Source organism: Anas platyrhynchos, chromosome 5 (assembly GCF_047663525.1).
Source record: "Anas platyrhynchos isolate ZD024472 breed Pekin duck chromosome 5, IASCAAS_PekinDuck_T2T, whole genome shotgun sequence".
Lineage (NCBI taxonomy): Eukaryota > Metazoa > Chordata > Aves > Anseriformes > Anatidae > Anas > Anas platyrhynchos.
In genome coordinates, this window is record NC_092591.1 from 30,929,482 (window position 1) to 31,213,451 (window position 283,970).

At 44.5% G+C, this 283,970-nt stretch overlaps 8 protein-coding genes and 1 long non-coding RNA gene across 24 annotated transcripts; 7 read left to right on the forward strand and 2 right to left on the reverse strand.

Moving 5' to 3' along the window:
* Positions 1-353: 353 nt before the first annotated feature.
* On the forward strand, positions 354-49,097 carry BUB1B (BUB1 mitotic checkpoint serine/threonine kinase B). Of its 5 annotated transcripts, none has more exons than XM_072038648.1 (24): positions 354-478; positions 906-1,068; positions 2,427-2,486; positions 2,757-2,901; positions 3,773-3,969; positions 4,072-4,250; positions 4,366-4,565; positions 6,106-6,200; positions 7,608-7,831; positions 8,120-8,235; positions 9,673-9,770; positions 10,050-10,102; positions 10,575-10,694; positions 10,896-10,980; positions 11,348-11,450; positions 12,911-13,197; positions 14,100-14,290; positions 16,391-16,534; positions 16,710-16,822; positions 17,099-17,260; positions 17,943-18,085; positions 19,597-19,768; positions 20,133-20,239; positions 48,877-49,097. In XM_072038648.1, exons 2-24 carry the CDS (start codon positions 926-928, stop codon positions 48,959-48,961), a joined length of 3,222 nt encoding a protein of 1,073 aa, XP_071894749.1. In that variant the 5' UTR covers positions 354-478; positions 906-925; the 3' UTR covers positions 48,962-49,097. The 5 variants fall into 5 exon arrangements, with proteins under 5 accessions (XP_071894749.1, XP_071894745.1, XP_071894747.1 ...); XM_072038644.1 differs by lacking the exon at positions 48,877-49,097 and adding an exon at positions 24,045-24,580; XM_072038646.1 differs by lacking the exon at positions 48,877-49,097 and adding an exon at positions 24,045-24,580 and having other exon boundaries at positions 10,578-10,694.
* On the forward strand, positions 36,781-40,586 carry LOC140002626 (uncharacterized). Its single transcript, XR_011809641.1, has 3 exons — positions 36,781-36,915; positions 37,046-37,124; positions 40,454-40,586. It is a non-coding gene; the product is annotated as an uncharacterized lncRNA (long non-coding RNA).
* PAK6 (p21 (RAC1) activated kinase 6) lies at positions 49,068-77,962 on the forward strand. 6 transcript variants are annotated; one of them, XM_072038649.1, is made up of 10 exons: positions 49,068-49,201; positions 49,517-49,715; positions 60,345-60,553; positions 65,052-65,669; positions 68,796-69,287; positions 69,569-69,702; positions 72,623-72,749; positions 72,943-73,068; positions 73,754-73,888; positions 75,843-77,962. In XM_072038649.1, exons 2-10 carry the CDS (start codon positions 49,628-49,630, stop codon positions 76,008-76,010), a joined length of 2,097 nt encoding a protein of 698 aa, XP_071894750.1. In that variant the 5' UTR covers positions 49,068-49,201; positions 49,517-49,627; the 3' UTR covers positions 76,011-77,962. The 6 variants fall into 6 exon arrangements, with proteins under 6 accessions (XP_071894750.1, XP_071894754.1, XP_027315395.3 ...); XM_072038653.1 differs by lacking the exon at positions 49,517-49,715 and having other exon boundaries at positions 49,114-49,201; XM_027459594.3 differs by lacking the exons at positions 49,068-49,201; positions 49,517-49,715 and adding an exon at positions 52,856-53,074.
* Positions 77,963-83,468: 5,506 nt separating this feature from the next.
* Positions 83,469-134,609, reverse strand: PLCB2 (phospholipase C beta 2). Of its 4 annotated transcripts, XM_005019168.6 has the most exons (32): positions 134,137-134,547; positions 130,043-130,120; positions 127,012-127,080; positions 117,194-117,334; positions 116,752-116,831; positions 116,062-116,115; positions 113,462-113,537; positions 112,755-112,855; positions 110,924-111,090; positions 110,562-110,708; positions 110,092-110,249; positions 107,849-107,931; positions 107,366-107,450; positions 105,759-105,930; positions 104,678-104,775; positions 103,915-104,011; positions 103,210-103,294; positions 102,656-102,780; positions 101,442-101,596; positions 100,843-101,007; positions 99,645-99,744; positions 99,263-99,367; positions 98,160-98,245; positions 97,643-97,739; positions 96,000-96,053; positions 94,221-94,431; positions 93,814-93,985; positions 92,148-92,224; positions 89,439-89,534; positions 88,194-88,251; positions 87,456-87,542; positions 83,469-86,801 (listed from the first exon to the last, which is right to left on the reverse strand). In XM_005019168.6, the coding sequence occupies exons 1-32, from the start codon at positions 134,218-134,220 to the stop codon at positions 86,529-86,531; spliced, it is 3,636 nt and encodes a 1,211-aa protein (XP_005019225.4). In that variant the 5' UTR covers positions 134,221-134,547; the 3' UTR covers positions 83,469-86,528. The 4 variants fall into 4 exon arrangements, 3 of the variants coding, with proteins under 3 accessions (XP_005019225.4, XP_005019227.4, XP_038035457.1); XM_005019170.6 differs by lacking the exon at positions 96,000-96,053 and having other exon boundaries at positions 134,137-134,609; XR_011809640.1 differs by lacking the exons at positions 83,469-86,801; positions 87,456-87,542 and having other exon boundaries at positions 97,643-97,737.
* A 12,879-nt stretch (positions 134,610-147,488) lies between these two features.
* INAFM2 (InaF motif containing 2) lies at positions 147,489-148,533 on the forward strand. Its single transcript, XM_027458898.3, has one exon. The coding sequence runs from the start codon at positions 147,708-147,710 to the stop codon at positions 148,152-148,154; it is 447 nt and encodes a 148-aa protein (XP_027314699.1). The 5' UTR covers positions 147,489-147,707; the 3' UTR covers positions 148,155-148,533.
* A 5,391-nt stretch (positions 148,534-153,924) lies between these two features.
* Positions 153,925-208,793, reverse strand: CCDC9B (coiled-coil domain containing 9B). 4 transcript variants are annotated; one of them, XM_013099168.5, is made up of 15 exons: positions 208,629-208,793; positions 203,354-203,407; positions 198,370-198,483; positions 197,376-197,480; positions 196,882-196,944; positions 196,321-196,485; positions 187,173-187,322; positions 178,102-178,176; positions 175,250-175,434; positions 173,833-173,894; positions 173,264-173,317; positions 172,713-172,809; positions 166,161-166,218; positions 165,005-165,810; positions 153,925-156,327 (listed from the first exon to the last, which is right to left on the reverse strand). In XM_013099168.5, exons 1-14 carry the CDS (start codon positions 208,701-208,703, stop codon positions 165,037-165,039), a joined length of 2,031 nt encoding a protein of 676 aa, XP_012954622.4. In that variant the 5' UTR covers positions 208,704-208,793; the 3' UTR covers positions 153,925-156,327; positions 165,005-165,036. The 4 variants fall into 4 exon arrangements, with proteins under 4 accessions (XP_012954622.4, XP_071894757.1, XP_071894758.1 ...); XM_072038656.1 differs by lacking the exon at positions 203,354-203,407 and having other exon boundaries at positions 208,629-208,792; XM_072038657.1 differs by lacking the exon at positions 196,882-196,944 and having other exon boundaries at positions 208,629-208,789.
* Positions 208,794-220,936: 12,143 nt separating this feature from the next.
* Positions 220,937-240,495, forward strand: DISP2 (dispatched RND transporter family member 2). The gene is made up of 8 exons (XM_072038658.1): positions 220,937-221,073; positions 227,450-227,902; positions 229,897-229,926; positions 232,328-232,451; positions 233,149-233,264; positions 233,735-233,853; positions 234,832-234,929; positions 236,066-240,495. Exons 1-8 carry the CDS (start codon positions 221,012-221,014, stop codon positions 239,483-239,485), a joined length of 4,422 nt encoding a protein of 1,473 aa, XP_071894759.1. The 5' UTR covers positions 220,937-221,011; the 3' UTR covers positions 239,486-240,495.
* A 695-nt stretch (positions 240,496-241,190) lies between these two features.
* On the forward strand, positions 241,191-247,300 carry KNSTRN (kinetochore localized astrin (SPAG5) binding protein). The gene is made up of 8 exons (XM_038179568.2): positions 241,191-241,324; positions 242,252-242,384; positions 243,071-243,127; positions 243,351-243,450; positions 245,363-245,477; positions 245,784-245,845; positions 245,964-246,038; positions 246,906-247,300. The coding sequence occupies exons 2-8, from the start codon at positions 242,260-242,262 to the stop codon at positions 247,035-247,037; spliced, it is 666 nt and encodes a 221-aa protein (XP_038035496.2). The 5' UTR covers positions 241,191-241,324; positions 242,252-242,259; the 3' UTR covers positions 247,038-247,300.
* A 158-nt stretch (positions 247,301-247,458) lies between these two features.
* On the forward strand, positions 247,459-264,604 carry IVD (isovaleryl-CoA dehydrogenase). Its single transcript, XM_038180091.2, has 12 exons — positions 247,459-247,637; positions 249,561-249,650; positions 251,573-251,624; positions 254,399-254,568; positions 256,645-256,738; positions 257,208-257,344; positions 258,402-258,498; positions 260,942-261,035; positions 262,228-262,309; positions 262,574-262,678; positions 263,287-263,359; positions 263,470-264,604. Exons 1-12 carry the CDS (start codon positions 247,497-247,499, stop codon positions 263,601-263,603), a joined length of 1,269 nt encoding a protein of 422 aa, XP_038036019.1. The 5' UTR covers positions 247,459-247,496; the 3' UTR covers positions 263,604-264,604.
* The last annotated feature ends 19,366 nt before the right edge of the window (positions 264,605-283,970 follow it).

A 283,970-nucleotide genomic window follows, 5' to 3' on the forward strand; every position in this document is an offset into this window, starting at 1 on the left:
GGGAAGCTCAAAACCCTGCATTGTGTTTGTGAGAGACACCAGAAAAGTAAGTTTTATTGTGACAAAAAGCCCATCGAATGGCTGGTTGCATGCCGAAAGGAATTATTTCCCATTTTTATGATAGAGAATTGAGCAAATTCAGTAAGGCCAGACAGGTCAGCAACAGATCTGAGCAAAGGAAGTGCCAGGAATACGCGGGAGCTGGAAAAGGAGGGCGCAGGACTGCTCCCTGTGGTGGCAGCTGCCTTTCAGGTGAGGTTAATTATGAAGTTTTCAATTAGAGAATTAATCAGCTCTTTCTCCTGGAAGTCTTGTGAACTACAACTCCCATGAGGCACCGGCGCGGCTCAGGGCGTTAACCAATCAGGCGGGGCGCGGCGAGCGGGGCGGCCAATGGGAGACGGAGGCTGGCGGCGGTTGGAGGTTTGAATTTGAAGGGGGCCGGGGCCGGTGCGGACGTTGCGGCGTGGTGCTGGAGGTGCGTCGCGATCGTCCCTCAGGGCTCGGCCGCTGCCGTGAGGGAGCCTCTGGCGCGGCTCCTCGGGGGGCTGCCCCCAGCCGGAGGTCGCTGCCCGCCGGCCGCGGGGAGGGTGGTGGTGTTGGGAGGGCGAGGGGAGCACGGGGCGGGATGGAGGTGGGGGCGGAGGCGCCTTGCTCTCAGTGTTTTTCCCCCTGAGATCACCTGGCTGGGGTTCTTGATCGTAGAGGAGGGCTTAGCTCTGTTTTCGTGTGATTGCTGTGACGGGGAATGAAGTGCTGAATGTCTGAAGCGTGAGGTCTGTGCGATATGTGTAAGGCTATGCCGAGTGTGCGCTGGATAGGCTGCTGAAAGCCAGACCTATCAGGTTTTAGGGTACTATCCTACCTAATGTATCGATATCTTACTGTTTTTGCTCTCAATGCAGAATTTAAAGGAGAAGCTGTCATGTCGCAAGACTGCAACGATGAGTGGGAGCTAAGCAAAGAGAATGTGCAGCCCCTCAAGCAGGGCCGGGTCATGTCCACCTTGCAGGAAGCACTGGCTCAGCAGGAGGCTTCCACTCACACTGCTGTTCAGCTCAAAAAACAGTGAGAAAGATTTTAGACACCTTGTTTTCCGTTACCTTCCTGCCTTCTTGTCAATGTTTCTACACCTTCTTATGTGTGCCAGTGTTTTAAAAGTATAGAAAAACAGAAGATTAGAGAGAGATTTGTGCTAGTGCTGTGCTACAGGTACTTAGGGCTTAGGTACTTGTGGATGCTGCACAGCACAGATGGTTATTTTTAGGTTTGCAATGAAGTATTGTCCTGGTTTCAGCTAGGACAGAGTTAATTTTCCTCCCAGTAGCTGCTAGGGTGCAATGTTTTGGATTTAGCATGAGAAGAATGTTGATAACGCACTGATGTTTTAGTTGTTGCAGTGTAATGCTTACACAAAGCTAAGGGCTTCTCACCTTCTTGCTCTGTCCTGCTGGCGGGCAGTCTGGGAGGGGACAGACCCAGGACAGCTGACCTAAACTGGCCAAAGGGTTATTCCATACCATCTGACATGCTAAGCAATATATAGGGGTGGCTAGAGCTGGGATGGGGGAGCCGACTGCTCAGGGATAGGCTGGGCATTAGTCAGCAGGTGGTGAGCAATTGCATTGTGCATCACTACCCTGAACAAGGGACTGCCTGGGGAGTTCTACAGGGCAAAGTCAGAGCCACTACTTAGCACAAGCCAATGTTTTTATCTGACTCACACTAAGTGGCTTTCTTTCTTGACTTTTATTTTGCTGCCTGAGAGCAAAGCCATCATGTTGTAGAAATGGAATGATGCATGGGAGTTGAACAACAAGGCAAGATAGCGACTATCAGTGTGGCCCTTTAGATGTCTTCACTGTGCTCTGTGGTGTGGTTCTGTAGTTGTCTGATCATTGTCACTTTCCATTGTCTTCTGTAATCCAACCCCAATTATATACTTTAATAATATATTTAGGTAAAAGATGTTTCATGTGAAAATTAGATTTTTAATATCTCTAATAACTTTTCATAAGAGAACAAGTGTTCTATTGGTCTCTCACATGGGAGACCGTATGGGTTTTAGGGTAGTAGTTGTTCTTGGAAGTATACTTCATAAAGGTTGTTTCGATGTATTTCTGTTCTTTTTAAATAAATGTTTCCTTATGCATTCCTTGTGAAAAAGAGTGCAAAAGGGATGTTTATTTTAGCTTCTCCAGGTCTCAGTAAAAGATCAAGTCTAAATATATAAAACCCACCTTACTTCATGTACATTTTTTTTTTTTTTTTTAAAAAAAAAAGGTATGAGTGAGAGTGAAGGTCTTGCTTTACAGAGTAGAAAACATGCAATTTATTGGATGGTTTTATATATATATATATATATATATATATATATACACACACACATATATGTATAATAATTATAATTATTATTATTTTTCTAGAGAGTTTGAATCAGAGATCAGATTTTATTCTGGTGATGATCCATTGGATGTCTGGGACCGGTAAGCTTCTTTCTACTCCAGAAGAAATAATAAAATCATTAGATCTGTGTCACTGAAATGTTAGATATTCTTGTAAGAGCTTAGAAAAATATTATTCTAATTTAATAATAAATTAATTAAAAAAAATTAGTTGGAGCTTCTTATTAATAATCTGTAGCATCTGTTTCAATACTGTACTTAATGTTTATTCAACTTTTGTTATGTTCTGTTGAAACAGAAGCTGTGTATGTAATGCAGAACTGACTTCTTATGAATATATTCCATTTCTAGCTACATCAAGTGGACAGAGCAAACCTTCCCCCAGGGTGGAAAGGAAAGCAATCTCTCAGCAGTATTGGAAAGGGCAGTGAGAGCGCTCAATGAAGAGAAGAGATACTACAAAGATCCTCGCTATCTTAATCTCTGGCTCAAGTTTGTGAGTATTTTTAGAAAATCCATTGGAGGATAGTTTTTCTTGTATTTGTCCTGTCATTTGCCGTGTTAACCTGATTTCTCTTAGTAACTGAGTCAAAAAGCATGTTGTACAACAAGTGCAATATTAGAAATTTAATCTGCAGACATATTACTTATTCTAGAATTCCTATTTCACCTTCTGAATACAATCTTCAGATGTTTTTCATGATCATTCAGTTTGGACAGTGGTATACACCATATGTTTTGTTTTGGAAAATCTAGTTGGAATGAGTGAAGCTTGATTCTTTATGTATATTGGGAGAACATAAAAATGATTTAAAGATACATTTTAGGTGTAATATCTGTCCTACCACTCATTAACTTGCAAGTGTTTTGTATCCATATTCTATGTTTAAGAAAAACTTGAATATGTTCTGGTCTTGGTTTGTCTCTGCTTTGCTATAATTTTTGTTGTTGCTATTCTTGTCATCTTAGTGAGACTTTCTTCAAGTCTAGCTTCCTCAACTGATTTACCAGTCCCTGGACCAATAATAAATCATCCTTTATGTAAAGATGAAGAAACTATTCTCTGGAGTATTAAAATGACATTTCAGTCAATGAACTAGCTAAAAAACTTGAATTTGATACTCTAAACATGTAAACTAGACTTATGGGGCTGCTAATATTGACAAATACATACAAGAAGTCAGAGGTATTCCTCCTTCTCCTGTTGAGTTTCTTTTTTTTGTGCACCATGACATGATACAATCATATGTTCTGGCCTAACAGCTGCTTCTGTAGGACTTCTATTGAGATAAATGTGTTGCAGGGGACATCAAAAAGCAGACGTTGACTGGGAATCCTTTATAATTACTGAAATACTTTTGTTTCAGGGAAATTGCTGTAATGAGCCCTTGGATCTATACAGTTACCTGCATAGCCAGGAAATTGGTACAACATTGGCACTACTTTATATCACGTGGGCAGAAGAACTCGAGGCTAGAGGAAGCTTTAAGAAAGCTGATTTAATATTCCAGGAAGGCCTTAACCGCAAGGCTGAGCCTTTGGACAAACTTCAGTCACATCACAGGTAAGTTTCTAGTTAAGAGAAGAGCTTAGGACAGTTTTATGGGCTCTAGTGGATATCTGGTACAGTGAAGTTTTTGCTGACTTCTCTGATATTTTTTCTCAGGCAGTTTCAGACCCGTGTTTCTCGGCAGACACTACTGGGGCTTGAGGAAGATACTGATGAAAGAGACACCAGTCTTCTGGGAACTGAAGAACCTCAGAGAAGCTCACTGGCAGATCTAAAAGGCAGGGGAAAGAAAAAAGTGAGAGCTCCAATTAGTCGTGTAGGAGATGCGCTGAAAGGTACAGTCAATTGCTAGAGTCACATGTTAATGGAAAATTTATACCCTTTCAATGTGGAATTTTCATTTGAGTACAGTAGGCTAAAGGTTAATTTGCATAAATCTCTTACTTACAGCCATGAACCAAAACAGAAGTCTCCAGACTCTAACTTCTCAGCAGCTTTCAAAGAATCCAGGTTTTGCTGTGTTTGATGAAAATTCAGCTTTGGCTTCTGGACCTGAAATTCCTGTACTTACGCCACAGTCATGGGCAGCACCTCCAGTTCCAAGGGCCAAGGAGAATGAACAAAGTGCAGGACCTTGGAATTCTGGAAGGGTAAGCAGTCTCAAAGTAGACTGGCAAAAAAAAGAGAGGAAAGTATGTAAGTCAGTCTTTTGATAACTGAGACAAAGGTCATGTTCTTTTTCGCATTCCTGGGATTTGTTTCTATAGATAGCAACCAAACTTTCTAGTTTCTTCCTGAAGACTCTCTGTCCCTGTGTAACCTAGTCAGGTTTAACAAGCTGATCTTGCTAAAATAATTTCTAAAATCTTTATTTCCGAAGCCAAATTTATATTGCTAACCAGAAAAATAGGTAGTTTTGCTGCCCTCCAAAGACATGCCTTGCTAAGAATATGAGGTAAAACTAGATTCTGCAAAGAAAGGGATAGAAGCCAGACACTAGTTATTTCTATAGAAAACTGAGCAAAAGTTCTATTGATATAGAATGGTTTGGACTGGAAGAGACCTTAAAGGCCATCTGGTTCCAGCCCCCCTGCCGTGGGCAGGGTCACCTTCCACTAGACCAGGTTGCCTAGAGCACCAACCCAGCTGATCTTGAACACCTACAGGGATGGGGCATCCACAAATTCTTTCCATTTTCTACCCAGCCTGTATTTGTGCTCGGGATTGCCCTGGCCCAGGAGCAGGACCTTGCAGTTGGCCTTCTTGAACCTCAAGAGGTTTGTACAGGCCCACCTCTCAGGCTTGTCCGGGCCTCTCTAGAGGAGACCACATAACACCTACCCAAACATCATACAATATGTACATGCAGGAAGAACTCATTGCCTAGCATATGAAAATAAGGCATGTACAGCAGCATTCTGCAAGTCTGCTTGGAGTGTTAGTGATGAAAACAGAAGAGTCAAGATCAAAAGAACTGGAGAACTGTACCAATTAAATATTAATCCTAACAATATAAAGAAGCTTGCCAGTAGATGGAAAAGGGGATGACAGAAGGTTTGTTCCAGTAGTGTAAACTAATTGGAAACCAGTTTGAAATATCCCTACTACATAAAACTTTCTTCTTGGGAATCCAGGAGAATTTCAATCAGGTAGATGACAGCAGAATGATCAGACTTGATGTCATCTGTATCTGGCTCCAAAAGCAGTTAAGGGATTTCTGTGGTGCAGAAATGGTCCTTGAGAAGAAAATGGAGAAGTCTTGGAGGTTCTTAGTGGGCAGCAGAAACAATAGTATTATATGATTGAGACAATCTTGGCTGAAAAATGTCTATAGTGTTTCTGGAAAACAAATGAGGAGAAAATGGAATACCCTGCTAGACCAGCGTTCCATCAGAATAATAAAGAACATAAATCCTGACGAGGACATGCAGGAGTTGTGTCTTGCTTTTTTTAGGTGCCAGTGCCCAACTGACTGGTCTGTAATTATCTGCGTATCAGAAGGGAGGTAGTCTTTTTAAATTTATGTCTTTTAAATTTATGTTAAGTATCAAGTTTAATTCTTAGTAATGAAACCACCAAATAATCCCACACTGGAGGAAGGGGAGGGTGGGAAGGAGATTCAGTTATCAGAAGAAAAGAGAAGCTAACAATGAGTCTTTAGGCTGCTAACATTGACTCTTCCTTCTTCAGCGTCCTCACAGCAGTGCAAATTCTGGCATTGAAATGCCCTGTCCGATGACCAGTTTCACCCCATATGTGGAAGAATCGTCTCAGCAGCAAGTCATGTGAGTCTTCAGTTTGAAATGAGACCTGCATCTGAAACTATCAAAGCTGATTTGTAATATTCTGACTTAGCCAGGTAACTGAGCTTCTAGATCTAAGTAAATCTTAAAGTCTGTCAGTCTGGAAGCTCTTAGTATTTCAGCTTGATGGCAGAGGCTTCAGTGGAGGATGCAAAAGGGTATGGGAAATATTTGGGTGTGCTCATTTTGGGGGAGCCTGTATCACATTTATACATGTTAAATGCTGGCTTGACTCAGCATATTGAAACAAAACCACAGTTACCTCTCTTAGGATGCTACTTGCTATGAAAACAGCCCCAAATTGACAGAGGCTTACTGCTGTTTTCCCCTTATCTTCCTCTGTGCTCAACCTATCCAGAGTTTTATACTGAAACAAGCTGTCAGTTTCCATGACAACAGTGTTGCATAGGTTATGGAGGAGTATGCAATTTTGCCTGAAATAACCTTCCTGCTTGTACAGCACTCACTGTTTTGTTACAGCAGAGGAAAATGTGGTATTTTGCAAAGCTGCTTAACTTTCTGCTGGCTGATGATCACTATAGAAAGCATGGTTTCTCCCTAAGAGAAAGGTGGAAAAGAATGTATGATGTTACAGGCTGCTTCTTTGGTTTTAAATTACGTGTAATCAAAGAATTCTGAAAAGTGTTTGGCAGCATAGATCTTTCCTATGGGCTTTGTATGTTGCATGTGGACTGCAAAGTAGCTCTGACCAAGGACATACCATGATTTAAGAATGCTAAATAAATAAAAACTGTTTTAGCTATAAGACTTTCTCCTGGAAAACAGTGATGGTATTAAAATTAGATTTGACATGCTGCTCTCTTGGCTTCTTTCACTGCACAGGTATATTAGTTTTTGTAATAGGGAATTTCTTTCTGTCACTTAGTATGCAGAATATTTTCCTTGAGCAAACTACCTGCTTATTGTGTCTTAAATCTTTTTTATCCCCTGAACCTAAAATGCCAAGCTCAACCTAGCCAAAGACCTTTTATTTTTAAGTTCTTCTGTTGTTTTTGTTCTGTTTTTTTTTTTTTTTTTTTGTCAGGTAAAATCTGTTTTGTAGGATGAGTGGGTACTTGTCATCGGTATGGTCACACAGACTGATGGAACTAAAGTAAAAACAGATCGCACTTCAGAATGCACAACAATTCAGAGTATCATAAGAACTTTATAAGCTCTTGACTTGGTCTTATCAACACTTTTTTCTGACTTGATATTCTTCCTTTTTATGTACTATCATTCCATTTTTCTTGTTTGTCAATGCAACAGAATGTCTATAGACTTATTCTTCAGCTGGTTTCTGAAATTTGCTGTTTTCTTGCCTATAATCTCTTTACTGTGTTTTGGTGAAGTGCATATGATCCAAGTAATAAGTGCTTGTGTTTTCAGGACTCCCTGCAAGATTGATCCGAGCATAAACAGTGTTTTAAGTGCTCGCAAGCCTCAGAAGGAGGAGGATCCACTATGGCGGGTGCAAAATCAACGTCTGGATTCTCAAGAAAAAGAGATGGTGATGTACTGTAAAGACAAAGTTTATGCAGGAGTGGAAGAGTTCTCATTGGAAGAGATTCGAGCTGAAGTCTACAGAAAGAAAGCAAAAAAGAAAGCTGAAGGTATGCTTCAGAATAGGATGACATAAGTCCTTCTGAGATAAAATCATAAAATCAGACTTCTTGTCAGTATAAAGAAACCTCTATTATTGCAGCTGCTTTTTTCTACTGGATTGATTACTTAACTGGTCTGAAGTACAAAGAAAGCAAAATAGGTGAAAGCTTAGTGTGTAACACAGGAAATGGGGAAAGACCACCAGAGGTTTTAGTCCCTTTGAAAAGAATTCAGGCTTGATAATGGATCATGTGTGAAATACATACTGTGCCATGTAAGCTTTTTTTCTTCCTTAGAGGAGTTTCAGGCCATAATGCAGAAGAAGGAAGAAATACAAAGGAAAATTGAGGCTCTGGAGAAGAAATTAAAAGAGAAAAAAGGTGACAAGCAGCAGCAACAATCATGTGAACAGGTATTGTCCTCGTTTACCTGAACTTCTACAAATAGCTACTATTTACAAGTACTATTAAGAGTACAATATATTATGTTTGACTTTCCTTTTTTTTTTTTTTTTGAAAGGGTACTTCAGTCTGTTGTATCGTGTGCATTAAGTGTCACCCAGTAAAAGAAAGTTCAAGAATATTTCTTAAATGTCCTTCCAGTATAAGGGTGTAATCAAAGACTTCAAGTCTTGTAGTCTAACTTAATTTTACAAGTATTGCTGCTATGTAAAATCTGACAAGATGCCTTATGCTCAGGTATAATGAGCTTTCTTCTTTCCTTTTTTTTTTTTTTTTTTTTTTAAAAAAAGTCATACTAAATGCTTGAGACTGAATTGCTCTTTCAGGCCATTCACATGCAGTTTCCTTTTATATAGAGAAGTTGTAGTGCAAAAGAAGACAGAAGAAACTGGAACTAGGGAAAAGAGTGAAATGGTGGCAAAGTGTTGTGTTAAACACTGTAGGCAGCACAGCCGCTTTCTCACTCCCCACAGTGGGAGAAAGATTCACAAGGTTAAAACTGGGGAAAACTTGTGAGTTGAGATACAAACAAATTAATAGGCAAAAGCAAAATAAGGAGTTCACTACTTCCCACCAGAAGATGGGAAGTACTACCTAATTTCACAGATCTAAAATATAGCACCACTGAATCAGCTATGACTAAAATTAATTCTACCCAGCTAGAATCAGTACACAAGCCATATCTGAGATTTGTCTCCACATCTTATAGATAGTATGCTCTATCATGTATTAAATTTTTCTATATGCAGAGCAGTCTTGATCAGAGTATCTTTGAAGCAAGTATAGTTTGTTCTCTTGGTAGTGTTTATTTATAGTTGTGTTCTTGTTTTTAAGCAAAAAAAATATATCACCCAACCTGTTATGTTTGCAGAAGTACCTAAACCCCAATTTTCCTACAGATTGTAGGTAACAAGTAAAAGTTAAATACTTTAAAGCTTTTCCTTTTCTCTGCTATATCCATTGGGCTAATAGAGTATTTTATTTTATCTTAATGCTCCCAACACCTCCAGTACCCCCAGTCCTCATTTCCAGAACAAAGATGTAAGGATAAATTTTTTTAAATGATGAAATGCAAAGTGGTCTGAATTTGATGTAAACTATGTTAAAAAACAAACATCTTTAGCAGTTGCAGTGTATTTAAAAATTCCTATGAAAATTACAGAGTTGCAAAGAGTAAAATCTATACACTTTAACTGGATTAAACATAAGAATGGAGTCTCTCTATCATGCAACTAATTAAGTACAATAAAAATGTACAAAGACCATCATTAATGCATCAGAGTTCTCATGACCCACATGGGATTATCATACTATACTGTTCCTGGAATCTTGTTGTATGGTTTGTGATTCCATACCTGTAGAACCAAAATATGTCTTTGTTCCTACAGCCAACAGAGATAACAAAGCCTCTTCCATCTCTGGGACAAGAAGAACTTACTTTTTCGAGTGCAACAGAACTTGGGGTGAGAGAGCCTCGCTTGGAAAGGTAATAAAGGATTTTCTTTTCCAGCAATGAGAACCTGTGGGTACAATTACTTAAACAGCATTCCACATTACTTATGTTTTAACAGAAAGAGTGGAGGTAACCCTAGGCATCAGCCTGTAACCAAAATTTGAACAGAAATTGTGTGAAGATAAACTTCTGTTTGAGAATAATTTTATTTTTTTTTTTATGGATAGCATAGGTCAACTTGGCTTGCCCTTTTTATGAAGTTTACTTATGTTTTGTGAGTGTATAAAATATGAGCTTGTATCTTGTTTACAGTGAATACCAGCCCTCAGAAGATATTAAGCTGCACAAACCATCTTGTTCCGAAGGTAAGGATTTAAATTTTCTAGCAGTAATGAGAAAGCTGCATTGATGGAAAGTGTTCTCTTACATGAATAGCAGAACTGCAACAAGCTTAAAAAAAAAAAAAAATGCCTATATGGAATAGAGGAATGAAAATGAGAAAGTGTCCAGCACGTTTAAGTATATTAAACAAGAGACTGAGCACCTGAGTTTCTGAGAACTTTCATCATTTCAAGAGTCTTTCAGGAAGAAGATAATTTTTCTTTTAACAGCTGAAGATTTTCTTCTGCTTTTATACTCTTTTGCAGATTCGAGTAAGACTGCATACCTAAAACTCATGTTAAGATTGATAATGTCTTAAGTCATTTCCTTTTTTCCTCTGACGATTTGGTAGAAGGATATAATTATAAGTTACATTTTCAGTTTTGTTGGTATGGATATGTGCTATGTGCTGAAGGAAACTTACTTTTGAATGTAATTGACTACTGTTGCTGTTAGCAGAGGTTATCCAGTCTCTTGATGTATGCCCACGAGGAGGAAGTGTGTTTTTATCCTCTGAGGATGAACAGGAGGAGCAGAGGGATAAGGCCAGCCTTGGGAAAAGAGAAAAATTTGAAGGTGTGTTCTAGAAAACAAGTTGATTAATGTGGTAAAAGTGTGGTTGTTTAACATGACAAATTAAAGCTTGTTTTCTTAAGATTTTGTCGGCTCTAACTTCCTGTCAGGACTAGTATTTTTAAGTATTAGATGTTGTAAGTAGCATTTGATATGTTGTAGAAAAACTGTTGATATAATAGAGCCTCTTGTTTTCCTCTTTAGATGTAGTTTTCCTTCCATCAACATATCCGTCTATGCCTTTCTCCATATTTGACGAATCATCTACTTCAGCAAACCAGAATATAAGGTAGAATTACTCAAGGCCTAGATTTTAGAGGGAGAAGGGAAAAACAATTTCAAACTACCTTATCAGCTGAATTAGTCTCCTCCTTGAACAGATGTGGGTTTTTATATTTGTATTTTTTTTTCCCTTTCATTATTCTGCTTGGGATGTCCATGATGACAAGAAATCATGCTGTTGTTCCTCAAGCTTAGAGCTGTTCAGGGTGTTATATAAGCTTTTTCTTTTTCAGGAGAGAGTAGTTGCAATCTGTTGGTAGTTCTGTAGTAGAAAGTGGTAGATTGAAATGTTCAGTGGATTAAACTCTTGAGAGGAAATTGAAGACTGGAAGCTACTCTAAAAAATATTTAATGACATTTAACTCTTATCTTAGTTGTTCTACAGATAATACAAAGAAAAGTGCCCGGTGCCCTCTCGCTGTTCGTAAACCTTCAGAATCTGCCACTGCGAAGGAAAACATACCACCAGAAGCCTGTGTAAGGAAACAGTTTAAAGGAAACAATTTCCTGTCAAGGAGAAATCAAAAAAGAATGTCCTACTGTTGAACTGAGTGAGACTGGCTGAACTGACATGAGATCTAAGCTTCTGTCTGGCATGCCAATACTTGAATTGTGTGATGTTTATAGAATCAGTTCATATTTCACTGGAATTAACGTTTTTATTGGGCTTTAACCTGACTAATACGGAGATAATGGTAGAGAGTCTTCCAGATTGTAAGCAATGGATTAGTGGTCAGGATTCTTCACTCAAAAATTTGAAAAAGCTTGTGTGATTGAGCACAACTCTTAAGCACTGCATCCTGTTCCATCCACTTTACTGCCACGCATCCAAACATCTCAGCTCCTGTTACCTAAAGAGCCGCATATGAGACTCCTTTAAATCTCTGCACTGGCTTCCTAAGCTATCTTGATCTGATGTCTCTGCATGAGAGTCTTGCAGATACTTGTAAAGCTTTCAGTAGAGGTGTTAGCTGTTGTCTCAAAGGATTTAATTACTGCATGCTGCAGTAGACCTTTAGGCTGGTGCTTTAAAGAGTTAGAGGACTTTATTCTGAGCTGAGAAGGATTTTTTGTACAGCTACAATATGAAATAGGGTTAAATAATTCATGGTAATCATCATACTGAGTTTGGTTCCAGAGTCAGTCTGGATATCTGTAGAGTGCAGCTTTTACTTCAATGCTTAACACTGTCACCTATGTGACTCCTTTAAATCTCTGCACTCATTTCCTAAGGTGTCTTGATGCCATGCCCATATGTAGGAGTCCTGACCAATCAACACTTGAATAATGCAATTATAACTGAACTGAGAGAGGTACTTCTAGGGCGTTAGATACCAAGTAGTCTTTGGCAATGCCTGACAGCTCTGCAACACTCTAGAAGGTAAACAATGATAGACTTTTCTGAGGGGAGAAAAATGCAATTATGTTACAGTTAGGGTTCAGTTACTCAATTGGAATGAGAGATGTTAAGTGGAGTATGCAGAGTCTGGATGTCAGAGCCAAGTTGGAAGGTGGTGGGGTGGAAGCAATGGAAGGAAGAAGTGTTCTTCATACTGATTAGGTAATGGATACCTGTGAGACTGGAATGACTAAAAGAGTCACATGAAGTATAACAGGGTTGAAGACAGAACACTATTATGGGAGATAAGCATTCCAGTTTAAAAATTCAGTGACTAAATTTTATTGTTATACTTGCAGATAAACTTAAGTAATTTTCAATTACTTTTTAAAATATGACATACTTATTAATTGCTTGTATGACATGTTATATATACTTCTTGTTTGTGGAAGGAAGCTATGTTTGAAGCACATCTTGGCAGAACTTTTGAATCCCCTAACAGGAAAGAGGGGAGAGCGTAGAAGATAGTGTCAAATAGCTTTTCAGTTAAAAATAAGTCATATACAGCCTTTTCATTGTCTTTTTCTACCTGTTCCAGGATGAGCTGAATGGAATTGAGCCTTTGTCTGAAGATGCAATCGTGACAGGCTCCTACAAGAACAAAACCCTTTGTGCCAACCCAGAAGACACATGTGACTTTGTTAGGGCTGCCCATCTTGCCTCAACTCCCTTTCACGGGGTGTTAGCTCAGAGAATCCCAGATCCTGCTTATTCACAGAGTGTTCTGAAGGAAGACTGTCCAGAATCGAAGAGTGCACCTCCGAATCAAAACACACCAGTTTGTGAGGGGACATACAATGAAGTTCTTTCAGTAAATAAACTGAGGTAATTAACAGCACTGCATCTTAAGCCCCTTTTCGTGTCTCTTTGGTTGTGCCTTTACTATTGTTTCTGAAGAAACAATTTTCTGAAGAGATCAGAGTATAATGAATGCTTTCTCTAGGTCAGGATCCATTTTGCCTTAAGCAGATATAAGAAGTAATAGCAAGCTAAATCATCTCTTCATATTTGTTGCAAGACTTCATGCTTTTTCTACCAATTAATTTGTAAAGAAATTCATAAGCGTATTCTGACTTTGTAGCAGGAGAATAAATGCAGAATCAGTTTTTTATATTTGTTTCTGTAGTCACTTCAGTATATAAAATAGATCTGATGATTATAGCTTAGACTTTTACAGAGGAGAAAAGCTGGAGAGAAGGAATAAAAAACTGCTGTTTCTTACCACTGTAAAGAAAAAAGCATCTACTGTATAGCATTTACTTAATTCAGAACTGAGTTTGATTTGCTAGCTGTTAATGTGTAAACATGTATAACAACCTGAAGGTGTGTGTTTAGTAAGTTCCCTAGAAAGACATGCTGATTATAGTTAAGAAGGAAAATCAAGAGTGATTTTTCTTTCTCCTACCCCTCTTCACTGCTTTAAAAGCATTGTTGGTCTGAATTTTGGCGCAGCTACCAAAATGAGGTAGTAATAAATGTTTGTCATTTTCTTCCACTGTAGCAGTTCTATTTAAGAAGAAGTCAGCTGTAGATTAAGATTCTGATTGTGAACTCATTAAAAGTAAAATGTTGTTTCAACACAGTTGTACGCTTTCCAGAAAGGATAGGGATGGCTTTTTTTTTTTTTTTTTTTTTTACAAAAACAGTCTAGGAGCGCATGGTATCCTTTCACTGGTCATACCCTGCATTTTCTGAAAGTCTGAATAGATGATGTCTTTTATTCACAGTCCAATCATGGAAGCAAGCCTGGAAGATACTCGTTCATCAGGTTCTTCTGTCTCCTCTGGATCTTCTCTTTCTTCTGTTACACAAATATCCACAATTAAATACCTGCACATCCCTGAGAAACTGGAACTTGCTCAGACTTTGCCTGCTGAAACAATTACTGATTCTGGAGGTATCAGTGAAAACATTACTGGTTAGTACTAAATTGAATTTCACTTTCAACAAATAACTTGCATCTGCTGTAGTTACTCTGTAGTGCATCTGCGTATCTTATGTTTCACTCTATTTTCTGTGTATTTCCCACTACACTGTCTTGTGACTGAACTTGTCATTTTTCTGTACTATATAGTGCTACCACTCAAGGTATGTAGTATAGGGTGCTTGTCAGTGTCCAGAAGACAAATATTTAATGTAATGGACAGTTTCTTTTAGGTGATAGAGAAGTTTTTTTTAAGATATTATTGCAGAGAATGTGTGAGTTGAGGTTAAATGCAGAAATGAAAAACTCTGTCTGGATGGTAGGGAGAATACTTAAGACAGCTTTGTTTTGACTTTTCCTTCTATCATCACGCTGTTCTCTTCATAGGCCAGTAGTTGCCACATTGAAAAAGGCCAATGAATTTGAAGTTTAAATTTGAAACAAATATGAAATTTTCTCTACACTCTAAATTTTCTGTAAACATTAGTGTGTCTTTGCAGTATTTTATTCTCATTGAAGAAAAACAAAACCAATACTTTCATAGTTAATTTATTACTTCTAGACAAAGACCTTTGTTTCTCTGTTATAGATCATTGTTACAATTAATACAGAAATGGTCACCACCTTCAAAACCTGGCTAGTACCATTAAGTTTGTATTGAACAAATTTTCAAGGTGTTTAACCTCTTGCCTCCTTTGATTTTGGTTTATGACATTTTAATCAGACGTGTGTATCTGAAAATTCTCAGTGTGTCTACTTTAGGGAACAATATGCTGTTGTGTAGTTCTAGACTACATTATTTGAGAAGTCTGTTGTACCGCTCATGTTTCCTGATGAAGCATGATCAGGAACTCAGGAACTGGAATCAAAGTAAAGTTATGAGAAAATTATGAGAAGAGTGCTGCAAACATAGCTGGCACTTCAACTAGATCCTACGCTTCTTCATATTTGCTACTCTTTGGAGAAGGATGCAAGATCTTTACTTATTTTCAGAAAGAGAAGGCATTTGTTCAGTTGCTCTAATGGTCCTTTTTTCTCTTATTACTTTTTATTCCTTCCTTTCTGCACATCTCCCTTGAAGTGCAGTTATCAACCTGGATGTAGTAATAAGTAATACTTAATGCTGCATAGCAGGAAAAAGTACTTCAGGCATTTGACAGTTTATTACTCATAAATTTCACAGAACTATGAAATTTGTAGTGATAGAATAGAACATGTGTTTAGCCTATAAAGTACAATATTTCCTGGATCTGCTTCCATGGACTTACTTGTACTAAATACAATGCTGTTAAATAAGTACAATAGTAGATAATAACACTTTCTTACTTCTGTGCTGTGAAAGACTATAATTAGTAATGGGTGACACCATTTTAGTGTTTGGGAAAGGAAGTTGGCAGAAGCCTTCTAGTTCTGATGTGTTTTACTTGGCCTGATATTGGAGACCAATACTTTTCAGGCTACCTTGATTTGGGATAGATGATCTCATCCACTGACTGGTGTCTTCTGTTATGCAGAAAAGCAACTGAGACATACATGTAACTTTCTTGTACGTTTTCATGAGGTGAAATCCATTAAATCCTCACTGTAGAGAACAGCAGAGTTGGAGTCCAATCTATTCTTTCCTAAATAAAAACCCTGTTGTATTCAGAGAAGTTAATTTCAATTAAGCCCATCGCTTCAAAAACCACAAACTGATCACTTACTCCAGATATAGTTTTTAAAACAGGAAAGCTAACTCACAAAATAATGGTTTTGGATTCTGCTGTTGCTGAGCAGATAGATGAACATCATCTAATTCAGAGTTTTGTCTCTCGTGAAAGGCACGTCTTACAATACACTACAGTAGTGTCATGAATCTCATGAGATGCGCTCCCTTTTGAAACTGCCTTTTATAGAGTTATGTTCATAGAACAAGAAACTATTGGGAAGAGACTAATGGACTTGCTGAAAGGTGATGCAGTGAATCTGTATGCAGATGGAAAGCTAAATTAAAGGCTTCCAATATCTAAGTTACTTTCTTTTTGACAGATACAATCGTTTCAGAGACTCAACACCTATATTGAGCTCATCTGTTTCTATTACTTGTCTTCCTAGGTGATGTAACTCCGCTCTTGTGGAGTGCTGAACAGCATAAAAAGCTTTTAGATCCCATGCCAGAATCTTTGACTGCCTCTCCAGACTTTCATTTGGAGACTGGCTCTATGCCTGTCATGGAGTTTGAGAAAGACATTAAGCTAGGTAGGTATTCTGGACACCCTGGGGAGCACAAGGGATCTACTGATGTTCTAATTGGTTTGAAATATACTCCATATTCATGCATACCAGTTTTATGTGGTGTAGAGGGGGAATAACATGAACAGTCTTGGATGCACATTTGCTGTGACAGCTCATGAAATGTAAACTTTCATAACAGGAGATGAGACTTACTCTATCAAATGGGAATATTGGACCAATGAAGAACACAAGATGTTTTTTGTGACTCTAGCTAACTTTGCCCAGTTGGATGCAAAGGGATTTGTAACAAAGGTAACATAAATGATGTTTTAACATTTTGCAGTTCATGTATAAAGTTCCTATGAGATATAACTTACGTTGTAAGTGAACTTGGCCATGACTTCTGGAATTCCATGCATGAAGTTTGCTATTCCGTGTCCTTTTTCAAATTGCTGATATATATTCAAATTTTGTGACTGCGGCAAATGTTCCTTGCTAAACTGGGAATTAAAAAAGATGAGAAGAATGCGAAGATGAGCAATTTTTGCTTTATTCCAAAAATAAATGTTCTTATGTATTCTCTTGTAGGTGTATTCTCAGCCTGTGCCTTGGGACTTTTATATCACACTTCAATTACGGGAGCGTTTGAATACTGACTTTGACCAAAGCTTCAGTGAAAACTGCAGCTGTTTCTTATACCAGGATGGCTGTGTGATTCTGCACAGGGATGTAAATCGCTTTACGCTTGCGGTCAGTACAGATAACCAAAGTACAATTGCAAAAGACATGAACTCTTCCATAGGTACTTAATAGTGAGTTTTGGTTATTGCTGAAGATAGCTTCACATGTTTATTCTTGCAATCTAAATCCTCTTTGTTTTATCTACATACAAATTAAGGCCATCTGTTACAGCCTTAGTTAAAGCTGGTTTCTCATTTATAGATCATGTGTTTCTCTGAAACAAACCCATTTTTTTAAACTTTATTCATGAGTGATAAACAACCTGAGCCCAGAACCACACGTTATTTCACAATAAGGCTTTCATCTAAAACTCTACATTGTTTAACTTGGCATCTTTCAATGAGTTCTGTCTGCCATAGAAAGGTCATAGCGCTCAATGACTTGTTGAAGGATTTACATTTAAAATAAAGTCTGTTAAGTGCATTTTGGGTTGTTGCGTATAAATTAAGTAGGGTATAAATCAAAGAGTCATTTCAGTCTTAAGTTCAATTTTTCCTCCTGTTTTTGTCCATTTCTTAATAATGGTTATTTTAATTCTGGCTGGATGTTCATGGGAAAAACCTGATTACACTAAATTTAGGGTAGGACTGTTACCTTTATACAGTTAAGTGTGTGTGTGTGGGGGGGAAGGTGAGCTATAAATATTTCACTTAATCTGTTGTACAGATGCATGTTTATTCCTTGTTTTCAGGATCTTATTCGTGGCTGCAAGTCTATCGCAAAGGAATTTATCCTGCTGGTTGTTCATGATCTCCTGAGCGTGGTTGAGAAGCTCCACAAAGCAGAAATTGTCCATGGAGATCTGAGGCCAGAGGTGCTCTTTCTGGGAGACAGGTTAGTTTCTTTGTATGGATCTGAGAGGATATGTAATACTTGATTTCAGCTATAACTCTTTGTAATTTATCCCTTTTAGTTAGGAAACTGATGTAACAGTTCAGGTTTTTTAGGCTGCAAAATTCTGAACAGTGGAAACACTTCTGGAGTCAACCTTATGCCCATGTGCCCTCCCCCATAATATATAGTGATGCTGTAGAATGTATACGATACTAAATGTTTTTGCTATTGTCCCTGTTTCCAAATTTCTCCTTTTCCAAAATTCTGGACAATTAACTGGATACTGGTGAATAACTTGTCTTTGGTCTTGCATATCGAGAAAACACAAAATTAGAAAACAAAGGACAGATAGAACTGGAATACCCAGGCACTCTTAAATGGATTGCTTAACTTCCACTGTAATCCAGCTTGTAACTTAATGTATGCATAGATCTAGTTTTCTGCTTTAAACTTATTCCTATATTAAGTTTAAAATGTCACATATCCCTTGGAGTATGATCTATGAATGGAGTGTGGGAAGGTAGTAACTTAAAGAATATCTAATGATTCAAATACAATTACATTAGAATAAATTCACTGAAGCAGTTCTTAGTCATTGCTGATAAATTAAAAATAGCTATTGACTTTAAAGTAACTTTCAACCTACAGGCATCTAACACGGTAATGTCTAAACTTGTTTGTGCAACCCTATTGGGGGAAAAAAAGGGGAAGGCACTTCCAATATATGTATACTTGTTTATAAGTTATTAGTATGTTAGTAGTATGTGTACATGCTCTTCACGCACCCCCAATGAATTGTCTTGCACACTTTCTGGGGTGTGTGCACCCCATTTTGCAAATCACTGATCAAGCAGTGGTGTGATGGATTTGGCTATCTGCTGGTACGTTTATTATGATTTCTCTGTGGAAAATGCAAACCTAATCTTAGCTGCCAAAAAGTAAGGATGATGATAGGTTTTGGTGTCATAGGAAAAAAAAACTATCCTAGGACAGGTGTATAATGTAAATGCAGTCAAAATCATGAAGTATGCTTACAGCATGCAAATATTAAAAAAAAAAAAGTGGGAAGTGTGATCTGTTTATATTGTTGACTTGGCAGCTGTCATCTATACAGGTACTCACTTCTACCATTTAGGTTTGTCCTCACTGGTGTGTGGACTAGGGAAGGTTTAATGAAGTATGATTCTTAATTCTTTCTTGTATTTTGATATCTTGAAAGAGAGGGAGAAGTACTAGACGTTATGTTGTTTTCCTGTTCCTCCAACTCAGTTTCAGATAACTGATTAATATCAAAACAACGTCTTTAGTGTTTCTTATTGCTATTCTGGAGATACAGGTGTCATCTGTAAGCTTCAAGCTTCCAGCTGGTTCCCCTTTCAGGGGAAGACCTTTCAGTAGTAGTTCTTAAGCTAGCCATCAGAGGGGAGCATTGATGTAGCTAAGACTTGCTTCTTGAGTTTGTTTTTTTATGTGTTGATCTGCTTTATGCTTCATTTGTTTTCTCTACTCAGTATCTGTGACCTACTTGGTTATGATAAGGTGACAGGAGCTCTGAAGGTAGTGGATTTCTCTCACAGTGTGGATTTGAGATTGCAGTCTCAAGTAAGCTTGCCCAATAATTTTCCTATATCTCAGACTCCTCATGGACAACAGCTTCTGGCAAAAAGTTCCCTTCCTTATCAGGTAAGTCTGTTTGGCAGGATACCTTAGTTTCTGTTTCCTTTTCAAAATCTTGGTTTAAGTTGTGTTTTATAGAATCTGTGGAAAACACTGAGAATTTCTCATCTGCTTTACATCTTTGGCATTAACTGAAGGGGTTAGCAGCATTGTTCTGGAATTGCTGGGTGCCTGTGACTACTGTATGTATTTAGGAGTGTAAAGGAAGACTAGAATTCTATTTTGAAGTTGTTTTGCTTAGTATCTCCTGAAGATCCTGATGCAAAGACCAATACAGACTTAAATATGTAAAAGCACCAACATTAGAGATCTGTGGTGAACTGTAGAAATCAACAGAAATTGAACTTTCTAATGTTTGTTATGACTGCAGGTAGACTTGGTTGGCATTGCAGATATAGTCCATTTGATGCTGTTTGGTGATCACATCCAGGTCTGTCAAGAGAATTCCATCTGGAAAATCAGCCAAAACATATCAGAGTAAGTCCTTTTTCAGAGGAGGCTACTGGGAAGTAACAAATTTCTTCCAATTTCCTTCACTTTCTTTAGTCCTTCATTTCTAGTGTTACTATTTCCAAAGCTTAAAACCCAGCTCTTTGTGCTGTAGCTGTCAAAAGCATATGATCTGTGGGGGCCTGATTTTTGAAACTACTAGTCTTAGTACCAGTACTGCTAGACTTACTACTGGTACCCTTAAAGTAGACTTACTACTGGTACCCTTAGAGTTATGTAGGAGACAGTTTTAAGCTGAATATATGCCATACAGTCTAGTTACAATATGATCGATTTTTGTTTTTTTTTTTTTATTTTTGGTTTTGCTTTCCTTTCAGACCAGTCTGAAAGTCTTAGTCTCTCATTTGACTTTGTAGTCAAAGCTTGGAGATGTTTATAAGTGGGTGAGTGGTAAGAAAATTCCATGAGCTTTTGCTTTAGAAGTGGTGATTACTTGGATTTTCTGCTTTTTGATTCCAGGATCTATTGAAGGGTTCCTGAGACACTGACACTAGGGTTCTGTCTGTAACAGTTATGAAAGCAGTATAATTTTAAATTATTTTTCTTCTTTTGCGTTGATAATTTTAAGCTGCACAGGCAACTGCTCCTTTGGAAGTTGGTATTTGTTCTAAGTTATTAATTTATAGGGTTCCCATTTAGACACATGTTAGGGCTGGGGCTATAATACTATTCTGCCTTCATCTACACGTTTGTTCTTAAACTAAAAGTTCATTCATTTCATTAGTTGTGTCCTATGGAATTTTTCTGCCTTAGCATTTCATAAGGATTTTCTAGAGCTCTCCTGCTCATAGCAGAAGTTGGTTGACTGCTATTTGCATTCAGGGTCATGGTATATTAGCTATACCTGATGTGTAGATGTACTTCTGTAACTATTGCTTTAAGAAAACATACTACAGATTTGGGATTTGTCCAGTTCCCTAGCAACCTGCATTACTTATAAATCTTTGTGTTCAACTATTAGAAAAAAAAACATCGTAAGCTGTGTTATAGGGAGAGGGAAGAATTCTCCTCTCCTCTTATTCTGCATATATATATATATATATATATTTTTTTTTTTAACATATTGTTATAGAATTATACCAGTAGTTATGCAGCTACAGCAGGCTTCTGCTGGGTACTGACTATATACTTCATATTGTACCCAGTTGCTTCTTTTTTTTCCTTTCTTAAGAGGATCAACTTACAGGACTAGATGAGAAGAACAAAATCGCCAAGAGCAATTCACCTCTGAGGAGATGAATATCAATTATATATAGGTTGGCAGTAAATATGTATTTTATATCACCTTAGTTTCAGAAATACTGGAACATTCCTCCTTCCAACCTCTCCCCATCAGCTAAATCATTGATGGAAACTGACTTTGTCTTTCTACTGACAGATATTATGATACTTCGTATCTTTAAGTAAAGCTGACCTGTTCTGAAAGATAGGACTCCTGTATATTCATTTCTATCAGCACGTAATCCATTTTTTGCAGTATTTTTGGGGATAGTGGGATACATTTCTGAGAAGTTTTGCTTTTTAATTTTTATTCATTTTTATTCTATAAGAGATGAAATTGAGCTACAACAGATGAAACCAATCAAGGTCTGAGCTGAGGAAGGGTGTTAGGGACCTCATCAGGATGTGGGTATGAGAAAAATAACAGTAACTTTAGATAACTGGACCAGGAGTATGTGAGTATCAGGTATAGAAAGTCTGAGTTTGGAAGGATAGGACTGACCATTATGGGGAGTTTGGAGAGAAGGAGTCAGTTGGAAAGGTATTTGGGTCAAAACTGCGGCCATTGGATTGAAGGAAGGGCTCAAAGTAGAGGGAGACTTGGGTAGAAGAGCATTTATCACAGAACTGTGTGGAGTTAGAGGAGACTTAAGGAAGAAGGTGAAGTCTGGGCATGTGTTTTGTATTGCTGAACCCAGGCTGTAATGACTCTTTTCACACTTGGGTACATTGGTTTATGTCTTTTCTCTGGAGTTGTAAATACAAATAGCTTATTTTCAGTCCTGTTTATTATTTTGCTGCTGAAAATGTGGTTGTGCCTATCATTCTTTACTAATTTTTTCAATATTAAGAATTCCAATAAAGGCGTAACTAAAACACCTATACAAACATGTTATCCTCAAGCGTTCTACCAACAGTGTAAATGGTGTACTTCATTATGTAGGAATCAGGAATCTGCACTGATTTTTTTTTTTTTTTTTGCTTGGCAAAGTTCTGCATTCACACTTAAAATCTTTTGGTGTGTCTGGTTCTTACTAACAGCTAATGATCCTTCCTCCAGTCAATTTGAAGCTCTCAATAAGTTCTCAAGTAATCTTTGACAAGCTGGTTTACTGCTGCAGGGAGCCTTCATCCACCAGAAGGGTCTGCCCAATTAAAGTACTCCCCATTTGATGGATATTACTTAATCTTGTTCTCTATCCTTGCAAGTTGAGAATTGCAAGGCAAAGCACAAAAGTGGCCTTAGAGACCCAGTGGCACTCAATGCTGCCTTAAAAGCTGACAGAATGAATGCAAAGCAATTCAGTTGAACAGTATGGTGAAGACTTCTGGAAAGACAGAATGTGAATTTTGATCGAGTTTCTATTTTGATTTTTGAGCCTTACTATAAGGTTGAATTTAATCTTTTTTTTTTTTTGGTAGGGAATTTTAGCATGTTACTGATGGAAACTGTTCAGTTCCAGAAGTATTTTTTTTTTTAGTTTTTCTATTTTCACCATGTTATTTTAGGAAACTTCATCTGTGCAGGCTGATAAGGGCTATCATACAGAAAATGTGTTTAAAATTTTAGGACTATTTTTGTCACTCATTAACCCCTTAGACATACTTACCGACATGTAACATCCTCTGCTTTTCCCCCTTACTTGCTGTGAAGGAAGTGGTCTCATGTCTTTTTTATTGGGTTCTGTATGGCTTCATTATCTTAGAAAATGTAAGAGTTATTACTGTAATAGTACAGGTCAGATTCTCTCTGAGACGAGACTAAGACTGCTGCTGTTTTGTGAGTCGCTTACATAAAGCAGAGGTAGATAACTTGTTCAAAAGCCAGCATAACTCCTGGCTTAAAGGGGAAAAGTACTTCAGTAATCAGAAACAGCACAGTCTATGGTCTTCAGTGCAAGACTGAAGAACAAAATATTAGCTCTGATACTAGTTTTCATAGACTTCAATGAGTCACCCTTTTCATGTTGTGTGGGTATATCTGTGACATCTGTGAGATAGTATTTATTACTATTAATTTTCTTTGAAATGCTCTCTGTATGGGAACTCGTACAGATGGAAGGTAGAGGTTAAAAAACAAAACTCCAAAGAGTTCAAAAACTGGCTGTAAACCACCCATTTTTTATTTTTTCTTGGAACTTTCCTTTAATATCGAATAGGAAACTTAGCCTGTAAATGGGAGTTTAAGAGTTATATCCGCCCCGTATTCATGAAAAAGGAATCTGTCAACTTTGGTGCAAAAAATCCTCTTGCTAACTCATTTAGAAGTGCTGTGTCTCTGTGGGTGGTAATAGTGGTCAAGTACACTAGAAGAGTTAACTGTAAAAGCATTGCTTTTGATAGAACTGTGAAACAGCATGTTTAGATATGAAGAAGCCTGCTGGAGAAAGAGCCCTACACATAAACCAAACAACATTCCTAGTTTTCCCTTATATATGGATGAAAATGTTGTTATTGGTCTTCCCAAAGCATATAGTGCTGAATATAAGTGGAAATATTGACAAACATAATATGTGTGCCTACTGTTTCACTGAAAATTACTCTGTTTTAGGACTGTTGGTGGTGATTTCTGGCATAAACTTTTTGAGCGATTTTTGAATGCAGATGGTAAGTCCACAGTGCCTCTGCTGAGGGAGTTGAGAGAGGAACTAAGTGACAAGTTTGACAGCGGTTTCCAGAAACATCTTTATGAATTCTTAGCAGCAGCACTGGGAGACATCATCGTCTTGGACAACTTTATCTGATTTCATAGAGAACAAAAGTTCCCGTCTATAATACACATAACTTATTTTTTTCAAATGTAAGCATGAGCAGCAGTTGTAGGCATTTCTATGGGACTTGCTAAATAATGTTGCATCAGTGCATAGCTATCCTGAAACTGTTAGGTGAACTAGTCTGTGTCTGAGAAGTTTGTCAGAGAAAACAAGCTGTTGTAACTGCCCACTCCCCTTTCTATGTAGCTTCTCAGAAATTAATTTAATATCTAGTTCACCGTGTAGTCTTTGAAGTGTCTTTGCCCTACATTTAGTTGTTCTATGGTACTGCTTCTAATCACTGTTTCATCAATAAAGTTGTTTTTTGATTGTATCTTGGTTGTATTAAACATTACTGTCAGATGGTTTCAAAACACTTGATTTATTATCCATACTGAAGTGCTTCTGCCTGACTGAGAATTGCCTTTGACTGCAAGATACGAAAGCACCTCATTTGGTCGCAGCTTTCATAACCACACAGGACTTCCTGGGCACTTAATACATGTACAACTTGAATGTTCCTATTTGGAATATGTTGTCATGGATTATTGTTGTAGGAGAAGTAGGAGTCACAAGTGAAAAAGATGCATATTTGTTTTTGTTTCTTAAAGCAAGGGCTAGAGTTACTGTCTGGAATAAACACCTTTCAGAAATCCCTTTGAAGATTCTACTTGCTATATGTGAAGTATTTCCAGGTTTGTGTGAAAGCTTTTGGAGACGTATGTTTGTGTTAACTTTTAACAAACTGCATTGTTAAAATCAATACAAAGGCCTGTACTCACTTTATTTAAGACTGAACAGAGCTTACAGGATTTCATACTAAGATACTATGCAGAGAAACTTCTCAGATGTGTGGTTTACTTCCTTACAGCCTCTTCCTTGTATGAAAGAAAAAAGAACACTGCATCACTAGTAATTCTCCTGCTTAACAAACAAGCTGGTTTAGTGTCCTTTTTATTTGGTCAAGTTCTCTGGTCATGGTTCTGTGTGATTCTTACCTAACTGAACTTAAGTCCATATTTTCTATGTTGTTACAAGCCACTTTCTTTCCTGTTCTTTCTGTTTGTCTGCCACTAATCCTTGTACTTTGACATGTGTTCTTGCTCTTCCAGATCCTTAATGTCTTCCTCATAGTTCCTTTTATGAAGGCTATATCCTCTTGTAATTCAGGAATAACACTCAATATGTTGATAGACAAGCTTTACTATGTCCTAATGTAAACTGCTTATGAAGAATTTTGTCCATTAATGCCTTAAATAATGCTTCCTGTAATACAAGTTGTTAGTTACTCAGTAGATAGCTAAGTAAATAATAAAATATAATAATCTTTCTCTAGCCAGAGGCTGAAGCAAAGATCACCAATAAAATATCTTGGAGCTGTGCATTGGCCTAACTGCTGTGAACTGTAAAGGGATTTACATACATGTCAGCACTTTTCATTTAGCTGAAATTTTATTTTTTTTTTACTTTTTCTAACTTGATTTTAACAAGTTGTGGGTGATCTCACTCATTGTCCTCTCATTTTTAGCCTTTACATTCTAGAGCCTGAAACACAGCCAGGAAAACAAAGTAGCTTAGTAAGAAAATATTCATAACACTATCTGGTTATCCCAAGGACCTCTCAGACAAAACCTGTTTCCAAGCAGCATAGAAGAACTTCGGTAACATTTCATCTGTTTCATTAGTCTTACCCAGACTGGTCTGCACAGAGTTTCAGTAAAGGAAGTTTGCTCCTGATGTCTTCAAAATACATAACTGAAACTTTTTGCCTTTATTCTAAATTGAATTCTACTTTAAGGTTGAAACACGATTATTGTGTTTTCTTGACTACTGTTTTCTCTGTGAGCAAAAAGTGTTCCAATTCTTTTACCTCAACTAAGACTCTATCTTAGAACAGTAGTGCAAGAGCATGTCTTGTTACTGTTCAGTTAGGGATTGTGGATTCAAGTCCCTGCAGGTTCTCCGGCAGCTATTTTACAGCCCTGTACTGCATTCAGCATATAGGGGTATTCTGGCCTCTTCTCCCAGGTGTAGGGTGGGAGCCCATAGTGTGGGGAGCTTAGAACTAGATGGACTTTAAGGTCCCTTCCAACCCAAACCATTCTGTTCTACATACATTCCAGACAACACATGTACCTCAGTGTATTGTAGCCAGTGAATTATTAAAACTACTGTTAGCAATGTAATTTAGCAATGACATTACAGACTTTGACATAAGAAACAAAAAAAAAAGAAAAATGAAGAGGAACTTTTTACAAAAAAAAAAAAAAAAAGTGTAGGCATGTCTGTATTTCATTCTCAGTTTAGCTTAGCTGAAAGGCTGTAGCTCTCCTGCCTGGGTTAGTCTCTGCCTCTTATATTGGTGCAATCAACTCATGTAAAAGGTCTACTTCTTTTTCCCCAGACATCCCTGTTATCTGTACAACATTTGTTTGCCAAGCACTTTGGTACAACCATGATCTATGACATTCCTTTGACTTATTTTTATTCATATAATAAGCACTGTATTTGAATTTGTAGCTCTTCCAATTGTCATTGTAGTTGTTACTAACAACCTCCCTGGGACTTCTAAGTCTGGACATCAGCTGTAATTTTGCCCTACCCTTTATTGTTTGTGGCAGTTCTTGTCATCTTGGTGTCTTTTAAAGCTGCCTCTTTTCCTGTGTAGACGTTAGGACTATTTTGATCTCCTAGCATCTTGAGGGCAAGGCTGTTCTCTACTCTAGTTCATAACTGGCTTATTACAGTCGTGGCATCTGAGGTGTCAGCATGCCTGTGTCTTATAATTCAAAATGAGATGCTTAGGGCAAACTTGTCTGAGGCTAGAGGCAGACACTTACCTGGAGGGCTGCTGGAAACCAACCCAAACATCCTATCCCCAAAACACACCATTGCTTCAGACCTGGTTGGAGGGTAAATCTGAGAGGTCTTTTCCAACCTGAATGCTTCATCTACTGATGAAGCAAAGGAATGATCATCTACTCCAACTTTCAACTTGTACAAAAGTCCACCACTAACCCATGTTACTAAGTTTCAAATCTACATGTTTCTTGGAGACTTCCTGGGTGGAACTCAACCACTTCCCTGGGCAGTCTATTCCAATATCACACAACTTTTTCAGTAGAGAAATTTCTCCTAATATCCAAATTGAACCTCCTCTGGTGCATCTCAAGGCTATTTCCCTGTGTCTTACCACTTGCTGCCTGGGAGAAGAGCCCGATGCCCACCTCGCTGTATCTTCCTTTAAGGTAATGGTAAAGAGCGAAAAGGTCACTCCTGAGTCTCCTTTTGTCTAGGGTGAACAATCCCAGTTCCCTCAGCAGCTCCTCATAAGACTTGTTCTCTAGGTCCTTCAACAGCTTCGTTGCCCCTCTTTGGACACGCTCCAGCACCTGCCTGTCCTTCTGGAAGTGAGGGGCCCAAAACTGAACGCAGTACTCAAGGTGTGGCCTCACCAGGGCTGAGTACAGGGGGACAATCAGTTCCCTCGCCCTGCTGGCCACACCACTTCTGACACTAGCCCGGATGCTGTTGGCCCTCTTGGCCACCTGAGCACACCGCTGGCTCCTGTTCAGCCTCCTGCCGACCAATGCCCCCAGCTCCCTTCCCTCCGGGCAGCTTTCCAGCCACTCTGCCCCCAGCCTGCAGCCTTGCACGGGGTTGTTGTGCCCCACGTGCAGGACGCGGCACTTGGCCTTGTTGAACCTCATCCAGTTGGCCTTGGCCCATTGCTCCAGGTCCCTCTGCAGAGCCTTCCTGCCCTCAGGCACATCAACACTCCTGCCCACCTTGGTGTCCTCGGCCAGCTTGCTGAGGGTGAATGAGATCCCCTCGTCTGATCATTGGGGATTACAGAGAACTGGACCCAGCACTGACCCCTGGGGACACACCACTTGTGACCAGCCTCCAACTGGATTTAGCTCGATTCACCACGACCCTCTGGGCCTGGCCTCCAGCCAGTTTCTAACCCAACAAAGCATGCTCCCATCCAGGCCTTGAGCAGCCAGGTTCTTCAGGTGAATGCTTCAGAAACAGTGTCAAAAACCTTACTGAAGGCTAGGTAGACAACATCCACAGCCTTTCCATTCTACACTGAGCAGTTTGTCGAGCAGGACCTGCCTTTGATAAACCCATGCAGACTGGGCCTGATCACCTGGGCGTCCTGTAAGCGTTATGTGATGGCACTCAAGATAATCTGCTCCATGAGCTTCCCTGGCACCAAGGTCAGACTGATGGGCCCGTAGTTTCCCAGATCCTGAAAAGATTCATGTAAACTTTGATCCATGGAAACTTTGATCCATGGTCAAAACAGATTTGACCGTGTTCTGTTACCAGAAAGCAAAACCATTGGAATCTGGATAAAAAGGTGTCAAGTTGACTGATGCGACTTTGGGGAAACACCATATACTTGAAATTTAACACGACTGTTCTATTTCTATTGTCTTTGGTTTCTCTCTTCTGTAAATAATGTGAAAACATCAAACTTGAAGATAAAATAAAGGTTACCTTGCTTAAGTAAATGGCTCTACGTTTTCATCTGAATAACATAACATTTCCTTAATTGTATAGTTGGGGGATATAACACAAAGCATGTGATGTTGAACAATATGAATGTTAGTTGAATCAAAGTGCCTACCACATTTGAATTCAACAAATCAGTGGTTACATTTCAGAGTTTGAAAATCTTTATTTTAACTATAGGAGAGAGAAACAATTGTAGAAGTAGGTATAGTAGAAAATCAATTACTCCTGAAGCCAAACAAAAAAAAAAAAAAACGGCTTTTTTAATAGATGAAATGTATTTTATTTTACTATCTGAAAGAAAAAAAAAAAAACAAACAAAAAAAAAAAAAAAAAACAACACACCTGTATGATCTCTGAGGTTACTGTTTCTCTTCAGCCTGCTTTTCATTTGTATACAAAGTTGTTTCTGCATGTATTGTACTAACTAGAGATACAGCAAAAATCCTAGCTACTGGGTCAGTAGTAAGTTTTCACTAAAATCACTAATTAGATACAATTCAAGTATAGTCTAAAGTTAAATATGAAGCTATACTTAGAATAATATTATAGTCCAGATGATACTTTTTCTCATGCCTGGATAACCTGCAGTAGGTAAGCTAATCTTCTATGAACAGTTTTTTTTTCTTGCTTCTAAAGTGTTTCTGTACATACAAATATTGGATGAGAAAGGTTAGGAGAATAGAAGTGATTTATAATGTTGGACATTGCTGGAAAGTAAATATGGATCTTCCTAAATAAAGCCTGAGAATCTTATTTGTGTTATTTCTCTTATGATCTGTATATCAGCAGCAGTACTTTATATTTTTGATGTCTCCCTAGATTTCTGACTGGCCAGAGAATGGGAAGAGAACAGCAAACAAACCATACCTGAGCCCCCCAACAGATGCTATGGATAAAAAGAATCTAGGCTAATAAAATGTGCATTAGATGTGTATATATACTGTGAAATGTGTATATGCACTGTGAGGTAAAAAACATAGCTCTGAGTCACTTACTGCTCAGTAGGCCATGTTAGCTCTATCTGGGTTTAAAGGAGTTGCTTCTAGTAGTTGTAGGGCTCATCAAGATCATTGTCTTTACTTACAGATAGTACAGGTTACCTCATCAGTATTTATGTACTGTAACGACCAGCAACGTTATATGATTTTATTGCTTCTACCTGATTATGTCAGTGCAAATGATAAGAAAAAGCAGAGTTTGACAGTTAAAAGCAGAAAAGTGATTAAAAGAAACTGTAGGAGTCAACAATAAGAATCAGAGTTCCAAATCATTAACACCAAAGCAGAATTTACTTTGAAAAGTACATCTACAGATATTTACAAAAAATGTGTTGCAAGCTCTGAAGCTAACTTGCTAAGGGTTTGCATCTTAAAAGATTATTTTAATGAAATGTTAGCAATAGAATTCATCACCTGCTCTCCTAAAAAGGTATTTAATTTGTATAAGATGGAAATTTTAAAACTGAGATAGTTGATATATATTTATTTCAACTGATAAGTAAATGTTCTATATGTCCTCATATCTGAGACTTCTCATAGCCTAGGGTCTATGTTAAATACAAAGGCTATGAAAATCATACAGTTGAACTAGTCACCTGTTTGACTGATACATTATCAGAGTTGTAAATTTGTGCTTGTGCTAGCAGAAATTACTTGACAAAAAATTTCCAGAGTGAACTACAAACAGTAGCTTGCAGTTTACCTTAATATGTGCCCCCTGTAACACTTAAATTAGGTGTGTCTATAAATTCAACTGATGAATAAGGAGAATGCATTTCATGTGGCTGGTGCATGAAAACCCACATTTGTATTTACAGCCTTTGATACTGAATTATAACACTATTTGATATTCTTATTTATGGCCTCTGTTATGTATTCATGTAACTTCAGGAATGTTTAACAAAAATTCAGCACTGTATAAAGGTAATTATGTTGGATTACATCAGTAACCTTAAATTTTCCTGGGACAATTGTTAGGTAATTCTAAACCAAAACTCTCACATTTATGACTCTTCTCAGGCTTTCATTCTGCAAAATAGTTAAGAAATTGCCAAACTTTAGACAAATACAGTATCCGAATCTTGAGGGCTACAGCTCTCCTGCACAGCAACATTTGTTCCCTATTGCTACAGACTAGCAAATCTCAGAGCTCTTCTTTCATCTGGTAGAGGGCAAGGCATAAAAAGTAGACATAAAGACCGACATGTCCTCAGCTTCCCCTCACAGGTCCTGACTTCAGGCCCTTATACCAGCTTTGTTGCCCTTAGGATACTGTGAACAGCTGACAGGATGTGAATCTGAATGTTTCTGAACTATTTCAATAAGCTGAATTATTCCGATTTCTAATATATTTATATTAATTCGGTAATTGGCTTCCATTGTTTTCTACCTATTGGGTGTGTCACTATCCTCACTACTTTGTAAAATAATCTTACATAATAAAATAAAGTCTACTCATCAACCTCATTGAAATTTTGCTGTCTGACTTGAGAAGAGACAGTGAAATCAATATTTTAAAAGAAAATTTTAAAAGGATGTAAGTGAACCATTTGTTCTATCTGTAGTCTAAAATTGAAAAAAAAAAATAAAATATATAGAAGCAAAAAATCCTAATTATTTTTTATCAAGTACACTGTTGCTTCACATTTTGTGTCATTCTGACTGACCTACCAGATTGTGGATTCCATGCACTAATTAATTCTGCTCTGGTTCTATAAAATCTGCTATGAATCATATCCAACTGTTTTTCAGTCCATACAATTTATGAATATTTTTAAATGTAGACAAATTACACCTCCTGCTTGTGCATCACCTAATAATTCCAAGTCTTTCCTCTGTGCTGCTGCTGATTTCCCAAATAATAAATATTCCAAAGTGGCTTTGGGCTAAACTGTAACTTCTGAGGTATTGCACTCTGTGCTGTGCACTGGTGATTTCCCAGTGATGCTTCGGTGTACAAAAGCTCAGTGTTCTTATTCTAAGTGAGTTATTTGACTGTGGTCTTGAGAATTGGTGGTTAGAGTCTCTCATTTAGCCTTGGGCTATGGGCACTGCAGTTACATTAATGTGTATGCGCTTAAAAAGATTGCCCTTAAAGATTGTGGGAGGAAGACTAAAGCTCCTTTTGCAGTTTCATTCTCTCAGTTCTTACTATTTTACACTCATTTCCCCTCTCTGCTTGATTAATCCAACAGAATGCCATGTCTCGAAAACTCAGAAATAAGGAGGTTTCACTGTCATTCATTCTTTATCTGATAGAATATTTTAAATTACTAAACTAGCATGTGATCACTGAGGTCACTCAGGAAGACCTGGGAAGAGCCCAGTTCCTTTTATTGCTTCTATAACTATTTATTGTTCCCTACTTTCCTTTTGTCATAAATTCCATCCAAAGCTATTTAATTATTGATCCTGTGGCTCCTGATTGATATGGAAGTGTGGTTCACTAAGCAGGAGCAGGAGCTAAGTGACACAATTCCAAAAAAGGACAAACATTAGTCTTCTGTTCAGTTTCTGTGCTCGAGATTATGTTTGTTTTTCTGGCACTTTGCATTCTTTAGATACACAGTTCCTCAGTATCTCTTGAATTGTATAGCTCCTTTCTTGAAGCTGGAATAATAATGAAATTTGATGTAGTGTGATACTTCAAATAACCATTCACTCGGGAATCATTTTATTGGGAAGAAAAGTGATATGACTTACTGATAATTTCCTAAATGACCAGTAAAAAATAGATCTAGTAAAGGCATTTAGGACCATTCTGCCACACCAATAGATTTTCATTTACTCCCTAACGAGTCAACCTTGCTTAGTTTTTTACATCTACCATGAACTGAACTGTCTGCAACTTGTCCCTTCATTAGTCTGTTCCCATGGCTTCACGGTCCAGATCTGCTGATATCATTTTTTAAAAGACAAGTATTTGGGGGATTAAATCTAACATCCTTTAAACTGTAAGCAGACATTTATTGTTTCAGTGGCACATCAACTGTTCCTGCTGTGTTTGCAGGCAAACCATGCAAAACTTCATTCACAGAGCTTTAGTAGGGTCAGCCATATTCTTGTATGTTGGAAATCATTGCTTAGATCCCATGCAACTAAAAGCAGCAGTTTTTATATCAAGATCTAAAGCATGAGTGTCAGCTGAAAGTAATCTTGCCTAGCCTGAAAGAGCAAACGTTACTGACAACTGGTGTGGGCAGCTGTAAAGATAGTCTCTCATTTGCTTAACGTATAGGGAATGTGTAATAAGAATCTTCCATTTTTATGTAATTAAAACAATTATTATTCCCCCTCATCTCCTGGGAAAGCATATTTTTCACTTGCTGAGCTAGACAACAATGGAAAAGTCACACTGATCCTGTTCTCAGTTCTTTCAACAGATAATTACCACACAGCTGAGCATGGGAGCCATCCTCACTGCAAGATTAAGAGCATTCATTTCTGCTAAACATGTGATCCGTGCACCAAGATCAAAATGTCTTTTGCTTTTTATTTGCTCAACTGAGGGTATTTTTATCAGTGAGCAGTGTACCTATATACTGTCAGCAAATCACTTCATATCTTTCTCAGTTATAAGCCTAAGTTTCTGTGGACTTTCACTATATGGCATATTCTTCACATCTGTAAACTTTCCTGTGGCTTCCACAATGCTGTTTCCTGAGGTATCATTATCCTTCCCAGAAATGGATGCATAGCAAAATGGATGGAGGGGAAAGGGCTACGTGGCTGGGAATGCACGTTGCACTGGATGAGGCTCATGAAGAAGATTTACAAGAAGATTCTTGGTAAACTGGTAAATTCACCCCAGTCTTCTCAAAACAGGAGACAGCAAATACGGAAATAGTGTTTGAGTAGTTGGACTTGCTGTAAAGGTGAGATAAGGAAACTATGTGCTTTTCCTGAATCATCTTGCAGTTTCATTATGTTAAAAGCCAACCTGTTGGATATCGTGCTGCAGAAGCTGTGGATGTTTTGGCAAAGCCCTGTTAATACTTCTAGCATTTACGGTTTTGTTAAATTTCCGTTACTGAGACAAACGTTTCCAGACTGAAGAACTACCTTCCACTGTCAGCACTGCTTCTGCCTTTGTATGTGATACTGGACAAATTGTTTAAATCCTATGTTTTCCCATTTATAAAACGGGCATTGTATTTTTATGTATGAAAATTCATATATATATGTATTCATATATATATGTATTTTTATGTATGAAAATTCATATATAAATATGTTGGTATATTTATAAATGTTTCATTTTTCTAGAGAAGTCATACATAAAAACAAGGTAACACTGATGCATGCAGTTGCTGGTTTCCTAACCTACATTTGGACCAGTAATTTCTGTTGTTTCCTACCACTGTGATGCTTTTGGGCAGTTGAAGTGTACAGTGCAACCAGTAACATTTCACCAAAATAGGTTTTGCAATTGACAGTACCCGGAGAGTCAAACTGGGGAAAGCATTGCTCTGGTTGTTTGTTTAAACTGGAATGTAGTTGCACCAACTATTGAGATCCAAACATTTTTTTTCTTTGACAACTAAGCTGTTTTATTGAGTGGATAGTATTAAAAACTGAATTTTGGACCTTGAACTGTAACTTGGTGAAATAATTCTTTATAGCTTCTGGCTTTTAGGAGTATCACTGTCCTGCCAGATTTCAGTTTGTCAGATGGTTGTATGTTTGGTTCAGGTGCTATACACATGCATGGGCATCACACTCTGGACATCTGTGATAGGTTCTCTGTCATGTTCTTAAACCACCCTTCATTCTTCCTAATTTATTCAATTTTGCTGTTGTCGTTCATGTCTAAATTTATCTCTTTTCTATGTCTTCTGTGTTTTTGCAATTTTTATATGCACTAAATATTTCATTATATAAGGGGTACATTAATGCACAATGGCACCCCACATAGTTAAGGCAAAACCGGCAGTCAAAGTTATTACTCAAAGTGATTATAAGCTGCATGAAGCCTTTATGTATAAAAAGAGTATCTGTCTCCTCTCTTTTTCATTACATGTTATTGTCTTTCCTTTCAGAAGTGGCTATATTTCAGTAACGCCACACAGATTTTCCAGGATAGAAATTACTATACAGACACAAGTGTTATATGACCTCAAAAATAACTGTGAATTGGAAGGCTAAATCCAGCTCTAATGAATGAAGTCCGAAAGCTGACAGCATTCAGCAATTTCATGAGCTCAGGATATTTTCTAACAAGAAAATTCATTTCTGAGACTTGTTGACAGGAACATCAAGAATGGAACTGCTGCCTTTGCCTCCACCCACTCCAGCAAACAGTGGGGGGAGAAAAGCAGCTCTTTTTATAAATAGCACTGTTCCTGTCGTATTTGTAAATTCAGTGCTTTTTGTGTTAATGACATCACCCTTTTCTCCATGGCAACTCCCTACGATGTCAAAACTGCAGGGCACCATCAGAGGAACTTAAACCACCGAACGAACACATTGATTCAAGATGATTTAATTGAGAAATAGCACAGAGGGTGACAGGAGGGGGTGGGAAACACAAGCAAACAGGCTACTGTCAGCTCTGCTGCTCTGGAAAGCATGCATCTGTAATGACTGTCCCCTAAAACTGCCCAATCTCCTCTATTCGTAACTCCTTGTCAGGAGGAGGAGGTGGGTGGCAGGCAGGCAGGCATCTTATTCTTCATCTCCGGTGTGTCTAGAGAGAAGCACTACAGGTGACTAAGCAGGAGGAGCATGACTGACTCACTCCTGAGTTATTTTCTCGCTCCCCTTCTCTCCCCCATTCTATCTTTTCTGTTTGTTTTTCAGCTTTTGCCCAACAGCTTGTATTTTTCCCCAGGCCCTGATGAGAAGGAATTAGCAGCAGGCTTTCTTGTTACCTAACGTTCACAAAAAAAGTGCTTGTGGTTATCCAGGTGAGGAAATAAAAGCCAACTCTAAAAGCAAAACAACAACAAGAAAAAAAAAATTGTCTCTTGGATACAACATCTTTGCATTGTTAAGAGGGAAAAAAAAAAAAAAAGAGAGAGAGAGAAAAAAAAGCTTTTTCTTTGTGAATGTTGTCCAGGAAATACTGAAGTAACTGACATGCCAGGAAACAGTAAATAACTGGCTTCTTTATCAGACTACCTATGGAAAATACCTAATTGCTTCACTGGCAGCCCTGCTGGTTTTGACTTGATTTCTAAACTGACTGCACTGGGGGGAAGCTATTTCACTTGCTGTCTTGATTAAAGAATTAGATTCTGCTGGGCTCCACTTGGGACTCAAGTAGCAGCAACATAATGGTTACATCTGCAGAGTTTCAGTCAGTGTAAACTCTCGTTGTTCCAATCTTAATAAATCTGTCCTAATTTACATCCCTATGAGGTCTAAAGCCTTAGAACTCTTTACCTTGCTTCTTCTGCAGGGTGCCATGAGATCTGTTGCTGAAATTTAGCCTGCAGAAGCGTCAAGATGATATTACATTTTGTGTTTCTGAATTGCATGCCATGGATGCAGGCCAGTTATGCAAGATCAGCACAACACCCACAGAGTCCCTATAGCCAGCCCAGGGACACAGGAGAGCTCACCAGATTGATAAGTAACACTTGGTTTGCCTGAGCAATGCTGTAACGCTATTACTTGCCACTCATGGTTTGCAGCTTATATCTCTATAGGGCATGGGAGTCTTTAATCACTGATTCTCAAAGTGTGAGACTTTGTTATGGCTGTTAACTCCCTCCCCGCCCTGGAGTGAAGCATAAGTCAGCAGTCCTGTGATTTCAAGGCTGAGCTGAGGGGAAATGCACGTATAGTCTTTATGCACTAGAATCTAGATTAGTATCTTGCTCTTGCCTTTTGTGTAAAATGTCACTCAACACACAGTCCCATCCTCTTTGCTGAGATCACAGCATCAGCCCACAATAAAAAAAGGTCCCAGAAAAAAATTGATTCACTGCATTACAGATCTTGGTAGTGGTGTGCGTCTACAGTGAGGTCTTGGCTACTTAACTGCAAGGCTTTAATGGAATTTATCATTGTGATCTTCTCTGTCCTCTGACTGTGAGGTTACTTTACCTTCGGTTATTCTTCCAATACCTCTGCTGACTGCCAGAAAGAGGGGGCGTCTGGCACTGATATACTCCTCCATGCAGCCAACGCTGGGGTAATGCTGGTGAGTAAGCAGCTGCAAGCTTGATGTGCTTGCATGTGTATGAGACTGAACCAGGATTCTTCTGAAGAAGCTTTAAGATGAAATTGCTGAGAATTTTTGCCTGAAGCAAGGGATGTTTCCCATGTCTAAGACAAGCAGCAACCTGCCGGTAGAAGGAAGAAGGGACTGAATTCACTCCAGAAGTATTTCTCAGAGATCTTTTTTTCAAGGTAAGACTCCTACTGTGGGAGGTAGAAGGGGCAACAGGGTCCAGCTCTGAACACTGAGATGACTTCTAAGATATTCTTACCTTCCCAAACTGTAGAATTGAGAGAAATCTCTGATGCCTCTACCAGTTCCTTTTCAGGCTGGAAATGTTAATCAGCTAATGAGAATTAATTTTTTTGAGGTCCAAAGCCATAAGAATGGGAGGGAGGACTTTTTTTTTTTTTTAACACTGTCTTTAGCTGGCCTGTATACTAGTGGTGAACAAGCACCATTGAGTGTGCTTCTAAATCATGCACTTAAATACTAGAATGATGGGTGTTTTAGGAACAGGGTGAATTCGAGTAAAATTTAGTAAATAGTGGTTAGTTTACAGTTTATTAACTTTGTTTAGTGCTTTCAAATGCTGATAGAGTATTTTTTGTTCTGTAGGAAGCAAAATGAAGGTGGTTCCTGCGTTGGGATCTTGAGCTTAAGGTTTCTTAATAGGCTTGGTTGGAAGAAATGCCATTGAAACGAGCAAGGAGATTTTTTTTTTTAAAGCACCTATTTGAGTTACACCTGAACAACCAGTTTATCACTGTTGAAAACTATTTCCAGAGTGGCAGAAAGTAGTAGAGACCTCCTTGTCCCTTTTGCTGGCATCTCAATTGAAAAGCATTATTTAAGACAGAAAAAAAAAAAAAAAAAAAAAAAAAAAAAAAAAAAAAACTTTGAAAATACAGAGACAGCTTTGGAAAAAATGGTAACATCTAAAAAATCTTTATCATTAGTACCGCCTTGTCCCTGGCATAAGCCAAGACCTGAGACTACCCCTAATTGGGAACCCTCCAGACTAAGAATTTTGTGCTTAGTTTGTGGTGTATAAATTATAGTCCTCAATTAAAATGCAGCAAAGCACAGATCCTGTAAGGGTGCTGGAGCCATTAAGGAATGCACTTACCAAGCCTAGAAGTGCAGACGAGTGTGGGTGTAAGTCTACACTTTTTCTTTGCACGCTAATTGATCTAATCATTGTGTGCAATTCCACTTTGCTCTTGGACAAGAAATAAAATACGCTAGTAAAAGCAAAAGCATCTCATGTCCAGGGAAGTAAATGCAGTTGGTAAACTTTTCCACACAGAGCTGAGAAGGAGGAAAAATCCTTGTCAGATCTGTGAAAAGCGTAATCAGAAGGATCTCTGACTTGTTGTCTCCTCTTCCCTGCCCTGACATGGAAAGAAATGGAGTGGTGCCTAGGGGGGGAGCTGTGCTCTGTGCAGATTGAGGAGTGGTTAGGCGAGAACGCCTGGGGAAGGGTACTTGTGCCCAGAATTCAGGTAAGGAATAATGGCCAGGAAGGCGTTTGGTGCCAGCAGTCATTGCGTAACGTGGTGCTGTCTCCGCAGCTAGCCTTGCCAGGCGCTGGAGCAGTTAATGCAGTTGGATGCTGTTGCTGCTTGATTCCACTTTGTAGGAGTAGTTGAGATGAGGAAATCTCTGCCAGCTTCACAGTCAGGAGTCATCTGTTCTGCCTCTGAAACTTGGGGAGCATGAATGAATAGCTCTTAAAACATTAATCTAGGGCAGCTTCCAAGAATCATGTGTACTTGAAGTCTAGTCTACATTGTGATCTGATTCATTATCCGGGGACAGCAAAGGCTTTGAAGAGGTGTTTAGCCAGTGTGTGGACATACTGAACAGTGAACTCCCAAAGAAAACCTGCCTTGGCAACTTTCAGTGGGACGTTCGGAGTGCATAGGTGCAGCATCAGAGGGTAGGGGAGCAAGTGCCACCGCAAGCAATGGACGTGCAAGCAAGGCAACAGAGGAGAAGGGACACCAAAGAGGAACAGGAGGAGCAACATGCTGTGAGACACGACAGAGCAGCAGACAGCATGACTTCAGGGCATAGAAGATGCTACTGCTTTTGGCAGTATAACTTGACATCAGTTTAAGCTCACTGAAATTCCACACAACCAGTGTTGAGCACCATATTATCTTCCATGGGATTGTTCCTTTCTTTAGTAAAATCTCATATCTCTTTTTGAGATGATAGGATCTGGGGGGAAAGGGGTGATTTTTGTGGTTCCTGAGAGAGCTTGCGGGATGGATAAATACAAGGGAGCAAATGACACTGCTAGAGAACACAAAGCACAGCAAGATAGATCAAGGTGATCCTAACTGAGGAGGAGGATTGGTAGTTAATTAAAACTACTGTTAAAAACCAGGCTCTTAGTAGTAAAATAAATAATAGCAGGACATGAGTAATTCCTCTTGGGGGAATGATGGAGACAAAATTAAGCTCATGTAATAATAAAAGGGTGTGTGTGCAAATGCTCAGAGGAATAGTAACAGGATAGAAAGTTTTTTTGTTTTTTTTTTTGTTTTTTTTTGTTTTTTTTTTTCCTCCACCTCTCAGAAGTTCAAATGTGGTTCAAGTCAAAAGGGACAGAAACCTGTTAAAGAACATGCTCCTCAGGGCTCATAGGCCATTTCAGAAGGCACAGCTGTCTGATTTACTGAACCCACCGTTGCCTCTGCTGCTCCACTTAGTCTCAGTAGAGAGGCGGGAGATTGAGCTCATCCACTGCTTTAACAAATGACGGCTAGTTAAGTATGTCGTGGAGGTGCTTGCATACACACACACACACCCAATTCTGAAATCATGTCACAGCTCTGTCTGCCTTTCTTGAGCTGTGATGCCCATTATTCTAAGGTGATTAAACAGCATAAACTCATTAACCATTCTCAACTGTGTAATATACAGTGATGTAACTTCTTTTCCATAGGTGGTTTGCATAATACTGCACTTCAGTTGTTACTCTTTCTGTTTCTTTTTCATTTCTGTGATGTCCGTCTGTTTACTAGACAAGGTTTAAAAATAAAAAATTCCAGAATATATATTTAATAGTAAAATAAATAAATAAATAAATAAACACGCAAATGAGTGTAAAAGGTATTTAACAAAGAAGAGCTGTACTTAAACATTGGAATGAGAACTCTTGTTGCCCTGAGCAGGAAAGTGGGTCAAGATCCTGGGTGCTTGGAGACCAAAAAAGCAGGTTGTAGAAGCCTTTTCTTTTTTCTCTTCCTCCTTTCCTTCTCAGTGTCCTCCAACCCCCAGAACAAACAAAACCCTAAAACAATTGGCCTTCTGAACAGCTGTCTTGTTTACAGAGGCTGGCACACATTGCTGGCTGCAGTCCGCTATTGGTCACATCACCTCCTAAAATGAAACTCTCTAGCAGGGGTTCAAGTTCCTCTGGACTTGCAGAAAGTCTAGTAAGAAACAATGATGCTTCAGCCAAAGACCACTGCAGAAACAACCTGGTGATGTGTTTTTTCTCCTGCAGGTTGCTGAGACGAAGGACTTGTGAATCTCCGAGACGCTCAGGTTGCCATTTGCGCTAGAGCTTTGCAGGACACAACCACAGCCCCCCCAAACAAGTTTAATTGAAGGAAAGCATAAAGTAATGGTGGTTTGTGGTAGATAGGGATGGTTAATTTGTAGTCTGCTCTGAAGAGTCGCTCTGCAGCTTTACTACAGCTCTGAGCAGTGCCCGTCCTGGAGCTGAGGCAATGCAGCCAGCAGACATTGGCCAGTAACAGCTGTCTAGCTGATGTGATGTGGAGATGCTTAACACACCATTGTATTAAAAAAAAAAAAAAAAAAAAAAAAAAAAAAGACATTTTATTTCTTAAAATGATGCATACTCTTTCAAACTAGAAGGCAAACGTACTCAGCAGTTTCAGCAGAGACAAGTATCTCTATGAACTGACATTAGTCAACTTGATAGCTCTGAGCTCAATTGTTTTTCCCCTAAGAATCTAGTTAAACAGGACTGTCTGTAGTATGTTGTCTTACTGACGGCCTACTGGTTTTCTCTGCAGTGCACAAAGCCATGTAAGCTACTATACTTTATTTTTTCTCATTCTCTGTTCCTTTTTCCATTGAAAATTCAAGAAAATTTTCACAGATTTTGCTTATCTTGTCTAAGCTGGATCTTATTCTTGTTACTGTGCCCAGAAGATGGGACTAAACGGGCTGCAGAGCCTTGCTTGCCATACTGAAAGAGTATGGACCAGGCTGCTGTCCTCCTTATTGTACTGTGGGTACATTTATTTTCTCACCTGTGTCAGCCTTTGGATATTCTCTAAAGGCTGTGACTTTTAGGCATAGCAGGAGCTGAGGGTTGTTAGCAGTGGAGCTGAAGATCTGTGCTTAGATAGGGAGGAGTGAAAGACTTGCCTTAATCTGGACCAGGTACAGAGGGGTTAAAATGTGTAGTGGCCAGAAGGCAATGCATCGAGCTTAAAATAACCAAGATCAGGATAATTTAGCTTTAAAAACCATCTGGGGCCTGATTCAGTGCTCATTAAAATTCATAGTAGCCTTACGATTGGCTTCTGGAAGAATTAAGCAGAGTGTTACACTTTATAATGAGTGCCTTGGGCCTTACCCAAGAAAGTACATAAATGCATACAATAGTGTTAGAAATGGACTTCTTTTCTGTAACATCCAGCTTTTAGCACTTGTGGAAGTCAGTGAAAAAAACTCTGTTTTCAGTGGACTTTGGATTGGAGCTGAAGAACAGATGTTAGAGCTGACTCTGGAAAGCAGTCTCTGGGCAAGTTGTCTTTGAGCTGTTCATGCTACAATAAGCTGCCCAGTTTGGGTATAAACGTAATTAATTAGCAGAAATCAGAGCTGCTGAGTATGTAGTGAAAGTTGTGGAAAATCGGATTGCAAACCTAGATGTTCCTCTTAGCAACTGCCACTGAGGAAACCTCCTGATTTCTAATGCTTCATTATAAAATATGTGCAGCTGGGGGCAAAGAGACAAAACATTAATTCTGCTGCTTGTTCCTAAGCCACAAACTTGCAGACGTTCTTCAGGCTTTTGTGTTCTCTTCCAAGTTCTAAATATGTTCTCTCTAAGCTTCTGCAAAATAGCAGCCCGAGTGACGTAAAGCTGAGCCAATATCTTATTTAAAGAACATTGCCATTTATGTCTGTGTCATTTAAAAGCACGTTTTTAAAATCTCTCAGAATGTAGGGTCACTTGCCAGCTGCTCACCTACATTGTCTGGCTACTTCTAACTTGTGGCTTGTGATCCCCTTCATAATGGGTTGTGTCTGTTCTTGGACCGAGCTCGTTATTTGTTGAAAGAAGGAAATGAAAGAATTTTCCAGATAACTACCCAAGTATTTCTGCAGAGAATCTTTGCTTAAGCGTTTCAGTACAACTCTTAGCCAGACTTTTGATTTCAATGAAAGTTCTGCAGAACAAAACAGAATGTTCATTAGGAATCTTAGCAAGCATTTGATTTTAAAGGTCATGCATGGAAATGAACTAAGTTGATACTTATTTAATTCAAACACCTTCCTCTGAATTAATTTATTTATAGAATTTATTTGGTGTTCCAGAGAGCACATGAACAAGATTTTTTTTTTTTGTATTAGTCATTTTCTGAAGTAACTAGAAGTTTAATGAATGTTTCCCCCTTATTCTTATGATGCCATCTTCAGGATCTCAAGATCTGCAGAATAGATGTGCCATTTTATCTGCATCCTAAATGGTTATGTCTGATGTTGCTCCTTTCTTTTTTTTTCTTTTTTTTTTTTTTTTTTAATTGCTATTAACTATATATATAGATATATGCATACAGGTATATAAATAAAATCAAAAGATTCTGAATAGATATATTAGTGGATCTGGTGTTATCTTGAAGAGGATTCTGGTCCAGCCACACTGCTACGGTTTCATTTCTTGCAGTGGCCAGCAGGACGTAGACTTGTTCCAAAGGAAGCACATTTGTTATCATTCTAGCCAAATACCAGCAGGTCCATGTGGTCAGGTAGGCTGTATAAGTGTGTTTAATTTGGACTCCATTTATCATGTGGTATGGTTTTGGTATAAAAGTGTTCTTACAATACCAGAAACAGACATCTGGCACGTTCAATCCTTTATAAGCTCCATTGCCTGTGTGCACATTTTAGTTACATTTTAGTTTCTTATTGTGGAATCTGAGAGCATTATTAGTTTCACAAACATTTTATGTAGTTTTAATTTATTTATTTATTTATTTATTTAATGGAGAATGGTGGTTGGAAGGTTCATTATGTGCTCACCACGTGTGTTCTGATGAAACACTGCCCCAAAGCAACCAGCATCTTATTCTGTTTTAGACTAGTGTTCAGACTATTATAGATCTCAGCTTCAATGAAAACTGGGGAAGAGAGCTGAGGATAAAGAAAGTAAAAGGTTTCTCTAACTACTAGCAGGAAAGACTAAAAAACATTCTTAGTAGTAATTGACTTTTTCTCTTTTCTCTGTTGTAGCAGTTACTATGCAAGATGAGGATATCACAGCTCACATTTTTCTACACTATACAAATAAATTTCTAAGTAGCAATTATAACCAATTAATCCTTTGAAAACCGTCCTGTGGACTCCAGTGCATTGACAGCTCATGTAGACAAGGGAAACTGAGGGTAGAGTATTATGACATGCTTGTTTCAGTGGCAGAACAAGAAGGCCCAGTTCCAGCATTGCAGGTTGCTGGCTTCTGAGTTGTGGTGGCATGACTGTGTGGCTGAGCTTTATGCCAGGCCGCTGAAACAATCTGAGGTTAAAAATAAATTAGATATTAATTTAAAAATTAAATAAGCAGGTTTAACCCTTCATCTACACCCTTGTCTCACTAAAACCATTTTTTTTTTTTTAAACAGTTGTACTTGCAGAAGGAGGAACTGCAGTGCAAAACTGCGAATGAGTGCCATGCAGTGGTGCCAACCAGCCAGAAGCAAAGCAATTGTTAGTCCAGCCTCAGCAACTGGGAGGGATTGAGCTAAGGTCTGGAAACTCATTCCTGTCGCAGCGGTCAACCCTTGCCTTTTCTTTTCCTCATATTCCCCTCAGACAGCTGCTCTCTGCCTTTACCATTTTACCCCAAAAGAAGCTACCACGCACCACCGTAGTACAAAGCACCCTCCTGCACTTGCTGTAGGGTGGCTGCTGCTGGGAGGATGACCACGATGCTTGCTTCCTGGCGCAGGATTAACAGGGCAGCTCTGAGAAGCTGCACGCCTTCAGCTGCTTAAGGCTGCGTTGTCTGCAAGGGCAGTTGCTGTTCCCTGCCTCCACATGGCAGCAAGCAGGACGGGAGCCTGCTGTGCTGCAGGGAGCCATGTGGCTGGATTTTGACAAGCACAAACTGCAGCCCTCAAATTATTCCGGGCTCCTGAGAGTTGGGTTTGAATGTACCCAGAGGTAGAGAGTGACTAATAACGGCAAATGGTGTTAGACTTTTGCTACCATTATTTTAGCCACTAGGAATTCTCTGAATTGTGGTTAATACTTTTGCAATAGCTGACTGACCTAGTTATTCTGAGCAGAAGCTGTAGTATGTATTCCTCTTATGTCAGCCAGGGATTTCAATCTGCATTTCTATAGCATCTTTAAGGATCTCAGCATGCTTGAAAAAACAACAGATTAAGCTGCCTCTGTTCTGGGGGAGTTAAGCATTGTCACAGTCATTTTACTAGTGTGTGAAATGACTTTCCCAAGGTGACCTGACGAATCTGTGAGAAGGTAGGCTACGCTGACTTTGTGCTGTGATGCTGCCATTGCAGGACTGATCATCCTGACTTTTGTGGGAAGCAGCAGATGCACCTCTTGTAGAGTGGCACAGACTTGTCTGGTGGAGCATGATGTTGCTTCTTTTATAATCTAATATGTCTGTGAATTTTTGCAAGTAAAAGATGTGGAAGAAGTGTGAGGTGGCTGTGATCCAAGCTCTATTGATATTACCTCCAGGGAATGTCTACCAAGCCACAGGAATTTTACCAGTAGCAAAATAACCTGTGGTGTGTTCAGGTGATCCTCTCAAGCTTTGGTTTCAACTTCTCATCAGAGTGGTAGTTAAAATTTAAAGTGTGTTGTTTTCCTACCCTCTTTAAGATTAATTTGCTTTCTTGCCTATGTTCTTGGCTCTCGCTGCTCCAGACGTTCTCAGTCCAGGTTGCAGATCTCCATGCTGCTTCCTTGCCAGCTGTTCTCTGCTCCGTCATTGGACTTGCCAGGCCCTGGCGAGACCGACTGTGATTCTGCCCTGCTGCTGCACGAATCTTCTTCTTTCATGTGACCCAGTGTGCATTGTATTTGGTGGTATGCACTCGCAGTCCCACAATGGTCTGCCAGATTTGAGCACACAGACGTGCCCTACAACAGCATGCAGTCCTCTAGACGAGGTGATAAACTTTAACCAACTTCTAGTTCTTAAGTTCTGGTGTGTTTTCTTTTCATTTTGAATTGGGGCAAAAAGATGGAAACTGGATAAGACAGTAAATCCTTGGGGACACTTAGAAGCCCACTGAATAGGCTTATGCAGTGGGAGTGCAGTTAAGGCCTTGTCCTGCTGGGATCTCCAAGATGCTACCTTTATAATGTCAGCAGTGCGTGGTAAGCAGGAGATAGCCCTAATATATAAGCAAGCAATCCAGATAGTGCTGTCTTACAATTTTCTGCCCACCTCTGAATGCAATAGCCTTGGGGAGAAGTAGCACAACTGTAAGCACTTATTTAAAGTGAAACTGCCTCTGGATTGCTCCCTTCTCATCTCCAGGCCTGCTAATCTCATGTGTTGATTATGAGACTTACCGATTTGATTCCTATCTTGTGCTTCCTCCCACCAGCTGATGCCTCGTGAGTTCGCAACACACCCTTTCTCATAGTGACCCCTTTGTCCCAGTTGTTAGCAGTTTTGCACTTCCATGTTAGCTCACTCCAGATTTCAAGAGCCATGAAAAAGAAGAGACCACAGCTCCTGATGGAAGCGCGTTTATGCCTCCTAGCAAATCCCAGAGTTTAGAGGAGCCCTGCTAGAAGATCCAGCTCCAAATCACAGCCTTACTCCATGGATGGGATTGCCTCAGTTCTTCCTGGGATTTCCTGAATGCATCAAAGTTACTATACCTTGGCATTAGGCTTTGTCTGGAAGCTTGGTTGAAACAGGATAAGCGGTTTTGTTTGTTTGTTTGTTTTTCCTCTCTATAGCTTGCTTAGTTCCCCAAAAGCACAAAACAGGTGGCCAAATACATTTCTCCTGGCTGAGGTAGAAGGAAGCCCTTGTGTATTGGCACAGTTGGCCATGGTGCCTCTAAAGTTTTTTGTTTGTTTGTTTGTTTTAAAAAAGAAAAGATTACTAGTGTCCCATCTTGCATGTTGCCATAGTGAAATGTTGAAAAGTTTGTTTCTCCCATAAAATTCTGCTCCAGTAGAGATGAAGTGGGCTTAAATAAATCTGTTGTCGCAGCAGTGCAGGAGGTGAGGTACCAGCGCTCTCCTGGTGCTGTGACATGGATGGGCAGCTTTTATCAGAAATTTGTTATGCTTTGTGGGGGGAAGGTGGCATGGCATATGGAATGGCCATTTGCAGTGTAGATGAACGAGATAAGCAGTCTGCGATGCAAGCGTTTAGTCAATGTACCCTGCAGCACTTCTTGCTCACAGGTTATGGCTGCCATCGATAAGACAGGATCTGAATGAGAAGCATGGAGTATACAGCAGCTGTAGGAGGAGTGGGGTGTGTGCGCATGTGTTTATAGAAATGTATGAGCATAATTATTTATATTATCTTGTGCAATTCTCTAGGTAAGAAGGGAGCAGTGGGCAGGGAAGGAGCAGTGAAATGTTTAATAAAGGGACAAACGCTAAAGGGGAAAATTAGAGATGCAGCACTTTTACAGGTAAATTTTTCTTCAAAGTGTGTAGGACTACTTGGACCAAACTTGTGAATAGAAAGACTGGAAAGTGTCCTAATTTTTCATTAAGACTGTGGGCAGCAGAGGTTCACACCAACTCAAAGCTGCTTTGGTTCCATCTAAGCTTGTGTCTTGACAAGTAAAATCAGGCTCTTCCATTTATAAAGGACTTGCATCTTGTTCTAGAAGACTGTCTTAGCATGTAAATGCATAAAATATAATACTTATGCAAATCTGAAGCCAGTTCCAAGCCTGGGTGACTCCTTGTAGAATATAAATGACATTTCTTTGTGACGCTCCCAAAGCTATCGTTGTGTAGATGACTGACTCCTCACTGATTGGCACATCACCAAAGCATAGATAGCACAGATGACAATGATGGTTAGCAGTCATCATGTTTCCTCCACACCTAGAAGGATTAATGCTCTGTTTCCTTATTTCTGATCCTCCACGATAGTTTTTCTGCCTTGCAAGTTCCAGTCTTAAAGAGAAAGAATGCTGTCCCTTTCTCTTGATCTTGATTGTAGTATATTTACTATTAGATTATTAGATTGTAGTATATTTACTGATAACATGAACTGGTTTTTTTTTTTTTTTTTTTTTTTTTTTGATTGCATCAGTGTATGGGGCTTGCCCTGTAGGGGGAGGCAAGCTAATCCCCAGACAGAAAGGAACCTGGCTAACTTCACTTCTTATACCCTAGGGATGCTGCTGTGAGGTAACAGGCAGGAAATCTTGGTCTCTTTGGCAGGCTCTGGCAGGCAAGGACCTGCAGTGTAATGTATAAGCTGTGACTGCACTCTCAGGAAGCAGCCTTCCACAATTTAGCTAGCAGATCTGTAAATGAGGATTACGAACCTCAGCCCATTAGCTAAAATGCCAGGGTTTCCTTTACCTTCTCCATAGGAACCCCAGTTCTGTTCCTTCTCCATAACGTTACTGTAGATCTTGGACATTCCCACTAAATCTGTGACTCTGGGTGTTGTACAACACCACCACCTCCTAGCCAGGCAGGAGGAACTTGTAGGAAGGAAAACGGGAACAGGGAAACGTGCTGAGCTGGCCCGTTGCTACTGCACAAGCCCACTCCCAGCAGAAATGATGACAGCCTAATGGTTATTAGTAATTTGACATTTATTCATTTTAAGGGCAATTTAACAGAACTGAGGTGGAAAAAAAAGTGTGTGTGGGGGGATTTTTTTTAGGGGTGGGAGTGGGGAAGGAATAGTGCGGGGGGAGGATTTTGAAGGCTGACTTTTATCTCTGCTCTTTGGATTTAAATACAATACACCTTGGGGTTAAGCCAGCATTGTTTATTGTTCGTGGTTGGGAGAGGCCAAGAACCCCCTTTATTTGCAGTGGCGAAAGAGCAGTCGCAGGGTTTGCTGCGGTGAACTCTGACCTGTCCCCTGACGATACCGAGCCCTTCCACCTGCGCACAGCCGCTACTGCTGAGCAGTGGTGGAGCCAGCGTCCTACCGAACGCAGGTCGCTTGTGGAAATGTCTATTTCCAGGAGCCAGTAAACCCTGAGGCACGGCACAGGCAGCGCAACAGGATTACAGGGTGATACTAGACTTCAGACCTCGCAGCACTGAGTCACGGCAAGCGACAGGGGAGAAGTAAAAGCGCCAGGTCATGTGCTGCACATCTGCAATGCAAATAAATTGGTGAATTCTTCTATAGCCAGCCGTATAGCAAACAATCAAAGCTTTCCTGCCAGGAATGACAAGGAATTGGTGGCAGGTCCTGAAATCTGCAGCCAGGCGACACAGGCGGAGATGTCGGGATTCGTTAGAAGCTGCAGCAGCTCTAGGCCCTGAGGCTGTGGAGCTGAGAGAGAGGAGCTAACAAGCAAGTCGGAGCTTTAATAGGTCAGCAGCGAAGCAGGGGGGGGTTAGGAAAGGGTGGAGGGGAATGGGAGATGATCTTCCTGAGGTTCTTGCCTGAGACCTAGCAAGCCTCGGTGCCCAGGTGTGACTGAGCTCTTTCTCTCTCTCTTCCCCCCGTAGGGACCAAAAGGAGGAGACAGTGAGAAGGCAAGATGGTCCCACGAGGCTCTGCTGTCGGTGTGTGTTATTTTCCTTTGGAACATGAATCCGAGGCTTCTCCGCGCTGACTGCGTCTGTGCTCCATCTACTACCACACCCTGAAATCAAACTCAGCAGCTTAGGTGAACCAGGCACTGTACAAACATGTCAGACTTGCCTCCACCCCTTTTGCTTCTCCCGCTTTCTCCTGCCATCTTTCTCTCCCAAGTTTATCGGCGTGTCAGCGGATCCCGGTGGCAGAGCATTTCCACCTCACCTCTGGTTACAGAGCAATGAAGAGCCAGGGGTAAGCTCCCTCCTGCAGGTTTGGGGTTCAACATTGACTTGCTTGCTTGCTTTAAAGCAGTAGCAACACTGTCCTAATTGCTGCAGTTTCGTGCGATTTTGTTCCCTCTGTTTACAGAGGACTAGGTTTGTCAGTTTAAACTAACATCTCTGTTCCCCAGTGGCTGTGCTGCTACAGCTTAACCCCTTCCCTTCAGAGCTCAGCCTCACCACTGCCAGGAACTAGCGTAACGATCACACGTGTGTTGGCAATGCCAGCCTTGGGCAAAGTGAGAGGCGAACGGTTCCGGGTGGTCATACAATTTTTTCTCTCGAGGGATGGTTCTGGAAGGGAAGAAAAACCAGGAGCTGGATTCCTTTGGGAAGGAGTTTACTTCGTCTTTACTCCTATAGCCCAGCAACACCGTCCTCCAATCGGCTTTGCTGCATGGCAGTGGGAGAGTTTCCCTGCAGACCCTTCTTTCTCCTCTCACTTGGAATTGTCCTCTACCGGCATTGTTGCAGCTGGACTGCCAGTAAGATCTTGTGTTTTTTGCTTTCCAGTGTCTTTTAGATGGGCCAATGTCTCTGGGGTCTGGTAGTGTAACCTATGGAGAGTGAAGATGATGGGGAATATGGGGAGGAAAATGCATTGTTGAATATTGCTGGGCGATGATCTTAAAGCATTGGGGTGAAGCAGGGGTTAAAATTACTCTGGGTGATGCTTGGGAAAGCAGACAGCACGTCAGGAACATGCATGCTCATTGCTTTTACGCGAGACATAGCAATATCTCCTCCTAAGTCCTGTATCTGTGAGGACCCTTGCCATACCTTTGAAGAAGTCTCATCGACTCACCGGTTATAACCCCTCGTGTCTGTATTCCTGACCTTCTGGCTGCTGTGCTAGCCAAGGGCTTTTCAGCACACCTACTGAAACACTATGTTGTAGTACTCGCGTGTGTGGGGGTGTGTGTGTGTGGGTTTATGTGTATCTTGGCTATCTGAAAGCTGGCTGATTTCCTCCAGTTTAAATTACTATAAGTCTTACTATATAACTATATAGTTACTATCCTACTGGGCATTTGTACTTGATTATTTTTGCCAAGTGGTAGCCAACATATACAGACAAGAATTTCATCCCACAGCTGCAGAAAGTAGTCTTATCCATTAATGTTTGCTGATACATGTATTTTCTTCTTTGCCAGGACATTAATGCCTTAATGTATTTGGGGACACAGCACTGAAAATAAAAAACAAAACAAAACAAAAACCAAAACACAAACCCAAACAAACAAACAAACAAAAAAAACACACCAAAAAAACAGAAGAGAAGTTTGTGGCTGGTGAGTGAAAGTTCTCAGGTGGTGCTGGGGAATGCACATATAGTAAGAGGTGTTTGCGGAAAATTACGTGTTTGGGTAAAATCCAAGCAGCTATGCCCCTCCAGAGCTGCTGGGGAAAGGAACGCTGCTGGCTCTCTCTCAAGTCCCATCCCTTTGAACAGTCTCATTCTTGATGGCATGACGAAGCTGTAAAATGATGTTCGTATTCTACAACCACCTTGGTATGTACATCCTGTGTGCTAAGTGTGAGCAGAGGATTATGTATCCAGTAACAAAGACAGCTGATCAAATAAGGGAAAGAGCTATCAACAAATAGTTGGCTGGATTAGTAACTGTGCTTTAAGGTGGACAGTCTGTTCCCTGTGCAGGGGTTGTTTCTGTCTAGATGGGTGCCAGTATGGCCTTAGTTATACGTATATACCTGGAAAGAATACCCTGGGACCTATTGACAAGGCTTGCAAAAATGAAACACGAAATCTTGTTTGGTCACAAAATTATTTTCATTCACAAAGAGAAGCACACACCAGGAAATTCGACTTTCCTGTCTCTGATTAGAGACTAGAGATTAGATTTTTTCTGTTAAAAACACTTTTTAACCTACTTCTCTGATGTGCTCAGGGAAATTCACAAGCAGAAAAAAGACCTAAAATATTTTGTTCAAACTGCTTAAAACATCATGGACTAACCAACTCCACCTGCAGCTAGAAACTCAGCCAGGTTCCAAGTTCTGCATAGCACATCACGTTCTCTTGAGGTACTGACTGAGGTACTGTGGTGAAGTCTCATCTCATTAAGAGCTGCCGATCAGTTCTGCACATATAGGGCATCAGCTCTGAAGTCAGCAAGAGCAGCAGAAGGCTAGCCAATATGTTGTCCTGCTCAGCACTGATAGCTGGAGAAATGCAGCAAACTTTCAGATCTTGCTACAGGAGACTCTGGGTTAGGGGATCAGCTTTCTTGCCTCTTTGCCTTCCAAGGCATAGACTCGGTGCAATGGAGTACAGAATCAGGACTTGGCTAATTTAGGCCTCATTTCTAAGGGATTTCTTGGTATGGTTTCTAAAAGTTGCAGGAGAATTACTGTGTAGCTGGAGGACTAATGCACTGGGATCTCATGTTTGAGACTGATCAGGTAATGTGAATGTAGGGTGATGACAGACTTAAAGTTGGAATCTATTTCCCTCAGAAAAATCTCAGGAAATTACATTTACCCTAGGGCAGAGCCATTTTAATTTATAGTGTTAGTAATTAGATTACTTTTGTAATTTATTGATGAAGAGAGTGTAGTTGTAGACAATAGTTATTTATATTTACTTGTGTTATGAGTGCACCTTAGGTTTTAACATATGGAATACTGTGAACATTCATACTCATAGCATGTTTTTTTTTCTCCTTTCTGCACTAAGTAGAATAGCTGATATTCCCTGGGAGAAGTCTTGTCTGTTATGATTTAAATTTCCATATCAGTTGGTCTTGGTTAGTGGCAGTAGTGAGTAGTAAGGTGCTGAGAGACAGCCAGGCTGTGGGGTTTAAGCTGGCCTCTTCTCTCCATGTTTTGGGGCCCACTGCCTGGGCTGCAGCTTTCTCATCAGTTATCTCATGGGAATAACACTAATTGCTGTCAACAGCCTGCAACTTAATACCTATGCATCCCACTTTAGGAGAACGTAGTGATCATAACTAGGGAGTAAGATTGTTTAGTGTTATTTGGAAGGAAGTTTAAGTCTTACATCGTGGTGCCAGCGGGTGGTCTGGGGATCACTGTGGTGACCCTGCCAGCCCTCTGCCATGCTGCTGGAGTGAGGAGTGTGATCTGGGATGTGTGTGGTCATCAGTGTCCCTGCAGGGGCAGGTGTGCTTGCAAGCAGTCAGCCATGCCCAGCGAGTGTTCGACTCATGCTTGGCTCCTGAATTGAGTACAGTAAAGCCTGTAGCACGTGTGTTTGCAGCACACGGCTATGGCCTCCCTCCTGCAACCCAGCTGGATCTGTGACCCATGACATGGTACGGAGGAGCACAGTGGGGTTACAGTGCTCAGACATAACTGCAGGACGTGGCGCCCGGTGTTTTGAAGTGATGTGCTTGAAGTAGCCTGTTCCCCAGATGCAGCCCAGTGCCTTGGCTCCCTCCTTTGCCACGTGACCCAGCATGCCAGATGGGGCCCCTTTCGCTTGTCCCAACATAACCTTCTGTCTGAGAGATGAGATGTTGTTATTCATGTGAATTTTTGCAGACAGAGCCTAAAATGTTCTTATTCTAATCTTGGTAGTATCTTTACGCTGACTTTGAGTGGATCTAGCACACGACAGTGGAGACTGAAGCCCTGTATCCAAGCTTGAAGCTCTTTGGTGTTCTGGATTAACAGATAACTACAGCCACTTGCTTTTAACCACGTATGCATCCTTCGTGGCAAAGTAATACCTATAAAACCATTTGAAACAATGCAGTGACTCTCTGGACATGGAACAGTGACGTGTGCATGTGTCAAAGAGGTGCAGTGCTGTATGGCTTTGTACATCCAGAAGAGGACAGCTACATCAAGTGTTTGAAAGGTAGGGAAACAATTCATCAATGTTTTAGTGACATATGTCTCAGCCTTATGACCTGCAGCATACATCTCTCTGGCTTGGGTAAAGAGGCTGAGATGAGCTACATCCTTCTTTTGGTGCCGTGGTGGTATTTGTTAGCTGTAACCCTCCTACAAACCAAACACAAATGGGAAAAGGCTAATCTTCTAATGAAGGCATTAGATTGCAATTGAGGTTTGGGTGTGATTTCTGTCTGTGTTTCTGTTTTTTGTCATGGTGTCTAGACCTACCTGCTGGTGTCAAGATCAAACAAGTGGTCAGAACATGTTTTAGCTCCCCATGGTGCTGTGCACCCATATTTTTTCTCCATGGAAGCAGGGTGTGCTGGACCTCAATCTGGCCTTGATATGTAGTTAAAAAGCAGCCAGGAGACATACCTGGAATCTCTTTTAGGTTTGCTAACCTAGACATAGCTGGGAAGAAATTGGGCTAGTCATTTTTTTTTCTGTCTCATCTGCAAATGAGGGTAATAATTCCTTTTCCTTACCTTTTGTCTCTATAGATGAAAACCCTGGAGGGTGGGGACTGTCTTCAGAGCTTGGCACAGTGGGACAGTGACTTTAGCTGGGATTTCTAGGAGACTGTAAATAATGGAAAGCTTTATTATTTGTCAGGGGAAAAAGCCCATTAGCATTTGGGACATGCCTGTACCGGTTTCAGAAAGTTCAAGAGGTCTTTCCTTTGCAAGTGCTTTCATATGTCCCAGAACAAATTTGGTGTAGTATAGCTAAAACACACCTAGAAATATGTCACTGAGCAGCATCCAAAACAAGCTTAGCATATAGGCGTTCACCGTATTTCAGGTTTTAGTCCTAATTTATGAGCAAGGAAATGGAGCGGGGGAGAAAGAGGCTGTAGACCCTGTTCAGCGGAGGCAGTGCAAAAAATGTTAAGCTGTTGTGTTTTTTCTCATTTGTCAAAAATAAACCCAACAATATAACAAATACATCATTCCCTAAGCTTTTTTTCTAATGTAATATTAATCTGTGTGCTCATGTGTGTGTTTTTGCAGGATTTAGAGCATTTCACTGGTTTGCTGTGCTGCGTTCACACCAACACATAGCTTTACTACTAGGGGATCTGGAAGAGAGAGAAGGGAGTTAAAGGAAAGGACTTGAAGTGATGGCACACCAGACAAGCATCCATTCTTCCTTTAGGGAGGCAAAGTTACCTAAAACTGTATTTCGAAAATTAGTATCACAGATGAATGTGGCAGGGGTCATTGAGACAAGGCTCTGTGCTCTGAAATCTCATTTCAGATTTCAGCCCATTTACCTGTTCTTTTCCCCTTTCACTCACCCTTTGTCATCTTTGCTGCGTGAAGTCACATTTAGATTTTTAAGCTCCTTAGGGAAGGAACCTGTCATTTTTCTTTGTCTGCAAAATGCTATGAACATCTTCTTTGGCTTCGTATAAATAATGATCGTGTCAGGCACCTTAGGAGGGTAAACAAGGATTTTAGTAGGTATGGAATGCAGTGAAATACCATGTGTGCATATTCACGTGTACATATACATGAATATATGCCTACAACAAGCTAAATAGGCCATTATTAATGTATTTGAAATGTATTACATGACAGTGACCTGTATAGCAAAGTATGGAATTATGCTTTTCCATTTAATTGGTGAATTCTCTGCAATCTTCTTTATCTTCTGACTCCAAACCCAGTCTACATATTGCAGTTCCTCAGGTCCTGAGTTCATTTTTCTCCCCCCCTCCTCTCATAACTGGTTAGAGTGAGTTGGCATTATCTGCTGGGGAGTGCTTAGAAATCATGGGAACTGCTTTCTTCAGCCCAGGGACCCAGCATTATCTCTTGTCCAGGGAGGGAGGAATGTGGCAAGCTGCGTCCAGATCTGTGATACCAGTGGAATAAGCGCTGTGTGAGTGAGTTCAGTTACTGCAGCAAGGAGGGGGAGGGAAAGCTTATTTTTAACTGGAAACTATACAAGTGAGCCTGAAGTAGCTCTCTGCTGTTTTTGCTATCATCAAGTGTATGTGTGAGTGAATGAGTGTATGTAGATAGTTAAGTACAGTGCCTATATACTAATGGAGTATATAATCAAATGTGCATAGGGTGGAGGCAAGTCAGATTAAATAACAGTGTGTGTGAGCTTCTTTGTCTGAGTGTTTGAACTCTTGTGTTGTAATGAGCAATTCCTGATAACGTTTATCTACTTTTTTTTTTTTTTTTTTTCATTGCAGTCGATTCTTTTCTGTGCCCTGCTCCTTGGGTTGCCTGCCTCCCAGTCGTTGCTCTTTCCTTTCCTAACTCTGATTCCCCTTTCTCCCTTCCATCCCTAATCTTCCCACCCCTTCCTCTCATCTGAGCCTGACCCTTCTTTCTTCTTGCCCCTCCGTCCCAGCCGATCCCTCCCCCTGCTCTGGATCTGCTGGCTGTGGGATTTTTTCTCATGCTCACTGGCAGATGTGACAGCTTTTGGAACTGTATCATCTAGGAACAGCTATATCTGGAGTTGAAAAATCTAACGTGGTTTCCCAGGCAGCAGGAATGGATCGCTGAGAGAATTTCAATCTCCGACTGCTTTTGTCTTGTGGTAGTGACTTTTATTATTTATGTTTGTGACATTTCTTACAGTACAGTTGTCAGCAGTGAATGAAAGACTAAAGTCTAGTAGATTATTATAATATCAGTGTCACAGTATTTGTATTATTATATTAAAGGGATGCTGTCTACGTTTAACTACAGGTTTGTCTTGATTTACAAAATCTTATATGCATAAAATATTCTTATGAATTTGTTACTGAATTAGAAAAGGCCTGTTTTATGTTTTTTATTTAAACATTCGCTAGCTGGGTATTGGAAATAAAAATAAATAGCTCTTGCATGAAAACCACAAAGTGAAAGGAGACTGGTTAAATACAGACCTTCTCAATGAGATGCAAAACCTACACAGATTATTACAATCCACTGGATTTCAAATAACTATTTTTAGTGTATGAATTTCATTTGATCTTAATGCAGTGTACCTTTAAACCACCTGTCTGATATGGCAATGTCTTTATAATCAAAGATTGATACTGATCATATAAAGCAAATGTCATTGGATGCCCAGGAGTATATTATATTTGGACTTGATTGCATCTTGTTGTTTTTAAGATGTCTATTATAAGCCAATAAGGTAGATGCAGGCTGCCAGTTAGTCACCCTAAAATTGACTGTGAACTTAGTAGATGCTGCTTTCTGGGTTTAGTAAGGATGCTCTTGTATATGGGAACTAAGTGTATTCCAGGTGTTGATTGACAGGTACAGTGATTTAATGTAAATCCACAAACGTGGTGTTTGTGCTTATGGAAACTGATACGCTGGCGTAGAGCTGCTGTTCTACTTGGGGCCAAAATACCACGTAGGCTTTAAAAATGAGCATTCTGAACCTTGTAGTTCAGCTAGAATAATTCTTCTTCTGGTTCAGAAAACATTTGATAGTACAAATGCTAATGGCTGTGGCATTTTTAAAACCACATTTTACAGGACCCCTGGCCACCTGAAGCCATTAAAGAGCAAACTTAAAAGACACTGTGTGCTATGCCCTGAATATCTTCTCATTATTGGGATGAGATGAGGAATGAAGCTGTGAGAGTTGGAGCAGGAGAAAGAAAGGTACTGGTTAAAGCAGTAACATCACTGTGTCTGGAAATGCCCCCATTCTGGTGGATCAAGTAGCTGTAGCAACTGATGTGTAGGCAGCGATTCAGAACTTAAGCACTGGCTATAATACTACAGATATACTTCCTGCTGTGCTCGGGGGCTGTGAAAGCTCCTCAGTAGCACCAGCTGTTGGTTTGAATAGTACTAACACCATGAACTGTTGGAATATCTTTCCTTTCCATGATTGTCTGCACCCTAAAGAATTGCCCTTTGACTTTAGTCTTGGTAATTAGTTAATGCACAGCACCTAGGGGGCATTGGAGGTGAATCACTGCGTTTGAGCAGTCAGCAATACAAATCTGGAGCATGGCCTCTCTTCCCATAAGCTCTCCGTAAAGATGTACTTTGGTTTCCATTAGAACACATTTTGAACAAAGATTATTCTGGCTGCAAAACCTCTTCTAGGCAGAGCAGTTGCTTCCAGTCTCTTTTGTACATGTTTTTTTACTTGCCTAGGATTTTCTTTCTGTTTCATCTGGGAGGCATCTTTAGTAGGCTTCTGGATTGCAATGGGCATTGTCAATGTGTGAAATCTGTATTTCACCATGGATGGATTGCACGACTCTGGGCTTAGATGGTGTAGAAGCTCTTCTGCGGCACATAAATGGTTCCCATTCCAGTGACTGCACGATCATGGTAACCATGTCAAGCAGGCGTGTATGTGTTTTCAGGATCTCAGAAAAGCACAAGGAAGCAATGTCATTGCTCACCTGGTGACTGCACTTTGCTCTCTCATCAAGTTTTTAGTAAAACAACTCAGAAAATATTTGATTTGTTTTTCACTGTGGGGAAAAAAAACTGTGGTGTGCTGATAGTTGAGGCTAGTGACTCCTAGGAGTGTGTGCATGTCTACAGCACAATGTTATCTCTGTATGTGTTCATTGCCTCTGACCCTTGCAAATATTTATGCAGCACAAATAGTTGGAAGCTGAGGTCCTGCACAGGGGAAGATGATCATTATAAAGTTGAAGATCAAGTGTCAGAAATCTTCTGATGTCAAGGAAGTGGTGGTCTTCATCACTTCAAGATATGTTAGTGAGAGGCAGATGCTAATATTAATTCAAGATTAAACTTGGAGATCAGTTGTTCAAGCCTAGCAGTATCCAGAATGTACTTTTTCTCTCCTACTATTACTGTATGCTTGATAGACTGCAATAATCCATAGAATAAGAAGTCATGGACTAGAATTGTGTTGTGTGGTCAGTATGTTTCCTGTATTTAAAAACTGGTAGTTTACTACCTTGGTTTAAATTGAACCAATGAATGCCTAGGGGAAATGTTACTGATACAACATTATTAATTTAGAGTCGTGAGAACCACTTAATTAGAACAGTTGACTTCCTTCTAATGATTTTGACTGTTTTTTTCAATTATAACTCTGTAGGTTTGTTTATTTCCAGAAGTTCAGAAATAGCACATCTGGGTTCATTTCTTAGAGAAATACAGCAGTATAGCAGTTATCTAGAACATATCCTAAGAATCTGGACACTGAATTTCAGTAAATGTAATGAAGTTTCATGTAAATTTGGTATACAAAAGTGTTGCCTTCAGAGTGACAGAAATAAGGACTGGGGAAAAGGAGTTCTTGTATCAGAACCTAGGAAAGAGTGAACCTAAAGTGAAAGTTAGGAATAAGATTGTGTTTCATTATTCTGAGAAAGCCCACAGAAGGGGTTAAATTCAGATAGCCTTGGGACTATAAACTCTGTTCAAAGCAAGACTAGACTTTCACACAATTTATTACTAACAGTGTCTAAGTCCCCCTTCTAGAAGCTTTCTGACCCAAAAGGTCTGAGTACAGATGGGTAAGCAGAAAATTGTCAGAGGAAGGGGGAAGAACAGGTACTTCTTTAAAAACTAAACCTGTACAGCTTATTCCCAAACTAGAAAGACTAGAAAGCTTTAGCATTAAAGTACCTAAAGTGTTTTGGCAGTCTGCTTTGTCTAATCTCTTATGGATCTTCTTACTCAGTCCATCCTGATGCTGAGCTCTGGAGCACAGCTGGTCCAATGCATCCACAGAACTGTCATTTGCCCATTAAACATATTTCCAAAAGAGTGGAAAGTTACAGAAATATTCCAATTATTACAGAAGTATTCCAAGTTACATTTTTAGAAACTTATAACTTTAGAGTCATAAAACCATTTCATAGAATAATAGAATAACTCAGGGGAGAAGCCACTTCAGTAGATTTGTAGTCCAACCTCCTGCTCAAAGCAGGGTCACCTTTGAGATCAGAACAGGTTGCTCAGGGTTTTGTCCTGTCCTTGAAAATCTCCAAGGATGGAGACTGCTCAGCCTGTCTTGACAACCTGCTCCAGTGCTGGACTCTCCTGATCATGAAAAAGTTCTTCCATCTACCCAGCTGGGACCTTTCTTGTTTTAGTTTATGACTCATCTTTCAGACTCTCACCACACACCTCAGTGAAAAGCCTGGGTCTCCATAGAAAATCTCCCTACTTCTGAGCTGTTTCTTCCTGGAAAGGGTAACATCCCTTCACCTCATGTCTTCCCTGTCTGTCTTATCTGAAGAAGTTGTGCCCATCCCTTGCAGTTCTCCAGCTATTCAGGCTCTCCCACTGTGTTTTATTCTACCCATGTTGGAGTTAAGTGATCACATGCAGAGTGCTGATTCTTTTCCTTCGTATGTTCCCAGTTTCAGAACAGTCTAAAACTTTTGGCTTTTGGTTTATCTACATCTCTTTTTTGGATGTAAATTGAGGTTTTGAACATCTCCCATGTTTGGATATATTTAAGTGTTAGCTGATTTTGGCTTGCTGTAATTATAAGGACTATTACACAAATTGTATCTCTCAGCCCTCAAGGGAAAGGAGTCTTATTTTTTTCATTTTACCTTCTTCAGCTACTTGCTGGCAGAATTTTGTGTCCAACTACCACTTCCTTTCTCTCTCAAAAGCCCTTGCTTCCATGCTAGAAAAATGAAGATTCAAAATCCATCTTGGGCAGCTCTTCCTTTGACAACAACTCTGTTGCCTTTAAATGTGACTCAGACGTGTATTACTTACTTGTAGTAGTCTTAAATAATCAGTGAGAGGACAACCTGAGCCCAGTTTTGTAGTACATCAATATTGTCTTAACTGGCTGGACTCTAAAGCCAAACCTTCCATCTAAGTAGAAACTTGTAAAATATAAATGTGTATCTATTATATGTATTTCAATTTTTTATGATAGGCAAAATGAATGTGTAGAAATAAAGAGGAGTTCAGCTATGGATATAACAGGTATCCCTTTTTTTCCCCTCTGAAATAGAACCACTGTTTCACAGTGGAGAGAGCACTAGAAAGGTCACCAGCAGTCCTAGTTCAGCTATTGACCTGGTAGGTGTTCATGCACCGGCCATTGCTCTTCTATTGCTTCTACTTCCTCATCTGTAAAGAGCAGATAATCCTGTCAGCTCCATTGTTGTCCAAGTGCTTGTCACTGGAGAATGTTTTTAATGCAATATAATTAACTGATATTATCGAAATGTGATGTTACTGATTGGGCAGATCACATCTAGACATTCAAGAGCACTGACTACATTGCCATCTCTGATTCAGGCACCATGTTCCGCAAGAAGAAGAAGAAACGCCCTGAGATATCAGCTCCGCAGAACTTTGAGCACCGTGTCCACACTTCATTTGACCCAAAGGAAGGCAAATTTGTGGGCCTACCACCTCAATGGCAGAATATTCTAGACACGTTGAGGCGCCCCAAGCCGGTGGTAGACCCTTCAAGGATCACCCGGATGCAACTCCAGCCTATGAAGGTAAGAAAGGAAGACTACTCTTTCCTCTTCCCTGGGCCCGGAGGGACGCCAAGCTGAGGTAATATCTCCAAAACCCCATATATACTCAAGAAAGGCTAAGGGTGGGGTCTGTAATGAGTTCAGTGGATGGCAGTGGTCTGGGCTTTGATAACACTGCTTTTTTTTATTTTTATTTTTTTTTTTTTGAGGAGATAGTAACTTCATCAGAAATAAGGACATCAGTATCCTTAGCTGCAGTAGTGTCACCGTTCAAATAACCAGCTGGCTGCCTGTCACTGAAACAGGGACCTGTGAAAGCTCGCATGGTAGCTGACGGGGACTTGGATATATTCAGCTGTTGTACAGGGAAGTGAAGAGGAGAGTTCGTAGAGAGACCTGTTTTAGCAAGTTTGTCATTCTCGTGGGCGAACAAATTTGGCTGGTAATTAAGTTGACAGGGAAGCCTGAGTGGGAGAGAGCTGGGTAGCACTAGCTTGCAGTTCGTGGATGTCTCAGTGAATGAGAGAGAACGGGGAGCAGGACTATACTTGGGTTTAGGCTAAAAGGGTTTATAAACCAGCAGTTTTAACAGAAAGTGTAGCATAGTAAACAGGAGAATTTCCTTAAAGCAAGTCCTTCAGTAAGGAGGAAGAGGTTACTGATCCTTGCAGATGGGTGAATTTAGATGGTTGTCTTGCTTGGATGGCGGTTCATAATGGTCATCTGGAGACTGTGTGCTCATAAATGTTTGCAGGGACCTGGCGTGTGAAGAGAGGCAGATTCACGATGGCCTCTTGGAAGAGGGAATGAAAGATGGTGACAGAATTACAGTGTTTAAAGTCTTGCTAGCCTGTGGGAACTTTTTGTTCTTGGTTAGAAGAATGTTACAAGAGCCTAAAAAGTGAAAAGTATGTTGTAAAATAGAGATATTACTACTTGGATTTCAGGAGGGACTTAAAAGAAAATAGCTGTCTATCTGATGAATATATTTAGCCTTTTGTGTATAGATGCCTAAAATACGGACTAAATGGGACTACATTTTAGTATAATATAAGTAGTAATGCAAAACCGAACCTGCGATTTAAATGGCACATCAGGATCTTCCAGCAGAATGCTGATTTATAAGGGAAAAGCTTGTTCAGGAAGAACAGGTAAAATAAAAAGGGTATTGTCTTTGTTTTGTGGTGTCCTGAATCTGCTTTGAGGTTCAAAATGTAGTAGGAGACAGAACTGCAATCCAGAGAAGACAGAAAATGTGTAATAAGAGACCAACTTGTTGAGATCAGGAGCTCTCTGATGAGCTTAGACTGCAGGAGGATTGCTCAGAAAAGTGGAAACTAGGTCAATTTATAACAGGCAAATAAAAAAGAAATTTATGTAGGGACAAAACTGGAAGGCCAAGGCACAAAGAGAGATGTTATTCTCAGAGAATATAAAGAGCACTAAGGAAACATCACAAGTACACTAAGGAGGAGGAGAAGGGGGATGAAGAAAAGAATTAGTTCACTGCTCATTGTGGAAGAAAGTTAATAACAGATGACACTGAGAACTCTTAAATGTTTAATGTTTTTCTTCAGGAAAAGGTTAACTGTGATCAGTTGGCTAACAACATGAGCACAAAAGGATAGGAACTCAGGATAAAATAAGGGAAGAACACATGAGACTTTTTAGATAAGTTAGGTATTTTCAAGTCAGCTGGGCCTAATAAAATTCAAGGAATTACAGATCAGTCAGAATAATTTCAATTCCCGGAAAGAAACTGGAACAAATAGGCAAGTAATCTATTTGCAATCACTTCCTAGAAGATAACAGGGAAGTATCTAGTAGCCTCCACGGATTTATCAAGAACAAGCCAATCATGGCAAGCAACCCAATTTCCTTCAATGACAAGTTAACAGGCTTTGGGTCAGGGAGAAATGATGGATCTCTCCTACAACTTGAGTTAGGCTCTTGATGTTGTTACTTATGACATTCCCAGAACAAACTTAAGTTTTTCTTAAGTATTTAGGAAAAGTATACTCAAGGAATAGTTTGAGGCATCACTATCAAATATAGAAATGACCACAAAGAGTGGAGAAACTGGAGTTTTTCCTGAGTCTGATACTGGTCAGTACTTTCATTTATGACTTTTTATATCTGTAGATGGTAAAAGCAAGAAGTAGTTGCAAAACTTTTAATAGAACATGGTTAGAATGCCTAATAGTCTTTAAAAACTGCAAAAGACTCTTAAATGAATACTTTTTTTTTTTTTTGCCCAGTAAGTCCAGGTGCAAATACGCATTTAGATTGCATTGTATAGTTGATTATTCCTGTTAAACTTCGCTTGAATAAATTCCCGTTCAATAATACCAATCGATAGTAAGATTTTTTTTGTATGTGTGTAAGTGCTAATTGGCCCTGTTAAGCTGAGCCCTTATACATAAGGTTCTGGATTCGGCTTTCATAGTGTGCATGTTTTTCTTTGTTATTGTTGTTTTTTGACATGTACTGTTTGTGGCTTGTAAATGGTCACTTTTCATTTTAAAAATATCTCTTTCAGATCTTGGTCAGTAAGACATGATGTCTGTAAGAGCATTCCCTATAGGTTTGCCTCAAACTTAGGTGCTTATTCATTAATCTGATGCAGTCTTTAAATATGACTGCAAAGTACAGCTAACTCCTATCTTCACCGTCCACAGGGGATAGGACTGACTTAATGGGTTGGAAGTGCAACAGGTGTGACTTAGTCTAATTTTAAGATGTTTTTATCTAAAATATAAGGTGAACAATTTAATGGATTTTCTGAAGAGGCAACAGCATCTCTTCTTGGAGACTTCTTATTTTGTGAACATGTTGGACAGAAGTCCTTTCTGGAATGATTTTTGTCCCTCTACTTTGGACTATTTGGCATCTTGAGATTTCTTTTAACTTTATTTTGAGCTATTCTTTTTCCAAGTTCATAGAAACATTGAGCACATCAGTGAGCTGTGGAGGTGGGCCTCCTTCTCTCCCATCTTCCCTGTGCAAGGGTGTGGAGGCATCCTGCTGAGGGCTGTGTTACTTAGGGACATGAACATTCCATCTGTCCTTGCTCAGACTCATTTACGATCTTGTGCTCTTAACTGAGTACATTACTGAAGTAACCTGATATGTCTTAAGTCTCTAAAGGATGAATTAGCGTGAAGACTCTTCCCACCCCAGTGACAAGTTTAAAAGACTGAGTATCTTTATTTCTGGCATTTTTTTCCTACCAAGTTTTGTGCAAAAATGATGGAACCAAGTTGAGGAATTAGTGCCTTCAGCATGTTATTTACTTGACAGCAGCTTGGGCTGCAGAGGAAGGTGCATGTATATGGTAAGTGAGATATATTGCTACAACAGGACTGAAGAGCAGAATTTTCAGCTGCAGGTGATGTTGTGTGTGCAGTGTTATCAGTTGGATTATCCTTTCTTCACCTTGTTTGACAAAATCTTTCCCTTTTGCCTTTTGTTCCCAGACACTGAGCAAGCCAGGTGCATTTCATGCACTGTGGTGGCATTCTGTTGAAATTACTGGAGCTGCTGCTTTGTATGAGCTAAATATTAGGCTTGGTGTAATTAATTCAGCATCCTTAGAAGATCCCCAGAGTTCAGTTAGCAAACAGGAGATTGCCATCACTCCAGGGAAGGATTTTCCTCAGGCAGAGATTCATGAAAGTGCAGGAGCGATTCTATGCTGTAAATTTCTATGAAGAAATGAAACATTTTGGTTTCCAGCACTAAAAAAGCTTCTGTAAGCATTTCAGTTCTAGAATAAACAAGGTAGAGCAGTTTGTAATATAATGACAGTTTCAAGTGTCCTACTTCTGTAGTGCTGTTGCTTGTTTGGATGGAAGCCTTGTTCTCCATCACTTGCTTACAAGGCATTTGTGAGCTGGTGTGACCCTTTGTTCATCATTTTTAATTATAATAGCTTGGCAGAACAGAGGAGAAATACAGCGTTGGAACAGCGTGGTCTTCGTTGGTCGAGATTAAGATGCATTAGCAAAAATAGTAGACAACGAGACTAAGGGATGCTGATTACAATGGTACTGAGAGTGGTACAGGGGAGTGATGAACCTTATCCTGGAATGGCAAGGTGATTGATGCAGATAAAGCTTGCGGCATGCTGTAACTTCTTTGGAGGACTATTAGTTCTCAGGAGCTTGTTGAACCTAAGTTAGTGATGTAGTGTGGCACAGGAGGGAGAACTAAATACACCCAGTTTTGCTCTAAGGTTGTCCTTTAGGATGCAAGTGCAGCAGCAGGATTCACTGTTCTGGCTGAAAGCACTGCTGCCTCTGTTAAATAAGCATGTCACCCAATGATTCATTTTTTTTTTTCCCTCAGTAAAGGAAAATTAAATTTTTCTGTCCTTTTATTATCATTATTTTTTTAACTTACTTTACTAAATTCCCTGGGTCTGCTTTGGCTAGACAGACAAAATCTAAACTTTGTCAAGATTAACTGAACCTCAAATTGTAAATCTCTGACTTTTTCCCCCGTTTTCTGTGTTTCACAGACAGTGGTGAGGGGCAGCACCGTCGAAGTGGAAGGCTATATCTCTGGGATACTCAACGATATCCAGAAGCTTTCTGCCATCAGTTCCAACACTCTGAGGGGAAGGAGCCCCACCAGCAGGAGGAGAGCTCAGTCCCTTGGGCTCCTGGGGGAAGACAGACCCCCAGACATGTATCTTCAGAGCCCTGAAGCAGACTGGGCAGACAGATACGGAAACTACCTCAATTGCAATGGTGGGACCAAGGTGACCCGGAGGCAGACTATGTGGCCTGATTACAAACCCAGACTGGATGGACAGTCTCATCCCAACGGTATGGTTACGAAAGCCCAGTCCCTTGGGCCTTCGGAGTTCCAGGGTGCTGATGGCAGCTCTCTCCAGCGCGCCTCTGGTCTGCAGCACATGCCTGCTCTGCCGGGGGAGAGTGACAAAATGGGAAAAAAGAGCTCAGAAGAGTGCTGGCCTCAACCTTGTCTAGTACGACAAGCAAACTCCAGGCCCTCAGGAGAGGGCAGCCCTAGCTCCAAATCAAGGGAGAACAGCTTGAAGAGGAGGCTGTTACGTAGTGTGTTCCCCTCCTCCAGCAGCTCAAACAAGTCGGGCCCTTCCCTGCACATAAAGGTACAGTTATTCCTTATTTTTAAATGATGAATACACTGTTAATTTTAGAGTTCCAGAGGTTACTTAAAACAGCAGAACAAATTTAATTGCAAACAATGCACAACCAGCTGTTACTGTTGTGATTAATGCTGGAATCAAAATAGTCCTGGCCGGAGGAAACATATACTCCTAGGCTTCACAGCATATAACTGCTAGGCATAGCTCAAAACAGCAGCACAATCTCCATCATAAAGCCTTGTTAGTGGAGCTGTACATGCAGGGGTGTCAGGTGGGAAGGAGACACTGGACTTACTAATTTTTGCCCTTTTGTATTTGTAAAGGCATAACTTAAATACCCTTATACTAACATAAATGTGCTTTTGCTATTTGTGCAATTTCCATAATTTACATTAGGAATGTATGATTTTGCCTGTGCAAAATATGACTACTTCAGGGGAGTCTGGTGGTTATAGCTTATCTGCCAACTTGCCTACAACAGGAATGTTTGCATCAGCACCCACAGTACTGTCAAACAGGAAATCTGACTTGGGTTTTGCTGCAGATGGGACAGCTCATAGCTACGTCTCCCCCAGGAAAGCTATCCTGAATGAGTGACTCACTTATTAATCTATGAGAAAAACTCCAGGTCCTTTTACTAGATAGGAAATGCAGCCCTTCAGGCCATTGCTTCTAATTCATCACAGACTAACCTAGCACTCATTGTCCTTGCACAGCTGTTGAGCATTTTTAAGGCTGTGCTGTGCTGGTGCTCGGCCAGGCTAATTTCTTGCAGATGAGGAGTCCTGAACTCAGAGGAAGATGACAGGAACCATTGGCCCAACAAAACGGATTGCTCTAATGAGTGTTGCAAGCTCCAGCCCAGCTTGTTGCAGGAACACTTGCAGTTTGCATAAGGATCAGGCTCAAGGCTTTCCAACGCAGCCTTCTCCCTGTAGATTCCCTTCCTGAGGGAGTGGGGTTTTGGAGGAATGCAGTTTTTCTGTAGCACAAACCATACTTATATGCTGTCTCAGTGACTCTAGGCTGATCTGTACTGGCTGGAGGCCTGTCCATGAGTGCTTAGGAGGACTAACCTCTTCTTTCTTCTCTGGCAAGAGTGTCTTTTCCATGCCTCTGCACTTTCACAAGGAGGAGCAGAGGTTACTGGCCAGATAGCACGTGTGCGTGCATGTGCTTGGGTGTGTTTTGAACTCGAGCTATTTGTGAGACCTTGAGGTTATCTAGTCCATCTCTCTGCTTCAGTGAAGGATCTGTGCCGTCACTGGCAATTGTTTATCTTCAGTGATTAAAACTGGAATCTCCCTTCCAAATGGAGATGATGGTGTGCAGCTGTGACATTTAAGAAATGTCTAATTGCAAAAGAAATGGGGAGGGGACAGATGACTGAAAATGGGGGGCTGTGTGCTTTGACAGGCTGCCAATGGTCACCACGGGAAGGTGGAGGGCCCTTTCCTTTTGGCCTAGCATGGGGGGAGAAGTGGGAGAGCAGTGACACATCAAAACGTCCAGCGACTGCAAACGTGTGTACAGGGGCTGTCAAATAACCAGAGCAGGAAATAATACTTAGTGTGGTTAGACAAACATGTGTGAGCTTGCATGCGAGTTGTGCCCTTTTGCCTGCTCTAGGTTATATAAAAACTTTTTTTTTTTTTCCTCCCTCCTGAGACAAAACAAGAGTTGGGAAATAGATATTTCGCTGCCATGAGCATGTCTCCACAGAACTGCAGGGGTGGAGCTGGTAAATGAAGAGGAAGTAACTTCTGACAGGCAGTTTGTGTTTGTGCACTCCAGCACCACGGTGCCAGGACCTGCTAAATCAAACGTTCAGGGGCTATGTGCATATGCTTGGCTTATGCAGATTTTACTGTTCTCAGAAATCCTTGATTTTAAAAAAGCGAGGTGGATGTAATTAAGTTCTACACAAGTATTTTCTGAGAGAAAATGAATATTCTTTTAAAAATTTCTCTGCTGCTAATCGCCAGTTCCCATGCCCATATTATTAACTTTATTAACACTCTGTCTGGATTGTAAGAGCAAAAAAGCTTGTTGCTTTGAAGTTTTTATTTGTCCCATAATATGAGTGGCTGGTTGGCTTTTTCTGAAGCTCTATGTTGTCAGATCCACTATTAGTCAAATATGACAAAGTATAATGTATTTTATACCTAACCTGCTAGGTGTTTTAATTAGTCAGCATTTTGAGTGTGAGTATGAGCAAGATTCAAGATTTTTCCTTCTTGGGAGACTGATGTGTACTGCTAGCATGGGAATGCATACCCTGAAGCCATGTTACTGCAGGCTGTGATCTTACTACATCTCATAAACTAAACAGGGTTGGGCTGGCTTGGTACTTGAGTGGGAGGTCTCCAAAAAGCCTTGAGTACTTCAGGAAAGAGCATTGCTAACCCCAGTTCATCGGAGATTGGTTGTAAGCCCGTGATGTGGCAGGTGGCTCTGCGCAGCTGACGTGCTGCCCTGGCCATCAGCAGCTGTTCTGGTTGGTTGTGCTTTTCCCAAAACAGAGAGCTAATTCTGTGCCTGATCAACAGGAATGCTCAGCAGGTACCCGTGGAAAGTGCAGGGAGAGTTTTCCGTAGGCAGAGTGTAATTACCCGGAGGGAATTAGGCCAAGACATCAAAGTGATTTACAGCTTTGGCAGAAATCCTTTCTTTTTGTGTATAGAAAGATCAGAGGACCAGAGGGATAAAGGATTTTCAAATTCTCTGCAACTCAGGTTGCCCCTGAGTTTTGGTGGCAAGGTTGGAATGCTTTTTAGCAGGCTGCTGGTTGTATGTGTGTGGGGGGGGTGGGGTTATTTTGTTTGTTTTATGCATGAGCTGATATCTAGCCCTCTGAGAACAGAGCCCCTTCTGTATTTTGGAGGTCCTTTAAGCATCACATCCATCCTGTAGCCGATTCTTGAAAAATCAACAACCATGTGGCTTCCCCTAATCATGCAGCATATGCTGGGCAGGCCTGGAGACAAGAACATAGAGCTCGTAACCTAGAGCACTTTGTCTGCTGCAAAATGCATTAGGCCAGAGTAGCGTAAGATGCAGCTGATGCCTGCTGCTTAATCTAACCAGCATTTTTTCTTTCTTCTGCTTTCATATTTTTTCTTCCCAAAGCCTAATGCTTTCTTCAGACCCCAGCAATGGGGTTCACCCCACAGCCCCGCAGCCAAAGCCCAGTCTCTTCCACCAGATCAGCCTGCGTCTGACTTCCCCAGGATGATTTCGGAAGCTGGAACTCCCCAGAAATCCCCAACAATGGAGAAGGCGATCACAGTGCCCCAAGGCAGGCCATCACCAGCAGGGTCTCCAAGAAACCGTCAGACTCAGACGAGTTCCAGCAACCTTCACCTTCCCCAGGACTCTTCTGTGAAAGGGCAGCTGGCCAGTGAGGACCCAGTGGTTGTGACTCATGAGCAGTTCAAAGCTGCCCTTAGGATGGTAGTGGACCAAGGGGATCCCCGGACAATGTTGGAGAACTATGTAAAGATTGGCGAAGGGTCCACAGGTATCGTCTGCATTGCTCGAGAGAAGCATTCAGGGCGTCAGGTGGCAGTGAAAATGATGGACCTGAGAAAGCAGCAGCGCCGGGAGCTCCTTTTTAATGAGGTAAATGTAGAGAGGTGGGGTTTTCTGTCCACCACAAAGCCATGGTAATAGTAAATGTTGTTTTAAGAAACAAAAAAAAAAACAAAAAAAAGGGGGGGGGGGAGGAAGAAGACATCTTCTTTTTAACAGAATTATACTAGTACTAAGATAACGAATGACTGCAGGGATGGAGACAACTGCATTGTACTCATAGAGTTCCACATACATGTATTTGCTTTGTAGATGGGATTAGATTTTATAAGTTGTGGCATGGTGGTCAGTCATTCCCTGTGTTTTTACAGGTGGTGATAATGAGGGACTATCAACACGTCAACGTAGTGGAGATGTACAAGAGCTACCTCGTGGGAGAGGAGCTCTGGGTGCTGATGGAGTTCCTGCAGGGGGGAGCCCTCACAGACATCGTGTCTCAGATCAGGTACGAAGCAAAACCCAAAGCATCAGTGCTTGTGTGTCCACCTCATAGATGACAGCAGAGTGGAGATTTCTGGGAAGAACAGTTTCCCTCAGAGCCCTTGTGATGCTTGTGATTGCAGTGCCCTGAAACTGCTGCACTTCATAACTGTCATCCACTTGAAGCATTCAGATTTGCTTCTGGTGTTGAAGGGAACTTGTTACCATACTGATCTCTTTAGATACTCGCTGTTTATCTCGTTGATAACCTCCCCTGTAAAACACAATACTCATAAAAAATATTGTTTATTATATCTGTTGTATTTGACCAGGAAGCTCACTATTAAAGAATGTGCAAATAGTTTGCCATGGTACAACCTTAGCAAGGTAGAATTTGTGGGTAACTTCTCAGGGGAAGCACAGCAGATCCTTGAGGTCTGGGTACCTCCCCAAATTTCACTGCCTAAAGATAGCAACTACTGGACACTCTCCTAAATTTGTTTTTGTATCCACACCACTTCATATTCATTAATGCCCAAAGCATTTCTGTAGGGCAAAGAAATTGTTCTCAAATGCCCTCTTCAGAGTCCCACTCACAAGGAGTTTTCGTGATGAATTTGAGGATTGTGTCTTACCTGCCCTCCCCCAGCTTCTGAGCAGTCCTGCAAGGCTGTAAACTGGCAAGGCTGTAAACTGGCACAGGAGTCTTTTCTCCAAAGAAAAGACTGACCAAGAGTTTCTGTAGAATGAGCTTTCCTCTTTTAGAAGATTCAGAATGTTAATTGGATTACAATTAAGTTGTATTGCTAATGCTAATTGTATTTACTTTTTTAAATTGTAGTATGCCTTTAATTCACTTAATGTACTTTGACTGACCTTTACTGACCTTATGGTGGGTTTAAGGCATATATCTTGTTTTGCTGGGTTTTCTGTTTTGGATGTGCACCTGTGATGTGTTTGGGGGGGGCGGGGGGGAAGAATGCATGTTGTCCTCTGTATCCTCTACAACCACACCTGTAAGGAATGTCTCGGAAATGCTTATCTGGCCAGCCCTCCAATTTTTTGATCAGAAGTATGTCTCAGGGACTGAGAACCAAGGTTTCACTAAAAGTCCTGTATGTGCTCCTGGACAGGAAATGGAATGTTTAGTCCTGAAAAGTGCTGAGTCCTGGCATTGCAGAGCCAGTGTAACTCTTGTAGCTCATAGCTGGTAGCAGTAGAGCCAATAGAACTATAATTTAAAACAAAGCAAACAACAACAACATAACATAACATATATAACAGCAAACAAGCATAACATATTCTAGAAAGGGTTATGAAGTTATGAAAGGTTATGTAGTCTGTATCCACCACTGAGACAGAATTACATCATGGGATGTCAGCACAGATATTATTTTACAAAGAGTCCTTTGAACCCTTTAATGAATACTTGTTTTTCCACATAGTGGAAACAGGATCTGTTAAAACCATAACATTTATCAAAAGTAAGCTGCAAGCCTTTATCACTTTTTCACAGGGAGGAAAACACTGTCATTCCCCTCATTAAATACTTGCTGAAGGTGATAACTGATTTGCATCTCCAGGAGTGAGCTAATCCCCTAGTAATCTCTCTTACACTATGCAGTAACTTGACTGAAACCAAATTCCTTACGTTACAGGCTGAAAGTATACCTCTTTTTATCTTCTAGAACCACAAAGCTATGAAGGGTATCGGCTTTCCTTATAGCTCATGCTATATCCAAAGTAAAAAGCACTGTTTCTAAATAGGTTGGGTTCTGTACTGGGGTAGTTTTTGTCCCTCTCTCTTCAGAGGTTAAATTGTAATGGTAAAGTAGCCCCCGCCATCCTTCAGATACATTTCTGACATAGGCATGACACAGTGCAGCCAAAATACGCATTGTCCTGGTCAGATGGTCACTTTGGTAGAATGAGATGTGGAATACCAACCAAGCAGTATAAATATGAATTTCTCAGGTGATGGTGCAACCTCCTTCGTAAATGTATAGAAATTGCTCTTACCTATTCAGAAAGTGTTGCACAGTTCTACATTTTGAGCTCTCTTTTCCTCAGTCTTACCTGCTGACATGGATTTGAAGAGTTATCATTTCCATGCTCCCAAATAAGAGTGGTTTGAAACAACTGCTAGAGACAGGCTGAGAATCAAAAGTACTCAAATAGGGGCCTTCAGTGATTCTTTGAAGTACATATCTTCTAGCATTCCTCAGTGTACGTGTGCAGAAGCCATTGGCATTGGCCTCAGCTACAGGAAATAGTTCTCAGTTCTGCCCTTTTTAAACTTTAATTTGATCCTGAAGGTTCTTGTGTTGATAGTCCACACAGCAGGAGTTTCTAAAGATCAGGTTCTTGGTGTTCATACACAGTGTGCTAGCATTAATAAAATTCAGGAATGACAGCATCTCCCCCTATTTGTGCTACCTTTAGTTAGGTGTAAGACTATCCACGCTGTCTAGCTGCATGAAATCTGTAGGGAATTTCCCCATTCTCTATAAAATTACTTGTTTAGATCCTTTTTGCATAAAGTTGCACAATAGGCCTTGTGAACAAGTTTCACTATATGTGCTTAAAAGTAAGAAGCTGTCTCAACAGTTTCTGTGGCATCTTGGCATGAAGAAGCAGTCTTGCACATCGTAATTGTTTGAAACAGCATGTTGCTTGATGAATTTAGATACCAGATTTAAAATGTGATTTCTCTGAATTAGACTTATTAAAGCTTTAAGTTGCTAATCAAGACAAAAATGTTTTCAACAGTAAAACACAATTGTAAAAGAATAGAAAGACCAAGAAAGAGTAATGGTCATGGGGAACCAAAACACCTACCTGCGGCTCAGCTTCAAAACTGTGCAGTGCCTTTGCACAGGACTTGTGAGTTAGTGCTATCCACAGAAGAGTATAATGCAGTTAAAAACCTATGTCCTTAATTTCAGGCTAAATGAAGAGCAAATTGCAACAGTGTGTGAATCAGTGCTGCAGGCTCTTTCATATCTTCACTCTCAGGGGGTCATTCATCGAGACATTAAAAGCGACTCTATTCTGTTGACACTGGATGGAAGGGTAGGTTTCCTCCAAAAAATTATTTCCTGTCTTCTGCTGCTGTAGCCTTAGTCTGTCTCATTATTTCCTTTCTGTTCTCAGTCTCTTTTTTATACCTCATTCTCTTACTCCTTTTGTATTCTTTATCTTTGGTGCTTCCCTCCACATAGCTTAGAAATTATTTTAAAGTTTCGTTGTTTTTCTCTTTGTGCAGGTCAAACTCTCAGACTTTGGTTTCTGTGCTCAGATCAGTAAAGATGTACCCAAAAGAAAGTCCCTAGTAGGTACTCCTTACTGGATGGCTCCAGAAGTTATTGCAAGGGTACCATACACTACTGAGGTAAGGCACCACTTTGCTGATATCAGGAGAGGTAGCAAATGATATTTTGAGGTGTCACACTAAACAGTAGGCTCTCCAGGAAAAGCATCTAGGAGCTATTTAAAATAGAACTATAGCTATGATTGCAGATTTGATTGTGATGATACCCATTTGACCTAAAGCAATATAAATAAATAAAGTTTGAAAAAAAAAAAAAAGAACAACACATTCAGCTTCCTGGAACAAGGTGTAAACTTACTCTATTTTTATACCTGAAGCTTGGCATAGGCCTGTATATGCTGTAGTGTGGACAGATGTTAGCAAGGAGCAGCCTGTACTGTGATATGGATCAGTAAATCAATCAATGCCGTGAGGGGTGGGGAGGAGAGCAGGGAAGACACAAATGGGAGCTCTGAAATTACGGACAGGTGGCAGCAGACTGATTAGTTCTGTTTACCGACCGACCAGGTGTAGCACAAGCAGTTACTTGCAGACCTTTGCATGTTGCAACACCGGCATGGATCAGTCCTAAGTGGAAAGCTGGCTTTGTTAAGCTGCAGTAAGGGATCCAGTAGCATTAAGTGGGTTAATGGTTTACGCTCTCAGTAATGTTTGTCATGGGAAGGGTGTTGTAGCCTTTGTGAAAGCAGCATAGTGAGGACCTGTTGCTCTGAGCTGTGTATTGATGGAACATTGGCTCCCACAGGTGGATATCTGGTCTCTGGGAATCATGGTGATAGAGATGGTGGATGGAGAACCCCCCTATTTTAGTGATTCTCCGGTCCAGGCAATGAAAAGACTCCGTGACAGTCCTCCTCCCAAACTGAAAAATTTCCACAGGGTGAGCATACCGGCAAAGCACTTGTGAACCTGATGATTATCGCGGGGAAACATCCATACTAGCTGTTCCCTGCAGAGCTGGCTGTGAAAACGGTCTTGCTAGAACATGTTTCTTGGGGAACTTCTTTGGACCTTCTTTGCCTCAGTGGATGCAAGCTGCTGCTGACAGCTAGTGGCTGGTTTGGGAAACAGTCCGGGTAACGTGAAGTCACTAGGGCATAAACCTAATAATGCAAATGAAAGCTGCTTCTGGTGGAGGCAATAGTTGGTATCTTGCTGATGTAAATAGAATAACTCATTTTCTAGGGAAACAACTAGGAGGATCCTTGCTCTGGAGAGTTTCCAGCTTAGCAGCTTTTGGGAATGCGGAGGCTGCGTTATGGTCAGAGCAAGAGAGCTCAAAACAGACAACAGCTCATGGGGGACACTGCAGCTGCTTTGAAGATTAACTCAGCTTCATGGTTTCTTCTGAAAAACTAGTAGTGACATAAGAAATGCAGTGATTACCTTTTAGTCATCACTTAGAACCATCCTCTTTTCATTTCAGTCCAAGCCTCTAAGATCAAATAGCTTCTGCAGCATTCTGAGCTATGCGGCCTTTCCAATTAATCAGAATATCTGCAGCTGCTAAAACTGAATTATTTAACAGAGTAGGCTGCTGAACTAACAGCATACACTCAAACATCAACAGCTGCTGTCTTTTCTATTTGCCTTTGCAACACTAATTGAAATTTCAAGGTCACATTCTGGACCCGCTTAGGTAGTGTAAAGCCAGTTCTGGTCTGGATCACGCACCTTGATGGGTGAGACGACCCCACCGTGAGCTGCGCGAGCCAGAGCTGTTCATAGTCTTGCTCTGTTCCACTTCATCCTGGGAAGCAAGCTGGCTTCCAGCAGACCTCTGGATCGACAGGCCTCTGGCCATCCTCCTGTCTCCCTGCTGTCTGCATGGAGCTAAGAGGGCTGAATCCACAGCTGCTGCATTTTGATTGCAGTTAATGGTTCACTGGGGTCAATTGCTGTAGCATTGGGTGCAACAGACTAAACAGACACCACCTGGGATAATCTCTGCTGGTTTGCTAAAGCATGGGTAGATGTATTGACAGAGTGATAAAAGCTGGATTCTGGCATTCAGCTGTGTTGTGCCTTCATCCTCTGGCAATCACAGTGGTTGTTCAAAGCACTCATGAAATAAGCTGTGCCTCACTGTGAACAGTATTTTGTGATCTACTAAGTTAACCAGAGCAAGAAAAGTGCCCTCAATCTAAAATGGATGTAATTAGTGGCATTAAAATAAATATGCACCAAGTTAATTTTTTATCCAGTTTTAATGTGACAGAGGATTACTACCAGCAAGAGATGTGCAGAGCCTTTCAGTGGTACTTGAATCTAGCGACTCAGCTGGCCTCAGTACCTGTATTTTAAAGGACAGTCCAGCTGAGGTCATTCAGTTCTTTTGGTACACTGCTCTGTAGCTTCTGAATTTTGTAGCAGCAGCAGCAGGTTTCCAGGTTCTCAAATCCTACTTGGGTTATATATTTAAATATTTTAAAATATTTTAAATACCTACATTTAAGTACTTTTTCCACACTCTTGTGCCCAGTACAAGAAGGAATTGCTCAACCCTTCACACCCAAGTTAATGTGCTGCAGGAAATCTGCTGAATTTTTGAGCTGAAATGCAAAAAAGAATAACAAAATGGGAAACAAGATAAACTTAGATGTGTGCCCCCTTAAAAACAGGCAGCCTGTAAATGTGCATACCAGTGACAGACAGTAGTTACCATTATTCCATAAAAAGCATGCTGTCTCCTGTTATGTTTCTGTGCAAAAACAGGGCTACAAAGTTGAATTGCACAGGTCCTTTTTAAGCAAACCCACTGCAGCAACCTGTTGTCAATTGACCTGTTGCCTTGTTCCTTCATCTTGCTGACTTGATTGGTTGCTTTTTCACAGACTTCCCCAGTTCTGAGAGACTTCTTGGACAGGATGCTGACCAGGGAACCGCTAGAAAGAGCAACGGCACAAGAGCTTCTGGATCACCCCTTTTTGCTCCAGACAGGACTTCCAGAGTGCTTGGTTCCCCTTATCCAGCAATACAGAAAGCGTACCTCTACCTGCTGACTTCACGTAATAGGAAAATACTAGGAAAAAGTAACACTTATAAATAACCAACAGACCAGGCGATCTTGTCCTGGGAACGGTGCTCGGAACTTGTCAGTGATCTTCTTACAGGATGAATGTGAATATTGTCCTTGCAGTCTTGGCCTTTGTGGCTTCTCTTTTGCTGAAGACAATCAATATGTACTAGTTCCTAATGAGACCAAGTATGTCTCAAGAATAAAGCAGGTATTTCATGACTTCTGGATTGCTTCTTCCAAAGAATGGCATTTTTATGCGGAGTCTGAGGTTGTGTATCTGAATGCCTGCAAGTTCCTGTAAGCCTGGGCTGCTCACTACTGAACTGGAACAAAATTTCCCAGTTAGAAATGTGATCTTTGTTTTGTTAGTTGTACACTGGAGTCTTGAGCTGACCTAAATGTACATTTTGGGGCACAGATGCCTTTGAACTGTCCAACAATGCACAAAGACTTAACAATTTTTCTCTTCTGAGACTTTTTCCACAGATGATTTTAATCTTCAGTTAAACATGGACCTAGAAAACTGTACATATTTTCCTAGGAAGCAGATGTGATATGTACATATTTGTTTTCAAACAGCTCTCTTGCGTCAACATGCTTCTCTTTTGCTGAGGAATATGTATGGTTTAGTGGTCAGTCTTGAATCCATTTCATGATCTTAAACTTTTGGAGGGGAAACCCTTGGAGGCAGGCCTCAGAGTAGACTCTGTGAAGACAATTGTTCTTGCCACCAGGATTTTGTGGTTGAAAATTCATAATATGCAACACCTCCAGTGCTGTTTGGAATGGAGACTCTGAGGAAGCTTGTTCCTGTTTGTAGTTTCCAGGCAGCTTTCCTTCTGAGTCCTTTCTCACAAGAGGGGCCAAGAAGTGCTGCCCTGAGATAAATGTGGGGCAGCACTTTGGGAATGCTTTAGGGGACAGAATGAAAACATTTCAGCTGTCCTGCATGTCCCAGGAGAGATACTTATGTTCACAGTGAGGCTGTTTGTTCAGCCTTCATCTCCCCTGCTTGCTGCTGCAGAATATGGGGAGAAGGGAAACTTTTGATGTATGTTTTGTAATTGGTATCCTCTTCCCCATCACCCCTTTGCTGATATGTTCAGAAGGTTTCTGGTTGTCTAAGCAGCTCTCTGTTATTTTTAAATAGATTTAGATATTTTGTATGATACAGTTTCTGATCAGTGAGTTAGTTGAGGTAATTGGACTCTAGGTCAGGATGTAACGTTGTACAGTGATGGTGTGCACTTTCGTGAGGTCTTAAGAATATAGTCTTATATGTGGAACTGGGATCCCATTTTGAAAATCAGATACAAATTTATTGGAATTTAAGTTATTCTTGGGACAGTCTTACTGTCTCGGATACTAACCTCATAACTGCATTTTCTTCAGAAGATGTAAATAATCTCTATCCTCTGCTATTTACTCCAGTTACAGATCCTGCTTCAAAATTGAAGCCACAGTTGATTACTTGAAGTAATTTGAGATGGAATTCATCTGCACTGATGACAGTCACCTAAATGGTGGGCACCCAGACTGCGAGGCATATAGGTTGCCTCTGTAGACCATGGTGAGAAGAGCGCCTCCAGAGGGTGATTCATCTCCATCATTTTAGATACCTGCTGAAGGATGAAATTGCTTTCTTTCGATACCACTCTGCCTGTGGCCAGTAGAGGGATCGTAGGTGGTTTGCCTAGACTGGATGTCTAAGTTTGGGGCTGATGAAGTTAATTGAAATGAATTTGTTTAGCTCTTCCTTAGCTGCACTGGAAAGTTTTTGATGTAAAATGTTTCTGTATTCCAGATATACTGCTTTTTTATGCAAAAGAGCAGGGCTTTAAAGATTTATAATTTGAAAAAATGATCCTGCTCATCTGTAGTTGTGAATCCTTTGCACTTGTGTTTTAAATTAAAGTAGATCTTGATTTATTCACATGCCTGTTGCAGTGTTGAGATGCTTTCAAATATGTCTATAGTTCAGGGATCAGAGATGTACGGGGGAAGAGTGTGGATGTTGAAGTCCAGTATAACTTACCTATTCTGTGTCTGTGTGGCTTTTAAAACAAGAAAAGGTTGTAGCAGAAGACCTGGATTCTGAAACAAACATTTCTTGGAGCAAGGGATGACAGGTTTAAGCTTTAATCTTGTTTCTACTTCAGCCCAAGTCTGACTAAAGACAGCGAAAAGCCCTTGGAAGATTGCATTCAAGTATCTTATAAAATTTTAAAAACTCATTATCATATCTGTGAGGAATGCAGAAAGTATCCATTTTTTCTGTCCAATACAGAATTAAATATGTGATTCTTGTGTGTTCCTCTGTACAGTTCATGCATGGCATATCACCAAGTAATTGCTCCATTACTTAGATGAGTGTGGAACCAAATATAAATCCTAAGATAAACCTGTGGTTGTTATGAAGACTGAAGTGCTCTGTCTCCAGGGCCAACAGTTCCCTCCCCAAGAGCTATGCAACCAGTTAAGAGAATTATGATAAGCAGAGCAGGTTTTTAATTTGCATTGCAGCAATGTTCAGGAGCCAGATTTCCTGTATGCTAAGCGATATCTAAGTATATAACAAAATACAGCCTCTGCTCGGAAGAGCTTATAGTCTACTCAGTGGGTAATTATGCTTTGAGATGTTTTTTTCTCTGAATATCTTTCTGTATGTGCTATCAACAAGGTTACACTTGTATCTCTTGTTTTGTGTCAAGCTTCACCTGAATTGTTCCTTTTTATTTTTCCTTTCTGCCAGCTTTGCTGGTATTGAGCCTTTTCCACGCTGCCACAGCCCTGGCAATCAGCATACAGTAGGCCTTTGAAGATGGCAGGCTGAATTTATATGAACAATTTGCTGAATCAAACAGGGAGTCTGCGACTGCTGTCACCTCCCAATTGCACTTGTGTATATATAATGGTGCCTGTCCTCCTCAAACAGGGCTCTATGGTATTGACTGCAGCAGCTTCTTATCCCATTCATTTCAGAATGGGACAGATCTTTCCCTGGAGGCCCCTATCTTTTAACCACTGATTATAGAAGGACCCTAGGTGAAATAAGGCTCCCAACTTTTAAGATTGTTCAATTTAGTGAGAAGAATCCTGTGTTTCTCCCTCTCGCCTGGAGAAAGCATTTTGATGGGCTTTAGGTCCCAGTCTATAAAGTGGGGATAATAAGCAGTAAATCCTGACTGTGTGGGGATGTATTGGGCAGGGAGAGTGGCTCTAAAATACTGTAGCTATTGCGCATCACTTCTGTACCTTCTGTAGCATCAACGATCATGTCAGCAACATATCTTCATTACAGAGGTAGAAGATAATTTTAGATCTTCAGGTACAAACTGAGCCTGAACTGTGACTCTCATCTGGACGTGGTTTGTAGGAAGATTTAGAGCAGCTAGCAGTATGAAGAGTGGCCGCTAAATATTTGAAGGTAATGTTTCCTCTAATTGCAGGAAAGGAAGCAGAGAAAACAGCCTGTATAGAGGGATCTGCATCTACTCATCACAGAAAACTAATCTGCTTTAGCAGTGACTTTCAGGCTTTTCCCTTTTGTCTCTAAAGAGCTCTGAAAATGTGAAGGGCATGATGATAACAAAGGTGCTAATAGCAGGCCAGCCAGCTGCCAGGAGTTGTGCTTGCCCTAACTTCCCTGCTGTCTCCATTTCCCAATGGATAGTGAAGAGACTACAAGGGGAAGATCAGGGAATCTGCCTGCAAAAATGTTGTCCCAGAAAGGAGTCTGCATGCTGTGTGTCTTGTTAGTAATATTCGTGATTTAGAGAGTCCTGATTGTGCTCCTTCAGGTATAGTGTGTATCCCGTGTTGTTTGTGTCCCTTGTGGCTGGAGTCCTTTTTTGCTTAGGAATCTCCATTATTTGATTTTTAAGAATATTTTTATTGATATAATCAAATAATAATATATCTTAAATATCTTAGTATAATCAAATAATTTACATTATTTGATTTTTAAGAATATAATGAAAAGATGGGTATCCTGAAAAATAAGTATTTTGCACAAGAACATTTAGTGGTAAAAAATGAGCTTTAGAATATGCCACATAAAAGATGAAAATATGAAAAGAATTCAAGATAGATCCTAAACCTGCTACTGTTCTCTGTCTGAACAGGCACTATTCTTGTCTTAATTGCCCTTGATCTTGGTTTCTGTATAAAACAGCCTTGTTAAAGAGCCCTGTCTCATCCAACTATAGTATCTCCCTGGGATCAGCAAATATCCTTTTTTTAAGCAAAAACACAGGCCGGGCTGCACAGCTATCCAAAGAAATCTTCAAAGATGTTTGAATTCTGTAGGAAGAAATATTGCTGGAAGATCAGAAGGTGGCATTTCTATTCCAGAGTTTGTAAGTAACCAATATGCACTGACTTGGCGAGCTGCTGTGCTGCTGGAGGGATGGTGTCCCTCAAAATTGGGAAATTATTCCTTGTGCTGTTTGAAAACCCCTACAGTAACGTTTGCCCAAAGAACTTCTAGTGCCTTTGTCTGACTTTTGTCCATTTCTCATGTTCCAGAAATTTCATCCTCTTTGGTTAGAGATGGTATTCGGTCTGGAGGAGCATCAGCATACCCAGCCTCTGAGGCATGAAGACTTCAGTGAGGAAAGGTGTTGATGCCAAATGTGGTCTGTATTCTGAGACGTGGCTTTGCATACACTTAGTGATTCTTCTGTATACACTCTGGAAAGTACTTTTAGCAGATGTTTTTTAGCACTAAGGTGTAATCTACATTAAATATTCCACCTATTTTTCATGCATTTCTGCATAAATCACCTGATAAAGCTGTACCAGTATTTTGTTTAATAGCAGAAGCACAACAGCACAATAGAAACTGTGATGTGGTTTAAGGGTTGTCATGGTGAGTTTTCTTCCTCAGGCTTCAAACATCACAGGATGCTGATAATGTGATTCCAAACTACTAGAGTTTTTTTCTTCCATCTGTGTCATAGTCTAGCTGAGCTATGATTATTTTTTTAAACGTCCACACTGTTAAAAAGTCTCATTAAGAGCATTTTACTTTGGCATTATATCAGCCCTCATTTTGCCTAACCTTTTTATGTTGTCCAAAGGCTGCCAAGAGAACTGATGTTCTGCTTGGAGCTGATGGCAAAAAGAGATAATAAAGTTAGAAGAGTACTGGGTTCAGCCTGCTATATCGACCTCAAAAAGCTCACAGCTTTTTTTCAGTGACAGCTCAGGAGCTCTCACTGAAGGGAGTTGCTAAAAAAGCTGGCATGATGCGGTGAGAAGAGGTCTCCAGATAATGAAGCAGCTGGGGATTTGGGGATTTCTTACAGATGGTGCTGCATGAGTTGGTGCAGGCCAGACGGAAGGGGCTGTAGCTGTGCTGTCCCTCTTTCCTAGGGCTGCTGTAGGTGGGGAGCAGTCTGTGAGTGAGACTGAGCCTGCCTGACCTGGCTAAGAGAGACCATCTTTGTCCTTTTGTGTGCCACACAGAGGAAGAGGGCTCGTCCTTCCCCTTTTCTCTGGGACTGTGATTAGGGCTGTCCCCATTCCTGTGAAACTTTTTTTTTTTTTTTTTTTTTTTTTTTAGGCACTGTTGTCATGGGAGAGAGGAGTGAAGACTTCCACTAGCTCAAGCCCTGCTGCTCTGCCTGGCTTTACATGTATGTCCCTGTAACTTGGGTTTATTCTGTTGTGTTCAATCACTGTAAGGATGTGAGTGCAGAAAACCTAACCCCTTGTGCTTTGGCAATGCATGGAGAGGGGGGCACACCATGTGCACGACAGGTCTGAACTAGCAGTCTGACTTCCCTCCACAGGGAGATGAGGTGAATTATCCTTCAAAATACCCTCTAAAAAAAACTGTCTGGAGGGATTTGGGATGGTCACTATGTACTGGGTGGCTGAAGCTGGGGACAACCCCCTGTTTTAGCCAGTATGAGAGCTGTGTTTCTGCAGTCCTGGGTGTTGTGTGCTTGCAGGAGGGCAGGATGCACATGAAGCACTTCATGTGTGTTAAGCAATGTATGCTATGTAGTGACATGGAGCAGGTGGGGGCTGTCATGCCCCTGGAAATACAGTTAGAAACAGCTCCAAACAGCTCTTGTTATCAGCAGTCTCAGGCTGTAAAACGGTGAGCATTGCTGGTTTATATTTATGCTGATAGGAAGTTCGCATGTACTTAAGTGCAGTTCCTTGTTTTTCAGCTGCATCCGCATGTGGCTGAATCCGGGTGAGTAACTGCAGACACCCTGATAGCTGTTTTTGTCTGGAAATGACGGGTGCTTAACAGAAACTGGGGAACCCCACTACAGACAGGAGTTTTTTCTGGGTGTGTTTTGGGTATGTTTTCCATTTGCAGTGTCTCTTACTGCTGTGATTGCTGTGGCTCTGCTCTGTGTTTTTACTGGGAGAGCAGCCTCTCCTCTTGTGCTGATCCCATTTCTAACACCATCCTTGATCTCCACTGCCAGCTCCCCAGTGTAGAAGCAGGGGGCTAATGAATATGAGCTGCAGTTTGGAACTGCCAACACTGCAAGCTGGTTTAATAAAAGATATTAAATTGCTTTCTGGCTGCAGTTCTCCCTTGCTGTGATGTTTGTCATCTTTTTTTTTTGAAGGCCCTCAAACTTCACAGCACGAGTGAGACTTCAGGGATGGAGAAGGCTGTTCTAGAAAAGCAGCAAAATTGGTCTAACTGGAAAGCAGTATTTTACCACCATATTTGGTCCTGCAACAGAGAAGGCACTGCTGTCAGCAGAAGGAAAATGGCCTTTATTAACAAATACCCATGGCACAGCTCCACTATACGTGAAGGAGGCCAACCAGCAGTCACAATGAGCTGTGAAGGAAGGGAGCTGGGCCTATGTTGTGGTAAGCTGGCATTGTTCGGGTCTGGAGGGTGGGAGAGAACCACCTGCAAATGTAAGACACTGCAGACCAGGCCCTGCATTGCTGTTCTGGTGCGTCTGTGAAAGGCCTGTTTGTTTCTAGGCAGGCCCTTCGCTAGGCAGAACTAGGATTAAGCCAACGTGAGGAGTGTGAACTCACCAAAGTAGTTTTTACTCCTATTGAAATGCTCTTGTGACTTGTGCTCGTGAGGAGGATGCCACTACGTTAGAGTAAGGCAAGGTTGCCTGTACTGGTAATCAAGAGTGGTATTTGAGCTGTCAGAAAATGGCTTTGCTAGATTTGGTTATTAAGTACAACAAAGAACAGAATGAACTAGTGCTGAATGTGTGTGAGAAAGATGTATTTAGATTTTTTTTTTTTTTTTTTTTAAAGCCAAGTCACTGCATACTTAGTAACTGGAGAAGCTGAATTTGAGGAGTGCAGGCACAGATGGCAGAAAACTCTGTGCATTTGCTGTCTATATTAACATATGCGTATGTTGTGCAGCACTAGGGACTTGCACCCATATCTGCTAACCTCAATCAAAGAAAGTAAAAAAGGTGATCCAGTTTTTGTAAGAAATGCAATGTTTTATTTTATTTTTTTTAGAAAATAAATAAGTCAGAAATTTACAATACACAATTCCAGTATTATGTTAATGCCGCGGGGGAGATATGGTCTCTTCTTGGATGTCAGACCAGGTTTGGAACATCTCATTGCCCATGTCTACTTTAGCTGTTTTTTATAGCAGCACTTCATGATGCGTTTCTCAATGCAGTTTCTAGGTGTAACAGGACTCATGTAATAAACACTGCATGCTGTAGGTTTGCCATGACTGAGCTCACTTTTCCAGGAAAGACAGAAAGCTGAAGAATAAGTTGAGGGGTGAGGAAGGCTAACAGGTTGCCCTGTGGAGTGGCACGTTTGGGAGACAGACTGTCTCTGCAGTCAGGAACACCGCTCGTTGTCTCAAACTACGGGCAAAAGTTTCACTAATGAGAGGAGGGAAGAAGCAACTTTTCAGAAAGGATTCTCACCTGTTTATCTTCTATGGCTGGGTTTAAAGACTCTGTACTGTCTGCAGCTCCGTATTGCCACAGCAAAAGGTGGCTTGAATGGCTAAGTGCATTGAAGGGTCATTTCAATGCAAGGGTCTCTGGGTAGCTGGTGCTCAGACATATAGTAGCTGCAAATCTGCTCAACTGCAGGTCCAGGATTATGTACAGCAGTGTTTTGTTTTCTGTGGTTTCCCCCCACACACACACACTTGTTCCTTGAAAAGATTAAAAATGTGGAAGGTTCAACTTCTATTATCTGACTTCCAGGATGAGCAGTTGTTGTAATAAAATAGTGGCAGTTCCCCATTCCTTTTGTATCCCTAAACATATTGTCTTCCACCATTTTTATTGTCTTGCTTATGGACAAAATGGACAACTGAAGAAAGATGAGTCTCTTGTTTTCGTTTGGTCAGGTCAGTGCTTCCTCTCCCCTTATGAAGTCTGGTGGGTACAAGTGCTGAATTTTGCAAAGCCCCTGTGAGTTGGTGCATTTATGCTTTGGCAGGCCAAGCTCCAGTTCTTGGGCTAATATTTCAGGGCTTGATATAAGGAAGGCCAGGATGTTGCTACTCTGTACTGAATTATTGCTGTTTTCTGCCTTTTTAGGATCCATAAACAGAGTCTATCTTACATGGGGCTAGAAAAAGAGTTGGACCATATGTTTCCAGTTCCTTCCTTCTGGATGAGTGAGAACTTGCCGTGTCAAAGCTGTTCAGTGCAGAAGGTCATAAAACAGGTGAGAGAAAGTATGTGTGGAGGCAGGGGACAGTGATGTAAGTTCTGCATTCACAAAATAAGGTTTTGCTGTCCTAGAAAGTGGAAGTGTAAAGATGGCTAAGATGAACCTATCCTTTTTTTCTGACAAAGCCAAGATATTGGGAACCTGGACCTCCAAGTGTGTTTTGCTGGAAGATGTGATTTTAGTGAAGACAGATGGCAAGAGGTATCTGCTAGGGCTGAGTGAGGCTGAGGACCATTTGCCCTATTTAAAGTCATACAACTGGGCAATTTTCCTTCAGCATCAGGCTGTGGAACAAGACTTTTATGTTATGTCATCAACAGGGGGAAATTGGTATTAGTCCCAGGCAGGCATAATTCATAGCAAAATGGGAAGTGACTAAGGCTTTGGGGGAAGGTGTGAACAGTACTCTGGCAAACAGAAATGATGTGTGGTCTTCCCCTCCAGGCCCCAAAGAACATGGGTAGTTGAGGAGGCTGGCTTTTCCAGCAACAAGGAACATATTCTATAGGTTACAGCTGAGCCCTCTGTTGTCATGAGCTGGGATGGCAGCCTGTGAAAGAAGCTTCTGTTTTTTGCTGTTCTTTCTGCTACAGAATGTATTTTTTTATGAGCTGAGCATAGCTTTCTCTGCAAGGTACTCTTATGGGCAACATAACTGGCTGGCTCTTTATGCAACACAATTATTTTCAAACAGCTTAGAAATTTTGGTAAGTGCTGTTATCCTAAGCCTGTAATATGGAGCTAAATTAGCTCCATGGGAAAAAGTTTCATTGACGCTCTAAAACTGTCAAATTATTGTAGGTGAGAACTCTGCAAGTGTGTTTGTGTTAGCAGGAATAAATGCTAAGGCTCTTAGACTCCTCATAGTATTATTGCCTTATAATTGTCCAACAAGCCTGCTGAAGACTAGCAGGGTCTTCAGGAGATACTGGATCTAGATCTAAGAATGTGCCTGAAGACGTGTCAGAGTTATAAATTTAGAATTAGGAGTGGGAATCAGCCCCTGGGGATAAGTGGAGGTTAAAAAGGAAGAGGAAAAGCTAGAATGCTGGTAATGCACATTGCCACAGAAGGAAATGCTCTTTTATGTTTTATGGATACCATTGCACTGAAAAATCTCCTCATCTGACTACTGGGGGGAAAAAGTTAAAAAGCCAACACTGGCTGTGCAAGGGAGTGGTATGCTAACAAAAAAAAAAGATGCAGGAAGCTCTATCAAAACAACCCTCCTTCCTATAAAGAGAAGCTGTGTCTGTTAGCAGGTAGTGTTGCCAGAAGGAATGGCGCTTTACAGGACAAGAGTTTTTGCTGAGCACCTGACACCCACACTTAAGTATATTTCACGGGGTGTTATTATATAATATTATATATGCTTCTGTACATTTCACAGGCTGGTTGAAGCCTGTTAGTTAGGCTATTGTAGAATGTCTTTAAGTTAAAGTTTGTTCAAAGGAATCTAGCTCTGAGACTGCTATGATGTGAACAGATCTGTGATGAATGACGAGGGAACTTGGTCTGAAAATTGTCTGAACCCAGACTCAGGTATTAATGTAGACACTGCCATCAGCGTCAACAACTAGCTTGTCTTCAGCCACAGGTCCCTTCACTGTAGAATCAGGTTAGTGCTAAGACTGTAGAAGACAGTGAAGCGTGCTCTGGAAGGTGAGCTCGTCAGACTACTTTCAATACCCAGAATACCAAAGTAGTAAATCCCTGAAGAATTTCAGAGGTTTCCCAGCATGGAAAGAGAGTAGTTTGTCAAGCTGGTCTTTAACTTCACTATATATGTCCATAAACATTCCTGAAGTGAAACAGTGAGTAAAGGAAGCATCTCTCAAAATCTACTTTCCTCAATATTACCATCTGTTTCAGTTTCTGGGGGTTCAGCCATAGCTATTGTAAGCCTTGACACCTCTGCCACAGGGATCTTCTCTTCCAGTTGCTCTGTAGAGTGTTGTTCTTCCTTAGGAATGCTCAGAACTGCTTCATTCCACATCTCTGGCTCTTCAGGAAAGACTACTTTTGCACAGTTCTTCATGATCTCCTGCACCTCTGTATTCAGGCTTTTCAATTTCTCCTCATACTCTGCCACTGCCTCCTGCTGAAGCTGCAAACAGAGACCTTGAATCATTCTCTAAACACTGAAACAAAGTAGAGTTCAGGCTGCGAATGGTATAAAAACGTGCTCTAAGAGAGGCCAATATGATGAAATATTAGCACTTTGCAATTTTGGTTTCAACCCACTACTGAATGACTTATCTCCATCCCCCAGGCAAATGTTATCTTCCCTGAGGACGAAGAGGGGAGGAAGGCTGCATGCTGATTTACATTATTCTGTTTTGCATCATAATTTGATGGATGACTTGTCTGCACATTCTTTGCATATCAACCTCGAAAGTACATGAACATGTTTTCTGTGTTCTGAAAGGATGAGTAGCTCAGGAATGAGCCTCACCTCTTCTAAAAATACAGTTCCATCACATTTTAAATTTAGGGTTTTGTATGATTGGATGGAAGCTGTTGCTGGGAGAGGGAGTGTATGAGTGCAGCAACTCTGCCTCAGCTCTGTCGAGGCTCCTGTGGAGCCACCTTCTAAACCATTCATTTTCTCAACATACTGAGGGAGTGGGTGTCTGAAGTATGTGTGCAGAGGATGAGTGTAGCTGTAATTAAAAAATACACAAGGAAGGCTGATCCCCTGGGGTAGTGTGGATTTACTGTATGGAGTAGCAGCATTGAGCCTAAGAATCATTGCCCTTACCTGGCTTTCTTTCTCCTTGATTGCTCTCAGAGTATCTGCCTGCTTCTCTTCCAGTTTCCGCTGATACCTGGCTGTTTTTTCTATCACCTTTAAGAGAAAAAAAGAAAAACACCAAATTTTAAGTTTTCATAAACAAATGCTTGTAATAGCAAGACAGGGTTATAAAGCACATGCCCACAGTAATGTCCTCACTCTCAATTCTGAACAACTTCTGCTGGTTCTGAGTTACTTGTCCAGTACTCAAGACCATGAACACCAATGCTACATAAGCACTGCAAAAGTATACGTAACATGTACATGCAACTCAACACACACGGGGCCATGCTCTACAAGGGGACTGGTAGGACAATCTCCTCTTCTGCAAGACTTCACACATTATTAATTAAATAGATGTGGGGTTATGCTGCCAATTAGTAATGCTTACAAAAAAACCCCACATACCACCTGAATTAGAAAGTCAGAAGCTAGACTGCTCTGTTTGCACTATGTCTGCAGCCTGGTGGGAGGACTGATTAAATCCTGAAGGACCTGCAGTGTCTTAGTAAGTGTAGTAACTGTCTTCAGCTGCACTTTAGTTGACTAAAGTACATGTTCAATCCTCAATACAGTAGCAATTTAATGGGATTTAAATACCTTAGAGAACTTGCATTCTGTCTGTGACACATGCTGATGACGTACATGAGACACCCCCACTTTGCAGAAAACAGACGTGCTGTGGCAGATTGTCACAGAACTTACCAGTTTGATTGTTTGCACCACTTCCTGAATATGAGAGTTATTTATTTCTTTCTTCAACCTTTAAAGAAAATAAATGTATAAGAAAAACTAGAATCCATCTGTTATCTTGATATAAAAACCTGTTTATCAATACTGATAAAGTACCATACAGCAAGATAGGACTGCTAGTGCCCACACAGAAAGACAGGTGTGGTATACTTGCTTAGCGTCCTCCTACATTACAAGCTTTCTCCAACTTTAGGAAAGGGCAAATAAACACCATTCAAATTTGACAGAGGCATTAGTTAAACAATTGGATGTGAAATTCTATATTTTTTTTTCAGTTTAACAGACAGCAAAATGACCTTACTATGAGCAAGAAGTAGAAGAGGCAGTGTACCCTCTTTTCTATACCCTTAAACACACAAAACTGTTAAAATTGATTCATATCAAGCAGTACTTGAGTACACAAGCCTGGTAGCAGAATATTATTTTTATAACAATGATTGTAAAGGAAGGATGCAGCCATTATATGCCCAAATACAACCTCTTAATTGAGAGGGCTGCTGAAACTTATTACAGATTCTACAGAGGCTTGGGAAGACCTGGTTTTGATTCTACAGGGCAAAGTGCCCACTAAGGCATGAAGGCAGGTAGCAAGCACTTAGAAGCACTCTTAGAATTCAGCTGAACTGGCTGCAAGGTACGTTATCACTTTGGCAAGTAACTGAGACATGTAACAGAGCCAAAGACACAGGGGCCACAGGGGAGGGTCATCTCCAGGTACCATTTCTCCATCATAACGACCTTCCCCTGTATTTTTGCATTAGCTCCTAATCCCTGCAGAAGGGAGTATTTCTTTAGAAATGCTCTACGCCTCTCTGGCTATTCAGAAGTCCACTAAGTGGCATGGATCTTGCTGACTGCCAGACACAAAAAGAATTAAGCCTAGGGAGAAAGCTCCAGAAGCCGCTGTCAGCAGCAACTGCAGGAATGACATTATTATTGCAGCTAGGGAGCAGATGTTTGGCTTCACTGTGTATATGCCTGCGTACTGAAATGAAATTGAAAAAACAATGCTATGCTATGAGAGAGGGCAGGCCAGCAAACCTTCCTTGACCCCCTGTAGCTCTGCCACTACCTGTTTGGTTGCTTTAGAAAGTTTTCTTGATGGTGACAGAGACTGTGGAGTAGCACTGTTCCCTGCCTGAAGCAGTATAGCTAGCATTCCCCATAGGTAAAGAGCAGTAACATCTTCCTCAGTACCTCTCCTGAGCAGTCTTGTCACTAGTATTCCGCATCATGGCTTGGATTCGGTCCACTCTCTTTGCCTCCAGCTTCTTCTTAATATCTTTAATATTACTGCGGAGAGAAAAGTGTGCTGTGAGAGACAGGACTGCTTATAAGCCCCACAGGCTGACAGAGCAGCGTTAGCCCACCACACATATTCTCTGAAGAGTGCCTACTGCATAGAAAAGCAAAGTTGAGTGATTGCGAGACAAAGTTGCAAGTCTTAAAAATATTTTAAGTCCTGGAGGTCTTTTTTTTTCTTCTCTTGAGTCAGAACAAAAGTACAGGAGAAAACACATTATATAATTAGGTTGTATTGTATACCTACATTTGGATTCCTCTGGAGCAGCAGAACACTTACTGAAAGTACTTGAGGCTGTGGATGTGGTCTACCTAGATGTCAGTAAGGCTTTTGGCACTGTTTCGAAAACTGTGTTTGGTTTTGTGCCCCTCACTACAAGAAGGACAGGAGATGCTGAAGCGCGTCCAAGGAAGGGCAATGAAGCTGGTGAAGTGTCTAAAGAACAAGTCTTATGAGAAGTGGCTGAGTGGGATAATTTAGCCTGGAGAAAAGGAGGCTCAAGGGAGACCTTATTGCACTCTAATTACCTTAAGGGAGGTTGTATCGAGGTGGGCATTGGTCTATTCTCCCAAGGAGCAAGTGATGGGACAAGAGGAAATGGCCTGAAGTTGTGTCAGAGGACATTTAGACTGAATATTAGGAAAAAATTTCTTCACTGAAAGGGTTGTGAAGCACTGAAATAGCCTGCCCAGTGAAGTAATTGAGTCACCATCCCTAGAGGTCTTCAAAATACTTTTAGATATGACATGGTTTAGTGATGGACTTGGTAGTGCTAAGTTATAAAGGTTGGACTAGATGATCTTAGAGGTTTTTCCAACCTCAGTGATTCTACCTTCTATGATTCTACTTAAACTGCTAAATTAAAAAAAAAAAAGGAGAGAAGGAAATACATGGTTATATGAGAGCTAAAAAAGAATGCCTGAGGCAGGTAGAGTGGAGCATCAACTACGGGATGTGATCCACAAAGCAGAGACCATAAATGCATAGAAGGCATTCGATCAGTAAGATAGTTTAAAAGAAAAAAAAATAAAATCAAACAACTAAGAACTCTGTCCTTGACTGAGGCATATGTGGCCATCAAAAATGCTACCTAGAGGCCAGGGAAGGTGACAAGACAGCTGGAGAAAGGTGTTAGTGTTAGATGTAAGAGTCTGCTGACACAAAATCAGTGCCTACATGCTGGCCATCCAGGTACAAAATGATTACAGCAGGACAGTTGCTGAGGTGTACATGAGAATGGCTATCAGATTGTAGCCCATCCATCTGGAGTCCTGCCTCCAACAGTGGAAAGAAGATATGCTTAAGGGAAGCAAAAGAAAAAGAACAGCCTTAGGGTAATTTTTCCCTTCTACACCTTACCATTTTCCTGTCTGTGCTCCAGTTTCTATGCATTTATCTCCCATGCACGTCTCTCATACTTAGAGTTTAGCTCTACTTTTGGACTGCTTCTTGCCCTGAGAGGCAAGGAACTGCATTTATTTGCTCCGTGGAAGTACTCCCTGAGTACTTCACTGGGTGTTCCACATTTCTTCTCTTATGAGAAACAGTGAGTAATCACTTCCCTGTTCTTCTTCTCCATACCATTCATGATTTTACACATTTGTCACATCCCCCTCAATCATCTGTTCTCCAAGCTGAGTCCTGTTTAATTTCTTTTTGTACAGAAATTACTCCTTACTGTTGATTATCCATGTCACTCCTTGCTCTTTCAAAGGTTTTTGTTTGAGATGGCATACTGAAAAGGTGACTGCACTATGGAAATACATCTGGAGGTTATGCTGACTTTGCTATCTGCCTCTCCCACACACGTCTCAATCTTTCTTCCATACAATATCTCAAGAATCTTGCTCAAGATCACCGAATCTTTCTCAAGTTCCTCACAGCCAGCTGTAGATGTGACTATACTAAATGATATTCTATTGGTAGAAAACCATTACCTAGCTACTCAATTGGTTTTTCTTAGTCCTGTCTGAATATAATTAATAGCCGAGAGAAACAGAATCTTTCTTGATGGGAGGACACAAAAAGAGGAAGTTTTGTCTCACTTAGCAACTAAAGGTTGTGAGAGGATTTAATGGCAAAGAAGAATGAGCAAGGATTTTAGCTTCAGGAAAGTGTTACTGCAAGAACAAATGGATACATGTCTGGCTAGAAATTAGTGAATCGATTCTGCCAGCCTATTTAAGTAGCGGCCAAAACTCCACTCAATCTGAGCTGGTCAGTCTCTGGAAGGGATTAAGTGATGTACTGACTACAGCAGACAGAAATGACATCCAGTGACTGGCACTTTTACTTCCTATCTTTCTGAATTAGTCAGTCAAGGCTACTTACTACAGCTCAAACACTTGTACCTATTTAGTTCCTCGTGGTAGGAACACCATGCTGTGAGTCACAAGACAAGAGCTGTCTTCCCAACACTGCCACTGTGTAAATGTGAGAGAGCCTACATCACATTGCTATGCCTCAATTTCTCACCAAAGAAATACTTCTCTTCTCCCATATTCACTCGTTCACTGTAGTACATTGCTCTGAGATCTAACAGAAAATGCTACCCGAAATAAGAGCTATGTGTTATCACTTTGCTATTCAAGTACTAAATTTACCTTTCTGATGACTCCTTTAGCGCCTTCAGCTCAGCTGTCTGCTTCTCTTTGGCTAACTCCGTTATCTTGGTAACTTGCTGTTTGAGGGATGAAAACAAGATCAAAAACAAAGATGAGACATAGTGCACCATCAATATCTAATTACCACCAGATTCAGCCTTATCCCTCCCTGTACTGAATTCCAAGGGCCAGCTTGGAATCCACGAGGCTCTGTGCAAACCCTTGCACCACATCTTTCTGTGCTGGAGACAACAGATTCATGGTACTTGTGGGTAAATGGGAAATAATAGCACTGGAGCCTACCTTCTAAACTACAGAAGCTAACAAGAGGATGAGCCTCCTCTCCTGTGGAAACTACTGCTACAGTGTCAGTTCAGTGAACATTCTCTGCACTGCTGAGATAGCTGGAAAGGAGCAAATCTGTCTGCTGGGCTAAGTGCCGTGTAGAGAGAGAACTCAGTTTTTTATTTCATTTTTGTAGCTTTGATCACTAAATCTCACATTTGACAGAGTTGGGAGACGGGGAGGTTTTGTTCCTTTGGCTTCTCTGTCTGGTGATAAGCATGATTTCTACATAATCTAGTTCTGAAGAAACTGGTTTTTTAGATTTTTTTCAGGGTTGGTATAGGATAGCCAGTATGGCATACAGCTTTACAAGGTTCTTGTCTAGCCAAAGTGCACCAGGGAAATTTAAGACATGATGCAAATTCCTCAGCAAAATAGTAATAGGAAAAGGCCTCAGATTCCTGGAGTCACCCCCTTTTCATTACAGTGGGTAGGTAGCATATGCCATACTTACTATTACTGTCTGTGGACTGCAATTTGTCTCCAGGCATTGTGTCTCTTGCTAGTGTTTGCTCAAGGTGGTGGGCCCAAGAGGGCAGGAAACACTTGTGTGCTGCAGGACCAGCTGGCAACACCTCATGTAGGTACTTACTTTGACTTCAACTAAGACAAACTGGAAGGCACTTTCCAAATTTCAAGAGGAATGAGATCCAGCATTGCTGTCAGTGCTAAGGGATGGTCCTCAGAGTACTGTCCCTTGCAAGGCTTTCCATTCATTAGCATGGATGTGTGCCAATAGAAAGCACTGGATGTATTGTTGGGGCTGTTCTGTTCCCACGTGTCAGCTGTTCTGGTTGTGTGACAGCAGTGGATGTGACTGCCCCTACAGCATTGTCTGTAATGTTCTGATGCTTACCACTGGTGAACCTGTAGGGCTTCCGATGTGTCACCCTACCTCTGATGGTATTGCATTGAGCAGGCAGCTGTGAGAAGCATGGTACAACCTGATGTACCCATGCTCCTATACAGTTGGCACTTGGCAACATATAAAGCCGATAAATGCTATGTTAACCCAAAGCTAAGCTATCACAAGAGTTTGAGACAGAGCCTGATGTGCACCAGGGCAGTTGCTTCTCATATTTTTTTCAAATTGCAGGCCTTTAAAAATGTTTCAGCTGGATGTTGTAGCTTCTACCAACTAAGTATCACTGTCTACATTCTTTTAATTATATTGTATGGACCTAACAATTGCTATGAGGAGTGTTTTCTGCCCCGTGGCCACATTTCTGAGCTCACAGTTCAGTGAAGAACTTGGTTTTTCACATTGTCCTTGCAGGGGTTCTCCCAGGCTACATTTTTTGTCGACAGATGCAGTCCTTACCTCTGTGGCATGCTGTTCCTTCCTCCTTCGAATCCCATCATAGTGTTCTTCCCCCAGCTGGATGAGGTCCATCTTCAACCTCTCTTTCAGTTCCAAAACTTGGCTATCAAAGCCTTCTGCCATTACTACAGGATTTGCACATGTAGTATCAACATCAGCTATTGTCAGACTCCTGCAGAACAGATACAGCAGCTGTGCTGCTTCTAGAGATGCTTATATGCTCCCGACAGTCCCACCCATCCATCCCTCAATAAAACCAGGGAGATGTGGATGTACACATTACTCCATGCTCCCCTCAGAGAAAGGGAGCACACTGCTCACCCGTGTTTATCTGAGGGGTCTCTCTGCTTTGGTTTTCATGACCCAGAGGCCAGATACTCCTGCTGAAAACCCTTTGCTGTATTTACCTCTTCTTCTGGGTTTTCCTGGAGTATATTGCCCTTTTCTTGCCTCCAGGGTAGATAGGTTCCGAAAAGAGGACAGAATATTTCTGCAGCAGCTCTTCCCTCCGTTTACTTCCTTTCCTTTCCAGCTCCTTTAGCTCCTTCTCCTGTTTCTTCAGCAGCTTCAGAAAGAGCTTCATCTGCTGCAGTTCTGCAAGGCTGGCTGTCTGAGGCTCTAAAATATAAAAATAGAGGCCGTTTTCTCTCACACACTATTTCTCACCCTGCTGTGATGTCTTTTGGGGTCAGACAGGTTTTTTCAGCACTGCCTTCATTCAGCTTTTCCTCTCTCTTTTAAGCTTTACATACAGCTCAGTTCCCCATCTGGTGGATGCCTGGCCTGGGGACAGCCAGAAGAATTGCTGCCTTTTGGTATTTTGACCACAAGAACACAATAGTGGTAACATGCTATTAGGTCTATCTCAGGACTTGGATCTTTTTCCACAAGTCTAAGCATCCCAAGCACAGCCCAACTGTTAAGCTAGCTGGCAGTTCTAATTGAGCTTTCATTCCTTCCAGTTCTAACAGCTGGCATTCCCTCAGTTGTGAGGAATGAGTGAAAGGCCTTTTTAGGTAGGTGAAAATATGAGAAGGGAAGGTGCCTGTGAACTGTTGGAGAACTTTGTTATCTGACAGTAGCAAGTCACTAAGATGCGGTTATCTGTGGCAGAAAAGCCACAAGGAGTTATCTTCTCAGGGGAAGTAACTGCTTTTTGGCGTGGAATGTGTAAAAATTAACAGAACTCGTGGGCGTGTCTGCAGTGCAATGCTGCACAGGGTCAACTACTTATAAAAGGCTTGAAGGCTTGTATCGAGGAAACTCAAATATACAGCTTAAATGCAAGTCTTGGTCAACAAGTCTAGACTTTCAAACCAGAGCCCACTACACTTCCATATTATGCGATGCCTCTTGCCAGAATACATATTTAATGTAATCATAGTTCTGTCTCATGGAGCATTTTTGTTTATGAAGAACTTAAAAACAAACGACCAACCAACCAAACAAAAATGCAACCAAAACCAAAAACCAACAAAAAAAAAATCTGCTGCATATAGCAGTTATTTGGCAACACGTCCTGAGGGCAACAGGTTTACTCTTGTGCCTTCAGTTCAATTTTGTAGCGTAGGCACACTGGTTATTAGTGTTTTGTATTGATTTGTACCATACTGCATTGAGACAAAAAAAAAAAAAAAAAAAAACCAACAGCTGAACAATACCTTATTACACGTCTTGTTTAGTGAAGGTAATGGACCCATCAAATCTGGCCAGAGCAGAACTTGAGTGATAGCTCTAAACCTCCTACCTTGCTATGAAGTTGAAGTGCAGCAGTGTTGCTGCAGCCTGTGGCCCCAGAAGGCTAATGCTTGAGCGGTCCAAAGCTCTTCTCACTAATTTGTGCTTACAGCAGTGGCTGAGCAGGCATAAGGCATGGACCATGGCAACTCCCAAGTCTCTTTTCTCCTTGAGACCTGCTGTGAGCTCATTCCCAGACTGAGAGCTTGTCACACACCAGAGCAGTTGTCAAACTGGGCAAACGGTGCTGTAGGCAGGGGAAGGGGGTTCCGAGCCCAAGGGATTTAAGTAGTTTGTCCTTTATGCTAGCTACATCCAGCAGGGCTGAGTCAGGCCTTTATTAATTTACAAACAGGTTTCAATTCTATCCCGGTTGGAAATGAGGCAGCAAGGGAATGCGAGATAACTGGCAAGGCCTCAGCCCATAGGAACAGCATAAAGGGAGTTACCTGTAATCTGTGTCACTTCTATCACATTTTCATCCTTGGCCAAAGCCATTGCTCCTGAAATCACAAGAAGTTCCTGTTTATGTCCTATCTTGAACCTTTGGGTTGAAAAAGGACAGTAGAGAGCTCATCAAGAACACGAGCCACACAAAGGTTGCTGGTGTGAATAGAAAAGAATTAATTAAGCTACTGAGATGCAAAAGTGCTTGGGAATATTGTTAACAGGCACAGCAGAAAAAGAACAGGATTCTTGACTTTGATGGAGAAAAAAGGGCATTTGGTTTGTAATAACTGAATATTGCTAGTGATGATTTGGAATGTGTTAACTTGCTTTTGAGGAGGATATTTGAGACTATAATGAAATTTGATAAAACAGATTGTTTCAATGCCAACATATTTTAAAGGACACTAACTACATTAATATGGCTAATATGGAAGAAACACTGATTAGCTGTCAATTACTACACAATAGATCAGAACAGAATGAGTTAATCTAAGTGCACAGTAGAGGACATGCTCTTACCTAACTTGAAATTACTCTATCAATCAGTTTGGATTAGAAGCATATTAAAGGAATGTTCCCTCTGGCACTTTCACCAATATATCTTTAATGTTTGTTGGTTTGTTTTGCAAGGCCAAGAAGGTGCCAGTATGAGAGGAACAATGTGAGATCTTTCTCTGCTACTCCGTATTTGAACAGAGTAATAAATGCTTTTTATAGTAGTAATAAATGAAAGAGACTTTACCTCTTGACTTCTGGTCAGGCAAATCCATAATATTTTTTTTTTAACTCATGGCCGAGCAGAGTTATATGGCTTTTGCTCTCATTTTGTTAATAGGTCCCCATTTGTTCTAGTGGTCAAAACTGGACTGTGCTCTATTCACAGTCTCGCAGAATGCCAGATGTGGGATCTGCTTACTCTGAACTTGTAGTGCATCTTATAAACGAGTCTCATGATGAATAAAATTACCAGTCTATATGGCTCCCCAAGTATTACATAACAGAATGCTGGTTTAAGTGCAGTTTCAAAATGTAGACTTTTCAAAGAGATCTGAACATACTTAAAATGTCAGAAGTCAGAGCGATCTATAGAAAAAGAACCTTGAACAACAAAGAGGTGAAGAGAAGTAAGGTGTTAAGTGATAGAATCAAGCCAGATCTTACGACCTTTCTCTCACAAGCATCCAGAACTCCCATGTCATTGCTCAAAATTAAAGTCCAACCTCCAATTTCACACTTGGGATGAAAAGCTACATCTCTGCCACAGACCACTTCTCCCTCGATTCCCTCCTAAGTTAGTTACCTCCCAGGAAACAGCCCAACAAGTTAGCCCGGACTTGGAGAGAAAAGACATTCATGCCAGTTGAGCCTTCAGATTGATTCCTAGTATTCCTAATGGATATCTGGGATTACTTTTTTGTTGTGGGGTAAAAGCAGTATACACGTCATACCCGCTCCTGCCACAACAGTCAAGGCATACCTACACCTTTTGCCATTAATGACAAGCATCAGAATTTAAGTTGGTGACTTTGCTTGAGAGGTTCTGATCCTGTTACCAAGGATCTTCACCTTCCAGCATGCTTTCCAGCTATGTGAGTGTACAGGCTTTCCCTTCTGTAAACTCATCCCACATCCACAGCTTTACCTGCAGGTCCATTTGCAAAAGGGGTGCTGAATTTCCCAGTGGACTCTGGTATCCCATTACTTTCAGCAGATGGGAAGTTCCTCTGCATGTCAAGCCTCTAAAACAAAGATCAGAGGTAAATCAAAGCACAGCAGATGGAAACTGAGACCATCAGATTAGCAAACAAAAGCTGTAGCAAAGACACACAAAGCTGTTGTATGCTTTCTCCCATGTTGGACTAAGGAAATCTGACTGTTTCACACCACTAAGACTCCTTCACTGGCAGTAGTATTAACCTAAGACAACTAAAACAAAAGAAACTCTAGCAATGTATGAAACAGCCTCTGAAGTTTCTCCCACTGCTGTTAGTCTCTGACACTTTCCACTTCTATACTGAGGGCAGTTCTCTGCCTGCCTCTGGCTAGAAACAACAGACAGCCTTGTTCCAGGTTAGTGGAAATCCTATTGGCAACCCCTCTATTTCAGGCTGAATTCACACAGCATATTTTAGACAATGACAGAACTTGGGAAAACTTACCTCCATGGAGCCATCTCTTAGCTTAACTGACTTCTTATCTTGCAGACTGAAGAACTTAATTGGGTTGGAGAGAGCAATAGTCAGATCTAGAAACAAAAAGGAGGTCTTTGCTTGGATTATCGAATAACTCGCAGTACTCCACTTTTTCTTGCCCTTTCTGGCCTAAATTGGTAAATTGTGGAGAAGGGATATTTTGTATTTTCTACTTGTAACAAGTTTCTCCCTGACCGCACAAAGGGAGGGGACTGTCTTTATGTCAGTCCTATTCTACAGTGAAGGCTCACAACGGATGTTTACAGCCAGCTATAAGGAGCTGAGAAGAGTGTATTGTTCCCAAAAGCTCCAAAGGCTAAGACTGCCAGCTTGCACACCTCCCTGCTCCAACCCTAGTTCAATCCTGTATAAAACTGATATTTCTTACGAATCTGTGTTAAAACCTTCAATTTCACTTGATTTCCCCCATGAATAATGTTCCTGTATATGAACACAGAGAAGGAGAGAGCAAACACAAGATGCCTGCAGTTAAAACCAAAGTATTCACAAGAACCTCTGTGTCCGATGCCATCAAAATTCTGCGTGGCTTTGTTCATGATTGTTAAAAGGCTTTCCTGTTAATACCTCCAGGGGGTTGTTTTCCTCATCTATTTCTCTCTCTCAATCTGTTTGACCATTGCCTTTTTAAAGGAAGATCTCTGTATTCCAGTAGCAGCAAAAACCTCCCCTCTCTTTGTACAGGGAGGAACTTTTCTCCTGTGCTTCCTGTGCAACCCTTTCTGTAAAACCCTATTGCTGCCAGTCCCTCACAGTCACCTCTGCACTTGGAAACTGCTCCGTGCCACTGTGCAAACATAATACGTGCACCATGGTCCACACAGGGAACAGGTCACAATAACAGCACAAGTGGCCACCTCTCTTCAGCTAAAAGCAAGGGTATGACAGGATGATGGTATGTGCTCAAGTCCCACTCTGACAAGGAATTAAGGGTGCAGTGGGAAAGCACCTCCACAGCTGGAAAAATGCTTCTAGATTTGAGAGCAGAAGACCAGAGCACCCGCCCCCCCCCCCCCCCCCCCCACACACACACACACACTAATGCATACTACCTGCCCAAGCATCAGGAACATAATCCTTTACTTCCAGGTACACAAATAGAGAAGGCATAGTGAGTGGCATGTTGCTTTCACTGCGGAGACAAACATGGTGATAGCCTGAAAACAGAAAGCAGAAGAGGTAAGCTGACCCAATCTCTCTCCCTTCTCATCTGTGTACTCCAACAGTAAGTCTCTGTCTACAGGAAGGCATTGTGAATATATTAAGGCATTAAACCAAGGCTTTAATAGGATGAATTGAAGGCTCCACTGCCTACAGGTATATTCTACATTAGAGATTAATTAACAAAATTAGCAGATGTCCATATTTTCTTCACCAACTTCAAATGGATGATCTCAAGGTTACAAAAGTTGAAGGGATTTCCACAAAATTTACCTGAGTGCACCGCAATAATGGGAATGACACGATGACCAATGAACTTCCCTCCTTCTTCATAAGCCACGATTTTTAGAGATGCGAGCTCAGGCATCATGATCTAAGGAAAACAAAACAAAACAAAACAGAGTAAGGCAACTATGTTCTGATCTCTAGTAGCATATTGGGTTCACTAGGTAGAACTTTACTCTTTTCTACTTCCAACAAAACAAAGCCATCTCTCCAGGAAAGTCATCGTCTGTTTCCACAACTTGCAGTTTAAGGCTGCAGTTTGTCACAGACATAACTGAATTTACAAAAACTCCACACAACACAGGCATCTCAGAGGAGAGACTTCAGGAGGGCAGGCTGCCTAAAGAAAGAACTGTGCAATAAATCCACTGAACTAGCATTTCCACAAAGCAATTCACCAGAGAAGGAAATGAACTTGGAAGGATAATTTAGCAAGCTTGGTAACTTTGCCATAAGAGTTGCTTCATCAGCCTCCCCCATTTCCTTCTGCCATAAAATGAACTAAAAATTATTCTGTCAAAACTGTAGCTTGAAAAGTGTTTTCTGAAATGAGGATAATATTTATCTACCACATCCCAAGTAGGCTGAAAATATCTGCTATTTCACAGCGTGCTTGACAGAGATGAATTGCATAACATGTATTTTGCCTTTGTAACTTACAGCAGAAAGGCCAGAGCTTACTATCACCTTTGACTTAACCTCCCCCATCCCCTATAACTGAACTAGTGACCACTGAATTCTTGAAGACAAACAAGGCAGCTTTCTGTAATCTGGCACAGCTGAAAACCTCCTGCTGGTCCCATTACTTGTCCTGTATGTCTGCACCAGATTTACAGTTTAACCACAGACATTCAGTTCCTTTCATGCTTGAAGTCTTCAAAGCTGATTAGTGAATTCAGTCTAAAGTGTTTCACAAAGGGGAGATTCTTGATGCCTGTTATTGCCAGAAATGTTTACAGCTCCCCTTATCCATACCTGGAAATCTTCATGGGGAGTTGTTTTGGACAACATTATTTGGGTATTATCTGAGGGTGCAACACATAATAACTCCTTGGTGTGTCTAAAGCTGATGACTGAGATCTCCAGAAGAGAGTCCCTTCTGTTGTCATTGACCTCTCAAAGCAGTGCTTGTGACCATCAGGATCTGTAAAGATTCTCCGTCTAAATGGCTATAAAATGATACTACCTTTTCAAAAACAAAAGGCTCCTCTTTCCATACAGGGTTAATGGAATTGGCAGTGGAGGTCAGTTTGGTTCTGTATTTGCGTTTTGTGTCCCGTGGCAACCCAAACAGCTCTACTTCCACATATGTCTTCACACTACGGTCTGAGAGGAACTGACCAGAAAGTATCTAGAAACAAGCAGAAACATAATTAGCAACTGCTGAAAAGAATAAAACAAAAGAACCCACCCATACTTTCACCCTTTAAGGCCCCCTCCAGCCCCAAACATCTTTTCTGCTGCAGCTTCCAATCCACATTAGGCTTTTCTTCGCCCGTGTTTCTTGCTTCAACACTTCTTCCAACCTCCTCCCTCCCCATCATCACAGCCTTGGCTTCTTTGTGTGGCAGATGCTAATTTTCCATTTTCATGTGATTATGATTAATTTGATATAGTGAAAAGACTGGGAGTTGCCATGGTAACACTCTCCCACAGGACTCTCTGGGTTCATTTGCCACTAGGAACCCTACTGGGTAATAAATAGAGGGGACATACATGCCAGTTATACACGTGGTGACAGCAAATGGCTGTCAGGGGAGGAACAGCACCATGGTTTGTACTTGCCGTGACAGACAGGGTACTTGCCACCACCACGTCAATGCGGTCCACAGAGAAAGGGTCAAATGGCTTGTCCGGACGCCGCATGAATTCATGCTTGAGCAGATAGCCACACTGGCCATTGAACTCAAACAGAGCCATGTTCTGCTGCATGGGGACATCTGAGGTACAAACAGAGGAGAACAATGAGAAAAATTACTGTGGGACCTCATCAGATGTCTTGTATAGTACGCATGAGCTGAAAGATGCTGTACTTTTATAGTTTGTGCTAGCCAAGGGTTCATAAAGTCCTTTCAAAAACTAATTAAGCCTCTCAGCACCCTACAGGGAAAAATATTGCAGCAGCTGTTATAAGAAAGGTAAAGTGGTTTGCTTATGATTGCACCATAAATCATGGGTAGAACTAAATTAAAACCTACTCTAAGAAGTACCCACTATTTTGAGTGTGAAGTAAATAGTTGTCTCTACTCCTTCCTCCTGTCATTTTGGGCCTCCTCTCAGTCCATCTCCTCTGCTACTTACTGTCTTGTGAACAGTGTCTTGTGGCTTCTACATCTGTCTTCAGTAAGATACACTCTTTGTAACCAATCTATCACTCTCCCTTTTTAAGTAAATTGTTTTTTTCTCCTACTGATCCTATGAAGTCTCTTACACTCTTTATACATGAGATAGCAAAGAAGGAAGAACAGTAAAAAACACCATTATCTGGAGGCTTTTCTATGTCTCTTTCTTATGCTGGTTGTACAGCAAGGAATGGCCTTTCTTTCCTGCCCAGGTCAGTATACTGGAAATAATAGGACAGACAGTCCAGTCCGGTAGCCAGATGGAGCTATGCCTGCTGCCTTGTAAAAGAGGAGGCAGCTTAGGGGAGGCAGGAACTTCTGGTGCATCCATACAAGTTATTTACTCTGACATCATGTTACAGAACAGCCAGAGATGGTACCCAGATACTGGATGACAGCAAGCCCGTGTATGTGTGCATGCACAAATGTATAGGACAGGAATCACAGACACTGCATGCCGAGTTTGTGCCGGGCCTAGAAAAGTGCTTTTGATCTGCAGGAGACTCAGGCAGAAGAGCAATACTTTGGGAACAAGGCACACAGAGTAAATGCATTCAGGGAAACAGCGGTCATAGGAAATAGCAGTGAAGGAAGAGACAATGAACATGAGCACACAGCTTCACCCACTAAGAAGCTGGAGGACAATGGGACACTCACCCATAGTCTGGAAGTTCAGTGCCACCATCTGACAGCCAACATTCCAGAACATCTGGGGCATGTAATTAGAGGAGTCCATCCGGGTGCCTTTGGGGTAAATCCGGCTCATCTGTCGCTTGTTGTATCTACATTTGCTCTATTGGAAACAAGTCTGGAGCACTCCTTGTGTACCCTGGGGCTAACTCATGTATTCAGATTAAAGAGTTGTTTAAACTCTTCTATGAATGCTCAGAGCCTTCTAAAAAGAGAGGCCCACGCAACAACAGGCTCCTTTCCCACATCCCTTTCTGTTTTAAAGCAAACAGCTGACAGTCTTGGCTTTTACTACAGCAGCATACAAGAATCTGCCAGGAATCTCTGTGAACAGCCCCCCAGCACACCCTGGAAGATCCCGTATCTCTAGCACCTGCACTCTTCATACCTTTGATGAAGAGCTTACCAGGTCTTGAAACCAGAAAGCCAGTTGGACATACCTTAGCCTTAACTCAAGCTTCATATTAGCTCCCATACTCCATATGACCAACTACCAAGGGCAAACATTACCAAAAGGATACTCTACAAACTGCATAGGGAACTTGGTTAGCAGATCATAAGCCTTCAGTTCCGTGAAGGAAGAGATGACATAACTCCGGTTCTTCTCTAGAAACAGGAAATAAGAAAGTGTTTAGACAAAGGATGCACGCAGCTCCCAATTCTGTGTGTGGGGACCAATGGGCTCAAGAAGCACTCAACCTGTTTATCACCACTTTCTACCAGCTACTGGTGTCTATCAAAGCAATTTACCTTTCTCTGGTCCAGATGTGGTGACAGTTTGGAGGACCCTATTGTGTATAAAGAAATTGCATGCATTTTCAGCATTTCAGATATTTTTTTGTCACCAGCCAGGGTCCTAATCACCACAGAAGAGGAAGGCCAGTTTCATACATTAAGAAAAGCTGGGCTGAATCCTGCCCTCAGAAGCAGCAAAGCAAGATCACATAGATGTCATTAGCCTTAAACTGCTGCTTTTCATTTTCATTGATGTAACTGAGAGCAGTATCTGACATATCGTTGTCTTTTCCTTATCAATTCCTTACTACAAGGAGAAGAACAGAAGGAGAGTGTTTGTATTGTACATATGTTGTGGGAGAGAGAGAAAATGGCAGGAAATGGGTTCAAGCAAGTCACAAAAGAAAGTGCAGAACAGCAGCATTTGAAAGCCGTATTCTCCTGGTCAAATGGAAATACTCAGGATCCTGAAAGGACTGAGTATGACTTACGGGCAGAGACTTCAAAGGAGTCAAATTTGATAGGCTGTATGTAATTAACTAGGCTGGACATTTCCTCATACGCTGTTACTTCCAATCCAGCAGTGCCCTAGGCAGAAAAAAAAATAGAAAAAACACACAAGAGAAAACAGATGAAACCTTTTCCAGAGGTGAAACAAAACACACCTGGGCTTCACATGCAATGAGCTCCAATAGCTGCCCTGACCAAAGCACACCAGTTTCTTTGGCTTCTTGATCTAACGATTACATTGTGGGCAGCATTGTCAAGGGCACACTGAATTTCTGGGTAGCTTGGCAAAAACTGAAACCAAGACATACAGAAAGGTATCAGTGCATAAGAAGTCTAGGACCTCTTTAACCTCTCAAAACATGGACTCTGGGACAAACCTGGGACATTTTTTGCCTCTTATGAGTGATACTAGGGAGAAGGAAATGGGAAACAGATCTTTTCTATTCAAGGCATTGCTGATCTGCTTCTTCCCTCTTCTGCAGCAGCACTTCATGTTTCTGTAACAACTTTTATCACACTAAGGCTGAGCCTCTCCAAACACCCTGAAGGCAGATATTTATCACCAAATCATGCAGAATATCAGAGTCAGAAATTATACCTCTTCAGCTATATCTTCTATGCTATACTTGTCATAGCACAGGTTCACTTCCCTTTGCATTCTGGAATTAATCTCCATTCAGTGTGGTCAGGCCCGAAAAAGAAAATAAAACCACAGAAAAGGAAGAGAGACAGTAGTGACAGTACCTCATCTGACTGCATCTTTTTAATTTCCTCTTCATCCAGGTTTCCCAGCTGCTCATCCTCTTCCTCTGGTTCCTCTTCAGCCACATCGCCTGCCCAAACTAAGCGCACACAGCCCACATCAGTAGTTCTTAGCCAGTAGCACATGGAGACAAGACATTGTGGCTGCTCACACAGCCTACGGCTCTAACTCTGCTGACAGGAAGGACTCTACAAAACCTCACAATCACGTCACACAGGAGCAAGAGTGGAATATCGTATCATTATTAGCCAAATCCAAGTATGAATAGGCCAAACTGGACTAACACACCCAAGAGCAAGTCATTCTTCCTGCAGGCTTCCCAAAAGTGATGATCACAATGCTGTTTTCCCCACCACCAAGGCACACACATTTGTGGGACTGAATGTCTGATTTCTAGCTCCTCTGTAGGAGCACACATCTTGTCTTCATATGACTTCATGAGCTCCTGCCATGACAGGGACTGTAAAATTCACTGTTGTACCATTGGTAGAACTCTCTACCTGAGTCCAAGAGATGATGGCCTTGAGACTGCAGAAGGTGGAGGATGGGAGGAGAGTAGGACCTGAATGTCCTATAGACCTTCAAGAACCTCAGTGTGAGGACCAGTAATGAGAGGTGCTAAGCTGGACCTCATTCTCACCAGGTAGAGGTAGATGATCCTTTCCAACCCAAACTGTTCTATGATTCCATTATTCTATGGTGAATTTGTAGTTATCAGAGAGCTACCGGTGGTAAGAAGTTATGCACTCTTCCACAAAAACAACATGTTAGATTGTGTATCAATTAATTACCAACCCATGCAGCCACATGCCTTAGAGTAGGCAGAACTGACTGATGGTCAGGGAATTAAGTTGGTTGTCTCTTTTGGGTTGGAATGAAGTGTCTGAAAATATTCTGAAGATTTAACATGTCTTCCAAGCTTATATTTCGTGAGATACCTGAATGAATGACTGGTATCGTCTTGCCTCAAGCTAGTATTGGGTGATTTAGAAGGTCTCCAGCAGGCCAGACTTGCTCATCTAGCTATAGTAGTAGTAGTCCCGTTTTCCCCTTTAGACATACCAGTATCTTCAGCATCCATAGGGGCTGGCTGCCCAATGATTTCTGGTTCCACATTCCTCCCTTTCTTCAAAGAATTCTGCCTCTTCCCAGATACAGATTGTTTCTTTTTGTTCTTAATCAAGATTTTCCCTAAGAGATCCTTAGGACTTGGCAGGGGAACTCCTGGCTTCAGCTGCAACAGAGAAACTTCATACTGAACTTTCATCTCAAAGATAGAATTTGAAACACTCAGCAGTCCTGTCCCTCCCAGTGCCATTCCTCTGGCCATTTACTGGTGCATGGAAACATCTCTCATCCACTGTATAATTTATTTTTTCTATCTGCTGGCTCATCCCACTATACCTATGCAGATTTTTCCTAAGACTTCACTTTCCTGATGTCAGTTTCACACCGGCATTTTGTACCTTTCAGTCCTTTCAAGTTCTGCTGCTTGTGCATGCTGTTTCCAGCCACCCATCCTGCACCACAGCTAAAAAACCATCTACATGTCCTGGAGGCATCCACACACCTCTGGCTTTCAAATGCCACCTACTTCTCTCATTATCCCAGAGCCTCAGTCCTAGATCAGCACTCACGCCATATTTAAACTCTCTGCCTAAGGCAGATTTGAAAAAAAAAATCCTGAAGTAGGTGGGTTTGTGTGTGTCATACAAAGATGTGTGACTCAGACTGTGCTTCTAGACCTACACTCCCTGTACAGATAGCAACAGGCCTATTAATAATTTAGCTAATAGAATCACCCTTATCTGGTTCTCTCTCCCCCCCCCAGTTTCTCCCCATTGCCTGGACAAAGACATGAGTCTGAACAGGGGGCAACTGGCAATTTGCTCACTGCTTCTTTTCAGCTCTTCTTTTGATCTCAGTGCTAAAGGCAGATGCTTGGACTAGGTGTTTTAACTCCCCTCTCCCCTATTTAACAAAAAGGAATTGCCTCATACTTTGCAGAACACAGGCACTGCCCATTATTTGTAAATCACTATCCATTCACAAGGCAGCTGAAGTAGTGGTGTGCATAAGGATCACTGAAAACACCACCTTCTCCACAACAATACGTGCTTGCACAAGCTGTTGACTAGGGTCAAGCAGAGCAGGAGCTTTATTCAGCTGTTCTATGCATAAAGTTATGCATGTCACTGACCTGTCCATCTATGCCCACAAGGGGATATTTCCAGGGTGTGAACAGGGATTTAGAAGCATTGGTAGGAAGAGTCTGAAATGCTACTAAGCCCTTGTTCCTGTTTCTTTCCAAAGCAATTGCTGGCAGACAGATCTGAAACTATACCATGTACGAAAATACACTAACTCATCTTCGTACAACCAGTATAGCTTGATCACCCAGAGCTCAGTTTCCAAAGTCATTCAGGTGACAGTGCATTAAGAAAAGAATCAGGCAAACACTTGGAAAAACCTCTGTGACTGCAAGGTCTTCCCTCCTCTTTCCATGTTGCTCTCCACTATGAACCAAGCTCATTTACCTCCTGCACCCTATCTTTGTCACTGTCCTTCTATCTGTTGTGGCATCTCCTAGCACTGGGACTGACCACGTTTTCAGAAAGACCTCTCCACTAATCCAACTTCTTTAACCTCCTTCCCCAACTTCCACTTACTGGGTATTTTTCCAGTGGCTCTGTCAGCAGCATGTCTCCGAATATGGTTCGGCAGTACTCAGCCATCTTTGCCTGCTGTTTGGGCCTAGTATACAACGAGAGAAAACAGGAATGAACAGGAGAACAGATGCCCAAATCCAGAGCCTAGCATGAGCAACCATCTTGAGATCCACAAAACTCTACCCAGAAAACCATCTCTTGCCTTCTCACATTTACACGTATCCTGAAATCCCTTCCCAGGCTTCTCATTTTTTCATACTCTGCCACACCAAGTTAAAAGGTTACACACTTGTGGTTGCGCTCACTCTGCAGTTTATGTCTCACCTTTTGGCTCTGACCCCCTTTCAATTGATGCAAAAAACTCTAACAGTGTTTCATGTCAGCTCAGGCACTCGCTTGAAACCAAGGAGCCCTTGCCTGTCTGCTCTGGACAACAGAGAACACAATTCTCCCACATCTGGTCCCCAGTCACCAGACACTCACGAGTCCACGTGGTTCTCAAAGGACAGGATGACAGGGTAGAGAGATGTTTTAAAAGCACTTTCTGCAATGGCCTCAATTGCATCCTAAAGGAGAGAGAATGGTCACAGAGATGAGATCAGCAATCACTAATAGCATATCCATCTCCCCACTAAACTAATCCCCAAGTTTCAGATCTCCACACTCATCCTTGTCAGGGGGTTCTTTTTAATGTAACTAAACTTCTCTGGCAAGAAAGTGAGAGATGTCTTCTCTTTCATAGCTGTCCAGATTTCCAGCTCCAACCTTAAAGCCCTGTAATTCTCTTTCACACAGCTGAAGTCAATAGTTTGCATAAACATGAAATTGAAGACCTGAAACTCAGTTGTTTTTTTCCTTACATGGCTTAATGTATCCAGAAATGACAGAATATCTAGCAAGAGAGGCAAGTCACTGCCAGATGCACTTTCAATTGGTAGAGAAAGGTATACACAGCACCAGATTAAACTGCCTCAAACCTAATTTACGCTTACCTCTGAACCTGTCCAATTTTCTATCATTTCACCTGCTCATAAAATTCTTCTGTCTAGCAGCAGAGAAAACTGGAATGTTCAGTCACCAGCAGCGCTGACATTTCAAATGCAAATACCATGGAAACGTTCCCAGCATTAATGATGAAAAAATAATCGTATTTCCCCCAAGTCCCTGTTAAGCTGCCACAAACTTTCCACTATTTTCTTCCCTGGTGCTGCTAATTGACATGGTAAAGAAACGTCATTTGTTCCTCTGCAATTACCTCCCAGCTTTTACTCTGGTGTGTTTGTGCACTAACTTCACACAGTCCATGGCATACTGCACTACAACACACAGGCTGCAAATTAAACAAGGCCAGGTTTAGCACCATGACCTCAACCTGGGCAACCTCCTTCCTCCTTAAAAGCATTCCACAAACAATTAAGCAGTCCCCTACTGCCCCCCCAAATCCTGGTTCAGCAGTGATTTTAGCACTGAGGGGTGCTGCCCCCAGCAGCTTCTCCATGGACCATTTGGACTCTGCCCAAGAAACCTCCAAGGTTCAGAGGAGGAGAAACTATAAAAGCAGCTGCTAAAAGGCCACAGGCAATGGCAGAAAAATGGATAGAGGTGTGGAGGGAAACATCTACACATTATGTAAAACTAAAACCTGGGCATATGTTGAGTTAACAGGTTATAATTTCCTTGAGGTACAGTCACGTGTTTTAGCAGAACTCTGCAATTACAGCAGCTACAGCTGTCATTATTTCTCCTATCCGTAGTGAACTGCTGTGCAAAATGCAGCTGTGCTATTACAGGATTTGGGAAATTACCAACACTGAATAAGACAATACCTCTGATCATTACTAAGGTTGTGGTGTTTTTTTTCCCCCACACATAAGTATTTTAGTACTAGCGAAGTGTGGGAACTGGGGGAAGATAGGGAATAAGAATAAAGATAAAAAATAATAGAGTGATTCTGCCTTTTGGCAGCTGCTCTATAAATGAGGGCAGAAAAAATAAGTGTGGTGCATTGATTTTTAACTGGTGCATCGATGTTTGTAACTTCTGTGGTTAAACGCCCTAAATTTTCAAGGGAGAAGTAGGCTTTGGACTGTGCTTCTGAAGCCTGGCAGCTAAATCCTTGGGGAATATGTCTGCCCAGCATGCTAGAGAGCAGTTGTTCCCCTGAACACATTCCACACAGTCATGTAATTAGGAAGTAATTAGAACTTTTTCCTCCAAAGCACCGTTATTTGAAACTGTAAAACACACAAACCTGCTGTAGAGCAGTTAGAAAATGAACTCATTTTAAACATTTGTTTTCTAAAAGCCACCTTGATTGTTTCTCCAACTTGCATCCATCCATAAAATTCACCATCCTCACGCAACTTTCTATCCATACGTTCATCTTGCTACACAACTGCGTGTATGCAGGCACACCTACTCAACTGTCTCTCCATCACTTTTACTTGACTGTCTGCGCTTCAGTCATTCCTTCATCTTCATCCAGCTAACAACTTCTCCGGTGGTCCTCCCACTCCAAAAACGTACGCAAACTCCAGCCTATTGCATATTTGCTCATCTTTCATTCTACCTACACATTCATTCACCTTGCCATCAGTCTTTCCCTCTCAAACATTTTTGCCCTCATCCCATGCAGTTGACTGTTACCTCGGTCAGCTAGCCTCTTTGAGCCGAGATCAGTTTAAAACCAAGCAGGACCAAAAGTGAGGAGAAGATTCTTTCTGTACCTTGAAAAGGATCTCAGTTGTCATGGTGAACCCATGAGTGATGATCGGCTCCTCATCTGGGGGACGGCCCTTCCAGCAATCCAGCTCTACGCAGCGACAGCCAGCCAGCAGTGTCTGGCGATACATTTCAGGAGATGAGATACCAGAAAACTGACCAGCTGCAGGAGAGCACAAGCAGGGAGGCTCTTTAGCTATTCGTGTGGGACACTTTCTGCATAAACTAGAGCAACAGAACTCTGCTGTCTTTGAGCAGGTATGCATGGCAGAATGACAAGACATTTTAGGTAACAGGGTGACATTTCTTCTTACACAGCATTTAAGTGTCAAGCCCCTTACTGTGCTTTACAGCCCTCAGCCCTCCAAACTTCAGGGCAGATGCATCTGCCTGATTGATTGTCAGGATCATTCATCCATCCCTGGTGATGGTACATACCTGCTGGAGCTGAAGCAGATTCTGGAACTGCCCATACCTGTTAAATATGTGTTGTGTGATGAATTGATGAAGTAGTGTGAGAGTGGCTGCGTCATGTCCTGGTACAGCACCAATTTATCCAGTGCTATCACGTTGTTCTCAGGGCCACAGAGAAACCAGACCATCCCCTCTGGAGACAACTGCCCTACATAGAGAACAAAGATGTTAATGGTACTGAAACAAAATAGTTCTGGCACCTCGTCCCAGTGCACTGCAACGTAGAGGTTTGTGAAAATCAGGCTGGTTGTTCCCCTGGGAAAGCCAGGATAGCAGAAGGTGTGACATCCTCTACTATTTTCATGCTATCTTGACAGCAGGACATGACATAAAAACAAGACCTACGGGCCGAGCAAGACTCACCTCTTTGGATGTTAATCCCACTGGGCTCATATTTCTCTATCAGGCTCTGCACCTGCTCAGGTTTTGCTGGTGGGAAAAGGATGTCATTGAGGCGAGAGTCTCGCTGCTTCTTGTTGATGAACTTTGCCAAGTGTTCCTTGGTCATGTAGGGTTTTGCTTTTAAATGGCTGAAGGGAGAGAATTATAGGGGAGCAGAGGTAAGGCATGTGTACTACTCAGAAAACTTCTCAACAGATTGGTCCTTGCTCAGGTTAGCAATGGGCACCCAGTTCTCTGGGCCCAATGTTCTGTCTACATTCCTTCCTGTAGAAGACACTTCCCTCTGTGGCCATTTTTGTTCCTTTATATTCTTCTTCCTAACTAATGCGCTACTGTTAAGAGGTTGTATAACGGAAGAAGAAAGCATAATTTGAGCCTCTGACTTGAATTCTAAAGGTAACTGAATTTCAGAACACACTGAATACTTGCCCTATGAAATTAAGTCTGTTTAAGAACTCACAGGTTTAGCTACTTGAAAAGAATTCACTAGCTACTGGCAAAGCTCTCTGGTTCTAATGCTGTACATGGTCTTGTCTAAGGCTAGCCACAAGCAGTATCACATTAGCACGATCTAGTGTTGACCTGGAATCAGCCCTTCTGATAGTGACTATTTAGAGCCCATGCAGCACAGTGACGCCTGATCCCTTTTATCAGGGTTGTCAGTGAAAGAGTAAAGTGCACTGGCATTGTTTTGTGACATGGGTACCTGCCTTTATAGGCAGGCTTGAGAGCAGCCAAACAATAAATGTAGCAACCCCTCTCTGCCCCTTTTTCACAGAATCACAGAATCTCTAGGTTGGAAGAGACCTCAAGATCATCGAGTCCAACCTCTGACCTAACACTAACAGTCCCCACTAAACCATATCCCTAAGTTCTACATCTAAACGTCTTTTGAAGACTTCCAGGGATGGTGACTCAACCACCTCCCTGGGCAGCCTGTTCCAATGTCTAACAACCCTTTCAGTAAAGAAATTCTTCCTAACATCTAACCTAAAACTCCCCTGGTGCAACTTTAGCCCATTCCCCCTCGTCCTGTCACCAGGCACATGGGAGAACAGGCCAACCCCCATCTCGCTAGAGCCTCCTTTAATATACTTATACAGAGTGATAAGGTCACCCCTGAGCCTCCTTTTCTCTAGGCTGAACAAGCCCAGCTCCTTCAGCCGCTCCTCATAGGACTTGCTCTCCAGGCCCCTCACCAGCTTCGTCGCCCTTCTCTGGACCCGCTCAAGCACCTCGATGTCCTTCTTGTAGCGAGGGGCCCAGAACTGAACACAGTACTCGAGGTGCGGCCTCACCAGAGCCGAGTACAGGGGGACGATCACCTCCCTAGCCCTGCTGGTCACAGTGTTTCTGATACAAGCCAGGATGCCGTTGGCCTTCTTGGCCACCTGAGCACACTGCTGGCTCATATTCAGCCGACTGTCCACCATCACTCCCAGGTCCTTCTCTGCCTGGCAGCTCTCCAGCCATTCCTCTCCCAGCCTGTAGCTCTTCTTGGGGTTATTGCGCCCCAGGTGCAGGACCCGGCACTTGGCCTTGTTAAACTTCATACAGTTGACCTCAGCCCATCGGTGCAGCCTATCCAGATCCTCCTGCAGAGCCTTCCTACCCTCAAGCAGATCGACACACGCACCTAGCTTGGTGTCATCTGCAAACTTACTGAGGGTGCACTCAATGCCCTCATCCAGATCATTGATGAAGATGTTAAAGAGGACCGGCCCCAGCACTATCTTGCCTATCTTTTGCCACAAGAGATCTAGTCCTTTTATGTGGCTTGAGGGAAACTTACTGTGAGGTAAATATCTCATCAATCTCAGGCCGTGGACACAGATTCATGAGGAAAGTTTTATACACAGTCTCAGGGAAGTCCTCTGGATTGATGGCATCATTCTGAGAATGAAAGAAAGACGTGTCAGTACCATTAACCCATGATGGTTTTCACCTCTGTTAACACTCAACACCCCCAGTCCAGCACTCAATTGTGAAAAGGCAAATAAGCAACTGGAACATCTAGCAAGGTGTTTAGGAAAGAGGAGATGGAGTGGAGAAACATTATAATGGCCTACTTCAGAACAGACAGTTATTTTAACTGTCCCTTGGTGCCTCTTGTGTGATGATATAAGACTAGTGCGTGGTGAACTGACAGGAACTGTTAGAGTTCCAGATTGTACTCTGCAGGTTGGTAGAAGTGCTAAGAGTAACCATGAGACCTGTTGCTTCAAAGAGCAGTGAAACAGGCAGAAGGGAATGTGCTGTTTCTTGTGCCACATAATGCAAGTGACAGAGCTGCAAGTGCTATTGCTTTACAAACAGTAAGAATTGATCTTAGCAGGCCTGCAGTTAAGGCAAGGTAGCTAGCAAAAGGACAGGGTTTCAAAGCAATTTAAGAGCATCTGGGTGACTGAAGTTTTTAAAGCCAAGGGAATCACAGTCAGGGTAGTCAGAAAGATTTTTCTCAAGCTAGAGAGATCTTTGGGTACCTAGTAAGACCCTTACCTTGCCTTTTGGAAGATGACAAGCACTTAATGCTGCTTCCACCCTTTTCCTGTCTGCAGGAAACATCTGAAAAATACTAAGCAGACAGGGAAAAAAAGAAACCATCACCACAGGAGTCAAGTCAGAAAGCCTGGGTTTGGGTGGCTAGGAGCTACAACCAGAGTGCAAGGCATTCAAAATGCACAACAAAGGAGACCAACAATAAGACTACGTACATGAACCAAAGACAGAAGGCAGTGTTTCTCCAAGAGTACCTGATGGACCAGATCTTATAAGCCTATGGTTGATTTTCTGACTGCTGCCTTAGTATAGAAGTTCTATATTTTTGCACAGGGATCTAGAAGAGCCTTGTTACTGAGCTGCGTCAGCTTACTCCCAAAATCATTGCTCGCTATCCTTGCCTACATCTCTTGGAGGTGCCCTCTTTGGTAGCTGTTCTCATGCTACAAATTCCCCATACTTCGTCCCACAAGACATTACCAATGCAGTAGCTGGCACAAGCCAGCAATAAGTTTGTAGTCAAGACAATATTCCAAAATAAGCAAACAAACATTGTACATATTTACTGGTTTAGAAGAAAGCAAAAATTTCTGTCCTGGAAACCAAACACTTTCCGTGAATTCAAGGAACAAACTCATTACAGAGGAAAAGAAAAAAAACAACAAAGCTCATCTTCAATTTAGAAAGCTGGGTATTGGTCTACAGGGTAGAACTCACCTGGTCAAGCCTTTGGCTTAAAGCAGCCTCTGCTGTATTACGGAATATTAACATTAACTGAGCTCTCCCTAATTTCAGAATATCCCAATCAACAACAATGAGGTCTCTGCTGTGGATAAATTTAAATGTCAGATCTATTACACTCCTGGCATCACAGCTGCTCAACGACAAAAATGGAGAACAAAAAGTGCCAAACGTGTTGACAGGTGGAAAAGTGCTCAACTGGAGCTGCAGATGATTTATGCAAACTCAGTGCATGCTGGTTTCTCGAGCAGCCCTTTGCAAGGCAAAAAATGCAGCACTCCTGTTATGCTTCAAAAGGGATTTAAATGTCAAAAGAGAAAGGCAAATAAATGTGGAATTAAAAAAAAAAAAATCTGATATGAAGTTCTGAAAACCTTGCATACACCTGCACCTGGAAATGCTGAATATTTTTATAAATCTGGCTCTTAATCCAGACCATTTTAAACAACTAATGCTTTAGACCATAAGTCTGTTTTTCTACTCTGCAAGAAAGAAAGACCAGGGCATTGAAGAGGGGTACAGGCTGCACCAGACATTTTTTGAGCTTATTTCAGAAAAATAAGCTGCTTTCTCTCTACAGTAATGCTACCTTGCTTGCATTTTAAAGATCAATTTAAAGTACTCTTTCCCTAGTGTGAGTTATTCATTAAAGAGCTATACATTTTTAAAAGCCCCTTGATGTGTACACTGGTTTCTGGTAGAATGAAATTCTCCTGTTTTGTGGTTTAGAAAACAAACAACAAAAAATGTTTATTGTTGAATAATGATCAACCATCCAGGAGCACATTTAGCCAGCACAGATTTAATGTGGAATCGTTATGCAATATAATACACAGTAGGTAGTGTATTTATTACAGGTGATTAGCACTTGCCTCTTGTGACGCTGTAACACAGCATAAGCTTAGAAGCAGAGCGGTTCAGAACTTTCCTGTGAATACCCATGAATGCACTCACTGCAGGTCCTTGTTCTTAAAACAAAAGATAAATTATGTACCTCAAAGGGAATTCAACACTGCATTGCAGCTTTTTTTTAGTCTATGAGTTAATCGACATCAAGAAGTCACAGGGTCAGCCATGGAGTGATCTGACTAGGGAAGATACTGAGGGACACAAAACCAACTCTACATTTATGCCATGCAGTGCAGCGGAGAAGTAATAGGTCCATCTTTGCTTCAGCAAAGCAGCATTGGCTTATTCTCATGGCAGCCCTACCCTGATGAACAAAGCCAATCCTTGTGGCTTGAGCTCAAATCTACCTTATCCTGTACTTGAGCCAGCTTTAACAGCTCAGTGGTCTGTCCTCAGAGGCTGTTTCCTTCATGCAGAGTGAAGATGGAAGGCAGTGGAATTACGCCAGGGGAGAATAGGTATAGCAGTCGTACATGAGAACAGGAGTGAAAGCAATGGATCCCTACTTCAGGCTATCTGGAGAGTCAAGCAAAAAGTTCTGTAGGAATGATACACATACAGAACTCATTGTATGAAATCTCAAATAAGTCTTACAAGTCTCAAAACTCAGGTTTGCAAAACAAATCCCTAGTTAGAATTTTACCAAAGTTGCTTAGCTTTGGAAGTGAAGTCCATGGCTGTTCAAGACAATTTCTTTCTGTAGATGAAGGAAGTGGTCACAAAAGGTCTCCTTTCCAGACCCAAACTATGTCCCAGACCCCTCACTGGGAGGAACCTAGGTGCAGCAGGACCTCATGACCTGAATACAGAGGCAATGGCCTTTACCTCTTAGGCTTCAGTAGGCAGCTAAAGCCACTGAGCTACTACCATCCTCTTACCAGCTCCTCTGTCTTTACTGTCTTTAATTGAACATACAACAAAAAACAACCAACTAACCAAACCATACTCACTTCCTGACAGGAATCTTTCCCTCTGCATTAAGCTGCATCTTCAGTTTCACCAGGCTGTGAAAAAAAGAAGTCAAGATGATGAAAATTCACTTGTACAGTCTGACAGATTCTGTTAAGGAAGGAGCAAAAGAGAAAATGCAACTGCGAAAGGAAACCAACGGTTAACTGGAAAACGGGGTCCTGCAGACTGTGACCTTAACCTTAAGACAGAACCTATTCTCACTTCTTGGGAAAGAGAAACAGGCGAATTGTAAGAGAACTGATATCAGAATTATTCCTCTGAAACATATGACATAAATACGAGATAATGGTATCCTACTGTTCCTTAGTGATCCCAGGCTGCCAACCAAACAGCATTACAGACAAGAAAAAGAGGCAGCACGTTGCTGGGCCAAGCACTGTGACTGTGGGTGGGTGGGGGATATTTGAGGCTCAGAATTTCAGTTTGTCTAATACCACCTAATACCATGTGTGTGTTTGAATGGTACTGTGGTACCAGTCAGTTGTCATACAACAGAGGACCCATTTATCACCCCCTGCCCTGTGCCTTAAGGCTCCCAAGTTGAAAAAAGGACTCATTTGGAAACTGCCCAAAAGACTTGGAAGCTAAGAAGCCTTTTCTTTCTATTAGAGACAGAAAGGGCAACAAATAAGTGTTTCAGAGAACAATGTTTGTCAGAAATCACTTACATTTTCTCCAGGAAGGTGTACCGAGAAGCGTTGTATGTGAGGGGATTCCGAACGATGGCCATAATATCCTCTGCCCAGCTCTGGAGAAAAAACAAAGACACAAAGTGGAGGTAGGTGGGCATTACAGAACTGTATGAGTAGGTACACCACGTTGAATATGGAGAGGGCATGGACATGTCCTGATACTGCTGGGCTACAAATCCCAACTGCACCCTGGGCCTGGCTACACCACCTTCCTACTGCCTATGCATACCAGCAGCCGAAAGTTTTCTTACTGAGTCATCTCAGCTGTCTATTCATACAAAGCACAAAAACGACACACGTGAACAAAACCTTGCTGGTAACACCGACAGAGTTCAGGCTCCCTGTCTTCTTTCCTGCTCCCCCTTGAATGTCCCAGCTCAGTGTTTCGCACTGCTTCCTTGCCCTCAGGTCCTCATACCTTGCCAACATTTTCCTTGTAGGACACAAAGTTATGGAAAGTGAGGTCCACCATGTCAGGGCCAGATACAATAGTCAGAGTCTTAAGCAGAAAGGTGCTGTGAGGGTAATCCAAATTAAAAACTTCTCGGAGCTTCTGGCACTGCAAAATAAACAGAACAGGTCAGGACAAGGGAAGAATGAGGCTAACTGCACCTGAAAAAAGGTGAACAGGACCCAACGCAAACATTGACCCAAATCCACAGCAAGCTTTTTGGCATTTGCAAAATTATTTAATGCAATCTTCCTTGTCTTTCCTTATTTTTCCTTTTTATTCTGGAGCCTGCATTACCTTCATCCTTCAAGGAACAACACATTGCGACCAACATCACTGCACAAACATGCTGTTTTGGTCTAAAAAAAGTACACATTGGAGACTACTTTGAAAGAAATTGTTTGTGAATCTTCAGCCTGAACTTGAAGAGAGGCAGATAAGTATTTGGTCTGCCCATACTAGAGGTTCATAACCAAGTTATTACAGAAAGCCACTTGTGAAAACATATGCTAAGAAGGTATTTTAGATCAGCATGATACTTCTTGCTCCCTCCACCACAAGAAAGGTGGTGGTAGGGATCCCAGAAGGTCTACAGGGTTTAAGCCTGGTTATTGCAGACAGAGGCCCTCTCCTTCCAAGTGACATTTTCTGCGAGTTATCAGTTGCTAAATTTATTTCTTCCATAGCAATTGCAATGTCCTACAGCAATGGCTCACCAGAGATTTGTTAAGTATAAGACTCATCCGATTAGTCATACTTGGATTTCATCACCATATGAAAGTATTCATAGAATCCCCTTAACTTATTTAGCATTTTCTTCATTCCTATGGAAGGCAGCACTAAACCAAGGTATCCTGGAGTTACACTGATGGTCTCTTTTTATAACAAAAGGATAAAGTTCCCGTGTCCTCAAATAAAGCACAGCAATTTATTATTTGAAGTGCAGGATAAATCCACATCGAAGCAAACAGGGAGGCTGTCATCTGCTCTTTCAGAAACTAAGAGCAAAATTTACAATCAGAGATTCTTAGAAAGGCACGTCATTCTCAGAAATTTAACTACAGCTGGAACCTGAACTCTCATTGTGTGCACGTGCAGTTAGACACATGGCTGAGTTATTTAATTTCAACAAATAATACCCTAACATCACTAATACCCTAACACGTTAGAGTTAGCACATCAACCTCGGCAAAAGAGCTTTTAGCTAAATGACTTTACATGCTTGCTATAAATTTAGAGCACTTAAAGTCAGCCACTGCAGCTCAGCTCCTGTTTAGCAACTCGTTAATCTGCTATTAACTGGACAATGTCTGAACCTTTGCAAGATGATGAAAATTAACTTCCAGATCTTTCACGAACCTCAGTTTAGCCAAAACCAATAAATAAATTGAAACAAAAACAAAAATGAAACAAACAAAAAACTCAGATATACAAGCAACTGTTTTCATTCCAGCCAGCATGATTCAAATGCAAGCAATTGTTTCTGCTACCGAATTTTCTCGTTACATTTGGACTATGATAGTTGAAACCAAAACGGATCAGCTTCAGGCATTCTCATATGCCTGCACTGTCTCACACAGAGAACTGCATATATATTTTATAAGGAACTACGCAGATTTTTTTTTCTACTGCATTTTTCTAAATTCCTGCAGCATCTGCAATTTGGACACACCTGCTGCAAGCAGGCATCTTTAGGAAAAACAAAATGAGCTGGATTATAACTCAAGACCATCCGACTGCCGTCTCTCACTTCACAGATGCCTCTCCTTGGTGGTACCTGAAACCTGTGTGATCCAAGTATATTTGGAGGGAAAGAAGTGGGAAGGCAGTCAGTCACCCAGACAATTTGCTTATATTCTAATAGCCACAGGGTTTCAGAAATGTGTCATTTTTGCACTGTAAGCAATTTTTCTCTGCAGAAGTGAACAGCATCCACACACCCTATCGCACTCACAATGACTTCTTGATGGAGCTTGCACATTTGATAAATGGCAAAGTGTCAGGATTTTAGTCTCAAATTTAACTTCATCTCGCAAACCCAGCGGTATTTGTTCAGCTTCCTTACCTCTGGTGTTGTAAATTATATGAAGCTAAGACAATGGAGAACTTGTGGTTTATGCTGAACTCATTTCCTGTATTTGTTACAAATCGGCTCCTCCCTCCCCTTCCGTCTCTGCAATCTGGTGGCCCTTGGCTCTCCCGCAGCCATTTCTGAGCAGGATGTGTCCCTAGCAGGCTGAATGCTGTACCAGGGCTTCTGCCCTTCTTGCTGTGCTCTGCCAGACAAAACTTGATGTGTGCAGTGTTCAGTAATGGCCTGACCATCCTCTCAGAGCAAGCAGCTGATGGTTTGCCTTGCCCTATAGAGCTCTCTAGATACTTTATCAGTTTACGACACCCCCTAACACCTCTGTGGAGTTGTTAGCTTCGTTGTACAAGAAGCAAACTGAAGCAGGGATAGGAAAAGAGAGGGAAGGATGATCTTCTTAGGGATCTAAATTGGGTCATATTTTCCCAGCAATTATTTCCTGCCTAGCCTTAAGCAAGTCACTCACTTACTTTGTGCTGCCTACTTTACACGAGGATTATCTCCCTCATGGGATAAATGCAGTGATGTTAGCATAACACCAAGCAAAAATAGGGAGAGCGGACTGTGTCCAAAGGCACCAAACCTCGTGCCATGTTTTCCTCTTTCGTAACCTGTATTCCTTCAGCGCTTTCTGCTGCAGCTTCACTGGTAATCACGTAATGCCACATTGCAGGTGGACATAAAAGAAAAGAAGGAATTGGTATGTGAAAAGCAGGACAACCATGTTAGCTATGCAAATCAGAGGAAGGGAAACACAGTTAGGAAATCCACTTAAAAGAAAAAAAAAACAAACACACAAACAGAAAACAACCAATCAGCAGAGTGGCTGAAATACAGAATCAGCTTTCATTTCCCTTCCTACCCTCCTGATTTCCCTAAAATCCTGATCTCAAAAAAAAACCACATTCATAATCCAGAGAAAAGCAAATTCTCATGCAAACATAGACAAAAAACTAGGCTTAACACAAGAGATGGAAAGAGTCTTTTCTCTGCTTGAAGCAGGATACAGCCAAATGCCAGCCAGGATTTGCTACAGCTGCACGCACTCGCTGCACAATGACAATTCTGTGTCCCCGTGACACACGTTATGTGATGTAGTGCTTGTGGTTTTGGAGAACACGACTAGAAAAAACAAGCAAACTCTTTCCCCCTTACATTCTTTAGGACAGCAGTACCAAGCCAACAAGAAAACCTAAGCAAGAGATCTGGTGCGTTCTCAAAGCTGTAAGAAGAGGAGTCAGAGAGGGCATGGTGAAGAGCAAACATGCCCTAGACTCTGGTCACTGTGCCCTGTCTAGAGGGGAAGGTGGTCCTGAGGACTGAAAGGTTTTTGGAGAAGGAAGGTCTTGTCTGGTCACTCAAAGGGAAAGGGAGCACCAAGATTATCCTACTGTCTTTGTCTCTTCAGGTAACGCTCGTGTTCTCTCCTTGGCAGATCTGTGGCACTGTGGGAGGCAGGAGGCTCGTGGCTGAGCTGCAGCAGGGAGTGCTGGCAGCACCTGCAGCAAGCATCTCAGAGAGACGAGGGAGAGAAAGATGCACAGATGAAGCACCTCACTGCTCTTATCTACAGGAGCTGGAAAACACAGCAGCACACAGATCCGCATGGCACAAAATAACCCACAGCCTTCTGGAATGAAACAGGAACAGACTGTGAGGGAGAGATCCAGGCTGTGCGTCCTCAATAACTTCTGTCTCTGTAGTCCATAAGCTCATGCTGCAGAAATGTGGGAGAAGCAGCAAAAGGGCCCAGCATGGCAAAAGGACATTTTTCTGATGTGGCTGTTTGCTTTTGTGTTTGTTTGACCCCCCTGCTCCACCATCAGTTTGCGAGCCAGAGGTTTCTACTTGCTTTTCTCATTCACATGTATCAGTTTGTCTCTGTACAGCTTCTTAGTATCATCACTCTTACTCCGAGGCTCAAATTTCAGACCTTGTTTAGGTCCATCCTGGGAACTGTGCTCACACCCATTGCTGAATGCAGAGCATAGCACTTGAGGTGATGTTAGATGCCCAGAGATGCTTTCTCTAACCCTGCAATGCAGCAAAATGACTGACAGCCCCCAACCTGGACACAGCCCACAGCTCAGCACTCTGCTCATCTCTGAGCAAATATGAATGCTCCCTACATGGGTGGTTCCTAAACACTGCAGGTTCCTACTTCATTGTCCAAAGTCCATGAGAAATACCTCATATATGTTCAGCTCAGCGTCCACATGTCTAGATTCAATAGCAACAACGAGTGTAGGAGGATGAAATTGTATTATAATAATGAGCAATAGCGAGAAAACACAACTTTTGTTTTTATGAAAAATTATACTCATTTCAGAGCCAATGCCTTCTAAAATGTCTAAACAAAACCCAAGACGTAGCCAACAGCTCAGCAGCCTGGTCTACAGCACCATGTATTTTGGTCTTAATTATTACATTGTGCAAGTGTTCTAGGGTCTTGGTGCACCAGAAGAAAACAAAATGGAGCAGCTGTTATTGTTCCTTGTTACTCAAAGAAAAACACAAAATTGCATTGTAAATAACATCTTGATCTGCTTTGGCATGCTGCTGAACTACTTTCAATAGCTTTTTATCTTGTCTCGTTTATGTTAAAAGTCTGTACTAATTCTTATCTTTATTGCTCTTGAACTTGTGCCAGAGTTCATTCTGCCCTGTCTCTCTCTCTCAAAAAAAAAAAAAAAAAAGAGAGAGAAAAAAAGCTGCAGAACATTTTGAGTAGCTCTCAAAAATAAATAAATAAATAAATAAATAAATAAATAAATAAATAAATAAATAAATAAATAAAGTAAAGGGGGGTGAGAAGGAGAAAATGCACACACATAGAAGAGGTCACAGGAGGACTTCAGCATGCTGTGTGCATGTTTATGTGCTAACATGCCAGGAGGCAAGGGCTCCAGCCAGAGGCAGGAACAGAGAGCCTTTGCTGAAAGGGCACAGCTGTTCCTCACCTTCAGGCAGGTTTAGTTCCCTGAAGTTTGCTGCCAGCTCTTAGCTACTTGTTCCTTCTTGGATGTTACACTCCTGTCTGCTCGACGCTCCCTAAGCACCCTGCAGTGAGAGAGAAGGTCCCACCAACCCCTGCCTCACAGTTCACAGGGACAACCCTGGGACCCATACTGGTGAGGGAGTGCATGTAACAGCAGATGTTTTCAGAAATGGTCTTCTGCACAGAGCCCTTGGTGTTAGTCTTCTTGCCGTGCAAAGAGAAGTTACAAAGAAAATACAAAATCTCTTCCTTTGGCAGCAGCAGCAGAATGTTACTGTCCTGAGTACCTTGTAGAAGAAAGCACTAGATGCCCATGGTAAAGCACTGCCCTTCCTGGTAATTGCTTTCGGCCATGATTCAGTAAGAAAACTGAATCACATGCTTTGTCTCACAGAGGCCATGGATTTACTATGGCTGGTGTCATTCGCAAGGCAGAGGGAAAGGATGCTTGATTTGGTATTGCTTGTATCTGAAGCTCTTCTAACAGCTGTGATCTGGTTCTCTTTGTCTTAAATATCAACCATTAGCCCCTTCACTTCCACTTTTAGCCAATAAGATGAGTAACTGTCTATTAATTTCAGCAGCTATATCCCACAGCCATTCCAAGCCATTATTACGTAACAGGGGAGACCAGCACATTCTTTCATTCTTCTTCCCTTCACTTCTCACAGATCTTTCTCCGCTTTGTCACACCACTTTTCCATATTTATACCTTTTTGTAATTATGCACCAGATCTGGGTGCACTATGGGGAGGGTGTGGTGATTCTTGTTAAGAAATTTTTCACTGCTTTCGACATTTCTTTGAGTGTTCTCAAATTCTGTTCTCCAGAAAGCCAACTGAATACACAACTGAGGACTTCAAACATGCTCTGTAAGCAGTCAGGATAGTACAGCTGTATGCAAACTGGACATTTCCAGGACTGGATGGTACATCTCTCCCACCACTTTGGTTCAACACCCACACAAGACCTCCCATCATCTCATAAGAGAAAGGTGGATAAGGAGCCAACCTAGTGCATTTTATAAAGTGCTGTCAAAGAAATACCAGAAAATCTCCTGAAATAAAAAGATGTTATATTAAATGATTTTAAGATGCTCAAAAAGCACTTCCAATTTTCACAGCAAAGGTTGTCATCATGTGCATCACTTCTGCCTGTTGAAAATATTTAATAAATGACTGAAAGCTTGACCTTTGTTTCTTTGTTTGTAAAAAATGAACTGTAGCCAGTTTCCAAGACTGTAAAACACTGTTTCTGGCCTATTAAAATACAGAATACTAGAATATTGTATAGCTATTAATATGGCTATTAAAATAGCTAGAATACAACAGCTATAACAGGCCAGCCCAAAGAACCATCTAGATGCCTGGGGAAGAGTATAAGAACAGGGCAAATCCAATTATACTTACCTGGCACATATCTGCAGCTTCCAGCAATTTGTGGCTAAGCAACTTCTTAAGCCAGCTCCAACCCCAACTCCCTAAGCCTGCCTTCACAGGAGAGGTTCTGCAGCCTAATCATCTTTGTAGCCTTAGATGGTCTTGAACCTGCTCTTCTCCTACAGCAGGTGGTTCTTCATTCTTCCAGTCCCTGCCTTGGCCTTCTGGAGCCCAAGCCATGTGGCTGGAGCTCTTTTTGGTGAAGACTAAGGCAAAATAGTCCTTATATACCTCATCCTTCTTCAAATCTCAGGTGACCAGGTCTCCCATTTCCTTATAGAGAGGGCCCAGAATTTCCCTAAATGTCCTTTCATCACCGATGTACCTATATAACCCATTCTTGTTGCCCTTGCTGAGCCTGGCTATATTTAATTCTAAAAGGGCTTTGGCTTTCCTAACCTGATCTCAGGCTGCTTGAACAATGTCTCTGCATCCCGCCCAGGCTATCTGTCCTTGCTTCATCTCTCTGTAGGCCTTCTTCTTTTTCACGTGTTGGTGCAGGAAGGCATTCCACAGCACAATGACACGTGTCAAACAGCAGCACCTCTTTTTGCTCGTGCTGAACCTGCCTTTGGAAAATTCCACTTGATGCATAGCTCTCATGGGAAGAAACACTGAGCAACAGCTTCATGCTCACCTTCTCCATTCAGCTCCTGATTTAACAGCATTCCACGATACTCTTTGCACAATTCCCCCCCCCCCCTTTTTTTTTGTCAGACTGCAGACTCTCTGCTCTTCCTCTTCCACTGATGCTCTTCCTACAGTAGCATGATTAATAAAAGTATGAAATGGCTCTTTTCTACTTTTTCCAGTTCTTGGTCTAATTTGGTAAAGTCACTAGAAAAACAGAAATGGGGTGCATTCAGGTCGTACACAGTGGCATAATGGTATTTCCTAATTCCTTATAATTCTTTACAGACAACTTTTAACTAAATACAACAGAACACTAAGTCAGCACTTTCATGGGTTTACTACTCAAAAACAAGATCATGAGGGTATGTGTAATGGTCAACTAAGAGCCTGTCAGAAGAAGGTTAAAATGTTTTTTTGTTTGTTTGTTTGTTTGTTTTTTTCCTATGTGTTGCCCGATGTTTATCCTCACTAAATTTCATTGCTTATTAGATCATCCAGTCAATCAGCAATTCAAGATCTTTCTACAAATCAGCCCTCATTTTATTACTACAAATAACTTGGTACCATTGGAAAACTGTCTTCTTTATACACCTCTTTTGTAGATCCCATATGAACATAGAATATGTCACAGGCCCAAGCACTGGTCTTTCTGGGAACATGGGATTTTACTAGTTCTGTCTTCTCCTAGGACATCTTTTATATCTTTTTTTACTCTCAAGCAGTAATTTTTTCATACAAAGACCTCAGCTCTCATTCTGTTCTTTAAGATTCTTTGACTAAGATGGGAATTACACAGGTCACTTTTAAATCTTATTGAAAAGATATAGAGCTACCTGTGGGACACTGCCACTGATTCCAACATTCTCGCCTTTTGCTACCCTGGTACTGCTCATGAACCCTTTTCATACTCTTTTCTAGAGCCTTTTTCTACTTTTATTAAACATCTTTTAAAAGGCTATTTCAGGTACCAGCTTTTCTTTGATATGGAATGTGGTGATCACAAAACCATTGTGAATCACTCTTAAACTGGGGTTTGTCTTGTTTCCAGAGCAATTCCTTTCTGGGAGTAGTGGCTCATCACAGAAAGATGCTTTTTGAGTAGAAATACCTTCTGTCTAGGGGCATCCCTGACATTGTACTTGTGCTGCCATGTTTCTGTTGGTAGTCTCCAATGAAAGTCTTATTTAATTAGACCAAAATCTCAGTCATTCTCCTGCCTGCCTGGCTGCTGCTACCAAACGGACACCCATTTATGGCCTCAGTACTTCCACCACCAATTTAAAAACTACAAAATTGGATTTATTTCACAAACAGGTTATTTGTGAAGTTTAACACGCTAGAAAACTGTCTCATAACTCTCCTTTACATAGATCTTTTCCTTCAGTGTAGCACTCAGTTCTATTAGCTCCAAAAATTGTATGCTCTCAAATGAAAAAAAAAAATCTGATAGCTTTTTTCAAATATTATTCCCACAAAACAAGTTACAGATGAAATTGTAGGCTTGTTTACAACTCAAATGTGTTTAATTCTAGTGATTTTTCGGAAAAGAAACAGTTTCTCAGAAGGAATTAAGATTTTTAAGAATTGTGAAAGATGGGTACTGCTTTTGAGCTCTGCTGTACCTTTATCATCCATCTTCTTAGGTTGTTTTGAGAAGCATGAGCCTCAGGGAACTTTGATTAGACATTTTTAGAGAGGTATTAGGAAAACATCCATACTTCTTACGCAAAGAGGCTGCTCAAGTCTCTCAGTGTATATTGCAAAATCTTCCTCTTTTACATTAGACTGAGAATCACCTATGTTACCGTATGGAGCCATTACCTTCACTTTTTTTCCTTTTCACTTTCTAGCTTTACTTTAATTTTCTCCTTGTCTTTTTCACACACAGAAAAGTTCAAAGCAAACAAAAGTCAAACCCTGAAAAAAAAGTCCTAACAAGGACACAACTTTGCTGCAGGAAGCTTAAATTATACCTGAAACCAAAAACAAAGCCATAATCATGTGCTTCCCTTAGTATGCTACCCTGCAAACAGGCAATTGAAAGCTTTTTGAAAAAAACAGTACCTTTTTTTCTGAAACTACATTTTTTTTCCCCTTTAAAACCAAAACCAAAACCACCACACACTGTGTTGGCCTCTAACTAACTACAGGTTTGTAGCTGCCTTGATCCAGCCTATGCATCTTTGTATGATAGCAACTCTGGTAACTCTGTACAGAAGCATCACAGGACTCCTTCCTGGTGTAACGCAGTGATCAGAAAGGCCAGACCAAGGTTAAAACCAGCCAGATGCATGGCACAGGAGAGAACACAGCTGCTGTGCACAACAGAATATTGCTCTTTTGGCATGCACTTGGAAGCTGAACTGTTGTTTCCCCAGCTTTCTGGCACACTCCTTCCAACAGGTTCATATACCACAGTCCGTGTCTTTCAGGTGCACAGTGAACTACTGGGAAGTTTAAGAACATGAGTAGACAGCTTTTCTATATTTACATAGTTCTGATGTGAAGAGAAAATGGTGCCTCAACCTTCTTATAACAGAAAGCCAAAGTAAACTGCCTCAGTTTATGCCAAAGCCCCAGACAGCCTTGCCATTCCCATACAAACTGACAGAAATGAAGCACTCACCTTGGGGATTTTGGCAAATCGCCCTACTCGAGTATCTCGGATGCTGGTTATATCCAGAATTTCCATTTCCTACAACAGAACAAGGACAAGGAAGGTTAAGGAAAGGAAGATGTAAAGACAAAACCATTGCAGAGCCCCCAGAAGCTGCAAAGTTGGTCTGAGCCAGTGCCCTTCGTTGGGGAAGAGCTCTCCCACCAGGAACAACACAGACAGGGGAACATCAGCTGCTGATATGCTGAGCTGGCAGGCTGGTTAGCATAGAGGCAGTGTTGGTCTGCAGCACCATCCTTTTCAGGGTGAGACCCTGTGTGGATTACAAAGGCTCTGACAAGGGGATGAAATGAAACTCCTGTCTACCCATACAACAGGCCTCCGTTTTCCTGTCTTGACCACCAGATTCTGGGTTTCAGATATGGACTGTAGTCACAGTAGACCTGGGTTGGCCCAGACATCCAGGCAGAAACAACAATTGGCAGAGCCTAGGCAGTATTTTTGCCAACCTTGGCAAGCAGGGAATGGGAACACCACTACAGCTGCATTTTCACCTTAGGGTACAATGGCAGGATGAGGAAACTGAGCTAGAGCTGGGTAAATAAAACCCAAAAAAGCAGATAGTGTGACTTTTGAAATGACAATGGTGAATCTAGGTAGAGCTGTGGCAAAACATGAAGTGCTCAGTAAGCACTGCAGGGGAAGAGTACAATGCTGATGTGAGCCAAGTGTTCATCCTACTCTGTGCCATTTGGATCAATTTAAGGAGACAGGTACTGCAGAAAAAGCATGCACATGGATTTGATGCACACGTAGCCTTTCCTACTCTACTATTACATTCTCTCACTTCTGTACCGGAGTTGAGTATTGGTTGTTGGGACAGGAACTCATGTCATGCGAGGGAGTATATAATATGCATAGAGGTTTGAATGGGGAAACTCCTCCCCAGCAAACAGTTCATACATCCATGCAATCCAGAATCTCCTGTCAGTGATATTATGAACCTGTCTATTGCCTTCACACAATCAACACAGGGCAGCTGAGCTGAAAGGCAGGCAGCACCACTTCTCCCAACAAGCCTCCTGAAGCAATTCACATGGAGGACATTCCATGAGCTTCCCTGGGCAGCCCACTCCACATCCTCACTGTCTCTGCTACTGGCTAGTTGTTGTGTTTATTTTGTTTGTTCTTTTAATATCCAGCCTGAATTTCCTTCCTCTGTTACTAATTTACCTGCTCACAACATATCTGGAGAACAAATTATACTTGTTGCAGCAGATATTATTTTCCAAGATTGTAATAAAGAACAATGTGGATACCGTGTCTTCTGGCTGTATCCCCACTTTATTGTCAAGCAGGATGGAAATGTTAGTGCTAACCTCACTCCTTTTTGGTTCCCTAGCACAAAAACAGTGCAGCTTTTCCTTGCTGCTTGTGACAAACAGATCTCAAGACGAGTCAGCCATAGAAAGATTAATAATCCATATGAATTCAGCAACTGAACGATGAACTTATGCTCTGTCTGTACCAGCACATCTCTTGTGCCTGGTCACTGTGCTTGTCAGCCTGCACATGACCTTTGCAAGCCTGCCCCAGCTCCCTCTGGCAGCCAGCATTTGCCCACCACCCTTGCTCGCTCACACACATACTGCAGATTCCCTCAGAGAGGAGGAAAGGCATCAAATGCTTGCCCAAGTATGTAAACCATGCTGTTGCTCCACTGCAGTTCTCTAAATTGTTTAGTTTATTTTAAGTGCTAATCAATGGCATTTTCCAGAAAAATGAGACCCCCCTGTCTGGGTCTTCTCATGTCAGCTGGCTTCCTTATCCCAGCAGCTTTCTGAAGTAATTAAATCCCTCACACTACTAACCCAGTGAAATACCTCACTTTTGATAGGTGATAACAGCTCCCCCGGCTCATTTTATGCATCTCCCAGTGCTACCATTTCTTGATGCTTGCCTGGAACCATTGCAGCCTAACTTCTATCACCAGGAGTGAGCACAGGAAAGGAAGAAATGAGAGTGACGAAAGGCAGAATGAGAGTGACGGAGAGGGCTGAAAGACAAACACATCCTCTGCAGGGATGTCACAGTCCCCAGCCTTGCAATACTGTATTCTCAGATGTTAGGGCTGCGTGGCAGTGCTTTGCCCAAGCTGGCACTGGGGCACAATCTTCTGAGAATTCTGAGCTCACCAAAACACGTCAGGCTTCTTGGCCAGCATGCTGTGGAGGAACACCGTCTCTGTCTTTATCTACCATGCCTCTTTAGCATGTAGGTCACGAGGAGGAAGTAGCACTGAACCACAGCTCTGCTCTGGAAAGCAGAAGTAAACCCAGCCTTCCACCTCCAGGCAAGCCAGACCTCTCCACCCTTTATTGTTACCCATCAGCAAGGAACAGAATTATATTTCCTAAAATTGTGGCATCTAACTCCCCTCTGGCAGCCAGCATCCTGCGCTTTATCTCCATCAGTTCACACACCACCTTGGCCTTAAAAGAGTACAACTCACTCTCCAGACCTGATGTAGTCTCTACTCCACAACCTTTATTATTTATAAAGATAGCAGGTCAGTTAATTACACCACAGGCTACATAGAAGGTATATGTTAGCCACTGCTGTACATGTTTAACTGCACACTTCTGGCTGCTTTTATTCCAGCTGCACCACTGTATTGGAATGAAGAATCCTTTAGCAAGCTGGATAACAGGGATATCAATACTACTCCTTTCTGACAAGTCCTTTGAAGCACATGTAGTGAACTTCACAGGTATAAGACTGTTTTTGCTTGTCACACTGAATGGCCATGCTTACCTCTGACACATTCGCAGCTTAGATTTCTGCTCTTGCTGGAACTCTGAAGATAAATTGGCCACTGAATAAGCACTAAACTTCCAGGTCTGTTGTGTGGGGTTTCCTGCTAAGTGGAATGAGCGTGGCTGCTTTCCTGTGTGCAGTACTCCAGCACTTCTGGTGTTCTAATTTTGCACAAACTTGAATTGACTATTTGGAGACCAACCTGTGAAATCTCAGCACTTACCTTATTCTGATAGGTCCAGTATAAGTAAAAGCCCTTTGGATCCACCCGAAGAATCACAGGAGAAGCATTTGCTGTTTCCTGACCAAAACAAACAACAAAAAAAAAGACATAAAAGGTTAGCACCTTATGTGATTTTGGGGAATCCATCATGGGATGCAATGTTCTCAGTTAAAATATAGACCCAGTCAGGTGAATCATCTTCTGATTTACGGAAAGAACCAGATTATTTCAGTACATCTCAAGCGTACAGCGTGAGGCTACAGAAGCTGATTTCTGCTGAAGCCTGAGTCTCACCTTACACTATGCATTTAGCTAAAATAGCTCTTGGGACATTTCTATACAATTAATAGAGAAGAAAGTTCCTATAGCTGTGACTATTTCATTTGAACTGCCTTCCCTCCAAAGCACCTACTCCCTCCTGAGCTCCAGAAGGAGCCTAAGCCAAGCATAGATGACATTCATCTGCGACACCTACCATCTAGATATCTATCTGTGCTAGTTACCTGGGCTCTCTTTACAGTCCATGGGGATCTAGCCAGGAGGAGTTCAAGGAGGGGTCCATCTAATACAACAGATGAGTCTACATTAGGAGGTTCTTAAACTCTATGGTTTATATCTAAATGGACTGTAAGAACCACATCCTATTTAAACACCCAGAAAGTTAGATAAAAACGATTTGGGGCTGATACAGAATCCTGTAGACCAGGGCGGAGGCCCTCCAGACCAGAATGAAGGCACAAACTGCAAAGGAAACAGGCTGCTGCGAGGTTGCATACTTTGCCTCTGAATAATTACGCTGCTTCTGCATTTTCAGTTAAAGGCAACTTCACAGACAGTACCAACACAATGCCCATTCCCATCTCCCACCAAGCCTGTGCTGAGAGATGAATTAGCACGAGCTCTTTGGAAACAACGATAAAGAGTGCGCGGTGCCTCTGCTTGGGGCCAGCCTATCTGCTCATTCAGTCTAGTGGGCTCCTGACTGCATTTGACCTCTGGTGGTAGACGTGATAGGATCGCAAGGCCTATCAGTCATTTCTAAGAAGGCTTCAAATTCACTTCAGGAAGTTGAAATACTCAGCTAGTGAGTTGAAGCCAGTAAAGAATTTGGAGATCGTATTGGACATTTGGCCTTGGGTTCTTCAGTTTGCTATTGAACTCATATTTTGCCCTAAAACATATCTTTATTCCCAGGGACCTCAGTTTCCAGATTCATTATACTTCCTGGGCTGTGACCACTACAGTAAACTGCCCGTGCCATAATGCATCATATGCTCTTCTTTCACTCCCTGCCTTCCTCATACTATACTGGGGACAATGTTGAGCTGCACAGCATCACGCCTATGGTCCCAGAGCTCTCAGCTGGCTCTCTGAACGCATGGCCTCATGCCATGAAGAGCAGAAACACTGTTCTACTACTACTAAATATTGTGTCAGGTTTCTAGATAAACCTTATCTCCTACAAAGCAGCTTGAAAATAAGTTGAGGCTGCAATAAGCACTGCCAAAAGGCATGCACCTGATCAGGGACATGGATGGCAGTGGGGTGCAGGTACACTCTCCCACAGGTTGGCTCCTTGGCAAAAAAAGGAGCTGGTGAATTCCACAGCAGATAGTCCCACAGCCAAACTGGCTGCTGCTCACACTGTGGAATTCAGTTCTAGGACAAAAAAGAAAGCAAGTGTTGTCTGGTAAAATCCTGTAATGTGGGTTCCATAATCTTAAATGGATAGAAAACATCTTTGCTTGTACTCAGAAGGTTAAGAGTCAGCATGGAGCCAAACCCATACAGATCTGTTCCATTTAAGAGTCATCTACTACATTCAACTTTAGATTTACAAGGGTTCCCAAGCTGATTCTCCCTAGTCTGGCTGGCAGCCCCAGCTCACTGGATGCTAGACAAAGCCCAGCAGAGTTGCTCCATAGCTCAAGACATTGCATGCTAACTCAGTGGGGATGGGTCAGAAGAATCCAGCCTAGCCTGGATTCTATCACACTGTCCTCTATAGAAGACATTACAAATGCTGGATAAGGTGCAGGCAGTTCGGGGCAGGGGGTGGGGAGTGTTTTTTTTTTCTTGAGAACCTGCTGGGTACAGTGAAGGCCTCAGTGCTCCCCAAAACTACAGTGATGTAAGGAGCCAATCTGATCTACCTTCATTCCTTTGCCTCATTTATTGTAGAAAGAGGTCAAACCTGTTACCAACAGCATGGTCAGGTCACTTCAACGAATCAGACAATAAAACCAACACAGGTTCCATGACCCCTGAAGCTCTGTTTTTATTCTGACCCTCCACTAGCAACCCAACAGCCCGGAGCTCTTTCCATTTTCCTTTGCAGCCTGCTGTAACTGTAGAGTAGGAAAGCATGATGAGATGGAGCAATGTGACCAGAACAGACTACCTAAAGGCTTTTATAATTATTGGACATCAGGTTTGTAAGCCCAGTAATTAGAGGAAGCCTTTCCAGGAGTGGTTACAGGTCTGTAAACCTTGGGCAAAAATCCACACGGGACTTGAGCTCCCTCATTCCTATTTGCTGTTGCAACCACAAGCACTTTGTCAGTCTTGGAAGTCCAGCTCAATTCACCCTGGGCTTCAAGGGAACCTGACTAACCCAGAAATTCCCAGTGTATTTAACAACTTCAAGTCTGGGGGAAAGTGATCCCCCTGGACTGAGCATAGAAAGTCAGCAGCGATTTTTGGTAAAGCTCAGCCTTTGATTAGGCAAGTTTGGCTCCTGTTATCCTCAGAAGCTAAATCTCTGTTCAAAAGCAAAGCAGCCACAAGTATATTCCACAGGCAATGGCCCTGCTGGGAAGGAAGGGAGGGCTGCTCTTTCCACCAAACCCTGGTGTCATCTTCCCGCTTATGGAGAGCTAGTGGAATAATTGTCCAGTGATATTCCAACAAGTGTTCCTCAGCACTCATCCTTCCTGTCAGCAGTATATTACATTACTTTTTCATTCCTTTGTGCTGCTGGACCACCCCTGCTTATGCTGCACACAAGTGATCTACCTCCCCCGCATGCACTGCCTTGGGACTTAAAACTCTATTCCAGTTTTACGCCCACAAAAGCAGGCACTAATCCCTCCTGTGTTGCTGTGGGAGGCTCCTTCTAACGAACCTCATTTGCAACACCACATCAAATGCTTCCCCCAGATCTCAGTGAATGATCATAACCTGGCCTGCTCCCTGGCTTACCAAGATTCACACTAGATGGCACGCACATCAAACTCCAAACAAGACGGATGGGCAGCTGCCATCGCCTTGCCTGGGTGTGTGGGTATTAGGGGAAATACTCTTTGCCTTCTTAGAAAATGAGGAGGGGAACTATTACACCCAAATTAACTCTTCTGCTGATCCACGCGTTCTTCCCCTCCCAACGAAAGGCAAAATGAGACTGCAAACCAGGCCTTTTGAAGATACAAGAGAACACAGAGCTGAGGAGAGAAGCAGCTTTTTACAGCATCCACCAAGGCTCCGGCACTGCTAACGCCCAGGCCCCTCGTTGCTCGGCCACCACACGTTTGGTAGCTCACAGACCCACAAGCCAGGCAGTCATGAAAAGACACAGCTTGCCCCAGATCCACTCCTGCAGCAGGACTGCAAGAGGAAGCAACTTGGAATCTGATTGCCTCTCATCTGCAAAGCATGGAGAGCCCATGCAGCAAGTAAATCCTACCCCTCGCACTCCCCAGACGTGTCCAAGCCTCAGCCCAGGGAGGCTGCCAGCTGGGATTGCCTTCCCAAGGGCTGGCTCGCACAGAGCAGCAGGACCCAGGGGTCCTACACCTGCTGAACTGAGACCCAGCAGCACACTCCTTCCTTTACTTCTGGCCTCCCCAAGAACGAGAGATGCAGAAGTCACGTCACCAACTCCCAACATGTACGCCCTTCAGTTTTGGCCCTCAACTCTCCTGTTCTTCTCAGCTCACTCTCCTTCCTCAAACATCACTGCTCTCAGGTATGCCAGTGCCTCATCCTCCCCCAGCTGAATATACACACTCCCAGGCCGCCACAAACCCTGCCCAAAACACGCCACCTGCCCCGCCACCATGCTTACAATCTAGAGAAGCAAAAGCCCCGGTACTCACATCATCCCATTTGATGAAGCGCTCGCCCTTGGACAGATACTCCTTCACCTCCGGGGGCTGCAGGACAGGGGTAAGCATTGACATTGTCCCGTAGCTGTGCTCCTTGGCTAAAAGAAGCAATAGGAGTAGCACAGTTTGTTCCTCGTTGGCCCCCTCTCCTCTATCTCTGCCTCTCACATGGCAAGGCTCTCTGCCATCTCCACTGTTGGCATCAGAAAGCAAACAGCCTCTTACATCGCGGCCAAATTTAGGAGGGGCAGTGACAGGCAGGCGAGGACCGACGAATCTGCATTGTAAATCAACAGCTCTCCAAACAAGCACGAGAAGCTCAGCCCAAGGTCACCTAGAGGGAAGCCTGCGATGAGCGGAGATGCCCGCGTGGGCACACATGCACGCACACCGTCTTTCCAGGAGGGACCGACTCCTCGGGGCCGTACTTGTGAAGCGCACGGTTCGCAGCACTTCCGCAACTGAACTTCCTTAAATGTTCTCTTTGACAAAGTGCAGGCATTGCCAGTTGACACTCAAAACTATTTCAGCAGATGTGGTTACAGAACAGCTCAGGGTTTGGCTACAAGCAGACTGCCCCCTTCATGCAACCAGGACAAATATCATGTACAATTTATATTTTGCTCTGTCGACTCCTTTTGCGGGGCCTCTTGCTGCACTGCCCCATCTAACTTTTTTCTTTGTTTTACAGATTCTTCTGAATGCTAACCTCAAAGTGAGAAGGACCAGCAGGGCAGATGGAAATTTCATAGGCAGATGAAAAAAACTTCACAAGAGTACTTAGGAACTGCAACATGCTCCAGATTCACTGTGGTCTCTGGGAGGTCCTCTGGGAGCACAGGATAATAAAGATGAGTAAGGTGGGGACTATAACAATGAAGCTGCAGGGAAGAGACAGAAAGGGGAACAGAAAGTTAATGGCAAACAGCGCAAAAAGTCCCCACTCCCAAACTTGAAGAAAAGGAATTAAGCATGGACAGCAGAGGAGAAAAGGAGCTTCTGCTGCCAGAAGTGTACTGGCTAACCACAAGGAGAGTGTCTTGTGTGAAGTAGTGAAACAGGCAATGTTAATTTAAGTCAAAAAGGTAGAGCCATGGAACTAACTAGAAGTGGAGATAGCTGTACTGCACTTGCTGTAATAGGATTTCCATCTTCATAGAAGATGCCAAGGATAAAATCCTACCAGGAAAGTCATAGTGTGTTGTTTATAAGGGCAATGAGACTGTATCAAGTAAAGATTCTGTGCAAAGGGAGCACATAATTTTGTTGTTCCTTCCCACCTTCGACTTCCCCACTTCAGCAAGGCCAGTTGAAGGTGGATCAGTCATCCTTCCCCAGGCTGTCTGAAGGAATCAGAAAGCATTTTCAAATGTCAGTGGCATGAGGGAGGAGAGAAATTGGAAGGAGATTAAATGGACCTGCAGGAAGTGCTCTAGCTGTAAGAATCAAAGATGGCAGCAATGGTCAGACAGATTCGTGCTGCAGAAACACAACGCTGAGCAAACCTCGCATCCTTTGTACCTTTCTTTCAAGAGTTTATCTGCCTGACAAACATTGAATAAGGGAGCTTCTACGCTGCCAGCTACCATTGAGTTTTCCGCATTTACCAAAATATTTTGCAAGGCACTGTACTCTAAGGATTGGCTACCCAGCTGACGGCTGTTACCTTTATTTTATTATGACAGAGAGCAGAGGTGGCTTACCCATCACTGTGGTTGCTGAGTGTCAGGGCTGAGACTGAGACATAGGAAAGCATCGTCTCCAGTCTCATAACCAAGGCACGCTTGCTGTATTAAGTTTCTTTGCATATGTATCCAAGTTGCATGTGCTGAGAGAGCAGGGGGCACTGCAGGCCCAGCCACGGCAGCACAACCAAGCCCCCCCCCCTTGCAGGGACTGCTGTTACTCCCAAGCAAAGTGGCAGATGACAGTGGCTGCCCAGATCCCAAGGCCTGTGATGGAAGAGCTCACACATGTCAGCAACAGCCTGTGACTTGGCATAAATGTCAGTGAAACACCAGGCACTGATGAGTGTTCTTTTTCTCTGTTCTTCTCACAAATAGCATAGGAACAGACCCTGAAGCTATATAGGTATGTAAAGCCCACAGGAACACAGGAGGCTGCAGTGAGGAGGGAAAGTTTTGGCTACTCTCACCTGATCCCTTCTGTAAGGCCTGAGCAGTTCCAGGACTGCTTGTCTTTGACCCAGGGAGCAGCTGTGAAACAGATGAACTTGCTCAGGAGTGCTGCGGTCCTCCCATAACTCCCATTGTGCAACACAAAGCACTAAAGGCAGACCTTGGAGAACACAGCTGTGAAGAAGCAAAAGGTGGGATGAGCTTTGCCACCAGGTGCTGTCAGAAGTCTGCAGGCAAAATAAGGCAGCCACAGCAAGTGATTCCAGTGGGCACCCTGTATTTAACACAAATATAACAGCTTTATAAGCAATGTTTGTTTCTTGCCAGAACCAGGGTGTCACAGAACAGCAGCTTCTCTCCTGCATTCTCTCAGACCTGTACATTTAACAGCTTTCACTGTCCCATCAACAAACCCAAAGCAAGCAAGAATTGTGCCATGGCTTTACTTGCTTGGCACTCACGGTGAGCTTTCCCTGAAGGGTGACATAATAAATAAACACGAAGAAGCAACCAAGCCAGCAGCTGTCTTGAGAGGTTGCCCGGCACTGCAACAGCAACTGCCAAGACCCCTCCTTGCAGAAAGATGGTCACTACAGCTGAAGCTCACTTCCTTTTACATAACACAGGCACCTTATCTCGTATTTCACACTCCTTGCTCTATGTCAGAGCTTCTGCCTCTTGCATGAAGAGACAGCTGATGGCACAGCGATAGAATAAAACAGTCCTGCCCTCTGCTGAAAGCTTTGATATCAAAGCAGGCAGAAGCAACAGCACTTGGAGCAGCATTTATTCTAAGCACCCTCTTGCAAAACCATCACCTGGTCTGTAGCCACCCCACATCCACTGCACCTCCTTTGCTTTCATCCTTTACCTTCACCACTGTACATCCCACCACCTACTACAAGAATTTCAATATCAAACATTTCCCTCACCCCCCGTGACTCTCCTACCTCCTTTGTCCTACCTATTCAGCAGCCTTTACCCCCCACAAAATACATGCAGAGGCAAGGTAGCCAGAGTTACCCTTCAGAGATTTTATGAGATAAGGTTTGTAGACAGAGCTTTTAAGACACACTATCTCCTGAACCACCTTGACTGGATCACTCCTCAGTTCTAGCAAATTCCTTTGTAGCCTCAACCCCAACCCATTCCTAGCACGCCCACTTCTTCTGAAATCTGTAAGAAATCTCTCCCAGCATTGCTCCATTATAATTATACTTTGCAGTGTGCAATACTGTCCTCTGCTGAATGAGCTATGATATTACACACGCAGCCTTAGAGCATTACCTTCAAACACCAGTAATGAACTCACAGCCAAGCAAAACTGAATTAATCTTACTTGTCCTTTTGCTATTCTGCAGTCTGAGCCACAGGAATCCTGAACGGCTCAAGGAGACCCTCAGGACCACAAAGGCCAATATATCCTCACCATCCCTGGAGATGGGAACTGCTGAGTGTGTGCCAAGACATACTGCATGTCCTGCTTGCAGCCCAAACCACAAAGGCCAAGGATTCACAACACCCCTCAGCTGACAGCTTCATCTTGATCTACAACAGCCATGCTGTCACATCAGAGGGCTGGGGGCTGCTACATCATGGAAAGACAAGTGGTCACAGATGCCACACTGTAAAAGCAGTGAGGTCTTGTGTAAAAATAAGCAAAAAAAAAAAATAAAATGACCACGACCTGGCTAGATCCAAAACTGAGCAGGCACATGCAGCCCTTACACTTACAACTCAGACGTAATCACTGCACAGGGGTGATGGGACCATGCAATTCCTAATTACAACCAAAAGAATAAAATTTCCCAAGAGAGGTCATGAACAGAAGAGCAAGAAAGATGAAGAGCAGCAGCACGCTAGGCAGAATGCGTCGATCTTATGTTAGTCTTGCAGTAACAGAGCAGCAAAAATATCTAATTGCCCTGCTTTGTTCATCTCCAGTACAGTGTAATGAACAGGAGATCATGATACTGGGGGACAAAGACCCCCCTTTGCTCTTGATCTCAACTTTTTCACTGTACTAGCCCAACTAATTTCAACTTTATTATTTTTGCTTTTCACAGTCAATCAGTTCTACATCCCAGACATAGCTCGCTCTTCTTCTCATGGTTAGGCATATTTTTTTCCACTTACTCGGTCAGATCCCACAATAGCTATTGCTACCCACACAGGTCAAGTCCAGAAGAGCGCAGCCTCCTTGGCAGGTCACAGAGAACACGACATTTCAGCTGCAGCACGGAGGGCTTTGAAGATCAGGGTCAACACCTTAAATGACACACCACGGAGATAGGCTTTTGTCCTGCTCCAGGTACTAACAGCTTTGGGAATGGGAGAATATTTTTAAGGTCATCGTGCTCATTTTCAGCTGAGAAATTATTATTTCTGAAGCATCAGTCTTCATTGTGGAATAAAGAATGAAAAATGACCTCTGATACACAACAGCTTTTGCTCAAAGCATTCAGGGTGCAGGAAAAACCAAGCTGCACTGGCACGATGCATGGTTCTTGCCCCATCCAGACAAGAGCCCAAACAAGAGCCTTGGTGTAGGCTCAGGTACTGACCACATTTTGGCTCTTCCCCTTCAGAGAGTTCTGAGGCAGCCTCTTAGCATAGGATTTCCAGGGTAAGGCAACAGATTAGCCTTCGAGGGAGGATTAAATCCACACTTCCCTGAGAGTAAGTACATCTGTGTGTGTAGATTCACAGATATCAGCTCAGTTCCCATCAAGCTGAGGCAGGTAATGTGGCCTTCAGACCACAGGTGGCTTTTTGTCATCCGGCACAGACTGGCTGACAGCGCAGAGTTCACCTTTGCCTGCTCTCTCCCAAGGAGGTACACCCAGACACATCAGTACTGTCATAGTGATCTCTCAACCCCGCATGAGTTATGAATTTATGCACTTTAAGACAGGATTACAAACTAGTGCAAGTGCACTGCAGGTTTCCTATATCACTTGGACACCTGTGTCCACATAAGCTCCAATGCATGGACTTTGAAAGGCACAGTCCCAGTGAATCCCATTCAAAAGACTGAGCCTCCCCGTCCAGACTACACCCCAGTGCAGCACTGCTCAGGGATGAAAGAATAAAAGACATGCTCTAAGCCTTCTTTGCACTGCTCCTACCAGCTGCCTCCAGGTTAAATCAGCCTCAGCCTGCTACCCAAGAACCTGCTTTAGTAAGAGCCCTGTTATACCCAGCCTCCACCTCCCACTATTCCACTCCTTGCCAACGGCCTTTGCAAACTACGTGCCAAATACTTTGCCTCTGAGGTGAAACACTCTTGTGAAACAACGACGTACTCAAGTTGTCTTGCAGCTAAGAATGTATTTTCCATCAGAGGCTGCAAAGCAACAAGCAGGCAGGTCAACAAGCAGGTTTACAGCCTCCACCGTTTTAAGCGAATAGCACAAAAATCAGACTGGCAGGCTTTGCAGGGCAAGGACCACTTCCAGCTCTCAGGTTTCTCACTGACCTCTACCTACCTGTATCATTGAGGCTATTGAAAAACCTCAAAAGGCAGCACAGCCTTTTAGCTGTCTGAAGCTAAGGGGGCAAGAACCCACTCATGCATTGGTCTTTGATAAACATCTGTGGAGGGGATGAAGGTTTTACAGCAGGTCCTGAAGAGATGAAGCCTGCTTTTGTTTGCTTTTAAGGAGAGGTTTGCTCTACTGATGCATCATTGTTGGCCACGACCCTGCTGTACACACAAATGGATTACTGATCAGACCCATGCCACTCACTGATGAGCACATGAATACACACATGGCATGGCCATCACATCCTTCCACGGCTCCTCTGAGGGACTCATCTCCCTGCCTTACCAGGAAAGGCCCTTCTTACCTTGCTTATTTGTGCTTTTTACACAGCTTTTCTAGTCCTTACAGGTGCAATCAGCACTACATTTTAAATTACCTCCTTTCTCTCTAGAGGTTAAAATTAGAACTTGTTGTTGTTGTTTTTGTTTTGTTTTTTATTTCATCACATTTATCTGACAGAGAACAAGCAACACGCAAATTCAAAATGACTACAGACTCTTGGAAGAAAGCTCTCTAGGAAACTTTTAACATCAGCTCTGACCCAGGCCACCTGTTACTACTCAGCATGTACACCACTGGGTTAGTTGTCAGGGTTGATTTCATCCTGCAGTCCACAATTTGTGGTCTTTAAGATCTGGGTAAGTGAGCCACAGTTGGTCCCCAGGATTACATGACCTCTGTAGTATTTTCCAGCTGATAATGATGCATAGTGGTCTGTAGGAAATTGTGTAATAGCACTGTAACATAACCAAAATGATTTGGACACCTCTGTTGGCAGTGCACACAGCCAGATGAGTGGATATTGTCAAACTATTGGATCTGGAATAAATATTTTCCTGAGCAGAACAGCCAGTGGTTTGTAACATAAGGTTTATCTGAAGAAAACAGCAGTAATGCAGAGCCCCTCTTAGGCTCATTACCAACAAGTCTTCTCCCTTTTCACAGGTGTACAACACAGCAGAGACTTCTGCTGCCGTTTTTTGTGCTTTCTGCCCCTGGAAGCATCAGAACAGTCGCTCTCCTAAGACTTTACAGCTCCATTGCCAGTCGCAGCCTGAACCAGAATGACACAAGCGTGAAATCAGTAAGATGTAATGAACAAGAGTGCAGCTCCAACAAAATCAGGAGAGGTTTCAGCCTGCTATCTTAATTCACTCAGTGTATTCTCCCTTGCACAGGGTTATCAATAGAAGTCCAGCACATTTTCCCTATTCAGCTTCTGGAGCCCAGCACACAGAAATGAAGGAAGTCAAAAAGCTAACAGCTGCTTCTGAACGTTTCTGCAAGCAAATGCTCCCTGATCTCACAGTAGTTTTATCACATTCAAAGCTACATTATTTTAAGTAGTGTGAAAACCCATGCTAACCCCGTATATGAAAGCATTTATGTGGATCTTTAAAACAGTTAAAACTTCACATTGCCTTAGCGTAACTCAGCAAGGACCCACACTTAAGCTAAGGCAAATTGACTTTGAAGAATGCACAAGCTGTTTGGTCTAACCAAGAGCCTGGCTGTGTTAAGAGCTGGCCCTAAAGAGGGTCAGACATAGCCCTGGAGCAATCAAGCACGAATGAACTAGTGCAAAAGCACCCTTCTCTATCCCAGGAAAACATCTATACTGGATTGAAGCAGCTGTAACCCATGCTAAGCCAGCATCACTGCAGCATCACTGTATCAGGTCCGCATCATGAGATTACAGATATGGATTTCCTAGAAAATCCTGTTCCAGTGCTTGTAGGGGCAATCAAAAGTCAGTGCAAGTCTGAATAAAGTATTGTCATTCTGCAAGCATTATAGGCTGAGTTTTCAGAGAAGCTCTGACAGGGATCTGCCACACATACATGTGTGCAAATAATATAAATATGGTTGTATGTCTGCGTGCATCAGGGAGAAAAAACACACATACTTATTCTCCACACAAAGGTGGAAAAGTTCAGCTTCTTCCAACAAACCATGAAAATCAGAGGAAAAGATCCACAGTCGGGTTATGTGGCCATTAATCGCTTTCCTACTGCTTGAAAAATGGTGATTATTTTCAAAATGCAGCCCAAAGAACTGCATTCGGATGCTAAGCCTGTGTGGGTGTATGCACACATACACTTTTCCTCCTGGCAAAAAACAGCACTGATTTGTGACTCTAGATTCCTGCAGAGATTGTGTTTATAGTCACAGCCTATACAGACAGCACAAGTTCACACCCAAAGAGATTTTATTTAGAAAAAAAAAAAAAAAAAAAAAAAGAGGAAAAGAAAAACATTCCCTCTCTTAGTGTCCCCATACTTGGTGAAATGAGGGCAACTTTTCCCTCCACAACTCCAAGTGTGAAACCTACAGCTCAGAGTGCTGGGAACCCCTGGGACTAGAGCTTAACATTCAAGCAAACGGTGGGGTTTCTTATTCCAGTGAATGCCCAGGGCACTGTCAAGCCACCCTTGTCAGCCTTTTTTCAGTTTCAGAAATGTGTTGTGAAAATAACAAGCCACAGAGAATTTGCATTATCTTGGAGAACTCCCATGCCATCAGAAAGCTCTCTGAGTTCTGTATCCACTTGACAGTAAATTAAACAAAAGCAGAGCTTCTGCAGTTTTGTGAGCACCTGTTATAAAGCTAGCCAAGCAGCTCTCTCCACGCCAGAGCCTGAACCATCATCTACTAATTCTAAGCATTAAAAACAAAACAATGAATCCTTTTCAGACATACTTTTTCCCATAAATCTAGTGTGTTTTCCCGCAGAATGCTCACTGTCCAAAGCTCTTCTACAAGTAGGACATAGTCTTTATGCTATGTAGATGACAGAATAAAAAAGCTCACCAAATTGATGACACAAGGTTGAACTGTTGGTGCATCACTGCCCTGAGCTACCAGGAGCTTTTTGCCCAGGGCCCCTACCCTGAGCAAAACCAGATCTCGCTGCTATATCTCAAATCCAGCATCACTTTTACTATCGTTCCCACCCATCTCATAACCTCTGCTTTCCAAGACAGCGCAAGACAGTGGGTTGTGCAAGCTTACTACAGCTAAATCAGAAGGTGAAGGAATTAAATGAACATCCCCAGCCTCCCCCCAGTCTGTTACCGGATTAACAAGAGAGAGAAGTAGCACCTTCCTACATAAGACAGAGAAGATTTTGAAATGTGGTAGGAAAAATGTCAGAGAGGAACGGAATCAGATTCCCTGCAGGCTTCAAACGAGATGGGAACAACAGTGTAAAATCAGTGTAAAATCTTATTTCCTTTAGAAGAGTGGAGAGCTGAGCTCGAAAGACTGCCCCCTACCAAGGGCAGAGACATTCAGCATGACAGAAGGCTCAAGCCTAGCAAAGCATTTGCTCAAGAACTTCAGCCAAGAAAGAGGTGGATTTAAAAATATCTATTCTGTGCTTTAAACAGTCGCAGGCTTCATCCATCTCTCTCCTTCTCAACTCACAAATGGGACCAAGAACACTGTATAACAACAGTGTTACATGTTACATACGTCCTTACAACCAATGAAGTCTGTAATCTACCTGCAGAAATCACCTTGCTGGAGGCAGGCACCCAGAACAAAAACCAGGGCTAGAGTTCAGAAGAGGGATTGGACAGTGTCGTGGTACTGAATTATGATTTTATTTTGTGTTATACAAGCTAGCATAAGTGCAACAACCAAGAGGCACACCTCCCAGAGCAAGCTGTTTGTTTGTAGGGTGTCACATCCAACTGCCTCCTAAGGACCGAGCACAGGAAGGGAAGGCAGAGCAGCTTCTTCATTAAACCAAAAGCACAGGGACAATGGGACCGTAGGAAGCCCTGCAGCCCATCCCTTGTCCCAGGGCAGGATCAGCTGTGACTTATCAGCACTGACAGGCATTGACTCAGAGAGCTTCAGGAGGCCTCCATTAGCAGGGGAGGCTCAACAACCTCCCAGGCAATCCACTCCAGTGCTCCACGGCTCTCAGAAACAAGGTCTGCACAGAGGTAATTTCTTAGGCCAATGATCTTCCCGTAATTAAGTCTTCTCTGTCCTGAAGCACTAGATGCTATCCACTGACTCTGAACGTGGAAAATCAATAGTACAAGTTTATTTAGCTACATCCTTCCGGGGCCCTTGTAGAACACACACGCATCCCATTGCAACAGGTAGCTGCAGAACTCAAGCACTGCTGATCAGTCAGGTGGGTGGAGCACCTAATCTTCAATAATATGTTTTGTCACTGAGGTTTTCAACTAAACACAAGCGTAGGGCAGTAAGTAGCAGGCTCATAAGAAGATGAGTCTCCCAGAGGACCCTCAGACATGATAAGTAGAAAATTAGAGGAGCTTTTACACAACCAGACCCCAAAATGTACAGTGTCTGAAACAGAGCTTGGGAGAAAGGCGGGATGTCCAAGGGCTACACAGCTCTCCTCTGCTGGCAGGTCCAGTCGCAGGGTGCACCACACACCCTTCATTCCTCTCAGGCAAGCGACCCCTCTCGTGTTCTCAAGGCAAAATCTCAGAGAGGACTAATTTGCAAGTTTCATCTAGTCTGATGCATTCATTGACTTCACAAGACCTCTCTGTGCTCTGCCCCCAGAGCTCTATTTCTGCACCACAGGAGGCTGTTTGATGCACAGTTTGGCATTTTTGCTGAAACCCAGAGGACAAAGAAAATATCTTTATTGCAGCCCTGGCTTCCTGGCTCTCGTTTGCCTTTAAAGCGGTTGTTAGCAAGGAGCTAAGTTTAGGAACAGAAGGCACATGCCTTCTGGCAGCTGCCTGTACTTGAACAAAAAGACCTGGAGAGAAACTCACACCCATTTCTTCACAGCAAAAAGAAAGGCTCGCCCCCTGATTACAGCAAAAGCCAACAAGGATTAGTACTTTACCAACACACCTCTTGTCTTATTCAGAGCAGAGGGCTTGGCAGAGAGGAGAGTGCCTTAAGAACACTGATTTTCTTTGACGCTGCTGAAATTATGAAGGCTAAGTCTTCACTGTGACCCAAAGGCACACCATGCCCTGAATAAGCAGTGAATAAATGTAGCGGGGAGATGAAGACACCAGGTTCAAGGTATGATCTCAAGAGCAACACAGTTCAGTTTTAAAACTGCATATCTATAGTCCTGAAGAGTGAAGGAAGAGGAGCAAAAGAGGTGGGAAGGCAGGAAAGAATAACACGCTGAGCTGTCTATTGCCACAGCTTCTAGCTGAAGCAGCTTTAGCTGCTCCTAGAATCTACATTCAAGAGGTACGTGGTGTAGTTGGATCCCAATCACACTACACAGCACCTTTGCTGGGACTGCTTCTACAACTCCACAGCACATCGTTAGCAAATCTAGCCTGTCAAGATCTCCATTAATGGAAAAGGAGCACTATTAATTAATTGTTAGATTTAGAAACTGACTTTCAATGAGCAGACGAGAAAAAAAAAAAAAAAAAAGGGGGGGGGGGGAAAAAACCACCAGTGAAAAAGCCACAAATATTTGCACTGATTAAAACTTTGTTTCTTTCCCAGGAGAGGGGAATCTGATTGTGGGGATATAGGACTAAAGCATGCAGCTGTAACCACTCATTAGTACCAGCTCATTGTTACATTAGTATCAGCTCATTGTTACATTCAGTCCCTATGTTTCCTGTATCAACCTACTGAGTTGTTTAAACATCTTTTTTTGAAAACAAAAACAAACAAACAAAAAAACACAAACAAACAACAAAGTCAACATACTATACATCCGAATAACTAGCAACACCAACTCTGAATTTTGTCTGCCAACTTCTAGACATTACAACAGGTTTAAAGTTAAGTAATATGGGATGACGTAAGATTTCCAAGGACAGATTTAAAATGCAAGATAACAACATGGACTAGACAAGCAGCATGCAAAAACTGTCAGGGTCTCCAAAAGCAGCTAGCAACATCACACCCTTTAGCTCTTCCCTCCACACAGGAGCAGGGTGTGTATACAGAACATCCCATGACTGCATAGCTGCTCTCCCTCCCCAAAAGCAGATCAGCTCAAGGAGATAAAAATGTATACTGCAGCCAGGCGGCTGCACTGTTATCAAGATCAGCTCACCTTGACGGACTGTTTAGAGCCCCAGATTCCTTCACCCTTCTAGGAACGATCAGCCAGAGTCATCCAGTGCCGCTTACCGAGGTGTTTTGTAGCCCCTTTCTGAAGGCTCCTGTTGCTGCTGGACACTGCCATGCCCACCTTATGGTTATGAGGACCCATAACCAGGTTAATGAGGAAAGCGCTGGGAGTCAGCAGGTACAGATTGTCACTACGATGCCACCCTTACGCATGCATGCAATAGCCCTAGAGCTTTTAGTTAATGCAATCCACATTTTGCCAAGAACTGTAATTGCTTTGAAATTACTCCATCTTAATCCCTATCCCCAGCAGTCTTCCTCAGAGCTGCAAGTTCCTTGCTTCTGCCTGCAAAAAGCTGGGGGGTGTTCCCTTCTCTCCCAGCCCTCCAGGTTTTATCCCGTTATTAAAGGAAAAAGCAGAATGCTAGGGTAAATTCCAAACTCACTCATCCCCTTTCTCTGAGGTTTTTCTGGGTGATGGTCTTCTCTTCAGCTGCCATGGGCCTCTTTTGCAACTGCAACTCCTTGTTGCAGACAAAAGGGTTTTAGGTGCAACACACCTGGCTGCCCCAAGAGTGATGGGAGGGAAGAAAAGACAATGATTATAAAAAGCACAACGTAACCCTTTGAGAAATAAACATCTTGCACCATAAAGGGAAAAAGAAGGAAAAAAAAAGCTAATCCATACCCAGGAACAGCATTTCAGCTGCCTTCAGAATAAGCTGATAAAATGTTTTTGTGGGGAAATAACATGCAGAGAGTAAGGCCAACCCGAATCTCAGCAGCTGTAACTCCACTTTGGATTATTCCAGCAAGTTTGGTGTTAGCCCAACCAGAATGGCACTAAAACTGCCTCTCCAAAAACTGCGGACTTGTATCAGGAATAGTGCAGCCAGCAGGGGCAGGGAGGTAATCGTCCCCCTGTACCGTGTTCAGCTTTGGGTCCCTCACTACAAGAAGGACATCGAGGTGCTCAAGTGTGTCCAGAGAAGGGCAACGAAGCTGGTGAAGGGCCTGGAACACAAGTGCTGTGAGAAGCAACTGAGGGAACTGGGGGTGTTTGGTCTGGAGAAGAGAAGGCTCAGGGGAGACCTTATCGCTCTCTGTAACTGCCTGAAAGGAAGCTGTGGGGAGCTGGGGTCAGCCTCTTTTTGCAGATAGCTAGTGATAGGGCTAGAGGGAATGGCTTTAAGTTGCGCCAGGGGAGGTTCAGGCTGGAAATGAGGAGACATTTCTGCTCAGAAAGAGCAGTCAGGCACTGGGACGGGTTGCCCAGGGAGGTGGTGGAGTCACCATCCCTGGGGGTGTTCAAGGAAAGGTTGGATGTGGTGCTTGGGGACATGGATCAGTGGGGAAAGTGGTGGAAGGGGTGTGGTTGTACCAGATGGTCTTGAAGGGCTTTTCCATCCTTAATGAGTCTACATTTAACACCATCACAGCACCGCCTGGGGAGGGCAGCACACACCCTATAGCGCTGTTTCCCCACAACACCCCCGCGCTCCCCCAGCCCCGAGGCCCCCCCTGAGGGGGCTCAGCAGGGCCGTCAGGAGGCGGTGGCGGCGGCCATCACCCCTTTAAGCTCAGCCCCCCAGAGCCCCGCTCCCTCCTCCCCTTCCTGCGGGCGGTGCCGCCGCTTTTAGGGCCGCCCCGCGGCGGCTGCCGGAGCCGGCGGAGCAGCGCGGGCACGGGGCGGCGGCAGCAGCAGCGCCATGTCCTGAGGGGAGGAAAAAGAGAAGGAGGAGGAGGAGTTGGCGGCGGCGGCGGTCGGCGGCTTGGAGCCCCCACCACGGAGGGGTCGGTGGAGCAGCGGGCCAAGGGCCGGGCCCCCATGAAGGAGAAGGAGGCCGGGGCGGAGCGGGGCAAGCCCGCCACCTACACCGGGGACAAGAAGGCGCGCATGGCGGCCAAGACCAACAAGAAGTGGGTGCGCCTGGCCACCGTGCTGGCCTACGTGCTGTCCGTCTCGCTGGCCGCCATCGTCCTCGCCGTCTACTACAGCCTCATCTGGCAGCCGGTGCGCGGCGGCCCCGGCACGGTCGCCAACTCCTCCTCGCAGCCCCACGTTTCCCCAGCGCCCGGCTCCAGCTCCCCGCGGCCTCTCGCCACCACGCAGGAGGCAGCGGCTCGGAACGGCCTCGCCCAGGCGGGGGGAGGCCCGAAGGAGCCTCCTCCATCCCCGGCTTCTTCATCTTCTTCTTCTGCCTCCCCCTCGCCGCCTCCTTCCAAGGGCCCCCCGTTGCGGCCGGGGTCGCACGGAGGCGGCGCCCCCCCCTGAGGAGCCCCCGCGGTGAGGGCGCTGGAGGCTGACCGCTGGAGGACGGTGGCTGCGGGACATCCTTATTTAACCCTCCTCCTCCCCAAAATTCGTCCTCCGAAGGGGGGTGTTGGTGGCTTCCTTCTGGGCTAGCTTCTCCCTCTGACCCCGCGTTGGACTCGCGAGCTGCTGGTGCCCGGCTGTCACCGGGAGGATGGCGGTGGGGCCCCAAAGCTGAGGCTGTTGGCAGGACCGGCCGGGGACAGTGTGGATGTAGAGGCTGTAACCCGTTGTTTAAGTACCGAGTTTTGTTTAGCCGATGAGCATAAACTTATTTAAACAGATGTGAAAGAGGTAAATTGACTTGTTTACTACATTAAAATATTTTCCCAAGATGAAAGTCTCTGTAACACAGCATATTCTCTTTGGCGATGGGCTTGGGGGGGGAGGATGGGGGTGAATGTAGAGCTGGAAGGACTCCGGGTAGCAAAAATGACTCGCCTGCTGCGACAGGCAGCTCTGACATACCATGCTGTTGCTTTTAATTTGTTGTTGGTGTCCTTAGGAGAAACCTCTGTGTGTGCCCAGCTCCCTCCAGCCTGATGATGAGAGAAGGTCTGAGCTATCCCAACGGGAGCAGGTGGGTGCTGGTGGTGCCCTGTATGGGCTGGCTGGGCACAGCACCTTGCTGGCACCCCAGGGCCCACAGGAGGTAGGTCTGTGCAAGCCTAGCCTGCACTGAGCAGGCTTTACTCAGAATATGATGCTTGCCTGTTGTGCAGTCTTCAAGGCTGATCTGCCTTGCTATGTTCATTAATGATGGGTGCAAAAGAGTGGTGTTTAATGGCTGTAGGATGTGGGCTCTCAGCTAGGAAGCCGCCAGACCGAGCAGCTGCTCTTCAGATGGATGGTTTCGGTTGAATGAGTTAACTGTTAGGCTGCCAAGCTATTCAGCATCCCTGGGAAATGGTCCTTGGAGCTCAGATTGCCTCTGCTGAGGATGAAAACCGTGCTCTGATGAGTTGTGTTTCAGTTGTACGAATCACATAGGTACTGTAAAATATACGGCACTCCTGTTTTATTGGACAAATAGCTGCTAAATCAGTATGCTGTGGACCAGTGGTGATGTTAGGCCTGCTTCAGCGGCTCGAGTGTGATTTTCCACCTTTATACAGTTTTTTGGGCAGCATGCAGGCAAGTCTGTATGTTGTTACTGTGCTGGAAAAGGAGACTAGCTGGTAAGAAGGAAAAAGATGATGCTTAGTCATTTTGAACAAAAGTGCATGTGTGATCGTTGCCACCTTTCTGCAGGGCGGGTGGAAGAAAGCAAGCAGTGGTGCAGGAGCTGAGAAGTCCCAATCTGCTGTATCAAGTGGCTGCCCTTCCACACTGCAACCTCCAGAGCTGCTTCTAAGCTCTTCCTATTTATCCAGTGTAATGGCAGGGCTCTGTTTTGTAGCTGTGGCCAGGCAGTTCACTGGGTTTAGCCCCATGTGTGTTCATTCTGTAGCAGTGGGTGACTTTGTTCCTTGGCAGTTCGGTCTGTGACTTGCTGATACCTGCTCATAGGGCTGCAGCGTGCATGCAGTGGCTCTGGCTCCTGGTGATGATGCTGTTTGCTGTCTCCCATATCTACATCTGGTTTTAGAAGCAAAGGCTTACTGCAGCTTCCTAAGAGAGGAATGGTCAAAGCAGGTGCCAGTTGAGTTTAGTCTGTCTCTTGGCTCTAGTACTAAATGCAGAAGCAGTTGGGAAATGTCTCTGGCAGGGAGCTTGTGTTTAATTGTTAAAATTATCTTTAAAGATAAATAAAAGCTGGGTAGAATTATACAGAGACAAGGAGTTCTCTGGTGCTGGTGTACAGCTCAGAACTGGCGAGCCTGTAGTGGCTCTGAACAGTGCATCTGATGTACACTGGATGTACGTAGGCTCCTGGCATTTTTCCTCTTCTTCTCAGGAGACTAATGGGGCATGGCTGTCTAGAGCAGATGGAAGAGGAAGTGAATTGAATTAAATGGGCTGCATTGCCCTCTTCCAACCTCTCGTGCGTATCTGTGGAGGGATGCCTTGTATTCAGGAGCTGTAACAACTTAAAGCTCTTCACCTGATTTGTGGTTTTGGTGGCAAAGGATCTGCAGGACGGTGGTTGTGTTCAGATCCTCTTTATCAGAGGGAATAGACCCATTGGTGGTGTTTGCCTCCCTTTCTGGTGCTGAAAATAGTTGGTTAGCCAGAACTAAGAGGGCTATGGTTGTTCTCGTTCCTCTATGGAAGTGCAGGCTTGATGAGTTCCCAGGCTGCTTCTGTATCCTCTTTGCTGATAAATTGTGATTTAGGTGAAACACTTATTCCCCTACCTGTTACAACTGGCTGCGGGGCATCCTGTTACTTCGCTACTGCTGTACCAGGTGTGCAAGGGGAAATTTTGACTCGTAAAGGTATTGAATGATTTCAAACTGCTGGCCTAATGGCTAGGAAGATTTTGTAATTTGAACAGTGTTTTGCAAAGCTCTTCTGGACCTAGGCTTTTCAGTTTAAATCTCTTCTTCTATGTCCTTTCCCCAGCTGGGGATTAGTATTCAGAAGGACATTAAGTTGTTGTCTGCCTTCAGTGAGCCCATATTTGTGCTTGTTTATACTCTTCATGGGCCAAGAAATCGGTGGCTAAATGCACTTTGTAAGTACTTCCAGAAATCAAAATGGCTTGTCTGGACTGGTTTCTATGTGTAAGTTAACTCCTAGTACCCTGATTTTTTAGAAGTTTTCTGGGGGAAGGTAGGTTGGCTGCAAGAGATAAGGGCTGGATTGTCTTTCAGGGCTGTGAGTTCTTGCATTACGTTGCAGTTGTTGTACTGAAACAGTCATCTGCAACTTGACCACACTTTTAGTGCCATGAAGTGGTGCAGTCACCAGCTTTGGCTAAACCTGAAATTTAAGAAGCCAGACCACGTTGTTGTCTGTTGCATTATATTGGTCTTTCCCTTAATTGTTTCTGTTGGGAAGTCACTGAAGTAGGTGAGTGTTTCTCTAACCACTGTAATAGCATCAGGTGAGATAAGGCACAGGCTTTTACGTTGTTTCCTAGATAGAAATCACTAACACTGCAATTTGTGGTGATGTTCCCTTGGAATTGCTGGCAAGATTGATCCCTTTCCACAAATGCTGTCCTGCGTGTTCCTTGCCTGCAGAACTGTGTCTGTTTCCAGTGTGTGAGCAGACCTGTGAGAGGGAGCTGTCTGAAAGGTAGTTTGGATGAAGGTAAGTCAAATGTCCAGCGTTGGATCTTAGGCCCTTTCCTTGAGGGAGTATAAGAATGTTAACAGGAGTGTCAAAACCTCTCGCTATGGGATGTTCCTGTAAAGGAATGATGGTTCTTAAGGATATGGCAGGACTAGCAATATCTGTACTTCTGTTCTTTTCCCTTGAGCTTTTTATTGATTAAAAGCACTAACGATTCTGTAATGCCAACTTCCCTGCAGCAGTTTAAGTTTTGGGTTCATTTTTCAGGGTATGAATCCCAGATTTTTGTTCTCAAAGCCGTGAAGAGTTTGAGGCACAGCAGTCACTGCATGTTTGTGCTTCAGGTGCAGCATGGTTCTGAACTGCACTGACACAGTGCATCATTGCCAGGTGTCAGGAGAAAGTGAATGACACAGTAGCTTTTAATTTTCCAATTCCTAGTCACAGTAATTGCTTAAGAGGATGGAGAAAAGACTAGGTCATGTTCTGGTTTTCCTTTTTGGCTGAGAAGGGTCTCACGAGTGAGGAATTGGACTTCAGGTGAGAAAACTAATACTACCTCATCCAACTCCCATGTGACAAGTGACCCTCTAGCACTCGTGCTGTGCTACATCTGTTTAGATCCTCATAGAAGGACTCAAACTGCAAGCTGAGTCAAAAGGAAGTGCTGCCTAAAAGGAGCAACAGGTGAAGAGTTAGCTAATGATGTCCAGTCAAAGGTGCCTCTAGATCAGGGGGTATTTTTACAATTTCTTTGGTTTTTTCTTGTGTGTAGATGCCTTTGGGCTTCACCTATCTATTGAGACGCAATACTTGCCCATCTGTCTGTACACCCTAGTCTTGTCCCATTGAGTTCAATTTGTTCAAGAAGTGTGTTATGATTTGCATGCAGAAGAACCAGAAGGAAGGGAAATAGCTGGAAAAAAAGTTACTGGAGCATGTGATGTGAGCCAGCTGCTGGAGCACATTTTTACCTTCTGAAAGCTACCTTTTCCCCCAGCATATCTTCTCACTTGGTCTCAGCAGAATAAGGGGAATTGGATTAATCTTCAATTTTTAGGACTGGGCTGTAATTCTCAGAAGGAAGGTGTTGCATTTTTACTCCAGATGTTGGCTTAATTCATTAGTGTGGCTGCAAAGCAATCCTGTGGTGTAGTGTCGATAGTAAAATCAGTGTCTGTCTCTGAGCATTGTGGATCTCCTTCAGAGAAGCCTAAATTAATTTCAGTGGGCCACTGGAGAGTGTTACACATGTGTTTGTGTTACCAGTGACTGGCTGGGAGTCCTGGGAGGAGCTGGTGTGAGCAGAGAAGAGAATGATAGGAGAAACAGTCACTTTGGAGCTGGAACGTAAAGCAAAGGAGGTCAAGTTTGACTTCTGACTATTCCGTATGTCTTCGGAGGCAGTGAGCTTTGGGAACACCTCATTTCTGGTTAGCTGCTGTGTTGCTGCACTGAATTGGTGTGCTCAGGGCATGGCTGCAGGCTTCCCAGTGTGTTCCTTTCGCCTGCCAGCAACTGTGAGGCTGTGAACTGGTTGAGCTATTGTTGTACCTTGCCAAAGGAAGGCAGCAGGCGGTATTTTAGCTTCACAGCAATGCTCTACCCTGCTCTCTATCTCTAATTGACTATAAGTATTCCTTGTAACCAAGAAAGCACTAACTACTGTATTACATACTTCAAATACAAAAACTTCTCAGGAAATGCCAGCTTAGCTTCAGGCTCCTATGCTGTTTGCATCTGGAGTGGAATTGGTGTGGAAAATTTGTGAATGTTTCTGTTCTTTCTACTTTTAGCCTCTCTTTATAGGGCTTTACTTAGGAATTTGTGTGGTAGCCTTCTGCTGTAGTATTAGATTTGTTGAAATAAGGAATGGAGAGCCAGAACTGCTGTCAAGATATTCTCTTGTTGCCTCCTGCAGTCATTGGCCTTGTGAAGCTCTGGAAAATGAAGTACTTCCAACCTTGCCCAGGTGTGTTTTTGTCCTTAGGATGAGTTTAATCATCTCTTTAAATCAAGAATTGATTTCCTAGTCTGAAATCAATTTTGCTACAGAGTTGTTGCATTGAAATTGATGGTAAACTTTGCCAACCAGCAGTATCTCAGTGGCAAGCCGTTCCTCTGGCTTAAAGAAAAAAGGGTTTTCTGTGTGAGAGCTGCTGCTCTTTTCCTGTTATTAAGAATAATTAAGAGTGAATTTAACAAAACCCCTGAGCTATCAAGCACTGCTGGGAGGGAACAGGTGCCTCTCTAGGCAGATTAATTTGCACTCTACAAGCTGCTGTTGCATTTGCTTGCAAGAAAGGTGACATTGCAATGAGGCAGCTTTGACACCTGTGGAAAAGCAAACCTTGTGTTTTGAGGCAGGTTGTCATCATTACAGCGAGCCTGCTGGGTGGGTTGACTTCACCAGACCAGGAGGTGAGTCCTTTCCTAAGGGCTGAGTGATCTGAATTGGAGCTCTTGCTCTTAAAAAGTTAATGCTACAAATTCTGCTCACATGTAGAGAAAGCCCTGAATAGAGGGCTGAGAAACACTAAGAAACTGGAACTTTTTCTCATAACTTTTATTTAATATAAATAACACCTCTACATCAGATTTTTCAACTCTTCAATCTTTTCTCTCACTGAATATAAGAAATAGCTAGCCACAGCTTTTTCATTTTTTTTCTGAAAAATTCCAATCCAGGCACCAACCAAAGTGCGTTCAAGCAGGGTGTTGGTAAGCAAGAAGAAATTACGCTGAGGACAGGCACCATCTGCACAGCGCAATCCACAGAGCTTGGTACAGACTCGATCCTTCCCAGGCATCATGAAGTGCAAAGTTGCTTGGATTTATTAAGGGTAGGGGGGAAAGAAGGGGATGGAGGGCAAAGTGTTTTTTCCTTTGAAAGAGGAAAGTTGTTCCTATATCTTATGTCAATGAGATAAAATATAGCAACAACTGAAGTTGGATTTTTATCTCTACAACTAAGTCCTGGGCCAGAGGCTATGTAAAAGTTGCTCTCTGCTGGCTGCTTGATTGCTGCTGGAGTGCAACAACAAGCTCTTGATCAGAGAATATTCTGTGTGTGGGCTGAGGCAAGATGGCAGTGATCCTGACTGGATCAAGACTGAGGTCAGTGAGCTGTTTTCATCTTAAAAAATAAATAAATAAGCAAGTGTTTGAGCCAGTTGGTTGAGGAAAACCAGCCTTGAAGTGATGGAGAATTTCCAGGACCCGGAGCAGTCTTATAATCTGGTTTGCATCTATCTGTTCTCTTATCTGTTGGGTAAGTCCAAATAAACCCAGTTTGGGCTTGGGTGGGGGAAGGCATTCCTACTAATAAAACATGAAAGCAGCACGCTCTGTTTCTTGCTAATGCCTGGTCTGGAGCCAGTAACCTCTCCTGAATTTGGCACATAGAGGGAGGTTCTCATGGTTGTCTTCCATGAGATAGGTACTGTAGATCCGAGTTACGTAGAATAGCGAAGTGTTTATATGTGCAAATATTAGTTTATTAAAACAGCATACAATAGTTCAGTCCACACATGCCAATGCCATCACCAAGGCAGTCTGCCGTTTTGGTTAGCCAATGCATCTTGCAGTAACATTCAATAAATCTCCATGCATAAGTATCTGCACATACATTTACTCCTGAAACTGCTTCAAGTTTTAGGGCAGTGCTTCTCAATGAGGATGATAGCCTTGCTTGTTTTGTCATTTAGAAGTCAGGAATTATGTAATTCCCTGTGTCTGCTTTCTGCCTTCTTAATGGGGAGGCACATTTCAGCCAGTTCCTAGCTTGCTGTCACTCTTTCATCTGCTTGGAAATCTAAACAGCTGGGATTTTTGCTCATTTATGCTCTGAGTGCTCATTCAGTTCCTTGATTTGAAAGGCACCTTTTAAGGCCAGGACAAAAGGTATCCTGGGCAGCTTCCAAGGGAGCTGTTACCCTCTTACTTGTGCACAAGGCTAGGAAAGGCACAACCAGGAAGGTGAAAGCAGTTGACAGGAAGCCTGGACTTTCAGCTCCAATTTGGCTGGGGTCCTGTTGCCAGCTCCTTCCTTGCAGCAGGGTGTTAAGGGAAGTTATTGCATTTGTGCTGCCCTCCTCCTTGCTGCAGGCATCTCCACTTAGTGTAGCCTTTGTGCTTCTCAGTCTTAAGCAGGCTCAGTGCTTTGCCAAGCTGCGTACATACCTGCTCAATGCAGCAGCCACCTTACTTAGAAATAAAGCATGTTCCTGACGTGCTCATTCAGCATCTGCTGCTTCTGCCCTACCATATCTAACCGGAGGAGAAAGGTGACCTTGGAAAGGATGAGATGCTGTGGCTGCTATGTGCTTGTCAAAAGCACCCCAAGGAGGCTCTGTCCCCTCTGTGCCCACAACCTGTGCAACTCTCATACATCTCTGCCACCACTTCAACCACGTACAAACCCCTACTGCAACAGCTGCCCTGAGCTCTACTTCTTCACCCACCTACTGCACTACAACCTAGCACCTCTCACCCTGTCTCCTAATGCTCTGCTTTGTTGCTTGTCCCCACGCAACCACTGGGGAGAGCTCACCCAACCCCTGCTGACCTCCAGGCACACACTGTTCCCTCTTAGCCTTGGGGAGGGAATGGGTGGGCTGCCCAGAAAGCTGAATCTTAACTTTAAACTGAATTAGTTATTAAATAAAATAAAGTGCATCCAGTAGACGTTTCATTGGCTTGCCACACAGCTGCAATATAGGCAAAACAAATACCAAAGAAAAGTGTAGGGAGTGTGTGTAGCCTTTCCTGTCCTTTGGCAGCAGGACAGGAAGGGCTGATGCTGAAACTGAGTGGGGAATGGTGAAGGGGGAACCCTGTCTGTGGTGGATGAAGGGTGCAGGGCAGGTGCTGAAAGCTGATTTCATAGAAGGTCAGAGCGAGGACAAGGCTGTGCTCCTCTTCTCTTCTCATCCACCACCTTCAGCACGTTATCCTGGTGAAACAAGAGCAGAAACAGTAGCAGGATTATCAGCCTTTAGGGAACTGCTGAACAGTAAATTAAAAGTGTCTGCTGATCTTCAATGTGACCTTCCTGCATGGCTGGGGCTGCTTGGGAGATCCCAGCATCGCATAACCCAGATACTGACCTGCCAAGAGCCCCAACCTGGGGGCTCTGCAGCCCAGGGGACGCACCAAATGTGTGAGCCTGGGGGAAATGTGTTCCCGCTCCTCTGGGCTGGATAAGACTTCTTTACTTTCTCCTTTTGGCTTAAGGACACTAATTTTTGTATGTTTTTGTGTGTGCTCGTATAGCACCGGAGCCCCAAGAAGAGGGACTGATTTTGGGTAGGAGTCCATGGCCCACTCTTGTGAAACCTGGCCTGGGGATGCAGCTTTTGTGTTCACAGGAAGGGGAATGAGCTTTTCTCTGGGGAAAGTCCTAATCTGTGACTTGAGGCTGTTGTTCTGTATCTGTCTCTAGACGTAGATACATTGATTTCAATTAGGAAAGACAGACTTTTTTTTCCTCTGGTTGCCAGATGCTTGTGTGCTGCTCAGAGCTGCTGAGTTGGCATTCGCCTGCATCCATGTCTAAATCCACAGGTCTGCCTTTTGCTGACGTGGATTTCAACACCCAGAGCTCACAAGAAAGGATAGAGGGGAAACAAAAAAGGAAAAACCAGATGAAATACCATGAGGGCAGGAGTAGCTTGGCTCACATAAAAGGGAAGATCCAAAGGAATCATTTAACGACACAACCACAGATACCTGATAAGAAACCACAAAGAAATGATGCCCAAGGTACTGAACTAATCGATGCTATGTGCAGTTGAAAGAAGAGTCTAAGGCTGTTGCCAGGGATGTTTTTTATAGTCCTGTATGTGCACAATGGACGGGGCTGGCTGTATCTTGCTGCTGAGGGGTTGCTCAGTGCTGCAGGAGCAGCATGCTCCTGGACATTATTGGGAAGGGGCAGGAAGCAGATTTTAGAGTTGTGCTTCATGGCTTGAATGTTATAATCTGTTTTACAAGTCTGAACTGACTCCAGAGCTAGCTCTGTTTATTGTTAATCTATTTTGCTATTAGTGCTTCCAGAAGTCTTACTGACAACACTGTGCTATTTAGTGGTGGTGGGCAAGTCTCTTCCCTGATTTGCAGCATTACCCTTTCAATACAGGCACCTTGTTTCTGTGCATGAGTCTTTACAGCCAAGACACTGGTGGGCTTTAAAGTCATTACTTTTTTTTTTTTTTTTAGCAGTGAGGCACAGTAATTAGCATTTCTCTCGTTTTACGCTGCATCTTCCTTTCCATGCATAACTGAAGGGCTGGTCGGGGACTTGGCGAGCTCTGTGCTGGTACAACATCCCCGTGGCTGGCGTTACTCTTTGTGACTCAGGGCTCGGGAGAGCCATGCGGCCATGGGCTGCCTCTGCCATCAGCAGCAAGGGGACGCAGAGCCAAATTTGTGTGTCACCGTCACACGAGAGCATTAAAAGCGGACTGGTGGCAGTCTGTCTCAGAAGCCCTGGGTGTCCCCCAGCCTGACAAAGCCTGGCTGGATGTGGGAAGTCGCTGGGATGACTTTTGTAGCCAAGCCAACAACAGGTTGCTGTAGGACCTACCGGTTAAACCTCATGTCATGGGGCAAGATGCACCTGAGCACTGGGGCTGAAAGTCGCTGAAGAAGTCCGGCACTTTTGGCCCTTCATCCATCAGCTGAGATTGGCACCATCCATCCTCTGCACGGGCTGGGAGACGTAAATTTGTTTGATCTCTCCCAGGGCAGGTCCAGAGTTCCCACAGACAGTTTTGTTCTTAGTGGACCACTCAGAGAGTCAGTCTTGTGAAATATCACGTGGCAAACTCAGACGTGTTGTGTAAGTACCATCTGTCAGACATCACTACACCAGATTTCCTTGCTTGGCTTTTTTTTTTTAAATGGGTATTAGCTGATGTTTCAGCATATGCTGAAAGGCCACAAAAAGGATCGGTAAGATCATGAGGCGTGTTCTTCTACCTAGCACAACCACAGAGCATCCCCGACTTTATTCTAATTTGAACTAGAACCATTTTTTTTAAGGGAAAAAAATCCTAATTCTTTCTAGATTCGCCTCTGGTAGAAAACTTATCACTGCCAACCCTTGATGAGCTTAAATATATAAAATCAGATTTTGGTGGAGATTCCTGCTGGAGTGGTTTGGGGTACAGTCACTCTCCACAGTCTGTTTGTTCCTTCTCAACCCCAGAGCTGGCAGAAAGGAAGACGCAGACCACAATGTGGTGTAGTTATCTCTCCCTCCTTTTCATCTGGGGTTTACATTAAGAGGGTTGATGCAGGCATCTGAGGTATGGGCACATGTTCTGTGGTAGCAGAGAGAAACCAAAGACAAGGCAGAAGCTCTTGAAAGGTGCTGGAGAGATTTAGGAGTACAGCTCCCACATTTCTGGGCAGGATGTGTACACTGATGCTGTTGGGTACCAGTGGAAGCACAGTGCTTTCACAGCGGTGACCAGCATTTACAGGAACATACACAACTTTGTCACCAAATTCATCCTGCTGCTGTGACAAGCACCACATTGCCTAATCCCTGCCAGAAACACTCTGGCCAAGCCAGCCTTACAGGTGGCGAGTCCCTGCTGCAGCCATGGCACCCTTCAAATCCTCTGACAGGTAGTAACTTTTGCCTAATTTCTGCATATTTATCCGCAGACTTCTTCAATACGTCAATTCTCACACCTAATTATGTTCAGGCTGGAATGGCCTTTTCCTTCAGTGGTGTTTACTACCCCGCTCTGCCTTCATTTTGCTAGACTAAACAACCATTCCCTGAGTATCCCTGCGGTCCCTCCCCATGTTCCTTCCATCCAAGTTCATTCCTCTTGAACCATTCTCACATACAACACTTGAAAACCCAGGGATTATTTTCCCATATCGTGCCACTGGAAGGACTTTGTAATTCCAGAGGAATGAGGACAACTGCTCCAGGTCTTGTATTAAGCCGCAGCACTCCCTGATCCTGCGTGAGGACTAAGCTCTCTCCTTTGGTGGCACGTGGTGCTAGGAGGTGCTCTGGGAAGTTGAAATGCTGTGGCATGACGATGGGCTCCCCACAGCACTGGGCCACACAAGATGGTATCTTCTCACCTCGTGAACCTTGAGGAAACCTTCGGCAGCTCCAGGACTGCCCTGTGAGGCGTTGCTTTCTGCTTGTGGGGTGTCCTGCACCAACCTTTAGCGCTGGTTTGCAGCAGAAAGCTGGCCTCTCCCAACCCCTGCGTCCTGCGGCACACAGGCCCTGCCTGCCCCACTCCTCTTTACGTCAGCCGGAGCTGCGAGGTCAGATCCCTGGAGCTGCTCTGGAAATTTACCCCCCAGCTGCATTTTCTCTAAAGATGTTAAGATTAATTTTCTCAAGAGAATTCAGGGAAAAGCTTCTGTGGTTTTTTGTGTATCGTTTACTTCTCTGGGACTTGTTGGACATTCTCCAGGGATTCCAAGCCTGTACTTTGGGTAAATATTTATTCCTTGTTATTTGAAGCAAAGGATGAAAGCCCCACCACACACTCTGCGCAGCATCTCCAACTGGTTTGAAGGTGCAGGAGCTTTTTAGTGCCATAAATAGACATTAACAGGGGAAGCTGTGAAATCCGCATGGTGGCTGCTTACAGAACTGGGTGAGCAGCACTTGTGGTGGGGAGTGAAATCTGGAGGGTTACTGCTGCTACAGACACCGGCTGTGCTTTGCGCTGTGTGAGATCCTGGAACTGGGGACATTTCCCTGACATCAGGTGAAGTGACTTGGTGCATTTTTTAATTTTTTTTTAAACCTTGATAGAAATTCCACAATATAACCCCTTAATGGAATGGATATTTTTACATTCCTTTGGGGGTTGATAGGTTTTGTTTTGCAAAATGATCCCATTTGTTTCTAGGTTGATTTTTCAAACATCACACCGTAACAAAACTGAATTACTAGCATAACATTAAAATTTTCTGTTCTGGAAAGGTTTAATGAAAGCTCCAGTTTGGGTTTTATGAAATTCAGAATGTTGAGAAAGACACATTTCTGGTATTTGTCAAATCTGCATTTTCTGTGAGATTATTTATTTTTTTTTCTGTGAAGTTACCTATTATCTCCTAGCAGGATTTTGTTAATCAGCCTGATAACCCACACCAGTGCATCCTTCCAGATGCTTCTCCTTAAGGATGGTCAAATCTCACCTGGTCCCAGTTACATTAATCACTTTGTTTTGCTGCAAACCCTCTGTGCTCCGTGACAACAGTCATTCAGACTGTATCACCTGGACTGTCATCACAAGTTTCTCTCATGTTTTCTACCAGGCACTTCAGGTCCCAGTATAAGGTCAGGTGGTTACATGAACACAGTGAAGGTTTCTGGCTGGGACATGCCTGGATTTACCAAGACAGAGCTGCTCAGCACCTCCTGGAGATACAACAACCCATTCACCTTGTCACATGAAGTCCTTCATCTACAGGGAAATTGTGTTAGCATTGTTCGTGCATCACAGAGTGAAAAACACCCCCCTTTGCCCTGCTGCAAAGGGATAATCTTGTAATTTTGTTGGTCTGACATCAGATCAATACAATTAGGCATGGGCATCTGCAATTTGGTGTATGCGTAAATTGTTTAAAACTCAGCATGAGCCACCAGCCCACAGCCTCTTAACTGGATTATAGTTCAGGACTGCCTGTTCCTGAAAGATTATATTCAAGTGGTAAGAAGAACCAAATAATTCATGTGGTTTTGGCACCTGAATTCGTTGTGCTAGACACCAAAGGAATAATCAAACTTTTTCATTCTAACAAAAAAGTGCAGATCTTTGTGTAATGCTTGGCTTTATTGCTATTTCAGCTTCCCGAATGATGCTCTTTTCCTGGTTCTTGCTAAGCCCAGCTCTGAGTAACAATGCTGCCCTTTTTACTAGATAGGCCAAGAAAGGCATTAGCCTGCCACATGCGGTTACATTCCTGAAGGGACTCCAGCTGATGTAGTGATCTCCCTGCCAAAGATGTCCACACCTATTAAGTCTTTTTGCAGGCCATATGCAATGGCTTCTCTGAACAGAGGTTTCTTCTAGGTTGCATTTTAGGCTGTTCTTGCCCTAAAGCATCATCTGAGGTCAGGTGCAGGCATAAGTCTCAATAATCCCCAAAACAAATAGAGGATTCTACCAAGGACTCAAATGCACCTCAAATGAGGGCAAACCGAAGGCATCTGGGTCCAAAGTAATTCTGTGATGTAACACTTTGGGGAGAATTACAAGAAAACAAGCTAGGGCTTTGCAGCATTTTATACATAGCGTGGTCTAAAACTAATCCGTCTGTAGAGCAGAAGGAAACAGAAGCCACGGGAGAAGGGAAGTGACTGTTACCAGCCTGTAGTTATTTATGACTGCCATCTGTGTCATTATGCAGCCTGTCATGTTGATTTGGGAATTTCAAAGCAACAGCAGGAATAGACATAAGACCTTTTCACTCCAAACACACTGACAACTTAACCGACTTGAGCCAAATGAGCTTTTGCTTTTTGGGTTGTTGTTGTTGTTGTCATCGTTGCTATTTTGTTGCTCCTAGGAGCCCTGCTGTCAAGCCACAGAGATGAACTGTTCTGGTTGTGCTAAGCTAGTGCTTGAGAAATCCAGGTCTTGATTTTTATTTTTATTTTTTTCTGCTGTCAAGAGATGTTCGTGACAAATTGGATACAGGGAGCAGAGACTTAAAGATGGGGCCCTCTGTCTTCCTTTTGGCTCACCCCACTGCAAATAAATCATGGCATAACTCACCCTCTCTGCAAATGATCTTGTTCGGGAAGCCAGCCCTGATAGTGGCCTGTCACTGCTGCAGAGGGAGAGGTCAAATTGCTTTGTGATGACTTCAGTATGTAGGAGGTGACAGTGATGCTCTAGTACATCACTGAAGACAAATGGCCAAGCTGCACTCACTCACTCATTCCCTAAATGCTGTTGCAGTCAATATAATGTGAAACAAACAAACAAACAAACAAAACATACAGAAGAAACCTATTTCTGAGATGGGGGACACAGAAATGGCTGCACTGGCTCACCCTGACACCTCCATGGATGCCCAGCCAGTGAGAAAGTTGGAGGCTTCAGAGGAAGGTGCAAAAAACCTTCAAATGAAACAATCACACACCAGTTTGCTTAGAGAGGTTACCCTTATTTATCATATGTGCTTGCTGTGAGTCAATGATCGGTGATTGCCCTGGAGTCTAAAAATAATGAAAGAGCATTCTTTTAAAGAATTTTAAGGTGTGATGTAGCTGTGCCTATTCCTGTGACCCTAACACAGGTCAGCACTGGCTGAAGGCTGAATGGCTGAATCCCCCTAAATGACCTGCCATCCATATCCTGCAAAAGGCTCCCCTGAAACTTGAAGGATCTCCTAGATGTACAGGAAATACCAAAAAAATGAAAGTATATTGCTTTAATCTGTCTCCACCAGAAGGTGGGACCTGTACAGGTTAATCACACCTGGAAATGTTGCTTATGCTCTTTGGAAAGAGGTCTGTGAGGCAATGGCATGATCTCTTGGTAGGGGGGTAGGTGCTGCATAGGAAGGAAATGGGGATGGAGGGGAAGGCAGGCAGGATGAAATGGGGTTGTAGAGGGTAAATATCTCCATCTATCACTGTGTGCCCCTCACAGGCCCCACATGCTGCCTCTGCCTTCAGAAGTCTCGGTAGCTATATGCTAGGGCTGATGGGGTGGCATTGCCATGCTTGGTGTATCCCAAGCAATAAATATTTCAGAGAATAAAATTGGTTTCAGTTTCCAGCGAAGTCAAACAGATGCACAGGTGCTGAAGTGCCAACACCAGCTTAAGTCGCCTTGTCTTCTCCAAGACATAAGGCTATGTTTATAATTAAGCCTGCCTTAATGACTTCACTGAAGAGCAATGGAGCAAAGAGCTGTGCTGAAGTGGACTCAGGGTCGCATTACCAAACCATAGGAATCTCCTTTGCATTGCTGCGATGAAAACGGACTGCTCTAATTTATTGTTGCCTCTTAGCTGGTGTCTAATTAATGACTACTTTTCTCACTCAGGATAATTCTGATTCTTCCATTCTCTACTTTTGTGGGTGTTTCTGGTAGATTGGAGAGGCCTGGAAAGCAAAGTCATGCTGTGTGCAACCAGGTCTCAACATTTTCCTAAATACTGTTGGAATTAATTTCCCTCACTTGAAGGAATCTCAGTTCCAGTACAGAACCAGCATCTTGGTGTTTGTCTCTTTTAAATAGCTGAAACACTTGTGCTTCTCTATGCCTTTTGTATAGTACTGGATTATAGTGAAAGTCTCTTTGTTAGCAGCTTAACCACTTCATCCCTAAGCTCCTTTGTGCCTTGGGGATGAATAACAAACAAAACCCGGTGACAAGCTGCTGGTTAGGTGTCTGAAGAAAAGCCTGTTGGGGCTGGGGAAAGGCGCTTGGTGGGGGCAATGTGCCTGCCTAGCTTTGAGCAGCTAATTGCCTGGAGTGCCGACTTAGGAGTTATCACTGCTGCCTCTCTGCTTACAGAAGTACTGCTGGAGTACTTGCTGCTGCCTCTCTTCTCAGTGACAGAGCAATTTAGGGGTTAGGCAGGCCAGACTGCATTCTGGAAGTGCCAATCTTTCTCCTTTCAAGAGAGAGGAAGCTCAGATCTTAAGTTAGGTGTCTCTGTGCTAGGCATGAGGTAGCTGGAGTACACTGCGACCTTACTGCCGAACCTGGTGGCAGGATCACATCCTGACTTACTGATCTGATCTAGCACTTACAGGTATGACACCCTGATCTGTGATAGTGCTTGGAAAGAACATATTCGGCAAAGGTAACTGCCAAAGATCTCCTACTCTCCGTCCTTGCCCCTTCTTCCTAATTTCTACCTTACTTTTCTACCTGTCACATACTTTGTTTCTTTCTCCTGGCTTTTCTTGTTCTGCATCTGCCTTTCTGGAAGAAACTTCTTTGCTTGAGTAAAACCTGGAGCTTTGCTACATAACCAGCTCTGTTCTTCCCCCTTTCTATTTGGTTCATAGGCCGTAGGAACAGGAACCATCTCATCCTGCCTTACTCATTATTGTTGCCATATACGTAATTCAAACTTTACATTCACTGAGGTTAGCAGTCACAAATCGTATACTGGAAAGGGAATCCCACGTGAAGTCCAGCTTTTTCAAACTACTGCCCACAAGGTGGGCCTCTAAAGCTGTGTGAGTGTTTTGGAAACAGGACTACACTAACCTCTAGTTATTCTAGCTGTGATTACCACAGAGACAGAAATAAATTCATACTGCTATCCCCACCTTTCTGAGATTATCCATTTCCAGGAATAGTTTCAGCTTGTGCCCTGACTAATGCCTGTCACTGACCAGACTCAGCAGTCCAATTTTCCATAAAGATTTTCCTGTCTGACTTTCCATTGTTTCCCTATCTGCTCCAGGGCAGGTCTTTGTGATACACAGTTTTAGGATATCTGAGGGATCCATATCACTGGTAACAAACACTTCTGAATAGTTATCTCGTATGTTGTCTTTATGGCCACAGAAAATGGAAAAAACAGAAAACAGAAAACTGTGAACCTGTACTATGGCTATGAGAGCTACAGGATAGCAAACGCCATGAAGAGTGGTGTCAGGAACTCACCTTCCATCTTAGGCAAGCTGGTGCAATCTTTGTTAGTTGAGCGTGTCCCTGCTGTCCTTGTCCTTGCAATCTTCAGGCTGGTCCCCTTCCCTGGACTGTGATTTTGCTGTGTCCTGCTCAGGCACAACAGTTTTGTCAGAGTTGTCTTTCCTTGGGGGCAAAGGCTTGCTTGTGTGTTCAGTGCCTTCAGCATCTTCAGCTCCTTTCAGAGCAAGTGTTTGTCCCTCAAGGGCAGTGTTTTGGGTCAGCTCCTCCCCATTTTGTCTCACCAGCTGTCCTTGACCTGCATCCAGTCTGTCTTCTGCTGCTGTGTCCAGCTTTCCTCCATGGCTATTTGAAGAGTCCTCAGTGGATTCCTGTTCTGAAGCTGTGTTTTTCTTAAAGCTAGCTCCATCTAAATCATCTCCCGTGGACAAGGTCTCCTCACTGCTGTGCATGGCAGCCTGCACAGCATTTGGAAGGCTACTTTGTGAGGCACCGCTATTTGTGCTCTCCTCCTGAGAGATGTCAGAAGTGCCAGGCTTCCCATTGCCGTCTTCCTCAACAGGTTCCTTACTTGGCTTGGGACCTGGCTCTGAATCTCCTGTGCTGGCTGCAGAGACCTCCATGCTGAGCCCCTTCACTCCTCTCCGTTCCTCCTTCTGGCCATTGGGGGCAGACTGGGCCTTCCCACTTCGCCTTTGTGATGATGAGGCCCCATGATCTTGGAGGCTTGGTTGTTTCACCTTCTCCTCCAACTCAGCTGTGCAGTTCTCTTCCACTCCCTCCTCACCTCTGCTCTTCTGCTTGTCCATACCAAGGCTCCTCTAAGAAAAGGAGGATACGTTTATGTCAGCTTATTGTTCAGTATCCAGTATTTCTTGTCTATGATGATACCCAAAACATGAGAACAAATTTGCTGAGGCCATTAAAGGAAGCAAAAGCATGTAGGTGGTGTAGGGACCAGACTAAGTGAGGGTTGTTATAGTGACAATTTAAGGGCCAGTGCAAGAAGTCAAGTTGCTCTCCCATCGTGCTGCCTGGAGAGTGCTAGCAAGGGGCACATTTACTCCAACACAAAGGTCTCCCCTCTCTGCACAGTCTAATAGCCTCCAACTTTCCTGATAGTGCATGTTTTGAGTAAACTCAGCAGCCACCCTTGAACTAATGAACTCACCTGGCTGTCGGGGTCATCCTTCAGAAAAGACATGTCCTCGCCTTCTTTTGCATCCCATCTGTGAAGGAAAAAAATGCGGAATTTAGGCCTTCAGTTTCTCATATCAAACAGCCACTCTCTCTGGCTGGGCAAGGATTTCTACCATGTCCATCCACTCCTTGTCTGAGCCTCTCGTCCAGGCAAAAACAAATAAAGGTGGTGAACCTAACTGGTCCAGTTCCTTTTCCTGGCAACTGCAAAACACTCAGCCCATCCAGAGATAGTCATCTGAGGCTACTAAATCTTAATGAACTGGCTGTTATAATTCTAAATGTAATGAAAACATAAAATCCAATTGCCAGAACAGACATTTGTTGTTAGACTAATAAGATATATGGTGATATGCTTATGGTGATGTCTGCCACAGCCTGGTCCTGCTTATCTGACAGTGCCCAAACATCCCAGATCTCCACAATGGCAGACACAGAGGCAGACAGTGAAGGATAAAATTGCTCTGAAGTACCTTGGGAGATGGTAGGCAGAGACATGTGGAAGGCTGCAAGGATGGCCATAACGGTCAGACTGAAGGTCCAGCTCACCCAGGCCCTATTGCCCACTCAGAATCACTGGCTTGGGGTAGAGTTTGAAAAGAGGGCAAGTGTGTCTAACACCTCCCCTCCCAACTTCCAGAAATGTGCAGCTCTGGAATTTCCTGAGCTCAGATGCTATCTCTGTGTTGAGTCATGCTCACTCGGTACACAGTCTCTTCCAAGGATTTGTGTAAGTGCATTTTGGCCCCATAATAAATTTTGCAGCAGCTACAATACATGTATCTCATGCTAAAGAGGGCAACAGCTCTGCTTAAAAAGCTGCATGGAGAAGTGTTGTCTTTTGCTTCTTTGAATTTGCCAGGGTGAATGTAGATCTGAATTTGTCCATGCAGAGCTACCAGGCAGGACAGGCCTTAGATACCCTTCCCTTCTCGTACGTGTGCCTGGTGAATTGTGTCACACATGCACACACATAGATGTGTATATATATATATATGTCGTCCCTGCCACAAACTCTTAAAATAAGTGTGCAAAGGTGTGCGAGATTTAATTCCTCTCTAGACAGACTCTGCTGGGCTCACTGGCCTCTTCAGTTGGCAAATGTAGGCCAAGATACAAGAAATGAAAACACACATTAAGGTGACTGCAGAGTCAGGCATTTCCAGAGGCAAAAGTGCACTGTTAAGGCAACCCCACGTGCCCTTGTGAAAATTGTGTGGGAATTACCATCACAGCCTCCAATGTAGAATCACATCGAGCTACTTCACACTCAGCAAAGTCCCTAGGGCAGGAGCAAGTTGCATTTGCAAGCACCTGAAGGCTCTCTGAGGGTGTGGAGCTGGGTATGCTGTCCTCAATAAGCCTGGCGATGAAGCAGCTTGGAGCCGTGCTTTAAGGTTTAGGGGCAGTTGTGACCCAGCACCCAGAGCACAGCCAACAAGGTCTTGTCCTGAATACAGGGTAGGTCCCTGCCACTGGCTGTGCCAACTCAAACTGCAAAAGGGCCCCCAGCACTGGTGTATTTTCAGCAGTACCCTGCAAGAGCCTTGAAAGTCGGGCTGTACAGGCAGAGCCCATCACACAGAGTCAATAGTGTTAAATTCGGGCATGGGCTGCCCTTGTCACCAATTCCATCTGCATGCAGCATCAGTATTGGTGGGTCTACTGACCAGTTTCCCCAGATAAATGTCTAAGCAGAGGAATGACGTGCTGACTGCAGGTTTCTGCCTCACCCTGCTCTGCCTACTCAGCCACTGCATGGCTCCTGCAGAGCCAGCCCAGAACAGACCACCCCCACAGGTCTAAAGATAGCCAAAACTAGCTAGACAGCAATTCTGAAATAATCAACACCTCAGCCTGATGTGTTCCTCCCCCCCCATCATTACTGCTAACACACCAGAGTGCATTACTAATCGCTGACACGCAACAAATATACTCAACACGTTCCTCAGCATAGCTAGTGCTATCCCTGGGATGTTCTCACACAGCAACGTGGCTCCAAATTCTTTTGGGGACAAGGTGCAGCCAGAAGTTACCACCAGACATCATGATCCAAATGGCTCTTACCACTGCTGTTGAGTCGCTTGGACTTAAATGGGAGAGAAGTTGGCAAGTGGTAAAGGGCAGATAGGAGCGGAGGTAAGGAATAATCAGTACCCGTAAAGCACCCCTGAGCCTTTCTGAAATGAGAAGAAAGGGCTCAGGAATGGATCTTCCCAAAGAGAAGCAGGGGAAGAAAGGATGCTCCTCCGGTTTCAGAGACAAGGTTACATGGCCAGATGGGATCCCTTCCAGGTCAACAGAGGATGCAGAAGCAGCAGAAGTCCATGAGGTGAGATGGATGGGCAGGAGAGCTACTCTGAAATAATTCTGGCAGGATGGTGCTGAGGGAGGTGGCCATGCTGCAGCAGATGAATGCTTGGCTTCCTCTTGCCCCTAATTTTCCAAGGTCGACAGGTGAAGGTAAGGACTTTAGGGCATGACTCCATGCTCCAGCTACTCATCTCAGTAGTGTTTAAGATACTTCTTTGTAGTTTTAAATGAACCATGACTTTCCATGCTGGCAGCTGATACGTGAGAAGTACTGAAAGGGCAAACAAGAATTAAAAAAATAAATCAAGCAACCTTCTAGCCCCATTTCTAATGGAAGATGGTCAGGGAAGAGTATGATGAATTATTTCATTGTTGAATAAAATGAGAAAAAAGAAAAAGAATCATCGTCTCTGTGGAGACAATAGTACATGAGATTTTATAATTTCATCAGCAAGATAATTTAGGCATCTAAACAGGATGCCAGCACCAGCCATTCTGGGGCCTTAAAGCCTTTAAATGGGTATGAATAATATCCTGACTAAACCCAGCAGCCCTAGAGGAGTTAGATGCCCTAAAATGCCTCCAAGCCTCTGCACTGGAGGCACAAATGTACTGGAAAATGTACCTTCTTGGTCTGTTGTGACAGAAGTAACAGGCTGTGGATGCCCAAGACAAGCCAGGCATCCTCTCTGATGCACACCTTTTGGGTCTCCCAACAGAAAGTGCTAAATCTTGCTGTGCAATCTGGCCAGCTGAGCTTCCCCTCTTCCCAGGCAAAGAACGGATCCCAGAGACAGCTGTCACTTTGAACTGGCTGACCTCGCTGGTGGGCTTTGGCTCTCGTGTTCTTCAAGCAGGGATGTGTGAGGCATAAGGGAGTTTAAGCCTGCAGCACTCACTGCAATAAACCTCTTGTTAAATGGGCAGGGAGTGTGTGAGAAAATCAAAGGAATAATCCGAATAATACTGTATTATTACAGCAGTTAAAAGTGCCGATACCCACGTACAGCCCTCTGCAGTCTGAAATGATGCTAGCTGTCCTAGCTGCTGGCAGGGAGGAGGTTGCTTTCAATGATCTAGCCAAGCTCTGGAGCTGAAAAGTCAGAGACCACTGTGAGAAGAAACTACAACTAGCGAGGGGCAGTTCAACAAGATGTCGTCAAACAGCACACCAAGCTGGCCAGCCAGAGTCCCAGCCCACAATTATTTCTTTGAATTTCTGCCATAAGACAGCTCGCCAAGGCATTCCTTCTGAGCATGGTTCTGAGAACGCAGCACAGAAGGAGAAAGAAACGTCTCAGGACCCTGCGGTGATTTCTGGAAACCAGTCAGCATCTGTCTGTCACAGGCACGCTTTGGGGCATAAGTCTTTGCTGAAGAGGAGGAAAGGAGATGGAGACAGGGCAGTGGGCAGGCTCCCATCCCTTCCCCGGGGTCTGACTGGTGCAGAGATGGAACCCGAGGCAGAATCTGGGTGAAGCTGTTTGACCCGCAGGCTGTGGCAAGGAGGGAGCAGATCGTTGCGTGATGTATCTGTCTGCTTTGCCTATAAAAGGGAAGCAACAAACTCTTTGTCCTTTCCAAGGCGCCACACAAAATCAACACAGCTCTTTCATTTAGTGTTCTCCCGGCACATATTTAACCAACTATACACATCTAATCTGTACAGCTAAAATGTCCTCAGAGCAGAAAATGACTGTATTAGGATTAAACTTTAAGATTAAACATTGGAAAGGCATGAGGCTTATCTTGTCATCAAATCCTTCTAACATCATATTTTCTGAAGTCTTTCCTTATATTCTGCTGCTTAGGAGAAAAGAGAGGGCAGGGCCAGGGGTGTGCTTCATCTGGCTGAGCAAACTCACTGATCCCACACTTTCTACACCCAAGAAGGGCCCAGAGATGCATCCCAGCTCTCATGGTGAGATAAGATGAGCATGGCCAACAGTTGAAGGTGTGACCAGAATAAATCAGATACGCTATGATACAAAGCTCCTTTCTGTGCTTTCCCACCAAACCCTGAAAAGCAGAAAAACAAGAAGATCCCAGCAGAAAGGATGAAAAAGGAAGTATATTTGCAGTGAGTGTAACACAAGTGCCCAGCAAACGCTGACAGGGAAACCACAATGCCCCTGTTCTGTGCAATTTCTTCCAGCCCTTGGGAACACCAAGCATGTGCCCCACAATGAGACTCAATCTGCTCTGCAGCAATCAGCTCTCTGAACCCTTTTCAAAGCAGAAGACACAGCACTAGATATGCATTTATTTTAAAAGAACAGATGGATCAAAGTCCAAAGAAAAGGTGTCTCAGGAAATAGTGTTCTCTAATTAGCCTGGAGGACACCTGGACAATAGATGATAACTGATCCAGTTAAGTTCAGGGGGATCTAGAAGCAATTCTGCATTAGTAGCCTTCCCTTTGAATCCATTTTAGCCCAAAACTGGTATGTGACTTTAGGAAAGCTGTATACCATAAGTGCCATCTTTCAAAAAGGATGCCGACCTAAAGCCTAGATCATTTGTGGCTGTTAAAAATCTTACTACTAGTGTAAGGGTAGCAGTATCTGCTCAATTGATACTTGCCATTCAACATATATATTATTGTGTGGACATATTTTTTTCTTTCCATTTCTCTTCTCCAGTTGAAGTAATTCTTGTGCATTTATCACAAACAACCAAATTTTGGCAGCAAGTCTCTGAACCATACTTGCCCCTGAGGGCTGTTGTTGAGGTCTGGGAGTTTGGTTTGGGCCTGATTGGGTTGGCATGTTCAGACAGGGCAGAACTGTGCAAAGTCACTGTGTCCTTCATGGTTGTGAAGAGCCACATCCAGCCTGCACTCTGAAGCAGTCTAGGGTATTCACAGAAAGTAACAACATAAAGCAAATTTACTGGCATGCCCATCTTGCACATCCTCTGGGAACTGCTGTAATTCCCTAGTGCTGCAGTCACTGTTTGGGGAGACCAAGCTTAAGCACAACTCAGCAGCTTTTCTTTCCAAAGCACATGTTGTTGGGGATGGAGCTGATGAATGGAAAGGGGTTGAATGTAACTTCCAAACAAAGTTAACCTGATTATTTGCATGCTGCTGATACTATTCTTCATCATTTTCTCAGAATTAAATTAAATTGTGAAAAGTATGATTAACTAACGGGACTTAGAAAGACAGAGGACAACCTATCTTTATGCTTTAAGTAGATTCCCAATTCAGAACGTAACTAGCTGAGAGATGTGGCTGCTGAGGTGCATTTCCTCAAAGCACAGTCACTGGAGACAAAAGCGACATTAAAAAACACTCCAGGCTTGATATAGTGTCAGGCTCTGCACATTAGACCTAATACTATCCTGACAGCAGAATTCTGCATGCACAGACCCTGTCTCCCACCCTTAATTTCAACCAAGTAGCAGCAAGCAGCAGCTGACCTCCAACCAGTTAATGTCTTCTGGGTGATGCTGTGAGTACTCCTATAAAACACGTATCAGTTTGTGCACCTATTTAACTGTGTGGTCATAACTGATCTGGATGGTAGAAGAATGCTAACTTTAAAGGGTACTGGAATGTTTTTTTGTTCTGGATAAATGAAGAGGCTTGGGGTATGCAATCAACCCTTCATCCTTTTGTTGCCTATTAAGGGGCATGGCAATGCTGTATGATCACTGTTATTAAACTGTTAGATAGTGTGGCTCCAGGAACCTGGAGACTGCACTGAAATTTAATTACAGAGAGCAGCAGGGGAAGGGGGCCCCTGGGAGGATGTGGGCGAACCTGTAAAATGCACTTAGTTTTGCTGATATTCTGAAATTGCTTCAGTGAAAATTAATATATTGCTGTGTGCTGCCCACAGCTGGCAGGAACAGGCCACTTCCCTCCTCACCAGGTTAGGGACCTTTAAGATTTTTTTTAAGGAAGAAAAGACACCTGTACTGTACCCTCAATCCTAATTACTACTGGCTCAGCTAAGAACCATTTTTGGAGGCTGGTTCCCCATATCAGCAATGCCTGGAAGTTAGATAAGATGCATCCAAAAGCCTCCTGTGGCATGTGCCAGTGCTACCCAAATCTGGTCCCAGAGTAATGGTGCCCCTCTATCTCCCCAGCTATTCTGCAGAGTTAATGCACCAGGTTGGTGCAGTGATGATGCACTCCACAGAAGCCACAAATGCCACTAAATTAACTGCTAGTTTGTGGCACTCCTGCCAGCACCTTTACCTTCTGGCTCTGCCGGTCAGTCTGTCCTTTCCTTTGGCTCGGCTGCTCATTGCTTTGGGACCGGGATTGTTCACATTCACGCTGTGCTGTCCTCCACCTAGAAGACAGGTTGGAAAGACTATGCAAACGCAGGCAGAACTGTCTGACGGACTACTGAAAGGGCTAAAATCCCCATATCACTGGGAAGTACCTCTGGAAGGGGAAGCTTCTGAAGCTATATGCCTACTATACGTGTACTTTCTGAAGCAATGAGTACAAAGTGAGAATTTAGGGGTGTTTCTTCTGCATTTTCTATGAAAAATTCCAATCATGAATTTACAACTTATTCTTTGGACTCGGCCTCCCTTGTGCTGTTCTTGGGAGGCTGTTTTTGTTCTCCCTTGCCACAGAGCACAGACCTTATCACAAGGCTAGGAAAGCAGCCACATGATATGTGTCCTACAGGCATTCCAAGTCTGTTAGAGTGCCTGGAGAGAACTCTTTCCGTGAGGGTATAGAGGAGGTGCTGACATTGAGTGGGATGACACGACTGAATCATGTGGTTTACTCACCTCTCCCATTGGGAGGAAAGGACCTGTGCTGGAATTTCCTTGCGTTTCTTCCCCCTAAAAGGACAAAGCAAAGCACGCACAAAAGTGAGTGAGGCTCTGTAATGGACAGGTAGCAGAGAGCCTGGCGTTCAAATAGGGTGTTGCAAGGGAAAGCTTTGTTCTGCCAGTCCATCTCCTGAGAAACAGGAGTCGTGATGGACTTATGCTAGTAAAGAAGCCAGCATGTGCCACAGGGATCAGAGATGATGTGCTCTGGAATAGGATTGCCTCTCAAACCACTGTTTGGGAAAGGAGGCAGTACTGAACCTCCGTATTGTGTCGTAAAAGGTTATAGAACGCGTGCCACTGCTCTCCCTGGGAAGGTAAAAAGCACTAGCACCCAGATGCTCAAATCCCATCCCCTGAGCACTCTGCAAAGCAGAGAGGGCTGAGACCCCAACACTGCGCGCAGAGGCATTTGCCCAGGAAAGCAGAGTTTCACAACTGACAGCCACGACAGCTGTGGCACTGGGATTCGCACGATCAGCATTCACTAGCGTCAGGACAGAATCTAGGTGTCCCTTGCCAACCTTTCTTATTGCTGGGATTATCCAAGGCTGGCTCCCCATCCTTAACAAAGTCCTCTTCAAACCTGCAGGTTAAAAACAGGCATTGTCAGACCTGACCATTCTCCTCCAGTGTGCAAAAGCGTGGGCAGGAGACCTTGAGACGATGCAAGTTCCAGCCATCGGCCCTTCTGCACCTGCCCACTGGCAAGTAAGTGCAGGTTTGTCAGCTGAAGCTGAAACTGCATGCACTAACCAGGAGAAATGAGGCTGTGAGGCAATTCTACCCCAAAGGAGAACCTCTAAAACCTTTATATCAGTACCTATATATATATGTATTTAATTCTATGAACATCCTTAAAACCTATAGATCCCTGTAGTGTAACTGTACAAAGCTCACATGCAACTTCCCAAGCTTCTAGCTACTATCTGAAGTAGCTTCAGGACTTGTCATCTCAAATCAGACCTGTGGATCAGACTTGTTTGGATGGTTTCTAATCCTGCTTGTTGAGTATTATGGTTTTTCTCTTTTAAATGGATAAACAGGAGAACAGTAGGGCTCAGAGCTGTCTTGCCAGCAATACTCAGCATCCACTGAAGTTAATTCACTTCTGTCAGTTGGGGTGTCACTGACTGAAAATCTACATATTCAGCCCTACTTTTCAGACCAAAGGTTGTCCCATCCTCCTGCCTTGTATAAACTCTTTTATCAGCAAACCCATCCCTTAACTCTGCACCCTCTCAAAACCCTATCCTGCTGCAGGTGCTCATCATTCTCCAAAGCTTTCTAGACACTGTGATCCAGCTAGACAAGCACCGTTAGAGGTGCAATGTTTAAAGGGGAAATGTCAGACCCCATTAAGAGCTCTCCCATGTTACCATCCCCAGCATTTCCCCTGTGCCGTATACGTGGCCCTCACACCAGTGCCTACAAGGGCTGAGCTCATGAGGTGAGGAGGATTTAAGCACATTGGCCCATCCTGTGATTGAAAAGGAAAAACAAGTGGGGCTGTGCTGTGGGCTAGCAACACAAGTTTGTCCATTCCTGCTTCAAGAAGAGCACCTGCACCCACCTGTCACTGGACCTGTCCATGTGGAGACCGTGAGAACCCTCTGGATGCAGACTGAATAGTAGTTGATGTTCCCCTCCCTCCCTCAGTCCTTGTACCAGTAGGACCAAAGGCAGGCAATCCTTCTCAGCACAAAATATCTCCGGTCAGGGTAGGAGACCTCATGTCAGAAAGAAAAGATGAGAATTGCTCTGGTATCTGGTCCCACTGACAGGCATGGTCAGGAGAAAGAGGTAGCAATATGGATTTAGTCAGGGAGAGGCAGATGACAGCATAGGATTCGATAAACAATGAACATCTTCACAAGGTCTTATCACTGGCTTTAAATGGCCTGCTGCAGACAAACCACCCCAGGACACTGGAGGACCTACATGTGCTCTGACTTCTCCACATCCCAAGCCCGTCGCCACTCGCCCTTGGAGTTCTTGTGACGTGCCAGTCGCTCCAGGTCGATCTGATCTCTCTCCCTCTTCCAGCGTATGTACTCAGAGCGTTCCCGTCCGGTCATGGGGAAACTCAGGTCTCCAGGGCTCTTCTGGAGTGACTTCCCACTCTCCTAGTGGAGGTAAAAGACCCATATGTTAAATGTCTGAGACAAAAGACATGCTTGGTAAATGTCTGAAACGTCTGCATTCAGCATACTCTGTCATGTCACCACCATAAATGCTCAGTAATGTTTGAAACCAGGTCAGAGTGACATGAGCTTCTGCCTCCATAAAGCAGCGTGTACACAGAAGGGCTCTTTTTTACCCATAGCCTGAATATGCCAGTCCCAGGGGTGGTAACATTTCATTGACTTTATGAAGAGGGAAACTGAGGCGGGAAGAAGTTATACAGCTTGCTCAGAGCCACATTGTGAACCCATGGTCAAATCAGAACTAGCAACCATTCCCTCCCAGGAATATTCAACTATGAGAAGGATAATTTGTGACAACATATTTCTGAATAGTTGTTCCCCTTTGTCCAGGCTAACACGGACAGCATTGCATTTCTAAGGATTAAAATCTGTCAGACTAAAATCCTGAACATTCCTGTTGTCTTAAAGAGATGGGGCTTCACTTCTATTTCTCTGACCTGAACTGCAATGTTTCTGGGTTCCTGCAACAATAAGTATCCTCCTGATCTGGGGAGCAGGCAGGAAAGACATCAGTTTTCATTCTAGATATTCAGTACCTAACCACATACTTTTAAAACATACCCCTGTAATTCTGTGTTCAGGTGGCCACAGGATTGATTCACCCATTTGCACTTGCAGTCGCTTTAACTGAAGGCATAAATTAGCTGTGGCTTTCACTTACTGTGTTCCTGCTCTCTTATAGGTTTCACAACCAAATCTTCCCAATTTTTCCTAGAACAGACACTCTACCATGGTTTACTTATGGCATATAGCTAGTTCCTGGAGCTCCTGCAACATTTCCCATTTCTGAGAGGTTGAATTCTCATAGAAGATGCACCAGGCATGTGAATCCCCCCACCTGAATACACTGAAATCAGGATTATGCCTAGGAAATCCTTCTCATTGATAGGGCCAAGAAGGAAGAGACTTTTGTGACCACCAGGCATCCAAAAGAGCCCAGGGCTGCTGCCAACCCTGCGCCAGGGCCCACAGGGCTGTGGGGTGCCAAGAGCAGCATCCTCAGAGTGAAGGGGCTCTTCACCTTCATTGCTTTCATCCTCTTTGTTTATTACTCCTGATAATAAACCAGTTAAGGGCTCCCACTGTTCAAACATGTAAAGCTTAATGAAAAGGTAGTTCAGAGGTGTTGGAGCTCTGTGAAGCTGTAGCAAAACATGTGAACAGGGAGAGGTGGGTAACCGAGCCACCAGGTTAATGGATGTGATAGAAATAGAAGCCAGCTGACCACAGTGTGTTGTCAGGTAACACTGTGCAGCAAACAGCTTAGTGCAGAGCTGAGTCCTGGGGTGTTAATTACCGGTGGGTAATTCATCACTTCATACGTGAGACCTTCCATGCCAGCCACCCTCACTCCTTCCCCATATGTGAATTAACTCCTCAGTGTTGCGCTGCTGATAAAACAGAGCAGCAGGCAAAGAGCGACTGAAAGCCCTGTTGCCAAGGAAATCCACCTGCGTGGGCTGGAGTTGGGGTGGCGGTAATTGCTCCTCCATTTCTTAGCTGGCAGGAGCTGGGGTACCTAAGACTGCATCCCTGAGAATGGCGAGATGGGATCTGCAGAAAGGCAGGACCTGCCAGGGCAACCACTGGTCCTTGGGTTAGACAAGAAGTCTAGAGATGCTCTGGAGCTCCAGAGCCAGCAAGGCACAGCAGGTCCTGACACAATAGATCTTGATGTGTCCCAAGATGGGGGCACACAAGAGCTGGGCAGCACACAGTTGGTGAGAGAAGGGTTCAAACTCCAGAGTCAGAGGATAAGGGAGATGTGCTCTGGTCCATCGCCTTGACCCTTAGAAAAAGGGAAGCCAAAAGTAAGGAAAAGACTGCGGCTGATGTCCATGTTTTCCTGTGAGTAGATGCAGATGTAGCTGTGGGGCCTATCAAGCAGGGGGAGCTAGTTCCTGACCCTCCACCCCCTCCTCACCTTGGCTGGGGCACAGCTGTGGTTAACTGGACTGCAAGGCCATCTTTTTGCCCTGTTCTGCTCTGGGGGGCTCAGCTGGAATTAACGGTTACGAGCCCATCTGTGTCCTCTTAATGAATCATGTTGAGGTGGGTCTATTCAATTTGTGCTCCATTAATTAAGAGCATCTGCAGGCTCAGGGGAGCCAGCATGTCCTCCAGGGTTTACATTAAACAGTCAGTGGGAAGGCCTGTGCTTTAATTTACCTTCATCCTACTCAGCTTCTGTTGAAGTGAGGAGCTGTAGCTAATGAGGCCTGAGACTTTTCAACCCACAAGCAAATGTTTTTTGGGAGAGAAAACAGCTAGGGCTGTGCTTTTGCGCATGCGTAGGTGTGCATCCTGACATTCCCACTGCTGTTCTAGGGACATGAGCGGCCACAACAAGGTGTGATGAGCAGGTCCCTTCTGCAGAAGCTGGCTTTCAAGCCTTACCATGCCTTAGGTGTGTTAGCTGCTCAGCAAAGCTTTGGATGAGGAGAAGGATAAGCAGTGGGGACCACATCAGAGCACGGTGTGGCTTGTTTTAGCATGAAGGCAACTCTTATTGACAGGGAGGTACATCCTGCTGGTTTTCTTTCCCAAAACAAGAGTCCCTTAAAAGGGACATTGGGCCTTACTCACCTTCCGGCTGTGCTCACTTTCTGGGCCTCTGTCACTGTCTGATCTCCTCTTCTCTGCTGTTCTTCTCTCCTCTGCCTGCAAGGGCACAGACACGGGAATTATTTCAGGGATTAGCCAAGGACTCCTGGCTGAGGAGTTCACGCCCATCATGACATGTTAGAGCTGCCCAGAAAAAATCATCAAAAGAAGAGAGAGTGGTTCCTGGGACTCTGAATCAAACTGATATGGAAAAGAGAGGCTGAAAAGTAAGGAATGTAAGAAGAAAAACAAGAAAAAGGGATGCATTCCTACAAGTCACTCTTCCTCCCAAGCCAGAGATAGAGAAGTGACCTCTACAGTCCCAGTTCTTCTGAGGAAGACCAAATTTTATGTACCTTTACAGATTTGGACCCAAGACCCTGTTTATGATCCAACAGTACAAGAGCTGGGAGTCCATGTGAGATGCAGCTAAAAGCCACCATGGTAATGATGGGAGAGATTTTTTTTGTTCCTGTAAAACACCAAGCTGCTCTACCAGAATCCATCCCCTCATCTACTGAGTTTAGCCACACTGCCACCAGATTTATAGAATCACAGAATATCCTGAGTTGGAAGGGACCAGCAAGTATCATCAGGTCCAACTCCTGGCTCCACACAGGACCACCCAAAACTCATATAGTGTTGTCCAAAAGCTTTTTGAACTCTGACAGCTTAGTGCCATGACCAAATCCCTGGGGAGCCTGTCCCAGTGCTTGACCACCCTCTGGATGCAGAGCCTTTCCCTAACCCCCAGCCTGACCCTCCCTGTCCCAGCTCCATGCCATCCCCTCAGGTCCTGTTGCTGTCCCCAGAGCAGAGCTCAGCGCCTGCCTCTCCGCTCCCCTCATGAGGGAGCTGCAGGCCGCCATGAGGCCTCCCCTCAGTCTGCTCTTCTCTGGGCTGGACAAACCAAGGGACCTCAGCTGCTCCTCACATGTCTTCCCCTCTAGACTCTTAACCATCTCTGTAGCCCTCCTTTGGACACTGTAAATTTTATGTCCTTATACCATGGTGCCCAAACTGCACACAGTGCTCGAGGTGAGGCTGCAGCAGGCAATGCAGAGCAGGACAATCCCTTCCCTTGACCGATTAGCGATGTCGTGCCTGATACACCCCAGGATATGGTTGGCCCTCCTGGCTGCCAGGGCACACTGCTGGCTCAGATTCAACTTGCTATTGACCAAAACCCCCAGATCCCTCTCTGTGGGGCTGCTCTCCAGCCCCTCATCCCCCAGTCTGTACGTATACCCAGGGCTGCCCTGTCCCAGGTGCAGAATCTGGAACTTGCTCTTGTTAAACATCATACAGTTGGTAATTGCCCAGCTCTCTAATCTAGCAAGACTGGCAAGCTCTGCTCTAGTGTTGACATCCCTCAGCCTGGCAGGAGGTGAAAATTGGCCTCTCTGTCTTAATGAACTACAAACACTAAACACAAGGCATGCTGTAGACTAGGCAGCTCTTGGCCCCTGTATGGCCCTGGTGATACTGCCACAGCCAAGGCTGGGTTGGGATCATAGCAGCTCTTAGCAAAATGCAGCCTGCAGAGCATAATCTCCTATGAAAGGCTTTCTGCCCTGATTAAATAATAGCTAGAGTGCCACTGGGAGGGCTGCTTGCTGTTGCTCCAGGATAAGGAGCACGTATGGGGGAGATGACAGAAAGGCACCGGCCTGGTCCCCACGCTGCGGCAGCCCTTGGGGCCGGGGGTGTTTGCCTTCTTGAGAGAGGCTCCTGCTCCCATCCAGCCGCTGCCGCAGCATGTGACATTGCAGCACAGCGGCTGCCAAGCGGCACAACATTTATTACAGAGGCCTCTCCCCTGTTTTGTAGCCGTACATGGCAGCCCTGGGGCCGCTTTGCATAAACGCTGCCAGCTCGCAGCGAGGCCTCGATGTGCTGCAGCCCTGGCGGGCCCCCCCTCGCACCCAGCAAAGCTGAGGCATCCCCAAGTTCCCCTCCTGCTGAACCGCTATGGGGCTGGGGGGTGTGTGGGGCTGAGATTATCATGCTCTTGTTTTGCACAGCCAGGCAAAACTGAAAAACAAAGAGGGAAGTCACAGCACAAACTGCCAGGTCAGCCATTCGAGAAAGAGTCAGTGCAGTGAGGTCCAACCCAGGCTGGAAAGAGGACTTTTATTCCAATTATATTCTATCCCCAGGCTTTACCCAGCATGACAGGGCTGGATGCTGGATACTTGTCTCCACACCTTCCAGCTCTACCCAGCCTCCTAATGCAACTCATCCCCCCTGCAGCCTGTTTGCACATACGTTGTGGGAGCTGGAGAACGGATGAACTCACCCCACAGCAGCAAACAGTCTTTTATGGGGTCATGCATGTGTGCTAAATCTGAGGCACGAGGGAAGCATGACCTTACAGCCAGTGTTCACTGACACTGTACTTGGCACACGACAGCTTCACTGGTCTCACTGGTGTGAAGCTGTGTAAACTGATGCTATGAGGAAGACATTAGCTACATAGTCCTAGGATTTGTCAAAAAAGGTTTGGGAAAAAAAATGCAAAGAAGGGTGTGTGCCCAGAGAAGCCACCCAATTTTTTTGCAACTGGCCAGGACATAGTAAAAGGCAATACTGAGTATGTATTCAAAAACGTTGCTGTGAAAATTTATGTAACCAAAACCGCTTACCCCCGGCTCAAAGTCAATTCCTCTTCCAGCCCCATATGAAGAATCTATCAGCCAGAGATATAACAAAGCTCTGCAGCCCTAAACTGAGACGTTGCATTTATAGAGAGATTAAAAATGCAGAAAGCTGGAAACTTCTCTTATCTGAGGAGGCTGGCTGGGGAGCAAGGTGCAGATGGATGTTTAGCCTTTGAAGCAACTGTAAAATAAACTGTCCATTTTAGAAAGAGCACAAAGGAACCAGCTGCTGCAGAAGAGCTGGAGTCCCTCTGTCCCTGGAGGAAACAGGAGGATTAAGAGAGACAGGAGAAAAGGAGCACTGCTTGTCCTGGAAATGCCAAAGACAGCTCATGGGGAAACTGAGGCAGAGAGCTGCCTGGGGGTGATTATCGTTACATCTGAGTCTGCATATTTCTCATGCAAGCTCACACAAGAAGTGATTTGGCTTGGCCCCTTTACAATGCCTGATTGTGTCCCCAAAGATGGGAACCGGAAAGCCAGAGCATCCGCACAGCCGGAGCGCTGAGCCAGGGTGTGCGTAAGCTGCAAGCTGCGGGGGGAGCAGTGTGTCTCTGCCTGTCTGCAGCCCTGCACAGCTTGTCTTCAGCCCTGTCTCTGCCAAGGAGCAGGGAAGAGTGAGACTGCGCCCAGGAAATGTACTTGGACAGCCTGGTGGAAGGACTGTGCTGCAGCTCGCGAGACAAGGGAAGACGCAGCTGCTGCGTGGCTGGCCAGCCCGGAGGCTGTCCTGCTCTGGGCACCAGCACTTCAGTGCACAACATAAATCGTTCTGTTCCAGGGACACTGTCTAACTCTACATCCTTTTAAACTCCCCTCCTCTCCCCTCAAAGCCAAGCTGCCTTGTTCCTTAGTCTGCTTCTGGTTTTGCTTCACAAAAGGCACTGTGGAAAATAGAGAGAACCAAAAATATCTGGTTCTGTCCTACCAGAAAAGCAGGTCTGAACTGTGCAGTTTAAGAAAATATGTTACCTTTGATTTTGTATTGGCTCAGGAGCAGATTTTTGCATTTTCTCCATCCTGCCCCTGAGCTGCTGTTAGCCTGTTACGACACACCCAGGCCATAGGGAAGCAAAACATGTTTTTCTCCTCCTTCCTCCTCTCCGCCCCCAAAATTATGAAATATGACAATGACATTATCAACTCATAGTTTAACTGTTCCTGCACAGCAGGGAAAGAGATGTGAGGAGGGAGCAAAAATCCGAATTAGACAGAGTAGATTATGTTGCTTATCCTAAGATTTATTCAAGGATTTCTCAGCCATAGAATGGTGCAGGGAACTTGCTAGACAGGCTTTGATGTCTCTGGTTTACTTCACCGTCGTCTTATTTTAAAAATAAGTGTTAACAAGATGTGTTAAATTAACCTTCTGGTACCCACTTCTCTGGGCACATGACGGTAACCAGAACTCACATTTCTTCTGCAGGAGGAGGTTTTTGTAAGAGCTTAGAGCTGGTTTTCCAGCTCTCAGATCTCCCGCTGGGTAGGATTTTTGAAACTAGCTCAGTGCATGAGGGGATAATTTTTTTCCAACTCTTTTGAAAAATCTGCCTACTAATTGTGATGCCTGAAGGGAGCTAAAGGCTTCTCAGCCACCCTTTCTGCCTGTCCCCGCTTCCTACGTGCAGAGCAGCGTTTCTCCTGCCCCAACTTTGGTTCCTCTCCTCTGCAAGCACGGGGGGATCAGACACATCTGCATAAGTCCCCAAAAGCAGCTTTTGTGTCTCTTGATTAAAAACAGTAATTTTTGATATATAATCCAGGGAAACTGTTAATAAAGTGACAATTTAAGAGCTCTGAAGCCGTATCTACTGTCCATTTAAAAGATGATCTGTAACCTGCTAATTAATCATTGTGCTCCACTGGTCCCGGGCTGCTAGCTTGCATCTCTAACGTAGTAATGACACTGAAACAGTGCCAGAGCATGGAGTGGCTTCTTAGGAAAAACAGAGCTAAATATTAGGCATTATCCCTGTCCCTGTGTGTAGGAAGAGTCCTGATGGGGGGAGAGTTAGGGGCATCCAGGCAGGGTGGGAAGAAAAGTTTTAGATGTGGCATCACCAAGCCAGTAGCAGCACTGGAGGCCATGCAGCTGTATTGGGCTGATGTATTCTGCAAAGTGATGGGATAACTTGTTCTGCCCAGCTCTGTGCTACCAGAAGTATCCTACCTAGTTCACTGGGTAGAGAAAAACAGGGCTCAGTATGGCAGAGTAATATGTCCTGGACTGGGACTGTTTTGGAAAGGAAAATTATGAAAACATCTTTTTGTTTCTCGCATTTCCTCTTACGCACAGCCTTCGCCACAGCTGTGCACTGCCAGCTGTGATGTGGTATAGGACTGACAATGTGGCACTAGCTAGAAGCACCCAGGGTAGTGAGAATGGGAGTCTTTTGTTTGTTTGCTTAGCTTCTTCTTAATGGATTTCATCGTGAATAAAAATAGAGAAAAATGTGGGATAGCAAGGATGGTCTTCAAATGTTATAATAGGTTATATTTAGCAAGTGCAGGAAGGAGGGGCTAGATTTGACAGTGGCCAGGCTACAGGATGTTACTGAAAGGAAAGCGATGGGTGTGATCCCTCTCCTAGGCATTGCAAGCCTCTATGAGGAGAGCACAAATAACCCAGAATGAGCAGGGAACCAGCTGGGCCACGAGGGGAAAAAGGCAAAAGAAGGGACTGCACTGGGATGGCGAGAGAGACTGAGAGCTAATCCTCGAACTGGGGGTCTCAGCTGAGGTCTGAATGAACAGCTACACCGGTGCCCCATCAAGCAGCTGACTCATTTGGGGAGAAAAATTAAGTTTCCTTGGGGATCAACAACTAATAAAAGGGTAGAAAACAGAAAGTGGCAAGAAAATGTCGGTTTCCACAGCAGATTAGCAGGGGTGTGCCACTGGAACATGCGTTGCTCAACATGCTCATAAATGGTCTGGAAAAGGAGCTGAATAGAGAGATGACAGTTTGCTGATGATACTAAATCATCCAGGGCAAAGAATGTAATTTGCCAGCAAAGAGCTGCAAAAGATCTCTTGACATTGAATGCCTGCATCATAAAATTACAGATGAAATTCAATATCAATAATACCAAATAACTCACATGGAGAAAAACGCCTCTTCTTATATACAAACACACAGTGGTGAAGTCTGAATTACGATTACCACTCAGGAATGAAATCTTGGTGTTATTGTAACTAGTTCTCTGAAAATGTTAGCTCAATTATTTTAGGAAAAAAAAAATAAAGGCAAAGGAAACACAAAACTGTTAGGACAAGAACAGAGAAGAAGCCAGAAACATCACTGCATTACTGAGTACATCCACAATGAGCCCACAGCTTGAATACCGTGTACAGCTCTGGACCTCTTGTATTAAAAGAATTTAGTAACAATAATATATATATATTTAAAGACACAAACAAGGGCAACAAGGGTGATCAAAAACACTGGAATTCTTCCTCACCAGACATGTCTAAATAGGTCTGGACTCTTAAGCCTGCAGAAAAGATGGCTGAAGGAAGATGTGAAACAGGTCAATAAAATCATTTGTGCTTTGGAAAAGTGAACAGGGGATGATCTATGCACTGCTTCCTGTGATGCAAAAACATCGGATGGGTGTTACAAATTCTAACCTTCTCTCTGCATTGCAGTCTTCCAGTGCTTCTTGGAGAAGCTCATTGCTCTTAGGCATGGTACATGAGGCGTCCATGCCTGGTTTCATTTTTTCAAGCACTATCCCAAACAGCAAAAAGAAGCACTTGTTTAAAACACTAATCCTCAATGCAGCTTAGGAACAGCTGAAATGACAGGGTGGGCCAGACCAAGCCTCACATGCCTCAACCAACCCAAGATAGCACGATGTATGAGATGCCAATGTGCCAATGTGATCTGTTGCTTCAGGCCCCATCTGCCTCTCCCAGATCCTGGGAAAAGGTTGACCAAGTGCAGATGGAAGAAAGTAGCCTGTAGAGGTGACTGTGAAACCCAAACCCTTAACTGTATTTCAGCCACATCCTTTGAGTCACACCTTGCAAGGTGCCTGCACACTGAGGGATGGTTTCTGCCCTGGCTGTAGTAGCTGTTGGCTGGAGTTACACAGTTAATGTGGAAATAAGAAGGCATCTTCATTAGCTAGGGAAGAACAGGGCTTGATCATTCTAGGGAAATGAAAGCAAGCAAATGATGGAAGCAAAGAAATCTCCTGTGCTCAGCTGGACTCTGAAACATATCCAATTGGTAGCAGGTATTGGAAACTGGAGTTTCAAACATGCAGCTTTATATCTTTTTCTAAATTATAAGAGGAATGCAAAGAACAACGACAATTACTACCATAAAAGCCCATTTTTAAAATGATTTCTACTAACCCCTCTGTTTCCCAGCCCTTGGAAGTATGCTCTGTGAAAACACCTGTGCCTTCTCCCTGCCTCCTGTGCAAACTGAGAGTGCACAGATCCTGAAAGCACCCTGAAAGCTCCCCTTCTGTTCTCTGTGAGCTTCTGAGAGGCTGGGAGAGGTATGCTGCAAAGCTCAGTAACAGAAAGCAGAGCACATTTTTTTTGTGTGTGCCAGCAAGAAGCATGATGCTATTGCTAAATGGGTCTTGTCAGTGACATGAGTCCAAGGCTGCTGTTGAGCCAGACTTTCTGTCCTGCCAGCAGACAGGTGATCAAGTGAAACTGATCCTTCCTTTCAATCTTAAGTAACACTGAGGGCATGTATTACTCCTTGGTACTGCTGTTTAGTAGCTAGACTTATACCAAGCCTCTGTGGCTCTCCTGTGCTCCCAATAGAGATCCTTTTCTTGTTCATCCAAGGCATGAAGGCCCCGAATGGCTCTACACAATCTCTCTCCCTGCAGATGTCAGCATCCAGCAGGCCTCCCTCACAGCCTGTTGTTGCTAGAAGAGTAACAGGGCTTTGGTCCTACCCTCCACCAACTGAGCTTTGGATTAAGGAGGAAAAAAAAAAAAAAAAGGTAAAGATTTTAAATGAACTTTGGTATCTGAGGAGGAGCAGCATGGAGTTGTTTGCATTCCCCGGGGATTATCAGGATTGGGTTCTAGCCCAAGCTGGGTGAAAGAGACCACTGTGACTATATACAGTTGAGGAAAGGCGAGATGACAGTTACATGAGTTCCTCGGACTGCTATATGAAGGCAATTGCATTCACTGGGACTGAATTTAAATGAGTGAGCTTAAATGAATGGCAGCAGAGCGGGACCTGAAAGTTGCAGGAGCAAGACTTGAGACACAACCTGTGCTCACTCACCAAAATCAAACCAGCCAGGCATCAGGAACATCACACTTTCCTTGCCAATCTACAATTCAAAGCATCAAATCTTCAGTGTTTTGTGTAGAAAGGTGTGGGAAGACAAGTCTTTAAGCTGGCACAGCTGTAGGCCTGCTCTCGCACACACTCTTAGTCTAACCACTTTGAGATCCATACAAGCACGGCATCACCAAAAACACATAGGATATAGGATATGTGGACTCAGCCTCAAATTTCATGTTTTATAGTAAAAGTAGACAAGATATTACCTTTCCCAGGACTGTCCACACACTTTTAGAACAGAGCTCAGGATATGAGATTTATGGTATTCAGACAGTTGCTTGGTAGCCATAAGAAAGGAACTCGTGGGCTTTCAGGGTCTAGGTAAACTCTGGGGAGGAGGAGAAGCTGAAGATCCATGTGGGCAGTTGGCGGATGGCTGGCTGCTGTCCCAGAGAGGGTGCTGCACAGGTCTCCCAGTGCTCCTGGGTGTGTTTGGCAGCTACAGTAAATGTTTTCTTTCGTAGTCTTCACTGGGCTTGTTTGCTGCAGGCATTCTTACTTATCTTGCAAACCCTCAAATAGGAAAATATCACATGCCTCTGTGTGTGTGTGTAAAGAGGAAGGTATTTGCAAAGAGGTATTTGAAATATGCTTCAAAGTTCAGCCAGCTCACCCAGTAGGCTATGGTGAGGTGCAGCAGGACTTGGGTTTAGAAGCAAATATTGCCCAGCTATGTTAACTTTTAAGTTGTGCAGTGTGTCAAGAGGACTCACAATCTGTTGTATGGCTCCAAACAGAAGGCAGTAGGAGACAGGGGTCATTTGTGAGCTTCATGCCACATATCTGGCAGTGCTTTCATCAGCCCTCCTGAAACAGCATCTGGTATTTCTTATTCACCTTGTACATTTAAAAGCAAGCTAGCTCTAGCTAGGAGCACAGAGAAGGGAAATGGGATTGTAGCCTTTCCCCTTTCACAGTGATAAAAGCCAGAGAGTTTTACGATGATAAACTCTACACTTTTAACATATAGTCTCTCCTAATCTGTCCCCATGGCACTTCACATGCCAGCGAAACTAGTGGATGCCACTGATTCTTTGCAGTCCAGTAATTCACAAAGCACTTACTTTTTCCTTGTTATCCATGGTGATGGCAATCTGCATCCTTCTCCCCCGGCGGAAAGCCACCAAGTGGTCTGTCTCCTCTTCACTGAGATCTGGCACTCTGCCCGGGCCAGGGAAGCACTCGGTGCGTTTCTCACTGACAATCCGCTTGCCCTGGAAAGAACAGGATGAGTTTAAGGACACTTCCATTAGCCCTACGCAGTTCCCTTCCCACCCCTGAATTGCACAGGATTTTGGCCTGGCAGAACAGAAACAGGAGCCAGGCTTCTTTGTTTGTAAAGCTAGAAACTTTAAGGGATATGTAACATTACATAGCCTTGTTTAACTGAGTACATACTACTAGGTAGGGTGGGATTTCCCATATTCAGATGTTTTGCAGCATGAACAAGATTGATATTTTCATTCTGGACAGGTGAGCCACACTGCATTTTTGTCTTTGACACACATACGAAGTTGTCCTCTCAACAAACAAAATGTCTCAGTAAAACATGAGGCTACACTGGGGCAGAAACCTATCAGGTGAGATAGAAAAGAAATAGTGGTGTTCTCTCCATTCTTGTCTGCAGAGCAGTTACTACCCCAAAGTGTATTAGCACTTGATCATTTATTATCTTCATAATCATTGTGCATCTGTATTTCTGGGATGATTTATTCAGCAGAGGAATAGTTTAGAAAACTGATATATAAACTCCTTAAACAAGGGCAGTTTACCCCCTTTCACATATTATTTCCAGCTGTTTGTATCAGCTCATGTCTTTACTGCATGGATTTACATCTGGTTCTAATTTTGTTAATTATCTTTGTAGCTGGTTGAGCTCCAGCCAATGCCCTCAGCCATCACTTCCACAAAATGAGTACATCTTTTGTACAAAAATACATACTTTTTCTCATTTAAAAGTATCATATTTCAGTTCCATCATGTGCCTTTTTATTTTTGTCTTATGGGGAAATAAAATACTTGGTAAGTCATCTCCATTTTTATCTCTGATCTTTTTCTTTTCTATTCTATATGATTCTTCTGATCAACTCTGTCAGGGTTCATCCCTTAGAAGTTTCCCTCCCTAAAGGATGGTACATTTTCTTCTGGTTTTCTCCCTGGACTTCCACACATACCAGAGTCTTGATTTTTATGGGTCTCAGAACCTCCAAGCTAAGTTCAGTGAACCTTGGGAACTCTTTGTCGCTACGAACTTCATTTCAAAAACAAATAGTACACACTGACCTCGGATTTGTATGGAAGTCTTGCAAGCATCAGTGAATTTGCCATGAAATATGATATCAAGATGTCTTGCATTAGCCTCATCTTCACTTGGCTCTGCCAGAAGTGCAGATGTTAGCATGGAGGGAGCCTTGGTGTAGACAGCCTCCGTAAGCAAGACCTTTTTTATCGTTTGTCCAGTCATCGAGCTTCCTAAAACACGATACCCACTTTGGAAAGTAGTGGAATATTTTCAACACCAGACCTTCAGTCTCTTGCTTATTCTGCTTTCACATTGTGTAGTTTTGCTGTCTCAGCAGAGACTGTTCTTGAGTTGGTCTATGCGTGCAGGTTGAGGAGTGGGTCCGTGTCCTGCTGTTGGTTCCAACCACCAGAGCTGTGTGGACAAAGTGGGGATTTTTTATACATTCCCTTAACTGTGTAGAGCTCTGGTTTCAGGTTTCAGCTCTCGCTTCTAACAAGTTTTGCTGCCCTTAGTAGGACCCTTGCTATTTCTGCTTTTCTTGAAATAACTGAAGCCACATGTTGTGTTCACAGTAAGGATCTGCTGCCAATCTGCTCAATGCCGTTCTGGTTCTTTCTGTGGTGTTCCCAATGTTTGTGTCAATGCAGTCTACTTTGACTGCTGCCATGGACCAAGCAGATATCTGTGAGCCACCCCCCAGCAATGTCAAGATCCTTTTCCTGAGAGAGTAAAAGTTGATAATCAAGAGAACAGGCAATCATTTAAATAAGGAGTACAACTGCCTGGGCGTCTACCATGGCCAGCCAGTCAACTGCACTTCTACCTGGAGCACGTATGTATGCCCTGAAGGTGTCCCCATATCTAAAAGCTCTGTGAGCTGTTTTAAAGGTCTTAGACTAAGTATCTGTCTCAAGAAAGATGTGATTTTAGCAGCTGGGACAGAGCCAGAAAGCTGAAAACCAGAATCTAAACTGCTCTGAAATCCCTATTTTACCTTTCCTCCATGAGTAGGGCATACTATAGTGTCCTTAACTGCAAATCCCATTGCAGTCACAAGATTACCCGTGATTGCATTACTACAGCTTAATAGCTGACTGCCTGATTTTTAAAATAAAGTGAGAACCAGCTGAAGATGTGAAGACAGATAGCAACTTTGGCGTCAGTGACCTGAGAATGTTGGATTTTAGGAGAGTGAGAGTACTGAGGAAGGCAAGCAGCAGACTCAAGAACATGGCCTTCTGGAAAGGAGATTTTGGCTTGTTCAGGGAACTGGTATGCAGGATCCCACAGGAAACAGTCTGAAGGGGAAAGAAGCCCAAGAGATCTGACTGATTTTCATAGACAAGGCTCAAGAACATAAGTAAGGACTTACTGTTGTGCAAGAAATGAGTACGTGTGGTAGGAGGCCACCTGGGCTGAGCAGGGGGCTCCTAGTTACACTAAATGAGAAAAGGGAGTCTGTAGGAGGTGGGAAGGAATAGGGTCTCCAAGAAGAATGCAGGAGCAGCACCTGGGGGTGCAGGGATGGAGTTAGGAAAGCCAAAGCTCAGCTGGGATTGAAACTGGGGAGAGATGTGGAGGTCAGCAAGAAGGACTTCTGTACGTATATTAAGCAGCAAAGAAAGATGAAGAAAGATGTTGGCCTGCTGTGGAATGGGGTGAGCAACTTAGTGCTACGAGACATGGAAAAAAATGAGGTACTCTATACTTTCGTTGCCACAGTCTTTTACTGGCAAGATCTGCCCAGCCTCTCAGACATGCTCAGAGAAAGGTCAAGAGGCAAGGGAGACAAGCTGCCACAAGGGGAAGTACGGCTCAAGTGAAGGGAAAAAAATCACAATAGTAGTGGTCAAGCAGTTGAAAACAGGTGCCCAAAGCAGCTGGGAAATACCCATTGATGGAGATTTTCAGAACTTGACTGGACTCAGCCCTCAGCAACCTGTGACAACCTTGAAGTCAGCTGTGGACAGTAGCTGGGGACAGGACTAGATGGCCTCCTGATGTCCCATCCCACATCAGTTGTTTTATGGTTCTGTTGTTGTTTTCAGGTTGTTAGCCTGCCTCAGCTCTGAAAGAAAACCTGTTTAGATTTTGTGTGTGTACATGCACAAACGTATGTGTGCAGATGTGTGCAAGCATAGTAATTTTGCCTGTTTTCTTCAGCTTGTGGCTTTTACATGTATACAGCAAGAACTAGGTAGTACAGACATGAATTCAGTATCAACCAAACACAATGTTTGGAAGTACTTAGGTTGTGGCTTTTAAGTGGCACCTGCTTCTCAATGACAGAATCACTTCATGTCCAGAGCTAACATAGCTCCGTTGCCAGAACTATTGGCCAATACAAACACAGGATGTTTTAAAACTAGAAGTATATTTCGAGTCCTATTTATATTCTGTGATTCATGTATTTTATTCCTAATTTTCACTGAAACCAGAGACCGGAATTATAATGGTCAGCACAGGATTCCTACTTGCAGTCAAAGCCACCAATGTGGCTTTTCTTTACGCTGCTGCAAATCAGTATTAATGGACGTGGGTAGACAAAAAATTAACCTTTTGAATAGACTATCTTGGTCTCATATTTCAGACCACAGAGCTGTGCTGGATAATTTGAAGCTGCAAATCTCTTCTGCCATCCTCTTTGGGTTCATAGGGCAATATCTGTGGTCACAGGAGTATTCTCATTCATGTTAGCAGTTATGCTGAGCTGACCCAGTAGCTCAGACACACAGAATTAACATGGTCATTTTAGGAAGATACAAATGGGAAATGCCTTGTGATAAACACAGGAAAATGCAGTTTTATTTGACTCTTCCTTTATAGACTATGTAAACGGCTACCTCTTATACAGTAGCTTGCCAAGTTAGCTAACTGAATCATGTGTCTTCCAGACATATGAACAAACATTTCTCATTGAAATGAAAAGCAAGTGAAAATAAAAAGTCTTGTTAGCTGCTCTGAAAACCTAAGCATTCCTATTTAAACTTTCTCCCACAGCTAGTGAGGATGAAGTGGAAAACGCCATTGTGTGTGCTTCACAATTCCCCTTTATAAGGGAAACTAAACAGTTTCTTATGCCTTGAGACATGGAAGAAAAGTGCTTAGCAGTTTTTCAAGGCCCCCTACACATCATGGGTTCACAACTTAACCCTAGTAATGCCACGGCAGTCACAACAGGGACAAAACCAGCCACCCCTGGTTTTGGAATACATGTAGGTGTATGCAAGATTGTACCCCTCTTTTTTCTCTCCCCACACCAGCCTGTCCTTTTCTAAAAACCTGTCCCTCACTCATGTCTGTTGGGTGGAGGTCTCTATAAAGCAAGATTGCCCAAGGCAATCTGTAAGGCAATTTTCTGTGAAAAAGTCTCTTTCTTTCTTTTCCCCAGCTTCTGCCTCCCTGTCAGCAACCCTCGAGCCAAGGAGGCTGCCTACTGCCACCCAGGAACTGTGCAGCCCAAGCAATGCACTGCTGCTTCCTCAGTATGCAAACAGTCCCACAAAGGACAGCATTCTCCCACCATAAGAGCAAAGTTCTTGGGAATCACACGAACGACTCAGGTTAGACCCCCTGCATAAGGCTCAGTTTTCCATGACAACTATCTGGGGAAGTGCTGAGAGCTGCTGGTAACCTCTGAAGATAGCCGGATCCATTGTGCCTTGCAGAATAGGCTCTGAACTGCTTGCTGTCCTGTTTCCCTGCTCTATTTCTGGCATGAATCAGAGGCTGAAAATAGGGTTGACTTTGCCTTGGAACCACTGAATTGCTCAAGACTGTTACTTACTTTGGTGCTGAAGCTGTACATTACTTTTTTCTTCAATTGTTATTATTCCCAGGAAATACCTCTGCTCCAGGGATAATTCTGAGTTTCCTGGGGCATTCAAGGCAATATATTTTTCCTTCTTTTAAACCCTGAGCAGGCATGTGCAGTAATCCCAGGCTGTCCTGGGCTAATTAATGAACTGGTGAGTTGGGTTGCCCTGCCCTAAGAAAAGCACCAATACAAGGTGTTTAACATCCCTGTTAATGTTTTATTTATTTATTTTTTTATATTATTATTTATTATTTTGTTTTGTTTGTTTGTTTTTCATGAAGAAAGCAAGTCCAGTGATGGCTTAGCAGGGTAATAGCAAGCTATGATTCCATGGCTTGTACTTCAAACATTAATTCCAGCTTAAGTCAACAGCCATACCCTAGAGCTCTTTTAGGTGTTTAGGTGGCAATGACCTGTCCTTTGGACAAATAACATGGTCACAAGTAACTCCTGCCAGGGAGGCTCAGCACTGAGTGGGTATGTCTGAAAGACAGGCTAATCCCTTACTGCCTGAGAAAGTCCTTCCTGAGGACAGCAACAAAAACAACAACAGCAAAGCCCCAGTGTGAAAACCCAAGAACCAATGCAGAGGGGCTTGTACCCAAACACAGCAAACAAGACTGAAGCTCCAAAGCACGTTACTGGATTTACAGGAAGGTGGCACCTTCCTAGGGACATTATATATTAAAAGTCACAGTAGGAAGGCTGGCACATTGGCAAAGCCATTAAGCCCTGCAGTTTATGGAGCAGATGGCAGGGAAGGCCGAGAGGCTGATACAGGAAATACCTCTTTAGCAGAGCAGTGATAGCTAGACTCAAATAGGAGTGGGAGACCACTGACTTTTCCATGAAATACCCTTTTCCCTCCCTCCCTATGCTACTTTTGGCTAAGACGGGTCGCCTGAAGGCACATTCTGCTTAACATGCCAGCACATCTTTTGCTCGTTTGCTATTTTAAGAATATCAGAGATTTCCTAGATTGCTTGTCCCACATTGGGAAATCCTGGCCCTCAGCAGGCGAGCTCCCAAAGCGAGGGATGTCAGATGAGGAAAGTGCCCATGCAGAGCCAACGGGAACAGGGAGCAGGGCCCAAACAGGCAGCAGCGCCTGGCAGAGCCACCTCTTCCCCTCCACGGGACCTGTCCCTGCTCTCTCGCTGCCTGTGTGAGATTTGAGACTCTGGCACTAGCTATTTAGCTGCAGGCAGGCAAAGCTACACTGTTCGTGACAGCTACACCCTGGTAACAGTTCACTGAGAATCTGCAAATGGAGAAATGCCCCTCTTATGTCTGAGGCATGCCCTAGCTGGCAAAGAGGGTGTTAAAAATGCCCACCTGAGGGGTGTCAGGAAAAAGAACATGGGGAACAAAGTGCTGTCCGGTTTATACAACTTTCCAGCTGCCCTTCCATTGGAGCTTCTCCCTTTGTTGTGATTTGCGACACTGAGGTTTTAGAGCAAATTGTTTTCTGCACAGCCCAGCTGCTCTGTTGCTTGAACCTTGCAGTGGTCATAGGAAAAATGTTGGCGGGGCAAATGAAATAGGCCTATTTTGTCATTCCAGTATCACCAAGCAAGTCTCTTTGTGGACACCTGGTGAAGCCTTGCTCACTGGGAAGCTGAGGCAAATTATCTACACTCTCTTTTAATCTTCAGCAGCCCAGAGGATGCCTTAATAGAGCAGTAATAATAAATAAGATTGTACTTCATGTGACAGCAAATACAATTCTGTCCAAAATCCTGGTAATTTTCCTCTCTCACCCTGCACAGTTCCACACTCTTCCTACTCACCAATTTGAAGAACTAAATTTAAGGTAACTAAAGGAATGTTCTGAACTGACGCCACCGGAACATTCAGCAATAAATCAGTTTTCCTCTGTCATCAAGTCAGGCTGCTGGGTTGTGCTTTACACCAACACTCATGAGCCCCTGGGGGGTTGCTAAGGCCTGAAAAAGGTACTTAATGCAGCAAATTTGTATATACTGTACAATAGGGAACTTATGGGAAGTTTCCATCAAGGTCTGCATTTCCGGCAGAAAAATCTCAGAGGTCTATTAATTGGCCATGCTGAAAAACATTGGTGCAGAGTTTAAGGCAGCAATGTGCTTTAGCTGCCAGTGCTCTGCGCTAATACAAATCCCCATCTAGGATTTGAATTCTGAGCTGTAGATTACGGAAAGGGCTCCAGGGGACACAGCCTGTCTGTGAGAGGCATTCACTCCGCAAATGTAATTGCTTCAAATGAAAGTCCCCCGCATACAACTACATGGCCATGAGAAACCTTGGAGGAGACTCTTAAATATTTCACTGATAAAGTTCAGTCAGTAATGAGGGATTTCTACGTATCCTCTATTCTAAGAAAAAAAAAAAAAAAGGCATTTTTTTTTTCTTTCTTTTGTATTAGAAGGTGGTTTGGTTGTTATGGAATGTGATTTCATTCGAAAGGGATGTTCACGCTACTGGTTATGTATCTGGAACAGAGGAAATGAGAGGCCTCATTCTCTTTCTCCTGAAAAATCATTCTGAAAGCTACATTATTTCCAAAATGATTCAGTTCCTTCAAGGTAACATACAATGACTTCATAATGGTGCAGTGATTGTAGCCTGCTTCTTCATGGAAAAAAAAGGCTAGCTAGGTCAGGGAGAAACAGAAATGAAAAGGCATTCGAGGCACAAAATTGGAAAAACATTTCCAAGCTGCCTCGGAGGGAGTAAATGGCTCTCTGCCTTTTGTTTACAGCCAAGGTTTTCAGCACTCCTACCTCAAAGCGCCAGGGTAGCAGGAAGGGTGGGGGCTCGCTTCATTACCCTGGGAAATGGCTTTGGCCTGGACCTTGCTTCACAAAAGCCCTCTCGGATTTTGTGGGCCAAACATGTTGCTGTGCCTAAAAGGGGCTCCAGGGGAGCAACGATTGCTGCCACTGTTTCCTTTTCCCGGTGCTGCCCTGGCAGAAATGGGCTGACCTCATCTGCCCCAGTGGTTTAGCGAGGCAGGGGATGGAGGGCTGAGGCTTTCTGTCTGCTTCCCGTGGGCACGGTCTGCACAAAGGGTCCGTGCTCGTCTTGGCGGTGTGTCTCCAGGTGTCTCACTGGTGTCTAATTAGTGTTAATCAATTAACAGATAATTCTGCTTCCTATGCTCTTGTGGAACATATTAAACATCAAGAAAAAGTAGCAGCTGCAGCAGTAACCTTCTCCAGAGGCTCGCTAACTAGAGGGCTTCGCTGAGTTCCCATGCAGGTGCCCGTGCACGTGCAGGTATTACGTTTTTCCAGGGGAGGTGGCATTTCTGGTCCTTGTTCCTATTGATCTCAGTGGCCAAACTCAGTAACGCCAGCATGAACAGGATCATTTCCCTGGGATATAGCAGAGGTAAATAAGAGCGTGAAGCTCATACAGGCGCATATTTCCTTGGGCATGTTGCCAACACTAACTGCCAAACTTTTATCAAATCCTTCCTGCCAAAACTTCAGAAAATCATTACATCTAGATGCAGACTCCACGAGAGATAGGGGTAGCAGCTAGGAAGGAATGTTCTGGCACGATCAATTTCAATTACTTTTTCTGTTTCGCAAAATTTCTAATTAAGTCTGAAAATACTGGGGCACATTTGCTGCCCAGCACATTGGCAGCTGCAACTGATACTCATGTCACTTTGGATTTTATTCTGCATTTAGGACTTTCTGGAATAGAGCAACAGGGAGAAATGATGCTGTTTTTACCATTAAACATCATTGCCTCCCTGGGAACAGCTAAGGAGCAATGCAGCTAAATCTGTCTGGCCTCTTGCTTATCTCCATCCCCTTTCCAGGCACAGCAATGGAGTTTAACACCCTGCTGCTGGCCCAAGTGGTAGGCAATAAGGCATCTGCTCTCCCAGAAAGGGCTCTGCATGGGCTATGGACGGAGCTGCTGGGAGGTTTAGCAAGGCCTGGGGGCTGATTCCAGCAAATGACACATGGGGAGGAAAACACAGCGCATGGCAACTCGAGGTGTAGACTGAGGCTGTGACAAGGGATCAAGAAATGAGAAGAAAGGAACAGGAGGGGATCTATTCCCTTCAGAGAAGAGACACTGGGGGACAGGCTGAGCAGAAAGCTCAAGTGAGAGGCAGAACAGAAGCCCCTTTGTAATCTTCTTCACTGCTCACCTTGGCTTTGTTGTCCATGGTAACAGCCAGCTGCATCCTCTTCCCCATTCTGAATGTGAACATATGATCTGCTTCCTCCTCCTCCTCCTCCTCTTCCTCACTGCCGATGCCAAATCCAGGGCTCGTAGCACAGGGACTCCATTTCTCGCTCACCACCCTTTTGTCCTGGGAAATGAAGCACTTCCATGAGCAAATCCCAGCCCCTTAGCTCACTGGGGTGTTCCCCTTCCCCAAACACACTTGCCCATGAGCAGGGCAGGCCAGTTAAGGAAATGGCAAGCCTTGCCCTGAGGAAGTTTTCTGTGCCCGGCGCTGTGCCGTGACATTCCTATGGAACAAGGGGCTCGTTGTCTGCTCGGCAGCAAAAGCCACAATTACAGAGGGTCTGGAAAATCCTTTGCACTTACAAATCTGACATTTCAGACTGAAATGCCAGAGTTTTAGGAAACAAATGTCACCCTCCTCTCTTTCTGCAGCACTCTGAGTTAGATCAGGAAAGCCTAAGTCCTGATGGAGATTGCCTGGGAAGCCAAGTGGATGGCTCCTGAGGGTCGTGCTCACCATCGAGAGGGCTGGGCTATCTTGTCCATAGTGTTCAGTCTGGGTAATTGCATCTTTCAGGTCCTGTATGAGAGAAAAACGTGTGCAACAACGCACCTCCAGAGAAAAGCAAGGGCCAGGGCGTGGTGAAGTGAGCAATGCACTAGCCTGGATCTAACAACCCAGGAGCACTGACTGTGGAGGAGGAGGGTTGGTCTGGCTCAGCCTTGGACATCCCCCGGGGGTTAATGCAGGACTGGCCGGGTGATTTACCAGCTCCCACACTGCCAGGAGAGGAGGACAGGCTTTGCAAGACACAGATCTGGGTCAGTCAGGAAGGATGCCTGGGACTTGGAGCATTTGACCCAAAGCCTCAGAGCAGCCAAGGGCTATTTGCTTTGCAAGTACAAAGCCTAAGGAGACTGTGACTTTGCCCAGCCTGCAAGTATCCTCAGATGCACTGGCACTTGTGGAGGTCCTGCTGGAGAGAGAGCTGGCTTGGAGGCAGCACTTACGTTGTGAGCTTTGGTGATGGTAATAGTGAGTCCATCTTGCTTGGGTCTCCTGGAAGTAACAGCCATTCCCTCCTGCTCAGCTCGCTTTTTGTCCTCTTCTATTTCCTGAAACAGATACGTCTTTATCGTCAGCCTGAACCTGTCTCTCTACAGATGTTGTCCATGTTCCTGCTTAGAATTTCTCCTAAATTCTTCTACCTCCACTTTTGAAAGGGAGTGGACCAACTTGTGTCCCTTCCACATGCCCTTGGAAATGGTGACAGTGGCTGGGACATATGGAGAGGCTGGGAGACACACCAGGCCTGCAGAAAGGGAGAGCTGTGCACAAAAGCCAGGGTCTCCGTGACAGACTGGGGTCAGGGCATTATGTCTTGCCAGGAGAAGGTGGCTGTGATCTGCCTATCTACTAGGCAGCTTCTAGAAGCCAAGTGATGGTAGTTAGGTACGTAACATTTCATATGGAGTGAGGGTTCCTCTCCCTGACTGCTTGTAGCATTTGGTCCTTCCTATAGCTTTCAGCAAGGTACCATTTTGTTGCTGTCACCAGAAAAGGTCCAAAATGACTCCTCTGGTATCAAAGGAAATAAATCTTCTAAGCAAGATCCAGTCCAGAACTCCACTGAGTCCTTCAGCTCTAGGTCTAAGACAAAACAGTTCTTTGCTGGATTCAAGACTACCTGCCCAGCTGGCAAATGTTAATCAGCTCCAAAGCCAAGAGGCTTTGTGCACAGGGAAAGAGGTGGGAAAGGTATGATAGAGACAGAGGTAGCACGAGAAGAAATGCTGATGTAGGAATGGAGATGTCAGCAAGCCTGGTTTCCAATTTCAAGAGCCGTAGCAAAGGGCAGAGCTTGGCCCACCTGCTCCAAACAGTATCCTGTGTAATAATGTTATCTAACCAAGTTGTTCCTACGCTGCTGACTGTTTTCTTCATGCAGAGAGCTGTGAGGACTCCAAAACAGAGGTGGGGAAGATAAGAATCAAGTAGACTTACCTGGTATCTTCGTATGAGCGCTTCATTCTTCTTCCGCAAAGCCAGGATTTTCTTATCAAGTTCAACATCTTTCTGTTCTTTCTTCCTTAGCACGGCATCATCCACTGTGGCATCCTGAAAGAAGAAGGAGCAAAGCTTTTCCCAGTCATTGCACCAACAGGAACCAAACCTCATCCTTCTGCTTGGATGGGGGGAAAGATGAAGGGTCTTTCCCTTTCATTTCTGTCCTTAGACCTCCACTTAAAAGGACACTGTACCTTTTTAGTTGAATTTTTGAATTCTTCCTGACAGAATTAACTCTTTTTTGTAATTATTATTTTTTTTTTTTTTAGCACTTCTGTTTGGCAGTGAGATAATTGGAGCAAAAACGCGATGGCCCACTTTGATGGCTGGCAGTAGGCTCCAGAGTTAACACAGCACTTATTAAACGAGACCTCTCCCTGCTGCTGGTTCAGGTGCTGCCAGGCACACCCAATGCCCTCTGTCTGCATTCAGCCAGCACCTAGGTTACCGCAGGGAATTGCAAAGCAGATTTCTAAATTCTAGTGACAGCAGCGTCTGGTGGAAATTAATGCTGATGGGTATCAACTCACTGCAGCAAGCTGATCCATTTCATCTAGCCTCTGCCCGGTGTTTACAGGAAGAGCAAGGTGGCAGGGCTGAGATCTCCAAGGCACTACAGGTTTATTTTTAATCAGTGTTTTCGTGCTCTCCTTATCAGCATGGCATCTGCGTGCCTCTCCTCTGCTCACACACAGCTGGGTGAGACAAAGTGAGACTGGCGAGGGGAGGAGAGAAAACCCTAGGTTTATGGGCAGGCACTGGATTTGGTTTTGCTGCCCTTGCAGCTCCAACCAGTGGGCTACCCCCAGCCTGCCTTCCTTGCTGTTTGGTCCCATGCAGGAAATCTGCCGTGGGATCAACTGAGGCAAATCTGCAGCCCACCTGCACCAGGAAAAAGAAAAAAAAAAAAGAAAAGATGGGGCCCAGGGAGAAAGCTGGGCCCCATCTCCAACCCCAACCTTGGAAACCTCCGAGCCCAGCCCCTGTGCTCTCACCTGGGCTCCTCACCCAAGGAGCCCCCTTCAGGGGTGGGCACGGCACCTCTGGGGAAGTAGATCTAATAAAAATGGAGAAGTGAGGACACAGCAGGAGGTAAAGAAGAAGAAGACCCTTCTGGAGGGGGAAGAGAGGGGGTCTGGCTGAGCAGGGACCCTGGAGGGGCTGCTGCCAGTGGGGGGGCCCTGGCGCTGCCTGAAAGGGCCAGGGCCGGGGAGCAAAAATACAGGGGAGAGGTGCTGGGAGGGTAGCGGGATGTTTTTTCCTAAGGGTCTGTTTGGTTGGGTTTATTCTTAAAGCCAGAATCCGGCATTAATAGATGGTTAATTGGCAAAGAAAACCAATTGAAATTTCTTGAATCACTAAAGCGTTTTTGCCCATGACGCATTAGCGACTCATGCTTTTTGCCAAAGCCCTCCCCGTCCCTGTTGGCTTCCTAATTCCTCACAAAAATAACGAGCCCTTTAAGTCAATTATCAGTTTCCCCGTTTTCACAGGACCTCATCACTGCAAGTATTTCTGCTGTCCTCCCTTCTCCCAGGCCCGACAGCTCCCGGCTGTGCCCATCCCAAGGGCAAAACCCCCAAAGCATCCTCCACAGCTTGCTCCATAGCATTCGAATGCCATTTTGCAGATGAATTATATATATATATATATATTTATGCTGCCTATATATATATATATATATTTACTTCTTTTTTTTTTAACTCTACCTGCAGCCATGGACAAAAACGTTCTCCCTAGTAATCCTGTCAGTCCCACTGGTGAAAGCCAGAGCAGCAAAGCCTGGGAAGAGCTTCTGCACAGGCTGGAGGGCTTTTTCCTTCATTAATCATGACATAGCAGGTGTGACCTCCTTCAGGGAAGGATACGTCAGGGTCTAGCCACGGCAGCTGGGGACACGGGATCTGGGTCTGACAGCCGCCGTGCCCGGGGTCCAGCCTTGAGACGTAGCCAGCGGGCTTGTGAGTCCCTTTTCCTGGGAAGGGAGGGTTTCTCCTGCATTCCTGCTTTTTGCCTGGTCCTAATTAGGTCACCAGAGGAAAAAAGTGGAGCGGTGGGTATCCAGAGAAGGTGCTGTCAAACAAAGTTTTTCTTAAACTGAGCAAACACGCAGTGAGAAGCACAAGGCTTGAAAGGAAAGAGTAAAACCACAAAGCTGTAGCCCAGGGGAGGAAAGCCTTTGACTCTGCTCCATGTTCCCAGCTAGGTTTATGCACCTCATCCAGCGACTTACAGGGCTCCAGCCTCCTGAAGCTGTGCTTGCAGTGTGCCTGTACATCAAATGCGGCTGGATTTAGGCGCTGTGAACCTGACCCTTGATTTTTTGTGTCTCTCAGTGGAGTTGTTAGCATTTTACCAGGATGGGAAATGCCCAGGAATATCCTGCCTGTTTGAGAGAGCAGGATTTTGGATGAGCTGGAGGAATTATTGTCTTAATGTTACAAGGTTTTTGGCTACCCAGGAGATGGACAGAAGTAAGAAGAGGGGCACGTTTGATCCACCAGCCCTTTGGTAGTGGCCGTGCTGTGGTTTTGTCCTGTACTGTTGCAGAACCTGGGCCATGCTAATGCGGAAAATAACTTTAGATAGCACATGGGAATTCAGCCAGGGGTTAGCATCGCTGCTCTTCCAACAGTGTCACGGGGCTCCTGGGAACCAGGGCTGCAAATCATCTGCTGTTGTACATGGCCAACGCTCGCTTTCAAAGGAAGGGATCTCCAGCTGCTGAATCACTGCACATCCCTGCAATGCAAGGTATTCCTTTCAAGGGCTCTACATGAAAAAAACAAAACAGAGCTAATGACATTTCAGCTCTGATCAAGCAGATCTGTGCTTGATCTGGACCATCACTGCAAAGAGTAGGGTGATGGAGGGGGCAGAAATCACCCCCCCAAAATGTTCTTTGGAGAGAGGTCGACAGCGTGATACCATCACAGAGCAGGAGGTGGGCTGGATGTGGATGTTGTCAGAGAGCAGAGAGGATAAGGGCAGGGAAACCAGTTTGCACAAGCACATCTTCAGTCGTATCCCCACAGAGAGGCATTTCATCGGTGCTGATGTAGCAGCCCTTGCCGAGGGCAGCTCTGCCAGGACACAGGAACACATTCACGTTCAGGTGGAACAATCGGGACATTTAAACCACTCCCCCATGTTCTTCTGGTGGACAATGGGATTTTGTCAAGGTCTACAGAGAATGAAAGGCACTTTCCCATCGCCATCCATCATCCAGGTATGTGACAGGCGAGTCGATTGTATACGTGGGTGGATACACTTTCGTGGCCATTTTACAAGCCTGATTAAAGCTGAATTCAGTGTTTACCTGAACAGAAGCTATTCTGTGAGCTCTAAATTGGCAGGTTTGGCGTTTGCCGGGTGCTGGGGTGTTGGCTGCTTGAGGGTGGGATCAAAGCGGTGCATGCCCTCAAACACACCCCTTTCATCTTCAAATCGCTTTGAACAAAGACCGACGGAGCCGCCCGCTCGGGCAGAATTCAGAAATTCCTGCAGAGACTGTACTCGCGCTCTTCTGTGTTAGCAGGCAAAAGATGGAGAAGTCCTGCCAGGTCATTCTGCCTCCCTGCACGTTTGTCAGCATTTTGCGTCGCCACACAGCTACTGTGGGGGGAAGGGGGTCTTTCTATATCCAGCTGGAAACAAATCACTCAGAGGAAAGTTTCACTGGTATTCACCACTTCACCTCCACATTATTAACGAAGCCATTCGGGTACTTCTGCGTGATGTTCCACCGAGTGCTGGGGAGCTGCGGATGCCCCTTCCTCGCAGCCCCCGGGGCCACCAAGCATCCCACGGGGCACAGAGGCGCCGAGCAGCGTTTTGAGCCCACGCAGCGGCTCGCAGGGGCTCACCCATTGTGCAAGGCAGCCAAGTCAGCATTTGCTGGCCAGCCACCGCGCCGAGCCGGCCAGCGGCCGGGTGGATGTGTCCACCTCTCACCGCAGGAACGAAGCTGCCACCCCAGCCCCTGCTGAAGCTGGTGCTTGGGATGAGAAGTGGCCACGCTGTGCCCTTCCCAGAATAAAGCTCTTCCGGGGAAGCCAGGTGCCCGTATGGCACGGCGATGGGCGAGTTATAAATGGCTTTGGCAGAACGACCGCGCGATGGCTTTGAATCAGAAAGCAGCTGAGCCTGGTTCCTTCTCGATAGTGAGGCAGAGCTGCAGAAAGGGAGGCCTGCTTCTATCCCCAGTAAAATGTCACGGAAGGAGAAATGGAGAGCAAGTGCCTTCGCACTTCAATTACATGCTGACATCTCGCTCTGCCGTGCCCCTGCACCCCGGTGGCACACACACGCGCACGGTGCGGCTCATTGGGGGCTGAGGGGTGTCTTGCTCGGGGCTGTGTCTGCATGCAGCGTTTTCCTGCATACCTCTCCGACCATCTGCCTCTCCAGTGAGAGCCCTCGGAGGCAGCACGGGTGGGAAAGAGCGAGGGACAGGAGGCTGGGGGGAGGGACGGGAAGAGAGGAGCGGGGGCTCGAGCTAACCCTCTTCTGCACGAGCAAACGCATCTGCTCTTTTTAAGAGATATTCTCTGCCCTTGACAGCCGCGGCTGAAACCCTTGCCGGGATGGGCGACATCCAGCCCTCCCTGCCTGGGTGCTCCCTGTTCCAGTCTCCCACCCACCCGGGAGCACATTGTCCTGAGCCTGCCACTGCAACCTGCGACATGCGAGCCCCGGCACCCAAAATCCTCCCCCCCCACAACATTCCCCCCCTCCTCCATGACGCAGCAGGGTTCGTTTACTCTCTGTAGGCAAGGAATAAAAAAAATAAAAAATAAATAAAAAACAACAAAGCCACAAGCACCAAAAGGCCACCCCGAGCGCTAGTCGTTTCATGGTCTTTTTAGGCGAGAGCCCCCGCTGCCCCGCGCCCCCCCGGGACCCCAAAGGCAGCACTCACAGCTCGGTGCATGTCGGACGTCGGCAGCAAAGCCCGGCGGATTCCAGCGCAGAGCTAAAAGAGGAGAGCCATCAGACGGCCTTTCTCAGCACTGGTTGCACAGCATACAAGATCATGTTTTGATTACAAAAGCCTCGCCTGGGCTCCCAGCCAAGAGCACTGGCTGCCTAATATACCAAGCGCAGACAGGGTTTTGAGTGCCTGTGTCCTCCTCTCCGATCTCACTCTCTTTTTAAAAGAAACACTCCCCCTTTTCCCCCCTCCTGACTCCTTTTAACTTCCTGATGCCACAAGCCCTTGTTCAAAGTGGAGAAAGCTAGCGAACAATGAAAAATGGATCAGGCAAACAGCTTGACTTCGCTTCGTGGCCATTCATGGGGTCGTATTATTTGTTATGCATGGCTAGCTGCACGCCTGGCGGGGAATTGTGAAAATAACTGGGGTCCTGAATGTCTTGTCAGTGCGAGTATGTGCATGAGCCTTCACGGGAAAACAAGTGCCAGACTTGCCTTTTTCTCTTTATTTTCATTATTCTCTGGGAATTATTTCCCTGCGTTAAAAAGGCACCTTTCGTTCAGGGAGGGGGGAGAAGCAATGCTGTGGGCTGTATGCTGTCAGCTTGGCACTGTGAGTGGCAAAAAGCACAGCTAAGGGAGAGGGTCCCTCAGTAAGCCCCCACTGAAACTGCCAAAAGGACCCCATAAGAGTCACAGAGGGGTTTTCTGAAACAGGCAGTGTTTATCTTCTTTGTCTTGGGTTGCCGCACTCAAGCCCTTATCTCAGCACCCTGTCCCATCCTATGTGCTATTCCCACCCTCGTGGCAGACAGGTGCCTTTTCCTTCACCCTCCGAGAGACCTAGACCCTACAAGAGATGAACAGGAGCTGGAAGCACACAGGGGGATATTTTATTGCCCAAGGACTTTCCCCCACCCCAAACTTCATGAGAATCCTGCTTTGTTTGCATGTCGTAGCATTAAAAAAGGAGTTCCTCTGCTGCAGGTACCTATCCCCTCTAATGCTTCTGAGCAGGTCAACCACTCACAAAATCCAGAAAGCTCAACCCCAGATCTGACATGGTTAAAAGGAAGCTTTCAAAAGACTTTGAAGAACTTTGAACCCGGCCCCTCCTCTGCACTTAACTCTAACTACTGGAGATCAGGGCTACTAAAGGAGGGGAAAGCATGGCTTAGCTAAAGTGCTTCGAGGGAAAGACTGACCCATATTAATTAGTAGCTTCTCCAATGATGAAAGGGACTTGAAGCCATTTCCCAGGCAATGCCTCTGGATGCAGGCTTGAGGAAGTAAATGAAGACTCTCCTGTGGATGGAAGCTTGGGAGAAAGACACAAGAGCCTTGCTAGAGCCCAAGTGCCCAGCAAGAGGTTTGTGATGGAGAAGCCTGTGCAGGTGTGGAGCCATGCAAAGCCCTTCCTCGCCCTGGGAACCCACCTGAGCCAGAGGGAACTGGAAGGATGCTGCTGCCTTGGGTTTCCAGGGGAGTATAGTCCCTTGTGAGGGTGGAGCACATTTTTAGTTGGGCTGGGGGCCAGAGGGACAGGGTCAGCCCTGGAAGATGATGCTGGGCTGACTCAAGGAGGCAATGCTCATGGAAACACTCTTCTCCATTGCCAGTGCCATATCCTGCTGGTACGGTGGACATGTTTCTGAGCTCAAGGAATCTGCACACACCAACAACCAACTCCAGATTAACACAAAGACCCACTCGATTATCCCAAATATTGAGGCCAGGTTGTATGCACAGTGCAGGGTAAATGCCACGCGCAGTGGGGTCTGTTGTGCTACCCCTGGATCTCATTAGCTAGCGGTGCTCTTCATGCCCAAGCTGTCAAAGCTTGAGCTGAGCGCTCACAAGCAGTTCCTACAGATTTCACAGCCACGGCATCCCAGGTCCCTGCTCTCATGGATGGTGCAGCCAGGCTCTTCCAGTGGTGAGCAGTGCCATGAGCAGGCACAGAGTGTCCCAAAATACCCTTGCCTTTGCTAATGACTCTGGCGAGCTGCAGTTTCCTCCAGGGCAGCGTCCGCTGCCCTCAACACAGACAGCTGATGTTTCTCAGCTGTCCTTCACCCTGTCTGAGTGGCATAAATGAAAAGCATCCACTTCTGCATCGTCATCTGAGACAGATGAGAAGATGTTTTAATGCTGTGGACACAGAAACCCAAGGGCAAAAGGGGCCAGTTAAGGGAGCAGCATCTGCAGCTTCAGCAGTGGGGCAGAACAGGCCGGTTTGGGGACCTGTTGGTGCTCTTGGTACTCTCACAGGATAGAAAGCAGGACCTTATAAATATGCTGAGATTTGTGGGGTTATATGCATGCACATATGTTTGCTTATACACGGTGTCATGGCCAGGAAGGGCTGCAATAACTCCAGAGCTGCCCTCACCTTGAGGGCTTTCTCTGAACTGTCAAAAACCCTGCTCTTATGTGGGTGTTATAGCTGGGTCCAGTGCTGCCTTCCCATGGGATCTGTGCCTACATCAGGATAAGGGTGGTCTTCAGGACCACCACTCCAGCCCTGGGGAGCACTGAAACCCAGAGGTCAAAGGAGAGGAGCCAGAGATGGTCCCAGTCTGCTGTTCCAGTGAGAGGGATGTGCTGGGTACAAGACATTTTGGTGGTCCTGCAGGACCTCAGGACACACCAAAACCTGTTAACACAAGCACCCTCACCTTGGTGGCTGAAGCACATCAGTACTGCTCTCTCAGGCAGTTGGCAGCAGCTATTTCCCAGCATATATCAACTTGACAGAGTACTTCAGACAGCGCATGTGTGTTACATCCGTGTGTGACAGTATGACATTCGGAGAAAACAGCTTAATTACTCACACAGGAATTTGTCCACCACCCCCAAGGTAATCCCTTTATTGTTCTAAAATAGCCAGAAGACCTTTAATAAGCAGGATGGCCTGTTTCTGAGTTGTTTATCGTGCTCTGTCCTCTGCGGGCTGGCTTGTGGCACTCTGAGGCCTGCTCGACACAGAAGCCATGGGGCGTACCCCGAGCAGGTACCCCAGGTTGGCTCTGTACTTTCCTCTTTGTGGCAGGGGGAATGTATCAGCTGTTGCTAACTATCGGCACCCCCTGAGGGAGCAGTCCCTGTGGTGGACAGAAGTTTGCTTTCAGAAAAGCCCGAAAGCTGGAGGAACCAAGAGGACGTGAGGAAATTTTTGCCATGGATGTGCGATGTGGGCTTGGCTGACCTCCCATAAGCAGAGCCTCCAGCTGCCCACTCGGAGGCCATGGTCCCCACTCTGGACAAAGTTTGCTAGAGATTTTCTGGGGCAAATGAAGGATATCAGAGCAAAGACCTGTCCATTTTGTGCTCACGGGTGTGAAATAATCCCTTTATCTAGCTGTGTGCTGCAGTTTCTCCCTGACCTGTTTCAGCACAAAGAACCATCTCTGGCAGCAGCCCACAATCACCCTGCTCCAGGACAGCATTCAGCAGCTTGCAGACTGTATTGCTCCACATTTTGACAGCAAGTCTGTTTGTCTCTTCTCCATCTCTCTGCCTTACACAAACGCTGAGGAAAGAATCTGATTCCTCACTAAACCTGAACCTGACTGCCCAAGAAGTATTCCTGGCATCCCTTTATCAGACCTGCCACCAGTAGAAATGACCTTGGCTTTAAACCCTACTTCCTTTTTCTTTTCTGCTCCTTGAAACTCCTCCAAAGCCACTCAGTCCCATGCTGATGTTTCTCCCAAGGGCACTGCGCCCATCTTCACCTTGTCTCTCTTCCATTTTTTGCACGACCACCATTTAGTCAACAGATGGCACTCGGTAACTGCTGGGAGAAGCAGTTAGCTGTGCTTGGCAGCCTGCTGCCAAAAAGCCAACCGTAGAAGGCATTTAATTCCTGGCTTCTCTGGGAGGCTGCTCTTATATCGTGTATTGGGACTGCAGATAAGCTGCATGGCCCAGTTTCGGAGGTGCTCCTCCTCAGCAGAACTAGCAGCCCCTCTCCGGGCCTGTCGGATGCAGGGAGGCATGGGAACACGCAGATTACTAAAGAAGAGGTTGATGGCAGCCTGGAGGCATCTCTTGTATCAGCCACAGAGCAAACTTCCCTGCAATAAGCAAACTCCTCCTTTGCCTGTCTGCTTTCCTTTCGCCTCTTCTCTGGTCCTTTGGCCAGCTGCAACTGCAGGATAAAAAGGAGTCTGAGGCGTTTCCTCAAGCCAGACAGAAGAAAGGTCAGCATATTCCCTAGACTGGGAGGCGGGATGAGCCAGAAACTTTAAACAGGCTTTATTTGGAGAGACTCACAGGGATCAAAGGACTGCCAGGACATTCATTTTGAAATACATCAATATACAATGAAACTGAAAACTACTGAAGCTAGTTAAAGGATGTAAGAGCAGTTTTCACATAGCCATAGCAGCCATACCACAGAAACCTGTCAAAATGTGCAAAGCAACTCTGCTCCCACTGGAGGATGAGTTTGTCCCCTCTTTTTCCCCTCCCTGCACATCGCCCCAGCCTACAGGTTGTTGCCACATAACCTGTGGGTAAGTTTTGTGCCTACCCGTGTTTAATGCCACCTTGAATAACTCACGATCTCACAACCTCACTTGACATTTTCCACTCCTGAAAAACTTGTCATTCTGCTGTGGGGCCTCTGAAGTAGTTGTAAGCTGAACAAAGACCAAGAGGATCTGCCCTCTTCCCACTTCCAGACATGTACAGCAGGGCCAAAAGCAGGTTTGCTGACCCCATTCGCTACCCCAGCCTCCAGATGTAGGACACAAAATCCAGCCTTGGGAAGGGTGCCAGGATGTGGAAAATGGCCAGGACAGCCAGTCAAGCAGGTTCTTTTCATCTTTTATGAAAATACAGTCCATGGGGAAGGCATGGAGAGCTGCAGACAGCGACTGGCTCGCCCAGGGTGAAAGCTGTCATCAGCAGGGGCCAAGGGTGGTTCCCCATTTCTGCACATGGCTTCGGCCCAGATCTAGGAGGAGGGCATGGTCAACCCAGTGGCCTGTAGCTTGTGGTGTGCAAGGTGCTAATGAGCAAGCCAAGAGCCAGCTTGGCATGGCCGTGTGCACCTTGTGAGCTATAAAGTATCCAATTTATTTGACACAGGATTTTGGGGCTACAACAGCAGCAACAGGACCCACTTCCAATCTAATGCAGCAAGAAAGAAGTTGCAAATTCGGCTCCCATCCCAACAAAGCTCAATTAAAACCTAACAAACCATTTCACTTCCCTTTACCAGCAGAACTCAAAAGCAAACTCTAGAGACCAACCTTAATTCCGGCATCTAAACTGGACTGAAGACTCTTCGTGGACTCCAGCGACATCACATCACACTGATGCTGCATGGGTTCAGGCTGGGCTTAGCAGAGAGACGGGCTTTTCTTGCGCAGGGTTAAGGTGTGGAGCTGATTTGGAGAACGAGCCCAGAGAAAGTGCAAGGACCAACCTGAAAGAGGCACAAAGACACCTGTGAAGGGAGGAGATGAAAAGGGAAGCCAAGGTGACAATTAAATATTAAAGGACCAGTTCAACAATAATTAATCCTAGGGTGGAGAGAAAGGGTGGAGGTACTTGAAGCACTTGCATACACTTGCTGTTCTATGTCTGGCTGTCCAAGTACTGCACTCAAGTGTCACAAAACTCTGAAAAATGCAAATAACCCATGCTGCAGAAGGATGGAAATCATGATCCAAGAGGGCAAATTAAAACCCAGCTGGAGACATTAGTCCTTCTCCCAGCTATGGTCAGAATTTGAACCTTGTTGGCCTTGATTCTCCCCTTGCACAAGCTGAAGGGCCTCAGCCTTGGCTTTCTTTCTGGAAAAAGGAAAAAAAAAAGAAAAAGATTCCTGCCATTTTGGATAGATGCTTTTTTGTTTCTGCCCCCCAGCCTTTCCATCTCTAGTGTCTGTATGTGTGACTTGGCAGTGAAGTATGGCTTGCCTGCACCCATGATGCCCCCCACATGCCCCTCTCACTGTTTGTATCCATTAAAGACATCAGGACCATCAGATGAAGGTAGCAGGAGCCAAATTCAAAACCACCAAAGCTTTTTTTCATACCTGTGGAACACCTTGCTGAGGGACACATGTAGGCAGAAGGTTTTCCCAGGCCCGAAATGAGACCACACAGATATTTGGAACGCAGCTCTGTGGAGGTTTGCTAACTGGACACATCATACCACACTCAGAGAACCCCCTGCAAAATACCTGGGGAACCATCATACGTGCTGGCCCTGTACTTACTTTTCTCTGACCATCCATTTCTGGCCCCTGGATGAGCAAGGAGGACCTTGTTTGGGAGCCTGGTCATTCTTGTGGTCCTTCTGACACTGTCCCTACAGCATGATGGAGCAGGGCTGGGGACACACCACAGCCCAAGCACTCAGGACTAGGGTTGGCTAAAATAAGGGGGCTTAGAATTGTGTTTGTAAAAAGAAAAAAGATCCATTTCCTTTCTTCCTGGGATATTGCATTTTCTTCAGTCTTTTGAGAAGGAATTTGTTAATTCTGGCCAATTTCCTCTCCAAATGTCAACTGGTGGTTCCCTGGATGACCCTGAATCCCTAGCACTGGTGCCATCTGGACAGAAGAGCTTGGTTCTTGCTGAATCCTACTGGTCCTGTGGGGATGAGGCTGGCACGGGCAGGGATCAGCAGTTTACAGCCAGGTCTGCTAGCTTGATCTTCCTTCCCACCACAGGGGACCATGCAGGAGCCAGACCAGCTGGAATCATGCTAGATCCAGCCATAAAGCCACTACTTGTGGTCTGATTAGGGTTAGAGCTGTTACTGTGAAGTCAAAAGGGGCAAATTCACAGCTGAATGCAGGATGAAGGTTGGGATCATGGTTAGTTCCCTGGTTGTGATGGCCCTGGGCACACGGTGGGTCTGGGCTGATGTTGGCTGCCGTCCATGTTATACCGATGAAGGCTCAGAGGACTAAGGAAATTACTGCTGCCAGCAGCACTAAGTAGCTTACGGGAGGAAAGTTAACGTGGCTCAGCTCTGATCAATATTTACAGCAGTGATCGGGAACAGGGCTGGCAGCTCAGCCCCATGAGGATGGGATGGATCCATCCTTCATTGGGATGTGCCAGCCCTGCGTAGACAGGATGAGATCCTTCTGGCAGAGAGGAAAGTCTCGCTGGTGCTACCTTAAACTGCCAGGATTAAGGATGTGCCTCAGAGTAGCTCTTCTGTCCTTCATTATACCTGCTCCTAATCCCAACTGCAGCTTTGATCATCACCTTCACAGCAGGCCAGAAACCTGCCAGAGCCACCAAACGGGTTTTAGGGAAACCATCCTGCTAGGAAACCACCCCTGGAGGCTGTGCAGGAGCCAGCATGGCCCCCCATAGTCCCAGAGCCAGCCAGAAGACTCACCAACACCAACCCCATCATCTGCCTACACCTTGACCCCTCGTCTCTCTTCTTTCCTAACTAACCTGACAAAACCCAAACTTTTACCTCAGAACAGTCATCCTGAGTGAAGGGTGCACTCCTCTACATGGAGATTCAAGGCCATCAGTGCTCACTGGCCCAGCGTTAACCATGGCACAAAGGTAATGTTAGAGTTGTGCATTGGCCACAAGGACTGAAGAGAGTGATTTATCAAGGGTTACGGCAAGGTCCATGGGGTTTCTAGAGCAAGAAGGCAAACTGAAGAGGGAGGGTTCACCAGCAATTTGTACGGGGAGTGTGAAGGCTTGGGGTTACAGCTAGGATTTGGGTTGGAGGACCAGAATGGCACCAAGAAGCTGGCCCAGTAGAGGCAAAGAGCAAATAACTCAGCCTGCTGTGGTCTCCAGGCCATGATCTGGGCTGAGACAGCAACCAAAGGTTTAGCTTTAGCCCTTCAAGTCCAACAATACTGGGGAGGGAGGTGGAGCTGGGAGGGATGAATCTCCTACAACATCACCAAGAAGTGGGTTTAGATGGCTGGGATGATGCCAAAGTAAGGGTTACATGTGAGAGCAGCACAAAGGGCTTTAAAGCAAGAGGAAAAAGTCAAGTTTATAGTCCATTGCTGCCATGTTGGGGCAGCTGGTGAGTCTCTGACCATAGGGTGATAAGGGGTACCCAAGGAGGTTAAAGGAGGTGCCATTGCTGTTGGGCTGAATGCATTGTGGTTGTCAAACATCAGAGAGAAAAGGGCTTTTACTACAGACTCACAGCATAACATCACTTATCGGTGGAATTTAAGCACATCCTTAGCAAGACTGAAATATTCATATTTTGCAGGCACTGCAACAAAGCTTAGATTCACCAAGATAAAAAATGAAATAAAAAGCCCTTCCCATGTTAAAACTTCCTAGCCAATACCACTGGTCTGATTTGCTGATTCATCTGATTTCTTTTTCTTGGCATGGACAGAGTCATACAGGCTGAGAATTTCTCTTGCTCATAAATCTGTTCGCACTGCCTTAACAAACCCAAATGAGGAAGGGGAGAGCAGGAACCCCTTAAATATGCCTTGCCACAACAGAAAGAGCAATATGGTCTCCTCTTTACAGAGCTGGAACAGGAGGGCAGACAGTTAAATACTCCCTGGAGCTCTCAGCCAAATTTTCCTTATTGAAAAATTAGATTAGCAAGGCTGAGAGTCTCCTGGTAACTGATACCTCGTCTGTGTTTGCCGAGCAGTGATAACACAAGTCGTATCAGCCACAAAACCACGGGAACTGGCAGTGCTTGTTACCTCTTGTGAGCAACACTGCTAATGAAGCAGGGAGCTCCAGGCAGAAGGGGCCTCCAGGTCAGGTAAGAGATGCCAGAGATGTGTGTGTTGGGGAAAAGCATGCTGCTGGCTTCAGACATGGCTTTGTGAAGATATTTTGAATGCACTTTCATCTGCTGATGCAGAAGGGCTGTAGGCAAAGCAGGGGGCTTAAGTCTCTAACGATACTACAGATAGTTGGAGATTTTCTTAAAATAAGATTTCTATTTTTACCAATTCCAGAAATGTCAGTTCAGGAAAACAGACTTTTTTTTCATGTGACCAGCTGACTGCAGTCAATCTCCTGCTTCGAAAAATCAGTATTCTGAAATCTTGGAGCTGTTCCTCTTTCTGTGTTTTCGAATCATAGCGTCCAGTTCCACAGACAGCAAAAATGTGCTCGTCTCTCACCTGGGTGTTACTCAGCATCAATCAAAATCCCCTTTTTGCACAAAGCTGTGTCACTGCACAGCTTGGAGGCCCAAGGTATTGTCAGCAAATGGTGCCTCCCAGTGTTCCCCTTGCTATATTTATTATCGATCCGTCCTTCTGAAAAGAAAATTTAATGTCTGAGGCCCACTGACCTGCGATACTTCCCTTTAAGCAACAATTTACCTTCATCAAGCCGGGAGCAAATACAATATGAGAAAAGCAAGGTGTGCAGAGATGCAACAGATACAGCAGAAAAATTGTGACATGCTCCCTTCTCTGTCAGGATGGATGGTGGGAGGGTGAGTCTTAGACATGTCCTGCTCCCTCCCACATCTTCTTACCAAGAGGGGTGCAACTCTCACCTGAGTGTTCAGGTCTTCTGGTTCTGCTGGAGTTATTTCAAAAACACCATAAGTTCCTCATATTCTCCTTCATGGTCTCTAGAGAGTCTGCATCTACCTTGCTGCTTCTCTCTCTGAGCTGAGAGAACCAAAGGCTGTCTTAGCAATAGGGGTCACATACTGCACTCAGCATCCTTTCTACACTTAGCAGACCGTGTACGTGCTGCAAATCAGGACTGATAGCAATGGGACAAAACTCCCATTTCTGGGTTGTGCACAGGATGTAGAGAGGGTGACTGGCAATGTTCCAGTGCTTACCTGAGGGCTCAACCCCTTCCAGATAAATGGCCCCACACCTTTATTTATTCTTAGGGTTGAAAAGGAAGTTTCCCCAATTCATTGCATTCTCAAGGCCAGATCTCCTTTCCTTCTTTTACCACCTCAGTAAGCACACAAAAACCTAAAAGCAGCCACTGATACTCCAGAGACACAGGTATCTCAGTGCTAAACTTTAATGTGCTGTGAGACACTTGGGTTTAGTGTTTTTTGCAGAATGAGGCCTGAAATGTAGGGCTCACATGTGAATCGCAGGAACCTGGGAATGGGATGGCTGGTTTTGAAGTGCTGGATTTTGTACAGGTATTTGGCTGCATCCTGCAGGACCATGCTGTGAAGGCTGTCTGCAAGATCCTCAGTTCCACTGAAAGTCAGTCATCATTTTCAAGCCTTTTAGAAGCTAAAGAGGGTGTTATGGCAGATACAGTTAGTCAAGTCAAACGTTGACGTCCCAGCATCTTTTCTGGCCTTCTCCAGCTGAGAACTTGTGTACCAAACCCTCCTAAGGACAGTATTTACCCGCAAAGACTATAGCAGTCTTGGATATCTCAGGATGCCCTGAGGGAACTGGCTCACTGTCAGTCATGCTGGGAAATGGTGAGAACATATGGGCTGCTTCAGAGCAAATGTGGCTTCGGTGCCAGCACAAAGCACTGTAGAAAATGGTACAATATTTTTACAGTGAGATTTTCCCTGCCAAGACAATGCTGAATTAGGTCTCCATGGGCCTCCTGCCCCCTCATCAAATTCATCACATCTCTGATTTGCTTCAGTTTGCACTGCGTTTGTGCCCAGAAACACCACTGCCATATGCCTGGTACCTTCTCAGCCCATGGTATTGTGTCAACAGCCACTCAAAGGTTGCCAGCACTGCAGGAACTTCGTGGTCACCCTGAGGAGCAGAGAAGGGCTCTGCCTGGACCTCTGCTCCCCGTGGACCTCCTCCTCTCCACGGGCTGCAGCTCCGGCCCGGGGCCTGCTCCTGCGGGGGTTCTCCATGGGCCGCAGCCTCCTCCAGACCACATCCACCTGCTCCAGCGGGGGCTCCTCCACCCATGGGGGGGCTGCAGCGTGGAGATCTGCTCCATGTGGGACCCATGGGCTGCAGGGGGACAGCCTGATCCACCAGGGGCTTCTCCACAGGTCGTAGGGGAACTGGAGGACCCCCGGCCCTCCTGCTGCACTCCCCTTGGGGGCTGCAGGGCTACTTCTCACTCCTTGTTCTCCCAGCCGATGTGGCACAGGAGAGTTTTTTCGTTTGTTTTGTTTTTCCCTTTCTTAAATCTACTCTCACAGAGGTGCAACCAACATGGCTTATTGGCTCAGCTCTGGGCAGAGGCGAGTTCCTTTGGAGCTGGATGGAACTGTCCCTTATCTAAGATGGGACAGCTTTCTGTGGTCTTCCCAAAGAGTCCACCCCTGCAGCGCCCCACTACCAAAACCTTGACATGTAAACCTAATGCAAGTGGTCAGCAAATTACTTTGAATACAAATCCCTTTTAAAACAAACAGCAATACTCCATAGCACCCACTGGTTTCTGCCTCCAGCTTGCTTTAGTTCTCCCCTCTGCTGTCCTTGCCCTGTTGGGATTTGCATGAGGTTCCCCATCCACATGATGGAGAAGTGGCTGCATGACTGTGTGGTGACTTAGATTAGGGCTGTGTTTGCCCTTGATCTGGCTCTTTTCTTCTTCTCAATCACATCAGTCACAGCCCCTGGTTGAGATCAGGCTTTCCAATCACACCCTGAGCTGTACAGATACAGAAAAGCACTCACAGCCACAGCCCCTGTACTTCGTGGCTTAGCCCTCTGCTTGTTCAGGTAAGTTTTTTAAGCTGTCATCATGAAGAGTGGGTGAGGTTGTGTGGGGGTATGAGGAGCCAAGGAAAACAGGCACCAAATTTTGTTTTTTGATAGTTATATTTCCAAGAATTCGCAGCCTCGGTGCAACTCCGAGCCAGAAAAATGCAGTCACAGACCACTTCATCCGACTCATGTAAATGGAGTCACAAACAGGAAAAAGACAAGCTCCAGTGAGCGTGGATGTGTGCAGAGCTGCGTGTCCTTGGGGTGCAACAGCACTGCCCGTGCCGTGCTGCTGGCACTGCAAATCAGACCAGCTCTGTACAGGAGACCAAACGTGTGCCCAGGCCTTTCTCTTCAGGCACCCAGAGCTGACATTTTTGGCATGTCAGCCTAGAAGCAAGTAGCTGTTTGGATAGATGGGTTCAAGACTCAGGTCTTGGCATTCAAATCGTGACCAAAGCACATTTCTAGATCTAATTTAAGCCCTCCTGGAGTTGCAGAAGACGGGCCTCTACATTCACCTGTAAAATAAGCTCTGTACAGTGAAGGTGAACGGGGCTTGGTTTGCTAACACAGCATCAGCTGCCCCGTGGACCTGCACTCTGGTTAAGGAAGCAATTTCAAGGGCTGAGGTAACAAGGGGTTTATGAAGCAGAAGAGCCCAGGACTGCTGCTGCTGTACCCATGGAAATCTTCCAGCATGGGAGGGGACTGGCACACAGTCGCTGGCTTTGAGGAGTGGAAATACCCTTGCTATTTTATTGCTACAGTGAACACGGTAGCAGGCCAGAGTTCGAATGCAGCTGGCTGCAGATCTCGAAGATGTTTCACATTGCTTGGAAACCAGCAGCCTGCTGCAAACCGGAGCAGTGTGTGCTGCCATAGAGCAGCCACAGGCTGCACTATAATCTCCAGCTTTGGCATGACCACGGTAACTCCAAAGGCTCATCTGTGCAGAAATGCTCACAAATGCCATAATATAAGTGATTTAGCTGGAAAAAATAGCACTGTCCTCAACATCGTGGTGGGGTCATCACTGCAAGCAGTCACGGTTGAGCATGGTTTTCCTGGGTCCCAGGGTAGCACTGCAGTGAGAGGCAGGGATGCATCCACATGCAAAGGGACTGATCCAGATCACCCTGTCTCCATCCTGCTGAAGAGTCACTGTGGAAGAAAATATTCCTCTGTATGAATGTTTGGTGGGCAAGAAGGTATCAGCTTGAAGGAATGGTCCTATGGGTATCAGTTATGTCCCTAAAAGAGTTTTGGGGTCCCATTTTCTCAGCCTCCCTGTTCACTGTTGATATTTTTCCATGAGGGCATGATATCTTCTCGGCATCAGCACAAGCCTCCCCTACCAGAGTACAGAGATCTGTTCTACTAGTCTCAAACCAGCCAAGCACAGAGAGGCCACAGAGTGGAAATATTTTAGAAGGCACCAGGCAGTGGGTACAACAACAGCTTCTGGTCGATGGGCACAAGCAGTTCCTCTGCTGCTGCAGTGCAGGGAGGAGAGCCAGGCAGCTTTTGAGGAAAGGGACTCCTGGCTTCCAGAATTTCAGCCACCACAGCTGCTCACTCTCATCAGCAATTCCAGGCAAAGGTCTAGGTGAAGCTCCTGCTCTGTGCCAGCCTCCTTCTTGCATGGGGATGGCATGGTATGAATGTAGCCGTATTTGCAGCAGCCTGCTCACATCGGTTGCCAGAAGGACTGCAGGACTTGCTGTTTCTTTCTCTGTGCTGGCACCGGCTGCTCACAAAGCCAGACACACAGCAGAGAGGGAAGCAGCAGAACGCGGGTGTCTGGCCAGAAAGGCAAGGGCTTGTTTTGGAGCATTGCTGTGCAACATGGCTGTGCCGGCTGGTGGCAATGCCTCAGCTGAGGGACAGCCACGTGCTGCATACACAATCCTGCTGCTGGTTGTGGATTGTTGCAATCAGGGCAGAAAAGCCCTGAGGATTTACCCTAGCTGAAAGAAGTACTGGTGCGCAGGTAATATTTCCACCTCATTTTTCTTCCCCAGGTGCTCTGAGAATCCACCTAACCGAAGAAATGGCCATTTGAAAACCCCAGGGCTCAAAGAGGATGGGGTACACAGGAAGCCCCTCTTGCTGTGCAGCAGTTTTCGTGACTGATGGGCGCTGCAGAAGCTCCCAGGTTTTCTGACATAGCAGCTGATGTAAACACGGTGGTCTGTGTTGTACAGGGAGGAGATGACCATCGCTGCTCTCTCTGGTCTTAAAGTCCAACCACGTGCTCATGCTTGGCAATGTTTTTGAGAACAGGAGCTGCTTTGCATACAGCAGCTGCCTTGGCAGAGCGCGTTTGGTGTTAGTCACGTACATATGTAACACTGGGGGCTGAGAAAGAGATGTCTTCAACTGCGATAAAAGCAGCTTCCTTTGTCATTCCCTTTGACAGCTGTTTTCCTTTGCCTGTGACCCCCATGGGTTGTTACCCATTATGCATTCAGATAAGGGATCCTTTGGCTGTTACTGAGATGCTCTCAGGTATTGCCCAACACCTGACTTTCTTTCCCAGAGCACTCACGACACTGGAATTTTCTTTTTGTCCTATTCTGAGAAAGCTAAATGTCTAAACGATAGGGACTAAAAATGACTGGCAGCCATGGGAAGCAGCGCACATGTAGCTCCAGAAGTGCTGGGCATGTATCATCTTGGCTCACTGTGCCATCCCAGGGATGCTAAGCAATGCAGGCTCTTCAACCCTTTAACAAATAGTTAGTTTAGAACCAAAAAATAGCCTGGCCCATGTTTCCAAAGGGGCCAAACCCCAAAACGTCTCCTAGGGAAGCAAGAGGGAGAAACACGCCAAAAGACTCAACAGCAAGTTAAAGTTCACCTCTGTAAAAAGGTGAATGGGAGCAAAGGCAGAAAGTGTGGGGCAAAGGGGGATGTCTTGTGGCAGCACTGGTGGAGACAAACTGAAGTGATCCGAGCCAAAAGTCAATGCTGAGTGTCAGCAATCAGCCAAGAGACTGCAAAATGAAGCCTGAGTGTGCTCCGAGTGTGCCAGGGCACTGCGTGGGCCTCGCTGAGCCGACAGCACCCAGCGTGAGAAATGCTGAGCTCTGCTAAGGGGGTCAGGACGGCACGAACCGAGCTAAATTCTGCTTGTGGAAATGCTGATTTACAGGGGAGAGAAATGAATTGTGCTAAGATAGGGTGCTGTGAAATGATGCACACTGAACTGTGACAGGAATCCATTTGGAAATGCTCTCAGTCACATCTCCAACCCATAAAAGTAAAGCCTTTTTCTGCCTTCTTAGAAGTCTCTAAGGTTATGCTCAGCTTGTACTCCTAAGGAGAAAGGGAGCCTTTTTGCTGACTTTAACAGGAGATGTAGGAGAATGTCCAGACTGTGGGGATTTATCACATGCAGCAAGTGAAAAGCAGTGTTCACTTCTGATGCAGACTTCTGTCCTACAAAGGAGAGCTGGAGAGCAATGCTTTGCATTCAGTTTGTGAAAGAAATGCAAGTGGACGGTGAGCAAGGGGGTTAGGAAGAGCAATAAGCTAAAAAAAAAAAAAAAGGTTCACGTAAAAAATGTATCAAAGCTTAAATGCAAAGTTATTTCTCTCATCTCTTTCAAAGGTCAATCAGGAGAGGTAAGAAATCTGTCTTCATTTGCAACAAATACCAGTTTTGTCTGGGGAGCTCAAGCCCAGAGACAGCAGGCTTGCTGCTCTTGGATGCTCTTTGTGAAATGAGAAGCAGTTGATGGATCCCCTAAGTTTCTCAGGGGCAGCAGCAGCAAATTGCTGTTTTGGATGACAGGGATTTTTTTGCAGCACAGCAGCTTTGTAAACCTGCCTCAGCCACCTCTTGCATCACCCCTGGTGCATCTTTATCCCATTCTCCTGTCGTATATATTCCTTCTCCTTTCCCCTTGATCTCTGCTCACCAGATTTTCTCTTTTCCACACATATCCATTTCTGTCTGTCTGCTTTTTTAACATTCCTGACCCCACTTTTTTTTTTTTTTTTTGCTATATTTCTCTTCTTTTTTTTTTTTTTTTTCCTAGTTTTTTGTTTGTTTGTTTTTGGTTTGGTTTTTGGCCACTTCTCTCTCTGTCCCTCTCACTCACCTGCCTCCTCCTCCCTTCACGCTGGGGCACTCTGGGGACCAGCTGGACCCTCCTGATGCTGGCAGGTCTCAGATGTGGGTTGCCATGGCAAGGAGCCAGCTCCTGCACTGCTGAAGAGTGAAAAAAAGCCAGCATGTGACGTGCCAAGCCACCACTCCAGCCCCGGCCCTGTGAAAACATCCCCAAGAGGCAGGCGGGCAGCCCCACTGACACCTCGCAGTGTGGTTAGCAGCGACCTGGCATCACGAACCCTGCTGTAGTCCCTGTGTAAGGGCAATTGCAAACAAAAAATCCACGTTGAATACCTTACAAGCCACAGAGGAATCCTGCCAAACCGTGGGAGTGAGGAAGTGTTATCGCCCCCACTTCACAGACAAGGAGTTCGCACATCGGGCTGAGCCAAACTGGAAGCTGTAGGATGTGACTGTCTGTCAGAAGCTGTGGGAGGTTTGCAATTCAGCCTCTTCCCACCCTCCTTTCAGCTCCCGTGGCTTTATTATTATCCTTACTGTTGTAAGTATTATTATTTAGCATGGGGAAGAAAGAAAAGGAAACAGCACCCATGTCCTGGCCATCGCGTTAATCCCAGCCCATCTTTACAGCAGATACCAGGTTTCAGTCTTTCCTGCTGGGCCACATAATGCAGCACAAGCACCAGGTGCTCGGCGGCTCCGATCCTACCGGGCAAGCAGCATTTCTGTGGCTCAGGCCGAGCAGAGCAGGCTGCTCCCCTCGCCGTGGGCAGCACCCCGCAGCCCAGCCCAGCAGGGATTGTCACACCCCAGCCTGAAGTCTGTCCGTGGAAACTCCCTCCTGCTGGGTTCAGAGAGGCGTGAGCCTACAGGTAGAAGAGTCAGCGCACAGGCATTAGGAAAAGCTTTTTGTTCGGTAAACTGTCTCAGGCATTTAAGTCATTAAGGCAGGAAGGGCTTATTCCAAGCAGCTAGAGGATTAGTGGGAATTATAGGATACCCTCCGGTCTAATACTCTCCCTTTTTGCTTTGGCTTTTTTTGTAGCACGTGAAGCAAAAAGGATGCCATCCTCATGAGAAAGAAGGTCACCGCCCCCGTGAGGGCACGGCCATGAGAAAGAAGGTCATAGTCATCATCATGGCCACATGTAGGGTCACAGGGGAGGTCAGTGCCACCCCCCTGGCCATATGCATGGCTATGGGAAAGCGAGCCACAAATAACACCGTGGCCTTTGCAATGAGGGAGGCTGCAGAAGGAGCAGCCACCCTGAGGCTCTGTGAGCTCTCAGGAAGATCTGCCCATGGCACAGGGTGATGCGTGGCTACCGCAGTGCTGACAAGCAATGCCAGCGGGTCTTGTGTCCTCCACGTCGTGTCAAAACAACAACACCTTGTTTATTTATTTAACACTGCTGCAACCACAGGGCGAGCCCCAACACTTCAAAATGCTGCCTTGCACCCACCACACAAAGTCCAGGAGTGCTTGTGGGCGCTCTCCCATCTTGTGCCAAAGCTGCACAACTCCGGTGGGACGAGGGACCCGGCACCCAAGGGTGCACCACCCACACCGCCCCTTGAGGCTGGGGGTGAGGCTGCCAAGGCGAGCCTGGTTGTGTCCAACCTCAGAGCTCTCGCTTGGGGGACCCCCACCCGCCCGACACAGCACCCAGCCTCCCCTCCAGCCTCCCCCCGGCTCTCCACCTCGCAGCCTCCCCAGGGCGCAGCCTGCGAGGTCCCGCGGCCATTGGCCGCCAGCAGCGGCACCGGCACCGCCTCCGCGGCCGCGCAAGCGCTGCGCCGAGCCTTCGCAGCCTCCTCCTCCTCCTCCTCTTCCTCCTCCTCCTCCTCCTCCTCCTCCTCCGCAGCCTCGGCGGCGCCGGCAGCGCTCAGCACCGCGGACAGCGCCCGCCGCCAGCCTCCGCCGCTGCCTCCCGCGGGCCATGGAGGCCGCGCCGGCCTCGGCCGAGCCCCGCCGGGGGGAGCCGCGGCCCCAGGGGTCCAGGTAGGGGCTGGGGCTTGGGGCGGTGGGTGGTGGGGAGGGGCTGGGTTGGTCCCGCAACCCAACCTCTGCGGTTTTGGGCAGCCCAAGGCGGCGGCGGGGAGGTGGCGGGGTGGCCTCCCCGGAGGATTTTTGGTGCTGGCGGTGCTCAGTCCTCCCCATCTGGGTTTGCACTCCAAAGGTTTTCTCTGTAAAACCCCGCAGCTTTCTCTCATGCTCCCCCCCCACACACCTTGTGCCACCCGCGCGCCCTTACCTGGTGCCTGACACCGGCCGCAGTCGTGTTCATGTTCTGGAAATGTCAACAAGCGTCACGGGCACGGAGCCGCCCCAAATTTTGAAGCACGTTGCAATTTGTTAGACCCGAGCTGTTCACATCCTCGGTTTGTTTGACCGGGGCACACCCCGAGGCGAACAAAACCCAAATCCGTTCTGAAAGCTGAGGTTCAGTTCTGTCTTCATCTCAGCATCTCCCGAGGCTGTGTGGTTTTGGGTCTCGGAGCTCTCCGAGTGACTACATACGCAATCCAGCCCTGCTTTCGGTTCAGGGCATGGGATGGGGGCTGAGCTGCCAGAATCCCCGTTAGCTTTGCTTGCCTGAGTAATCCTTGCTCATTCGACTGGGTCCTTTGCAAGGAGTGCTGCAGGCTGGGAGGGTTAAGTTACAATAGGAGTTCTGCCATCTGAAACCGGCGTGGTTTTAATTTCACTCATGCTGCATACTCGAGAACTAGAATTTATGGCAATGAAGTGCAAGCATCGCTCTCGGACTCCTGAGCAAGCACATATGTAAATGCTTCTTTATGCACAGCTCTTTGCTAGCCACCAAGTGGTTAGCTCGGCGGTGCCTGTCCTGCGGCCCTAGCCAATGCTCTGCTGAATTTGCCACCAGAAAACTCCCAGTATTTGAAAACAACTCCTTCTTTCTGAGATTTTTAGGACCGGGAGAGCAAGGTATTGTTTTCTTTTGTTTTCTTCCAAACGGGGGTTAGTTAGCAAACACATTTTACCTGCACATTTTCCACCACCCATGTGCATACGGCAAACTGCATCCAGACCTTCCCTGGTGCCTAAGCGTGGGTAGGGATCGCCGAGCCCTTTGTGTCTGCTTGCATCCCATTGCACATACCCGTACCCACAGCAGCACGGGCAGCCTGAGGTAAATAAAGGTAAGGCTGCTCGGGCGAGTCAATGGGAGGAATTATAAAACTAAACTTTTCTTGGCAGACTACGTGGGAAGCGGAGTTTTGCAGTCTCATTAATTTTTCATGAAGGTTTAACGTACTCAGGAGTCTCATTAAAAAAAAAAAAAAAGAAAAAAGATTGTAGGTCTTCTCAAGGATACGCACTGTTCTGCTTCTAGAGTGAAAAAGCAAAACGAGGAGCAACTACATAGAAATTCTCCTGTGCAAAAGAATTTGACTCTGTCTAAGGAGGAGTTAAAATTGCTTGAGAGGTGCCCATCTCTCCCTGTCAGCTCGGCACTGGATCTAGATAATAGGTGAGAGTGAAAAGCAACAAACCCTTCCCTAATCTCTGGAAAGGGGCACTCTCATCACCTTAAAAAACCACAAGCAAGCAAACACAAGCTCTCTCTCTTTTTTTTTGTTGTTTCCTTCCTGAGAGCTCCACTGCTGTGTTGCTGGGGGTATGTTGAATGAGAAAACCTCAGTTTAAATTCTAGTATAAAATCCCATTCTTAAAAAGTCATTTACAACTCCCAGAGAAAAAGCCATTCGTCTCAGTGGAAGCTGACCTCTAGCATGTGGTTTTAATTCAGAAAGAATTTCTCCTTTTATTCATTTGGGAAAACTCGTGCAGCTGATGTGCAAGGAAAACCTTGCTAGAAAAAAAAAAAAAAGAAAAGAAAAAAAAAAAAGGGAAAGCAAATAACACTAGCTTTTCTTGTGAATGAAATTTTGCAGTGCTTAATATCTGACTGAGTGAAGGTTCCTGTGGAAATAAGATCTGGTTGTAGTCAAGGCACAGGCTCCCGCCCTTACTCTTGCTTGGTTTTGTTCCCCCTTGAGATTCTCCCATCGATGGGAGACGCTGCCATTTGACTCTGGCATCAGCTCCATCACTTGGTAGGTGATGCCCATCATTCCTATGCAGAGAGCTGCTTTCTGATCCCCTCCTCAGTATGCAAAGGTTGAGATAAATAACCTTTCTATTAAAAAAAAAAAAAAGCATGTACAATTGATCTGGGGGATGATTTTTTTTTTTAGCAGGCCAATAAAGAAGCCTCTCCTTCAAATGCTGGGCATTTGAGGCCCGTTTCTCCCCTCTCAGAGACCCATGCTCCCTCTTGCTTCATGGCCCGGAGGGATCGACTCATCGATTTCAGCCTCTGCGATGCCTGTCACTGCTCCGCACCCCAGCGGAGGTGGAGTGGCAGCAAGCTGTCTCTTTCCTAACCTTGACCTTATCTTGACTGCTTTACCATGGGAAGAGGCTTTACTCCTTTCTCTGGCTCCCCCACATCAGGTGGGCTGCCTGTGCCCTGGCACTTGTCTCAGAGAAGCACCGCTGCACTCAAATTGACTCGGGCAGTTTCATAAATTGGATTATTATACTGTCTAGACATCTCAAGGGGAAAGCAGCACGAGAAACACAACTGACTGCTGTGGGTAACAGGAGCAGTTAGCTCCAGTCTGGCACTTGCCCTACACCTCCTCTTTCTTCTCTCTGCATCACTTTGGCTGCATCCAGCTGAGCTTGAAGAAGAAAAAGGAGGCTGTCAGGCTGCTCCGGTAGGCTTTTCTGCGGCTGAGAGACCATTTCTGCCCACACAATCCCAAAGATGTCAAATATCTGACACGGCCCAGGATGGGAATGACCATTCAAAAAAATTGTGGTGTTGGTTTTTGTTAGTGTCAGTGTTGCACAGAGCACAGCGCAGTGCTCTGCCCACCTCTTCTCCTGCCTGACAGTAAACAGCCATCAGAAACTCCCCCACAACCATTTTTCAAGCACAGTTCAGGGTCCCATGGGCCCAGAAAAGTGCTAGTGACCTGTTTGCAGGCAGGCAAACAAGGACCGCATCTCCGGTGCAGCCTTCAGCAGATCAAATGCTAAGCCCACCAGCATCCCAGCTAATTGGGAGCGTAGCAACCAAAAACCCAAAATGTGCAGAACTGCCACCAGTAATTACCCAAAGCTATCATTATTTGTGAGCTCCAGGTTTCCCTGGAGATTTTGGATAACCAAGGTCACACTGTCACGGCGTTGGAGAGAGATGAGCATAAGGCAACTTGGATCCAGGGGGTGATTGACAGAGCTGTAATTGTTTAGCCTGAAAAGGAGATAATGAAGAAGAGTCGTGAGTGAATGATTTGAACTAGCTGAAGTTATTCTGAAATACGAAGCCCACTGAGCAGCCAGGGGATGGAGCTGAGACAAAATGTGGGGGAAGGATGGAACCAGACAGAAATCCGCAACAGAGCTGGTAAACAAGGGGAATGGGCTTGCGTGTGAAATATTAGCCTTGGGAACATTGATGTATGTGCAAAAAAACCTGGACACAATCTGCAGCCCAACAGGGGGTTCTGTAGCTGAGGGGTTTCAGAGGAAGAATTTTTCATTGCATGTTTCCTGCATTTCCCTGAGCATCTTCAAAGTGTTTTTTTTTTTTTTTTTTTGTGAAAGCCTTTCCCTTCTGTCCAGCATTACAGATGAGGTGGGCAGACGTGGCGGTGCAGTCATCAGACGAATTCAGTTATGCAAAGCCTCCGGTCCATATGCAAATCCAGCAGTTTAAATGGAAAATATTTTTCTTTTTACTTTGAAATTATATATATATTTTGCTGGTGTGGGAATACAAAAAGTGCAAATCATTAGTGCGGCAGTCTCTGTGAATTAATTATGCATTTTAGGAAAACATTGCTTATTTAAAGTGCACCTAAATTAGGGAAAATGATAGGCTCGAGGTAGAGGGAAAGTAATAACTGGGAGACATCAAAAAGGGAGTGGGAGAAGGTCTAGACCTTGCCAAAGTTTAACACTACCACAATCCCAGCTTTCTGATGAAAATTCCCTGTCCCATCACCACTAGTACAAAGCTACAAGGCAAAATCACCCTGCACTCCAGCCGCTGGAAATCTGGGAAGAGAATTAGTGTAGATAGGCAGTGACTAAATATGCCATTTTAGATGGGTGACCACAGACCGTAAGCTTTCCTTCATCTGCCTGTGTTGCACCTGACCTGCACCAGGGATGACTCTGAAGGGGCTGTAGCAAGCCCAGATGAGGCCTCAGATTACACCTCCTGAACTGCTGCTGTTTGATTTATACTCTCCTGTATTGCATTTGCACACACCAGCGACAAATTTGTAGCCTTCTGTTGGAAAATGCCTCCACACAGAGCTGTAACCCAACTCAAGGGTCTCCGAAAGTCTGGGCAATCCTGCTGCTAATCCATCTGTGACAGGGCCGCAAGGATTCGTGCGATGGGATTTTGTATTCTGTCTTTTGACAAACTCTGCGGGTGGATGGGGTGTCACTGTCACAATCTGCTCAGGAGCTCATGCTCTGGCACACAGCACTCCCTCGTGCTGCAGCAAGCTGGCTGAAATCTCATCAGTCCTTTGTAGTGCGGAGCGGAGGCAGCCGAGTGCTGGCAGTGCCGGGAAGGACCCGTGGAGCTGATCTCAGCAAGGTGTGCACGCATCTGGCTGTGGGTTTCCTGGCACCTGCTTCAGGGCAAACTTTGACTCGTTTCCACTGATTTGTACATCTACTGCCGTAAGAAATGGCGAGGGTCTCACGGACCCTGTCTGGCTGCTGCCGTTGGGTGTACGTCATCTCCCAAGGATGCAGAGAAGCTCGCTCACAGCCGTGGGCATGTGCTGACTACTCTGATATCATTTTGTCATTTCTCCTCCCCTTTGTTGGCCAAAAAATATCCAGCAAATGAATTTCATGACCCCAAATCTGCATGTGAACATCAGTTCTTGCTTCCAAAGTTGCTGTCATTGCAATGAGCATCCTTGACCATGCTGTTCCCGTCTTCTGGCATAAAACTGGCCCTGGAGGGTGTCCAAACAGTCAGGGTCTCTTTGTTATTAGCCCCAGGACTGGGACTGAGTGCAAGTAATGCTGAGCACGATGCCTGCACCATGAGTCCCTGCACCAGCACAGGAATAGCAGCTACTGCAAACATTACTCTGTTGTAATGATTTTAGTGAAATGAGTCCGTTTTGTATAATCATGAAATATAGTTTCTCGGTGTTGATAAGCTCAATTGATGCTGGAAAGTACATAGCATGCTTTGCCAAGGCCAGTATGTCCTCCCTTCTGGAAAAAAATACTAATTTTCAAGCAATACTGAGCTAACAGCAATCTCCAAATCCCTTTTGTCATTGATATTACTGTGCTAGTTAAATTTGGGTGCAGTTCCAGAGACCTGTAATTGCTAGAATTCTGTCTTTTTGTGGCTGTCTGAAAGGGAAATGAGATGAACTCTGCAAAGTTTCAGAAATACTCCTTTCTCAAACATATTTTGCCTTCACTTTTTTTTCCCCACATCCCATCAGGTGCCTCGGGCTAAAGTTCATCTCATTCTTGTCTCGCTCCAGCACTCAAAATTCTGTGACGCCTTGAGACACTTTGTGATTCTAGCTGGCCCATATCATCCATCACACTTAATTCTCGATGCCAGACACAAGAGCAGGCACATAAGTCAGCTGTAGACACCACGGCACGTGCTCTGATCAGGCTCCAGAGACTACTGGTGTTTCCATATTGTGCTTGCTTTGAGCTGCAGACAGCACAGTGCTGCTCAAGCTCCCTGACACCCTGAGATGGCAATTTGAGAGGCATTTTGGGATCAGTGCGGCCTCGTTCTGCTCTGTGTGAAGGGTTTTCTTGGTGTCACACAGACTGACTGTTCCCTCAGGTCTCTCTAATTACTCTGTGCTCCCAGGGTAGGACTGTGCCATTATCAGCAGCCAGTTTGTCTTGTCCCTTCCACGCTGAAATACCTTGGAGAAATAAGAGGGAACAACGAGGTCCATCCAAGTAAAATGCCATAAGCAAAATTTAATTCTGCTTGCACATTGCAGCCATACTTGGCTTCTAAAACCATAGCCAGTAGAGGAGTTGAACACTGTTCAAGAGAGCATTACACGATTTTTCACAATTTTGGAGCAACATGCACAAAGTAGTGATGGCTTCACCATCAGCTGGAGTCCTTAAATGAGTCATGGATGTTCTTGTAAAAAGCATGGTCCGGCTCGGCCCTGGCTCCTGATACAGCAAAGAGAGGGGGAAGTTTTAAGTCTTGCATTAAGCGGGAGGCAAGATTCCCCTGTTTAGCTTTTCCGTCAATACGGTGCTGTGACGGAGAAGGGTTTCACCCTCCCTTTATTTCCCCTCGCAGAGAAAAACGCAATGCAGGACCTTGCCAGACCTGCCTCGCCATGCCAGAGATCGCCAACACCGAGCCCAGCTACAGCGGCACCTCTTGGGAGAGAATCTGCCCGGTCCATCACTGCCCTGTTCCTGCATCCCCCAGGCTGGGGGGCGACCACCTGCCCTCCTCCAGCCGCACGCTGGGGCCGGTGCCCACCCAGTCCAACGGGCAGGTACCGTCAAGCTCCCAGGACTCGCAGCAGCATCACCTGTATTACCCCTGCAACCAGCAGGAGCCCCGAGGCAGCTACGGTCTGCCCCAGCTCCCTGGGCACGGCGAGAGGTCCATGCTGTGTTCCCACCTTTCCAGCGGCGACCCCACACCTGCTCCCCATCGCCAGGTCTCAGAAACCCCCTGGAAACAGTGGTCCCCCGGGCAGCGACCCTCCCGGCCGGTGCAGCATCACGTTGTGACAGTCAGGTGAGAGGCTTTCATCATCTCCTTCATGGTGGGTGGCGGGAGGGGATGAGGTGGGTCTGAGGGGGGAACGTGTGAAACGTGGGTTTGCTCCCCAGTTTGAGGCAGCAGCTGCCCCCAAAAGCCGTGAGGGATGGAGTTTGCTCTCAATGCCTCTGTGGAGGGCGAACAGAGATGCTGTTCCTACAGGATTCGCTTCTCAAGGTGACTCGCTGAATAAAGCCAAGGTCACCCAGCTACACGTAGATCATCCAGCTGTGATCACAGCCAATTCTGTGGCCCTCCTCTTTTCTTCTTTTGCATTGCAAGATACCCAGCTGGCTAGTCCTTTATCTTGGTGGAGTTTCTGAGTGATAAAAGCACAATTAATTTATTTTTCTGCTCCCACTGGAGCTGCTGCCAGTGCTGGAGGGGAGAGGCAGCAGAGGGCAATAAGCACTGGCTACCGCAGAGCGGTGAGAAATACAAAGCTGGGGAGCACGATTTGGTTTTCCAGGCTGGACAGCAACAAGGATATAAATTCTGTGCTGTCCCTGACAGAATCAGGTAAGATCCATTTGTGTGCAGAGCACAGAGATTCGAATTGCTTGCTTGGTGGATGTTGGCTGGCGGTGCTGTAACAACACATACAGCACAGGCGTCCTCAATAGCCTGAAGGACGTCCTCTGCCCCATAAAGCATCATCCTGCCTCACTGAATGTGCCTTTTGGAGCCCACTGTTGGCACAGACCATGATCCCTTGGCTACCACAGCAGCAGGCACCACGCAATGTCTGCTAGGGATGGTGCAGCATTCCTTGCCTTCATACAGGCCTGTGGGGTTAGGCACAAAAGCCCTTTATGGTCTCATTCTGTAACCATTAAGAGAGGCTTTAATTTGCTTGTGTTTGCATTTGCATCAACACTGCATCAACTGTCAGCTGCATTCTCCGTAACAGGTTAGTTAAGCAGGAAATGCAGCTGGATTGCAAATCCCTGGCAGAATGTGCAGAGCTAGCGGACAGAAAAGTGATATTGTAATGATGGTAGAAAGGGGGTTTTAATCCGAGCAAATCTGCTCAAGAAGCTATTGTGAGAGAATTAGCACAGAATGGGCAGCGTGCTGCCAAAAGGAGACCTCTCTTTAATAATCTAGTGAGGATTTTTCTTTGCTGCCCTCTCTCTCAAACCTATGGAGAGCGATGGGAAATCACGATGTGATTTATTACACGTGCCACAAGGAGTGACTCTTCCATGGGGAGCTCTGCTTTGTCACTTTTTTGTTCTTTCCACTCGTGATGACATGCCAGGAGGGATGAGCTGCCGCAGGGGCACCAGCTGGCACCAGCCCCACATTAATAAATGTAACCTTGGTCCTCTGGAGAAGGCTTCTCTATTTTGTTCCTCAAAGCTCTACGAGAGGAATTACAAAAGCTCCCCTGTGAGGGAAACACGAGTAAAATGTTTTTTTTGCAGCTCAACTGGAAGTCTACTCCTCTAGATTGGACAAACGTCTTTGAAATGGCTCAGGAAACAAATGAGATTTGCCTTTCTGGAAAATCCTTGCTGAGTTGAACAGAGAATAAAAACTGTAGGCATTGTTAGCCCAGCTCATGAAATTTTGTAAAGAGTTATGCTCTTGTCAAGAAGCAATTTAAAAATTCAGTAGGAAAGCATTTTAAACAGACAGATTTTCATGGATAGGTGTTACGGGGCAATTTCTATGGGATTACAATGTATGTCCATTATATTCTATGGTGTTTTTTAGAGGAGCAAAAAAGAGCAGTTAATACCTGTCTTCCCATCACACTTAGTTAAAATGCCAGTGGGAGAGGAATAGGCTCTGCTATTCATTAGACTAATCCACGTTGTGCCAAGCAACTCTTGTAGCAGCAGCTCAGCTTGGTGCTTTGCAGCCCCTGAATGGGTTAACTTGCTCATTAGCAGCCCGGGACCGCGCTTTGTAGGAAAATAATAAATTATCATGATGCCTTCTATTTTTTTCTTTTCCATCTGCAGACATGACAAAGCCTTCAGGATGCCAAAAAGGTATGTTTAATATCAAAAGCTTGCTGTCTTTCTGCCCTATTATCACTGCTCTCCTACCCTGCTGTTAGGAAATGCGGAGCATTATTGCTGGTGACGTCCCCGGCAGGCCCATCTTCAGAGGCAAGGTCAGCGCTCCCTGCCCCGCGCTTCCCATCCGCTTGGAAAAATCCCAATTTGCTCGCAAGATCAATTTAACCTGCGCTAATGAATAGCAACGCAGTCTTGATAGCCGTTCTCGGGGCAGGTGCCTGGCTCTGGTCCATACAACAGCTTTATATATATATATAGTCACATTTATTGGATTAATCCAGCTTGGCCTACCAGATGGTGAATCAGGAGGGCAGCAATAGCAGTAACAGTGGAGTCCTGCGTTTTCTCACAGCCTACAGTGGAAGAGACCTTTGTACCCAGACTAAGTGCAACAATTCCTAGTTTCTCATATACTTAGATACCAGAAAATCTGCTATTAAATTAAGAGATGTAAAATATTCCAAGGATGTTAGGTTTAGGAAGAGGCAATCCATGTGCAAAAGTACAGGATGCTCCCTGACAGTGAGAAGAAGTATGGCTAGCCTAGCCATGCTTGGGAAAATAGCATTTTAATAGAAAAGCTAAGTACCACAATTCTTTTATCTCCAGTTTTCTGCTTTCAAGTTAAGTGAACATATAAAGAGATCCTATCAGCATGAAGATCACCTTTAATACAAAATAAATTACATAAACATTGCAAATTAGATTATTAAAGGATAAAGATCCCCTAATGTTCAGAATTAAAAGCAAAAGGAACGTTTTCCATTGTATTTGCTTTATAGCAGTTTTTATCTTTATTGAGTTTCTTTACAGTATTAGGAAATTCTCGTTTAGGGCATGAAAATAGGCAACAGAAATTCCTTCCTCGTAAAGAATGTGGTTTTTGCATGTGGGCGTACAGTACTGTCATGGAATGTAACATTGCTAAACTACGGCTTCAGCTGGAATGCCTAAACCGAGTAAACATGAAAACATGCCTGGAACTCTTTTTACATCTTTAAAAAATTGAATGAGTTGACCCTTTTCGAAATACAGAAGATTTTTATTATGTTTCTCAAAATTAAAATACTTTGATTGCTTTCGACTTCTGTTTAAAAGCTGATTTTGTAAACTGTTTTTCTCTGGAAGGTTTGGGTATGGCATCAGATACTGCAGTTTATTTTTATTTTTATTTGGTAATTGGTCATGGAATTAACCCAAAACAGCCTCCAGATATTATGTAATCTAATGTGGAAAGGGCAATTTTGGTCCATTTTCATAGTGTAGACTTCATCTATGAAAACAAATTTGATAAGGGAGCCTTAAATTGAAAACAAAACAAAACTAGACCTGACCTGAAGTCATGCAAAAAGCTGTTTGAAGGGTTTAAGATGATTTATAATTAGGAGGAGAAAGCTGCATTATTTGACTCAGTGAAGTTGGAGGAAAGAGAAACAAAAGACCAGGCAAGAAGGAACCTCAAGGCTTCTAAACACTGGCACAGCTGCTCAAAGTTGCATAAATATTTCACTTCCCCATGAAGCCCAAATATTTATCAACTATTTGTGAACATAGGATTTCTTATATTTCAGAAATACATCCAAATGCTTATTTAAAACTTTGAAACCTGCCAAACCCATTCCAATCTTTTAACGGATTCACTCATCCTGCAGATCCAGAAGCCACTTGTCCACTCCGTGGCTGCTGCTGACAATCCTAACAGCAGTTGCACATCAGATCGGTGGTTTCCATCCCTTTCTGACTTCGCAGATGCCTACATAATTCCCAGCAGTAAGGCAGGCCCCCATACAGTGAGTGAATGTAGAGCAATGGCAACAGACTTGCTTAAGATAGTTATCTTTAGAAGAGCCTTCAGAATATCCTATGACTTCTCAGGGTCCACAGGCTGAAGATCTGCAGGCCAAATGGTAAAGCAGCTACTAGCTCAGATTGTACAATGGGGAAGAAAAAAAAAATAAAAAAATAAAAATAATAATAAAAAAAAAAAAAAAACACAAAAAAAGACAAACAACAAAAAAATAGAAAGCTGTTTCTAAATGTAATGTTTCCAGTTAAACATTTAAAGCTTCATTTTGCCTTAGGACGGAAGAGTGGGTTTTATTGTTTCTGATTGAAAAAGCAGGAAAATGCAGGGAGGCAAAATGTAATTACCCAAGTTAATTAGAATTGCCTGCAAACATCCAGTTGGAGGTATAATATGTTCATTAATAGCTGTACTAGAGCCTCGCAGCTCTTCAATAAATAAATGCTCAAACCAGAAAGCCCTAACTGTTTTACTTCCTTTCCCTAACACTGTGTTGGTTCAACAGCAGGTTTCATGCTCGAAGCAGAAGTGCCTTAACAGCTGCATTTTTTCTTCTGTTCATTCCAGTTACTCTCAGATGATCGCGGAGTGGCCCGTAGCCGTCCTGGTGCTGTGTTCAGTGATGGTTGTAGTTTGCACTTTAGCTGGCCTGCTTGTTGGAAATTTGCCTGATTTTTCTGAACCCCTAATGGTAAGTTCTTTCAGACGAAATGAACGTAAGGAATGTCCACAGGCCAGCCAGTGACACAGTCTTTCTGCCATATAAAACAAGTCTGTGCTTCCTTCCTTCTCTGCAGATAGAGGCAGGACAGCAAATCAAGGAGGACACTAAAGCCACTAGAAAAAAATAGCAGTGCTTATCAGTGGTCTGCTGTCCTTTCCCCTCGTCTTCATGATGTGCAACCAAAGCAAGATTCCTTCCAGACGGACATAATGTTTGAGAGTAATGCACAATACTTGCTGTTTCTTGATACCACGGTCACCAAAAGAGAAACAGGGACTTCACCCACTCTTTTGTCCAGCCACAACTGTGTCCAGTGCACGTGCCACCACTTGGCCTGTTGTATCTTTAAAGGACATTAGTGAAAGGCTTTCATTTCTTGCTATCTCACTATTTCACTGCTTAATAGCTCTCACTGTGGAAGCATTTCTGTTGGTATTCAGTGTTAAGTTTCCTTCCCTGAGGGCCAGCATGCTGCTCTGGTGGAATGTCCTCACCAGCTTCTGGTATGTAAGGGATGTCATATTTCCAGGGAAAATTTGATTTCTGTATCTCTCCAAGATGCAGTAATAATCTCGTACAGTTTCTGTGTCTAGGAGAAGCATTAAGGAAAACTAAGCTGAACTAAAAAGCAAGCTGATGACAAAACGCTTTTTCTTGGCTGCAGGGTTTTGAGCCCCGGGATACAGACATTGGCAGAAAGCTCGTCGTGTGGAGGAATGTAGAGAGCCATACGGGCTACAAGAAGACCTTCTCTCTTTCACCGTATACCGAAAAGAAAAGGTATTTGAGTTTGGTTTGGGGGCTTAGAGGAAAATGTTGGCTACAAAGTTAATGAGTCACTGTTCCAAAATATGTATGTGAATTACATCCTATATCCTATGCTCAAAAGCAACCGGGAAGTTTGAAGTCTCTTTCCCTTCAATGCACCTGGACTCCCTGCTGTGGGATGCAGGAGTTAGGCTCTAAACTCTCCAAGCATTCACTTCCACTGTTTACCTTTAAGAGAACACAGTGGGACTCAGCATGCCTGCACAAGGGGATGCAAGTTCTCATGTAGCCTCACAGATTTCTACAGAGGGCACAGTGTGTGCAATATCAAAAAGCTCTCATCAAAGCAATGCTGTCTTTTAAGACTACAGTGGCTTTTATTGCTGCAGCAGCGTGGTGTGTGGCACCAGAGCCTTGCCATTCAATGTAACTCATTGCCAGAAGATCTCTCTACTTACACAAATAATCTCTTCTCTTGCTAGCTATGATGACATTGGCATTAGCAGAGGACAAAAGGCTGATCAGGGAGGACAAGAAGCCAGGACACGGAGAATGGTGGAACAAATCTACGGAGCAGACGGTTTCTTTTGCGGTCCCCCGGGTGAGTGAAGTCTTGATGGAGTAGTAAGTGACAGGCACTCAGAGCTCAGAACTGTCAAAATAGTTTAGGACACTGGGAAATGTTGTGAAAGCACTCTGAGAAAGCAGTGCATACAACACCACTCTGTGAAGGCTAAGCCACCTCTGGGATAGTGGTGTTTCAACCCTTTGTAATCAAATGGTTAGAAAAGGCTCATTCCGAAATTCTGGAGTTGTTTCTCGTCTTATTTTTTGCTATATTTCTTTTTACCCTTTAGAAATATACTTTAAGGGTGCAAATAAAAAGATTAAAGTTTTCACCATTTACCTGTATCAAAAGTGATTACTATGAAAAAAATGCATATTCCCGCCTCCCTCTGTTTCCAGTCCATCCCTGTTCCTTCTTTTTTTCTTGAAAAACATGTGACAGTAAAAAGGGGAATTAAAAAAAATGAGAAAGAAAACTCCAAGACACGCAAAATTTGTCCCCAAATGGATGCTAAAATGTAGAGGAAAGAGGAGCAGCATGCAGGTATTCTGTCTCCCTCCCCTCCCTCTACTCCACCTCTGAAACCAGGCAAACACCAAACCCTCAGGTCCTTTGGAGTTTTTGGTTGAACTTCAGCTCCTCGCTTTGCAACAGGGGTTGCAGAACCAGGTGACAACACTCACTGGAAGCACGCTGACAGCACGGAGAGCAGATTTTGCAAATGCCCTCCCCCTGCTCTCCTGCTGCTGCCAGATGGGTGGAGAGCAGAGGTCGGACGGCACAGGGCAGATGCTACCACTCACTACAAGCTGTTTGTGACCTGGTTCCCTCCAGGGAGCCCTCCATAGCAGTCTTACAGACAGCAAGATATTTATTTATTTATTTATTTTATGCACACAGAGTCTACTCCAGCCAGCTGGGCTAATTCATCATCATTACCTAATACTTTCTATTTTTTTCCTTCCTTTTTTTTTTTTTTTTTTTTTTTTTTTTTTTTTTTTTTCCTTTCAGAAAAGAGCTATTCCCAGCTGGTATTTATGTCCACGACTGCTGGGAGCTTATGGAACTTGCAAGCTATCCAGTCCATGTGTCAAATCGAACAAGACAAGGTTAGTAATGTCACACAGAACATACATACATGCTGTCTCTTTCCTGACTTCCCCATCTTCAATATCTAGCTGAAAGGAAATAGCAGACAAAAATAACATAAGCTACAGAACAGGCTTCAGCCAAGAGGACTTCAAAGCATTTTACTGATTTAGCAAAACAAGAATGATTTTACCTATCAGCTGGTCTGTAGTGATGTAGCAGCTGCCACTGAACAAGAATAATCAGACCTTGAACAAGAACTTGGTCCAGAAGCCAGCGATGCCCATCAGAAGCTGCTGTGAATTTCGAGCAGCAGAACCTAATTACTAAAATGGAGCTATTGTCGTGGAGACTGCCACAGCAAGCTTTGCAAGTGGGAGGTTTAATTGGATTAGCTGTGTTTGCTGTAGGATCTGTAATAACTCTAAGTGATCAGACCCAAGAAACCTCTGCTGCAAGAGCCTGACGTCCTGCTGGCAGAAGGCAGCATGTTCACACTGCACCCTGCCAGGTGTGCAGCTCAAGGAACCTCAGCCAAGTCAGGTTTTAAGTCACCCCACAGCACGTAGGTGAGTGCAGGCTCCCAAACCCACCCATCTCACTGAATATTGCACTCTGAGCCTGAGCTGCCAGTGATACTGCCAACACCACCCTCACTGTTGTGCTGTGCCTGCAGCAGCTGTCAGGCCAGTAACAGCCAGTGATGGTACTGGCAAGTCTAGTAATAATATAAGGCATAAAAAATAAAATAAAATAAAATAAAATAAAATAAAATAAAATAAAATAAAATAAAATAAAATAAAATAAAATAAAATAAAATAAAATAAAATAAAATAAAATAGTAAAAGGTGTCTCCCTTCTCTGTTCTAGCCTTGCAAACAGTGAAATGAAGGTAACTGCTGTCACTAACTGAGTGGAGAAGGATCCACATTTTCAAATCAGAGGTTATAAAATGTAAATAGTGAACAGGGTTTCATTTTTGAGCATTTTTACCAATAGCTTTAGTGTGGGCATTTTGTCACTGGGAGGATGACAAGCCATGGCTTGTATGCCAGGAGGGGAGGGGACGATTACTGCAAGAAGCAAAGAACCCCATAGGGCTGCAAAACGAAGTGTGCAGAGGATCTGACACGATGCTCCCTCGGCTGTTTTTCAGATACGTTCACATGTTCATTTTAGAGACCTCTGCCAACGTACCGAAGCCAATGAATGCTGCCCAAGCTGGTCTCTGGGAAACTACATCGCTGTCCTGTACAACAGGTCCTCTTGTTTGGAGATAACCCAAGGGGACATCTCCCACACCCTGGCCCTCCTTCGTGCCTGTGCTCCAGACTACCACAAGGGTATCCTCACTCCATCTTGCATAGGTCCTGAGACTGTGAGACAGAAACACTCTCAGTGTGCCAAAGTCCCAGAAAAATGTACCCGCTTCAATGCTATTTACCAGCTTCTTCACTTCTTGGTCGACAGAGACTTTCTTAGTCCCCAGACAATGGAGTACCAAGTGCCATCCCTCAAATACAGCCTGCTGTTTTTGCCTACAAGGAAAGGTGCATCTATGATGGGGATCTACTTAGACAATCTTGAATCCTGGGATCTGTTTGATAACTATACATCTATCACTGGAATGGACCTGGGCCTTAAACAGAAACTATTCCAGCACTACCTTTTACTGGATACCAAGTATCCAGTTCTGGCAATATTAGCTATTTTTCTAAGCATTTCTTTTTATTTACGCTCAGTCTTTATTACTCTGATGGTCCTGCTCGCTGTTGTCAGTTCTTTGATGATCTCCTACTTCTTGTACAAGGTGGCCTTCAGATTCACCTACTTCCCTTTTGTAAACCTGACAGCGGTCATCATTCTCAGCAGCGTTTGTGCCAACCACACCTTTGTCTTCTTCGACCTCTGGAACCTCAGCAAGAGCCAGAACCCCTCCGCTGGGCTTTCTCAGTGGGTGAGTCAAACCATGCACCACTTTGCGTATCTCATGCTGGCGTCTTGCTTCACGATGGGTGCTGCCTTCTACGCCAGCTACATCAGCAATATCACAGCCATCCGCTGCTTTGCTGTCTACATGGGCACCTCTGTGCTGGTGAACCTGGTATTCATGATGACTTGGCTGCCTTCTTCGGCTGTGCTGTATGAGCGCTACATAGCAACAACCTGCATTTACAAGCCAGAAGACTACTGGAAAAACACTGGCCATAAGAGAGTCGCCCTCTCCCTCCATTACATTCTCAGGGGTCTCCAGAAGACGCTGTGTGAAACCTCCAAGCTGCTATTTGAAAAGCTTCTGCCTTGCGGGGTGATAAAGTTTCGGTACATTTGGATTTGCTGGTTTGCTGCCTTAGCAATAGGAGGTGCCTACATTTCCTGTTCCAACCCGAAACTCAAACTCCCGACTCTTGAGACGTCATCTGTTCAGGTGTTTCGGCTGAGCCACCCCTTTGAGAGGTACGATTCTGAGTACTGCCACCAGTTCATGTTTGAGAGGCTAGAGCATGGAGAAGGGCAGCATATGCCTGTCACGATAGTCTGGGGCATTCTGCCCGTGGATAATGGTGATCATTTCAACCCAAAAAGCAATGGCACCCTAGTGACTGATGCCACCTTCACAATCCAAAGCCCCGATGCCCAGAAGTGGCTCCTTGAATTCTGCCAAAAGGTGAAGAACCAAACTTTCTATTTCCCTGATGCAGAGCAGAAGTCTACTGTGTGCTTCATGGAGGAGTTTATCAGGTGGATGGACAGTCGGCAGTGCTCCCAGCGAGACCACAGCTTCAACCTTTGCTGTAACCAGTTCTCTTTCCCTTACAGAAGCGAGGTCTTCCTGCACTGTATCAAAATGATGCTCCTGGAACAAGGCAGGGAAGGGGCAGAAACATATGATCTGGGCCTCAGGTTTGATGGAGAGGGAAATCTTGCTGCCTTGGTACTGCAGTTTCAAACCATTTATCACTATAGCTTCAATTACAGCAAAGCCAAACACTTCTACGAGGAAATCAACCTCTGGGTAACAGAGGAAATGAAAACTGCCCCCGTGGGGCTTCAGAATGGGTGGTTCACCAGTAAACTAGAGCTATACAACCTCCAGCACAGTCTGAGCACAGAAACAATGGTGGTCATGGGGCTCTCCATAGCCATTTCCTTCGTGGTGCTGCTGCTCACTACTTGGAACGTTCTCCTCAGCATTTTCTCTGTTACTGCCATTGCAGGCACCGTGCTGGTAACTGTTGGCCTTTTGGTCCTCTTGGAGTGGCAACTCAACGCGGTGGAGTCTCTCTTCATTTCAGCTGCAGTAGGTCTCTCTGTTGACTTTACCGTCAACTACTGCATCTCCTATCACCTGTGCCCCCATTCGGACCGCCTGAGCCGAGTGGCTTTTTCCCTGAAGCAGATGAGCTGTGCCACAGCGATGGCAGCTTCTGCCCTCTTCTCCGCTGGGGTCATTATGCTGCCTGCTACGGTCCTGGCATATCGGAAGTTAGGTATATTCATAATGATGATCAAGTGTATCAGCTGTGGGTTTGCCAGCTTCTTCTTCCAGTCACTGTGCTGCTTCTTTGGCCCAGAGAAGAACTGCGGGCAGATCCTTTGGCCTTGTGCCCACAACATGAAAGACTATTCTGATGACTCTGGGCCAAATGGAAGCTATGCCTGTGGGGGAAATGAGAAGCAAAACCGATTGCGGAAGGTCCAGGAGTCCAACACCGCAAATGAACAGTATGAGCTCCAGCCTTTGTCAAGAAAACTCAGCGACAGTTTTGACAACAGCACTTCTACAAGCAAGCTGTCCAACAGGCCATCAGTGCTCTCTGAAGACACGCAGGTTGAAGATAACAGATGCCCAAGAATAGGAATGCACCCTTCCCTTGAAAGAGAGAGACAGAATCTGCAGGAGACCCTCGGAGACCAGCAGGTTGGCCTGTGCCAGTGTCCTGCCTTGCAAACTTCCTCTCCTTACAAGCACAGCAGCTCAGGAGCAGAAATTCACAGGGAGAGACTCTGCAGAGATTGTCAGTGTCAAAAGTACGGTCCAAAAGCTTGGGATGGATCTGGGCTGGACTATATCCAGCCAGCTGGTGTGAAAGAAGAAGGGCAGCTCAATAAATCACAGTGCTCTAGTGACACTGCCCAGCAGCAGTCGGATTATACCTCAGACAACAGCCATCTTCCTGCTGCTGACATCTACAAAATTCACAGATGCCTTTGTTCTCTTGGCAGCTCTTTTGACATGCTCAACATCTCCAGTGAGACATCGATTAGCGATTTCGAGCAAGGCCTAAAGCTTGCTGAATCAGCCAGTTCTTGTCCTGATGTCTTAGAGCTGTCTGATTCGTACAGTCAAACAGAAAGAGGTTACTTGAACGGGAAGAGAGATACCCTGCGGCTGGACCTGAGGGAGACAGTCTTTGATATCTCTCCAGCAGCATCGCAGCAAAACAGCTCTTCATGGAAGAATCGATTTGGATTAGGGAGCGAAGGCCCGGTGGTGTTACCGAACAGCCAACCAGACATGCCTGATGTTTGGATCAAGCGATCCAGCGCACAAAGTTCTGGTTACAACAGCTGAAGTCTTGCAGAAAACAAAACTGTACTGCTAGGGAAAGGGGAAGTCAAAATCTCCTTGGAACTGTAAATATCACTTTCCTCCCACCTCTCCTTCGGCTGAGACTATTTCTTAGTATTTCAGCTGTGCAAATACCTGTGTTTTCACAGAACCAGCAAACACAATACTAGTGAGAGGGTGCGAGATCAATCATGACAGAGTACAAGCCCTTTGACCTTCCAGTGTCCTGTGTCATGTTCACAGCTGTACTGCAGAACTTATCGAGTAAACCTGTTTTGTCATTTCCTAAACAGTGATTCGATTTTTCTTGTCAAGCTGCCTAGGAGAGACATAATGAGAGAGATGAAACTCCCCAGATATTCAAAGACAAAGAGCTCATGGAAAAAAAAAAAAAAAAAAAAGAAGAAGAAAACAAAAGAAAAAAAGCAAAGAAAAAAAAGCCAAAACCCAAACCTGCAGCTATAGAAAATCTAGATTTCAAGTGGAGTGTATTGTTAAAAAAAAAAAAAGTCTTTCATTTTTTTACTGAATCAGAAACTGCTTTATGTGAAGTCCAAGTTCACAGATCTCTACAAAACCGATACAAAAAAATCTCATCAAGACCTTTCAGTTGATGCAGCCTCTTATCGATCATGAAGGAGGCTGTAGAATCAAGCCCAAATCTATTTTTAGGAACAGTTTCAATTTGTTTTATCAGACAAATTACTGGTACTGCCAAAGATTTTCAGTGTGAGATTTCTCCTTTGAGAAAAGTGTCCTCATTCCTGCAGTGATTTGGGTGCTTTGTGTTTCATCTCCATAGCTTATTTCCACTCAAAGCTACAAAGATGTAACTTTTTAAAATTTGCATATCCGATGACTCTTGAATTTTACATGTTTTTTCTCTACCAGAAACAAACAGAAAAACAGGTACTTCCATGCCTTTGTCTGTTGAAAGAAAAGAAAAGAAAAAAAAAAAAGAAAAAACATTCCCTCTAGACGTTGATGTAAAATAAATGCTTATGACAAACTTTTCTAAATCTGTGTGATGCTTCATTTTCACCAAGAATACTGCAGTTAATTTTCTTTAAGTGCTTAATGTGCTTTCCAGTATCATCAGCAGAAGGAAAATACATATTTTAAGAGATTCCCTCATTTTGACATCCAGGAGTTTTCTGGGCTCTGTTGGAGAGTGACCACGACTACCTAATGGCACTTAGGAATATGCTCTTTTAAAGCTGAAACCCTTCTTGAAACATAAGGCACATTTCAGTTGCAGATTTCCATGCCGTAGCTCTCAAGTACTGGGTGTTTGGGGCAGTGTTTCGGCAACCACAGCTGCTCCCTGGCTGCGGGACAACACCGACTGAAATCCTCTCTGCACCAAAACCTCCTCCCGTTACCATTTGCAGGGGCTTCCCCCCCATTTTGAAAACCCTGTTTTCACAGCGAAAAAAAAAAAACTTAGAAATGTAACCACTGCACACAGCCCACTCGGGGCGGTTTGAGCCACCTCAAGCACAGGAGGCACACCCAAGGCTCAGCAGCGAGCGAAACTCCCCCTGAGGGTCTCAAACACCTCCAGGGCTCCGCTTCCCGAGCGGCCACCCGGCGGTGGGAGACAGCAGGTAGCGCCCTGCCCACCCCCTCAGTGCGGCCGCCATTTGCCCCGCGCCTCCCCTCAGGGGAGAGCTCTTCCCCGCTGCCATGCGCGGGGCGCTCCTGCGCATGCGCGGCGCCGCCCGACCGTTGGGCGCCCGCTCCGGTTCAAACGGCGGCTGAGGGAGCGGGCGGCTCGTGTGGGAGCGGAGCGGAACCGGAGCCGATTCGGAGCGGAAACGGAGCCAAAACGGAGCCCTGTGGGTGAGTCCAGGCCCCCGGAGAGCCCAGGGTGCTGAAGGGAGGCCTGGGAGGGAGCTGTGGTGCAGCCGTGGGTTTCGCTCCATGGAGTTTTTGTGGGTGGTCTGGGCCCGTTTTGTTAAACGCCCTTGTAGCGGTTTGCTGCTGTGTGAGGAACCCGTCTTTAAAAGGTAAAATGTGGGGAGCTGGTCCCTAGAGGGCTGCCCAGAGAGGCTGTGGGTGCCCTGGAGGTGTTCAAGGCCAGGCTGGAGGGGGCTCTGGGCAACCTGGTCTGTGGAAGGTGACCCTGCCGTGGCAGGGGGTTGGAATTAGATGATCTTTAAGGTCTCTTTCAACCCAAACTGTCCCATGTCGCTTGAAGAGACTTGCAAAAAAAAAAAACAAAACACCACACACACAAACAAACAAAAAAACCTTCAAAAATCCACTGTATCAACAAGGCTTTATGTACTCAAATAGCTGTGGTTTAAAATAAATTTTACAGAGAAAGTTAATTCTCTCTAGGTATTTTAAGGAGTGTGTCTACGCTTAATGAAGAGAAACGGAAAGTTCTGAGAACTTTCAAGTGGGCTGTGTATGTTTTACTTCAAGCACTGAACAACTTTGCTTGGAACGCTGTGGCTTGCTGACTACTTGGTGTTGAGATTCCCTTTATTATTGTGCCTGTGTTATCATTTTCAAACTTCATCTCATTAGTGCTAGCCTGATAACTATGTTCTGAGACTGTTTACCAGGGTATACTTACAGCTTATTCTGAACCCTCTATGCTGGGAGGAATTTGAAGATTGCCCTTAGCTGTTGCTACCTTAAATTATCTACTATAGTCAGATAACTGTGATCTCAAACTGAAGGTTTATGATCCACTAGTACTGCATATTTTGGTGATCTTCTGTAGACCATAGTGTTTTCATTGTTGTCTTTTTCTTGCAGAAACGCAGATGGCTTTTTCTTCGAAGAAACAATGTGTTGGTAAAACACTAGAGCCAGAGTTCAACGAAGATCCTAATTTTAACTTTACCTCCAGTATTCCAGCAGATGGTGTCTTCAAAGCTACTAATCAAGGGTAAATGAAAGAGAAGTATAGATGGATTTATTACTTGACAAATGTCCTAAAGAAAGTGTAGCATTTCACGGAACCATTTAGCCTTGAAAAGACTCTTAAGTCCAACTAGCCAACATTCCCAAGTACACTAAACTGCATTCCTAAGTGCCACATCTACACACCTCCTAAATACCTCCAGGGTTGGTGACACCACCGCCTCTCTGGGAAGCCTGTTCCAATGCCTAACCACCTTTTCCACATAGAAATTTTTCCTAATATCCAACCAAAACTTCCCTGGTGCAACTTGAGACTATTTCCTTGTGTCCTATCTATCACTTTTCACCTGAGAAAAGAGACTGACATCCTTCTTACTGCACCCTCCTTTCAACTAGTTGTAGAGTGATGAGGTCTCTACTCAGCTTTTTCTCCAGGCTAAATAGCCCTAGTTACCTCAGATACTCCTTATTTGTATTGTTTTCTAATCCTTTTGCCAGCTTTGTTGCCCTTCTCTGAACACGTCTAGCAACTCAATCTCTTTCTTATAGTGGCCCAAAATCTCTTATATGGCCCAAAACTGACCCGAGTACTCAAGGTGCAGACTCACCAGTGCTAAGTACAGAGGGATATTCAGATCTTGTCACATGAAAAGCTTTAGTAATCTGTAAGTATTCAGTGATCTGATAATTGTATTCTACATATCTTTTAAGGATTCCTAAATCTGCCAAGAAAGCGGAACCACTTTTGAAGAAGACTGCTACAAGAGGGTATGTTTCTTCACATTGCTCTTAGTTGTCCTTGTGCAGTAATGTTCCTTCTCAGAGAGTGATGATGAGCTCTAACCATATGCAGCTTTGTTGCCAAATTTGCTGATGAAATCTCTTGGTCAGGAATAAGAGCAAATCCTTCATAGAAGAAAACGTTTGTGGAAGTAAAAGGTGTCTGATATTGATCTTTGTGCACTGAAGCCTTTGATGTTTGACACTATAGGCCTCTGAACAGACACAAACTAGAAGCAGAGCTGAAGGCCAAGAATCAGCTGCTAGAAACAGCCAAGCAGCAGTTACACACCAGACTAACAGGAGCACAGGTAAGGATGGAAATGGGGTAGAAATCATTGAGTAGCTCGTATATTCTGCTCCTCTACAGGGCTAGATCAAAGTACTGGCTTACTCATTTTCCAGTCTTCATTGGAAGCCAGTAGAGTTTGAGTGGGATGGGTTCTTTTTGCCAACAACACCAAAGATATTTGGTAATTATCAGTGCTGCAAATGTATTTGGCTAGATAATGCATCCAGATCGCTGTTAACAGCCACCAGAACTCAGTTCCATCTTGAACTCATTGCAGGAGAATGTTTCCAGTTCAGTGATATACTTGCACGAAATTCTAATAAAAGAACCTCACTGTTACCAGATTCTTCCTGGCTACATGAAGAGAAACAGTACATAATCATTCAGTACTCGACACTGATCATTTGAGATCTATGAATTCTTTTTCATCTTAATATATTATTACAGTAGATAAGCTATTTTGTTTGTTTGATCATCCTTGTCTCACTTGCCCGGTCCTTCCTAGTTCTGTTAACCAGTCACAAGTACGGTGTGCCACAGCACATGGCATTGGAGATGTGGGTTCAGGGGTGTGTATGGTCACATTTTAGTAACTAAGAACATTTGAGTTCTGGTTACTGTTGTGCTCTAAACGTTTGAGTGAGTGACCTCATTCACTTCTGTGTATTCAACTGAGAGATCAGTGTATGTAGCCTTGTTTCCTCGTGTGCTATTGTATCATATTATTGTGTAGTCTTTTAATATCTGGATAAGCTTCTGCAATTTTTTCCCATCTGCTCATCACTGATGAGGAGGCCACACCTGGAGCATTGTATCCAGTTCTGGGTTCCGAGTACAGAAAGACAAAGACATATTGGGGAGAGCCCAATGAAGGGCCACTAAAATGTTGAATGGGCTGGAGCATCTCTCCTGTGAGGAGACACTGAGAGCTGGGACAGCTCAGCATAGATAAGAGAAGGCTTATAGGGAATCTTATCAATGTATATGTGAAGGGAGGCTGTAAAGAAGACGGTGCCAGGCTCTTTTCAGTGGTGCCCAGTGACAGGACAAGAGGCAGTGGGCAGAAACTTAAACACAGGAGCTTCTGTCTGAACTTCATGCTTGAGCAGGGGTTGGACCAGATGGCTTCCAGAGGTCCATTCCCACCCCAGTGATTCTGTAAAATTCACCAAAGATTTTACTTTCTTGATTCAAGTTTAGATTCAGAAATGGTACCCCATTATTCATCGCCTCTTGCCGATCACTTCAGAACACAGTGCAGCTTCTCTCATGTGCAAGAGGCCCTACTTGTAGCCTTTGGTTGTACAAGCTCGCTTTATTTCCTAGTTCTTGACTGGTTACTAATCTGTGAGATGATCTTTCCTTTTATCTCACAGCTTAATTTCTTTAAGAGCCTTTGAGACCTCCTATGGGATGTTCAAAAAAGCTTCTGGCACTATCAGCGGGATCACCCTAATCCACATGCTTATTGATTCTCCTGGAGAATTACATTCAACTCTTGAGGTTGATCAGCTTATCTGATTGCCTGGTAGTATCTGAATTATGCAGGGAATAATGCTGTGGCCTACAGATTCTAAGATGCCCCTTCCTTCCTGGAGTCAGCCACTCTTCTATGCATAAAACTCTTGAAATATTATATATAGAGCACAAGAAAATACATGCTAGAACTGCCTAAAAGGAATTTATCTCTAGGCTTTTTTTTTTTTTTTTTAAGCCATTGCTATGACATGTGCAAGTGATAAATCTTGTCAAGTAGCAGAAGTAAGGGTCTGTTTCTCTGCAGTGGTAGAGCTGGAAGGGTAGGATATAATTCTTGGTACTAGAGGTGCAATGGCAATGTTAAGCCATTAACATTGCACTGAGCATTGCCAATTAACGTGAAAAAATTCCCCCTGGCAACTTGATTCACTTAAAACCTGTGTTAATGACAGAGCACTATAAAGGAATTAAAGGAGAAGAATGAAGGCCTGGTACAAGAAGTCGAGAAGCTCAAGAAGTTTCAGGAGACGTGCATGGTCATTTTAGAAAGCAGAAACATTGATCCTGGTAAGGGCTATGCATTTTACATGCCATTCTGGTAGTTCTTCAGAACGCTTTTCCTTTTTCTTTTTCCTTTGTATTTGTTAGTATTCATAAAACATTTGGCTCCTACTTTCCCAAGGAAATACTGGGGGGGATTTTTTTTTTCTAGTGTAAGAGAAATAGACACTTCCTTCAGGCAGCCCTGTCCTGGATAAATTTTGAAAGCAATTTACTTCTTCGTGCTGTAGAAAGATATTTTGAGAAGCTGTTAGTTCCTACAAGCAAAGTTATCAATGAACATCTAATGTACAGATGTATCTCATAAATCAGTTACAGGCAGCAACATTGTGGAGGAGGAAGAAAAGACAAGGGAATGCCAGAAGCAGACAACGGTAAGAATTTTTGAGATGGCAGTGAGTTAAATGGACTTTGGTGAGAACTTTGTGTGTAAAAACAGCTGCTGAGATGTTCGTTCGCATTATATTACACCATTTTCCTTTGGCTCTTCAGCTGTTGACTGAGAAGCTCCTGGCAGAACTGAGGGTATTTAATGAAGCAGCTGAAAAAGAAAAGGAAGCACTTCAGGTAAGGCTGACTTTGTTTCAGAGTCAGACAGGTAGTGAACATCTGGTGCTGAGAGAAATTTTAAAGCTTGTTTTCCACCTCATGCTGCTCTGGTCTCTTGATAGCAAATGCCTGCAGCCTTAGTCATCTTCCCTAAGTGCAGTAAGGGAACAGTATGTGTTACTCCACTTCTAAATAGAGGGCTTAGAGCAAAGTCTGGGAGGGGCAACAGTAGTTCTTATCAAAGTCACTTGTAGTTCAATGATACACAATTCAACTTGGAACAATATAGAAGATGGAAGCGATGCTAAAGACTGATAGCTTTCAAATGAGGCTCGATCAGTTCCTGTGTAAAGATGGTTGTCAATGCTGGAAATGCAGCTGTCGCTGCTTAGAGCAGCTCTTCTCAAGAGGCTTTTCAAGACTGTTGCAGGTGGTTGCAAGCACCACTGGAAAAATGCTGAGAAAACTTGACCTAATCTGAAGTCTTGCAGACTGTTGACCTCAGGGAGCTAAGAAGTATGCAAGCACAAGCAGCTTCAATAATATAATTTGTCTATGTACTGACCAAAATAGTCATTAAATTACAGCTCTGCCATTCTTGGTAAGAAGCTTGAGCTGCTTATTGAAATCACTATTACATAAGGCTAAACTTTTGGTCGTGGTTAAGTTAGCATTTTTCTCAAGGAGTTGTGAAGAGATGAAAAAGTGAAAGATGTCCCAGTCAAGGTAGGCTAACCTTAGCTTAGCAGGTGAGGCTGATAAAGAGTTCAAAAATGTCTGGAGTTTTTTTTCCCCCTGTTTTAGTTGCAGCTGTTTTGGAAGTTTAGTTCTGTTATTCTGCACTGTCATGTTAGTGAGATGTTGTACGCTGACTTTTCCATGCAGATGGCAACGGCTAAGTGGAAACTGGCAGAAGAAACGAGGCAGCAGTCCCTGGAGAAGCATTCTTCCTTCCAAGCAGAAATGCAGGAATGTTCAGCAATACTCACTGAGCTGGAGAAGCTCCTGGCTGCGTGAGGCACAAGAATGGACTGCGCTGCCTTTCCTTGTTTTACTTCTAGTTCAGCGGTCTCTACCCTCAAGCCTGGTCCCTGTGTCGGGTCCAAAACAGTGAGCTGGGCAGGCTCCTGAGCAATCCCTGCCGAAACAGCACCTGCAGTGTGGGAACCAGGCAGCAGCAGCACTGGTGAAGTGCTCAGAGCTCCTGTCTTTCCAGTGGGGCTTATCCTGGAATCTTTCTGAGTTATTTTTTAAGTGTTAATAAAGTGTTTTCGATTAAATCTTTCAGAAGGACGTACGGGTGCACAGTCCCCGAGTTCCTTCTTGTTAATGCCGAGGCAATGCTGCATCGTTACTCCCCGTGACCTCTGCCACCACTCGCCCCCAGCCGAGCGGCGGGGCCGGCTGCTGGGCGGGCCGGGCCTCTCCCCGGGGCCGGGCCACGCTTGCGCACCGGTGCCGGCGGGGGGGGCAGCGATGGCGGCGGCGGCGCTGCGGAGAGCGGCGGTGACAGCGGGCGGCGCGGGGCGGCGCCGAGCGCTGGGGTGGCCGCGGCGGGGCTGCGCCGGGCTGGCGGTGGACGATGCCGTCAACGGGCTGAGCGACGAGCAGCGGCAGGTACGGGCGGGCCCCGGCCCCGGCCCCGGCCCCGGCCCCGGCCCCGGCCCCGGCCCCGGCCCCGGCCCCGGCCCCGGCCCCGGCCCCGGCCCCGGCCCCGGCCCCGGCCCCGGCCCCGGCCCCGGCCCCGGCCCCGGCCCCGGCCCCGGCCCCGGCCCCGGCCCCGGCCCCGGCCCCGGCCCCGGCCCCGGCCCCGGCCCCGGCCCCGTGGCGCGCCTTCCCGCGGGGGTGTGTCGGCCTCGGCGGCTGCTGATTGGCTGCGGCCGCGGGGAGCTGACCTATCCCCGGGGCGCTCCCATGGCGCGCCGCCGCCACGTGTGCGCCCTGCCCGAGGGGCACAGCGGGTGGCCGAGCCCTGGTGCGCAGCACAGGGAGGGAGGGGGCTGCGAAGGGTTGTGGCTCTGCTGTGTTGTTCTCTGGTCATCAAGGGACCTAAAGCTTTAGGGTGTTAGTTCTGAGCTTTATGGTGTCTCGTGTTTTACGCCTTGCCTGCTGCCAGCCGTCATAGTATTTATTCCCGATTGCCCCAGGGAATGGAATGATAGGCAGCGTCTTCACAGGCTTCTGCCAGTGAAACTTGGCCTCGGTGCTTCTCGGATTTGCAGCTATTGCCACACTTGCTGCGTAATTATGACAGTGCAAGTGTACAGGTGTACAAAAAACTTGTTCGTACTTATTTTCTTACTTGGGAAGTGGAGTACTGTAGTACTTACTGCTGTTTGCTTTGCCTGGTTTGTGTTTGTGATTTATAAGCTCACCAGCTTGAATTAACTCGATGTTTCTGTGTGCTTCTAAATTTAACAAGCATAAAAGGGAGAAAATAATCTTGTAACTTGTGTGTCTCTTGTGGAAAAGTTTCTGATCAGAAGATCAGAAACAGATCTTCAGTAATGTTAATCTGTAAATTAAGAGGATTTGTAACTGTTATAAGCTGGTTTGGTGTGTCTGGGATGCCTGTCAGAGTCCACCCCATCCTCCCTCAGTCTCTAATGATTAACGATTTTAAGCTATTATTTTCAAGCTTTATTCTCAAGTTTACTGCTGTCAATTTTGTTACAATGGAAGCTTTAATATTTAAAAAAGGAGAAAAATAAAAAACAAGAAAAGAGAAAAGCCCATCGACAGAGGAATAAACTTGTTTGGTGGTACTGGAATCCAGTGTCTGGGTAGCCATGGAAACTAACATATCTTTTTGATCTGAAAAGAGAGAAAGGCAGAGCAGCTCAGGCATATTTTGCTTTGCTGCATTTGCTGCTTCTTCAGGTTTTGGTTAAAGAGCAGAGGGTTTCAGTCTCTGAATGTTCCTTCATCAGCATTAATTTGTGGGAATAAAGAATCGAGGGAAAAATAGAATTTTTAAGCTCTACTGTACTATCTAGACAAAGTTTTTGAATGTTCACATTAAAAACACATTAAGGTATTTTATAAGCTTCTTTAGTGTGCATATAGACTTCTGCAGAATGCATGTGAGTAATTGGATCTTAATATTTAGAAGAACTTTGAGTTCATCTACATTTAATTAAATGAAGCCACAGGCAGGTACTCGATGGGGGTAATGAATCATGAGCTCGGTTCACCAGTTCTCAAAGTTTCCTGACCCAAACATCCCCTGAAACCCCAGTGCAGGCAGGAAACAGTTCCCCAGCACACTCTCATGCTGGGGTAAGATTAAGTTAACTGTCAAGAGGAACTTAAGTTCTCTCTTGAGGACTTCTCTTAAGACCTCTTGCAAAAAGGCTAAAGAGAGTTCCATATTCTCCTTCAGCTAATAACCTGAAATACTGATTTCCTTATGATCTTGTGCTTCTGGGTTTGAGATCATTGGATTGCCTGTCAGGGGAGCATTGGAAGTATCCTAGAGAAGAAGATGACAATATATTAATGGGGTGTAACGTATGCGTTTCTCCTCACCTCTTTTCCCAGCTTAGGCAGACCATGACAAAGTTCTGTCAAGAGCATTTGGCTCCGAAGGCCCAACAAATTGACCAGGAGAATGAATTCAAAGGCATGCGGGTAAGTATTTCATGCGTGCCTGTGAAATAGATGGCAGTCTGTACTTTGATCTGTGTGTAGGCTCAAACCAGGAATTCCAGTCCGCACCACAGGAAGATACGCATCAACTCTTCAAACTTGTAAGCTATAGAGAAAAGAAACAAAACAAAACAAAAACAACCCTTTGCTTTCTTGTTTCTTCTTTTGTTAGTTTTTAACAACTTGGGGAAAGACTGAACTAGTGTCAAAAAAAAAAAAAGAGATAGAGATAGATTGATAATGGTCTTGTTTGGATTCTCATCGTGGTGTTTCTGCCTGGCCCTGTTCAAAGACTCCTCCTCTAATATGTGTGTTGTACTGTCCTAGCTAGGACTCTTGTTTTGGACAGCCTGGATATCTGAGCTTCCTCTCAAACTTGCTTTGGAAACGCTGTGTGCAAATGCAGAAATGTAGAATGGTTTGACTGTTGAGCTGAAAGTTTTCTTCCTAATAAAACCAACAGACTCTCTGCAATAGGAAGGTTTGATTGATAAAAATGAGAGACCTCGCTGTTGGTTTTCATAAGCTCCACAAGACTTAAAACGTTCAGAACATCTGCTAGGATTTCCTACAGCTCTGATGCTGATATTTTCAGGGCTATGCGCGTGGCTTTGAAGTTAGCTATATAGATTTAGTCTGGCGTACCAGATGTCATCCAGTGCTATTGAATAATACTTTTTAAAGTCTCTGGAGGCTATTTACAGATAACTGTAATCTCTGGCCACCAAGTCCACGTGAGAAGCATTCACCTGCGTGGCCATCCCCTAACAGAGGAGAGCCCGCAGATTGAAGCAACAGCAGAGATGGCTCACCTAGCACGTGTGACCTTCGATGGTGGTGTCCCTTGCTACTGCACTGTGCCATGGCTTTTCTCTTCCTCTGTAATGCCATGTGCCCTGCACAGCTGTTGTGTTTGTCTCGAGCCAGGCAGTGGCTCCGTGCCTCAAGCCGAGTGGCTGCAGAGCAGCAGTTAATTGCATGCTGCTGTTGCAGGGCAATAAGTCTGGGCGAAGGGAGAAGCTGGCAGTCAAGTACAGGCTGCTCTCTAGCAGATGGACTTTGTAGGGTGTGTGTCCAGCTGCACACAACTAAGCAGCCTTATCCAGTCCCCACGTGCCGTAGATCTCCCAGGAGGCTCAGAAGCCAAGAGGCTTGTGTATGGAGTGGCCATTGTGGATTCAGCTCTCTTGGCTTCACAAGTCCAGAGCGTTCACCAGAAATCATCATTTTTTATAACTTTTCTAATACCTTTGCTTACCTCAGCAGTTGCTTTTCCTGACCCAGCTGTAACGTTTCCTTTTTTTTTTTAATATAAGCTCTCACAAAGAGGTTTCCTTGGCTTTACTCACCAGTTTCTGGTTTTACCCTAGTCTTAAATTGTTCAGTGATTGCAACTCTTCTCAGTACTTTCCAGGCCTTCAGTCACGGATAACTTATTCTAGCTGTGGCAATCACAGGCTAATAGACCTACACAGTATTGCCAAAGCAGCGTGACAAGGTTGTGTGAGGTAAAAAGCAAGCATAAATTTAAGACATGACATCCTAAATTACCTTTAGCCAGAAACAGCATACGAAAGCCTAGAATGTTTGAAGGTAATCGAAGGTTTTAATTCACCTAAATTCTTAAACTGGGTAATGTGTTAATATCTTAGGACCTGTCCTTCCCAAATTAAATTTAGGCTTGTGACTTGCCTCCCTGCATAACTGGAGTCCTTAAGCCTGTGTGGCTTCTTGGTTGGAAGCATGGAGCTGCTGCTGCAGGAGGAATGGTACTGATGTGATGATCTCTGAGGTTTCACACAAACGGGGTAAATCAGCGTGTCCAGTGAGCTACCTGGGAAGACTTCTCACCCTGCTGCCCTGACCACACGTCTGGACTGATTGCTTTTGTTGTGTATTTGTAGGAGTTCTGGAAGAAACTCGGGGAATTGGGAGTTCTGGGGATCACAGCTCCTGGTAAGTGTTTTCCTGCCTCCAACCATCTGCTGGGTGATTCCTCACACAAAAGAGAGACGACTTAAACTCACCGTTTCCAGCTCATAACGTCCTCGTCTGTGATGTGACATCTGTTTTTGTCCAGAAGCTGCTGTTTTCATGGTTTTTAAAACTCTTTGGACACTTCTGTTGTTCTTTACCAAGGAAAAAGGAGCTTGATTCAGTAGACTTCTGGACAATTATGAAATGGCTTTTGCAACTTACAAGTACTGTTCAGAAATGTTTTCTCCAGATATACACATAAAATAAACACATCCAACTTGAATGTGTATGTGCTTCTCCCATATGAAGTGCTTGCTTCAAGTTTTGAAGCCTGAGAGCTACAGATAAAGGTATCCTAGAGCAAGCATCCATCTCTAATAGAAGAAGTTACAGGGTATTAAACAATGCCGTGAAAAGCTGTGATAGCTAATGGAGGGCTGACAGCATCCAACCCGTCAGAAAAAAAAAAAAAAATCGGGTAAATCTTATTCAGCCTTGTCCAGGTTAGTTGAAAAGTGTTTTGATTAATGTTACAGATTACTGAGCCTGCCGTGGTCATGCTGAATGCGCTAACGCAGTGTAATGAGGAGAAGCCCTTAGTGGAGAAAAGCAGCCAATGGGGCCTTTATTTCCCCATCGTAAAGTCTGTGTTTCTAGATGTGTGTGTGCAAAGGCTTCTGCAGAAGCAAGCTGAATAGCAATGCGTTGAAATAATGCCTCTGCATTTCTTTCCGTGGCACCAAGTCTGCTTGAAAGAGTCTCTATTTCTGCTTTCTTTCTCTTTACTCTTCCCAATTTACTGCTGCTCCTGTTTTTTCTCACTCTTACCTTCTTTCTTCTTTGATGTTGTGCCTGAGGCTTACAGCAGTTTCCCACACTATAAATAAGCTATCCCCTCATGAGTCCTGTCTTTTTTGATTTCCTGAAAGATTTACCTCTAAAACCTTGCTATGCCCAAACGTGCAATTTTTGATTGTATTGCTATGTGCAGTTTCTTTATTGGCATTGGTTTTGCTGTAGGAGGTGGAGGCTGGACCTGGGGATGTGAAGATAATGTGAAATCTTATGAGAGTGCATGATCAATTAAATGGTGTGCTTCAGCACCAGTGGGTCAAGTCTATTAAAGAAACATTTTGAAGAAGTGCTTTTTACTTTATTTTTAAAACTTAGTAAACTGTGTTGCTTTGGGGTAATTTTGTATTTATTTTATAGAAAAAAAAAAAGAAATGCAAATGCTTTGGAATAATCATACAGGCACATCGTATGTAAAGAGTAATTTTGAAATGGCACCATCAGCCTAGATCACTGCAGCTTGTATTATATAAATAGTTGTCTGCTAGGAATATTTTCTTGTACCTCTTGCAGTACAAAGTAGTTACTTACCTGTACTGCTTACAGCAGGCAGTTGCCTTTCCTGTATCGAGGCGATAGCATCCAACCCAGCAGGCAGTATAGCAGATCTTTTGTTTTGGCACACGTGAGAAGTGGTTAAACCCATCTTTCAGGATACTGAGAGTGAAAACCCAAACCCTGATTCAGGGTGGAGAGGTGATTTCGGAGGATAAAGAGCCCTGCAGATAAAGACAGCTGTCAGAATGGGTGACGTGGGAGAAAAGCTGCCCCTAATGGTAGTGGCTGCTGTATTAATTCGGGTTTGGGGCAGTGGCTCTCTTTCAGCCCAGGTTATGCTCTTGCTCATCTCTTTGGTCACTGCACATGCAAACATATCTTGCTCTTACTGTTGCTGCTGCTTGCTTACAGCACTCATGTTAATGACTAGTTGGTGCTTGCAGGTTATTTCCCTGGCTAGTTTGTGGTGGCTTATGTCCTCCTCTTTTAGTTCTTCCCTTATCGGTATGATCACTTGCTTCTTGCCTGCTCAGCTTTTATTTTTGGATGAAACTGTGTGTATACAAATGTGTGTGTAAGTAGATGTATTTATGTAGGCTGTCAATGCTCGAGGCCATTGTGCATTTCTCAGCCACCTTTTGTTTTGTTTTGTTGCCTTCTCCCTCCTTGTCTCACCCTGTGTCTTTAATTTTATCAGCCACTGGTTTAAGACTCACCTCAGGGTGCCCAGCTGGACTTGCTGTTACAACTTGATCTCTGAAATCCACATTCTTGCTGCTCTTGAATTACAGCAGTTAAATTTTAGGATCATTCTCATTCCAGACCCATCATCCCTCAAAGCGCTGATCTCCTGCATGTTTGTGGGCATTAGAAGTTCCTAATACCCAAGATCTTAGACCAGTTTGAGGGTTCCTTTTTTATTTAAAGGTCCTCATTAATACAAACATAGTTGGACTTTGCAAACTTTGCTCCTTTTCCCTTCTCCTAATACAGGCTGGCATTTTATGATTTAATCCTCATGATGGTATTAATGTTGCACTTAAGGATAGTTGCCAAGAAAGATTACTTGCTGTGCAAGTGTTGGTAGCATGTTTTAGATATATCCTTATCCATGTAATATTTATGAAATATGCTTCACAAGCACAAATCGTTATTGATTGTGCTGAAGAAGTAATGTCGCTGTACTTTTAAGATAAAACTCAAATTCTGAGAGGATAGGGAAAGCCAGAGGTGCCCAGCTCAGAGAGAAAAAAAAAAAAAGAAATAAAAGCCAGCCAAAACCAGCAGCCAAAACCAGCAGCATCCTTGTCTCAGATCTCACTCAAGACAGCCCAGCCCAGCCCAGGGGTCTTGTGCACGTGTGCTGTGTCCCGTGGTGGTTAACGTGGGGTTTTTCTTCTCAGTGAAGTACGGTGGGTCTGCTTTGGGGTACCTGGACCACGTGCTGGTGATGGAGGAAATTTCTCGTGCGTCAGCAGCTGTGGGGCTTAGCTATGGAGCCCACTCCAACCTTTGTATCAACCAGCTGGTGCGGAACGGCAACGAAGCCCAGAAGGAGAAGTACTTGCCCAAGGTATAAGGCAGGATGGGGACTGGAAAGCATCCTGGTTTAGGTGGTGGTTTTGGGGACGAGGTGGGGGGAAAGGGGATTGCTTTAAGGTGTTAGGGAATACAATAGATTTTGCTGCATGATGAGGTTTGGAACAATAAAATACAACAGAGTGCACTAGATTTAATTTGCTGTTGCTGATCTGGTCTGTCACTATCCATGTTTTCTGAAAGCATGTTTGTGCCTGGCTTCTTCTATCCAGCTCCTGTGTGTAGATATAGGGGTGAAGAGTCAGAGTTGCCACTGTATCCACATGCTTGTGGAATGAATACTTTTTTAATGAAAAAACATACCCTTCTTGCACAGAGGGTCTACTTGTTTCAAGTAGGCAGCAACAGAATAAAGCCAAAAAAAAAAATTGTAACTCACAAAAAAACAGCAGTTTTTTAAAATTATTTTTAATATTTTACTTTCCTGGGAATTTCGTGCCTTTCTGTGCCTTTCCTTTGACAAACAACCGTCTGCTTTAAAGTGTGTAGATGCAAGGAGGGATGTACAGTTAGCAAGAGCTGAAAGTAGCTGCTCTGCAGCACTCCTGAAGTACCAGAGCAGTGCATGGTACAGATGCATGCAAAGATGAGCTTTCTTTCGTTGTGTGCAGCGTTTTAAGCACCAGCTGGTTTCAGTGCTCCAGCCTTTAGGAAATACTATATTAACCAAACTTGCCTTTCCCTAACTTGATAATTTTGATTCCTTAATTTGCATTGAAAGAGCATCTTGTTGAACTCAGAATTTGTGTAGTCTTTGTACCTCAGCCTGTGTCGGGTCCCATGCCTGCAGGCAATGAGGATGGGGCAGTACCTGAGTTATGGGGAGCTGGGACAGGCAGAAAGCCTCTGCAGACCTTTGTCACCAAAGGAGGCTGTGGAGTGACACTGGATAATATTTTTCAAACTTCCTAAAGTGCTTGGAGACTTCTGTGCTTCTTGCTCCTTATATATTTTATATTCTGCAGTTTTTACTACCCCAGTGCTTGGTTTGCTGCCTGTGCTAATTAACTGTGAGCATCTTCATCACGTAAAGTTCTGATGTTTGTAACCTGCCTGGTAAACAGATTTCTCTGTTTATACATGTGGAGAAATGTAACTGAATCCCAGCTACTGAAATTATCACCGCAATAAACTTGACTTAAACCATGTGCAAGGCACAGTGTTGCTTCCTCAAAGCATTCTTGTGCAGCTTGGCAATACACAACCCCAAGCTGTCCTCGTTGCTGCTCAGGAGTGTTTTAATGCCATCATTCGCTGGCTTTCAGCATGAGATGTGCTGTCCCTAGTTCCAACTCGCCTTGGTTCATGCTGAAGTCCTGTGGTACTTATTTAATTAGCATTGAGCATATCACTGACTGCTGGTGAAATGCACTAATGTATGGGATTCTTTGAACGTAGCTTTTAAGCATGGAACTTTTTTTTTTTGTTAAAAAGAAGGGGGATCAAAAGGAGAGAATGGATGAAAGTGCATGGGGGGAGAATCAAGGAGAAAAGCTCAGGATGAAGGAACAGGAAAGGGGAAGCAGCAGCTATGCCCAAGCCTGGCATGAGCAGGCACAGAAGCAGTGTGTCCACCTGCTATTTAAGTAGGAGTGTGGGGAGACAGGGCTATGGGAATGCTGCTAAGAACTTCCCAATCTATTTTCACAGCCCTTACTGGCGTCTTGTGTTCAATAACTCTTGTTTATCTAAAAGGGCAGTTGTGAAGCATGGAGCAAGGAGCTTGTGAAAGGCATATGGCTGCCTGCATGGTTCTTTTGGCACCTTCCTGGAGATAGCTGCCTGCAGCTCTGTGTATAAAGCACTCACTCAGATGTGAGTTGAGCCATCCTCCTCCTCCTGCTGTGCTTTGGTGCTGTTACCTCAGCACAGCAGCACAGGGGAGCTCCTTGTGAAGACTCCACTAGGAGCAAAGTCTCTTTTTGGCAGCCCTTGCATGGAATAGCTAGGATGGAGATACAGCACAGAAAAAGAAGTGGAAGGCACCCTAAAGAAGGAACAGAAAAAATGCTACTATTCCACCTCTTTTTCTTGTATTTGTCTCTTCCAGCTAATCAGTGGGGAGCACGTTGGAGCCCTAGCGATGAGCGAGCCTAATGCTGGATCTGATGTTGTGTCCATGAAGCTGAAAGCAGATAAGAAAGGTAAAACCTGTCAGGTGCTTCCTGGGTGGGTAGCCAGCATAAATGTCTCCCGTAAACTTAAACTAACCTCCCTAACACCGTTCAGAAATGGTGCTTAGTCTTGGATTTGCCAAGCAATGTTAGTGGCCTTGTACAACCTCCCAGAATAATCTGGGATAAAGCAAACATACTGAAAGTGATAAAGCAAGGTAGTGAAGATGTAGAATGGGTGGTTGCATGTCCAAAAGTGGACTTCTGATTGTGGTGGTGGAATATGGTGGTATAATGGACCTATTGCTAGAAGCCTTCGTTTGTCAGGGATTCATTAAACTGATTTTGGACTCCAGAAATGAGTTTTCTTGAGCTCGAGAAAGATTTGTGTGTGTTGTTTGTGGGGATCCTTGAAAGCCAGTTTTGAAACAAATGGGGTGAGGATGTCGGTGTTGCTCTGTCTGTTGTGAGCTAACAGACTGCAACTCTGTACTTCCAGGGGACTACTTCATTTTGAATGGGAACAAATTTTGGATTACCAACGGGCCTGATGCAGATGTTCTCATCGTTTATGCTAAAACAAACCTTAATGCTGTACCAGCCTCCCAAGGTATAACTGCATTCATCGTGGAAAAGGTAGGTTTACATAGGTTTACAGTACTGTTTAGTAACTCTCACAATTTTATTGTTTGTTTTTTTTTTAAAGCTACCTCCTTCAGCCTAATGTGCTTGTTTAGAAACCAACTAGTTTTCTTTTCACAACTGTCACCCCCTTCCTCAAAGAGATGCTAATTCCTGCCTGAATTTTATAAACTCATGAGGTTAGGCCTCTGCCCCAGTGATACAATGGGTTGCACTGCCAGCTGGGAGCTCCTGGATTTTGGCATCCAAGCACCTAGCCAGCCTTTTGGGCTAGAAATATGGAGAGAACAGTCAAGATCCTAATAAAAATGGACTTTTGCTTGTTGCCCAAAATTGTCAGGAGTTACGGATACCCTGTAAATCTGTCCTACTGTCTGTCCTGTGATCTATCCATGCATTTTTTAATGTCAATACATTGAAATAGCTTTATTAATTTTCCCCCTCTTTCTTCCACTGCCCTTTTGGATTCCTGCAGTGACCCAAACATGCAAGTAAAAGTGATCAGAAACAGGACTTTTGATAGGGACCTCTTGGGAAGAGGGGATCTTTTGGGGTCTTTCTTCCCTTTTAGTTAACTGGGGCTATGCTAGACACATTTTCATCCCCACAAGGAAGATAGGAAGCTGTAATAACACAAATGGTACTGGAAATAGATCTCAGATCAGTAAACCTTCTGATGGCCTTACTGGACTGAGAGACTAGAATAGTTCAGGCACTGTCAGCACTTGCAGTCCTTGCTGTAGAGAAGTGCTTGTGTTGGCAGCTGGCCAAATCTCTATTTGTTTAATATTTATGTGCAACAGAAAATTAATCCACTCCATTTGAAAAGTGGATCCACTCAGTTTGCCAACATGTCCACATTTCTCGGATTATTTGCTTCCTGCTTGTACTTGTGCCTGGTTTTGTCCCCACAGTGGGTGCTTCCTTGACTCCCTTCTGGTGCTCCACATGTACTCATGTGGTCAGGGAATTTCCCCCATCTGTAGTGATTTTTAGTCTTTCAGAATTGAGAGATATGAGACTCAGTTTTAATGTCTTGGCTTTTTTGCAGGGAACCCCAGGTTTCAGCACAGCGCAGAAGCTTGATAAGCTGGGAATGAGAGGGTCTAACACCTGTGAATTGATCTTTGAGGACTGTAAGGTCCCCGGTAAGCTGGCTTCAAATCATGGCAGTATGCATGCGGGGTGGTTCCTTGTCTTCTTGCTTAGATAAATAGGATCACCAATTACATGCACGTTCAGACTGTGACCTAGAGGGCTTTGTAGATGGTTATCTGCTCTTTGGCAACCTCCTAAGAGCTGGTGAAATTGGGAAGGTGTAGTCTGATGGATTCCAATGAAAAGGCACATCCCGTGTTAGATCACTCTTGTTTCTCCCTCAGGGACCTAACTCTTAACCACTGCTTTTACAAAGCCTAGATGAGGCTTTCAGAGAAACTTCTGATTGTTTCCATTAGAGCTCCCCAAATAGTACATAGGAGAACTTATTTGCATTGAAGTTTCTTTTCTCCAGAAATGACTGAAGGCTACCTGCCAGCCTTCCGGTTTGTTTATAACATTTCTGAATTCTTGTGGTGTCAGGGCCTGAAAATAAATGTCCTTTCCGCTGTTAATACAGCAGGGGCAACTGTAGTGGCTATTTTTGTTGATAGAAAGTTCACAGCCACTCTACAGCAAGTAGAGGAGATCCCTTATCTGAACTCCAGAAACTCCCAACAGCATTTCTGCAGAGCAAGCATCTCCACTGCTCCCCATACACAAAACAGCTGCTTTGCAGCATGTGGAAGGGTTTCAGCTGAAATCTGACGTTTCTGACTTGACTGAATCCCTCCACTCTGAAATCAGAAAGTCCAGTACCCGAGTCTTCAGATCATCTTCTGGGTAATCATCTGCACAGAACAGCATGTTCTCATGGTAACAAGATTCCATTTTCTGATAGCTCGGGGAAGCACATCGCTGCATGTTGGAAGTTAACACACTTTGCACTATGGCCATTAATGCTGCTTCTGATTTTCTGCATTGGCAGCTGAAGCATTTTGCTGTTTCATATGTCTGCAGGATCTTTCTCTCACATCAAAATGTCTTCCTCTAGCACTGCAATTCCATCAGCTTTAAAATACAGGGGGTTCGTTGTCAGCCATGCTACAGTGAGTGTTTTTTCTCATACTTAGTGGATTCATTTGGTCATGTTGCTTTCATAAAAGTTGGTTCAGAGCGTCAACTTTCATTGCTGTGACATGCAGCCAGCAAGCCCACCCCCTCCTTGCACAGTCAACACATATTCTTCAGCAACCTATCCATCCCTTTTCCCAGGACGTACAGGAAAATATTCAGGCTATTTGGTCCTTTTTGTTTGTTTTCAAGCTATTAGATGTCATTACTTCTGAACAGTTACGTCACTTTATTATTACTCATTCCTGCATTTATGTTCTGTTCTTCAAAGTGATGTTTGCTATTAGTGTTTTTCTTTGTTTCTGGAGGTGTGTGGGGGAGCAGATGCTGAGTTTTTTCTCTGAGAGCCAAGCATCATTTTTCATTTTTTAAACTCATGATCCTGGTCCTGTAGAAGCTGGACTTTTCCATGCAGTACACCAGCATGCTCTTCAACAAGCAGCAGAAGACAATGCAGTCCTTGAGCCTCTGCCCCTGAAAGAGATTATTTGCTTCAGGAGATTAGCTGCACGTGTCCACAAGTCCTGCCACATTTTCTCATTGCATATTGCACCTCTCAGATCTCTTGTGATCAAAGCCTGAAGCATATGTCAGTTCTTCTACAGGGCATGCTAAGTGAATAATCTCTGTCCATCTGCAAAACAGAGTTGGTAGGCTGTAAGTTCTCTCCTGACTGCAGGAATACTGCCGTACTGAGATGAGCCTTTTGTTCCTGCTTCTGTTTATATTGTTAACATCAGTGCATACTTTAAGTTGTCCCACAATGACACGGCTTTCAGTCTTTTTCTCAGCCCATTATCAAATATGTTTTTTTTTTCTGTTCTATTTTTACAGAAATAATACTCATCTTTGAAAATGTGTATTTGTAACAAATACAATGTTCTGCTCTGTTCCCCTCACAGAAGGGGTGATAAGTTTGCATTTTCCAGTCTCAGAAGGCCAATGTATAACCCCAACACATGCTGAGTGGTGAGCTTTGGTTGGTTGCCCATGCAAGTTTTGATTCCTGTATTAGGAATGCCCAGTGAGGTGACCTGAGTATATCAGATGAGAATTTGGACGGTATTGGAAATGAATGCAATGTCTGCTGAGTGTGGTAACACCTTTTGGTCACTGTCAGTTTGGGTTAGATACAAAATAATGGGATGGTGAAGAGGGCTCCCAGTTTGTCCTCGAGGTGATTGTCTCCTATTCACGTTGATACAAATGCTAAGCTGGAAGGTCTCAGCTCAGATACACTTTATAACCATTTACTGCTTTTCCTTTTTGGCTTTGTTTGGATTGAAAAGATGTTTCAGTGTCAGGGAGTGTATGCATTGAAACTCAGCCTGTCTAGCTCACCCTGAATGTTTGCAACTCAAGCCGGAAAGAAAGTTGTGCGTGAGTAAAAGCTTACCAATCATTTTCTTTTGCTTGCAGCTGAAAATGTCTTGGGGGCACTGAGCAAGGGAGTCTACGTGTTGATGAGTGGGCTGGACCTGGAGAGACTCGTGCTGTCTGGTGGGCCGCTGGGGTAAGGGTTTGTCATCTTTCATAGATTATAAGGCTGGAAAGATGGTTCACAACCACCTGGCCCAGTGGGGTCTCCAGGTGGGATCGCACCTCTCTGTAGGATACTGAGATACTGGGGCAGCTTTGGAGAGAAGAGGAAAGTGTGACTGGAGGAGGTGGCTGGGTCGGAAGCAGGAGCAGAGAGATCTGTAGCTTCTGGGAACTCGTTAGCTGTGTTATAACTGCTCTAATGGGCTCCTGCTGGAGGGTGCTCAGCTCGGCACTCCTAGGCAGCTGCAGGGAGCTCTTCTTTTGCTCTGCTAGAGCTCCATCTTTTCTGTTAGCTCTCCTCACCTCTCCGTTCTTCATGGAGGCTTTTCTCCGTTTGAAAGCATCTAGGTGAAACATGTTGAGGGCTAAGGGATAAAAGAAGCAATGCAAGAAGGAAAGTTTGGGAATCCCTGCCCTCTGGTGTTGCGCAGGCGAGGTGGTTCTCTGGATTGATCATCCAGAGCATGGTTTTGAAAATGTTGGTCTTGACATAAATGTTACCAAGAGTGGGAAGTCTGCTTCAGTCCCTGAAAGCTGGGAATAGCCAGCTCTGCATTTGTGTTACTGATTCTTTAAAACTTAAAAGCACTATCCAGATTGCCACATAGAAGGATCTTTGGACTGGATAAAAGGTTTGTTATTCGCTTACTCAGTCCTTAAGGTTCCTAACAACTTACTTTTCACCAAACAGCCCCTTTGTCTCCTCCTAAGTGGTCTCTCTGTGCTAACTCTCATGTGGACAGATTATCTTCTACAAAGCAGGAAGAGGGTTTTTCACCATTCTTATTCTTGTCTACGCTTTTTTATGTCATCGGCTAATGCTCCTTTTGTTGGTCTTCTCTGGAGACATAAGGCAGCACAAGCTGTCCTAGCTACAGCTGTAAGAAAACTCTTCAACGCCCCATCTCATTTCCCTGAATTAAGGAGGTGAGACCTTGCCCCAGGATGTCCCAAACGAGCAACATGGAGAACACTGTGAAGAGAAACTGTGGCCTCTTAGATTTTATAGCATTGTTTGAGTGCAGCTATAAGGGAGACGGCAGTTTTTTGTGGTTTTTTTTTTTTTTTTTAGGTAGAAGAACCTTTTTGCCTTAGACTGAGCTTGCAAGATTTCAACATTATTTTTCTGTTGATTGTTCTGTTGTCTTCCTTCTCCTATCTAGGATCATGCAAGCTGTTCTTGACCATGCAATTCCATACCTACATGTAAGAGAAGCATTTGGACAGAAAATTGGCCAGTTCCAGGTGAGACAGAAGAGGAGTTAGAAGTTTTTGTCTCTTTTTTTTTTTTTCTTAAAGAGAAGATGGGGAGCCCATTTATGGGAGGGCTTTTCGTGGGGAGGTAGTTTAGGGTTTGTACTGGGGTTGGGAAGTAACGATGTGGTTTGGAGGTGAAAGGATCTCTGAGCCTGTTTACCTGAGGCCACTCCCACCCCCCTTACTCCCTGGGGTATTAAAATGTGAAGTTTTAACAGCTGTAAAATGGATCTCATCTTCTGTGACGTGCAGCTCATGCAGGGCAAAATGGCCGATATGTACACGCGGCTGATGGCGTGCCGGCAGTACGTCTACAACGTGGCCAAGGCCTGTGACCACGGCCACATCAACGCAAAGGTGAGCTCTCTCCGGGGTGGGCTGTGTCTGCTGGGGGAATTCCCTTTGCTTCGGTCCCACAACGTGAGCAGGGTGGATGTTTTGTATGGGAGCTAAAAATGATGTGCTCGCAGCTCTCCAAGTGCTGTTTTTCCCTCTGGAGAAAAAGAAACCATAGTCCTACAAGGGAACAGATTTAGCAGGATCAGTAGGTGTTTATTGGAAGCCCAAACACAATATCCTGCCTGTTGTACGGGGCTACAGCAGTCATCCCGAGGTGTTATCGCCTCTACACACCGGCACTGTCACTGCATGCCTATTGAAGGAGAGGGCTGAGCATCTGACAGAGCGAAGCCCTGAATCCCAAATCAAATCACATTGGTCTCCTGTGGGCATGATGTGTTTGTGAAGGACCAGCTCCCCTGCTGCACTTGTTTCCTTGTCTTCACGTGGCCTGACACAAATGCTCTGCAGTGACAGACTGCCCCAGCTCCTTGCTTTCTGGGGGGTGAATCCCGTGCCTTTGTGAGGTGGTTTGGGCTCGTTAGATATATGTTAATTAGTGAAAAGGTTGGAGAAAGGCAGGCGGCATCTTTCCTGACTGTTGTGGTTTCTATCTCTCCTTACAGGACTGTGCCGGAGTGATCCTCTACTCAGCAGAGTGCGCTACCCAGGTGGCTCTGGATGGGATTCAGTGCCTCGGTAAGCTGCAATCGCTGGCAGGGCTTGTGGCTTTGAGTGTGCTCTCACCTATCCCACCCTCACCCCCTGAAACGAGAGAGAAGTGACTTGTAACATCTTTTTGCTCGTAGGTGGGAATGGTTACATCAACGACTACCCGATGGGGCGCTTCCTGCGTGACGCCAAGCTCTACGAGATAGGGGCAGGCACCAGTGAAGTGCGCAGACTTATCATCGGCAGGGCCTTCAACGCAGCTTTCAAGTAAAGTCTGCCAGGGAAAAAGGCAGCACCCTGATCACTGTGAGGCCTTTGACAGTAGATACAGCAACGCACAACTCTTTTCTTCCTGTGATTCTGGGATCGTCACTTGTGAACTCTTTCCCACCTGCTTTGTGAACAGATGCTGCCGGACTGGGCTTGGGCGGAATGAATCAGTCTGTAGCAGGGAAGGAAAAAAATATATTTTTCTTCTCGTGATCAGCCTGATTCTCAGTGTTGCAGCGCTGAGGTTCATCAAGGAGATGTGCTGCCATCAAAGCAGGCTGTTGAGCAGTACACCTGGAACAAGAGGTGGCCACTGCTGAGCACAAACTCAATCCAAAAAAGGGACGAGGGAACAATTTAGTTCTCTTTTTAAAATCGAGTGCCATTAAATAGCTAGCATTTAGCATGCTACCACTGGAAAGGGAAATTTCCTGTTGTGACCTTGCAGTGGGATTGATAACTTCTGTTCTGGGGAACTCAGCCACCTCCGTGATGTGGTTGGCGTTATCGTGAATGCTTGAGCATCATAGCTGCACAACCAGTGTGTTAGGTGATGATTCTTAAAATCATGTTAAAATACCACATCTGTTTCTTTGCATACTTCCTTTCCTATTCCTGCTGCTTCTCAAGATATTTCAATGCAGCCCAAAGTCTTTGCTTCTCTGATTGACTGCCTCCTGCTGAGTTATTCATTCAGATGTGTCACTATCCATCATTCCGGGAACAGTTAAAATGTCAGACCTGTATTGTGACATCCATGAATGAAGCAGGCAGGAGGAGGCTGACTTTTTAGGTTGGGGTTATTTGGTTTTGTTTGTTTTTTCTTTTTCCTTTTTTTTTTTTCTCTGAAGATTGTTTTTTCGGCAAAAGCGTGCGTTCACACTCCGCTGTTGGTTGGCTAAAGAAGTCAGTGAGCACAGCAGTATTTGTGGGTGTCTTCAGAGCACATTATATACAGTGAGTTGAAGTTTATCTAGCCTTAATAAAGAAAACGGCACAATATGCTGCCAGCCTTAAAGAGTGAATCACATGGAAAAATTGGATGGTGTAAATATGACAGAAGAATGAATGAAACAGTTGCCATATAGGCAAACTCCCAGGAGCTTAACAGAAAGAACTTAAAGCTTTTTGTAATATTTGGTTGTAATTGACATCTATCTGTACTAGGTGACAGTAGCCTAATGCTGAATTTTAAAATACTACAGATTGAAGAAAAGCTCACCTTCCTGAATTGCCAGGTAGGTCACCCAAGTATTTATTAAAAAAAAAAAAAAAAAAAAAAAAAGCAGAGCTTCAGTTCTTCTGGAGTTAGAAACAGCTTCTTAATGGGGGCAGTACTTTCTTCCTAAACTTCATTTTTATTCAGCTACAGTGGGATCATTCTGGAAGTGTCCCAGGGTTTAATTTTCAATCTTCATTTCTGGGTAGAGCTAGTGGAGAGGGGACAGAGGTGACATTGCCTATCAAGAATATCTCACTGAGCTGCACCTAGAAATGTTTTGGAAATAAGCTTTGTCTAGAGGAGACATTTTATATTTTTACTACCAAGTGATTACAGATGTCGTCACCTGTACCTGCAAGTGACAAAACTGCAGATGCTGCACCCCAGCCTGGTGTCCCTGTGAGAGCCTTGGGGCAGAAGTTTTCAGATCTGCCCGAGTGAGTTGGTAGCAGATCCTGCTGTGACAAGTAGTGGCAGTTGTGCAGCCCTTGTACCTCTGAGCACTGTGGTCTGCTTGCATTTTTTCCAGCAAGCTGTGGCCAGAGCAAGTATGCAGAAACCGGTGCTGCAGGGTATGGTGCAGAGCTGTCTGCTCTCCAGGGTAAGTGCAGCTCCACGTCTCAGTAAATAAGCAAACCTCATCTGAGAGGTGGTGGGAGCGTTTGCCAGGGAGGTGAGGAGTGTGAGCACGGTGTCTCTAACGCGCATTGGAAACTCGTGTCTTGCCTGCGTGTTCTGCAGCTCTTTAATATGGGAATGAATCACTGCAATTTTCCGTGAAAACTCTCAAAAGAACATTGGAGCTGAATCATTGTGTTATGATCTGTCTCCAGCCAGAGGAGCTTTTCTGAAATGAATGTCAGAGCAACATCGGGATGTGGCTAGATTCAGATTGTTTAAAAATATATATTCTAGGCTGGAAGGGATCCGCAGCTTTTTAAACCTGTCCTCTAACACCAGAGAGCTCTATTTTTTTTAATACAAATAATAAATAACGCTTTCCCTTTCTAGGCTGATCAGCACCTTTGAGTTAAAGGTGTAATGAATCAAAGTCTAACGCATCATGGGACAGGGTGGAGAGTGGGATTAATAAATCTCGAGCAGGGTTATGTTAATCAAACCTCATCTGCTTCCACCGCAGCATGGCATGGGCTGCCTTTCCTTGCATGGAGCAGTTTTCACTGTGGTGTAAAAACAAAGCTCCCAGCACACCAGGGAGTGCTCCAGTGTTAAGGGGTTTTTAATCTTTATGCAATATAATGAAATAAGCTTTTGCTGGACAGCCTGTGTCCCTGTGGTGTTTCCCAGCAGAGGGCAGGTACAGACCTCGTCTGGTACCTGCCACAGAGTCTCTGGGCTGGCAGCAGCTGAGGGACCAGCAGTGCCTTCCCTTGCCCACCCTTACTCTTACCTACTACAGCTCTTTTTTCCTAACTGTTTAAAAATAAATATGTATGTGTATAGAGAGAGATAGTGATGCACTGAGGCTGTGCCTCGGGCCCCCTCTGGAGAGCAGCAGGCAGGGCTAACAGGGAAAATGTGCAAGAGTGCTGTGCCTCTAACATGATCCTAAGGGATCCTGTGCCTTTAACATGATCCTGAGGGATCCGGAGGGATCATATTAGAGGCACAGTCTGAATTTGCAGTGGAGGCTTTCCTAGCCTGAGAAGCGTGTGGCTGATGGCAGAGCAGGGTTAATGTGCTGCACCCTTCCTGGTTCTGAAGTTGGTTGCCCTGTTTGCAGCTGGCTGCTCAGCAATGGGGAGAGAGAAAACATGGAGAGCGTAGGAAATTATTCACAAGGTAAAAAAAAACAGAGTTTATTTTAGCAGCATGTTTAAAATGGGGGGATTTTGAAAGAGACAAATTTGTAGGGAAGCTTTTCCTAGTTTGTTAAGTATTCAGAAATGCTTCCTGTCCTGGGAAAGGCAGGGGTGAGAACACGCACTCAGCAGCACCTGCCCACGGAATGAGTTTTGAGGTACTCCCATCATTGTTTTGAATGTGTGAAGCATCCATCCTGTAGCAGCTGGGTAGGTTTCACAGGTTAAGAGTTTATCGATTTCTTGAAAGAAGAAAAACCACACTCCGTTCGCTTGCTGAAGCTGCTCGCTCCTGGGGAATCCAGCTCAGGTGATTTATTTTTTTTTGCTGTGTGTGTTCAGGGCTGCTCTGCAACTCATTCCCTGAGGTTGCAAACCTGATGAAAGAGCAGTCCTAGCATAATGACCTGAAGGTAGCAAAGCTCTGGCTCGGTTTGATCTTTTAGTGGTGAATTTTGCAGCTCACGTCATTCTGCTGAGCAACAGTCACGCTCGCCTTCAGCTCATGTGGACCTGAGGATGTTTTAATCTCAGGATCTCAGCTGCAGCTGCTGCAGTGGGTGGGTGCGTGAGACCGAGGCGTTCAAAACAAAATGGGTTGGCAAATTGTTCTGTGCAAGGGACGCGCAGGAAGTCTGGGGTGAGTCCTCCTGCCCAGTTTTCCTGCTGCATGCTGCTGCTCCACTCCCTTCTAGCTCTTCAGCTGTACAGCCGAGTTTCGATAAACACCGAATTTGCAAGGGGAAACTTGTTGTGTGTCCTTGATCGATGCCCCTTTGCTCTGCGAGCCCTCACTGCAGCTGCGAGCTTGTTGAGTAAAAGCTGGGCTGGGGCTGAGCTAGGGCCTGGCCAGAAATGGATCTGCTGAACAAAAGGTGGAAGAGCATGAATGACTCCTATTACCTCTGGGTGGAAGATGTTGAGGAGAAGACAGGCTGTGACCCCACCTCTGTCCTGCCACTTGCCTCCTGGGCAGGTGGGGCCATGGCTCCTGCACACTACATCCAAACCTGGCACCTGTTGGAGGGGATGCCCACAGGTGTTTCCTTTATAAACACCATCAGGACGGTGGTTTTAGAACAAAAAACTGCTGTGGAAGGGTCTGGTTCTTACGAAACCAGCCCTGCCTTATACCTCAGAGCCCAGGCATGGTGTGAGGGTAAAGCAGGGCCAGCAGGATGCAGGCCCCTGCGTTTGGCCATGGCCATCCCTGCTTCTCAGGGGGTCTGTGTCTGTTGCTTCCCCCTCCAACCCCTTCCAGAGCCGTGCTGGGGCTGCCAGCTGGGTTTTCCAGGCCATTGCCTTGCTGTAGGACCACCCGCCAGCTCCCATCCCACCACAGGCCCCAGGGGGAAGCAGGAGGCCTCGCAGCTGCTTTTGCGGCGGGGGCAGCATGCGTGCGCCCCTGTTTGTGCATGTGTGTGGCAGAGGATGCGGTTTCCTGCCCATCAGGCTGATCCACGAGGGGAAGGGAGGCTTTGTGGTGCGAGGTGACACATAATGAAAGTGGCAAAGAGTCTCACTTCCACCGGGCGGAGGAGCCGAGTTGAGGCAAAGCAGCCCTGTGGTGCTGCACCTCGCTCCTTCCCCATGCACCAGCACGTCAATTGTGCGGCCCTGCTTGAAGCAGTGTTAAAAATCTCTGCTCATCTGGGCTTTCACTTTGCTTCTGGCCCTCCCCGCTGTGGTTTACGGTTGGTGCTGGAGCAGAGCCCTGCTGCTGTGTCACCTCCGTCCTGCACACGTGCGGCGGAGCTGCCTGCTTGCTGGGGGCGCCCATGCGGCCACGCGCTTTTGCTGCCCCAGATGCAGGCAGGGAGATGGCAAAATCCCCCGCTGGAAATAGGGAAAGGGCTCAAGCCAGGGGCTTTGGAAAGCAGCTGCTGCGGGGGGAGCAGACCCCGGTGGTGGCTGCAGCCCCGCACAGCTGTGCCGAGCCACGCTGCCCCTCGCAGCGACGCGCCCGCTCTTCCCGAGCAGCGGCTGGGCAGGGAGATTAGAAAGAGATTTCTTCTCCTTATAAAAGAATTTGCAACTGTGAAGGGGAGACAAAAACATTCTTGAGCCAAGGGGACAATATTGTGCGAGGGGGGCCCTGGGGGGGCAGAGCGGGGATTACTGCAGCAGAGCCCAGGGTTGCACCGCTTGCACCTGCTGTTTGCTGAAAGGCTGATGCTGAGCAGCAAGCAGCTGATGCTGAGGCCCAGTTGTCAGCCTGAATGGAGGGGGGGGGGAAATAAAACGCCTCCGATCAGTGCTCTCGCCAAAGGAAATGGCAGGCATCCCATCCGCGTGGCTGGAGGAGGAGTGTCTGTCTGTCCTTCCAGCCCAAGCTGGTGTGTGGGGATCGGAGCCAGCTCCCCTTGGGCATGAGGAGGCCAAGGGTACCGTGTACCCCCCAAAACAAGGATTTGAGGCAGGGCTGGTCACATACGGTGTGTGTGGGGCTGGTGACCGTAGGACAGACGTACCCTGCAGGACCAGGGAGCGGCACTTGCATTGCTTGGCATCAGCACCCAGGGGTGCCTTGGTGTGAGGTTCCCAGTGCCCTGCAGAGCTCGCTGCAGCTGCCTCCGGGCACAGCGGTGGGAGCAGGGTGCCTTTCCTTCCCACAGCTGTTCCTGGGCATAGCTCACATGCCCCAGGCTTTTCCAAGGTGAAGGGGATTGTACTGGCACGATGCTTTCCCCATAGAGCCAGCCGTGCCCTCTGACAGCTGTGCTGGGTGCTAAGCATGCAGCCTGTGGTCACCCTGTGCCTCGCTGCAGAGCAAGGAGCTTCCCCAGAGCCAGGACAAACCTGTCATTGGTCTGATGATATTTCAACTCACTGGAGACCCCCAAGAAGCAAAAAGGCAGCTGGCTATCAGTCTGACCCTGAAAAACAAAAGGAAAGGTTATTTTTCCAGCCTGGTGCAATTCAGCACCCAGGTGCTTGCACTGGGGCAGCTGCAGGGACCCACTCAAAATCCATCCGCAGCAAACCTTGCTTGGGTACAGCCAAAGCTCGCAGCTTCTCCACTGGCCCCGAGCATCACCTGGGGGAGGTTTAAAAACAACAACAAAAAAAACACAGCTGGGTCAAACCTGATGGGGCAGACACGGCTGTGCCCTTCCTTGGCATGCAGAGCTCAGCTGTTCTTGGCGTGAGCTGTCTGTCCAGCCGGCCCGGTTGTGTTTCCAAATACAAATACAAATACAGCCCCCGATGTTCTGCCCTCTGGTCAAACAGCCTCCAAGAGGCTTGGAGAGAAGGCTGCTGGCAGTAACCAGCAGGAGGGGGGGAAATGGGTGCTCACTCCTTCCTCTTCCTCCTGATCCTGCTGCCGGCCCCAGGGAGGGAAGGGCAAGCTCCGGTGCAAAGCAACAGCGCCTTGCGGAGGAGCTGGGAGTGCAGTTACTGAGGAAGCGTGGCAGTGGTGCTTGCCCTGCTTGATTTTGCAGCTCCTTCCCCTCCTGCTGCTGTTCAGCACCCTGTTACTGGCAGAATTTTACCACCACCCCGGGAAGCATTCCTAATCCCTGTCCTCAGGTGCATCCACTGTTGGGAACAGGGCGTGAGCACAGATATACATTCACCCTGGCCTCATGCAGCCGCTTTTATTCCCTTAAAATACCAATCATCCCAATGCAAGGGACTTTTTTTTTTTTCTCCCGAGGAGGCTGCTGCCGTCGCAGCAGGCAGCCACACGCGTCCTTCTTTCTGCTGACTCAGCACAATTTGGAAGAAACCAGCTCTCGCCGGTAGCAGCGATGTCTCCCTGCAGCTTTCCACCCAGCTGCTTTTGTTATTAGAAAAGGCCTTTCATCTCCGTGACACCTATGATCTTCATTGCAGCATTGCCCAGCAGCCACAAACAGGATCAAGGCATTGTCACTGGGTGCCCTTCGTACGTGCTCCAAAACCACAGTGCCCGTGAATGCTCTGGAGCTGCCGCCAGCAGCGCCTCTGGTCACCAAACTCCTCCTTTAGGATGGAGATGAACATCCTCAGAGGACAGCATGGGTGTTTGAGCACCCAGAGAAGTGATCCCCATTGATCTGGGGTGCAGAAATCCCTCACCTCCTGCACTTTGCTTTATTTGTGTGAGTGACGGGGGGAGGGAGGCTTTGGCACAGCACAAATCTGTTCCTCATGCCATCTTTTTGCCCTCATGAGGCCACAATTTGCTTGGATATGGGTGGCATCAAGCTGCTGCTGGCCCCAAAATGCCATTTCTTAGAGGGGCACAGGGACAACGCTGGTTATTGGCATGTCACAGTAGTGTCCATCGGGTAGCAAGGGTGGCATGGAGCAGCAAGCTCATGGAATACAAAGGGATAAATAACTCCAGGGCAGGCACAGCTTTGCTGAGTGAACGCCTTTGTCCCTGCCAGGTGAGCATCTTACCCATCACAAGGTAAATGGCTGAAAGGTTAAGTACCTTGCCTGGGGTTGTCACAAAAGTTTATAGCACTCACGGTTGTTTTTTAATATTTCCACACTCCAAAAAAAAAAAAAAAAAAAAGCAGCTTGGTGCAGTTGGACCTGGATTTGGTGCTCAGTCAGCTCTTCTTCTCGTGCCTTTCTCCATGAAATTAAAAAGCTCTTTAACACCCATCATTTTCTCCTCTGCAGGTGTTTATGCATCAGTGCTCTGGCAGATATCCTGGCTGGGTTGATCTCTGTAAGCATCTCACGGTGAAGCTCTTCCTCCAGCACCAAATAAATCATCTCTGGGCTTTTTCTCAGCAGCTCTCCCCTTCCCTAACGTCCATCCCTAACCTCAGGCTCCCCGACAACAAGGGCAGGCCTGGACCAAAACAGGCAGAGCAAAACTGCCATGGTTTATCTGCTGCAGGGCTGCTGCCCCTCTGCTTTCCTTCCCAGTTTCTTGGTCTGTGGTGCCTGCCACGGGAAAGAGGAGAATTTCTCCCTTCCTTAATACAAGGTCTGAGTGGCAGTGTGTGGCTGCAGCCTGCAGTTTCCTCTCCCCACCTGATGCTTGAGATGGGATAAAGAGACATGAAACTGCGGAGCTGCCCCAAAAGGCTGAGCAGGAATTGCACGCAGTCATTAGACCAGTAGCTTTAATTGCTGCATCTCTTATTCTGACTGTGCCCAAAGAGAAAATCCCAGGTGATTACAATGGACAATGTCATTTAAATCAATTATCTCTCCATTCAGACCCATCCTTCCTTCACTGCTCCTTCCATGCACCCCATAATTTATTCATCCTGGGCTGCACTTAAGCATCTGCTCTGGTGCCACTTGAGGTTGGCAGAGCATTAGCTTTAAAATTTTATGAAATGTAGTGCAGGTGGCAAAATCAGAAATTAAGGATTGTAATCACAGCAAGGAAAGGCTGCTGAGCAGATCTTGGCCATGGTCAAAGGGCCGTGCTCTTTTGGGGTTCCCTTTAGCTAAAGACAAGGGGCACAAGGGAAGATCCTGGGGATTTAATGACTTTCAGGTATGCAAATCGTTTATTCTCCCTCTTTCTCCATTTCTGAACAGAGTTGGATGACGGGCTGGGGGGACCTTTCTGTCCTCACTGCATGGAGTTGGATGCTTAAAGAAGCCAGAGGAGCATCTTGTGCTCACTTGTCTTGGGGTATAGCTGCTTTGTTCTTAAATACCTTTTGCAAGGGGATTGTTTTTGGTGGGGAATGTTACTGCTGGCCCATGCTGAGATGCTTTTTGTGGCTTTTGTATGAAAATGGGAATAAAGCTTTATATTTAAGTCCCCGTTCCTGGCTGTATTAATGGGAGGAAGGAGACCTGGAGGTATCTCATCGTTGTGTCTCTAGCCCCAGGAGCAGAGATGGGGCTACTGGAGCCCATGTAGGGTGAAAGAGTGGTGCTGGGACTGCCCCATCTTCTCCAGCACATCACCCATCCCTCCCATGAGCACTTCCACCCCATCAAAAACTAAACTAAATGAAAAATGGAAGGCTACATGCACTTTTTCTCATCCTCAGCTGTATGGCATCCTCCCTGCTCACGTGGCTTTAATTCTAGGCAGCAAGCAAAACCCACTCTCCCTCACCTCTAATGCACCATAACCACATCAGAGGTCGTGCTGGGAGAGACGATGTCCTTTTGAAGCCGAGTCCTCAGGTGGGAAATCTTTCCAGGAGGAAAGAGCATGGTGGCTGCCAAGGGGACCACTGCAAGGCAGGTGTCCTGGGTGTCCCCTTCAGGATGCAGGGGATCAAGGAACTCCTGGCTTAAACAAGGCTACACACATCAAGTCCATCACCCAGGCTGTTAAAAACCATACTAAACAAGCAGAAAAAATGTGTCTGAACTCTGCAGAACTTTTCTTTCTTTTCTTGTTTGTTTGTTTTTTATTTTTTTCCCCAGGTGACTGCAAATTGTGAGGGTTGTTTTCATTTTTATTTTTTATTTTATATTATTTTATTTTTACTGGGATGTTTGTGGGATGCTGCTGGTAAAAATCTGGGGAGATGCTGCACACTGAAAAGGTAAGTTGTAAATCTGGGAGGATCTGTCTCGGCCAAAAGGGTAAGGAGGCCTGACATGGTACACAGATATTGATTTTCTCTAAAATAATAGAAAGTAGGAGCTCAATCTGTGACCCCCCCATCCCCAATTCCTGCTTCAACCACAGAGCTACAACCCTCTTTAAAATGTGGCTGTGATACATGAAGTTTGCGTGTGTTTATACCTAATGAACGGAGCTTTGAAAAGAAAATATTTGCTTTAGAAATTCCTCTCAAAGCTATTAAAGCCATGATCCAGCGGGGTTGGAGGACGGTGGAGCAGGAGGGAGGGCAGGGGGCTCACCAAGGAGGGGAGCAGCAGATTAAAGGGGATTTTGCTGTTTTTATGCAATGCCCCTGAGTCTGCTGACATAGATGCTGAAGAGCTTAAGGATCCGGTGATTTCTGACCCAGCGATGGTGGAGAGGAGAAAGGCAGATCGACTCCTACAGCTCTTCCTAAATGTAAAAAGACCAGGGGGATGATAAAGCACTCAGCCTTTCTTTCATCCCCGGAAAGCTTCTACAGTACGGGGTTTTATTAAAAACCTATTCAAGCAACCAGCCAGCATGGGTTTCTCAGGGTTTTATAGTCCTGCATCAGCAGGCATTAAAACCATCCCCGTATCAGACGCCAGTGAGCGACCGCCTTCAGAGTACCCACGATAAGAAGTTGCTGCAAAATGGCAAGGGCCGGCCTGGGAGGCCTCCAGCAGTGCTATTAATACACAACTCTCCGAAGCCCCTCGTTATACGCTGCCCATTTTGGCAGCCTCCATCTCCTAAACCAGGGGACGGTGTTTTAAGGGAAGGACCGCTCAGTTTCCAAGACCCAGCCCCCGCAGAAGGGATTTGCCCGGGCACCAGCAAAACTTCTTGCTGGGGATGAAGGTCAGGGGCTGTCCAAGAGCTTTATTTGATGGAGAACAACAAGGAAAGGCTTGATGCGGAGATGATGGTGTGCTCTGAGCCAAATTTTGGGTGAAATCGTGGGCCATATGCTTCCATGAGGCCCCCCCATCTACAGGTCCAGGACTCTGCAGAAAAGATGCATCTGAGGAAGCAAAATGTCCCCGCCGTTAGTGACAGGGCAGCAGTTGGGATGGATTTATTTATTTTTAATCTTTTCAGTGAATGGCAGGGGAAAAAAAGGCTTCTTTTCTTTTATTTCTGCCCCCCGCCTGCATGCAGCAGCAGGCGGCCGGGGCCGAGAGCATGCCCGTGCTGCTCTGCCAAGTCTGGCATTGCCAAGGCTCTGTTTTACTGGGGTTTTCCAGAGGAAAAAAAAAAAAAAAAAAAAAAAAAAAAAAAAGAGCAGGGAAAGGAAGAAGTGCTGATGCCTGCTGTGTTTCTGGGTGCTCCCACAGCACCTCTGAGCTCTCCAACAACAACAAAACCACAGCAGAGGTTTGCAGGAAGAGCTGACGATGCCCTGACAGCTGCTGCGGTGGCTTTGCCCTGCTGCTGGTCCGTGCACAAACCCTGCCAGCAGCAACTCTTCAGCAAAAACGGGTATTTCTTAAAATGCCTGCTGTTGTCTGTTGTTCACCTTTTATTATCTTCCTGGTTTGAAAAGTTTTGTTCACCCTCCTGGGAAGCAGGTCCAGGAGAGCACAGAGGCAGCTGAAGTGCCCCACGAAAAGCAGAAAGTCCTGGAGAAACGGGCTGCAACCTCTGTATGCTCCAGGGAGAAATCACTCACAGCACAACTCGGTTTTGAACTCAAGATAAAGTTTAGAGAGGTGATGGCCAAGTGAATTTCTTTGCTTGTAACTGCATTACTTTCAAGCACTTTCATTCCCTGAGCTTTGAAGGAGTCAAAGTCTGTGGTCAGGAGCAGCTTTGTTGTGAATTTGAGCTTTGAAAAGTCACCTGGCTCTGAATTTCCCCATGCAAATCTGAATTTTACACCATTAGTGACACTTATCAGCAGCTTTCCTCCCACTGAGCTTGGGAAGATCCGTGGTGTTGCACACTGTGATGCTGGCCGAGACCCATGGCAGCCTCCCAGCAGGTCAATGCCCCAATTCCCCCTTTTTTTGGGGGGGATGCAGTAGGTCTGGCAGCTATTGCCAGGCATGGAAACGGGATGAAAGAGGATCTATCAGCATTGCTGCTCTCAGGTGGACTCTGCATCCTGCAACAGCCTCCAGCCTGGAGAGGAGTTGCCCCACCAGTCATTCGCACCCAAATACACCCTTGGCATCCCCAGGGGTTGTTTCCAAGGGGGTTTTTGTACTTCAGAAGTCTCCACTGGATCCTGGTTGAGTCCAGGTGCGGGAGGAGATGTGGGATGGGGCCAACGTCCCCTGGCATTGCTCAGCTCCGCTGTCTTCCCGAGCAAATCCAGCAGGAGTATTTCAGGCATCCCAGCACCCCGATGTCAAAATCCCCATGCCTTCAGATCCCTCCAGCTGAGCCAGGCTCGCTCAGGTCAGCATTTACAATTCCGAAAGCAGGTCCCCTGCGAGCCTGGCGCTGTCACTTTGATTGATTTGTGACTTCCCCGGCTAATTGTCAGCGCGCAGCGGTCACACCGGGACACGCTCGCTGTTCGAAAGCGCCTTCTACCTGCACACCCAGGAGAGCGGCACGGCTGGGTCCGTGGTAGGGCCAGCATTCCCATAGCAACAGCCAGCCAGGCTGCAAAATGAGAATTATGACTTTGTTCCACGTTCTGGCACGAGGAGGAGCCGGGCTTTATGGGATTAGGCAGATCCCAGCTCAAACATCCAGGGGAACACTGGAGGGAATAATGAATGGTAATAGCAGAATAAATGGCTTTTGATATAAGGCTCTGTCCAAACAGAGCTAACGACCCAGCTCGCTGGAACTTGGGAGAGGCTGACATGGTTTCCACGCCGAGTATGAATGCATTTTGGTTTTTCGAGCTTGTCAAAATGCCCATCAGAAACCTCATTTGGCACAGCTTTCTGCAAGTGACTCCTGATCGTGCTGGTCAAGAAAAATCACACTAACCTGCATCGAGACAACCCCACAACACTTTGCTCATTGCGAGTGCTCTGACACTAGGACTGTTTTGCCCAAAATGCAGAATTTGTGATTAGGTTGCCACATGGGGCTTCTCCGAGGGGATAACTCCATCCATGCACAGTGCAGAGCCTCAGGGGAGCCGCATCCACCGGCCTGGCTGATCCCTTCCCGATGGCCCCAACTCCAGCTTCAGATGGCTGGGACAGAAGCAAGGATACCCCACAAAGAAGGGAGAGATGTTTAAGAGGAATAAACAACAGATTATTAAGTCTGGGGCCAAGAATCATCATTATTGCCCAATTATCTCCCTGAGCAGAGACTTTTGCCCACAGCAGGTCATGGTGCTGGGGCTCTGCCCTTCTCCGTGCCAGGCACTGAGAGGTTCCTGCAGCCCTGGCAGCTCGCTTTACATCAGGCACACTCGGGTTATCAGAAAAGATGAATATTCAAGCGGTGGGAATACTTTCAACTAGCAGAGCTGAAGTTCTCAGTGAAAACCTATTGAGGATAGTGAGGTTAATCGTTTCTTTTGCAAAAGCCACAGCAGCCGGGCCCCTGGGGTAAGCTGCTTCTTGAGCCCAGGGCTGTGGCAGCCTGCACCCATGGGGCAGCACCTGCAGAAGGAGCTGCTGAAACATCCCCTCCCCTCACCTGCGGCATCCCACGGGGAGATGCTGCCACCAGGAAAGGACCTTACAGGAACTGCGAGGCTGTGCGAGACCGACTGTGAGACTGATTTGTGGCATGACCCATCTCCCCTTCTCCCCCAGCGTTCACACACTGATCCGTCATCTCCACAGAAAAGCCCTTTTTGTGTGGCTGTGCCATTCCAGCATCTCATGTGGCCTCATGACAGCTCCTCCAGCACTCACCGGGGTTGCCACTGCCTTTCCGCAGGCTGCTTGCACTGAGCCGAGCGCTGCCTGGGGTTGCGTGAAAGCCCAGCACATTTCCCGATGAAAAGGATGCCGGCGAGTGAGCAGGCAGGCTCCCCGGCCCTACTCTTTGCAACTCGCTGAGCTCGCCAAGTTCTTCAGCAGCTTTTTCTGCTCAGGGCTGAAACAAAAGTAAAAAAAAAAAAAATCCAAACCCCCAAACCTACCAACCAATCCAATCAAAAACAAACAAAGAAATAAACAGGCGAAAAGGGATGGGGACAAAGCCCCAGCTCAAAGCTGCTGCTTGTGGCTCCTGGGGAGATGGGACCTGGGTTTAGGGCTCTCCTCTTCCCGCTCTGGGTGCTAATTCCCAGGCAGGGAAGCTGCGGTGGCTTTTCTTTTCTCGTGGGAGCTGAGCTATCAAAACTGCTGTGGATGCTGACACATGTTTCAAAGCCTTGGAGGAAACAGTGGATTGCCCCTTCCTTTTTTTTTTTTTTTTTTTTTTCCTCCCCTTTCTCTCTCTCTCTCACAGTAATAAAACAGTAAGGAGGAAAAACGGGGGAAAGAAAATTAAAGAGAAACCCAGTGCCCCTCTAAAGGATCCTGGCTGGAAAAAACACCCAGTCCTGCTGCTTTTCTCCCTATTTTCCCCTTCTTGTCCATGTTTGCCACTCAACAGTCCCTCTTCCTTCTGCTCCTTCTGCTCAAACCCTTCCTCCCTTGCTGAATTTTCCCCCTTCCCCTCACTTTTAGCTTCCCCCCCTCTTTTCTCTCACTGTTTCAGGCTCTGCCCATCCACTGGCTGCTGCCGCTTGGGGCACGTCACCTGCCCCAGATATTTGCCCGACCTCCAAATCCCCAAACTCTGCCTGATTTTCTTCCCACCATCCTCGGACAAAACTTCCTACGCACAAGGATGTCAGTTCCTGCTCTCCCTTCGTAGTATTTGTTGATTTAAGCCGGACCCTTAGGGATTCAATTTCTGTGCAGAACGCAAGGATTTAGCCGCACAGCTGATGTTAATGCTAATAGGATTTGTACAGCTAAACTCCAAGCCTCACCATAAAACTTCCTGCCCCTTGTTATCTTTACTCCTTCGCTGCCCTCCAGGTACCCCACACCACGGGGTCTGGATGCAGATGCTCCCCAGCATCCGCATCAGCTTCAAAATGTGGGTGCTGAACCCAAATTCATCCCCGCAGCCCACAGGATTGAGCAGAGGCTAATAGATGATGTGTCTGTGTGTATTTTCCCCCTGCCACTGAGCTGTTATTATTTTAATGAGGCTTTTGGAGCTTTTTCCAGCAAAAGCTCACGGAGGTGTTGCTGCTGGGCTTGAGCTACTGGGAAGACGCAGTGAAAAACAACAGCCCCACGGAGGGTGCTGGGTGGTCATCGTGGTGCTGGGCACCTTTGTGGGGACAAGACAAGGGCATTTTTTTTATGTTAAAGAAAAAAAAATAAAAGAAAAAGAAAAAAAAAGAAAAAAGAAAAAAGAAAAAAGAAAAAAAAAAACGGAATCAAGCCTTTCCATTTTGGAGACCTCAATGTAAGCCGGGTTAATGAAGCACATCTGGGGGGCTTTGGGTGTTCTGCTTCATTCCAAGCCCGAGCAGCCCTTTGGGTGCTGTTTTTTTTGGGTGTTTGGGTTTCAGATCTTTTCTGGACATGACAAGACTTGGACATGGTGTGCAGGAAGCTGGCAGGACAGAGATGATGCCAGCCAGGATCCCAAGCATCCCCGCAGCAATGCTCTTGGCAGCAAGGGTGGGGCTTTGCTAAGCTCCTTTATTTTAGTTCCTAGGCCAGAATCTGCTTTCTTTACAACTGAGATACATATACCTCCCAAAAAGAAATTGTATATATTATTGTTATTGAATTAAACCTATAAAAACACAATTTTGCATTCCGGACTTGCCAGTTCTGTGACCAAAGTGAAGTGTCCTTCTACAATGACAAATCTTTTACAACTAAGTTTTAATTCTAGCAATTCAGCAGATGAAGCTGGGCCGGGATCCAGCACTGTCTCAGAACTGCATTGGCTTCCTGATGTGAGCAGCTCATGTGTAGGGGCAAAGAAATTCCCATTATATGATGTTTCAGGGCAATACCGAAAGGGTTGTTAGACATTGGAACGGGCTGCCCAGGGAAGTGGTGGAGTCACCATCCCTGGGTGTCTTTAAAAGACGTTTAGATGTAGAGCTTAGGGATATGGTTTAGTGGGGACTGTTAGTGTTAGGTCAGAGGTTGGACTTGATGATCTTGAGGTCTCTTCCAACCTAGAAATTCTGTGATTCTGTGATTCTGTGATTCTGTGATTCTGTAATCTGTACCCACGACTATGAATGTGCATGGTGAATGGATTGATCATGTTTTCAAAGGCAAATATCACTTCAGAGCTTTGTGTCCCTTTGTATTTAAACCGCACATGCGTTGTCCATGTTGTTTCATTTTATTGTGGGTTTTTTCTTAAGAAAAAAAAAAAAAGCTTTTGAGGTTGCCTGCAAAAGCTTTACTTACCATGTTCCTTATTTGTTGTGTAGAAAATCACTTCAAAACCATGCCAGCCTCTTTGTTTCGGGCTTTCCAGCTATTTAAAAGTGAGGCAAGTGAGTTTCCTAGCACTCCCTGGGCTTTCCTAAGGACACCTTGTGAGTGCCTTCATCCGAGATGAGGTGCAGGGAAGCCTCCCTTTTGCAGCCCTATGGGGGGAAGCAAGGTTTGAGTGCGTTGGTTTACAACCTGGGAGAGTTTTGAAACAAAAGAGCACAGACGCCACTTCAGTGAGGTACGGGGTGCCCAAAGGTGTCATTTCCTAGGGAGACACCAACATTTGGTGGCCCCCTTTCACATTGAAAACAATCATCCGATATTCTTTATTTTTTATTTTTTTTTCTGGGTGCCATAGCACCAAAAACCCAATGGGAAATGGGGAGAAACTCTCTAGAAACAGCTCCACAATCCTGACCTGCAGGAGATGCCGTAACTTGGAAGCTGTCACAGCTTTCCAGCTAGAAAAGAGAACTAATGGTGTTTTCTTATGACACTTTCTGTTACCCCTTCCTGCAGTAGCATTCCCTTTAGCATCCCTTGCCCAGCTAAGAGGGTTTGCCCTGCCATCAGCCCCATTCTTTGCCCATGCATGCAGCCCCCAATGCACTAAAAACCTGCAGCAGAGCAGGACCTGGCACAGGGTGATGGTTTTCCAGCGGTGACAGCAGGGTTTTAGCCACTTCAGGCACTTCAGATGTGCAGCCTCGTTCTCGGCAGCACCCACTATCAATTCGGAGGCTGCCGTTTCCCACCCTATTTTATTGCTGAGCAAAGAGCCGCCGTCACCTTTTGTCCCAGGATGCCGGCGTGGTACGGGGCAAGGTCCAGAGGGAAGGGGCTCTGTGCACGGCGCTGCCTCCGCCTGCCCCAGCAGACACCTCACAGGGCACAACCTGCTCCCAAGGATGCAGGAAAAGGGTGGCCAAGTGATGGCAGCCCAGCATTTGGGGCGAATTGGGAAGAAGTAATGGGGTGGGGGTATTTTTCTCCTGCCAGTGTACCTTTAGATGCTCTCAAATGCACCTTTACCTCAAAAAATTTGAGTGCTGATGGTGCCCTGTGGTGCTTAAGAGCATCATTAAAGTGCTTAAGGCACCACGGGGGGGCTGTGCTCCAAAAAGCCTGGTATCAGAGCGTCCTGTGCTAAGGAAATCTCAGTGACCACAGGGCAAATCTGCTCAATTTACAACCAGCCTGTGATACACCTGCTCAAATTAAACCTCTGAATCAGTGCGAGCAAAGGTTGGGGGTGGCTGTGGTTTAGATCTTCCTTGCACACGCCTGGAGCATGGTGCGGTGCAGAGAGTGGTGGAGGAGAATTTGTCGAGTACGAAAGCCCTGGTTTTACAACAAACACCCTCAGAGCTGTGTTGCTTCATGAAGCCTGAGCCACCTTTAGTCCGAAAGCCTGACAAATTAATCCACGAGTAAGAGCGATCCGGAGATAAATGCATTCCCTGCGTGCTCGGCGGTCTGAAACTCGGCAGAATAAGAAAGCTGGGAAAATATCCTCCCCAGATCAAATGGAGGCACCAGTAATCCTGATGTGAATGCCACAACCTGCAAAACTCCTGGATGTGCTTTCCTTGAGCTGGTCCAAACGCTCCTGGCTTTAGTTTTTTAACGTGGCTGCATTTTTGTTACGTGAGTACAGTCTAAAGGAGCCGTGCCGCATCAGCTTGGACTTTGGGGAAAAATCCGCTTTTGTGCTGGCACCAGCCAAAGAATATTCAATTCCAGAGCATTTTTATTTTAGATGGCTATCAAGCAATGCATGCAAATAGATGCAGAGTGGAATGAGCCCTGGAAACTGCTTCTCACTACCAGGGAACCCTCTAAATCCACTCTTTACTAAACGGCCTTAAAACCTGTAAAAAGGGGCAGGCTCGCCTCACCTTTCTGCAAAAATTTAATAAGAGTCGGGTCTCGTGTGAATTGGATTTCATTATTTTCACAACATCCACTACAGATGCTGCTACAAAGTATTATGATAAATAATTCAAATGAAGATACAAATGATAAAATAAATGAGCACAGTCAATTCTGAGAAACATTATCTTCCTTGTGTGTGCTGTGTCCTCGTTGGTGCTAATTCACAACCCCAGTCATTTGCAGCTGGATTCATCGCAAAGCGATGAGGTTCTGCACAACTTCATCTTTCAATAGGCCTGAAAATTAGGAGGGCAGAAGGGCTTTCTGCAGAGGTCACAAAATTCGCAGTGATCTCATAATCTTTGAGACAGCTTTTGTAGGCACAAGCCTTGACGGTGGTAATGCTTGCGTCAGGTTGGAGAACACAGCCCAGGCAGAGCAGGAGGATGGAAGAGGGATGGCTCACCTCGGCAGCTCAGCCCCCTGGGTTGTTAAATCTGGGGCTGTAAAGGGGAAGGCAGGCTGCCTCAGTGCCACAGTGCTTAGGATAAAACCTCTGTGCAGAGAGGAGGGATGCTTCTAAAGACCACACCGTTTTCTTTTGACTCTTAAACTGTTGATAACCCCTTTGCTTGGGATGCTGTGGATGTGGATGCGAGGGGTGGTGTGGAGAAACACCAGGGGGCTCATTCCCCATTCTCCTCTTCCTCCTCCTCTTCACTTGCCCAGGGGCTCTCTCAGAGGAGCCAGCTGTGGGGACTGACAAAGCTTCCTCCCCCCTCTACTGCTGCTTTTACCCCCCAAGACATCACTTCCCCAGTGGCCTAGCCAGCAAAAAGGCTTGTCCGTGTGCTGGCACCAGCTTGGTGCACCTGAGGGACATGGAGAGAAAAGGGCTGAAGTTTTCGTGGTGATGCAGCTGTTTCCTATGGAAATGCGGGCTGGCCTCAGCCCCCGCCGCCGGGATTTCTTAGTAGGCTTCCTGCATTAGTCCTGCACAGGGAAAAAAAGTAAATGTTTTGAGCTGTAAACATAGCAATGGTTTTGTTCCCGCTGGCTTCTCCGCGCTGACCGGGGCTGCAGCGAGGAGCTGTGGGGTGAGGAAGCGCCTCTGCTCGCCGCAGCCCCGCTGAGCGCAGCCATCGCTCGCAGCTGCGCTCGCGCTCGGAGCCCACTAAAACCCCATCCCCGAGCCTTGCCGTTTGCAGATGGTCATATAATTACTGTTTGCGTTCCCATCGTGTCTTTTTGGGACATGTGTTTTGCGTTCAGATTTCTCCAGTCTCGCTGTTCTTGTGAATCACACTTCATAAAATAATGGCTACCCAGGGAACGCAAGGCATAACATTTGATTCTTCCCGTGCATATGAATTTTTCACTAGCACTGCCACGATCCAGCTCATAAAGCGGAGCCCTCGCTTTTAATCCTTATTTTGCAATATTTTGAAGCACACACCTACGTTCACCTCGGCCCACGATAACACCGAGGTAGGTTTTTAACTCTTACTCCTGTCATTCTCTGTTTTAATTTAACCCGACCTCATTTCTTGGCCGTGCTGGTCCCCACCGAGCTCATCTCAAAGGCAAAATTCATTGTCCCTCAGCTTTTTCTCCCCGTCGATACATTTGGCTCAGGGTGCTTACACATTCCTCAGCACAGCACATTGAAGTCTTAAGATGAAAGGCGAAATAAGAAACGCTACATAGCGATCCCCTTTCTTTTGCAGTGCACATGTGCTGGGCTTCCCTGGCACTGCTGATTGGTAGAGGACCGCGTCTGATACAAGCAGCATCAACTTTTTTAAAACATTAAAAAAAAAAAAAAAAAGGAAACCTTCAGCAAAGAAGCTAAAAACTTGCAGATGCTTCCTTGAGACTCGAATCCAGTGCTTTTTATTTGCTGTTTTTGTAGGTAATGAGATCATCTAGGGCACCTCTGCGCAGTCAGACCCCTCTCATTTAGCCCGAATCCCTCCTGACTGCTTTCAAGGGAAAAGGGGAAATATTTCACCCAGCTAAGAATGAGCAAAAGCTGATGTTTGAACAGAAATCTCAGCGGAAACTGCCTATGTAACCACAGCTGGTATGTTGCGTACCTAAATACTGACAGCCAATTTACTTTTTGGTGTAATATAATTCCAAGTCAGTCAATAGAGCCCCACCAGGGATTAATTTGGCCTTTAGTATTTACTGGGTTAGCCCCAGAGTCAGGGCTGGGGGGAAAAGGAGGGGGACCACTAAAATCCATCTCTTGCAGCTAAAGCCAGTGTAGCACAAGCGATTTTTTTTATGTCAAGGCATCAGGCAGGCTGAGATATCTCAGCTGATTCAGGTCTGAGGTTGCCTATTTGAGGAGACACCTGGACAAGCTGGGAAGAGCACCGAGAGGGAGAAGTGGGGGTTAAATGGGTTCTGTACAAAAAGCAGCCTGAGGAACTGGATGATTCTTTTTTTTCAGGGCAGGGAGGTTTGCAACAGAAAGGGCAGCTGCATGTGAGTAAGCCTGGGCTGTTTCCTTTCAGGGAGGGTAGAGCTGATT

Excerpts from the sequence above, each read along its gene's own strand:
- CCDC9B (XM_013099168.5), bottom strand. The coding sequence starts at position 208,703 with ATGCAGCATCAGTGTGATGTGATGTCGCTGGAGTCCACGAAGAGTCTT. Across the intron at positions 198,484-203,353 it reads CGTCCGACATGCACCGAGCT|GATGCCACAGTGGATGATGC; the intron begins GTGAGTGCTGCC and ends TTCTTCTTTCAG. Across the intron at positions 175,435-178,101 it reads AAAGTGAGCACAGCCGGAAG|GAGAGTGGGAAGTCACTCCA; the intron begins GTGAGTAAGGCC and ends TACCTCCACTAG.
- KNSTRN (XM_038179568.2), top strand. The coding sequence starts at position 242,260 with ATGGCTTTTTCTTCGAAGAAACAATGTGTTGGTAAAACACTAGAGCCA. Across the intron at positions 242,385-243,070 it reads TTCAAAGCTACTAATCAAGG|GATTCCTAAATCTGCCAAGA; the intron begins GTAAATGAAAGA and ends ATATCTTTTAAG. Across the intron at positions 245,846-245,963 it reads AATGCCAGAAGCAGACAACG|CTGTTGACTGAGAAGCTCCT; the intron begins GTAAGAATTTTT and ends TTGGCTCTTCAG.
- PAK6 (XM_072038649.1), top strand. The coding sequence starts at position 49,628 with ATGGCAGTGGGAGAGTTTCCCTGCAGACCCTTCTTTCTCCTCTCACTT. Across the intron at positions 73,069-73,753 it reads GGGTACCATACACTACTGAG|GTGGATATCTGGTCTCTGGG; the intron begins GTAAGGCACCAC and ends TGGCTCCCACAG. Across the intron at positions 73,889-75,842 it reads AACTGAAAAATTTCCACAGG|ACTTCCCCAGTTCTGAGAGA; the intron begins GTGAGCATACCG and ends GCTTTTTCACAG.
- PLCB2 (XM_005019168.6), bottom strand. The coding sequence starts at position 134,220 with ATGTCAATGCTTACCCCTGTCCTGCAGCCCCCGGAGGTGAAGGAGTAT. Across the intron at positions 110,250-110,561 it reads ACACAACACATATTTAACAG|CTGGTCAGTTTTCTGGTATC; the intron begins GTATGGGCAGTT and ends GCTCTCCTGCAG. Across the intron at positions 105,931-107,365 it reads AGCCACTGGAAAAATACCCA|CTGAAGCCAGGAGTTCCCCT; the intron begins GTAAGTGGAAGT and ends TCTCTGTTGCAG.
- IVD (XM_038180091.2), top strand. The coding sequence starts at position 247,497 with ATGGCGGCGGCGGCGCTGCGGAGAGCGGCGGTGACAGCGGGCGGCGCG. Across the intron at positions 258,499-260,941 it reads TGAGGACTGTAAGGTCCCCG|CTGAAAATGTCTTGGGGGCA; the intron begins GTAAGCTGGCTT and ends TTTTGCTTGCAG. Across the intron at positions 261,036-262,227 it reads CTGTCTGGTGGGCCGCTGGG|GATCATGCAAGCTGTTCTTG; the intron begins GTAAGGGTTTGT and ends TCTCCTATCTAG.
- INAFM2 (XM_027458898.3), top strand. The coding sequence starts at position 147,708 with ATGAAGGAGAAGGAGGCCGGGGCGGAGCGGGGCAAGCCCGCCACCTAC.
- DISP2 (XM_072038658.1), top strand. The coding sequence starts at position 221,012 with ATGGAGGCCGCGCCGGCCTCGGCCGAGCCCCGCCGGGGGGAGCCGCGG. Across the intron at positions 221,074-227,449 it reads CCGCGGCCCCAGGGGTCCAG|AGAAAAACGCAATGCAGGAC; the intron begins GTAGGGGCTGGG and ends TTCCCCTCGCAG. Across the intron at positions 229,927-232,327 it reads GCCTTCAGGATGCCAAAAAG|TTACTCTCAGATGATCGCGG; the intron begins GTATGTTTAATA and ends TGTTCATTCCAG.
- BUB1B (XM_072038644.1), top strand. The coding sequence starts at position 926 with ATGTCGCAAGACTGCAACGATGAGTGGGAGCTAAGCAAAGAGAATGTG. Across the intron at positions 9,771-10,049 it reads AGAGAGCCTCGCTTGGAAAG|TGAATACCAGCCCTCAGAAG; the intron begins GTAATAAAGGAT and ends TCTTGTTTACAG. Across the intron at positions 10,981-11,347 it reads TCAGCAAACCAGAATATAAG|TTGTTCTACAGATAATACAA; the intron begins GTAGAATTACTC and ends CTCTTATCTTAG.